This window comes from Mobula hypostoma, chromosome 16, assembly GCF_963921235.1.
Source record: "Mobula hypostoma chromosome 16, sMobHyp1.1, whole genome shotgun sequence".
In the NCBI taxonomy this organism is placed as follows: Eukaryota; Metazoa; Chordata; class Chondrichthyes; order Myliobatiformes; family Myliobatidae; genus Mobula; species Mobula hypostoma.
This window is the reverse complement of record NC_086112.1, coordinates 65,031,275-65,319,632: the sequence shown is the minus strand read 5'-3', so window position 1 is coordinate 65,319,632 and position 288,358 is coordinate 65,031,275. Positions and strand designations below refer to the sequence as shown.

Here is a 288,358-nt window from a genome sequence, read left to right as displayed (position 1 = left end):
GAGCTCAACATTCAGGGATATTCAATATTCAGGAGGGATGGACATGAAAGAAAAGGAGGTGGGGTAGCATTGCTGGTTAGGGAGGAGATTAATGCAATAGAAAGGAAGGACATTAGCCAGGAGGATGTGGAATCGATATGGGTAGAGCTGCATAACACTAAGGGGCAGAAGACGTGGGTGGGAGTTGTTTACAGGCCACCTAACAGTAGTAGTGAGGTTGGGGATGGCATTAAACAGGAAATTAGAAATGCGTGCAATAAAGGACCAGCAGTTATAATGGGTGACTTCAATCTACATGTAGATTAGGTGAACCAAATTGGTAAGGGTGCTGAGGAAGAGGATTTCTTGGAATGTATGTGGGATGGTTTTTTGAACCAACATGTCGAGGAACCAACTAGAGAGCAGGCTATCCTAGACTGGGTATTGAGCAATGAGGAAGGGCTAATTAGCAATCTTGTCATGAGAGGCCCCTTGGGTAAGAGTGACCATAATATGGTGGAATTCTTTATTAAGATGGAGAGTGACATAGTTAATTCAGAAACAAAGATTCTGAACTTAAAGAGGGGTAACTTTGAAGGTATGAGACATGAATTAGCTAAGATAGACGGGCAAATGATAATTAAAGGGTTGACGGTGGATATGCAACGGCAAGCATTTAAAGATCGCATGGATGAACTACAACAATTGTTCATCCCAGTTTGGTAAAAGAATAAATCAGGGCAGGTAGTGCACCCGTGGCTGACAAGGGAAATTAGGGATGGCATCAATTCCAAAGAAGAAACATACAAATTAGCCAGAAAAAGTGGCTCACCTGAGGACTGGGAGAAACTCAGAGTCCAACAGAAGAGGAAAAAGGGCTTAATTAGGAAAGGGAAAAAAAATTATGAGAGAAAACTGGCAGGGAACATAAAAACAGACTGTAAAAGCTTTTATCGATATGTGAAAAGAAAAAGATTGGATAAGACAAATGTAGGTCCCTTACAGACAGAAACAGGTGAATTGGGGAACAAGGACATGGCAGACCAATTGAATAACTACTTTGGTTCTGCCTTCTCTAAGGAGGACATAAATAATCTTCCGGAAATAGTAGGGGACAGAGGGTCTAGTGAGATGGAGGAACTGAGGGAAATACATGTTAGTATGGAAGTGGTGTTAGATAAATTGAAGGGATTAAAGGCAGATAAATCCCCAGGGCCAGATGGTCTGCATCCCAGAGTGCTTAAGGAAGTAGCCCAAGAAATAGTGGATGCATTAGTGATAATTTTTCAAAACTCTTTAGATTCTGGACTAGTTCCTGAGGATTGGAGGGTGGCTAATGTAACCCCACTTTTTAAAAAAGGAGGGAGAGAAAAACCAGTGAACTATAGACCGGTTAGCCTAACATCGGTGGTGGGGAAAATGATAGAGTCAAAGATGTGATAACAGCACATTTGGAAAGCGGTGAAATCATCGGACAAAGTCAGCATGGATTTGTGAAAGGAAAATCATGTCTGACGAATCTCCTAGAATTTTTTGAGGATGTAACTAGTAGAGTGGATAGGGGAGAACCAGTGGATGTGGTATATTTGGATTTTCAAAAGGCTTTTGACAAGGTCCCACACAGGAGATTAGTGTGCAGACTTAAAGCACACAGTATTGGGGGTAAGGTATTGATGTGGATAGAGAATTGGTTGGCAGACAGGAAGCACAGAGTGGGAATAAACAGGACCTTTTCAGAATGGCAGGCAGTGACTAGTGGGGTACCACAAGGCTCAGTGCTGGGACCCCAGTTGTTTACAATATATATTAATGACTTAGATGAGGGCATTAAATGCAGCATCTCCTAGTTTGCGGATGACACGAAACTGGGCGGCAGTGTTAGCTGTGAGGAGGACGCTAAGAGGATGCAGGGTGACTTGGATAGGTTAGGTGAGTGGTCAAATTCATGGCAGATGCAATTTAATGTGGATAAATGTGAGGTTATCCACTTTGGTGGCAAAAGCAGGAAAACAGATTATTATCTGAATGGTGGCCGATTAGGAAAAGGGGAGGTGCAACGAGACCTGAGTGTCGTTATACACCAGTCTTTGAAAGTGGGCATGCAGGTATAGCAGGCGGTGAAAAAGGAGAATGGTATGCTGGCATTCATAGCAAGAGGATTCGAGTACAGGAGCAGGGAGGTACTACTGCAGTTGTACAAGGCCTTGGTGAGACACACCTGGAGTATTGTGTGCAGTTTTGGTCCCCTAATCTGAGGAAAGACATTCTTGCCATAGAGGGAGTACAAAGAAGGTTCACCAGATTGATTCCTGAGATGGCAGGACTTTCATATGTTGAAAGATTGGATCGACTAGGCTTATACTCGTCGGAATTTAGAAGATTGAGGGGAGATCTTATTGAAACGTATAAAATCCTAAAGGGATTGGACAGGCTAGATGCAGGAAGATTGTTCCCAATGTTGGGGAAGTCCAGAATGAGGGGTCACAGTTTGAGGATAAAAGGGAAGCCTTTTAGGACCGAGATGAGGAAAAACTTCTTCACACAGAGAGTGGTGAATCTGTGGAATTCTCTGCCACAGTAAACAGTTGAGGCCAGTTCATTGGCTATATTTAAGAGGAAGCTGGATATGGCCCTCGTGGCTAAAGGGATCGGGGGTATGGAGAGAAGGCAGGTACAGGGCTCTGAGTTGGATGATCAGCCATGATCATACTGAATGGCGGTGCAGGCTCGAAGGGCCGAATGGCCTACTCCTGCACCTATTTTCTATGTTTCTATGTTTCTATATTTGCAGGTGGAGGGGGAGAGGGGAATTGTTGCTTGCCGCCAATTACGCGCGGGAGGGGGGAGCTGGGGGGTACTTTGGAGTTCTAAAATTTAACTGTCGTTCATTCTTTGGGAGTGGCGCCCCACATAGACTTCCAATCTGCGCCTTGTAAGGCTTGAAAATGCCTGACACAGGCCTCTCATGGTCTGAGTCGATGTTCCCCATTCTCTGGGGCACTCCTCTGTTTTCATGGATGGTTGCGAAGAAAAAGCATTTCAGGATGTATATTGTATATATTTCTCTGACATTAGATGTAGCTTTGAAACCTTTGATCTGTGACACTTCAGTTGTCCTTGGGGCATCCATCACTGATTGAATTGTATCAGCACACTTGTGCAATCTTTGTGTGTCAATGTTGTGACTGCATTAAGTTATGCTTGGTTTAAAGAATTCACCCTTGTTGCACTGTGTTCTAAACCCATAATTTCCTAATCTTTTTAACTCTGTTTTGAGATTTTGGAGATGTTCCTTGTTATCCTTACTGGTCACAATGATGTCATCCAGCTAACACTGAGTGCCTGGGCAGTCTTGCACCACCTGGTCCATAGCTTTCTGCTAGAGTGCGGATGCAGATGTCACTCCAAAAATAAGCCTATTATAATGATAGAACCCTTTGTGTGTGCTTATGGTGAGAAAAACTTTGGAATGTTCTTCCATCTCCATCTGTAGGTAGGCATCAGCTAAGTCCACTTTGTTGAAGTGCTTCTCTCCAGAAAAGATATCCTCTATCCTGGGCAGAGTGTATTGATCTACATTCAGTAATGGGTTGCTGTTGGCCTTAAGTTCACCATAGATCCTGACAGACCCATCTTTCCTGCTACTGGGAACACTGGCATTGCCCATGGGCGCCAGTCAACCTTGGAAAGAGTTCCTTCAGCCTTCATGTGATCCAGCTCACTGGCTACTTTATCACAGATGGTGTAAGGAACCACATTGGCTCTGTAAAACTTGGTATGGCATTTTCATTTAACACTATTTTACCCTTGATATATTTGCATTTTCCAGTGCCATCCTTGAACACTGTTGTGGCATCATCCAATACCTTTCTCGATTCAACTTCAGTTGACTCTTTTGCAGGAGATGTGGCAGGGAAATGGTGGATGGATCTCCAATCAAGTTGGAGGTGTCTCAGACAATCATGGCCCCATAATGCAGGCCCTCCTCTTTTATCATGTACCACCCAATGTGGTCTGTTGGCTGTTGTATTTCATTGTTATGAATGTCATTCACACAGGAATTATCTTTTGTCTGGTATAGGCTCTTGGTTGGATATCTGCAGGCTTCAGTTCAGTATCTTTGAAATGCCATTCAAGCTCATTTTGTGCAATGATTGAAACAGCTGAGCCAGTGTTAATGCCATTTTAATAGATTTGCCATTCATTTCTGGTGTAAGCTATGTTTCTTGTTTCTTGTAGTTTCCACATTTTAAATTTTAAGGTTACTCGGATATCATTATCAGATCTTTTACCAATAGCATGCAGATCAGTGCTCTTTTTGAAACGGCAATGATTTTTATCTTTTTTTTTCCCTGTGCAAACCATTTTTTTTGTCTGCCCAACATGCTCTTTGTATGAGCCATACTTTGTTGCTCTTTCTGCCGGTTTTGCCTTTACACCTGCATTGGTCTGGTGTAAATGAGCCTCTGCCATAACAGTAACACAATTCATTTAGCCAGGCAAGTTTCTGTTTAGTCGTTACAATTTTGTTCACGGTCAATTTCATGACACCATGCAGCTCAATTGCATCTCTATTTTCTGTTTCCATTAATACAGTGATTTCATCTTCTCTTTTAAGTGTGAGTTGAGCTTCAGTTAGGAGCTGTTTTTGAATGCTTTCTTGTAGGATTCCACAAACTCAGTGATCTCTCAGGTCCCTGAGCCCCTTACCGAACTGACAATGCTCAGACAATCTCTTCAATTTGGCCATGTATGCTGAAATGGACTCCCCTTCCTTTTGATTCCACTTATGAAACCTAAAGCGTTCTGCAATCAACAATTGTTTCAGTCTAAATATTCCTGCATTTCTTTCACAATATCAGCAAATTTCATTGTGGATGGTTTTGATGGAGGAGTTAAACTCCTGAGTAAACTGTATGATCCTCCACCTATTTCACTCAGCAAAACTGGCACTCACTTTTCATTGCATATTTCACTTGCTTCAAAGTAGTTCTCAACTCATTCAATATACATCAGCCAGTTATCTTTTGTGCATTCAAGTGTGTCTATCTTGCCAATGTAGCCAGGCTTCTCTGTTTTGTTTTAGGTGATATTATCATCACCTGGTACTTACTGTTTATCATCCCAAGAATTTTGTCCGTTTTCTGCCTTTCGTTTATCTTGATTGATTCTGTCCCCTTCTGAAGCAAAGTGTGCTGTGTTCTTTCTTAAAATGTAAATGTCTTATTCTCCCTTTGCAAAGAAAATGTGCTGCACTTCAACAGGTAGGAAGTTGTCTCGGTTCCATTTTAAAACTTACTCATCGCCACTGTCATATTTTGTAACTCCAGAAACTAATTGAAAGAAAAACACAGGGCGCCCAGGAGTATACATGTGTATTTCTTTTTTTTTTACTTTAAGTGAGGCACTCACTTATGACGTGGTGGCGTGATATTGTACGCCATTCACTGACTTTTACATATAACCTGCAATTAATTATTAAATAAACAAAGAATTCTTAATGAAACAATATATCTACAATATTGCTGGAGTACTGAATAAATAACACAGTAATTATCCCCATCATTCACAGCCAACTCTTCCCTTGTACTTTCATCCTTGTTTAGATTTAAGATCCAAGATTTAGATTGAACCACGTAAATTTAAAGTGCAATGTAAATATTGATCTTAATGCAACATGTTAATCCCTAATGATGATTTGCATTAGTTTCATGATAGCTTGTTTAAAGTGTCAAAAACTTGCCTTTTTCTCCCACTCCTTTGACAATCCCATCAACTTGGCAGAAAACAATAATGATTTTGTCAGAGTGTTTGCCAATCATTTTGTAGTCCATGGTTTTATCCTTTGAAGATTTTAGAAAGGATTTAAGTTAAAAATCTTAGTCCAATTTTTACTTCTTACCTGCATGTGATACACATACAGATAAATAATACATTAATGTTGTAAAAATCAAACTGCTGAAGACCTTTGTTATGTTATGATCATAATTACCTTAAGGACTCTATATAAGGAGATTATTAATTACCACTTCCTTATTCCATAGTCAGGGGAACAGACAGGAGATTCTGTGAGCCTGATAGAGATACCCGCATGGTGTGTTGCCTCCCAGGTGCCAAGGTACGGGATGTCTCAGATCGGGTCCTGAATATTTTAAAGGGGGAGGGTGAGCAGCCAGTTGTCTTGGTACATGTTGGTACCAATGACATAGATAGGACAAAGGAGGAGGTCCTGAAGAGAGACTTCCAGGAGTTAGGAAGGAAGCTGAGAAGCAGGACCTCCAGGGTAGTAATCTCGGGATTGCTACCTGTGCCACGTGCTAGCGAGGGCAAGAATAGTTGAATCAGGCAGATGAATGCGTGGTTGAGAGACTGGTGTAGGGGCAGGGCTTCAGATTCTTGGATAATTGGGATCTCTTCTGGGGAAAGTATGACCTGTTCAAAAAGGATAGGTTACACCTGAACCTGAAAGGGACCAATATCCTGGCGGGAAAGTTTAATAGAGCTGTTAGGGAGGTTTTAAACTAATTTGGCAGGGGGATGGGAACCGGAATGATAGAGCAGAAGAAGGGGAAAAGAGAAATAAATCTAAGATAGTGAGCAGTAAAGATGTTAGGAAAGACAGGCAGGTGATGGGGCAAATTTGTAGCCATTGGGATGAGTTGCAGTGCAATAAATTTGCAGTGAAATCAAAGCAAAAAGTATCAAATACTGGTCTTAAGGTGTTGTACTTAAATGCACGCAGCATAAGGAATAAGGTGGATGATCTTGTTGTACAGCTACAGATTGGCAGGTATGATATTGTGGCCATCACTGAGACTTGGCTAAAGGATGCATGTCTCTGGGAGCTGAACGTCCAAGGATACAGGGTGTATTGGAAGGATAGGAAGGTAGGCAGAGGGGGAGGTGTGGCTTTATTGGTAAGAAATGATATTAAAGCATTAGAAAGAGGTGATAGAGGATCAGAAGGTGCAGAATCTTTATGGGTTGAGCTAAGAAATAGCAGGGGTAAAAGGACCCTGATGGCAGTTATTTATAGGCCTCCAAACAGCTGCAGGGATGTGGACTACAAATTACAACTGGAAATAGAAAAGGCTTGTCAGAAGGGCAGTGTTATGATAATTGTGGGGGATTTTAACATGCGAGTAGATTGGGAAAATCAGGTCAGCACTGGATCTCAAGAGAGAGAATTTGTAGAATGTCTGCGAGATGGCTTTTTAGAACAGCTTGTTGTTGAGCCCACTAGGGGATCGGCTGTACTGGATTGGGTATTGTGTAATGAACCGGAGGTGATTGGAGAGATTGAGGTGAAGGAACCCTTAGGAGGCAGTGATCATAACATGATTGAGTTCACTGTGAAATTAGAAAAAGAGAAACCAAAATCTGATGTGTTGGTATTTCCGTGGAGTAAAGGAAATTACAGTGGCATGAGAGAGGAACTGGCCAAAGTTGACTGGAAAGAGACACTGGCGGGAAAGGCAGCAGAGCAGCAGTGGCTGGAGTTTATGCGAGAAATGAGGAATGTGCAAGACAGGTATATTCCAAAAAAGAAGAAATTTTCGAGTGGAAAAAGGATGCAACCGTGGTTGACAGGAGAAGTCAAAGCCAAAGTTAAAGCAAAAGAGAGGGCATACAAGGAAGTAAAAATTAGTGGGAAGAGAGAGGATTAGGAAGTTTTTAAAACCTTACAAAAGGAAACCAAGAAGATCATTAAGAGAGAAAAGATTAACTATGAAAGGAAGCTAGCAAATAATATCGAAGAGGATACTAAAAGCTTTTTCAAGTATATAAAGAGTAAAAGACAGGTGAGAGTAGATATAGGAACGATAGAAAATGATACTGGAGAAATTGTAATGGGAGATGAGGAGATGGCAGAGGAACTGAACAAGTATTTTGCATCAGTCTTCACTGAGGAAGACAGCAGGATACCGGACACTCAAGGGTGGCAGGGAAGAGAAGTGTGCGCAGTCACAATTACGACAGAGAAAGTACTCAGGAAGCTGAATAGGCTAAAAGTAGATAAATCTCCTGGACCAGATGGAATGCACCCTCGTGTTCTGAAGGAAGTAGCTGTGGAGATTGTGGAGGCATTAGCGATGATCTTTCAAAAGTCGACAGATTCTGGCATGGTTCCGGAGGACTGGAAGATTGCAAATGTCACTCCGCTATTTAAGAAGGGGGCAAGGAAGCAAAAAGGAAATTATAGACCTGTTAGCTTAACATCGGTGGTTGGGAAGTTGTTGGAGTCGATTGTCAAGGATGAGATTACAGAGTACCTGGAGGCATATGAGAAGATAGGCAGAACTCAGCATGGATTCCTTAAAGGAAAATCCTGCCTGACAAATCTATTACAATTTTTTGAGGAAATTACCAGTAGGCTAGACAAGGGAGATGCAGTGGATGTTGTGTATTTGGATTTTCAGAAGGCCTTTGACAAGGTGCCACACATGAGGCTACTTAACAAGATAAGAGCCCATGGAATTACGGGAAAGTTACATACGTAGATAGCGCGTTGGCTGATTGGCAGGAAACAGAGAGTGGGAATAAAGGGATCCTATTCTGGTTGGCTGCCGGTTACCAGTGGTGTTCCACAGGGATCAGTGTTGGGGCCGCTTCTTTTTACATTGTACATTAACGATTTAGATTATGGAATAGATGGCTTTGTGGCTAAGTTTGCTGATGATACGAAGATAGGTGGAGGGGCCGGTAGTGCTGAGGAAACAGAGAGTCTGCAGAGACACTTGGATAGATTGGAAGAATGGGCAGAGAAGTGGCAAATGAAGTACAATGTTGGAAAGTGTATGGTTATGCACTTTGGCAGAAAAAATAAACGGGCAGACTATTATTTAAATGGGAAAGAATTCAAAGTTCTGAGATGCATCGGGACTTGGGAGTCCTCGGACAGGATACCCTTAAAGTTAACCTCCAGGTTGAGTCAGTAGTGAAGAAGGCGAATGCAATGTTGGCATTCATTTCTAGAGGAATAGCGTATAGGAGCAGGGATGTGATGTTGAGGCTCTATAAGGCGCTCCTTATTTAAGAAAGGATGTGCTAACGTTGGAGAGGGTACAGAGAAGATTCACTAGAATGATTTTGGGAATGAGAGAGTTAACATATGAGGAACGTTTGTCCACTCTTGGACTGTATTCCTTGGAGTTTAGAAGAATGAGGGGAGACCTCATAGAAACATTTCAAATGTTAAAAGGCATGGACAGAGTGGATATGGCAAAGTTGTTTCCCATGATGGGGGAGTCTAGTACGAGAGGGCATGACTTAAGGATTGAAGGGCACCTTTTCAGAACAGAAATGCGAAGAAATTTTTTTAGTCAGAGGGTGGTGAATCTATGGAATTCGTTGCCACGGGCAGCAGTGGAGGCCAAGTCTTTGGGTGTATTTAAGGCAGAGATTGATAGGTATCTGAGTAGCCAGGGCATCAAAGGTTATGGTGAGAAGGCAGGGGAGTGGGACTAAATAGGAGAATGGATCAGCTCATGATAAAATGGCGGAGCAGACTCGATGGGCCGAATGGCCTACTTCTGCTCCTTTGTCTTACGGTCTTATGGTCTAAAGAGAAATCTATAACTGCCTTTTCTCAAAATATATGTAATAATTGTGGCAGCCCTGAAATATGTTCAGCTCTGTATACAAATCATGGGATGCCAGCAAGGGATATCCTTCACTCTCAGCTCTCTTACTTACAGTTACCTTGTAATTGCCACATAACCAGCCCATCTTATCCCTCTTAGGTATTAACATTATTGGAGTATCCTATTTAGAATGAATAGCTGTGACCTGGATTCCAGTTCTACATCATCTCAAATTCTCTGCAGAAATGCGAATTAAGTGGGTATGGAGTCAGGGCCAATTACTGTGATACAATTCATTCCTTCCTTTCTGTCCCTCACTCCAATGTAAGTGCCTGTGCATTCTTCATAAGGACTCAGAGTTCTAGAATATTATTTGCCATAAAGACATTGATCATTCATCTCCAGACAAGAGATGAATGATTTATGAGTCATGTTATTTGCCTCTAGGCTGCCCTTCACTCCTGTCAAGACAGCGTCCTTAAACTCAAACTGCCTATATGTTTGGTCCCTGCACCCAGTGTTCCCCAACATGTTGCAGATTAATACTGCCCGTCCTTTACACTTAGGTGCTGTGATTTAAGATGAACTCCTACTGCCTACAGTTCCAAGGACTATTACAACCACTTGTAATAATTTTGCTTTCATTAACTATTAACTGTTGCTGCCAGTGTGTTTCTTCCTTCCTTCACCAAGCTAACTCATTGGTATCTAAAACAATCCTGTGATTCGCACCGCAGTCAGGAGTTCTGACCCACTGGCAAGTTCTAAATTAAACTACACCATTTTTAGTGCAACAATTTCAAATGAAAAATAATCCTTTAGAACTGCAACAGTTTTAACAGCTTATCCTGCCAATGCTGATCTGCATCAGGACCAGACACTATCCTTGTTGCACAACTTTTACAAGAGAAAAATAAAACTAGAACAGAAAATATAAAGGAATTCCATTTTAGTGCGAAGTAATCGGAGTGGTCATATGGTTGCTAATCTGTAGTGGTGACTAGGGTTTTGCCACTTAGCTCAACACCGAATGATTAAAGGGAAGTAACTGTTCTTGAAACTGGTGGTGTTGAACTTCAAGCTTCTCTTCCCCCTGCCTGATGCTAGCGTGAAAAGAAGGCAGTGTCTATTTAATACTTCAGTAATATTTGAGTAATACTATAACTATATTGATTACAAAATTCATTACTGGTTGTATGAAGAAGTGTGGGAATGGCGTACGTCATTAGGGCCACCGCGTCATATGTGCGCACCCCACTAAAATGAAAAATGGTGCATACATGTTTATCTCTGGCTCGCTGTATTTCTTTTCATGAGTTTCATGTTTTGGGGTTACAAAACATAACAGAGGCAGCGAGCAAGTTTTAAAAAGAACCAGATATGACGACCTACCAGTTCAAGCACAGTGAGACAGTCATGTTTTTTTTAAAAAAACGCAGCACAATTTCTTCACAAGAAGAGAGAAATGGTTGAGTTAAAAAAAAGTGCAGCAAGTAGTTTCGTCGTAAAAGGGGAGAGATGTTCAAGATTTTAAGAAGGCGGAAAACCAATGAAGTTCACAGGTTCATAAACAGTGAGTACCAGGCAATAATAATAATAAAATAAATAAATAAAAAGTGAAATGGCTGCTGCATTGGAAAGATAAACGCATTCGATTGCACGAAAGATAACTGGCTGATGTATACTGAGCAAATTAAGCTGTATTTTTAAGTAAATGAAACAGCCAATGGAAAGCCAGTGCCAGTTTTGCTGAGTACACTGTGTGGAAAGAAACACGGTTTTCTTTGTAAACCTTTCTGGGGGAAAACACTTCAGCTACAGATGTACAGATGGAAGATGAGTCCAAAGTATTTCTCACCATAAACACTCACGTTATCGCTATATCGCTATAATAGGCTTATTTTTGGAGGAGCATCTGCAGGAAGCTGTGCACCAAGGTGCTGCATAGTTGCCCAGGCATTCAGTGTTAATGGTAATGGTGACAAGAGATCATCTCCAAAATTTCAAGACACCACACAACAAGTATAAATTTTTTAAACCAAGCATCACTTGCTGCGGTCATGTCATTGAGACACAAGAATAACACAAGTTTACTGAGAAAATTCAAGCAGTAGTGGATGGAAATGAATAAAGCAGTGTGGGGTGGCTTTCCCAAAGACAAAGGAATTAGAGATGTCAGACATTGTCCTCACACATTATGATCCACATTGTCCAGTGAAGCTTGCCTGTGACCCCTTGCCTTATGGTATAGGTGCAGTCAACGGCCCATTGCCTTTGCATCACATTCCTCACCACTGCGGAGAAAAATTACACACAGATGGACAGAGAGGCCTTGAGTCTGGTTTGGGGTGTAAAACAGTTCAACCAATACCTGTATGGCCTTAGATCACCTGAACAATACAAACACCTATGTCAGGATGCTGTTCGCTGACTAATGCTCAGCATTTCGTCATTCCTATCATCCTGATCAGAAAGCTACAGAACCTGGGCATCTGTACCTCCCTCTGCAAATGGATTCTTATCTTTCTAACCGGAAGACCATGATGCGAGGATTGGTAATAACATCTCCTCTTTGCTGACAATCAACAGTGGTGCACCTCAGGGATGTGTGCTTCTCCCACTGCTCTACTCTATTCCCATGACTGTGTGGATAGACAGAGCACAAATGTCATCTATAAATTTGTTGATTGTTGGCAGAATCTCAGATGGAAACAAGAGACTGTACAAGAGCAAAATATAAGACCATAAGACATAGGAGCAGAATTAGGCCATGTGGCCCATCAAGTCTGTTCCGACATTTCTTTTTCCCCTCCTCAGCCCCACTTCCTGGCCTTCTCCCCGTAACCTTTGATGCCGTATCAAATCAAGAAACTATCAATCTCTACCTTAAATATACCCTATAATCCACCTTATTTCTTATACTCCGTGCATTGAGATGTAACACTTTGAGTACTGTATTTGCTACCCTCATTGATTCTGCATCTCTAATGCACCTGCTGGTTGCAATTTTGTCATCTACCTGCTCTTCCTGACAGTCCGACTGCACGCTACCTTTGCTATTTTACCATCCATTCTATCCTGAGTCCCTTCACTCCGATTCCCATCCTCCAGCCAAATTAGTCTAAACTCTCCCCAACAGCTCTAACAAACCAGTCCACAACAATATTTGTATACCAACTAGTGGAGCGGTGTCGCAGCAACAACCTGGCACTCAATGTCATTAAGACCACGGAGATGATTGTGGACCTCAGGAAGGGTAAGATGAGGGAACACAAACCAATCCTCGTAGAGGGATCAGAAGTGGAGAGACTAAACAATTTCAAGTTCCCGGGTGTCAACATCTCTGAGGACCTAACCTGGTCCCTACATATTGCTGCAGATATGAAGAAGGGAAGACAGCAGCTGTATTTCATCAGGAGTCTGAGGAGTCTTGGTTTGTAACCTAAAACACTTGAAAACTTCTACAGGTGTATCGTGGAGAGCATTCTGACAGGCTGCATCACTGTCCAGTATGGGGGTGCGGGACAGCTATGCACGGGACTGAAAGAAGCTACAGAAAGTTGCAGAATTTCTTGGCTTCATCATGGGCACTAGCCTCCATAGTATCCAAGATATCTTCAAGGAGCGGTGTCTTAGAAAGGTGGGGTACACTATTAAAGGCCCCCATCATCCAGGACATGTCCTCTTCTCATTGTTACCATCAGGTAGCAGAATACAGAAGCCTGAAGGCACACACTCAGTGATTCAGGAACAGCTTCTTCTCCTCTGCCATCCGATTCCTAAATGGACAATGAACCCATGAACGCTACCTCACCTTTTTGTTTAACAATTTCTGGTTTTGCACTATTTTTGATATAACTATTTAATAAACATATATGCACTATAATTGATTTTTTCCAATATTTATTATGCATTGCATTGTACTGCTGCCACAAAGTTAACAAATTTCACGACATATGCTAGTGATATTAAACCTGATTGTGATTCGGATCATGATTTATCAACCAGTCGTGTCCATGTTCAGTCCACAGAAGGGGTTCCACTAACAGCAGCAGCACGATTGCAGAGACGGGCTCTGTTTCGTGGAGGACACAATTACAAGATCGAATTCAAAAGGACAACTAATCATGGAAATGCTGATGGATTGTCCCAATTGCCATTGAAAAAGGAAATACCTGAAAAAATATACAAAAGAGGACACTCTTCTTGACATGTTCTCCCTAATGCAAATCTAGTCTCCCTATTATGGCAGAGATGATCCAAAGGGAAACCAGAAAAGACCCCACAGTGTCCCAGGACTAAGAAGCAACCCAAAATGACTGGAATGTGCAGAAAAAATTCCAGTTCCCCCATTTTTACCAGCACCAGGATGAACTTCCCCTTGACAGAGGTGGCCTTATGTGGGGATTGAGAGTTATTATACCATCCAAGCTGAGAACGAAAGTGTTGAAGGAGCTACAGGCTGGTTATCTAGGAATGATCAAAATGAAAGCATTGGCTCGAAGCTTTGTCTGGTACCTTGGGATAGATCAGCAGATCGAGCAGCTTGCCACCATGTCCAGCATAAAGGTGTCCAGAGCCGCCAGAACCACTTTCTGCAGTCCCAGGGTCAACTTCTACAACCACCACGGAGGAGGTCCCAGACCCTGAGTTTGTTTCACAGCCTCAAGTCATACTTGCCAAGAAGAGTGACCCTCTTGTCAGGAAAGACATTATTCCACAAAAGTAAAAAATCCTCCACAGCAGTTAAATCTATAGGCCTGGATGGAACAATTTAAAATATACTATGCTGTGGATGTCTATATATTAGTTATATTATATAGTATACTGTAAATATAGTTCAGATGCATTCTCTGCTAAGTTGGAATTTATAGCTAAGCAGGGAGAAGTGGTGTGTTTTTAATATTTCAGCAATATTTGAGTAATATTGTAAATATATTGTTTGATCAAATAGTCTTCAGGTTTTACATAATTATGGGTTATACATAAGGAGTACGTGAATGGTGTATGCTATTATGTTACCGTGTCATAAGTGCACTCCTCACTAAAATAAAAAGTGAAGTGTTCAAGTCTATAAGACCATAAAATATAGGAGCAAAATCAGGCCATTTGACCCATCGAGCCTGCACTGTCATTCAGTCATGGCTGAACCTTTTTTTCTCTCCCCTGTCTTGGAAACATGGAAACATAGAAAACCAACAGCTCAATACAGGCCCTTCAGCCCACAAAGCTGTTCCGAACATCCTTACCTTAGAACTACCCAGGCTTACCCATAGCCCTCCATTTTTCTAAGCTCCATGTACCTATCCAGGAGTCTCTTAAAAGACCCCATCGTTTCCACCTCCACCACCACCGCCGGCAGCCCACTCCACGCACTTACCACTCTCTGCGTAAAAAACTTACCCCTGACATCTCCTCTGTACCTACTTCCAAGCACCTTAAAACTGTACCCTCTCGTGCTGGCCATTTCAGCCCTGGGAAAAAGCCTCTGACTATCCACACGATCAATGCCTCTCATCATCTTATACACCTCTATCAGGTTGCCTCTCATCCTCGGTTGCTCCAAGGAGAAAAGACTGAGTTCACTCAACCTGTTCTCATAAGGCATGCTCCCCAATCCAGGCAACATCCTTGTAAATCTCCTCTGCACCCTTTCTATGGTTTCCACATCCTTCCTGTAGTGAGGCAACCAGAATTGAGCACAGAACTCCAAGTGGGGTCTGACCAGGGTTCTATATAGCTGCAACATTACCTCTCGGCTCTTAAACTCAATCCCACGGTTGATGACATTCAATGCACTGTATGCCTTCTTAACCACAGAGTCAACTTGCGTAGCAGTTTTGAGTGTCCTGTGGACTTGGATGCCAAGAGCTCTCTGATCCTCCACATAGCCAAGAGTCTTACCATTAATGCTATATTCTGCTATCATATTTGACATACCAAAATGAACCACATCACACTTACCTTCTCCTCATAATTTTTGATGCCATGTCCAATCAAGAACCTATCACTCTCTGTGTTAAATACACCCAACAACCTGGCCTCCACAGCTGCCTGTGGCAACACATTCCACAAATCCACCACCAGCTAAAGAAATTTCTCCATATCTGTTTTAAATGGACACCCCTCTATCCTGAGGCTATGCCCTCTTGTCCTGGATTCACCCAATGAGAAACATCCTGTCCACATCTACTCTGTCTAGGCCTTTCAACATTTGAAAGGTTTCAATGAGATCTCCCCTCATTCTTCCAAACTCCAGTGAGTACAGACCCAGAGCTATCAAACATTCCTTGTATGGTAATCATTTTATTCCCAGAATCACCCTTGTGAACTCCCTCTGAACCCTCTCCAATGCCAGCACATCTTTTCTTAGATGAGGAGCCCAGAACTGTTCACAATACTCAAGGTGAGGCCTCACCAGTGCCTTATAAAGCCTCAGCATCACATTCCAGCTCTTGTATTCTAGATCTCTTGAAATAAATGCCAACTTTGCATTTGCCTTCCTCACCACTGACTCAATCTGCAAGTTAACCTTTAGGGTGTTCTGTACAAGGACATTCAAGTCCCTCTGCGTCTCAGATTTTAGTATTTTCTCCTTGTTTAGAAAATAGTCTGCACATTTATTTCTACTACCAAAGTGCATGACCATGCATTTTCCAACATTGTATTTCATTTGCCACTTTCTTGTCCATTCTCCTAATCTGTCTAAGTCCTTCTGCGGCCTGTGTTTCATCAACACTACCTGCCCCTCCACCAATTTTCATATCATCTGCAAACTTAGGAACAAAGCCATCTATTCCAGCTTATAAATCATTTTTATACAGCATGAAAAGAAGCAGTCCCAACACTGACCGCTGTGGAACAATACTCATCACTGGCAGCCAACCAGAAAAGGATTCTTTTATTCCCACTCACTGCCTCCTACTAAACAGCCAATGCTCTAACCGTGCCAGTAACTTTCCTCTAATACCATAGCCTCTTAACTTAGTAAGCAGTCTCATGTTTGGCACCTTGTCAAAGACCTTCTGAAAGTAAACATATACAACATCCACTGCATCCCCTTTATTTATCCTACTTGTAATCTCATCAAAGAATTCCAACAGGTTTGTCAGGCAAGAAGTTGCCTTAAGGATACCATGCTGACTTTGTCCTATGTTGTCCTGTGTCACTAAATACTCCAAAACCACATCCTTAACAATTGACTCCAACATCTTCCCAACCACTGAGGTCAGGCTAACTGGTCTATAATTTCCTTTCTGCTGCCTTCCTCCTTTCTTAAAGAGTGGGCTGACATTTGCAATTTTCCAGTCCTCTGTCACCATGCCAGAGCCCAATGATTTTTGAAAGATCATTACTAATGCCTCCACAATGCCTACAGCTACCTCTTTCAGAACCCTAGGGTACAGTTCATCTGGTCTGGGTGACTTACGTAACCTTAGATCTTTCAGCTTTTTAAACACCTTCTCCCTTGTTATAGTAACTGCAGTCAGTTCTCATCCCTCACACCCTTGAACATCTGGCATACTGCTTGTGTCTTCCACAGTGAAGACTGATGCAAAACATTCATTTAAGTCATCTGCCATCTCCTTGTCCCCCATTATTATTTCTCCAGCCTCATTTTCTAGTGGTCCTATATCCACTCTCATCGCTCTTTTATTTTTTACATACTTGAAAAAGCTTTTACTATTTTGCCGTTTGAGTATTTCTTCAGTTTTGGAATACATCTATCCTGCATCTTCCTATTTTTCCCAGAAATTCACGCCATAGCTGCTCTGCTGACATCTCTTCCAGCATCTCCTTCCAATTTACTTTGGCCAACTCCTCTCTCATACCACTGTAATTTCATTTACTCCACTGAAATACTGCTATGTCAGACTTTACTTTCTCCCTATCAAATTTCAAGTTGAATTCAATCATATTGTGATCACTGCCTCCTAAGGGTTCTTTTACCTTAAGCTTCCTAATCATTTCTGATTCATTACATAACACTCAATCCAGTATAGCTGATCCCCTAGTAGGCTCAACAACAAACTGTTCTAAAAAGCTATCTCGTAGGCATTCAACAAACTCACTCTCTTGAGATCCATTACCAACCTAATTTTCCCAATTGACTTGCACGTTGAAATCTCCCATGACTATCATAACATTGCCCTTTTGATTCACCTTTTCTATTTCCTGTTGTAATCTGTGGTCCACATAGTCATAGTCATAGTCATACTTTCTTGATCCCGGGAGAAATTGGTTTTCGTACAGTTGCACCATAAATAATAAATAGTAATAGAAAAATAAATAGTTAAATAGTAATATGTAAATTATGCCAGTAAATTATGAAATAAGTCTAGGACCAGCCTATCGGCTCAGGGTGTCTGACCCTCCAAGGGAGGAGTTGTAAAGTTTGATGGCCACAGGCAGGAATGACTTCCTATGACGCTCTGTGCTGCATCTCGGTGGAATGAGTCTCTGGCTGAATGTACTCCTGTGCCCACCCAGTACATTATGTAGTGGATGGGAGACATTGACCAAGATGGCATGCAACTTGGACAGCATCCTCTTTTCAGACACCACCGTGAGAGAGTCCAGTTCCATCCCCACAACATCACTGGCCTTACGAATGAGTTTATTGATTCTGTTGGTGTCTGCTACCCTCAGCCTGCTGCCCCAGCACACAACAGCAAGCATAATCGCACTGGCCACCACAGACTCGTAGAACATCCTCAGCATCATCCAGCAGATGTTAAAGGACCTCAGTCTCCTCAGGAAATAGAGACGGCTCTGACTCTTCTTGTAGACAGCCTGAGTGTTCTTTGACCAGTCCAGTTTATTGTTAATTCGTATCCCCAGGTATTTGTAATCCTCCACCATGTCCACACTGACCCCCTGGATGGAAACAGGGGTCACCGGTACCTTAGCTCTCGTCAGGTCTACCACCAGCTCCTTAGTCTTTTTCACATTAAGCTGCAGATAATTCTGCTCACACCATGTGACAAAGTTTCCTACCGTAGCCCTGTACTCAGCCTCATCTCCCTTGCTGATGCATCCAACTATGGCAGAGTCATCTGAAAACTTCTGAAGATGACAAGACTCTGCAGTAGTTGAAGTCCGAGGTGTAAATGGTGAAAGGAAAGGGAGACAAGACAGTCCTCTGTGGAGCCCCAGTGCTGCTGATCACTCTGTCGGACACACAGTGTTGCAAGCACACGTACTGTGGTCTGCCAGTCAGGTAATCAAGAATCCATGACACCAGGGAAGCATCCACCTGCATCGCTGTCAGCTTCTCCCCCAGCAGAGCAGGGCGGATAGTGTTGAACGCATTGCCAGCTACTGTTGGCAGGCCTGTATATAACTGTGGTCCTTTTACCCTTGCAGTTTCTTAACTCAGCCCACAAGGGTTCAACATCTTCCCATCCCATGTCACATCTTTCTACTGATTTGATGCATTCTTTACCAGCAGAGCCTCTGCCTACCTTCCTATCCCTCTGATACAAGGTGTAACCTTGGACATTCAGCTCCCAACTACAACCATCCTTCAGCCACGATTCAGTGAGGGCCACAACATCATACCTGACAATCTGTAATGGTACAACAAGACCAAGCCACCTTATTTCTTATACTCCTTGCATTGAGATATAACACTTTGACTATTGTTCTGCCTCCCCAAAGTACTGATATTCACCCTACTGGCTGCAATTTTGTCCTAACATCTGCCTGCCTTTCCCGACAGTCTGATTGTGCGCTATCTTTGCTTTTTTACCAACTGTCCTATCCTGAGTCCTTTCACTCTGGTTCCCATCCTCCCGTGCCAAATTAGTTTAAACTCTCCCCAACAGCTCCAACAAACCTGCTGGCAAGAATATTGGTCCCCCTCGGGTTCAGGTGCAACCTGTCACCTTTGTAAAGGTCATACTTCCCCCAGAAGAGATCCCAGTGCTCCAACGACCTGAAGCCCTGCCCCGTGCACCAGCTTCTCAGCCACAGATTTACCTGCCAAATCGTTTTATTTCTACCCTGACTGGCGCATGGCACAGATAGCAATCCAGAAATTACTACCCTAGAGGTCCTGCTTCTCAGCTTTCTGCCTAGCTCCCTAAATTCTCCTTTCAGGACCTCTCTACTTTTCCTTCCTATACAATTGGTACCAATATGCACCGAGGCATTTGACTGCTCTCCCTCCCCCTTCAAAATGCAGTGGACATAATCCAAGACTACACACCATCTGGGTGTCCCGTTCACGTCCACAGAATCTCTTGTCTTCTCCTCTGACTATTGAGTCCCCTATCACTACTGCTCCCCTCTTCTCCCTCTTTCCCATGCCCAGTGCCAGTAACCCAGTCTCCTTGGCATTCCCCGGGGAGGTCATCCCCCACAACCCCAGCCCCATGTATTTCTTTTGATTAGTTTTATGTTTTGAAGATACAAAACGTGGCAGATGGCATGGGTGGTCGGGTGGGGTTGGGGGAGGCGAGGGTTTGCCTTCTTGATGCAGCACCTCGTGTAGATAGTAACAACGGTGGTGGGGTGTGCCTGTGATGTACTGGGCAGAATCCTTTACTCTCAGCAGCTTCTTACATTCCTGCACATTCAAATTGCTGTACCAGACCATGATGCAAGCATTCAGGATGCTTTTTTTTCACTATTTAAAATTTACTGTGATTGTTGCTTCAATTGAATAAGCTTTGTAGCCAATCCTGATCTCAGATAGACCACAAGGCCTTGGCAATTGTAAGGTAAGTAATGCTCTAAAACTTCTGCTTAAATGAGTGATCATTCTTTTCTGTTGTTGAGAATTTTTTGGCATGTGATGATTTTTGTATTTACATATATTACAACAATCACTGCTTTCCAAATGTAATTCACAGGGGAAAGTTCTTTAAAGCATACAAACACATGTCCTTTCTCCAGGAGGCTGAGATGTATATGATGTTGTAGCACGTTGAACAAATACGGCAAAGCATATAAAATGGCTCCTGCTTCAAAGACACATTTATTAAACAACTACTCAGTGAAACTGCCTTTATATCCATTCCTTATGAGTTATGTTTTTGCTTGCACTTTGCACCTTGGCCTCGGAGCATGGTTGAAATTGATAACTCTCATTTGGGTTGCGTTGAGCCTGAATCTGTCACTTTCCAGAAAAATGCCTGACTTTACAATGCACCATTAGGCTGGCCTTACTCAATTTCAATGCTTTCAGGTGGTGGATTGCAGTGTTTCTGTGCCTTGTGCCATTAATGAGAGTAGAAATCAAGAGTACTGGCCCTCCTGGTGCCATTGTGTGAATTGTGTGAATTCTCTCTGCACATTTTAGGGAAATAGGATTAAGCACAGTGGCTATTGGTATCCTGGGCACTGTAATGTGCATTTTTTTGCCATTGATTTCTGTCAAACTCACTGCCAACTGACATAAACAAGCATAGTCTAGTACTCTAAGGATCAATATGCCTGGAGACTTGTTTATGGTTAATCCCATCTAATTTTTATAACCATAGACAATTGTTGTATCCAAGCAGATTGGCCAATAATCTATAGAGTGTAAATTTATCCCCTGGAGTTTGAATTCACTTTGGGAGGGGGGAGGGGCGGTGTTGAAAAAGACTGAAAATTATCACAAGCCTGAAACGTCCACTGCACCTCTTCCTAGAGATGCTGCCTGGCCTGCTTCGTTCATCAGCAACTTTGAAGTCTGTTAGATTTTTGTCTGACCCCAAAAGATCCAGCTGCCCTTACGTAATCAGGTCAGTATGTGACTCCATTCCCACAGCAACAAAGTTGATTGCACACGATCTTCTGAAGTGCCCAAGCCTCACAATTGTATCATATACTATCAACATTTCCTCATGTATTTATGAATGGAAAATAAATCCTGGTGAGAGCAAGAATTTATTTTCATTTCAAAGCATTATAAAATGATTAACTGTGAGTTACTGCTTACAATCCAAACTATGTCTCAGACTAATTGGAACAAGTACTGAAAACAAAGATAGCCATTATGTGTGGCTGTGAAGGTGCACATGACATTCCACTGGCTTTCCCGCTTAAATCACTCACCTGCTTACCTATTGATGAAGGCTTTCCTATTAAAAGTTATTAAAATTCTCCCTCAGAACAACCTTGAAACCTTTAACGGAATGTTTGTATCTGATTCTATGGGAGTATTCTCTTTAAACAAAGACCTGCTAACCTATTCAAGTCTTTGGAATTTTGCTGTGAAACAATTTGAGAAATTAGTGCTGAAACACAAGTCACAACCTAAAACTGTTGACTGAGAATGTTGGCCTGGGAAAGGACACCGAGATTAGATTGCATTTCGGTCAATTTAGGAGCTTTTGTTGAGTGGATTAGCAATACCCTTTCAGTGTTTTAATGTGCCAGGTTTCCGGAGCAACCAACAGGGGAAAGGATGGTTGATAGCTTGCAGCACAGTCTTCAAGTGTGTATGCTTTACAGAGGCAGCAAGAAGTATACACAGAGTCCACTGAGAGGAGGCTGGTTCCTGTGATGAGTTGAGCTGTGTCCACAACTTCCTGCAGTTTATTGTGGTCACATGCAGAACATTTGCCATTATGCATCCAATCAGAATGCTTTCTATAGAGCTTCAAAAATAAGTAAGAGACAACAGGAATATGCTAAATGTCTTTAGCCTCCTCAAAGTTCAAAAGTTCAAAGTAAAATTTTTATCAGAGTGCATACTGTACGTGTCACCACAAACAACCCTGAAATTCTTTTTCCTGAGGGAATACTTAACAAATCTATAGAACAGTGATTGTAAAGAGGATCAATGAACAACAGATTGTGCAAATGCGAATATAAATAAATAGCAATAAATAAAGAGCATGAAATAACAAGATAAAGAATCCTTAAAGTGAGACTACCGGTTGTGGGAACACCAGAAGTAGCATGAGTGCAGTTATCCCTTTTTGTTCAAGAGCCTGATGGTAACTGTTCCTGAATCTACCTCCTGAGGAAGTAGAGGCATTGGTGAGCTTTCTTGGCCGTGACATCAAAATGGTTGGACCAGGACAGGCAATGGTGATGCTCACACAAGGAAATTGAAGCTCTCTCCATCTTAACCTCAACAACTGATGTAAACAGGAAAATGTACATTGCCACCCCTTTCCCCAGTTTCTGAAGTCAGAAATCAGGTGTCATCTGTGTACTGCAGCTTGACACCAGAGGTTAGGTTGACCTTGGTTCTAAAGTGCAGTCCCTAAAGGTTGAAATATTTTCCATTAGTTCTGAGGATATGCTCTGCTTTGGAGGTATGTTTTGGGGAAAAAGATTGTAAAAATAAAATCTGGCACAAAGATGCAAACTAGTCTGGCTCTGGTTTTCACTGGGAATGATTCGGTTGTAGATGAGCTGGTTAAATAATAGCCTGCAAGTCATAATGAAGCAAGGATAAAATTGAAATGAATTTCTATAGGCCATCAATTTTGAGGAGAGTGCTCCAAAGTTAAGAGAATTCCCTGTGTTTATTTTTTGGAGCTGCGTGTAAAAGAGATCATTTTAATGATGACTCTGTGTGGATTGAACACCTGGGATTCTTACCATTGGAAGGAGGTGTTTGAAGGAGTCCCTTGTGATGACATTCCCTATTTCAGACTGCAGGGTGGAAAGGACCTGATGAGGGGTCTTGGCCTGAAATGTTGACAGCTTTCTCCTTTCCACAGATGCTACCTGGCCTACTGAGTTCCTCCGGCATTTTGTGCGTGTTGCCTCAGACGGCAGAGAGATCTCTCTGTATTTACCACTGCTGAACTTGCTTCCTTTCTTAAAGATGATTATCGTTGAGGCCTCTCGTTGTGCTCCCCGTCCCAGATGTGTAAAGTGAGATTGTGCATTTTTGACTGAAGTTGTTCTCTGCCAAGTTTTGGAACTTCATAGGGAGTGCCATCTGTTCTCAAGACCTTGTAACTTTTTATTCGGGATCTATCTTTCCAACTTCTTATTGGTCAGAAATGGCAGCAAGACTTGACTATATAACCTGCTGTGGGTTAGAATCAAGAATTGTTACATTGAGGACATAATTGTGTTTAAGGAAGTACTACTTACAGCAGGAATCAACCATCTATTGTCCTTGATAGGTTCACATCCATTCTTGACTCTCAGTGGCAAGGCCGTGATGTTAGACTTTAACAGTGTTGAATAACCACCCATGTCATGGATACCTGCAAGGTGCTGGGGCTCTGAGCTCTGTAGTGCTGTTCTACACAGTGGAATGTCATTCATGCTTTCCATTATAGGACACCCTTCACTCTTCTCCCACACCCACACCCTCTCACCCAGGTACTAAATCCATAGCTCAGAAAATCAAACTGAACTCCCCATGTACCATCAACTTCATCAGTTACTTTGTAAATTGGAAATACCATGTTTGAAATCAGCATACATGCTCACAGCCAGATTGATCACACTGTACCTCACTGTAAACTCCTCTATCTGCTGATCAGCACTCAAGCTCAAAGTTCAAAGTAAATTTAGTAACAAAGTATGTATGTTACAGTAATACCCTGAGATTCATTTTCTTGCAGGCATTTACAGGAAATATAACGGGATGCATTAAAATTTACGAAAACAAAGACTGACAACGAATGTGCAGAAGACAAACGCGAAAGGTAAAAATGACTGAGAACACGGGTTGTGAAGAGATCTTGAAAGTCTGTCTGGTGGTCATTGAATCAGTTAAGAGTTGTGATGAGTGAAGTTATCCACACCAGTTCAGAAGCCTGACCTAAGGTTTCTGTTCCTCTTGCCCTATGTAGTAGCAAGAAGAGAGCTTGGCTTGGACGGTGAGGGTCTTTGATGATGGATTCTGTTTTCTCGTGGCAGCCTTCTATGTAAGTATACTCAATGGTGGGGAGGGCTTTGCCTATGATGGACTGGGCTGTCTCCACCACTTTCTGTAGATTTTCCATTCCTGGGCATTGGCATTTCCAGTTCCAGGCCACCACGCATCCAGTTAGGATCCTCTCCACTGTGCATCTATAGAAGATTGCCAAAGTTTGTGGTGCCATGCCAAATCTATACAAACTTACAAGAAAGCTGAGGCACTGTCGTATCTTCTTTGGGCTGACACTTATGTACTAATCCCAGAACAGATCCTCTGATAGGTTAACACCAACAAATCTAAAAGTGCTGACTCTCTCCACCCCGATCCCCTAATGAGGACTGACTCATGGACCTCTGGCTTCTGCCTTCTGTAGTCGATAATCAGCTCTTTAGTTTTGCTGACGATGAGTGAGAGATAGTTGTTGTGGCACCACTCAGCCAGATTTTCAATCTGCTTCCTATATGCCAATTCATCACCAGTTTGATTAAGCCAACAACAGTTGCAAATTTAAATACAACATTAGAGCTGTACTTAGCCACACAATCACAAGTATAAAATGAGTACAGCAGAAGACATAAGTACACAGCCTAGTGATACACTTGGCCTGATGTTGATTGCTGCCAATCTGTACTGACTGGGCTCTACCAGTGAGGAAATTGAGGATCCACTTACACAGCATCTTGTGTACCGCTGTATGGTACTGGCCCAGGTCTTGCGTGAGGAGAACCCTGTGCAGGGTCAACCCACTGAAGGCTGCTGGACCAGACAATATTCCTGGCAGAGTGCTTAGAGGATGTGCAGACCAGCTAGCAGATATTCTCACTGACATCTTCAACATCTCCCTGAGCAGCGCTGTCATTCCTACGTGCTTCAAGGCCGCCACCATTGTCCCCGTGCCGAAGAAGTCTTCAGTGTCCTGCCTCAACGACTACCGTCCCGTCGCACTCACATCCATCATCATGAAGTGTTTCGAGAGCCTCGTCTTGGGGCACATCAAGACCCTGCTGCCCCCTCACTGGACCTCCTGCAGTTCGCATACCGTCCCAACCGTTCAACAGACGATGCCATTGCCATCACCCTCCACCTGGCCCTAACCCACCTGGACAAAAAAGACACGTGTGTTCGAATGCTGTTCATAGACTTCAGTTCAGCATTCAACACAATCATTCCTCAGAAACTGACTGGACAGCTGAGCCTACTGGGCCTGAACACCTCCCTCTGCAACTGGATCCTAGACTTCCTGACTGGGAGACCTCAGTCAGTCTGGATTGGAAGCAGCATCTCCAACACCATCACACTGAGCACAGGGGCCCCCCAGGGCTGTGTGCTCAGTCCACTGCTGTTCACTCTGCTGACCCACGACTGTGCTGCAATACACAGCTCGAACCATAGCATCAAGTTCACCAATGACACGACCGTGGTGGGTCTCATCAGCAAGAATGATGAGTCAGCATACAGAGAGGAGGTGCTGCGGCTAATGGACTGGTGCAGAGCCAACAACCTGTCTCTGAATGTGAACAAAACAAAAGAGATGGTTGTTATCTTCAGGAGGAGACGGAACGACCACTCTCCGCTGAACATCGACGACTCCTCCGTAGAGATCGTTAAGAGCACCAAATGTCTTGGTGTTCACCTGGCAGAGAATCTCACCTGGTCACTCAACACCAGCTCCATAGCAAAGAAAGCCCAGCAGCGTCTCTACTTTCTGCGAAGGCTGAGAAAAGTCCATCTCCCACCCCCCATCCTCATCACATTCTACAGAGATTGTATAGAGATCATCCTGAGCAGCTGCATCACTGCCTGGTTCGGAAATTGCACCATCTCGGATCGCAAGACCCTGCAGCAGATAGTGAGGTCAGCTGAGAAGATCATCGGGGTCTCTCTTCCCGCCATTACAGACATTTACACCACACGCTGCATCCGTAAAGCAAACAGCATTGTGAAGGACCCCATGCACCCCTCATACAAACTCTTCTCCATCCTGCCATCTGGCAAAAGGCACCGAAGTATTCAGGCTCTCACGACCAGACTATGTAACAGTTTCTTCCCCCAAGTCATCAGACTCCTCAATACCCAGAACCTGGACTGACACCAACCTACTGCCCTCTACTGTGCCTATTGTCTTGTTTATTATTTATTGTAATGCCTGCACTGTTTTGTGTACTTTATGCAGTCCTGGGTAGGTCTGTAGTCTAGTGTAGTTTTGTGTTGTTTTTTACGTAGTTCAGTGTAGTTTTTATATTGTTCATGTAGCACCATGGTCCTGGAAAACGTTGTCTCATTTCTACTGTGTACTGTACCAGCAGTTATGGTCGAAATGACAATAAAAAGTGACTGGACTTGTAGCTTAGTAATGAGTTTCGAGCAGGATGATAATGTTGAGTGCTGAGCTGTCATCGATGAAGGGCATCCTGATATATGTACACCCTCCTGATGTTCTGGGGCTGAGTGAAGAGCTAATGAAATAGCATCTGCTATTGATCTGTCGAGATGGTAGGGAAACTGGAGCAGATCCAGTTCTCTCCTCAGGCAGGAGTTGACATGTTTATGACCCATTTGTTGAAGCACTGCATCATAGTGGATGTAAGTGCTACTGGACAATAGTCACTGAGACAGGTTACTGCGTTGTTCTTGGCCATTAGTGTGACTGGAGCCTGTTTGAAGCATGTGGATGTCTCAGGCTGCTGAAGCAAGAGGTTAAATGTGTCTGTAAACACTCCGGCCAGTTGACTAGCACAGGATCTCAGTACTTGGCCAGGTACACCGTCTGGGCCAGATGTTTTCCCTGGACTCACCCTCCTGACGGATGCCGTCATGTAAGCCTCAGTGACTGAAATTACTGGGTCATCAGAGGCTGTGAGGGGTCATGAAGGTGCCTAATTGTTCTGTCATTCAAAGCGAGTGCAAAAGGCATTGAGCCCATCTGGGAGCAAAACCCTGTTGTCATTTATGCTGCTTGGTTCTGCTTTGTAGGATGTGATAGCATTTGATCCCTACCACAGCTGTCAAGAATCCTTCTGTGATTCAAGTTCAGTCCGGAAGTGCCTTTTCGCATATGAGATGGCTTTCTGGAGGTCATACCCAAACCCCTTGTACTTTCCTAGATTGTCAGTCCGGAATGCCACTGATCTGGCCCTCGGCAGATTTCGAATGTGATGGTTCATCCAGCACTTCTGGATGATTTTGCGGGGACACACACACTCATGAATCTCTCTCTAAAGCCTTTTGTAACTGTGGTGTATTCACTCATGTCCTCTGATGGGTCCTTCAAATATGGCCCAGTCTACCGACTTAAAGCAGTCCTGTAGTCACTCCTCTGCCTCGTGTGATCACCTCTTTGTTGTCCTCACCTTTGGCAGCTTGCTCTTTAGTCTCTGCCTATATGCAGGTAGGAGAAGGACAGACCGGAGGTCAAATGCAGTCAAGGGATAGAACATCAAGGAAACTTGATGGTAGTATAGCAATGGTCGAGTGCGTTATGTCCTCTGGTGCTGCGGGTGACGTGCTGAAGGTAGTTGGGCAGAGATTTCTTCAAACCACCCTGATTGAGGTCCCCAGCAAGGATGTGAAAGGTACCAGGATAGATCATTTCCCTAAAACGCAGATGACTAGTTGCAGGTGGGGGTAGGATGAAAACCAAACCCATCACAGTCTTAGTCATAGTCATAGTCATACTTTATTGATCCTGGGGAAAATGGTTTTCGTTACAGTTGCACCATAAATAATAAATAGTGATAAAACCATAAATAGTTAAATAGTAATATGTAAATTATGCCAGGAAATAAGTCCAGGACCAGCCTATTGGCTCAGGGTGTCTGACCCTCCAAGGGAGGAGTTGTAAAGTTTGATGGCCACAGGCAGGAATGACTTTCTATGACACTCTGTGCTGCATCTCGGTGGAATGAGTCTCTGGCTGAATGTACTCCTGTGCCCACCCAGTACATTATGTAGTGGATGGGAGACATTGTCCAAGATGGCATGCAACTTAGACAGCGTCCTCTTTTCAGACACCACCGTGAGACAGTCCATTTCCATCCCCACAACATCACTGGCCTTACGGGTGGCCTCATGTGTGAACGTCCCACTGGCTGTCAATCAGAATTCAAAGCTGCACTCATTCAGATACTCCAGAGTGGAACTTGATTACTGAATCTTTTGATTTATGCAAAAATACTGACCTCTGAGGCAAAGGCTCAATCTATTATAAATAACATGCAACAAGTCCCGATGAAGGCAGTATTATTCAAAGTTTTTAAAGTATCAGTGGTTTATACCTGTAAGTTAAATTCTCCACAGAACAAGGCTAACCTATCAAAATTTTTTCTGAAATAATATTAAAATGCCACACACACAAAAAAAAGATTTATTTAAAGATTGATGGAACAGTGCATTTTGTTTAAAGTTTTGTCCCTCAATATTCAGCTTTAAACCTATCATTGGGAAATGTTGAATCACCCCCAATATGACATACTGAACGTACTGTGAAAATACTACCCTGAAAAATTCTCCATCCCTATCAATATAATGCATTCAGGTATTTTATTGTCTTGTGATTGTCAGGACAGGCAGATTATTCTCCTGTGCGACTTCATCACTCACCAGCCTGAGCAGTTCCCAGTCCAGTGAGCAGGTGACTTCACTTTTCACACTGCAGTGGAATGAATTTATTAAGTGTTAGACTAAATGCTGGGTCATCAAAGTACAACATGAAGTAACATTTTCGTTGTAAGTGTCATTATGTTGTAGATTGTATGTTTAACACAGAACAGCAGGCTATGGGCACATTATATTAAGTAATGATTGGTTTGGTCACAGAGTCATGTAACGTTTGACACAGCTAGCTCATTACACTAATGTTTGTTTCCTGAACCGATTTGCTGTTGTCTTAATTCCCTCAATTTTTCTTTGTTCTGAAAAGAACTTAATCAAGCGTTTGTCAAATTACCTTTTAATTCAACTCACTATACACGAATAATTCTTTGCTTGAAAATAAAATCCTACTAGTCATTGTTTCAGCTTTTATTGCTATTTATGCCCATCACTTTATTGTTAATAAATGAAAATAATCTGAGTACATACTACTCTGAAGCCTATTCTCTCAGATCTTCCTATAATTTTAAATTCTTCTTCAGACCTTCTTTAACCTTCCTGTCCATAAGAAAAAATTTCTTCCCATATCTGCTGTTGCTACATAGAGTTATAGAAAAGTACAGCACAGAAACAGACCCTTCGTCCCATCTAGTCCATGCCAAACCATTTAAACTGCCTACTCTCATTGACCTGCACCAAGATCATATCCCTCCATACCCCTAACATCTATGTATCTATCCAAACTTCTCTTAAACATTGAATCATGCTCACATGCACCACTTGTTCTAGCAGCTCGTTCCACACTCTCACGAGTTACCCCTCATGTTCTTCTTAAACTTTTCACCTTTCACCCTTAACCCATGACCTCTGGCTGTAGTACCACAGATCTCAGCAGAAAAAGTCTGCTTGCATTTACCCATCGATGCCTCTCATCATTTTGTATACCTCTATCAAATCTCCTCTCAATCTTCTATGTTCCAAGGGATCAATCTTTCCTAATAACTCGGGTCCTCCAGACCAGGAAACATCCTTGTAAATATTCTCTGTACTCTTTCAACCTTATTGACATCTTTCCTGCGGGAAGGTGACCAAGACTGCACATAATACTCCAAATTAGGCCTCACTAATATCTTACACAACTTCAGAATAACATCCCATCTCCTGTATTCAATACTTTGATTTATAATAGCTAATGTGCCAAAACTTTCTTTACAATCCTATCTACTCGCAATGATACTTTCATTGAATTATGGACCTGTATTCCCAGATCCCTTGTTCCATTTGATACAAGGATCATCCCTTCTGTAGGTTCAATATCCTTCCCATAACAGATCATGTTTTTGTAACACACTCAAGATGCTGGATGAACTCAGCTGGCTAAGCAACATCTATGGAAAAGAGAAAACAGTCAACGTTTTGGGCTGAGACCCTTCATTAGGACATTTTGTATATATTACTTTAATCCCCAGCATTGGCAGATTTTCTCTTGTTTATGCTTTTTGTGTCCCTTTTCAAGTGCTTCAGAACCAAAGAAGTTTTTTTCTTTTATAATTCTAAGAAACAAAGCAGCCAATTTAAGTCCAACAACATCTCACAAAGCTGGCTGGTGGCATAGTGTGATCAGCGACGGACTTCAGAGCGAAGGCTCCTGAGTTCGAATCCAGCCGGCTCCCTTGCATACTTTCCATCTGTGCTGGGTTGAGCGTCGAGCTAGCAACTTGGCCTCGTAAAAGTAAGAAAGCCTGCTAAAAATAACGCTGTCATGGTGGCATCCTGATGACTCCACTCGGAGTTAAGGGCTTTCATCTTCTTCTTATAAGGTCCCACAAAGAACAACGTGGTAAGGATCAGGTATTTTGTTCTGAGCAGTGGTCTAAGGTTGAGCAGACTCTGGGGATAATTCCCAAGACATCTTTGAAATACTGCCAAGGGATATTTTCCATCACTCTGAGAAACAGAGTGACGCTCACTTTCATGTTGTGTCTGAAAGATGGCACATGTATAAGATGATGAGAGACATTGATCGTGTGGATAGTCAGAGGCTTTTTCCCAGGGCTGAAATGGGCACAGTTTTAAGGTGCTGGGGAGTAGGTACAGAGGAGATGTCAGGGGTAAGTTTTTTACACAGAGAGTGGTGAGTATGTGGAATAGGCTGCTGGCGACGGTGGTGGAGGTGGATACGATAGGGTCTTTTAAGAGACTCCTGGATATGTACATGGAGCTCAGAAAAACAGAGGGCTATGGGTAAGCGTAGGTAATACCTCAAGTACGTACATGTTCGGCACAGCTTTGTGGGCTGAAGAGTCAGTATTGTGCTGTAGGTTTTCTATGTTTCTATCTGACAGTGCAGAACTCCTCCTGTACTGCACTGGCATGTCATGTAAGTTTTTTTTGTGCTACAGTTTCTGAAGTAAGTTGATCAGAGTTGTTTGCTAAACAGTAGCTGCGAGGTACCCAGTATCTTGTATAATTTTACCCTCATTTGCTTACTGTTGTATACCACAGTCATACATGGCAAGTCCAAAATACATTCAATAATTAAAACAGAAAATAATGGAATCATTCAGGAAGCAGTCAACATTAGTGGAAAGAGTAATGGAGTTTGAATTTCAGTTTGAGGGTCCTTGGTCAGAACTGGGAAAGAAAGAAAACTAGTTAAATCAGCAGAGAAGCTAGGGCAATGTGGGAATGTATGTGATTGTGGGAAGGAGGTGGATATGTCATAGAGGTCCTCAGGTCAAATGTGCTAATGGGCCAGTTAATACAGACGGAGAGGTGTACTTTGTTACAAATAGTGGGCTGAGGGACTTGCCCAGTGGGTGAGACTATGCTAATACGGAGCAAAAAGCTGAGCCAATATCATCGGTAGATGTCTTACAGCGGAGAAAGTGAGCTACCAGATGTTGTAGAATCTGCTGACACATCTGTAAAGCTGCAACATAAGACCGTAAGGCATGGGAACAGAATAAGGACATTTGGCACATCAAGTCTGCTCCAGCATTCAGAAACGACTGATGTGTTTTCCCTCTCAACTCCATTCGCCGGCCTTCTCCTCAGAACCTTTGATGCCCTTGCTAATCAAGAACCTATCAATCTCTGCTTGAACTATACCTAATGGCACGTGCAGACAGAGATAAACCTTTGTTCCTCAGTGTTGGTGCTATCAATGCAAAGGCCACAGGAAGTTAGGTCAGAATGAGAGTGGGATGGGGAGCTATTTGTTTTTAAAGCTATCTAATCAAAAGACTTTTGCCACAGTTTTACCATGTGGGATGACTTTTTTTATTTTTTGACCTCTGTCCCACTTTATTTACAATACCATATCTGCCACTCATGTGTCCAATTGGGTTTCCTCCAGGTGCTCTGCTTTCCTCCTACAGTCCGAAGGTGTACTGTTTGGTAAGTTTGGTCATTGTAAGTTGTCCCATGATTGGTCAGGATTAGATGGGGGGGATGGGTGTTGCTGGGCAGCACGGCTCAAAGGGCTGTAAGGGCCTATTCTGCACTGCATCTCTGTAAAATAAAATAAAATTAAAATTTCCTTTCTAGCCTATGCTTTACTGTAATTTCCAGCAATATTCCACAACTTTCTGCAGTCAGAGCTCAGTGATGGCATCTCGTCACAATTCATTTACAAGTCATTAATGGAAATGAGGAAGAGCTGCAAGTCCAAGGCTGGATTTTAGACCCTAACTCCTACCTACGCCTCAGCTCATGCAACCGCAACTTTAAGACTATGTGCTGTGATCCTCACATCAAATTTAACAAATTTACCTTTGTTTTTTCCATTTCCACTGTATAAAAATTATAAACTGTTTTAAACAATTTATAAAAGGCAGGCGATAACTTCACTGACTGTCACCTTCCATTATCATTAAGCATGATAAAGATTTGCACATAAGCACATTATGTAAATCATAGATCTTCTTAAAAGCAATTTAATTTGCATTCCTGTGCCATTAAGGAGCAGGAATAGACTGAGTACATCAGCACCAGTTTTCTGCACTCACTTTATAGTATGTCTCGACTCCTGCAGTATCCAAAAGTCTATTATACTCCGTCTTGAACATATGTGGTGACTGACTGAAATCAACCCTTATTGGGAGGGATTTTCAATAAGTCACCATCCTGCAGGTGGAAATTCCTTTTCATCTCATTATTGGGTGGCTGATGTCTTTATTTTAGAACTAAGACTGTTGATCTAGTCATCCCTTCACCTATCCCATGAAGCCTTTTAAGAATTTGAGATGTTTCTAAAAGGTCAGCTCACTTTCTTCAAAATTCAATAGTGCATAGGCCCAGTCTATTTAAACCCCCCTCAAACAAAAAACAACCATCCCAGAATCAATCTGGAGAAATATATCAATAAACACAAGAGGTTCTACAGATGCTGGAAATTTTGCGCAACACACACAATGTGCTGGAGGATTTTAGCATCTATGGACCTTTGGGGCAAGCCCCCTGGTCAGGATTGGACAGGAAGGAGAAGTGAGGATAGGAAGGCGGGGAGGCGAGGAGCACAAACTGGCAGGTGATAGGTGAAACTACGTAAGGGGGAAGATGGGGGAATGGGGGAGGGGTTTGAAGTAAGAAGCTGGGAGGTGATAGGTGGAAGGGGTAAAGGGCCAAAGAAGAAGGAATCTGATAGGAGAGGGCTGTAGACCATGGAAGAAAAGAAAGGAGAAGGGGGAACCAGAGGGAGGTAATGGACAGGTGAAGAGAAGAGGGGTGAGAGAGGAACCAGGATCGGGGAAGGAAAAAGAGCAGTGGGAGTGGGGGAAGAAATCACCTGAAGTTAAGGAAATTGATATTCATGTCACCAGGTTGAAAGCTACCGAGATGGAATATGAGGTGTTGCTCCTCCAACCTGGGTGTGGCCTGACTGGGGCAATAGAGGAGACCATGGCCTGACGTGTTGGAGAACGGGAAGCTGAATTAAAATGGGTGGCCAATAGGAAATCCTGACTTTTGTGGCAGGTGGAGCAAAGGTGTTCAACGAAGCAGTCCCTCAGTCTACGATCTATGTAACATAATAAAACAGCCCAATAGAGGCTTTCGCTGAATCTCTTTTCTTTGTCTTTTGTCTTTTTGTCTCCTATTTTCCCTTATTAATTTCTTGATCTTGCTTTGCTGAAAACTTAGAATTTTCCCCGTTCACATGCTCATTGCCCTATTCAGTAATATTACTCTTCGATCTACTATTAACTTTAACCTCAGTAACTATGACTGAACCACTGTTCATATCATCTTTTCGTGTACTTTAAGTAGATATGCAGTATATTTATTGTAAATTATGTGTTAAATCTTTAAATATTACCCATTCTTTGTTACTGTCATGCTTTTCAATGTAATTTTCTGTTCTATCATAGCCAACCTACATGTAGTTTCTCTAGTTTAGATTTAAGAGTTTGGCTGCAGACTTAGTCATACTTCCCCAAAGGTACCTTAGCTATGAGGTTTAAACCTTTTCTCTCAAAGCACTAGAAATTATACATCCCTTTCCCAGCATGCCCGTCCACCTCTTTATACCGGCTGTCCTCCCCCTACACTCTCAGTCCTGATGCAGGGTCACAGGCTGTACCTGTTAAATCAGGTGCAAGGATTGAGGGCCCTCCAAGATTCTTTCTGAATCCCCATATCTGTCTAACATATAACGTGCACCCAACTGGCCAGTCCTGCATTACTTAAGGGTTGTGGCTGCTCATGGGTGCAACGCATCCCAGGAGTTTATCCTTCCTTGATGCATTGCAATGTCTAAATCACAGGCTACAGCCATTGAATTCTGAGCCAAGTTTTCTCACGCAACATACACTCACCTCAAATGTGGCAGCCATAGATCATAGTGATTTCCAGCAGCTGTAACACACTGCAGCTGAAAATGTCAGATGCTCTGCTCTGCCTGTTTTAGTTCAATTGTGTAAGCCTTGAATTTAGTTTTCTTTGAATATAAAATAATAACAAATAGATATCCTGTGTTGATTATGTTAAATGTTGTATAAATACAGAAAATACATTAAAATTCAATGTATAATATATGAGTCTGTTTTAATAGAATGGAGAAGATTAAGAGTTGACCTTCAAAGAAGGGGTGTTTAGCATTTGGAAGGGATCAGGAGAAGCTTTATTCATGCTTCTCCTGATGTTGTGAATTGTACAGTAAGATTTAAAGGTTGAAGCAGAGCCTGGAAACACATCAAGAAAAGGCTGATGAGAAGTAGGATACAAACATTTAAAAAACACATTAGATAGATGGGATAAAGACTACATTTTGGCTGAAGGATAACAACGGACACAGAGCAGTAGGGCTGAATATCCCATATCTATTTTATAATAATATAAACATATGATTAAATAATAGATTTTTACATCTTTATTTCATTCCAATCTTATCACTTGCTTCCTGTCACATTTGCTTCTTTAAAAGTTTTCACATCATAGTTTGTTGGCCTCCTCTAATAGGTATAAAGTAATATGTCAAGCAACACTAGGGACATCTGCTAGTGTTGTTTTAGTCAATCGGGAGGATGAAACAGAGCCACCTTTGAAGGTGCACTGATAGTTCACGCAAGCAAGATTTAAACAGTCAGGCTTAGTATTGTTCATTCATCCCATAACCTGATGAGAACAGGAGACAAAACCCCTTCAATTCACCTGCTTTGCATCAAAACTAAATTCTAACTATGATCAATAGCGAAAAAAAGACCCTGGCAAACATGAAAATCAGCTGATTGAAACCAGTCTGATATGAGGAAAATATATTACGTAGTTATTATTTCAAATTCCACTTTTTTATTACTCTGTCTCTTCTATGTTCTCAAATCTCCATTTTAGCATAATCCAAGGAAAACCATGGTTCCAACTGTATGATTTCAAAGAACCTTGTCAGACTGCACATCCAAGACACAATGAACCTCACTAACATTTCACACTCTTTTTCATGCTTGTGAATGATGAAACGTTGTTAAGTGTGAGATGGGAGAGGAGGAGAAACTGGCTATTGAATTGATTATTGATTATGGCGTTGGGATCAATGCTCTTGTTCGTCCTGATACAGTATGGTGATGGACTCTGTAAAAACGACTTCTGAATCTATTCAGAAAAGAACCGAGTGTCAGAGGTAGAGTTAGTACATCTGTCCATCTGAGCAGGCAGTGATCCTAGTCTGGAGAGCCCACTCATCCAGGTGGGTTCTTATTGTAACCATCATTTATGTATTGAGATGCAGCATGGAATAGACCCCTCTGGCCCTGCATTCCCCCGATTTAATCCTAGCCTAATCACAGGATAATCTACATTGACTAATTGACCTACCAACTGGTACATCTTTGAACTGTGGGAGGAAACCACGAGGTCACGCGGAGAACGTATAAACTCCTGACCGGCAGCAGCGGGAAATGCACCCGTGGCTGACAAGGGAAATTAGGGATGGTATCAATTCCAAAGAAGAAACATACAAATTAGCCAGAAAAAGCATCTCACCTGAGGATTGGGAGAAATTCAGAGTCCAGCAGAGGAGGACAAAGGGCTTAATTAGGAAAGGGAAAAAAGATTATGAGAGAAAGCTGGCAGGGAACATAAAAACTGACTGTAAAAGCTTTTACAGATATGTGAAAAGAAAAAGATTGGTTAAGACAAATGTAGGTCCTTTACAGTCAGAAACAGGTGAATCGATCATGGGAAACAAGGACATGGCAGACCAATTGAATAACTACTTTGGTTCTGTCTTCACTAAGAAGGACATAAATAACCTTCCGGAAATAGTAGGGGACCGAGGGTCTAGTGAGATGGAGGAACTGAGCGAAATACATGTTAGTAGGGAAGTGGTGTTAGGTAAATTGAAGGGATTGAAGGCAGATAAATCCCCTGGGCCAGATGGTCTGCATCCCAGAGTGCTTAAGGAAGTAGCCCAAGAAATAGTGGATGCATTAGTGATAATTTTTCAAAACTCGTTAGATTCTGGATTAGTTCCTGAGGATTGGAGGGTGGTTAATGTAACCCCGCTTTTTAAAAAAGGAGGGAGAGAGAAACCGGGGAATTATTGACTGGTAAGCCTGACATCGGTGGTGGGGAAAATGCTAGAGTCAGTTATCAAAGATGTGATAACAGCACATTTGGAAAGCAGTGAAATCATCAGACGAAGTCAGCATGGATTTGTGAAAGGAAAATTATGTCTGACGAATCTCATAGAATTTTTTGAGGATGTAACTAGTAGAGTGGATAGGGGAGAACCAGTGGATGTGGTATATTTGGATTTTCAAAAGGCTTTTGACAAGGTCCTACACAGGAGATTAGTGTGCAAACTTAAAGCACACGGTATTGGGGGTAAGGTATTGATGTGGATAGAGAATTGGTTGGCAGACAGGAAGCAAAGAGTGGGAATAAACGGGACCTTTTCAGAATGGCAGACAGTGACTAGTGGGGTACCGCAAGGCTCAGTGCTGGGACCCCAGTTGTTTACAATATATATTAATGACTTAGACGAGGGAATTAAATGCAGCATCTCCAAGTTTGCGGATGACACAAAGCTGGGCGGCAGTGTTAGCTGTGAGGAGGATGCTAAGAGGATGCAGGGTGACTTGGATAGGTTAGGTGAGTGGGCAAATTCATGGTAGATGCAATTTAATGCAGATAAATGTGAGGTTATCTACTTTGGTGGCAAGAACAGGAAAACAGATTATTATCTGAATGGTGGCGGATTAGGAAAAGGGGAGGTGCAACAAGACCTGGGTGTCATTGTACACCAGTCATTGAAAGCGGGCATGCAGGTACAGCAGGTGGTGAAAAAGGCGAATGGTATGCTGGCATTCATATCAAGAGGATTCGAGTACAGGAGCAGGGAGGTACTACTGCAGTTGTACAAGGCCTTGGTGAGACCACACCTGGAGTATTGTGTGCAGTTTTGGTCCCCTAATCTGAGGAAAGACATTCTTGCCATAGAGGGAGTACAAAGAAGGTTCACCAGATTGATTCCTGGGATGGCAGGACTTTCATATGATGAAAGTCTGGATCGGCTAGGCTTATACTCTCTGGAATTTAGAAGATTGAAGGGGGGATCTTATTGAAACGTATAAAATTCTAAAGGGATTGGACAGTCTAGATGGAGGAATATTGATCCCGATGTTGAGGAAGTCCAGAACGAGGGGTCACAGCTTGAGGATAAAGGGGAAGCCTTTTAGGACCAAGATGAGGAAAAACTTCTTCACACAGAGAGTGGTGAATCTGTGGAATTCTCTGCCACAGGTAACAGTTGAGGCCAGTTCATTGGCTATATTTAAGAGGGAGTTAGATATGGCCCTTGTGGCTAAAGGGATCAGGGGGGTATGGAGAGAAGGCAGGTACAGGGTTCTGAGTTGGATGATCAGCCATGATCGTACTGAATGGCGGTGCAGGCTCGAAGGGCCAAATGGCCTACTCTTGCATCTATTTTCTATGTTTCTATGAACCTGGGTCACCTGCACTGTAAAGTGTTGTGCTAACCACTACAGTGCTGTGTCACCCAAACTACTGAGTCCAAATGACTTAAGCTATTAAGAGAGGTAAGATGAGAATTTACTATTACTGGCTGCACAAGTCAACATAGACAGCATTACTGTAAAAAGCCTCAGGGGCTTTAGGATTAAGAATATCCTGCATCTGTCCTGCGTCAAGTTTATCTTTGAAGATTTTTTTACCACAATGATTCCAGTACAGAATAATTGGCAAGGTAGGCATTCCTTGAATTAGAAAGAAGATAAAATGGTATGTGGGGTAAAGCTAAAGCCAAATAAAGGAGAGATAAATATTCAGTTATTTAACATACAGAATGGCTCTGCAAACCATATAAAAAGTGTCCTGGTATGGATCAAAATAGTGACTGAGAACTTTAGTAATCTAAGTCAATGTGGCATCTCGTCTGGTTTGGGTAATGATAGTTCCAAAGTTAAAAACTGACAATGCTGGGAACTTACAGCAGATTTGACAGAAACTGTGGAAAGAGAAAGAGAATTGACATTTTAGGTCAGAAAAGCTGTGTCAGAATTGGGAAAGAGAGATCAAAGGTTTTAAAGAGAAGGTAGGGAAAGGATGAATAGTCATAGTCATAGTCATTGTCATACTTTATTGATCCCAGGAGAAATTGGTTTTCGTTACAGTTGCCCATAAATAATAAATAGTAATAGAACAATAAATAGTTAAATAGTAATATGTAAATTATGCCAGTAAATTATGAAATAAGTCCAGGACCAGCCTATTGGCTCAGGGTGCCTGACCCTCCAAGGCAGGAGTTGTAAAGTTTGATGGCCACAGGCAGGAATGACTTCCTATGACGCTCTGTGCTGCATCTCGGTGGAATGAGTCTCTGGCTGAATGTACTCCTGTGTCCACCCAGTACATTATGTAGTGGATGGGAGACATTGACCAAGATGGCATGCAACTTAGACAGCATCCTCTTTTCAGACACCACTGTCAGAGAGTCCAGTTCCATCCCCACAACATCACTGGCCTTACGAATGAGTTTGTTGATTCTGTTGGTGTCTGCCACCCTCAGCCTGCTGCCCCAGCACACAACAGCAAACATGATAGCACTGGCCACCAACAGACTCGTAGAACATCCTCAGCGTCGTACGGCAGATGTTAAAGGACCTCAGTCTCCTCAGGAAATAGAGACAGCTCTGACCCTTCTTGTAGACAGCCTCAGTGTTCTTTGACCAGTCCAGTTTATTATCGATTCGTATCCCCAGGTATTTGTAATCCTCCACCATGTCCACACTGACCCCCTGGATGGAAACAGGGGTCACCAGTACCTTAGTTCTCCTCAGGTCTACCACCAGCTCCTTAGTCTTTTTCACATTAAGCTGCAGATAATTCTGCTCACACCATGTGACAAAGTTTCCTACCGTAGACCTGTACTCAGCCTCATCTCTCTTGCTGTAGCCGTAGAGATAAGGTAAACTACTCTGATAGGGAATAATGTGATAGGTGACAATTCTAAGAGGGAATATATATGATAGAGGACAACTCTGATAAGGATATTGTAGAATCTTTCAGGTAGTTAATGTGTTAGTGCGGGAAGTTAAAGAGAACATGAACATAGGACCATACGTTAGAAGTCTGAAATGAGGGCATTTAGGGAGAAGATAAAGAATGGTATGGATAAATTGGGAAATGCAATGCTGTGGCACGTGCCCAGCAGTTCAGATTGCACCAATGGAGAGAGAAAAACTGAGCCAATATCACAGATGGATGATCTATAGCTGAATTTGCCAGTTTTGAAGCAAATGCTTTTCCTCAAGTTCATTTTGGGCATTAATGTAACAGTAAAGGAGGACACAGACAGATATGTCAGAGTTGAAATAGGGTGGAGAATTAAAGTGACAAGCAACCGAAAGCTTTGAGCCATCCCTGCAGACTGAAAACAGGTCTGCAAAGTGTTTTGTCAGTTTAAGAGGTGACTGCGTTGTGAGCTGCAAATGCAGTACTTTAGGTTGGAAGAGGTTCAAGTGAATGTCTGCATCACCTGAAAGAACTGTTTAGGTCTCTGGGAAGAGGTTAAAGTCCAGGGTTTGCTTCTCCTGTAACTGCACTGGAAAATTCTGTGAGAAGAGTGGTTATGAGAGACAGAAGTGGATCCCAGAAAAAGATCCCTTTAAAAAGAGGAGGATAGGGATTGATACATATCTAATGCTAGAATCTCCTTTAAGGTGGCTCCCTACAAAAAGGATAGTCCATGGATTTGTGCTTTTTGTTACCAAGCACCTGGTTGTTTTAGCTGGGGGTGGTAATGGAGGACAGCCTCCCACCACCTATTAAATGTTCCTGATGCTGTGCACCCCAAATAGGCCCTGACCACCAAGTCCAGCTCCTGGTCTTCATGTGTAGCTTCACTACTGACCGTTTCTACTGACAGGAGAAGGGGGCAAGGGCAGGTTACTGCTGCCTTAAAACCAGTGGCTTCAGGCAAAGGGGGATAGTCAGCCATGATTGGCAGCTCATTCACTGCCGCTGCTACCGTGTGATCCAGAATCTCCGGAAGGGAAGGCCCCGAGTCCTCGGCTTTGCCTGTTGCTCGGCGGCTGGGGCAGGGTTGAAGCGCTCGGCAGATGATGGTGCTCGGTGCTCGGTGTCGGATGGTTGGTCAGAGGCTCGAAGTTTTCGGATGGACTCAGAGTCCGCTGTGGTTGGGTGCTGCATTAGCAGGTTGGCAGCGCTTGGAGGTTCATGGCAGGGAGATTTTCTCCCTTCTACTGTCTGCATGAGATGATGGGGCTATCAGGACTTGAGACTTTTTTTTACCGTGCCCATGTTCTGCTCTTTATCAAATTACTGTATTGCTTTGCACTGTTGTAACTATATGTTATAATTATGTGGTTTTGTCAGTTTTAGTCTTGGTTTGTCCTGTGTTTCTGTGATATCATACTGGAGGAACATTGTATCATTTATTAATGCATGCATTTCTAAATGACAATAAATGAGGACTGAGTGTCCTCGTAATCTAATCTAATCAAGGAGAAGGAAAATGCTGATCTCAAACGTCCGCTGCCATGCAGCTAAACCCACTCATGGGGAAGCCCTGAGGGAAAATTCTGCAGCTGGAGTCCCTGAGGCATCCCTACATTAAGTTCAACGCTGACTGGGAACTCCTGCGACACCGCTAGTACCAAGTTGTATCGGTCTATGCCTTTCCTTTGGGTTCATCAGATGCATGGGGAGGGGGAGCTTGCTACACGGACAACAGCTTGTCCTCCATAGTGTACTGCCCAGGCTTGTGTATCTAGACAGCTAGGACACAACATCCGTGGTTGACTCTGACCGACGGAGGCCTCACCTCACCTGGAGACCCATCCATGGAACAGATGAAATGGCTATTAATGTGCATGTTGCACATGTGGATTCATCTTTGAATCTGGAAGAGTTTGCTGCAGTTGTTACCGACTTCATTAAAACCTGTGTGGATGAGTGTTTGTCTGCAAAGACTTACTTTATGTTCCCAAGCAAAAGCCGTGGATGAACCAGGAGGTATGTCATCTGCTGAAGGCTGGGCCTGTTGTATTCAAGTCTGGCAACCCAGTCCTGTATCAGGAAACCAGGTATGATTTGCGTAGCACTATTTCAAGGGCAGAGAGACAATTTCTAATGAGGTTGGAGGAATCATTGGATGCACAGCAACTCTGGCAGGGTCTGTAAGACATTACTTCCTACAAAGCGAAACCCAATAGCATGAATGGCAGTGATGCTTCACTACCAGATGAACTCAACACCTTCTAAACACCCTTTGAAAGGGAGAACACAACTACAGCTGTGAAGATCCCTGCTGCTATGATCTCTGTCTCAGAGGCCGATGTTAGACTGTCTTTAAAGAGAGTGAACCCTCGCAAGGCAGAAGGTCCCGATGGAGTATCTGGAAAGGCTCTGAAAACCTGTACCATCCAACTAGCAGGAGTTTTCAAGGAAATTTCCAACCTCTCACTGCTACAGGCGGAAGTTTCCACTTGCTTCAAAAAGGCAACAATTACACCAGTGCCTAAGAAGAACAATGTGGGCTGCCTTAATGACTATCGCCCGGTAGCACTCACATCGACAGTGATGAAATGCTTTGAGAGGTTGGTCATGACTGGTCTGAACTCCTGCCTCAGCAAGGACCTGGACCCACTGCAATTTGCCTATCGCCACAAGAGGTCAATAGCAGATACAATCTCAATGGCTCTCCACATGGCTTTAGACTATGTGGACAACACAAACACCTACATCAGGATGGTGTTCATCGACTATAGCTCAGCATTTAATACCATCATTCCTACAATCCTGATTGAGAAGTTGCAGAACCTGGGCCTCTGTACCTCCCTCTGCAATTGGATCCTTAACTTCCTAACTGGAAGACCACGGTCTGTGAGGATTGGTGATAAAAATATCCTCCTAGCTGACAATCAACACTGGTGCACCTCAGGGGTGTGCGCTTAGCCCACTGCTCTACTCTCTATATACATATGACTGTGTGGCTAGGCATAGATCAAATACTATCTATAAATTTGTTGACGATACAACCATTGGTAGAATCTCAGGTGGTGACGAGAGGGCGTACAGGAGTGAGATATGCCAACTAGTGGAATGGTGCCACAGCAACAACCTGGCACTCAACATCAGTAAAATGAAAGAGCTGATTGTGGACTTCAGGAAGGGTTAGATGAAGGAATACATACCAATCCTCATAGAGGGATCAGAAGTGGAGAGAGAGAGAGAGCTTCAAGTTCCTGGGTGTCAAGATCTCTGAGGATCTAACCTGGTCCCAACATATCAATACAGTTATAAAGAAGGCAAGACAGTGGCTATACTTTATTAGGAGTTTGAAGTGATTTGGCACGTCAACAAATACACTCAAAAGCTTCTATAGTTGTATCGTGGAGAGCATTCTGACAGGCTGCATCACTGTCTGGTATGGAGGGGCTACTGCACAGGACCGAAAGAAGCTGCAGAGGGTTGTAAATCTAGTCAGCTCCATCTTGAGTACTAGCCTACCAAGTACCCAGGACATCTTTAGGGAGTGGCGTCTCAGAAAGACAGTGTCCATTATTAAGGACTTCTAGCACCCAGGGCATGCCCTTTTCTCACTGTTACCATCAGATAGGAGGTACAGAAGCCTAAAAGCACACACTCAGCGATTCAGGAACAGCTTCTTCCCCTCTGCCATCCGATTCCTGAATGGACTTTGAAGCTTTGGACACTACCTCACTTTTTTAAATATACATTATTTCTGTTTTTGCACATTTTTAAATAATCTATTCAATATATGCATTTGATTTACTGTTTGTTTATTATTATGTTTTATTTTATTTATTATTATTTTTTCTCTGTCTGCTAGATTATGTATTGCATTGAACGGCTACTGCTAAGTTAACAAATTTCACGTCACATGCTAGTGATAATAAACCTGCTTTTGATTCTGAAATATGTTTAAAAAATACTGTTGCTGTTTTATGCAAATATTTGAACAAGCTTGTAAGATTTTTTCTGCAGGACAAAAATAAATCATTCCTGTGGAAGACATCAGTACTCAATTAACCAAAGATAAAGTACTGTAGTTGCTGCATATCAGAAATAAAATGAATAATGCTGGAAACGCTCAATATGTCAGGCAGCATCAGCGAAAAGAGAGTCATAATCAGGTGAAATGGCAGCAACGTATGCCTTTCTTGGGAACTTGGCCACAATGGATGCTTTCAAGACTGTTAAGATTCATTTAGGGCAGACAATATTTCAATATATTCATTCACCAGTCTTTTGAAATGATATAGAGCCATAATCTGAAAGCATTTAATATATTGTATGATTGTTGGAAGAAGATTTAGTAGTTTCTTACAAAGTAGTTGTCTGTCCATTTTCAGTCATCTACTTGCTTGAAACGATAAGGAATAAATTGGTGGTGCTTTGATAGGTCCCTGTGGTTTTTAGGTAGTTTGGAAGCAAAAGTCCTCCTGCTAATTTCTGTTTGATAAGAAAGTGGAATATCCTGTCCACAATCTCAATAACTGTGAGTAAATATTGTAGGGGCTTCTTCCCCATATTTCATTGAGTGCAAACTGATCTCTGCCCACAACCTTTAGTCCAGAGTCAATGTTTGTCAAATATTTTCTGTAGATATAACCTTCAATGTAATAAAAGACCCCTGTCCTGTGATATTGCACTAGTATAGGTCAATGCTCCTTCTCTGTGAGATCACAAACAGTGAGAAGAACTGTTTCGAGTTCTGCAGCACCAAATCATTCCTTGTTGTGATGCATGCAACCATATTAGTCCTTGTGTGAAATACACAATGCATTGTGATGGATGGCTTTATACTGAGCTAACATCATCTTGAAGTCTCTCAGAGCTACATCAAATTGAAGCATTATAATTCAAGGAGCTTTATCATTCGCGCACGGGCAACTGGAATATTGTTCTTCAGCTACAGTGTCTGCTCACCTTTCACCACTTCATCACACCCTCCTTCCCCAGATTCCTTACAACCCTGGGCAATGTAGGCAATGGCAGTGGACCCTAGGGACCAGGCATCATTAGAAACAGCCTGGTGCTTCAGAATTTGATGTCTGGGGGGTGTATATGGGATGCTGTGGGATGCAGACTGTTGAAGGCTTGTTTTAAAGGCAGAAAGTGCTTTCAATAAAAATATTTCTCAACATCCTTTAATTGCCAAGTAAGAACAAGTCAGTGCACTGGGCATTTCCATGTAGCCCTGCAGGAATTGCAGCAGACAATCAGAAAAGGAGAGTTGCATTGCTTCACGTTCTGGGGCAAAATTCCTGTAGGATATCACCAGGGATATTTGGGATGAGATTCTGTTTCAGCAGTCCGTCTACCAGGCAGGCTGTTTCCAAGTACACGAAACATTTGCTAACATGTAGATGGGTTAAACTTAAAGCTGACTACTGAAAAAAGAATTATTCATTGCTGAAGCATATTTCATTGCCTCAGTGGTTCCCAAAGTTGGTACAGTAACTGAATGGACAATGTACACAGACAGGGTGCCTATTGTAACAGCAGTGTTTGTACATTTTGAAGCTGGATGAAATACAACATAAGCCCTTGAGTTTACAGTGTGCAGTACGCACCTATGACCCTTCGAGCTGCAACGTCCCAGCAACCCCCAACGACCCCGATTTAACCCTAACTTAATCACGGGACAATTTACAAGGATTTTCAGGAGTACTTGTAACCGGGCAAATTAACCTGCCTGGTACACCTTTGGACTGTAGGAGGAAACCAGAGCACATAGAGAAAATCCATACGTTCCACAGGGAGGGAGTTCAGAGACTCCTTACAGACAACGCTGGAAATGAACTCTGAACTCTGGTGCCCCGAGCTGTAATAGCATCACACTAACCACTACGTGGAGACCTTTTGCCGCACTGGTGGCACGTAACACAAGGAAACAGTGTTGGTGGCTGAACCTTGAGGTCTTCCACGCAAAACAGACATCTAGGAGCAGCTGTGGACCTTCAGGAATTTCAGGCCTGCTCTCCCATCCAATACAATATCTTCCTGAATAGCATATTTCCCCTCTTTCCCCTTTCTCCCTAATGTTATTTTTGTTGAGAAACCTATCTATCTTCTTAAACATATTCAGTGACTTAGCTTCACAGCTTTCCGGAGACTTGTGGACTTGTGGAATAACACTGGCCACCAATAACTCTGAACAACAAAGTTTTTACTTCCTGAGTACTTTTGGGTGTATCTTATGGACTTCAGGCTGCTGATCGTCAATATCACCATGAAATTTCCCTATCGCACACCATTTTTTGGAATCACCTTTATTTGTTGTTTCAATTCATAATTCAAGTCAATTAAACTGCTGTCCACGATGTAAGCCGAAAAGTTTTCTATCTTGTCCAGGCCCGCCTGGGCATGCTTAGGCAGAGCGGATGCTGCATGGTAGAATAGGTTTTAGAAAGGCAATAAAAGCATCACGCACACACACACACTGTTCTGTGCATTGTGTTTACAGGTATATCGGTTTGTAGTCACATTGATTCACATGTTCTACACACATAGCATATTGTGTGTACTCATTATAATAAAGTAATTGCATTTTCAGGGGTATTTCTGACGCCAATGTTGCAACAGCCACGATACTTTCTACTATATACGTGGCGAGTGTACACCTAAATCTCAAGGACGTAGTATGACGCACCTTATTAAGAAAGCCTATGAGCTCCATTTTGGGTGGAAATTTGGCGACAAAGACAAAGCCTGGGCTCTTCACATTTGTTGCGCAACATGCACTGTCGATCTTAGAGCTTGGCTCAGAGGAACTTGGAAGTCAATGCCGTTTGCTGTCCTGATGATATGGCAAGAGCAGAAAGATCATGGACAGACTGCTACTTCTGTCTGACCAGTGTATATTTTTTGCTGCTAAACACAAGAAATCCATTAAATACTCCAATTCCCCCTTCAGCCATGAGACTGGTTCTGCATGACGGTAGTCTTCCAATACTGAACTCACCAGAGACATGGAGTCTAGAGGAGGCAGGCAAAGATACCACGATGCAGGAGCCATGAATGAAAAACGACACCAATACTGATACAGATTTTGAACCCATTATGTCAACTGAGCCGCATCCAATAACTGAATTTGAGCTAAGTGACCTGGTCTTAGAAACATAGAAACATCAAAACAAAGAAAACCTACAGCACAGTACAGGCTCTTCGGCCCGCAAAATTGTGCTGAACATGTCCCTACTTGAGAAATTACCAGGGTTACCCATAGCCCTCTATTTTTCTAAGCTCCATGTACCTATCCAAAAGTCTCTTAAAAGAACCTATCGTATCCGCCTCCACCATCGTTGCCGGCAGCCCATTCCATGCATTCACCACTCTCTGCGTAGAAAACTTACCCCTGACATCTCCTCTGTACCTACTCCCCAGCACCTTAAACCTGTGTCCTCTTGTGGCAACCATTTCAGCCCTGGGAAAAAGCCTCTGACTGTCCACACGATCAATGCCTCCCATCATCTTATACACCTCTATCAGGTCACCTGTCATCCTCCGTCGCTCCAAGGAGAAAAGGCCAAGTTCACTCAACCTATTCTCATAAGGCATGCTCCCCAAACCAGGCAGCATCCTTGTAAATCTCCTCTGCACCCTTTCTATGGCTTCCACGTCCTTCCTGTAGTGAGGCGACCAGAATTGAGCACAGTACTCCAAGTGGGGTCTGACCAGGGTCCGAAATAGCTGTAACAATACCTCTTGACTCCTAAATTCAATTCCATGATTGATAAAGGCCAATAGCCCATATACCTTCTTAACCACAGAGTCAACCTGCGCAGCTGCTTTGAGCATCCAATGGACTCGGACCCCAAGACCCCTCTGATCCTCCACACTGCCAAGAGTCTTACCGATACTATATTCTGCCATCATATTTGACCTACCAAAGTGAACCACCTCACACTTCTCTGGGTTGAACTCCATCTGCCACTTCTCAGCCCAGTTTTGCATCCTATCAATGTCCCGCTGTAACCTCTGACGGTCCTCCACACTATCCACAACACCCCTAACCTTTGTGTCATCAGAAAACTTACTAACCCATCCCTCCACTTCCTCATCCAGGTCATTTATAAAAATCACGAAGAGTAAGGGTCCCAGAACAGATCCCTGAGATACTCCACTGGTGACCGACCTCCATGCAGAATATGACCAGTCTACAACCACTCTTTGCCTTCTGTGGGCAAGCCATTTCTGGATCCACAAAGCAATGTCGCCTTGGATCCCAAGCCTCCTTACTTTCTCAATAAACCTTGCATGGGGTACCTTATCAAATGCCTTGCTGAAATCCATATACACTACATCTACTGCTCTTCCTTCATCAATGTGTTTAGTCACATCCTCAAAAAATTCAATCAGGCTCGTAAGGCATGACCTGCCCTTGACAAAGCCATGCTGACTATTCCTAATCATATTATACCTCTCCAAGTGTTCATAAATATTCATAAATCCTGCCTCTCAGGATCTTCTCCATCAATTTACCAACCACTGAAGTTAAGACTCACTGGTCTATAATTTCCTGGGCTGTCTCTACTCCCTTTCTTGAATAAGGGAACAACATCTGCAACCCTCCAATCCTTCAGAACCTCTCCTGTCCCCATTGATGATGCAAAGATCATTGCCAGAGTCTCAGCAATCTCCTTCTTCACCTCACACAGTAGCCTGGGGTACATCTCCTCTGGTCCTGGCAACTTGATGTTTTCCAAAAGCTCCAGCACATCCTCTTCCTTAATATCTACATGCTGAAGCTTTTCGGTCTACTGCAAGTCATCACTAAAATCACCAAGATCCTTTTCCACAGCAAATACCGAAGTAAAGTATTCATTATGTACCTTTGCTATTTCCTCCGGTTCCTAACACACTTTCCCACTGTCACACTTGATAGGTCCTGTTCTTTCACGTCTTATCCTCTTGCTCTTCACATACTTGTAGAATGCCTTGGGGTTTTCCTTAATCCTGCCCACCAAGGCCTTCTCATGGCCCCTTCTGGTTCTCCTAATTTCCTTCTTAAGCTCCTTCCTGTTAGCCTTATAATCTTCTAGATCTCTAACATTATCTAGCTCTCTGAACCTTTTAGAAGCTTTTCTGTTCTTCTTAACCAGATTTACTACAGCCTTTGTACACCACGGCTCCTGTACCCTACCATAACTTCCCTGTTTCATTGGGTCGTACCTATGCAGGACTCCACACAAATATCCCCTGAACGTTTGCCACATTTCTTCCGTACCTTTCCCTGAGAACATCTGTTCCCAATTTAAGCTTCCAAATTCCTGTCTGGTAGCCTCATAATTCCCCATACTCCAATTAAACACTTTTCTAAGTTGTCTGTTTCTATCTCTCTCCAATGCTATTGTAAAGGAGATAGAATTATGATTACTATCTCCAAAATGCTCTCCCACTGAGAGGTCTGACACCTGACCAGGTTAATTTCCCAATACCAGATCAAGATCCCCTCCCTGTCCTTTCTGAAACATCTAAAACCTGGCACTTGAAGTAACCATTCCTGCCCCTGAGACATCCAAGTCTCTGTAATGGCCACCACATCATAGCTCCAAGTACTGATCCACGCTCTAAGCTCATCCTCTTTGTTCACAATACTCCTTGCGTTAAAATAGACACATCTCAAACCATGGGTCTGAGTGCATCCCTTCTCTATCACCTGCCTATCCTCCCTCACACACTGTCTCCAAGCTTTCTCTATTTGTGAACCAACAGCCTCTGCTCCAGTCTCTTCAGTTTGGTTCCCACCCCCAACAATTCTAGTTTAAACTCTCCCCAGTAGCCTCAGCAAACCTTCCTGCCAGGATATTGGTCCCCCGGGATTCAAGTGCAACCCATCCTTTTTGTACAGGTCACACCTGCCCCAAAAGAGGTCCCAATGATCCAGAAATCTGAATCCCTGCCCCCTGCTCCAATCCCTCAGCCACACATTTATCCTCCACCTCATTCTATTCCTATACTCACTGTTGCGTGGCACAGGCAGTAATCCCAAGATTACTACTTTTGCAGTCCTGCTTCTCAACTTCCTTGGGTTTGTCAAAGTCAAAAGCAGAATTACTGGGTTCAAGACTGAAAGGATGGAATCTGCTGTCACCAGGCACAACAATTTCCATGAAGGATCTTAATATTTGAGACAACTGTTTCCCAGAATAACTGATGCCATGATTAAGGAAGGCAATTTTGTTGGTCCACAAGTCAAACAGGTCATCAACAACAGGCAATTTTAAGAACTTCCAGTGGTACAGGAGAAAAATCACATGGAAGGCATTCAGGGATATTGTTGAAATTTTTTCATGGCAACTCCATAGCATCAAACTACTTGCAGCTGGTTGACAACATGCTTCAAGCATTCAAAATCATGAAGTGCAACGTGTCTCAAAGATTCATTTTCTGCATTCCCATTTAGATTTCTTCCCTGTAAATCTTAACATTGTCGAAACGTGATGAAATCTTGACACTGTCAGTGACATTGCAATCATGGAGAAACAGTATCAGGGCAACTAGAATCCATCAATGCTGGCTGATTATTGTTGGACACATAAGCGAGAAACTTCAGTGAGTACAAACCAAACAAAACACTTTAAGCTTAGCATCGGCACCGTTATGCAATTAAATATATTATATTCAATAAAAGTTAATTTCTTGTTTCTCCAAATTCCTATGGAATACAAGTAATCTGAAATTATATTTGTGTTCAGCTTCAAGGGGTCTATCATAACCACAAAAAAATTCTGAAGGAGCAACACTTCCGAAAAAAATTGCTGTCAATTGTAATTTACTCACAGTGTTTTCCCAGCCTGTCAACTAGTTTTCAAACCATGCCAGTGTATTAATACAGTCAAGGTCAAGTAACTTAGACAGAGACTCATATTGAAACTGGGACCTCTTGTTTGTATGGCTGAACAAGTTTAAGCAGTATGTAACTAATCTGTTAGCAGCTGATCTTAGAGTTATTTTTAACCTTCCTTCAGGGAGGTTAATTCAGTCCACGTACTTCATTTAGTATGTCATCAGTGTATTGCGACCAATTGAATCACAGTTCTGGTTTATTTCACTAGTGAGTTGAATTCTGATCAAAATTTTGAGACTAGGAAGTTAATAAATGAAAAATAACAAAGAAAGAAAATTAAAGAATAGTTAAATTTCTCGAAGCAGATCTGAATTCATTGAATAATAGGGCTAATGTGGCAAGTATTCATGTGAGACCAAGTGATAGGGGCAGAAGCTCATAGTGAAAATATTATTCATCTATGGGAAATGGGCATTGCAGACAAGCTCAACATTCATTGCCGGGCCCAAAGAGGTGAGGTCTTCTAAACGACACCACTTTACATGCTGCAGCTGCTCCCATGCTGTTGTTCAGAGAGGAGATCCAGTGTACTGATTTGGAATTAATTAATAGACAGGGGAAGTTTTCCATGTCAGCATGGTATGACAACTGGAAACTTGCAGAAGATGGCAATCCTATACATCTGCTTCTTTGTCATTCCAGGCAGCAGAGGTCACATGTTTGGGAGATGCTACTAAAGAAAGCTTGGTGTGTTGATGCAATGCATCTTGCTGTTGGTACACATTATAGTCATGACACAGAGTACTGAAAGGAACGAAAGCTGGCTGCTCTGTCCTCAGCAGTAACAAGCTTACCGAGGTTCACTTACCCAGGAAAATGGAGAATTTTCATCATTTTCCCGATTTCTACCATATCCATGGAAGACAGGGCTCTGGAAAATTAAGGAGTGAGAGATCCACTGAAGACTGTCTATCCCTTGGACCAACTGGTCCAAATTTGTTTTTGGTCCAAAGCAACTCTCAGGATTTGATAGTGAGATTTTAAACTTTCTATTATCAGGATGCAGGTCTTATGGGCAAGTTTGGCATTAATGTTTGACAAGGGGAACCTTTATTTTCAGTTGCTGCTGTTCTTCTGCTGAAAGTACGTAAAAGTTATTAGTTATTACCTAATAACTCCTTATTAGGTAAGGAGTTCCAAGACTTAGACCCAAAAATAATGGAAGAACATCACTGTATTTCTAAGTTAGAATGGAACACGTACTGGAGGAGAGCGTACAGGAGGTGGTGGTTCCATGCACCTTCTGCCTCCGGTGTGAAAGTTATGGAATGGAAAGGTACTGACAGAATCACTTAGACGGGTGACTGTACAAAGACGAGAAAATCTATAGGCGGCATCTATGGAAAAAGAGTAAACAGTTAACATTTTGGGCCAAGACCTTTCATCAGGACTGGAAAAAAAAAGATGAGAAGTTAGATCAAGAAGGCAGGGGGAGGGACGGAAGAAGTACAAGGTGGTAGGTGAAACCGGGAGGTGGGGAGAGGTGAAGTAAACAGCTAGGAAGCTGATGGGTGAAAGAAATTAAGTTCTGGAGAAGGAATTCTGGTAGGAGAGGGTAGAAAGGGAGAAGGGAGGAGCATTAGAGTGAGGCGATGACACAGTGGCACTGACAAGCTCCTGCTGCCCAGACCTGGAACACCTGTCGATGAAATGTCGTCCCTACTATCTGCCACGGGAATTCACCTCGGTCATACTGACAGTGGTCTACATTCCCCCCCCACCCCCCCGGTGGACGTGGAGTGTGCTCTGAACATACTGTATGCCAACATCAGTGAACTTGAGACCAGGTATCTGGAGGCTTTGCTCATTACAGCCGGGGACTTTAACCAGGCCAACCTCAGAAAGGCGCTGCCAAAGTTATACCAACATGTCTCCTGCCCCACTAGAGGCCCAAATATACTTGACCACTGCTACACAGCAGTCAAGGATGCCCACCGTTCCATTCCACGACCTCCCTTCGGAAAATCGGACCATCAGGCCGTACTCCTCCTCCCAGCTTACAAAGAGAAACTGAAGCAGGAGGTCACAGTGTCAAAAGTAGTGTCGCGTTGGACGGAGGAAACGGATGAGCTCCTCCGTGACTGCTTTGAATCGGTGGACTGGTTAGTATTCAAGGACTCGGCAGCTAACCTTGATGAGTATGCCTCAGCTGTCACGGACTTTATTTGGAAAGGCACGGAGGACTGTGTGTCTCGCAAGACGATCCAGGTATCCCCTAACTGGAAACTTTGGATGAATTATGAGGTCAAGTCCCTTTTAAAGGCTAGAGCTGCGGCTTTTAGGTCCGAGGATACCAGTCACTACACGGAATCCAGGCGTGAACTCCGGAAAGCCATTAAGGGCACCAAGAGGCAATGTCAAGCCAAGTTGGAAGCCCAGGCTAACCAGAGGGATGCCAATAGACTATGGCAAGGTCTAAATGAGATCACTGGGTGCAAAGAAAAGGCTGGGAATATCAATAACTGTGGCGCTTCTCTTCCTGACGAACTTAACATATTCTACGCAAGATTCGAACAGAAGAGGAGCGTCCCGCTCCCTCCGGATGAACCGGACCTGGTGGCATCGAGATTCATCATCACCGAGGAGGACGTTAGAAGGACCTTCCTGAAGATAAATCCAAGGAAGGCGACGGGCCCAGATGGCGTCCCAGGACAGGTTCTCTGGCCTGTGCAAGCGAGCTAGCTGGAGTGTTTGCTGATATCTTCAACTGCTCCTTGCTTCAGTCTAAGATCCCCTCATGTTTTAGGAAGGCAACGATAATCCCAGTGCCGAAGAAGAGCAAGGTGGCATGCCTGAATGACTATCGACCTGTGGCTCTGACATCGATTGCTATGAAGTGCTTCGAGAGATTGGTTATGGCACACATCAACCACAGCCTACCGGTCAACCTCGACGCTTTGCAATTCGCCTACCGGAGCAACAGGTCAACAGCAGATGCCATCTCTCTGGCCCTACATTCCTCCTTAGAATACCTGGAGAACAAAGACGCATACGTAAGGCTCCTTTTCATTGACTACAACTCTACCTTTAATACCATCATTCCAAATAAACTGATTCCTAAGCTCCGGAACCTGGGCCTTAGCACTCAGATCTGCAGCTGGATCTTCAACTTCCTCACAGACAGGACCCAGGCTGTAAAAGTAGGGGACAAGCTCTCCTCTACAATCACTGTGAGCACTGGTGCCCCACAAGGCTGTGTACTCAGCCCCCTGCTGTACTCACTGTACACCAATGATTGTGTAGCCAAGTTTCCATTGAACTCAATATTGCTGATGACACAACAATTGTGGGCCGTATCTCGGGTAATGATGAGTTTGAGTACAGAGAGGAAATTAAGAACCTGGTGGCATGGTACGAAGACAATAACCTATCCCTCAACGTCAGCAAGACGAAAAATTGGTTATTGACTTCAGAAGGAGTTGCGGACTGCACGACCCAATTTACATCGATAGTGCGCAAGTGGAACAGGTCAAAAGCTCTAAGTTCCTTGGGGTCAATATCACAAATGACCTGACTTGGTCCAACCAAGCAGAGTTCAATGCCAAGAAGGCCCCAGCGCCTTTACTTCCTGAGAAAACTAAAGAAATTTGGCCTGTCCCCCAAAACCCTCACTAATTTTTATAGATGCACCGTAGAAAGCATTCTTCTAGGGTGCATCACAACCTGGCATGGAAGTTGTCCTGTCCAAGACCAAAAGAAGCTGCAGAAGATCGTGAACACGGTGTAGCACATCACACAAACCAATCTTCCGTCCTTGGACTCACTTTACACCGCACGCTGTCGGAGCAGTGCTGCCAGGATAATCAAGGACACGACCCACCCAGCCAACACACTTTTTGTCCCTCTTCCCTCTGGGAGAAGGTTCAGGAGTTTGAAGACTCGTACGGCCAGATTTGGGAACAGCTTCTTTCCAACTGTGATAAGACTGCTGAACGGATCCTGACCCGGATCTGGGCCGTACCCTCCAAATATCCGGACCTGCCTCTCGGTTTTTTCGCACTACCTTACTTTCCATTTTTCTATTTTCTATTTATGATTTATAATTTAATTTTTTATATTTACTATTTTTAATATTTTTAATATTTAATATTTGTAATCCAGGGAGCAGGAAGCACAGAATCAAATATCGCTGTGATGATTGTACGTTCTAGTATTAATTGTTTGGCGACAATAAAGTATAAAGTTTAAACTAAGGAAATAAGGTGAGGGGGAAACAAGAATGGGAATGATAGTGGGGGAGCAATTACTGTAAATTCAACAAATCAATGTTTATGCCATCAGGTTGGACACTACCCAAAGAGATTATAGGGTGTTGCTCCTTCAACCTGAGGGTGGCCTCATTGTGGCAGTCGAGGAGGCCATGGATTGACATATCGGAATGGGAATGGGAAGTGAGTGTAGTTGAAGAGAAGGTGCTTGGGAAGCTGAAAGGTCTGAAGGTAAATAAGTCCAGAAGGGCCAGATGGACTACACCCCAGGGTTCTCAAAGAGTAGCTGAAGAGATTGTGGAGGCACTAGTAAAGATCTTTAAAGAATCACTTGATTCTGGAATGGCTCCAGAGGACTGGAAAATTGCAAATGTCACCTAATTTTTTAAGAGGGTGGGAGGGAGGCAAAAGTTAGGAAATTATAGGCCAATTAGCCTGACTTCAGTGGGTGGCAATATGTTAGAGCCATTATTAAAGATGAGGTTTTGAGATACTTGGAGGCAGATGATAAAATAACGTGAAGTCAGCATGGGTTTCTTAAGGGGAAATCTTGTCTTTTGTTTAGTAAAAATGTGTGATTGTAAAAGGGCCGAAGGAACAGTGATATCGGAGGGTATAAAAATATAGAAGTAGAAACATAAGTGAAGCAGTCAGCCCTGGTGCTTTCTTCATCATTTAGTTGTTGTTGGTCTATTATCTTTTGTGAACCAACCCTACATCCCTTGATTCCTATATTATGCAAGCTTCCAGCTACCTCTCTCTTGAATGCACTCCGTGAGGGACCCTCCACAGCGCAGCAGGGTGCTGAATTCCAAAGGTTTATTAGACATAGTCACAAACAAGAGAAAATCTGCAGATGCTGGAAATCCAAGCACCACAGACAAAATGCTGAAGAAACTCAGCAGGCCAGGCAGCATCTACGGAGAAGAGTACAGTCGACCCCTGAAGGGTCTCGGCCCAAAATGTCGACATAACACAGTCATCTTACTTTTGTTTCATTCGATCATATGCCCATCCTAGGATTAGTCGTTTTTGCAAACCCACCTGACAAGTACATACAACCTTCACAATGTACCAGTACACAACATTTACCGTGCGGTCATATATAATTTCAGTAAGATCCTTAAGTTCATTCTTATACAACATTTCATATAAAAGTCAACAGTACCACTTGCTCACTGGACTTGCATGATAACTTTAAGTGGTTCATGTACAAGGACACCTAAAACCCTTTGAATTTTCATTTTCATGCAGTTAAAGAATACTATGCACTTGTATTTTTTCACCCAATAGAGAACTCTACATTTTTCTACTTCATATTTCCTCTCATAAGCTCGCCTAATTATTTAGTGTATCTGAGTCTTTCCACCCCCTGCCACCAAACTTATATTGCTACTTATCTTTGAGTTATTGTGTGCATTAATTGCTGAAAGTATTTTAAGCAGATTGTGAAAGTATTTAAAAAAAGAGTTCTGGATCCTGGGCTACATAAATAAAAGCATTGAATATAGGTGTAAAGCTGTCATGAGGAACCTTTAAAAACCCTGGTTTGGAACATTGCATTCAGTTCATGGAAAGATGTGAGGGCCTGTGAAGAGTCCAGAAGAGATTTACTGTGATGACTCCGTGGATCCATGATTCCTGTTATTGGAGAAGTTCATTTCATTCTCCTTGAAAAGAGAAGTTTGAGAGATACAATATCAGTATTTAAGATCATGACGAGTCTGTATTATTGGCTGAACAAGGTCATGACAGGCCAAGTAAGACTCCAAAGGTGCAGGAAGCATTTGTTGGGAAGGTCTCTTCACACTGTCATCCACGTGATGGTTGGTGCTTGCGGCTGAACTCTGCGATGAAGCATTCTGCCAAGCGACGTTGTCCACCTGCTTGGGAAACCATTCCATAGGGTTCATGGTATCCTTCTCCTATGAGGCCTCCAGAACCTTCCATGCTGACCACTGACTGATAAACTTATGGTCAAAAGAGGTTTTCTGCAGAAGGGTTTTAATGAGGGATGGACAGTGTGGCGAGGTCATATCGAATGGAACGTTGCATGGAACTAAGGCAACGTCCATCGTTCGCAACATCAGGGACAGGTAGAAGCTCGGCATCCAGTGAGTGCGTGCTTGATTTTTACACGCAGCTTGACGCAGCTGCTTACAAAGGTGGCCATTAGGGCAAGGGAAATGTTGGGTACACGCTTTCCTCGCTCCTCCGGAGACTTGTACTATGCGACTCGTCGGACGTGCTCCACTTTCGATGTCCAGATGAGAGTGAAGGTTGCTTGGGGGTGGGGTATGGGCCACACTTGTACCAAGTACAGCAACAGCAAGAGCAATTGACATCCGATAGCTGTGTTCTTCCCCACCATCCCCACTGTCCCAGCTTTTGCTGGAGCTTGCCTTCAGCCAGTTCTTGCTACATGCCCTGACTTCTCTGAACTAGATCCCCGGCATATGCAGTTAATCATAATTTAAAGTGAGGGAAACAGTGGATAGGGTGGGCCAGTCACCAAAGAACATAGTTGCACTCTTCCTGCTCCTGGCTCTGGTCCTCATGCTATCTTGTCGATGGCCTTCTCCTGCTCTAAGCTGACCAAGCAAGGGTGTACCTACCATCCCACGTATAGGAGATGATATCCCTGAGCAGTGCGAGGCTTTCAGAGGTTTTTCTGCTGGATACATCACAGGGTTGGTTTGAGGGAATCACCTGTGCTGAAACAGAGCTGATATGGCCAGAGATTACTTTCAGTGAGATGGCTTGCCAATTCCCTCTCTCTACTTCTGTCAACAAGGGTGATGACTTCCTTCTTTGGGGATTCTGACATGCTGCCAGCTAGAAGCATAGCACAGGTCCCACAGAGCTAATTCTTCCCTGAGTTTTATTGATCCCAAAGGAATGAATGGAGCCTATCAGTTTCTCCAGGATCGGTGGCTGGACCAACTCTCCTGCTGAGCACTCCATGACTGGAAGTTCCAGCTGATTCAATGTGTCCATTAGTGAAAATGCCTTCTCGTCTTTAAGGCTATGGATCACAGATCTCTCCCGTTAAAACACTTGGAAAAAGCAGGAGCACATCTCATTCCATTCCGTGGAGTGGATTCATATTCAGAAGATAGTCTTAGAGAATTCCAAGGCAAAGGGTGATGCTTGCCATCTCTTAAACTCTAAGAGTTCCTCTCTCGATGCCATAGCCCCTTAAAATCAGAAGGAGAAGATTCTGTGTTCGAATTATCAAAATTTCTGTTCCACACACAAAATTCTGGAGGAACTCAGGTCAGGCAGCATCTATGGAGAAAGATAAATAGTCAATATTTCAAAGTGAGACACTTCATCAGAACTGGAGAGGAAGTTGGAAGAAGCCAGAATAAAAAGGTAGGAGAAGGGAGGGAGGACAAACTGGCAAATGTAGGTGAAACCAAGTGAGGCGGAAGGGTGATGGGTGGGGGAGGGGGATGAAGTAAGAAGCTGGAAGGTGATAGGTGGAAGAGGTTAAGGGCTGAAGAAGAAGGAATCTGATAGGAGAGGAAAGTGGACGATGGGAGAAAGGGAGGAGGAGGGAGGTGAGCACTGAGAAGAGAAGGGGTTTGATGGGAATAAGAATGGTGAATGGAAAAAGAGAGAAGGAGGAGGTGGAGAAATTACCAGCAGTTAGAGAAAACAATGTTCATGCTGTCAGGTTAGAGAGAATCCAGACACCTTCTGAACACCTTTGAGGATGATGAACCTCTTGATGATCTCTTTAATCGCTTCTCACTGGAGAGTCAAAGATGGGTTTCACAGTTCTCCAACCTGTGCGATCCCTCTTTACTTAATTAAAGTTCTCTGCAGACAGCAGCTTGACCATCACAAGCTCTCCCACATCCCCCGTCCTGAGCACAGATTGCCCCATTTAGTCCCTAATGGAATCTGTTCTGTCCCTGGTCACTCCCTTCCCCTTACTATATTTATAAAATATTCCGGCATTTTCCTTGATGTTGTCTTGCTTTGTTTTTAGTACTCTAAGCTTACCATATGTTTCCTTTCTTTGCTTTACTCAACCTTTGACATCTTTGGTTCTTTGGACTTGCTCTTCTTAATTTTACACTTACAAAAACATAATTTCACTTTTAAATGACTCCCACAGGGTGGAGGAGTGGGATCGACTGAATTGATCTCACATAATACTGCAGTGGACTTGATGGGGTGAATGACTCCTTTCGAGCTATAACCTTACTCGGGGCCTCTGTAGGAGTTGTCTAGTAAACACCCACGGCACTTTAGTAACAAACACACACACACACACACACACACACACACACATATACACAGTCTGCAAACTGCTGCTTTAGTGTCTGAATGAAACTCCAAAGGAAGAAAATACCCTTTTTAACTAACATTTGAGAATAAGCAAAAGGAAAAGCTATGGGAGTGACTTGAAAACTCAGAACTAAATAAATATTTCTCAACTTAAGGGAGTCATGAGGTCTTGAACAACAGGGAAGGAAACAGCAGTTGAAAAATATGCGACTAGTGAGCACAGAGCTCTGTACTGGAGACACAGCTCACTGTGTGTTCCAGTTCAGTCCTCCAAGGGTCACTGATTGAAAGCTGTGGCAGAAGATTATTATCGCTCGACACACATTGCTATGTCAATTGGCACAGGAACAGGGAGAGAGCGTAGAGCTTGAAAAGGGGGGCTGACTTTCCGTAGGCTGACGTTATTTCCAGTCCAAACAGAAAAAAGCCATGTGTTATAACTGTTGAATGTTTTTCAAAAATTGCCATTGTTAATGGTTTCAACATAATCTCTATTTGTAGGATCATAAAACCATGCAATAGAGAAAAAAGAGAGTCAATACTGAGCCTGTGAAAGAATATTGCAATGCATCACTCTTACAACCCTTCCCTTAAAACTTGGATGTATTCCTCGAGCTTACCAATCATGCACTAGTGGAAACAATTTCTCTGTATTGAAGTCATATTCCAGGAAAGGAGCCTAACTTCACTAATATTCATGAGGCTGTATGGCTGGACACTAGAGACAGTTTGTAACCCAAAATCCTGAAATTGACCAAAGGTTTAATATTCCCGCATGCTAGGAGGGAATCAAGGGTCCTGTAAACGTAAGAGGGAAAGAAGGAGAATGTCATAGAGTCATACACTCGGGAAGAAGGCTCTTTGGCCCAACTTACTCATGCTGAAAAAGAAACCTATCCAAGCTCATCCCATTTGCCTGTGATTGGCCATTTTCTGTCCATGTGTCTGAACAACTGGCTTTTAAATATTATAATATACCTGCTTCTACAGTTTTCTTTGGCAGCCCATTCCATAAATCCACCACACCCTGTATGAAAAGGTTGCCCAAAAGAAAAAGAGATATGTATTTAATATAAATTTTCTGACCCCTTTGATCCAGAAGTTCATAATATTCACGAACAATGATTAAGGGCCTCATAAGATTCAAAGCCTTTGGAAAGATTAATTGTCAGAAGAGGGTGAGTTTAAAAATGGTTACAAGGGTACTTCAGCTCAACAAACAAAGAGGCAACAGTATACAGTTAATCTGTTTCAGCAAAAAAAAGATGTAATTGGATAAATTTTGAAGTCTGCGATTTCCCACTTAAAATGTGATGCCTGTTGTGATTATGTAATTCTAAATGAAACACTGTTAAAGTGAAACCCCATTTTAAGTGTAACCTAAATATTGTGTTTGTTCATTTAATATGTAATTCAAAGTTTTGAATTTGTACCAACAAAATTGTACCAGGCAGCTGTCATAGATACCAGACAGGAGCAGGGGAAAGAACTGATTCTGTTTAGTCAGCTAGGAGGTAGGAGATAGTGGAAAGATTTAGTGTTAGATCAAAGAAGAAGCTGCAATTTCAACTGTTAATGGCTATCAGAGTATTACCTTTAAATTAAGTCCATTCAGCTACATGAGTAGCGTAGTCGGAATCAGATTAGTCTAGTTAGTCTAGTTCGTCACCAGAAAGTGCCAGCAGGTGGATCATTAAGGCAGACGCAGCATTTGAAGGAGGATGATTGAGCAGCTACTAGATGCTCGGAGGATCTTCAGCTTACTGAGCTCCTCTCAGTCGTTGTATCTGCAGTCTTTTGTGTTTCCTTTACTTACCTTCCTCCTACTCAATGTAACTGTATGAAATAGTGTAATACACAACACATTAACCATATATTCAGGTGGAAGTACTTTTACTGATCACTTAAAGGTGATATGATGATAATGTGGCGTGAGAATAATTGGCTCATTCCAATGCCAATCAGGTCTAGAGACTGCACTGCTAAAAATGACCAGAACTGACCAGAACAACAAAATTAACTCATCACCATCTTCCACCACCTCCATATTTTGTTAAAAGTGCCAACTTAGTTTTGGAGCAATTGCTGTAAATTATTTTATTCTAAGTTTCCTCTACTCTTTAAATAGACTATTTTCTATGAACATTGATACTGTTAACTATACAATCGACAGTGTGCGATGAGCACAGAGCCATAACCAGTACTGTCCACAACCAATTCATTTGCTGAACAGAGATTCAGTTTTCACAGAGTCATAGAATGGAAACAGGCTATTGGGCCAACAGCTACACTGACCAGTAGGTGCCTGTACTGTGAGGGACGTGCCTTATTCTGATTGGTGAAAGTTGCTTCCATTGTGATTAGTTAGTTCAGAAACTGCGGCTGCTTTTCCCCATTGGTTAGCTGCCTGGTATCCAGTTTCAAATATCCTGGGTATATCGAGAGCATGTGTGGGAGGTTCTTCTTCTCTTCCTTTGTTTAAGGCAAGTGGTGCACATGACATTGGGAAGGTATGCTCTGTGCACACTTTTAACTAAGTATGTCTGTTGAATATTCAGTTTTGTAGTTTATGTGACTTGGGGAACATGAACGTTTGGTCAAATTTTTACTGTTTGTGAAAAAATGATTAATATACTTATTTATGGTCAGTGTTTTCTGTCTCACTTGCCAGACCCATGAACCTGTTTCAATGTTACAGCCATCATCATCATCAGGTGTCACACCCAGTTTGAGCCTTGTCTGCCATGGCCAAAACACTCCTGTTTCAGGTCAAGTGGATCAATTCCTTGGTATTCATTTCCAGTTCTCTGGCTGCTGTCTCCATCATCATTTGTCTTTGTCTTCCTCTTGCTTTCTTCCCTTCAATCTTTCCCATAATTACCGTGCATGCTAACTCCTCTTTCCTAATTGCGTGTCCAATGAAGTTACGTTGCCTTTTCATCTCATACATTATTTCTCTTTTTGTGTTTGCTCTGTTCATGACATCCTCGTTAGATATTCGTTTTGTCCATGATATTCTTTGCATCTTCCTCTTACCCTTACGTACCCTTACGTATTAATCCTATTGCCCCTCACTTAGTCCATTGCTTTGTCTGCCTAAGTGATTCAAGTACTCATTGTAAATATTGCTTAAATCCTGTCAGTGACCCAGCTTCAACCATACTCTCAGGCAGTGCGTTCTGGGTACTCATCTTTCTATAGAGATAAACATCTCCATCCTAACTCCTCTAAGTATCTTTCTCCCCCCACCCTTGCCCTAAATCTATGTTTTATCTACCTCTGATATAAGGAAATGTTTCCTGCAGTCTTTGCTCCTCATAATTTTATATACCTCAGTCATGTCTCCTTTTAACTTCCTCCACTCTGCCCTGGGTAAACGGACAAGCTCCTTTCCTCAAAACAAAGTGTCCTGCTGAAGAACAAACTGATGGAGGAACCCAGCGAGTCGGACAGCATCTGTGGAAGGATAAACACAAGAGATTCCGCAGATGCTGGAAATCCAGAGTAACTCACATAAAATGCTTTATGTATGGAGATCTCGGGCACAGGCTCTCAGGTCAAAACATTGGCTATCCATTCCTCTCCATAAATGCTGCCTGACCTGCTGAGATCCTAAAGCACTTTATCTGTGTAGGGAAAGGGAATGCTTTCTTCCTAGTTGATGTTTTTATTCTTGTTTCATGGTGGGAAGCTGGAGTCAATGATGTTTAAAGGAAGAGGTCCAGAAACAAACAGAATACATGTTTGTACGGTTTATACCCACCAACATGCCTTACCTGAGCTACATGACATTTAATAACTTTTTTTTTTGTTCACTGGCTTTAGCAGGTAAAAGCCATGGCAACAGAGATATGGCCTAGATCCTGCAGGTTAAAATTTTGACTTAAAGTTCACAGCAGGTGATGTCCCTGCAAATGTAAGTTATTTTAATATTCTGCACTGCACTTCCACTCTTTGAGATTGTCACCTAGCTACAGTGCCACGCCGTCCTCCACTGCCTGAAACTAAAATCTTTGAGCCTTACAGAGAGAGAAGACTTTAGCGCTAACTCAGTAAAACACAATGGCCACAAATTGGCAGATGCATGCTAAACTATTGATTTGTTTAGGTTAATGAATATTTTATTCAAGAATTCAATAACAAACAAGATGCAAGTATATAGAAATTCATATTTAGTTCTAAACATGTTTTTTTTAAAACTTCTTTCCACTGACCTAAAAAGAACTGAGATTTGGAGGTGGGGTAAGACATTGTACACCATATTGAAAGCTACTGACTGGGTACGATTTTCTGAGCAAAGGCATGCTACTGAACAGGTTTGCACAAGCAAAAAGTCATACTCCACATGTGTCATGGTATCAGGAAGAGGGCTGGGTAGGTACTAAAATGGGACTAACCCAAGCTGGCTGTCCAGGACCAAACTCCATAATTTAGTTCGTGCTCAGGAAACCATTCAAGCCATTGATAAGTAGAGGAAAATCCTGGACGTGGCATCTAGGTTTGTGTAATACTCTACTGGAATCCATTGCTTTGTAGATTAACACATCGGGTGTACTGAAGCAAAAAAAAACCCACATTATACTGAATAAATTCAATGGGTTGACTAATATCTGGAGGGGAGAGGAATTGTTGATGCTTCACATTGAGACCTTACATCAGGACTGAGCTTGGAGAGGGAAGATAGCTAGTACAAAGAGGCGGAAGGGTGAGACAGGGACCACTGGGTGATATGGACCAAGGAAGTGTGAATAATGATGGACAAAATGAGGTGGTGGGAGCGGCAGTGGGTGGGGTGGAGTTAGGAGACAGAGGGAGGTGGACGATGGGTGGAAGCAGACAAGGAAAGAATAAATGTGGTTTCCCAAACAAGAGCAAATCTGCAGTTGCTGGAAATCCGAGTAACACACACAAAATGCTGGAGGAACTCAGCAGGCCAGGCAGCATCTATGGAAAAAAGTACAGTCGATGTTTCGGGCCGAAACCCTTCAGCAGGACTGGAGATAAAAAGCTGAGGTGTAGATTTAAAAAGAGGGGGGGAGGGAAGAGAGAAACACCAGGCAATAAGTGAAACTTGGAGGGGGAGGGATGAAGCCAAGAGCTAGGAAGTTGATCGGTGAAAGAGACAGAAGGCCATGGATGAATGAAAAAGGGGAGGGGGGAGGAGCACTAGAGAGAGGCGATGGGCGGACAAGGAGGTAACATGAGAGAGGGAAAAAGGAATGGGAAATGGTGAAGGGGGGACGGCATTACTGGAAGTTAGAGAAATAGATGTTCATTCCATCAAGTTGGAGGCTACCCAAATGGAACACAAGGTGTTGTTCCTCCAACTTAAGTGTGGCCTTATCCCAACAGTGGAGGAGGCCATGGATGGACATATCGGAATGGGAATGGGAAGTGGAATTAAAATGGGTGGCTACCGGGAGAACTGCTTGTTCTGGAGGACGGAGCATAGAGGCTCAGCGAAGCGAAATCCCAATCTATGTCGGGTCTCACCAATATACAGGAGGTCACATGGTTTCCCTTCTACTATGGATGATTAAAGCTTCTTTCACTTTTCCTTGATTTCACGGATTTCTGTTCTAATCCCCTCTCCGCCCAGTAGAACAAAGATGGATCCTCACCTTCACTCTACTAGCTGCTGAGTTCCTCCAGCTTTTTGTTTACTGCACCACATTCCAGCACCTGCAGCCTCCTGTGTCTCCAGATGCACTGAAGATCTGAAAATAAAATCCCAAGCACTGCAAGTTTCAGCTTCTTCACTTTGTTTTACTTTTCCATTGTGGTTTAATTGTGAAGTGTACACAAATGGCTCCATGCGATCCAGTTTCCAAGCACAAGCTCCCGCTGTTTGCTGAGGTGCCAGTTCCAGGATGCAAACTGATGAGTAAACTGTGTGTCTTTGTTTATGAATGTTAATGATTCAGTCCATGTAAAAAGATTGCAAAACACGCTGTCAATTACTCTGTCAGCAAGAAACAATCCTCTGATAAACAACCCTGTTGACAATGTCATTTCATTTTTCTCAGCTGCACCTTCCTTCACTCAGAGATGTTCCTGCCTTTATGTCACCACTTTGATCGATGGTCAGGTCACTCTTGATCATCCCTCCTAAGCACCCCATTCTATTCTGTATTGAAAAAGAACTCCTGAGCCATACATTCGAAGCTGGGAAATCCAGAAGAGGATTATCCATGCACTTTGCAGGTTTTAACGGCTGGTTTGCTGCTGGGCAGAAAAGCTCACAGCGAAATGATACACAAAAGAGGCAGGTAGGGAGAGACTGGCGTGGGAGTGTTTGAATGGAGCAGAATAAGTCGGCTGTTGGAGGCGGCTAGGCTTTGAGGGGAAGCTGTTTTGTTGGCGGATCACAATAGGATGGAGGTAGTGGAAGAGGGTGGGTATGGAGAACTGTGAGTGAAGTTGAGCTGGGGCAAAATTCTGGGGAAACGGCAGGTGTTTCGGGGAGTAAGAATGCAGTAGACTGGAGACAATGCTCAGTGACTGTAGTGGGATGGAGATGACGCCAGTGGGGTCTGACAGGTAATAGTTAGAATACTACACAAGATTCTGGTGGCTTCACAGGGTAACCTACCTGGACAGAACCCTCAAGCAATGTCATCAAAGCTCTTAATTTATGGATCCAGCCTTTCTCAGCTGCCTTCAACTTTCCCAGTCTGGTTAATGGGCTAAAAAATATTACCTTTATGAAAATGAAAGTTTCCTGAGCAAGATTACCCACTAATGCTGCCTCCATCTGGACCCATACCCCGGGTCTATTAGATTGACAAGTAGGTAGTGTGAATTTTGGTTTGAAAAGGTTAAGCTGTCCTGACTCAAATCCACTCATTTTGTGGAGTTACAACTGCCCAGAAGAAATCTCAATAGAATTAGAAAGTAATGATGTAGGAGGTTTAGTGAAGTCCACAGAATTCTGTTGTTGGGTAAATGCTGTTTTTAATCTGTATGACTAAGTTAAATGTAAAAACACAACTGCAACTAACAAAAAGTATAAGTGGTGTTAATACACACACACACACACACACACACACACACACACACACACTTCTTCTTCTTCTTCGGTTGTCCATCGAAATCCGATGATGATGTCCACTCCTTTAACGGTGAGATCTTTGATGACTATACAGTCCTATCCTGGACCCACAAGCTCTATTGCAGGTGGGACATGTATATGTGGTAGTGGTGGTAACCATGGCTGCATTTCTCCTGGCTCTCTTCTGCTGTCTTCTGGTTGTTCTTTCCATCTCCAGAATACAAACCCCGTCCCTACACAGCTGTCGCCAAGTGGTACGGTCAGCAGCAACCTCCTCCAGGTCCTCGGGTCTGATCTTGCACTTCCTTAAAGCATTCTTCATCTGATCCTTATAGCGCTGTTCGGCCCTCCAGCTGAGCATCGACCGTGATGTAGCTGGCCGTATAACACTCTGCGGGGTAGCCGACATGGGGGCATCCTTATCATGTGCCCCAGCCACTGTAGCTGACGCTGGGTGATCATGGCCTCAATACTCCTGCAGTTGGTCTTTACAAGTATTTCAGTGTGAGGCACCCGCTCACGCCAGGTAACTCCCAGGATGCGCTGGAGGCAGCTTATGTGGAAGTGCTCCAAGGACTTGATGTGACAGCTGTAGGTTACCCAAGCTTCACAGCTATAAAGGAGGGTGGTGACACAGACCGTTTGGTATACAGCGACCTTTGTGGAGGGACGAAGGCTCCTGTTCTGAAAGACTCGACGCCGCAGTCTCCCAAAGGCAGCTGACCTGTTTAATGCGGCTCTGGATGTTGTTGTCAATGCCGCTATCCTCAGAGAGAATGCTCCCCAGATATTTGAAAGATGGCACTACTGACAGCTTTTCATCACCAACAGTGAAGGCAGGTAGAGTGGGTGGGACACTGGTACTCCATTGGCAAACCACTTCTGTCTTGGTAGTATTGACAGTCAGCCCCATCCTGCTGTACGCTCTCACCGTCACAGCAAGGACAGTCTGAAGATCCTCTGAGTATGGGCCACAAGAGCACAGTCTGCATACTGCAGCTCCAGGACCAGCTCTCTATGGAGTTTGGTGGTTGCATGGAGCCTCCTGATGTCAAAGAGGTTGTCATCTAATCTGACATCCACTGCCACACCGCTGCTGTCTTCGATCTCGTTGTGGAGAAGCTTGGCAACACACAAGAGGAAGATGTTAAAGAGCACTGGCACTAGTACACACCCCTGCCTCACCCCTGTGCGTACAAGGAAAGGCTCGGACTCTTGTCCTCCTATGGTCACCCGAGCAGTAATCCCATCATGGAACTGGCGGAGGATGTTAACAAATTTATTGGGACAGCCAAACCTGAGGAGGACATCCCATGAGAGCTCTCTTTGCACAGTGTCGAATGCTTTGGAGAGGTCGACAAAGGCCATAAACAGGTCCTGATGTTGCTCCCGGCACCTTTCCTGAGGCTGCTGGGCTGTGAAGATCATGTCGATCGTGCTCCTGTTCTTCCGAAATCCACACTGCAATTCAGGCAGCATTGACTCGGTGACGTTGCTAATGAGTCTCTGAAGCATCACCTTAGCCAGGACCTTTCCAGCAACAGAAAGGAGTGATATGTCCCTACTATTGCCGCGGATGGCCTTGTCACCCTTGTTCTTATAAATGACAATGATATTTGCATTTCTCCATTGCTGTGGGATGTTCTCACCAGTCCAGGCCTTGGTGATGTACTGGTAGAGGGTGCGCATACACATGTACCCTCCGTTCTTCAGTAACTCAGCAGGGACATTGTCAGTGTCAGGGAACTTGTTGTTCTTAAGGGAATGGACAGCTGATAGAACCTCCTGGAAGGTTGGTGGTAGACTGAGGTCATGGATAGGAGGAAGTTCAGGCAGTTCGTCCAGGATGGTGGGGTCTGCGTCAGAGTCCTGATTAAGCAGGGTGTTAAAATGCTCAGCCCACCTCAGCAGAATGGTATTCTGATTCTTCAGAAGTGTTAGACCATCTGCTGTTTTCAGGGGAGTAACGCATCGATTTATTGGGCCGTACATGGTTTTGACAGCATTGTAAAAATTAAGAATGTCATTATTATCAGCAAAGGACTGGATTTCGTGTGCCTTTTCATTCCACCACTCATTTTGTATGGCTTGTATGGCCTTTTGCACTTTCCTCCGAGCTGCCTGCCAATGCTGCCTGATGCTGGTGGATGAAGGGTTGTCTATAGTTGCCCGGTGTGCTTTGTGCATGTCCTTAAGCAAGTTGTAGATGGTGTCTAAGTTATTGTCAAACCAGTCTTGGTGGTTCTTGCTCTTATGGCCAATGGACTGGGCTGCTGCGTCATGGAGTGCAGAGCTGATATAGGTCCACTGTCGTTCCATGGTATCTGCTGAGCTCAGACAAGGATCCAGCTCCATTAATTTCTCAGCTAGGATGCATCGAAACTCACTTCTTACTTCTGTGTTTCTCAGGCGGTTGCAATTTAGCTGCTTTTTATTGGGTTTTTGCAGCCACAAGGGGGGACGCACTTTCATATGGACCTTGGCCACAGTCACACGGTGGTCAGTCCAGCACTCTGCACCTCCATGGCACGGGTGATGAGAACATCCTTGATGTCACTACATCTCACAATGATGAAGTCGATCATGTGCCAATGTTTAGAGCAAGGGTGCATCCACGAGGTCTTATATTTTGCCTTCTGCTGGAAGATGGTGTTGGTTATGGTAAGGTTATGCTCAGAGCAAAGAGTAAGTAGCCTCATGCCATTTGCATTCACCTTACCAATACCATGCCTACCTAGCACTCCACTCCATATCCTGTTGTTCTGTCCCACCCTAGTGTTGAAGTCCCCAAGCAAAAGGATCTTATCATTCTTAGGGATCCTGCAAAGAACTTCATCCAATATCTGCTAAAAGTCTTCCTTGGCCTCATTCTCAGATGGCAAAGTTGGTGCTTAGACACTGAGGAGAGTGGTATAACGTTTCTTTGCCGGGGGATATGGAAGTTCATTAGTCTTTCACTAATGCCAACCGGTGTTTCTGTGAGACTTGGTAGAAAGGTGATCTTGATGGCCAATCCTACTTCGTGGAGATGTTGTCCACCTGGGGGGGGGGGGGAGCCTTTCCAGAAGAAGGTGTAACCCATCCCTTCCTCTGTTAAAGAGCCTTCATCCGGGAGCCTGGTCTCACTCAGGGCAGCAGTGGCGATGTTGTAGCACCTCAGCTCAGCAGCGATCAAGGCTGCTCTCCGGTGAGGTCTGTCAGAGGTCCCACACGAGTCCAGAAGAGTCCTTACATTCCATGTTACCGGTTTTAGGTTGTATTGTTTCTTATTTCGACCACAGCAGTGGAATAACCCAATAGGTGCGGTAACCTATCCAGGTGAGTGATTGAATGGGCAATTTTTAGGCCACCTTTTCTAAGCCCTTCCCCAATTGGGGTGAGCAGTGCAGTCACACAGGGGTCTGCCGAAAACAGCTGCCACTCAGTCCCAGCTGCTATTGACCAAATACCCTGTGCCGCTGCCATGCAGGGTTCTGACTAGGAGCTCCCAGTCCATTTGTACCTGCTCCCGTTGCCAAACGCCCCATCGCCATCAGACTTCAACCATCTGTAAGGTCCAGGTATTGTTCACCGTGGTCAGAGGTGGAGACCTGCGCAAGGAAGATTTTATAGTGCCACAGGGAGTGCGCCATCCCCCAGTAGCACTATCTTCACCATAATGAAGTAAATACCAGTGGCAAGGGTGATCCCAGGGCAACCGGTCCCACATCCTGGTTGCAGGAGGCTGCCGGGTCCTTTGCCTGTTAAGACCCCACCTTGGCGCACTTGGAGTACTGTGTGCTGTTCTGGTCTCCTTATTTGAGGAAGGATATATTGGCAGAGGAGGCAGAGGAGATTCACCGTTGATTCCAGAGATGAGTGGGTTATTCAATGAGGAGAGATTGAGTTGCCTGGGATTGTACTCGCTGGAATTCAGAAGAATGAGAAGAGATCTTATAGAAACATAAAATTACAAAAGGGATAGATAAGATAAAGGCAGGAAAGTTGTTTCCACTGGTTGGTGAGATTAGAACTAGGGAACATAGTCTCAAGATTCAGGGGAGTAGATTTAGGACGGAGATGAGGAGCAACTGCTTTTCCCAGAGAGTGGTGAATCTGTGGAATTCTCTGCCCAATGAAGCAGTGGAGGCTACCTCAGTAAATGTACTTAAGAGAAGATTGGATAGGTTTCTGCACAGTAGGGGAATTAAGGGTTATGGGGAAAAGGCAGATAGGTGGAGATGAGTCCATGGTCAGATCAGCCATGATCTTATTAAATGGTGAAGCAAGCTTGATAGGCCAGATGGACTACTCCTGCTCCTAGTTCTTTGTTCTCATGTACGTACACACTCACACGTACAAACACACACGCACACAAGTGCACACACACACATTCACACACATCTGCATTTGATTGATAGGTGGCAGACTTTCTCAATAGTTCTCCCATTCTCAATTTCTGTAAACAACAAAAAGCAGTTTGTAAATATGAAGGAAGGAATAATGTATTCTTTTGCTTTATATTTTAATGAGGTTTGTGGTTTCTTTTCTTTTACTTTTTGAGTGAAACAAAATGAAATATTGGTGACAGCAATAAAGATTTCACATCAATGCCCCCAGTGCACTCGAACGGCACTCTTGAATAAAACTACAAAAGCAAGAGAGGAAGACTTCCAAAATGGGGAATATGTAAGAGTTCATCAAGAATGCAAACTTCCATTTCAACTCAGGAATTACAAGACTAAAGCTTCCAGTGCTATTGATAAAGACAGTTTAAAATTAATGATCAGATTGATTTTAATGCTTTCAATCACAATATTTAATGATTGTGGTCTCTCAGAATGAAATAAATCTTGCCAGAGTAATCAGTTGGCACTGAGCAGCTGCCGGCACCTACAAATATATCTGCTAAATGCAGAGGCTGAGACATGTCTAGCTGACAATGTCCGGGCAACATTCTCTTAAACAACTCTTCTGGATGCACGTCTTATCAGACAATTTCCGCTGATGTGAAGACACATCTAGGGTTATCAAGGACAGCATTCCCTCAACTGCCCACGTTCTCATCAGTATCCTTCACTGCATTTATCAGCGTTCAGATGGTTCCTTGAAGACAGCCTTGTGTATATTTGGAGTATAATTTACTCCTTCTGAAATGCTCGTCTGAAAGTGAGGCCCTAGTATTTTTTTAAAATTCTCTTGCCAATATTATCCCACTTATTTTCAGGCAATGTGTGACCAGAAACTCTAAATATGTACCTATGTAAAATATATCTTAGATATCTTTCAAGTTTGATCATTATTCCACAAATAGAATATTAATTAAAAAGAAGGGGGCAGCGAGTCCACTCAAATTAAATATTGTGGAGGCTTGGAATGAATAGTGTGAGCAAAAGATTGTGGAAACTCAGATGGAGACATATACCCCAGTTCTCCGTTGTTTAGCATATTAATTTATTTTCATCATTTAAAAATAATTATCTCTTTTACATTTTGCTGCAGCGTCTTCCTCATTTGCCCCTGGATGTAAAGCATTCTTTGACCTAACAATTATCTGTGTGAAAATGAATCTTCTAGTTGTGTTTTTATTTCTTGTAATGATAATCCTTTGCTGTCATTTCACCAAAATGTCAGGCAGTAGAAATAACCTTTTAATATTTAACCTCTCAAACCTTCCGGAATTTTGAAATCCTGTGTTAATCCCTTTTTATACACACTGTTCCCTTGACAAATAGTGCTTTTAACATACAGTTCATCCCAAGGTGCCTTAGAGGAACATTATCAAACAAAATTTGATTTCCAGTTACTTCAGGAAATATCAGTGTGAGTCATTAATACACTGTATATCAATTAACATATTAAAGGAAGCAGAGGAGTTTAGGGAGGAAATTCTGTGGCTAAGGCAGCTAAATATCAGTAAGGATAGCTGCTGAACATTTTAATTTTCATAAATAGTCTTGTGTGATATCTTATGAGATGCCCTTTGAAAAACCTACATGCAAGATCAAAGCAAACTAAAATATTCAATATTTGAAACGATCTATGAAACACGAAAACTATGAGTCAAAAAGGGGGTGACATTTAAAATAAACTTCACGTGCAGCTGAATTCTGGCTTAAATAGCAAACTTGTACAGAGCAATGTCCAAAAGCCAGTTTCTGCCTTTGGCGTAATCTGATTTTTAAAAATAAATTAGTCTGTTTAGTTATATGTTTTTAATTATATCTTCATAACATTTGACCACAGAAATACCAAAAGAATAGTTAACCAAGCTCCTAACACAGTCATAGGGTTCTATAGCTTTAGTGATCTTATGATGTATTTCTGGATGATGTCATTGTTGTAGACCAAGGAAGCATGGAAATTAGACCACATGCAGCAAACTCCTGCTGCCATTGCTAAAATAAATAACCCAATAACACTTCCTTTAGTTTTGCTGGTTGAGTGATTACTTTTTAACTCAAGAGATTCCACAGATGCTAGAAATTCAGAGTAACATATACAAAATGCTGGAGGAGCTCAGCCTGGCCTGATGAAGCCTAGCTTCCAGGTCAACTTTCTCTTGTACCTTTTCACATTTTTCAGCCTGAAATGTTATTGTTTACTCCTTTCTATCAACGCTGCCTGACCTACTGAGGTATATGTTACTCTGTATATCTCTACCAGGGGCCAATATAAGCAGGATAACTCTCCGCTCTTTAATATTGCCATGGGATCTATTGGTCCAAGTATCATTTCAGCACACTTTAACTTCTAGTTAGACTTTCCCTTGTATCTTATCACATTTTTCTACCTAGACGTTGCCACACAGACCATTGAACTAAGTGCATATTTTATTAACATTAGGGAGATTTAATACCAGTGCTACTACACAAGGTGGTTTAGTAACCCTGACAATAATTAGACCATGTACCAACTGGTCTTACTAATGCTGAATTCATATAAAAGTGTTATTATATATTGAGCAGCTGTTGCTAGGGAAAAAAGGAAGAGAAGGTCATATCCTTTGCTGCTTGTTTGTTGGACCTGCTTCCTGGCTCTTAATGAAAGATAAGTCAGACAAAGGTTTAGGCTGATGGAACAAAGTAACCGCAAAGCTTTGACTGCAGAGTGAAGCTGACAGCTGCCCTAAACCTTCGTGAGACTGGCTCCTTTCCATCTCTAGTCAGAGATTCAACTGGTATCACCCTATTAGTTACATATTGGTGTATCCTTTTCACCTTGCTGGCTTGATAACTTGCTACTCTGACTGTAAGGGCCAGTGCAACAGTACGTTTGCCTTTAATTTTTTCTCCTGAGATAACGTTCCATTGTTTGGTAACTTACAACATTACAGGCTTCATTTCACAGGGAATGAGAGCACTGCAGAGAAAGTGTGTCAATGCAGCTAGTGCACATGTGTGATAGTGCAAAACATTGGCAGATCTCTCTTGGCTCTCCGTGTCTCAAAGGGAAATAAACTTGCTTCAGTCTGCCCTGAAGACTACTTTTTGAAGAAGGACGTACCCTGCAATAGATTCAGAAACTGGCTTTGGGAATGCATGACAGAATGTGCTGTGATGAAGTTCCCTGCATGAGCCTGCATATGTAAGGACTGGGCCTCTAACCCGCGGTATTGCCTAGTGGGTGTTGAGCATCAGGGCCAGAGAGATGATGGGAGGCCTGGGCAATATAATGCATATTTTGCGTCATTGTGTTTTCACTAATAGTCTATATGTGCTTGTATATGCGAGGACTGGGCGTCAGGGCCATGCTGTCATCTAGAGGGCATCGGGGCGGATGAACAGATGATATCGGTGGGCTGGTGGCTCTGGACTATATAATGCGTATCCTGCATCACTGTATTTCACTGATATTTTCTATGGGCTTCTTGATGTATGTGCGAAGACAGGGCATCAAACCACGGTGTTGTGGACAGGGGGTGGGGGGCAGTACATCAAGACTCTAATTCCATGAATGAGTTCCTGTGTGTGACCGTGGTAACGTGTTTTAGCATCCTGAGACCCCGTGGTAACGCTTCCTCATTTGGCTATGTTCTTGAGTATTCATGCATGGTGGAACGACAATTAAACTTGATTTGAGCTACAGCATGGAGTAGGCCCTTCTGGGCCCTCAAGCCAAGAAGCCCAGCAACCCCCAATTTAACACTAGCCTAATCACAGGACAATTTACAGTGACCAGTTCGCCTACCAACCGGTACCTCTTTGGACAGAGGGAGGAAACCAGAGCACTCAGGCACCCCCACATGGTCACGGGGAGATCGTACAAACTCCTTACCGGTCGGTGGCAGGAATTGAACCTGGATCGCTGGCACTGTAAAATCACCACACTACCATGCCACCCTTCCCTTTGTAGGATTTCTGAGGCCCTAACACAAGCCCAAGGAGTGTCGATAATGTTTGTTCATGATTGTTACCAACACATCACGGGACGAAGTATGAATTAGGCTGTTAAGGAGAGAGATTTACATCATTCATAAACTGCAGTGACCAACAAAACTTTTCCTTTAAGTAAAGGAAAAAAGATGACAGAACTCTACCTTAGTAACCAGATTCAGGATCAGAACCATATTTATTATCACTGTCTTAAAAGACTTGCAATTTGTTGTTCATTACAGTGCAAAGACCTAAAATTACTACGCTACTAAATAAATAATTTTTGCAAAACTGAAGGCATAATGAAGCTGTGTTCATGAACTGTTCAGAAATCTGATGAAGAAGCCATCCTTGAATTGTTGAGTGTGAGCAGAACTTTGTAACTCATCAGTGGGGTTGGTGAACAGGAGGCATTAAAGTTCATTCATGGATAGAGTGGTGAGTGAGGTGGAGAGGGGAGTCTCCATTCAAGAATGGAAGAAGCGAACATAATACAACATCAGCTTTCGGTTGTACAAGCCCTCGTCGCTGGAATTTTCCTTTCCATAGCTCTTTGCCTGTCCCTTTCTCTCCCATTTTCTTTAATCAATCTCTCGTAACTCACAACTGTGAAGTCTATGGGTTTCTTTGTGCTGCTACGAGCATGGGCACTGAGATTGAGGTAGAGCAATAAAGAGCTCTTATTGAAGCCAGTAATTCTCAACTTAACAGCAGTGTCCGGATACAACAATTCCCGCTGCTATTAAAGACACTGCTTCTCCTTAAAAGAATGCTTATCATCAATTGCACCATTTAAACAATGGAAATACACGATCGTAAATTTGACTGATAATGGATTTACTTATTCTCTTCCTCTCTAAAGTATCCACTCCAAGCACAAGTAATCCCAATAGATCATTTCTTCATATAAGCAATAGGTACTCATCTTTACATCCTGCTATACAATTATTGCCTCAACACTGTTGTCTTCATAACATTAGATGCATAGTTTTCTGTGTCCTGGATCACCACCTTCTTGCACTCCCCTGTATGTGCTAAAATGCTCATATAAATATTAACACAAGCCCGCTTCCCCCTTTTTGTACCACTTGTATATGGAATTATCTGTCCAAATGGCATACAAAGATTTTTCACTATATCTTGATAATTTGTGACAACAATACACAAATTACCAATCATCTCCTATCAGTAACAACAGTGACAATTGTAGCAATTTCTATATTAGTTGCTTCTTAAAGCTCTCCACCTTTCTGCTTGTTTTACTTTGGCCCCTTGACTTTCAAGATTCAAGTACATTATCAAAAAATGTAAAAAGTTTGTATATACAGGTGTCCCCCGCTTTTCGAACATTCGCTTTACGAAACCTCACTGTTACGAAAGACCTACATTAGTACCCTGTTTTCGCTAACAGAAGGTGTTTTCACTGTTACGAAGAAAGGCAGAGCGCGATAAAAGGCAGCGCGTGCCCCGAGCAGCCGCTCTCCCCCGGATTCGGAATGGCATTCTCGCCGGCATTACTTAAACACGTGCCTGTGAGCATCCGTTAGCAAGATGAGTCCTATGGTATCAGAAAAGCCTGAAAGAGCTCGTAAGGGTGTTACACTTAGCGTAAAACTAGACATAATTAAGCATTTTGATCGTGGTGAACGAAGTAAGGACTAAGTAGTTTGGCTTGTGGAAGTTGACGAAGATGATGTTGAAGAGGTTTTGGCATCCCATGACCAAGAACTGATAGATGAAGAGCTGAGGCAATTGCAAGAGGAAAGGATAACAATCGAAACCGAATGAGTAATGATAAAGTACGACTTTAATTTTGAAAGGGTACGTAGGTTTAGGGGATATTTGCAGGATGGTTTGAGTGCTTACAAAGAACTGTATCATAGAAAAATGCACGAGGCTCAGCAGTCAAGCAAGCCTTCCACATCAGCTACAGCAGACGACAAACCTCAACCTTCGACATTGAGGCGGGCAGTCATAGGAGAAGATGAGCTGCCTGTTCTAATGGAAACAGATGACGAGATGACACCCCAGTGTCCCACCACGCCAACACGAGGGCCGCGGACAGATACCGATTCGCAAAGAATGCAGCGGTAGCTGGGAGACACACAGCACATTTTTAAGAAAAAAGCAGAAATAAACATGCTAATTTATTAGGTGCCGCGGACACGTAATTGTTGGCCCAGATCAGAGGCGATGCAATCTGCAATTGGCACTAATCTGGGCTGACAATTACGTGCCGGGCGGCACCTAATTAATTAGCATGATTATTTTGGCTTTTTTCTTAAAGATGTGCTGTGTGCCTCCCGGCTACCGCCGCATTCTTTGCGAATCGGTATCGGGTCGCTGCCCAGAGGGTGGGGGCCACTGCACCACCCCAACCTGCGACGACTCAGTCTAACACACCATCTTCACTGTGCTCACTGTCTTCCCGATTCCTGTAAGTGATACTACACTGCACATACATTAATTCTACTTTATATAGGCTGTATATTTTTACATGTTATTTGGTATGATTTGGCAGCTTCATAGCTTAAAGGTTACTAGAGAGTGTGTTTTTGCCAACAGCGCTTGCGTGAGATTTTCTGCCGACGGCGCTTGCGTGAGATTTTCACTACGGAGATCTGTGCAGGCAATTGTTGTAGAGAAGTATTGTAGAGAAGTATATAGACTGTGTATTTATTATATCATTCCTGCTTTTACTATATGTTACTGTTATTTTAGGTTTTATGTGTTATTTGGCATGATTTGGTAGGTTATTTTTGGGTCTGCGAACGCTTACAAAATTTTCTCATATAAATAAATGGTAAATGCTTCTTCGCTTTACGACATTCCGGCTTACGAACTGTTTCATAGGAACTCTCTACCTTCGGATGGCAGGGAAACCTGTATTATACAACTTTGAAATCGGCTCTCATAGTCCTTCTGAAGGGTCTCAACCAGTAAAATCAATTATACTTTTTTCCATAGATGCTGCCTGACCTGCTGAGTTCCTCCAGCATTTTGTATGTGTTACCCTGGCTTTTCGGTCTATCTGGGCCAAAATTTAAATTCAGCAAACCAGTGAAAGGCTCCGGTGTTTTGGAGAGAGCAGTGAACATCGTGGAGAGTGAGTGAAATTGGCTGTCACCTCCGATCTGGTCCGGTGTTTCAATTGTCCGAACAGTGAATCATACCTCACACTAGGATCCAGGCACCGCTGCAGCAAAAGGCTCCAGGCCTAGACCATGCCGCCCGCTGACTCACTCTGGGCCCAGATTTCCCCGCCCAGCCCAAAGACACCCTCAAGCTCTTCAAGTTGGCTTGGCGCCCAGAGCCATCTAGCCTCACACCTGGATCAGTTGAACATGTATCAAATCTCCTCTGTCTATGCCCCGACTTCTCCTCTCATCACCCAGAGTAATTCAACTCGCATCCAGGCTAGCTGTATGAGCATTGGAACTCCATCTGCAACACGCCATCTTGGCTCATCGCTCGACCCTTCACTGTTTTGATGATAATATAACACAACTTACCTCAGGAAAGGTATTTTTATTGGTGTTTTTAGTCAGAATTCTTAACTTTTTATCCACTTTGGTAGGAAGAACAGGAAGGCAGATTACTTTCTGAATGGTGTCAAGTTAGGAAAAGGGGAAGTACAATGAGATCTAGGTGTCCTTGTTCATCAGTCACTGAAAGTAAGCATGCAGGTACCGCAGGCAGTGAAGAAAGCTAATGGCATGTTGGCCTTCATAACAAGGAGAGTTGAGTATAGGAGCAAAGAGGTCCTTCTGCAGTTGTACAGGGCCCTGGTGAGACCACACCTGGAATATTGTGTACAGTTTTGGTCTCCAAATTTGAGGAAGGACATTCTAGCTATTGAGGGAGTGCAGCGTAGGTTCACGAGGTTAATTCCCGGGATGGAGGGACTGTCATATGTTGAAAGATTGGAGCGACTGGAATTTAGAAGGATGAGAGGGGATCTGATTGAAACATATAAGATAATTAAGGGATTGGACACGCTAAAAGGAAAGACGTTCCCGATGTTGGGGGAGTCCAGAACCAGAGGCCACAGTTTAAGAATAAGGGGTAGACAATTTAGAACGGAGTTGAGGAAAAACTTTTTCACATGGAGGGTTGTGGTTCTGTGGAATGCTCTGCCTCAGAAGGCAGTGGAGGCCAATTCTCTGGATTCTTTCAAAAAAGAGTTAGATAGAGCTCTTAATGATAGCAGAGTCAAGGGATATGGGGAGAAGGCAGGAAAAAGGTACTGATTGTGGATGATCAGCCATGATCACAGTGAATGGTGGTGCTGGCTCGAAGGGCTGAATGGCCTACTCCTGCACCTATTGTCTATTGTCTATTGTCATCAGAGAGCTGTTGCATGTGTTCAGTAGCACCATCTTAACCAGAAAGTATCTTATTCTTGGAAAGATAAGCATCTTATTCTAGATGTTAGATCTTTTCTGTTTCCTGCTCTTATCTTTGAAGTGGCAAAGTTATCTCCTCTGATCTGATTGTGCTCAAACTGTCCTGTCACTCTCTGGCAATGCCATACAGAGGGCTGATATTAATAAGCTCAAGCCTGCTGTGACAGGCTTTGGAAGATATGTTTGTTCGTTATGTTGCCATGTTGTATGACCTAACCAATCATAAATTCTTTCTGTGACATCATTGCTCTTAACAGTTGTTTTCTACAAAAGTGGTTTACCATTGCCTTCTTCTAGACATTGTCTTTATGAGACGGATGGCCACAGCCATTATCAATACTCTTCAGAGACTGTCTGCCTGGCATCAGTGGTCACATAACCAGGATCTGTGATCTGCACCGGCTGCTCATATGACCATCCACCACCTGCTCCCATGGCTTGACGTGACCCTGATCAAGGGACTGAGCAGATGCTACACCTTGCCCAAGGGTGACCTGGAAGCTAACGGAGGGAAGGAGCACCTTACACCTCCTTTGGTAGGCAGAGATGTGTCTCCAGCCTGCCACCCTGGAGGATGCAGTACATATGGCTGTGGAATTACCTCCACTTGCACTGCAGTTTTCTTTCAAGTATCTAACTCACCTTGCATCGATATGAAATGTCGGTCAGGCTGCACGTGCGTGCAGTTCTATTTGGCTCATTACATGAAAGATGTAGAAGTTTTGGAAAGGGTGCAAAAGAAATTTGCCAGAACGCTGCCTGGATTAGAAGGCATGAGTTAGAAGAAGAGGTTGAATATATTTGAGTTGTTTACTCTCATGAATCGGAGGCCAAAGAGAGACTTGATAGGAGTTTACAAAGTTATGAGAGGCATAGACAGAGTAGTCAGTCGGAATATTTCTCCCAGGGTAGAAAATTCAAATACTGGAATACATGCACTGAATGTGAGAGAAGGAAAGTTTAAAGGGCAAATTCATTACACAGAGAGCGGTAGGTGCATGGAACAGGGTAGTGATGAAAACAGATACGAAATTGGTTTTTATATGGCCTGTTAGATCGACATATGAATAAGCAAGAAATGGAGGGATGTGGATCAGGTAGAGGTAGTTTAATTCAGCATTGCGTTCAGCCAAAGAGCCTGTTGCTGTGCTGTACGTTCTATGCAGTCTGTTCTCGATTCAATCCATTCAGCAAATCCATGAATAGCAAGAAGTCTTGTAGACTCTGAGCCATTCCTCAGAATTCCCAAAGCCTCATATTCCCGATATGTGTTGTCTTAACCATGTTCGATTGATAGAACCTGGCTGCAGAACTTTGTGCCAAGCCTGTAACTTCTTGCCTTGTTTCTGCCACTTGTAGTAATGCAGTATTTTCCTAAAGCTTCTATGAACTGCTTCTCTCATTCTGTTCAAATGGATTACGAGCATTTTCTGTCTGCCTTTGAATTTTTTGAACAGTTGCGTTATTGTGAAGTACTAACCCACCGTTGAAGTGAAGTCCTTGACTGGGATTGCTGGTAATAGGCTATGTTTCACAGAGGCACTGAACTCAGAGCATCTTTTTCTCAGGAAAAACATGCCCTGGTCTAATTTTCTGACCAACTGGTTCTTGTTTCTCAACTTTCAGGCATTGTTTCTTTCCATAGAAGCTGTACGTCAATGTTTTCAGCGCTTCGTTAATAATTCAAGTTTTCAGAATCTTGAGTAATTTGTTAAATTATAAATCATTTTTACTGTTGTAAATGTAAAACTTAGTCTCCACTTTGCACTTGAGCCCATCATTAGGAGCAATTAGTTTTATTTTCACCTCCAGTGTTATTAGTTACTCTGGATCTATTAGTGAGTTAATTCTTTTGGCAGTTGTCAGACTTTCACCTTGTTTAGCTTCACAGCTTAGGGATAGAATTTCGTTCACACAACTCCAGAAAACGGTGCCGAGCTATTGAAAATGAGATTAACCTGGAGAAGAGCTATTTTTGTGCACGTTTTAGATACCTTGGTGCCTGTTGAAAAATCAGTCTTTTCATTTCTCTGCAGGACATTTGCTCTTCCAGGGATTCATTTTCCAGTGTAAAAGGATGTCAATAATGGTCCAATATGTAAAATCCATCTTCAGTCAGATTTTAACCTCACTGATCTAAAATCCAGCTGTTCTTATTTTCTTCCAGCACAGTCAGATTTTTACTACCCTTGCTTCCCCTGATTAAAGGGAAGTATTGAAACTATGCTATGTCATCACTGACTACAACAGCAAATACAGCCTCGTACGTTCGCCTAGCCTGCACTTGCTCGTGGGGAGCAAAGTCACAGTCACTCACGACTTGCCAGCATCACAACAAGCTGCAGCTGCTGCAGTTTTCCATTTAATGCTGCATCAGGGAGGTCACTCAGAGTCTACATCCAAGGTAAGGAACCTTGTTCCTCCTAAGTGCCGGCAGAGCTGGCATAGGCAATTATCAAAATTACAAGCATCCCTAAACTACAAGGATTCATAGATTTCATTCATCCTTACAGAAACCTCCCCTGACAAACTGCTGCCAAAAAAAAACCTGGCAGTAGTCCAGAAGAGTTTTTATTGCCCTTGTGGGCAATGCTCTTCACAAGCTTCTTACCCCACGCTCCTCCCGTCTTTGCACCATCCATTCATTGTGTAGGAACACTCCTGAGTAACTGGAAGAATGCTATTTATATCGAGGTATGTGCTTCAAAGAGCCGACTGCATAAGTTGTAGCAGGTCTGTCTTATGATGTGAACAGCAAGAAATTGCAGCCCAACAATAAGAAATGTCACAATGTCAGCTTCAGTGTGGCATCCACACACAAATCCAACAGCACTGTTCTCTGTCGATGTAGAAGGGGAGGCAGTCAGTACATGTCAGCCCCTGTGGTCCCATTATTCCTTTCATTTCCAGGGTGCCACGGTAGTGTCGTGGTTAGTGTGACACTATTACAGCTCAGACCCTTGGAGTTCAGAGTTCTATTCCAATGTTCTCTGTAAGAAAGTTTGTACGTTCTTCCCGTGAGCACACGGGTTTCCTCTGGGTGCTCCAGTTTCCTTCCACAGTCCAAAGACATACCAGCAAGTAGGTTTATTGGTCATTGTACAAGAAGTCCAGGTACGACCTATGGAATGTTTTCTTAAGTTAGAGATGGAATCGGATGTACGTCAGCTCTAGTAGGGTTTGCTGGCCATCATTTTCGACAAGGTGAAACCTAACATCATGAATGGCTGTAATGATTCACCCCGAGATGAGCTCAACACCTTTAGTGCACGCTTTGAAAGGGAGAATAAAACTACACCTGTGCGAATCCCTGCAGCATCTGGTGACCCTGTGACCTCTCTCTCGGAGGCTGACGTCAGCACATCGTTTAAGAGGGAGAACACTCGCGAGGCATCAGAACCTGATGGTGGAACCTGGATGGGCATTGAAAACCTGTGCCAACCAACTGGCGGGTGTGTTCATGGACACCTTCAAATCTCTCAGTGTTGCTGTTGGTGGTTTCCACCTGCTTTAGAAGGGCAACAGACATACCAGTGCCCAAGAAGAGCAGGGTGATCTGCCTCAATGATTATCACCCAGTTGTGATGAAGTGCTTTGAGAGGTTGGTCATGGCTAGAATCAACTCGGGCATAAGCAAGAACCTGGACCTGCTGCAATGTACCTGTCAGCACAATAGGTATACAGTGGATGCGATCTCACTGTCTCTCCACACGGCCTTGGATCACCTGGACATTGGCAAGACCTGTGTTGACCTGCTGCTTATTGACTACAGCTCAGCACTGAACACAATCATACCCCCTGTTCTAATCAACAAGCTCCAAATCCTGGCCCTCCGTACCCTCCTCTGCAACTGGTTCCTTGACTTCCTCACCGAGTGACCACAGTCTGTGCAGATCAGAAATAACATCTTCTACTCACTGACAATAAACACCGGCTCACCTCAAGGATCATGCTTAGGCCAGTGCTCTACCCTCTCTTACACCCATGACTGTAAGGCTAAGCACAGCACAAACACCAGATATAAATTTGCTATTGTTAGCAGATTAGTGATGAGGAGACACACAGTAGTGAGACAGATCAGCTGGTTGAGTGGTATCACAGCAACAATCTTGGATTCAATGTCAGTAAAACCAAGCAATTGATGGTGGACTTCAGGAAGGGGAAGTCGAGGGAACATGCACCAGTTCTTAGTGAGAGATCAGCAGTGGAAGGGTTGAGCAGTTTCAAGTTCCTGGATGTCAGCATCTCTGAGGATCTATCCTGGGGCCAACACATTGATGCATTTACAAAGAAATCACGACAGTGGCTATATTTCATTAGGAGATTTGGTATGTCACTAAAGACTCTTACAAGTTTCTACAGATGTACCGTGGAGAGCATTCTAACTGGTTGCATCACTGTCTGGTGTGGAGAAGCCAATGCACAGGATTGGAAAAAGCTGCAGAAAGTTGTAAACTCAGCCAGCTCCATCATGGGCACCAGCCTCCCCAGCAGTGAGGATATCTTCAAAACGTGATGTCTCAAAAAGGCAGCATCCATCATAAAGGACCCCTATCACCATATAATACCCTTCTCTCATTGCTACCATCTTTAAGGAGGTACAGGATCCCGAAGACACACACTCAATGTTTCAGGAACAGCTTCTTCCCCTCTGCCGTCAGATTTCTGAATGGACAATGAACCCATAAACACTACCTCAGTATTTTTTGTTCATTTTTGTGCTACTTACTTGATTTAATTTAATATATATTTCTTACTGTAATTTATAGTTCTTATTGTAATGTATTGCAATGTATTGCTGTGACAAAACAACAGATTTCATGACATGTGCCGGTGATAGTAAACCTGATTCCAATTCAGGATCTAATTCTGATTCATTAGAATTTGTCCTGTGATTAGGCTAGGGTTAAAAAGTCTAATTCAGGATCTAATTCCGATTCATTACAATTTGTCCTGTGATTAGGCGAGGGTTAAAAAGGTGGCTTGCTGGTTGTGTGGCTTGTGGAGCCGGGAGGACCTGTTCTGTGCTGTTTCTATAAAAAACAAATAAAATACAATTTCGCTGAAAATGTTCTCTCTCATAGACCCAGCAACATCACCTCGATTCTTTGTCACTTAGCTACATTTGGAGTAATTTACTTAGCTTTCTCGCGTTCTTACCATCTCCTGGGGAATGCAGTGAGGTTGAGTGGCGTGCAGCCATTGTTTTCTAACGGCAGAGCGTGAACCCACGGTCAGCCCCATTACTCCTCACCAAGTAAAACGGCGAGCGACATTGAAATCGACAAGGACGAGAGCGGAAGGCAAACAAGTGTTCAGCACCGTCTGTCTCTGTTTGTCCGGTCACCCTGTCGCAGCTACCAGAGGAAATGCAAGAGCCATGGGTTCATTCCCCTTGGCAGCACGGCTCAGGGGGCTCTTTTTCAGAGGAATATACAGTTTGATGCTCCGTGGATTCCCTTTTGGGGGACTCTTTGGTTCATGTTCCACCTGTTTCTGGTTATTTTTCTCGCGATTCGATCTAGGCGCTTCAGCGCAAAACTGGTTCTGCAGCTGAGGCCTGCAGTCATCGACACAGCGCTAAGCTGAACTGACTCAGTGGCTGTCACTCCTGGATCATTTTTGAGGTCTCTGCGGTTTGACGTTTAATACTCTGTGTGTTATTTGCTCGCTTCTCGCTGTTTGCACAATTTGTTTTTTTTTAAGCATGTTTTGTCTTTAGTGTTTTAATGGGTCCCATGGTGTTTGCTTATTTTGTGGCTTCCTGCAGAAAGACACTAGCCGTGAGTGTCAGGGAGCAGGAATGAGTACCATTGCTATCACAAAGTAAAAAGTGCGAGACAAACTGAAAAGTCTTAAGGTGAATAAGTCACCAGATGGACTACATCCCAGAGTCCTGAGAGAGATTGCTGAAGAGATAACGCATGCTTTGGTCATGATCTTTCAAGAATCACTTGATTCTGGCATGGTCCCAGAGGACTGGAAAATTGCAAATGTCACCCCACTCTTTAAGAAGGGAGGAAGACAAAGAGGAGGAAATTATGGGCCAGATAGCCTTACCTTGGTGGCTGGGAAAGTGTTGGAGCCCATTATCAAGAACAAACGAGAAAATCTGCAGATGCTGGAAATCCGAGCAACACACACAAAATGCTGGAGGAACTCAGCAGGTCAGGCAGCATCTAGGGAAGGAGTACAGTTGACGTTTCTGTCCAAAACCCTTCGACAGGGCTGGAGAAAAAAGGGTGAGGAGTAGATTTAAAAGGTGGGGAGAGGGGAGAAAGGTGATGGGTGAAACCTGGAGGGGGAGGGATGAAGTAAAGAGCTGGGAAGTAAACTGGTAAAAGAGACAGAAGGCCATGGAAGAAAGAAAAAGGGGAGGAGCACCAGAGAGAGGCGATGGGCGGGCAAGGAGATAAGGTGAGAGAAGGAGAGGAGAGGTGGGGTGGGGGCATTACTAGAAGTTTGAGAAATCGATGTTCTTGCCATCAGGTTGGAGGCTACTTGGACTATTCCTCTTCCCACCAACCTACTTGTAAAAACGCCATCACCTTCTCTCAATTCCTCTGCCTCAACTGTATTATATCGTGGATGAAATTACCGGAGAGACGGAGTCACTGGTAGATACAAAGCAGCTTCTTTATTCCACACAACAAGGTACAGCAGGCATCTTACGGATGGAGACGCTTTCCACAGAAAGGTCTGCTAGCTAAAATGTGGGCTCAATATTTATATGCTAAACACAAAGGCAATCGCTACATAAAAAGTTACAGACAATGCTTCCTTTTGAAGTTACATACAAACATCACACCTTCGGATTTCGTCCTTCCCTTCTGACGCCAACACGTCTGTGTTGGTATCCACAGCCTTAGTTCAATCCACAATACATTTATTTGGCATTTTACATGCTAACATAGAAGACAATTAATATTTGTAATGTATAGATAAGACTGTCTTCGAAACTACAGCATCAGGCACCAGAAGCATCTGGTATTTACACCTTTTAGGAAGCCCATTGTGGTGGACTCAATCCACAGTCCTTTGTCAAACAGTTAAAATAGAAGTCTGGTGGCCAAAGTCATTTAAGTGTTAACAAATCATCTACCCAAAAAGAAATCCACTCTAACAAACCGCATCTGCTCTCAGGATGAGGCTTTTCATTCTAGAATGAAGAAGATGTCCTCCTTTTTCAAAGAAAGGGGCTCCCCTTCTTCCACCATCAATGCTGCCCTCTTCCATTTCATGCACATCTGCTCTTACCCTGTTCTTACCCCATACCAGGGATAGTGTTGCTCTTATCCTGACGTTCCATCCCACCAGCCTTCATGTCCAGCACATAATTCTCCGCAAATTCCGCCATCTCCAGTGGGATCCCACCACCAAGCACATCTTTCCTTCTCCCCCACTTTCTGCTTCCTGCAGGGATCATGACTCCCTTGTCCATTCATCCCTCCCCACTGTTCTCCGTCCTGGCACTTACTCTTGCAAATGGAACAAGTGCTACATCTGCACCTACACCTCCTCCCTCGCTACCATTCAGGGCCCCAAACAGCCCTTCCAGGTGAGGCAACACCTCACCTCTGAGTCTGTTGGCAAAAAAGTGGCAGATGGAATAGAGTGCAGGGAAATGTATGAAAATGCATTTTGGTAAAAGGAACAATAGTGCAGACTATTATCTAAATGAGGAGAAAATTCAAACATCAGAGGTGCAAAGGGACTTAGGAGTCATTGTGCAAAACTCCCAGAAGGTTAATTCACAGGAGTCTGTGGTAAAGAAGGCAAATGCGATGTTGGCATTCATTTCAAGGGGAATAGAATATAAAAGCAAGGAGATAATGCTGAAGCTTTATAAGACACTAGTCAGGCCACACTTGGAGTATTGACAGCAGTTTTGGGCCCCTTATCTCAAAAAGGATGTATTGTCATTGGAGAGAATCCAGAGGAGGTTCATGAGGATGATTCCGGGAATGAAGGGGTTAACATGCGAGGAGCATTTGGCAGCTTTGGGCCTGTACTCACTGTTTAGAAGATTCTGTGGGGTTCTCATTGAAACCTACCAAACGTTGAAAGGACTAGAAAAGGTAAATGTGAAGAGGATGTTCCCTCTGGTGGGGGTATCCAGAACTAGAGGGAACAACCTCGAAATAGAGGGAACAAAAGTAAGGAGGAATTTTTTTAGCCAAAGAGTGGTGAATACGTGGACTGCTCTGCCACAGACTGCGGTGGAGTCTCTGAAACCCAGAAGTGTTCTCTGACCTCCAGGTCACTTCTTCTGAGCCCATCAAACTTGGGGCTTATTGAGTGGATATCTCCTTCCCATTCCAGGGATCCCAGCGCTCCTTCTCATCGACTTTATTAATAATAGATAGGACAGTGTCCCAGACCTCTGGGAGAGAGTCCTGAAGCACAGAGAGTTTTCCAGGGACCATGCTGGGGCTCAGGGAGGATATTTTGGAGCTCAGAGGTAGCATATCAGGGAAAGGGGAAGTATTGTGGAACTTGGAATGAATATTCTGAAATTCAGAGGTAGCACGCTGGGACACTTCAGAAAGATGAATCAGAAAGCAGACTAATAACTAAATGGAGAAGACTGCAAATGAGTGGACTGTAGAGATATCTGGGTGTTCTTGTGTATTGTACATGATGCAGCAGGCAAAAGAAGACAAATGGCTTACAGGCCTTTATTGCTGGAAGTCTGGAGTTAAAAATAGAAAATATTTTATTTATTGCACAGCCCACGGATAACATGCAAGGTTCCTGTTCTCTGCCTTGATTTTGAACTGGTTAATTTTCAGAATTGGAATCACAAAAAGGTTTAAAATCATCAGCATATGTCGTGAAATTTGTTGTTTTGTGGCAGCAATACATTGCAATGCATAATAATAAAAACTATAAATTACAATAAGAACTTGTTTAGATGTTTTAATATATGTAGTCAAAAAAGAGGGAGAAACAAATACTGAGTTAGCGTTCATGGGTTCATTGTCCAATCAGAAATCTGATGGCGGGGGGAAGAAGCAATTTCTGAGAAGTTGAGTGTGTGCCTTTAGGCTCCTGTACCTCTTCCTTGATGGTAGCAATGGGAAGAAGACATGTCCTGGGTGAGTGGGGAGTTTTATGATGGATGCCACCTTTTTGAGGCATCACATTTTGAAGGTGTCCTGGATGCAGGGGAGGCTGGTGCCCCTGATGGAGCTGGTACACCAATTCTCCTGAAATATAGCCGCTGTTGTGCTTCCTTTGTAATTGCATCAATATGTTGGTCCCAGGGTGTATCCTCAGAAATACTGACACTTAGGAACTTAAAGCTGCTCATCCTTTCCGTTTGATCCCTCGATGAGAAGTGGTGTGTGATGCCTCGACTTATCATTCCTGGAGATCACAATCAATTCCTTGGTCTTATTGGCATTGAGTGCAAGGTTGTTGCTGCAAGAGCACTCAACCAGCTGATCTACTTCACCGCTCTACACCGCCTCATCACCATCTGACTTTCCGGCAATAATAGTTGTTGGCAAATTTACAGGTGACGTTGGAGTTGTGCCTAGCCACACAGCTGTAAGTGTAGGGAGCATAGAGCAGTGGGCTAAGCCCACATCCTTGAGGTGAGGGAGTGTTGATTGTCAGCAAGGAGACAATGTTATTTCTGATCCACACAGACTGCGGTCTCCTGATGAGAAAGTCAAGGATCCAGTTGCAGAGAGAGATACAGAAGCCCAGGTTTTGGAACTTGTTGATTAGAACTGGGGATATGATTATGTTCAATGCAGAGCTGTAATCAATAAACAGCAGCCTGACATAAATATTACTATTGCCTGGTGAACCAAGGCTGAGTGGAGTGCATCTGCTGTAGATCTATTGTGGCAATGGGCAAATTGCAGAAGTTGATTCTAGCCATGGTCAACCTCTCAAAGCACTTCATCACAGTAGATGTGAGTGCCACGGGGTGATAGTTGCCAGGGCAGCTCACTCAGATCTTCTTTGGCACCGGTATGATTTTTGCCCTTTTGAAGCGGGTGGGAACCTGTAACTACGGCAGTGAGAGATTGAGGACGTCCTTGAACATTCCTGCCCATTGGTTGGCTCAGGTTTTCAAAGCCCTACCAGTTGCACCATTAGGTCCAAACACCTTGTTAGGGTTCACTCCCTGACGTCAGCCTCTGAGACAGAGGTCACAGGATCACTGGATGCTGCAGGGATTCACACAGGTGTAGTTTTATTCTCCCTTTCAGTGCGTGCATAAACGTCATTGAGCTCATCTGGTACTGAAGCATCACTGCCATTCATGATATTATGAGGGGTGATTGATAACTTCGTGGCCTAGGGTAGAAGGAGTCAATTTTAGAAAATCCAGCACATTTATTTTTTCCTACATTTACACACTTAGTCCAGTGGCCGTGGAGCATATGGATCCCGTCTTTGTAGAAGTCAGCGTCTTTGACCTCCAGAAGTGGTCCACAGCAGGGGTGATTGATAAGTTCATGGCCTAAGGTAGAAGAAGATGAGTTATTAACTTCAAACTTTCTACATTTTCACTCAAAGGGTTGAACTGCACGTGCATGTAACGAGAGCTGTATAACTCAACTCCTTCTACCTTAGGCCACAAACTTATCAATTACCCCTGCCGTGGACCACCTGGAGGTCCAAGACACTCTCGTTACATGCACGTACAGTTCAACTCCTTGAGTGATAATGCAGAAAGTTTGAAGTTAATAACTCATCTCCTTCTACCTTAGGTCACAAACTTATCAATCACCCTGCTGTGGACCACTTCTACAAAGAAGGGATCCGTATGCTCCACGACCACTGGACTAAGTGTGTACGTGTAGGAGGGGACTATGTTGAAATATAAATGTGTTAGGTTTTCTAAGATTGACTCCTTCTACCTTAGGCCACAAACTTATCAATCACCCCTCGTAGGTTTTGTTTTGTAGGAAGTAACGACCTGCAAACCCTGCCAAGGTTGTTGTGCATGACCATACACTTCCCAGCAAAGAAATGGCAGATGGAATACAGTGCCAGGGGTACGGTCATGCACTTTACTGGAAGAAATTACAGTGTTAACTATTTTCTAAATGGAGAGAAAATACAAAAGCTGACGTGCAAAGGGACTTGGGAGTTTTCCTGCAGGATTCCCTAAAGGTTAATTTGCAGGTTGTGTCAGTGATGAGAAAGCCAAATGCAAAGTTAGCATTCATTTCGAGAGGACTAGAGTATAAAAGCAAGGATGTAATGATGAAACTTTATAAAGCACTGGTAAGGCCTCAGTTTTGGGCCCCTTATCTTAGAAAGGATGTGCTGAAACTGGAGAGGGGTCAAAGGAGGTTCACAAAAATGATTCCAGGATTGAATGAACACACATCAAAGTTACTGGTGAACGCAGCAGGCCAGGCAGCATCTGTAGGAAGAGGTGCAGTCGACATTTCAGGTTTCAGGCCGAGACCCTTCGTCAGGACTAACTCGGCCTGAAACGTCGACTGCACCTCTTCCTACAGATGCTGCCTGGCCTGCTGCGTTCACCAGCAACTTTGATGTGTGTTGCTTGAATTTCCAGCATCTGCAGAATTCCTGTTGTTTCCAGGATTGAATGGCTTGTCATATGAAGAGCATTTGATGTCTCTGGGCCTGTATTCATTAGAATTCAGTAGAATGAGGGGTGACTTCATTGAAACTTATCGAATGATGAAAGGATTTGATAGAGTGGATGTGGTAAGGATGTTTCCCATGGTGGGAGAGTCTAAGAGCAGAGGTCACAGCCTCATAATAGAGGGGCATCCTTTTAGAATGGAGATGAGGAGGAATTTCTTTATCCAGAGAGTGGTGAATCTGTGGAATTCTTCGCAACAGGCAGCTGCGGAGGCCAAGACTTTATCTATATTTAAGGCAGAGGTTGATAAATTTTTGATTGGTCAGGGCATGAAGGGATACAGGGAGAAGGCAGGAGATTGGGGCTGAAAGGAAAATTCTGCTCCTCTGTCTTATGATCTTATCCGATTCTTTGCAAATTGCAATAACGTAATTTCTGCAGGGACTGAAATGACTCCTGTAAATTCAACCAAAAATTATCAGAAAGACCACAATCTTGAGTTCACACATCAAAGTTGCTGGTGAACGCAGCAGGCCAGGCAGCATCTCTAGGAAGAGGTACAGATAGGTAGCCTCCCTACGGACGTCTGGGTAGCCTCCAACCTGATGGCATGAACATTGACTTCTCAAACTTCTGCTAATGCCCCACCTCCCCATCGTACCCCATCCGTTATTTATTTATATACACACATTCTTTTTCTCTCTCTTCTTTTTCTCCCTCTGTCCCTCTCACTATACCCCTTGCCCCTCCTCTGGGCTTCCCCCCTCCCCCTTTCTTTCTCCCTAGGCCTCCTGTCCCATGATCCTCTCATATCCCTTTTGCCAATCACCTGTCCAGCTCTTGGCTCCATCCCTCCCCCTCCTGTCTTCTCCTATCATTTTGGCTCTCCCACTTTCAAATCTCTTACTAGCTCTTCTTTCAGTTGGTCCTGACGAAGGGTCTCGGCCCAGAACGTTGACTGTACCTCTTCCTACAGATGCTGCTTGGCCTGCTGCGTTCACCAGCAACGTTGATGTGTGTGGCTTGAATTTCCAGCATCTGCAGATTTCCTCGTGTTTACAATCTTGAGTTCCATTGCTTTCTCAGTTGTGCAGAGAATATTTAGTGGCTGGATCCTTAAGCACTGGAATTCTCTTCATAAATTGCTCACACTAATCTCTCTTTCTTGTTGTTCAAGATAATTTTTAAATGCTTTTTTTATGACACTCACCTGTACTAATATCTGACAAAAATTCAAATGTCAGATGATTAAACTGTTTTGAAGTGTATTGGCATAATTTACTTTTATGTAGTAGACAATATACAGTTTCTGTACATTTAAGGTAGTCACAGAGATGAATATTATAGTACATTATAGAAAGTAAATGCTTTGTGCTTCTTCTCGGCTACTGTGGGGTCCCACAAGGACTGAGCCTAAACCTCACTTAGCTCCCCAACGTGCCATTTATTTTCAATCTAAAGAACACCAATTGCTCCAAAATTACTGCCCTTTAAAGACTCCAGTGGGAGACCTGAGAGATCATTTGAGATCAAAGGGAAAGTGACCTGACATAAGGTTAGCAGGAAAACAAATGAGACATTTCTTCAAAGTACGCATGGAAACAGTTTAACTCATCTCTCTGTGGAACCTGCTTACCCACCCAAAATGTTCATTCTATCGAGACATTTGCCTATTTTTAAACAGACAGGCTGTTTCTATTGTGTCATGTCTGTATCATTAGTTTGAAACAAAGCCAAGATTCCACTCCTAACTCTCTGACTAACTAAGAGTTCACAGCACTATGGAATGTTGCCTGGACTGAGGAGGGGGAGGGGGAGGTAACTAGTGGTCTATAAATTGGGTTAATTGGTCCCCTTTGTTTTTATCTCGACAGATTGTACATAAACCAATTTAAAGCCGGTTAAATCATGCAAGCATTCATTTCACAGCTCCTCCATGCACATTCAGATCAGAATGTCTAACCATCTAATGACATCACCAGCCATGCACTATACAGATGCAAAGAGAAGCTTGTGAGCTCTTTGCAGTTACCTGATTTTCTGCATTAATTACTCATAAAATGTGGTCTGATCTTCACCTAAGGCACAGTAATAGACAAACACAATCTGCCTGAACTAACAACACACAAACAATTGTATTTCTCATCAATACTGAGCACAGTCTAGGTTCTAGGTTCAAAAAAGTATGTGAACCTCTGGGGTAATGCCTTCTACAAAAGCTATTTGAAGTCAGGTATTCCAATCAACGAGTGCCGAAGGAGGTGAAAAAGGACCCAAGGGTAACAGCAAAAGACCTGCTGAAATCTCTAGAGCTTGCTAAAGTCTCTGTTCTTGTGTCCACTATAAGAAAAACACTGAACAAGAATGGTGTTCATGGAAGGACACCACAGAGGAAACTATTTTGCACTCCTGTAAGGGTGTTTCATCTTTTATGTTACTGCGTAGGCTAATTAAAATGGCTTCTTTGTTATGTTATACTTGGGAATGCTTCTTTGTTATGTTAAACGCTGAGAAACTTCTTGTTTTGGGTTAGAGTGTGATAAGAATATGTTACGAACCAATTGGGATAGTTGTTATGTTTTTGGTGTGTTTGAAGATATTGTATGGGCGGGGTTTTGGGGCAGAAGGTGGGAGAGAGCGACAGGGGATGGACCAGGTGCTGTGATGTCCGCTAACAGGGTCGGACCCCGAGCAGGGCGTTCAGCGAGGAGAGGAGATGGAGACAGACTCATGTGGAGCATCTGGTCGACCACTGTTGTTGGTCCCAGGCAGCCAGTCGAGATGGTCCGAGGGGTCGCAGGGTGAAGAAGGGTCCTGAGCTCCAACTGCTTGTGCATGAAGAGATTGAACTTTGATAAGTGTGGCGCCTTTTATTTTCCTTTTATATTTTATTCTCTATTAATTATATAGTTCCAGTAATATCTATAAACTGTATTTCATTTAATAGTATCTGGTGTATTGTCTGTTATTTGGGCGGGGTGGGGTACATCACACAGCATCCACACAAACTAATTACCCAGTTTGGCGGGGCCGAGGCTGTTTCCCTAGATGACAGCGAGCTGAGCGACCCTGAGGCTGGCCAGGGGGCTACATTGTGTGGGCTTTTGTCCGGGATTGTATCTACTGGTATGCTGTGTGGGTGTCCTGTTTAAATCTGTAATGTGTGTCTCTGTGGGTTATTTGCTGGTTATTGCTGTGTGCGTGGTGGGTGAGGTCTTTGTTCGAGTTCAGGTTGGCATTGACGAGTTGGAGGTGGCACGAGGGGCTGTCCGTGTGGTTGGGAGAGAGAGGAAAGAGTGGTCTGATTTGGAGGTAGTGTCTGCGAATAAATGTTCCAGCTCTGGCAGACTCCGCCTGGCATTTGGGATAGTGTCCACCCCAAGAGGGGCGGAGGCGTGTGAGATGCGGGCGGAGCGGATCTCTCAGTTGTTAGATGAGTGGCAGTGCTCGGTTGAGGGAGAGCAACAGGGATAGGTTGAAAGTTTGAGTAGGCGGGCTGGTGACGGTGTTAGAGCTGTCAGGTTCACTTACACCGTAGTGACAGCTGTCAGTTATTTGAAAGGGGGGGAAAGTTTTCAGTGTGTCTTCTCTGGCTAGGAGGGTGGCTAAATTGCTTGCAGTGCCGGGGGATCATTTCAGGGGATCAGCCCCTCCTTCAGTTGTTCAGCTGATCAGAGAGGTGTCGGGAAACTTAGTGGAGGCCCAGAGGGGGAACAGCTTGGGGTCTCTGGGGAAGCACATTCCTGGCAATGTACCAATGAACTTCTGAAAGGAAAAGACCCTATTCCTGAAGGCTTAGAGGGGCCACGCCCCAGGGTGTCGTTATGGATAGAGGGAAGTGATGCTAAAGCTATCCTCAACCCCAGGGTGCAGGTCAAGTTGTTGTACAGTCGTTTTACAACCGGTGTCTGAAGCATTTACCCTGGACAACCACAAGGTCACTGGAGATTTTGGGTACCGGTGCCAGTAGTTATCCAGAAGACGATGATTGGCTAATGTCCCTGGAGTTCATGGGGGCATTGTCTGGGCACCCAGCGTGTCAAGTTGCTTCTGAGGACGTGTGTCGCAGCCTTGAGCCAGTACCGAATTTAAACGAGACCCAGCGGTGGTACGACCTGGGGAAAGTAGCTGAGGGTGAGACCCTCTTAGTAGACGCTCCAAACTACCACGAGGGAGGGGAGTTGACCGTTGAAGACACCTCAGTGAGAGAGAGGTGGCAGCAACTGGACCCTAGCGGTGTGGAAGATGAAGGCAGTGTGTGTGTGGATTATGCGACGGAGTTTAATGTACTGGATCTGAGGAGTGGATGTTGCCAGATCCCGAGGAGTGCAGCTGTCGAGCCGAAGATGGCAGTTATTAGTTCCCTAGGATTCTTCCGATCTGAAAAGATGCCCAAGGGCATATCCGGAGCCCCTGCATCTTTCCCGTGGGGCATGAGGAAGACCATGGGGGAGGTGAAGGTGTGTGGAGTTTTGGCGTATGTGGATGACCGCCTAGAGCTTGGATTCGCCTGGGGGGACTATGAGGCGAGGCGAGTGGCTGAGCCCAGGCGACCGAAACGAAGTGTCAAATGTGGAGGAGTTTTTGGCCAGAGGAGTTTGGTGCAATGTGAGAAAAATGACCCGACATACCAGTTGAACTTCCTGGTGTTGGAACAGACGGTGGTGGACCTGGGGATGGAAACCCAGGTCGTCAATCTGAATGAGACACAGGGGGGAGAGGGGATTTGCACTGCTGAACTGAGCGCTCAGAAATGCCGGCCGGAGACTGAGTGCCGCACTTGTGGGACGACCATTGCAGACTTGGAACTCACGCTCGTCAACGTGGAGAAGGAGTAACAGAATTCCGAGCCAACACTGCGGTCATGTACTGATGAATTAATCCAGCGAGAAGAAACAATGACCCACCTTCGAAGGGATCAGCAGAAACTCAAGACATCGATCCAGAAAAGATTGGAAGACTTACAAGTTGGGGAAGATCAAGGAAGTGTTCTGACTAAGGCCAACAGAAAACCGAGAGCCCAGGGAAGGGAGTTTGACTACACTCCCGAGGAGGTGAAGAAATAGAGGACAAATCTTGGAAAAGGGAGGCGGACGCTTGAAAGGAACCTGAAGGTGACTATCGACAGTTTAAATGAAGTGGACAAACTGAAAGTTGACCTGGAAGACGTCATCAGGAAGGAAGAACTGGAGGCTGAACTTCCTTTAACTGCTGCTTTTCAGGTCAGGGTGGAAGAAGCTGGTGGGGTAACTGCGTCCCAGATGGAGATGGCCAAGAACCGTGAGTCAGAACTGCTGAGGCTGTGGCGAGAGTTGAAGGAGTCCCCGAAGAAGCTGACGTCTCGACTGCAGGAGGCTGAAGGGGGAGCCCCGGCTAAATGTTTCAGTTTGGAGAAACTTAAACAGCAGATACGGATTCGAAGGATGATGTGCTGGACATGTGGTACCTGCTGCCTTTTGCTAACTTCCCCGTGATTGAGGAAGAGACCTTTGGCCCTTCTCCTACTGAGTCAGGTATAGTGGGGAGGGCTAGCTGTGGGCAGTCTGAGTTACGGCAGGATCAGGAAGGAAAAGAAGCGGGGCCCTGGACACGGGACTGGGGGCTCCGAGTTGTAATCGTGGCCTGAGTGAGAGAGGAGTTGGCAGGCAGGCCCGAGGTATCCCTAGTAGTGTCTGAGCCTTTAGGGTTTAAGTGAGGGGGGGTACGGAGGTCTCGGAGGATCAGGAAGCTCCCAGATAGATTAGCCTATGTAGCGCCCATGGGACAGGCGTAACGTCCACTGTTTGGGGAGCACTGTCACTGTGTATATCTGTGTATGTGTGTGTTGCGTGTCTGCAGGACTGGTTGGCGAGTTATTTAGAAATCATAAGGACATGACTTTGTTTGGCGGGAGGAGAGTGTAAGGGGGTTTCGTCTTTTATGTTACTGCGTAGGGTAGGCTAATTAAAATGGCTTCTTTGTTATGTTATACTTGGGAATGCTTCTTTGTTATGTTAAACACTGAGAAAGTTCTTGCGCTAGCAGCTTGTTTTGGGGTTAGAGTGTGATAAGCATATGTTGCGAACCAATTAGGATAGTTGTTATGTTTTTGGTGTATTTGAAGATATTGTATGCACGGGGTTTTGGGGGAGAAGGCGGGAGAGAGAGACAGGGGATGGACCAGGTGCTGTGATGTCCGCTAGTGGGGTCGGACCCCGAGCAGGACGTTCGGCGAGAAGAAGAGACAGAGGCGGACTTGTGTGAGCGTCTGGTCAACCACTGCGGCCAGTTGAGGTAGTCCAAGGGGTCGCAGGGTGAAGAAGAAGGTTCTTGAGCTCCAACTGTGCACAAAGAGATTGAACTTTGATAAGTGTGGCGTCTTTTATTTTCCTTTTATATTTTATTCTCTATTAATTGTATAGTTCCAGTAATATCTATAAACTGTAAATCATTTAATCGTATCTGATGTATTGTCTGTTATTTGGCCGGGGTGGGGTACATCACGCAGCATCCACACCAACTAATTACCCAGCTTGGTGGGGCCGAGGGCTGTTTCCCTAGACGACAGTGAGCTGAGCGACCCTGAAGCTGGCCAGGGCGGCTACACTCCAAAAAAAAAAAATTACTGCATGTCTCAAGTTTTCAAAAGACCACCTAGATGTTCCACAACACACCTGGAACAATGTTCTGTGGACAGATGAGACAGAAATTAAGCTTTTTGGCAGAAATGTACTCCACTATGCTTAGAGGAAAAAGGGCACTGCACACCAAGGCCAAAACCTCATCCCAACTGTGAAGCACGGTGAAGGAGCATCATGGTTGGGGCAGCTTTGCTGCCTCAGGGCCTGGACAGATCACAATCATTGAGGGAACAATGAATTCAAAATTTTATCACAACATTTTACAGGAGAATGTCAGGATAACAGTCCATCACCTGATGCTTAATTAAAGTTGGATGATGCAATAAGGTAATGATCCAAAACACAAGTGTAAATCAACAGAATGGTTTCAAAAGAAGAAAATCTGTGTTTTGGAATGGCCAAGTCGGAGTCTGGACCTTAACCCAATTGAGATGCTGTGGCGTGACCTGAAGAGGGCTGTTCATGCCAGGTATCCCAGAAATATTGATGAACTGAAACAGTTTTGTATTGAGGAATGGTCTAAAATTCCTCCTTGCTGTTGTGCAAGTCTGATCAGCAGCTACAGGAAACGTCTGGTGGAGGTTATTGCTGATAAAGGAGGTTCTACCAGTTATTAAATACAAGGGTTCACATACTTTTTCCAGTGTGGACTGTGAATGATTAACAATGTGTTCAATAAAGACATGAAAAGTATAATTGTTTCTGTGCTACTAGTTTATGCAAATTGTGTTTGTCTATTAATTGTGACTTAGATGAAGATCAGACCACATTTTATGAGTAATTAATGCAGAAAACCAGGTAATCATAAAGGGTTCATAAGCTCTTTCTTGCAACTGTATTTCCTCTCCTACCAACTTAAACTAAAGCTTTATAGTACAACCAATGACCACTGTTCATCATCCACAATACAGCTGGCAGTACATGCTGCTCCCTTTTTGATTTCTGCCTAAATGAATGGGATGCCCAGATGACACTGGAAAGCATGGCAAGGCAGCTTCAGACCTCACTACAGGTTGCATCGAGTGATTGCTCGACTGTGTTTAAACTAACAGGGAGTGCCTTTCTTTCAAGCTGCTGAGATACTCATTGTACAATGACACTGCTGGCAGCAATCTATTTCTGGAGACATTGGTGAGGCAATAGCTGGCAATGCAGAGTGGTTTGGGGACCTCACCACTGGAGCTGGAGTCATGCTCCCACAGAGCTTTCACGGAGCTATCTGGACCTCACTGATAAAAAAAGAATGAATGCTGGGGAACGTGTGAAATTCTGTGGGCAACCTTAAATGGTTCTCTCATGGACTGTTCTCTTATGCTGAGTGTTAAGGGATTGCCACATGATCTTTAATTGGCTGCTGGAGATTTCCCCTTGGTTTCACAATTTACCGCAGCATCAGAGAGTCACCTAGACACAGTATTCCCACAAGACTAAGTTCACCCACTTTGATTTTAATGACAACCAGGTGGCCTCTTCATCATTGCTGAGGTTCTCTCAATGTCAGTAGCCGTTGGCTATACTCTCAAGGGTCTGTTGGCTATACTCTCAAGGGTCCGTTGGCTATACTCACAAGGGTCCGTTGGCTATACTCACAAGGGTCCGTTGGCTATACTCACAAGGGTCCGTTGGCTATACTCCATTCAAATCCATCTGAGACTTTCCAGGCGGTTGTCGTCCATCAGAGGGTTGTCCTGGTGGTGAGTTTCTGAGAAGTACACAGAGTGACAGAGTCCAGCAGCACAGAACCAGGCTCTTCAGCTGAGCTCGTCCATGCTGACCAACCAGTGCTAGCTGAGCTCGTCCCACTTCCTTACATTTTGCCCTAATCCCTCTAAATCTTTTCTATCCATGAACTTGCCTTTTAAATGTTGTAATTATACTTCTGTCTACCATCTCCTGGGCACCTTGTTCCACACACCCCCTGTGTAAAAAAAAAAGTTGCCCCTCAGATTCTCTTTAAATTTTTCCCATCACCTTAGAACTATGCCTTCTAGTTCCACACTCAGCTGACAAGACTGTGACCAATAACCTTCCTGATTTTATATAGCATCCCTCAGCCTCCCATTCTCTATGGAAAAGGCCTCAATCTATCTTGTCTCTCCTTATAACTCAATCCTGATACATTTTTTGCACCCTTTTCTTCACAATGGCATCTGTCCAGTGACCAGAACAATGCACAATACTCCAACTATGTATGTCTATAAAGGATATGTTCAACCTAAAGCAGATCAAACTGCCTAGAGAATTTGATCTAAGGAATAAGAGCTACCCTTTACCTCCCTGGCACCTAAAACACCTCAGCGTCCTGTTGCAGCTCAGGGCCCCACTGCTGTGAGTACAGTATCTGAATCATAAGGAAAACTGTATTAAGCTTTGGAAAATGAGATCCCAGTGCTTGCTTCAGTCTATGGGTGCCCCGTAGTGCCCTCCCAGCAAGTGAAGGGGCTTCATCATTGTATCATTTCTTAATGCATGCATGCATTTCTAAATGACAATAAAGGAGGACTGAGTGTCCTCATAATCTAATTGTGTGTTGCACAGAGTAACAGTCCAACACCAGCAGCTAGCTCCGGAGGAAAGCAGGAACACCAGCAGCTAGTGCCAGAGGAAAGCAGGAACACCAGCAGCTAGCGCCAGAGGAAAGCAGGAACACCAGCAGCCAGTGCCAGAGGAAAGAAGGAACACCAGCAGCCAGTGCCAGAGGAAAGCAGGAACACCAGCAGCTAGCGCCAGAGGAAAGCAGGAACACCAGCAGCTAGTGCCAGAGGAAAGCAGGAACACCAGCAGCTAGCGCCAGAGGAAAGCAGGAACACCGGCAGCCAGTGCCAGAGGAAAGCAGGAACACCGGCAGCCAGTGCCAGAGGAAAGCAGGAACATCAGCAGCCAGTGCCAGAGGAAAGCAGGAACATCAGCAGCCAGTGCCAGAGGAAAGCAGGAACATCAGCAGCTAGTGCCAGAGGAAAGCAGGAACACCAGCAGCCAGTGCCAGAGGAAAGCGGGAACACCAGCAGCCAGTGCCAGAGGAAAGCAGGCAGACCTGAAAGCCAGGGACACTGGACACTGGCCAAAGAACTACAAGAGTGAAAGGGTGCAAGAGCAAGGAGAGCTTTCGAGAGTGTTGTCCCAGCTGCGCATTGGCAGCGTCATCTCCCAGCAAAGTGAAGGCAGGAGGCATTTGTTGCACAGCCTGAGGGACGTCTATCATAATGAACTTTCTAAATCACAATCTGCGTTGCACACTGAGTGACCCCTCCACAGGCTCCAATCCTTAAGGAATCAGTCAAAAGAGCCCGGATGACATGTAATAATCTGCTCATCCTCTTTTACAGGACCATCTGTACTAATTACATGAATGAATGAACTCCGATCTATTTTCTGAAATGATATAATCTTTTTCAGTGATGTGAAAGTACCATGCGAAGACATGAATATTGCTCCAATGGGTGGGGATTTCCAGTGCTGGAGGAAGCAGCTGAAGCTATGAGCTGCCAGCCTCTTCCTGTGGTGGCTCTGACCCCCTAGCACACAGGACCTCTCTTCCATCATTTCTCTCACTGGTGAGAATACCATTGCTCCTTCAGTAAGTCTCGGGACTCTCGCTCTGCTGCAGCCCCTCTCTCCTTTGCAGTCTTAATGTGCACTGGTGAAGTTTAGCCATCATGGGGATTCACTTTAAAGGGCTGACATCTTCTCAGACATACACGCAGCAAATTGTGGGAAGCTGTGTTGAACTGGGCTCTGTCCTGCCCGAAACCGCGTGGTTTACACGCCATGCCGTGTAAGTCACCATGATGTTGTTCCTGGTGTGCTTATAGCAAATTTCTCAATTCTATATTGAGGACTAGATTGGGTTTTGTACTGTAGGCGCACACCATGTAGCTAAGGTGTTAAGGACTGATTGTGAATTGGAAAACAAAATACTAAAACATGTATCAACACAATTCACAAGGCAGCTTTGAACTTCTGCTCAAACGAACAAGGCCAGAATGTTTACATGGTGAAATCACTGAACTTGGCCTATTTTAACACTTGTCAGGGGTAGGCAAGCGCTCTCGGCTGCTTGAAGATCATCAGGTTTTAAGTCCAGAACAGGTTGAGGCAAATACGCCTCGAATTCTGATGCCTATGCCTGAAACTTTATAAGAATTGCAATGTAACAGAAAAACAAGCGGGCAAAACCAGACAAGTACTTTCAGAACTGGATCTTCTGTATCCAACTTCACAAAAAGAAGAATCCCAGGCAACCCGAGATAAATATGAACCGCCCATTCCAAAATTGTTGAAAATGCTTACAGTACGGGTTCAAGTGCTTTCCATCCTCCATCAACAGCCAAGTCTCTGACCAGCTGCTATGGAAAGTTTCCCCTGCTAAGCTTACACCACTAATACTTTCTCTGTGCTGAGGCAACAAACAAATGTTTCTTAATGAGGCTTTATGTCAGGGAAATTCCACAATCATGACGTTTTTTCTCTCTCCCTGCCTTCCTTCCTTATCTCCCCCTCCCCCTCCTTCTCCCTCTCCCTCTCTCTCTCTTGCTCTCTCCTCCCTCTCTCTCTCTCTCTCCATCTCTGTCTCCCTGTCACTCTTGCTCTCTCCCCCTCACTCTCTCTCTCCCCTCTCTCTCTCTACTACTCTCTCTCCACTCTCTTTCTTTCTCCCTCCCTCTCTCTCTCTCCCCTCACTCTCTCTCTCTTGCTCTCTCTCTCTCTTCTCACTCAATCAATCATCTTTCTCTTTCCTGCACGTGTATGTGACTATGTGGATTTTCTTTGCTGTTGTAAGTACGCATTTTTCCTTTGAGTAAGGGGAAAGTTACCATTTCTGATTTTATGTTGCATTTTGGTCAGGGAAAACCATAGCACTCTGTCTTAGGGAAGATCCTTGTTTTCGTATCAAGTAGCTGCCAACTGACTAAATGCTGCCAACTGACAAATTAATAGTAATTTGGGTTGAATTGTTCTCCGATCTTGGCAATCCATTTGCAAACATTTCATCACCTTACGCGGAGACATTGTCAGTGCACTGTTCATTTCTGGTGTGTCCAAAGGATCTTGGCCTTTATATATTGATCAATCAGCTGACTGGTCATCACTATCAAAACCCTATTGTGTTGTAGGGAAGGGGGTCTCACTGCTGATTGGTTGTGTGGTGAACTCTGTGCGTTGCGATCTGGAATTTTGCCTGCATTGGCTTATCAATAGGATCGAGGTCTACATGTCTGTTTACAGAATGATTTGTGGAAACGTTTGCAAATGGATTGCCAAGATCGCAGAGCAACTGAACCCAACAATCAACCACCCAAGCCACACATTTTCTGAGTGATTTCTAATAGTAATTTCTTCCCGTTATCCTTCATTTAACACCATCTATCTCTGCTGTTGCAGTACAGTGCAGATAACTGACTGTGGACAAGCTTACCCAGTGAATCTCTGAGGGATTAGCTGGGACTTAGAAGTTGTGGATGCCCTGGTGCAGCCAGAGGCAAATGATGGTAAACAGAATGAAATCACTGGGTGAGAGGACAGGGACTGAATAGTGTGGGTGGGAGGCTGTAGATGGTCAAAGACAACTGCTTTTCTCTTCCTATTGCTTAAATGAAGGAAGATTTACTTTCTCCAATGCATTACACTAGGTAACACTACTCAACCAAAGACCAAAATGATAGACAGATATTTTTAGAATACAAAGTTTAAGTGCAAAGAGTTTGACCCTGAGTTTCATTTTCCTGCGGGCATACTCAGCAAATCTATAGACTAGTAATTATAACAGGATCAATGAAAAATCAACCAGAGTGCAGAAGACAACAAACTGTGCAAGTGCAAATATAAATACAGTGAACAGCAATAAATAATGAGAACATGAGATAAAGAGTCCTTAAGTTGGTTGTGGGAACATCTCAATGGATTGGTAAGTGAATGTAGTTGTTCCCCTTTGTTCAAGAGCCTGATGGTTGAGGGGTAGAAACTGTTCTTGAATACTGGTGGTGCCAGTACTGTGGCTCTTGTACCATTTACCTGATGGCAGCAGTGAGAAGAGAGCATGGCCTGGGTGGTGGGGATCTCTGATGATGGATGCTGCTTTCCTGCGGCAGAGTTTCATGTAGATACGCTCAATGGCAGGGAGGGCTTTACTCGTGATGTACAGTGCTGAATCTAACACACTCAACAAAAGTTGGGACAGCGGCATGTTTACCATTGTGTTACATCACCTTTCCTTTTAATAACACTTTTTAATCGTTTTGGAACTGAGGATACTAATTGTAGTAGATTTGCAATTGGAAATTTTGTCCATTCTTGCTTGATATAAGACTTCAGCTGCTCAACAGTCCGTGGTCTCCGTTGTCTGATTCTCCTCTTCATGATGCGCCATACATTTTCAATAGGAGATAGATCTGGACTGGCAGCAGGCCAGTCAAGCACACGCACTCTGTGTCTACAAAGCCACGCTGTTGTAGCCCGTGTAGAATGTGGTCTGGCATTGTCCTGCTGAAATAAGCATGGACGTCCCGGGAAGAGACGTCGCCTTGATGGCAACATATGTCTCTCTAAAATCCTAATATCCGCCTCAGAGTCAATGGTACCTTCACATACATGAAACTCACCCATGCCGTGGGCACTGATGCACCCCCATACCATCACAGATGCTGGCTTTTGCACCTTTCGCTGATAACAGTCTGGATGGTCGTTTTCATCTTCGGCACGGAGAACTCGACACCTGTTTTTTCCGAAAACTAGCTGAAATGTGGACTCATCTGACCACAGCACACGGTTCCACAGTCTTTCAGTCCATCTGAGATGAGCTCGGGCCCAGAGAACTCACCGGCGTTTCTGCATAGAGTTAATGTATGGCTTCCTCCTTGCGTAATACAGTTTCAAGTTGCATTTCTGGATGCAGCGACGGACTGTGTTGAGTGACAATGGTTTTCTGAAGTACTCCCGAGCCCAGGTGGCTATAATTGTCACAGTAGCATGACGGTTTCTTAGGCAGTGCCGCCTGAGGGCTCGAAGATCACGCGCATTCAACAGTGGTTTCCGACCTTGCCCTTTACGCACTGAAATGTCTCTGAATTCTCTGAATCTTTTCACAATATTATGTACTGTAGATGTTGAAAGACCTAAATTCTCTGCAATCTTGCATTGAGAAATGTTCCTTTTGAACTGACTAACAATTCTCTCACTAATTTTGACACAAAGGGGTGAGCCATGACCCATCCTTGCTTGCAAAGACTGAGCCTTTGATGGATGCTACTTTTATACCCAGTCATGATACCTCACCTGCTACCAATTAGCCTGCTTAATGTGGAGTCTTCCAAACCGGTGTTACTTGAATATTCTGTGCACTTTTCAATCTTATTTTAACTCTGTCCCAACTTTTGTTGAGTGTGTTGCAGCCATCAAATTCTAAATTTGTGTATATTTACAAAATACAATTAAGTTGGTCAGTAAAACGATTGAAAATTTTTTCTTTTCTTTGTACTTTCTTTGTTAAATAAAGGTTCACGTGAATTAACATATCACAGATTTTTGTTTTTATTGCATTTTGGAAAATATCCCAACTTTTCTGGAAATGGGGTTTGTATATCACTGTTGGACTGCATCTGTCTACAGAGCACACCCAATATCACACAAGTGAAACTAATCTTTTAAGGTTTAATGGGATTAGTTGTTAGAAAACAGGAATTGATAGCATACGGAAGTTGTCAAGAATTTTTTTAAATGAACAATGCATGTTTATTACCATAAATAAGTGATGCATCCTCAGTAATATATAGCCTCAGGAATTTATAACATCCAGTTGATGGAGCTTGGGTTAATATCTCCTACGAAATAGGTGGCATCTCTAACAGTGCAGCACACTTGCAGTAATGTACTGGGATGTCAGCTTCAGTCATAAATTCAAGTATATATTGCGGCTTAAACCCAAAACTTAAAAAGACAAACAACAAACTGACATCTTGGGATCGACTTTGATTTGTTTGTCAAGCCAGAGTATCATCAAGCAGGTCTTTGATGCAGAAGCAGTGATTCCAATGTGAATTCAGTTATTGTAAGGACCAATATTTGCTGAAGGACACAAGCTACAGATAAAGGGTGAGGAGACAATAATCCCTGTGATGTGACGTCTCAAATCTCAAATGATCCAGATGCAGCAGGCACTTATCTGGTGAAGCTCCCACAATTTTCAGAGAGGGGTGAATGGAATTCAGGATGTTTGAAATCTTTTTAAGTCAGAGTTGCCAGGACTTTCTCTATCGTGCTTTATGATCAAAAGGCATTATTATTTTCTCGTGTTGTTGTGTTTCATTATGCTTTGACAGTTCTAATGTTGGATGTTTGTGTATGGTATTTTACACAGCCTGTTTCTGTTCTGTATTCAGCCTGGTCTTGCTTGACACTAGTCTCTCCTATTGTAGATCTTTTGGCTGGTATCACGACAAGGAGCAAACACAAAATAGGAGTGAATTTCAATAGGCACTGGAATTAGATAAGTGTGCTTCGCAGTATGCTGCAGAATAGCAGGAGACTTCGCGTGTACTTTAACAGGCCAAAATAAAGGTGACCAAAACACAATAAAAACAGAAAATGCTGGAAAGACTTGTCAGGTCAGGGAGTAGCTGCAGAAGAGAAATAGACAGAATGTTTCAGATTAAACACCCTTCAGAAGATAAAATGCCTTTGACCCAAAATGTTATCTTTGTACAAAACATTATCTTTGTTCTTCTTCCTACAGAGGCTGCTGGACCTGATCACTCATTCCAGCATTTTACATTTTTATTTCCGATTTCCACTACCAGATTATTGATTATTTTCATTGAAAATTAAATTAGCTCAGCAGTCTGGCAATTGTTTGTTAAAGATCCATATAAAGCTTTGCGCTGGGGTTAGTCCGTGCAACTCTTTCGCTCTGCCACTGTTTACGAACTGACTGGTTGCATTGTGGCCTGGTATAAGATGTACAGGAACACAAGGGGATACAGTGACTGCTGGACTTAGCCAGCTCCATCACAGACACAGCTGCTTCCACTGTCAAGAACATCTACACAAGGTGATATCTCAGTTCAACATTCAAAGTAAGTACATTATCACTGCACGTGCATATCACTGCATACAACCCAGAGATTCTTTTTCCTGCAGACATATAAAAGCAAGAATCTCAGGGTTGTATTTGGTGATAGGAAGGTGACCCCCATCACCTCTTCTCCTTGCTGACATCACACAGGGGGTACAGGAGCCTGGAGATCAACACCTTAAGTTTCAACAACAGCTTCTTCCCGACTGCCATCAAGTTCTTGAACTGACCTGAAAACGCCGAATTCTGCCTTGTGCAATCCCTCCTTTAACTTGCACTAACGTTACTGTGTTTGCTTCGTTGTGTGACTTGGGTATTATTTCTGTTCATTTAAGTTTATGTATTTATCTTTGTCAGTTTTGTACTGTGCTGCTACAGCAAAAAAAATTAATTTTCATAGCATTTATACCCTGAAGATGTATACCTATGACAATACATTTGAATGTGAACTTTAACTGATCTTTCTAAGGCTCCCCCCAGCTGCTAGCAGTTATTGGATAAATTAGTCCCACACCTCTGATAATGCAGAGATCTGAAATGCAGTTACTGAGAGTGCGGTAGAAGTAACTCAACAATAACTTTGAAAAAGGAACTGAAAGTTGAATGTATGAATCAAAGTAGTAACAATTACAAAGCAGGAAGGTAAGGAGCATTGGTTTTATCAGGGAGTCGGCAAAGTGCAATGGAATACATTCCCTCTTCTCCTTCATGATTGTAGTATAACAGATATAAATATTGGTTTATGTACATATCTTCCCTCTCAAAGTCCAACCGTACATCGCCGTTGTGGGAGGTGAAAGTGGGTAAGACACGTCAACAAGGCTCTGGTGAAGCTGTATAAGCCAATCCCCTGCACAGTGGATACAATGGATTGCAGAAGCATCAACCAACTCCAACTGCACTATCGACTTCAGAGCACGACGGAGGCGGGAGGTCATCAATGATCCATGCTGCACTGGGAGCTAAGGGCCTTAGTAAGTCACAATGCACCCCCGAATACTCATTTTCAAGATTTACTCGTTCTGTAATTCAATGTGGGGTGGCACGGTAGAATAACGCTTAACGTGATGCTATTGCGGTGCCAGAGACCCACGTTCAACCTCATTGCTGTCTGTAAGAGTCTGGACATTCTCCCTGTGACTGCTTAGGGTTCCTCCGGGTGCTCTGCTTTTCTCCTGCAGTGCAAAGACCTACCGGTTAGTGGGTTAATTTGTCACATGGGCTTAATTGGGAAGTGGTGAATCAATAAATAAATAAACAAATACAAATAGATTTTAAATGGGTCACAGAGCAATCAAAATCATTTGTATTTACAAAGATGTTAGTTACTTAAACTTTCAGATGCCATGTCACTTACAAGGTGTCACAGCTTGTGTGAATATAGAGACGGATGTATTCAATTTCTTGGGTAAGGTGACATTTTACAAAGTCTGGTGGTCTCTTGGCAACTCTCCAAAATCTCAACTGATCATATAATCTAATTTCAACTTGTTTTCCATTGTATCATTTCAGAGAATGGAGCATAGCAGCTGCTAAAATGACTTCTCCCAGTTTGTATTACAATTTGTTTAGCCAACAGGATCACTTGGAACAGTCATTCAGTCCTCTTATATAAATTTGCTTCCTCTGATGGAATATATCTATTATCAAGCATCCATTGTCAATGCCACAATTTTTCTCAGCACCTATATGTGCCAAAGGCAGCATACACTTAACTCAAAATAAAAAGAAGAAAGCATGAACGCAGAAGGTTCCTATACAACACACACAAAATGCTGGAGGAACTCGGCAGGGAATGAATAAACCTCGATGTTTCGGGCCGAGAACCTTCATGAAGGGTCTCAGCCTGAAATGTTGACTGTCTATTCACTTCCGCAGATGCTGCCTGACCTGCTGAGTTCTTCCAGCGTTTTGTGTGTGTTGCCTTGGATTTCCAGCATCTGCAGATTTTCTCATGTTTGTAAGAATCCCATGGTGCCTGGAAAAGCACAATAAAGTAGAGCTGCACAGTAGATTTAGAACAAGCCATTTGGCCCACAATATTGTGCTGAACCAGCTGAGAAGCAAATCGAAAACACAAAAACTAATCCCTGTTTCCTACACCACGTCCATGTCCCTCCATCTTCCTTGCATTCATGCACCAATCCAAACATCTCTAAAAAGCCTTTAATGTATTTGCCTCTACCACCACACCAGGCAGCACATTCCAGGCATCCACCACTCTCTGAGTAAAAAAAGCTTACCCCTCACAATCCCTTTGAACCTACCCCCTCTTATCTTCAATACATCTACACTTTCATCCTGGTCATTTATAGACATCGCAAACAGCAGAGGTCCCAGCACAGATCCCTCTGGAACTCCACTAATGACAGACCACCAGCTCGAATAAGTCCATTCAACAACTACCCTCTGCCTTCCATGTGCAAGCCAGTTCTGAATCCTACTTGTGCAGGTATTATGCCTGGACCCCATCGTGATACTCCGTTGTGCTCAAATTCCAGGGCTATGCTTGTGAAAATGGCTTATTCCCCCTCTTGTTCCACTGTTGACAAGGTAACCAAATATCATGGATCTCAATAGAATGATAAATAGAAGAAGGTGCAGATCGTTTAGCCCTTCTCAGCTACTCCATCATGAGGTGAGAGTGTAGCTAATCTGATCAAGTCAGTTCCCCATAATCCTTGACTATTTGTTATTGGCCCCCCACCGGATTAGAAAATTACAGATTTCTGAGGAGTCTCCATGAGAAGAAAATCCTCCCTCCTTTCTGCCTCAAATGAGAAGCTATTATTGTTATACAATATAAAAACGTATTGTTATGAAGCAAAAAAGGAACATAGCTTCCATCATCCAGAAAGCTAAAAAGAATTTAAAGTAATAACCATTGGTGCGTGGTGGGGATAAGCCTCATTATTCTGAGTGCCAGAATAGGCAAAAATGAGGGATGCACCAAAAAAACTAAACTGGTAGCTGATGTTAGAGAAACTAGTATTGACCGCTTTGAACAAAATGATTAAAGGTTTTACTGTGACAACTAAAATGAGAATGTCAAAAATGAGTGGGGTCAGTCAGGACACTGTACACAGATCACAGAGTAATTGGACACTTGGCAAGGATCAATAAAAAGAAGTTAGGTTTAAGTGGAGAGGCCATTGTTGGAGTGGGACAGTGTTTGACAATGTTAGAATACGAGTTTGGCACCTTGGCTCATAGAGGTTTCGGCGAGGAGAGATGGATACGGTAGGTAGATTTTAGGTAACTTTCTTTCTTTCTTATTGCACAGTCATACCTGGTGGGATAGTGGAATGTTCCTCTAGTGGGACTAGAGTGGGCAGGAGACCTCCAGTGTCTTACACCTGCAAAACGTGCATCCAGCTGCAGCTTCTTACAAACCGTGTTAGGGTACTGGAGATGGAGCTGGATGAAACTGAATAACTTTGGTGAGAGGGGAGAGGGGTTTAATGACCTAGCAGAGGAAAGACAGATCTCTGACACTGAGTCTGGCTTTCTGGCTCAGAAGGGAAGGGGGAGGAGGTGAGCTGTAGTGATAGGGGATTCAATTATTGTGGGAACAAACAGGAAGTTCTGTGGATGAGAACAAGATTCCCAGATGGTACATTGCCAGGGTCAGGGACATCTTGGATCGAGTTCATAGCATTCTTAATTGGAGGGTGAGTGAGCAGTCAGAGGTTGTGCTGGTGCAAATGAAACAAGTAGGAAGGCTGAGGAGGTTCTGCAAAGTGAGTTCTGGAAGTTAGTCGCAAAGTGAAAGGACAGGACCTCCAGTCTTGTGATCTCAGGATCATACTACCTGCTAGAGAGGCCAGAAATAGGAGGATAGGCAGTGAATGTTGTCTACATGGACTTTAGCAAGGCTTTTGACAAGGTCCCACATGGGAGGTGGGTTAAGAAAGACCAATCACTTGCCATTCAGGATGAGGTAGTAATTTGGGTTAGACATTGGCTTCACTGGGGAAGCCAGAGAGGGTTAGCAGATGGTTGCCTCTGTGACTGAAGGCCTGTGACTAGTGGGGTGCCGCAGGGATCAGTGCTGGGTGAGTTGTTGTTTGTCATCTATATCAGCGATCTGGATGATAATATGCTGAACTGGATCAGCAAATTTGCAGATGACACCAAAACTGGGGACAAAGTGAACAGTGAGAAGGCATGGTTCATGACCATGGCCAGAAGCAAGGCGGGGTGAGGGGGGGTGGGGTGGAATTCCAAGCCAGTCTGAACAGTCTGAAATGCAAAGGAATGAGGATCCTTCTACCCAGCATCTTGTTAGTAAACGCGCAATCACTGGAGAACAAAACTCAAAACCTGAGGGCAAGATTTCTATGTCGGAGGGAAATGAGTGATTGTTGTGCTCTATGTCTGAGCAAGATGCGGCTTCTCCCAACACACTAGATACAGTGGTTAGACGTGAAGGCTTCTCGCTCTACAAGATGGACCAAACTGCTGATACGTAAAAGACAAAAGCTGGAGGTGTGTGTTTCATGATAAACTCTCAGTGGTGCTCCAATGTGGCTGTTTATCGAACTTGTGTTACCCTGACCTTGAACACCGAGCAGTCAAATGCTCTATTTACCAAGGGATTTCTCCTCTGTAATCCTGACTGCAGTTTACATACCACCAGCAACCGATTATAATCAAGAGCTCGAGATAATGCATGATGAAGTCTCTAAACAAGAAACAGTCCATCCCAACGCATTTCAGATCATAGCTGGGGACCGCAGCTAGGCTTGCTCGAAAAGGAACCCTACCCAATTACCATCAGCATATAACCTGTAGCAGTGCAATGGCTTTTGCACTTGTAAAAACTCCCCTGAACAGGTTACCTGTCATTGTCAGATACGATGAACAACCACAACCATAATCTGTAGCACCAGAGGTCCCAGCACACTAGACCACTGTTATACTGAGATAAGGAATGCCTAGTATTGCATGCATAGACTGCATTTCAGTAAATCTACTCACCTGGCTGTACTTCTCCTATATCCACACAGGCAGAGAATAAAGAGCTAAACTCCAGTGATTAGGACAACAAAGAGGAGTGGCTGCGGGATTGCTTCAAGTTGGTGGACTGAGCTGTGTTCAACTCATCTATGGATCTGAATGAATACACCATGATTGTATACAGTTCCATAATTCATTTAAAGTTGTGTCACAGGTAGATAGGATAGATTTTGGCACATTGGCCTTCATAAATCAAAGTACTGAGTACAGGAGTTGGAATATTATTTGGAAGTTGTGTTGGTGAGGCCTAATTTAAAGTTCTGGTCACCTACCTACAGGAAAGATCTCAATAAGATTGAAAGATTGCAGCGAAATTTTATAAGGATGTTGTCGGAATTTGAGGACTTGAGTTAAAGGGAAAGGTTGAACTGGTTAGGAGTTTATTTGCTGCAGCGTTGGAGAATGAGGGGTGACTTGACAGAGGTATACAAAATCTTGAGGAGTATAGGTAGGGTAAATGCAAACCTCTGAGTTTGGATGAGACTGGAACTAAAGGTCATGAGTTAAGGGTGATAGGTGAAATGTTTAAGGGAACATGAGGGTGAATTTCTTCACTGAGTGGGTGGTGAGAATGTAGAACTAGATGCCAGTGGAAAAGGACTAGATGTGCTAAAGGGTTCGTGCTGTAGTGTTCTAAGACTCTATAACAATTTGCACATTATTTGTTCAGTAGTGTAAGAAGGGAAAGTGGCAAGAGGAAAAGGACTGATTTATTTGAAATATGAAAATAGGGAAAACATTCAACATTCCACGGAAAGAAAGAAGAAACAGTTGTTCAGACTTGGTCAAGCAATAATACTTACTCCCCTGAGACAGTGATGCTCAAGGGGAAACTGGACATATGAATTTCTTGGACATGTGATGTGGACAAACAGAGGAATAAAGAAGATGATTATGTAGAAGGAAATTATCTTGTTTGTGGGTTTCTTTAGTGATGCTGCTTGACCTGTCACTTAGACTAAGACAGAGCTGCCAGTCATTTATTTTGGATAGTCATTCAGAGGATGAACCGCAATATCCAATACAACAACGTACACATAACATACCACGTAGCATACCATGTATGTAGCACAGTCATTTCTTAAGAGTAAACACACCTACTGGTTAATGCTTCCACTTTGTAAAGGAAATAACACTCATACCACCACATAACTATTTATACATCTGATTTTAAACAATAGCAAATTATTTAGTGGTATTTATAGATATAAATTTGATCAATTATAAAGTTACCTGGTTTCCTAGACTTCTCATTTACCAAGCTGTCTCTGCACATCTCCACTTTAGTCATTAGCGATTCCAATAAATCTCTTTACGTTGGTCCCAGATAGATTTGATTTGACAACCTGTTCTATATTCCATGCATTAAAATGATCTTAATGAGTTTCTCTAGATTATTTCCTTCCTAATGTCATTTGTGTGTGGAGTGCATAATATATTAAACCTTAACAACAATGTCTAGAAACTCTAATTAATAATGACAACAGATACAATGATACAAGGTATTTGTCACACTGCTAAGTATCATCAATAATAATAGTCTCTACTTTGGCTGCTCTTTAGCAATGCCAGCTGTTTGCTTCTGTTCTGGCATTACTGGATTGGGTGTTGTACAACGAACTGGAGTTGATTAGTGAGCTTAAGGTAAAGGAACCCTTGGGGTAAGTGATCATACTATGATAGAATTCACCCTGAAATTTGAGGAAGAGAAGCTCAAGTTAAATGTATCAGTATTACAGTGGATTAAAGGGAATTACAGAGGCATGAGAGAGGAACTAGCCAAAGTTGATTGGAAAAGAACACTGGCAGGGATGACGGCAGAGCAGCAATGGCTGGAATTTCTGGAAACAGCTTGGAAGGCACAGGATATATATTGTACATCCCAAAGATGAAGAAGTATTCTAAAGGCAAGATGACACAATCATGGCTAACAAGAGAAATCAAAGCCAACATTAAAGCCAAAGAGAAAGTGTATAATCGAGCAAAAATTAACGAGAAGTTATAGGATTGGGAAGCTTTTAAAGAACAACAGAAGGCAACTAAAAAGTCATTAAGAAGGAAAAGATGGAATACAAAGGTAAGCTGGCCAATAATATTAAAGAGGATACCAAAAGTTTCTTCAGATACATAAATTGTAAAAGAGGTGAGAATGGATATTGGACTGCTGGAAAACGATACTGAAGAAGTAGTAATGGCAGACGAGGAAATACTGGGCAAACCAAATTAATATTTTGCATCAGTCTTCACTGTGGAAGACACTATCAGTATGCTGGAAGATCAAGACTGTCAGGGGGCAGAAGTGTGTGAAGTTGCCATTACTAGGGAGAAGGTTCTTGGGAAACTGAAACTGAAAGGTAGGTAAGTCACCTGGAGCAGATGTTGTATACCCCAGTGTTCTGAAAGGGGTGGCTGAAGAGATTGTGGAGGCATTAACAATGATCTTTCAAGAATCAGTTGATTCTGGCATGGCTCCAGAGGAACAGAAAATTGCAAATGTCACTCAAGAAGGAAAAGAGGCAGAAAAAGGAAATTATAGGCCAGTTAGTCTGACTGGGAAGATATTCGAGTCAATTGTTAAGGATGTGATTTTGAGGTACTTGGAGGGGAGGGAACGTTGACTCAGACCATGAGAGGCCTGCGTCAGGCACTTTCATGCCTTACAAGGCGCAGACTGGAAGTCTGTGTGGGGCGCCACTCCTCGCACAGATACCAGAGCAATGTGTGATTAAGTGCCTTGCTCAAGGACACAAACACGCTGCCACAGCTGAGGCTCGAAGTGGTGACCTTCAAATCACTAGACGAACGCCTTAACCACTTGGCCACGTGTCCAACACAAGGAGGCACATGACAAAATAGGCTGTAGTCATCATAGTTTTCTCAAGAGCTAATAAATCTGTTGGGATTCTTTGAAGAAATAGCAAACAGGATAGACAAAGGAGAATTGGTGTACTTGGATTTGCAGAAGGCCTTTGACAAGGTGCCACACATGAGCCTGCTTAACAAGTTAGGAGCCCGTGGTATATACAGAGAAGATACTAGTTGTGGCTGATTGGCAGGAGGCGACTTCTGGTTGACTGCTGGTGACTAGTGGTGTTCCACAAGGGTCTGTGTTGGGACCACGTTATATGTCAATGATTTGGATGATGCAATTGATAGCTTTCTGGCCAGGTTTGTGGACGATATTAAGATAGTTGGAGGGGCAGGTAGTTTTGATGAAGTAGAAGGACTTAGACAGATTAGGAGAATGAGCAAAGAAGTGGCAGATGGAATATAGTGTCTGAAAGTGTATGCTCATGCACTTTGGTAGATGAAATAAAAGGGTAGTCTATTTTCTAAGTGGGAGAAAATTCAAAAATCTGAGGTGCAAAGGGACTTGGAAGTTCTTGTGCAGGATTCCCTAAAGGGTAATTTGCAGGTTGAGTTGGTGGTGAGGAAGGTAAATGTGATGTTAGCATTCATCTCAAGAGGGCTACAATATAAAAGCAAAGATGTAATGTTGAAGCTTTATAAAGCACTGGTGAGGCCTCACTTGGAGTACTGTGAGCAGTCCTTGGCCCCTTATCTAAGAAAGGATATGTTGATATTGGAGAGGGTTCAAAGGAAGTTCACAAAAATGATTCCAGTACTGAAAGACTTGTCATATGAAGAGCATTTGATGGCTCTGGCCCTGTACTCACAGGTATTCAGAAGAATGAGGGGTGACCTCATTGAAACCTGCTGAATGTTGAAAGGTCTTGATAGAGTGGATGTGGAGAGGATGTTTCCTATGGTGTGGAAGTTTAGGACCAGTTGACACAACCTCAGAATAGAGGGGTGTCCTTTTAAAATGGAGATGAGGAGGAATTTCTTTAGCCAGAGAGTAGTGAATCTGTGGAGTTCGTTGCCACAGGTGGCTGTGGAGGCCAGGTCAGTGGGTATATTTAAGACAGAACTTGATAGATTCTTGATTAGTCAAGGCATGAAGAGATACGGGAAGAAGACAGGAGATTGGAGCTGAGAGGAAAAATGGATCAGCCATAATGAAATGGCGAAGTAGATTTGATGAGCCAAATGGCCTAATTCTGCTCCTATATATCATTGTCTTAGTATCTTGCATCCTGGCTTCCATTCTACTTTGATAATTCCTTCACCATGCTCCTCCATTTTACCCTTTGCAGTCTTTGCTGTGGATCCACTCTCCCCTTTCCTCTTTGTACCTTGTGTTCATCTTCCACAATAACAGAAAATTCTGTAAGCGCTTAGCAGGTCAGGCAGCATCTGTGGAAAGAGAAGCAGAGTTATTGTTTCAGGTTGAACCTGAACCCTGCTGAATGTCTCCCGTATTTTCTGATTTGTTCTGGGTTTCCTGAATCTGCTTTCACTGTACATGCAGTGTTAACCAAAGAGTCTGAGGCACAATGTATATTTTCAAACTTCATTCATCTCTTTATTTACAAATATTCTCACTAATAACTTACAAAAGTACTAAAACAGTTATTAAACCAAGGACATTACCCATACAATGTGGCTGTCTCGATACATGACGTTGAACTATTCTGGTCTGACCTCCTCATCCCAGACACATGGCCTCCTCTTAACTATTGACAGTCGGTCTCTCTCATGCCCCAGACACAGACTGCGAACTCTTTAATGACACGTTGGTCTTCCTGCAGCTTATGTGCAAGGGTGAATTTTTCATCCCTCTTTGTGTTCTCCAAGTTGCTTCTTCACTTGATGAGCTTCACCTTTGCTTGATCAGCTTCAGACTGGATATCATTGATCAGTTCAGTTTCAGTACTGGCTTGTTTGTAACATATCAGCACCAGATCTCTTCATCTGTCTCTCTTCTGATTTGATAAACTGTTTTCTCAATTGTTTTATCTGTCAGCTAACTTAATCATGTACTGCTTTTTAACTTTGTGGTTTTTTTTCACATATGTCCAGACTGGGACGCCACCCCTCAATTTGTAAATCAATGCTCTGGAAACCCTGGTTACAGTAGTTCTGTTGTGCTAGGACTCTACCACAGCAATACTGGTTGTTTCAGGCTTAATCTTTGACCTAAATTGTGAATGAACTTGCTGTGCCTTCATTTTGTTTGTTGCTTCTTTTGTGAATTATGTGTTGTTAATCCAAATTTATCTGAGCAACACTGATTAGTTGTGTGTGGTGGGCAACTGGAATGACGGCAGTCACAGTTCAGGTTCTCAACAGTCATCTGTTGTTAGCACCAGCCTTTGTCAGCAACCTCTTTTGCATTTGGCTTCTTTCTGATCTCATGTCTACTGTACTGCATCCATTCCAGATGTTCTTTTGGCCTTGCCTACAACTTGCATGTCTTCAGCTTGAGTTCTTCATTTCTACATTGTGCCGTGCATGTTAAAGTTCATCCATATAACCAAATATATAACCATATAACAATTACAGCACGGAAACAGGCCATCTCGGCCCTTCTAGTCCGGGCCGATCTCTTACTCTCACCTAGTCCCACCAACCTGCACTCAGCCCAAAACCCTCCATTCCTTTCCTGTCCATATACCTATCCAATTTAACTTTAAATGACAACATCGAACCTGTCTCAACCACTTCTGCTGGAAGTCTCAATGTCCTTTCTCAATGTCAGAACTTGCCACCTTAAATGACTAGGGACTTTTAGATCATGCTCTGTTTTTGAGCTGTTCAGCTTGAATATACCAAATCACTATAAAGATAACCAAAGATTACTTTCAATTCTAACCCTTTATTCCAGTGTTCTGGTCTCTCTCTACATCTGCTCCTTGACCTGTTTCATATCTCCAATATTCTGATTTGTTTCAGTTTTCTAGCAACAGCTGTATTCTACCTCACATTGTTCCAGCACTTTTTCACAATTGTTTATTCTCTTTTCAGTTGTCTATATTCATCCATTCACGAGGTTGCTCTGTAGGGATTGTATAATCCAGACAAATTTGTTCCATTATATCACAGATATTTCCTTTGAACTCTCCACTGTCCCTCCTCTGCAGCTTAAAACTTGTCCAACTCTGATGGAAGTGGTTCATTAACTCCCTCTTCTCTCCACACAATGCTACCTGGCCATGGCATGTTTCTGGCACTTACTGTTTTTTTTTCAGATTTACAACAGCAGATTTTGATTTTTCAAGGCCTTTCCCCCCACGTGATGTTTGCACATTAGACATGGGAGCAGAATTAGGCCATTCAGCCCATCAAATTGGTCCACCATTCCATCATAGCTGATGTATTGTCCCTCTCAACCCCATTTTCCCGCCTTTTCCTATAACCTTTGTTGTCATTACAAATCAAGAACTGATCCACATCTGCTGTAATTATATCCAATGACTTGTATTCCACAGCCAACTATAGCAATGAATTCCACAGATTCACCACCCTCTGGCTAAATAAGTTCCTCCTCATCTCTATTCTAAAGGGATATCCTTCTATTCTGAGGCTGTGTCCTCTGGTCTCAGGCTCCCCAACTATAGGAATCACCCTCACTACATCCACTCTATCAAGGATTTTCTGTATTTGATAGGTTTCAAAAAGCTCCCCCCACCACCAAGCTTCTTATCTGCAATGAGTACAGGCCCAGAGCCATCAAACGCTCCTCGTACATAACTCATTAATTCATGTGATCATTCTTGTGAAGCTCCTCTGCATCCTCTCCAATGCCACCACATCCTTTCTTAGATAAGGGGCTCAAAGCCGCTCACAATACTACAAGTATGGTCTAACTAATGCTGATACAGCCTTAGCATTACATCCTTGCTTTGATAACCTGTTTAAATTAATGCTAACATTGCATTTGTTTTGCTTGCCATCAACTCAACCCACAAGTTAACCTTTAAGAGATCCTACACGAGAACTTCAAACTCTCTTTGCACTTCTGATATCTGAATTTCTACTCCATTTAGAAGATAGTCTATGCTTTTATTCCTGCTACCAAAGTGCATGACCATCCATTTCCCTACATTGTATTCCATCAGTCACTTCTTTGCCAATTCTCCCAATCTATCCAAGTCCCTCTGGACTCACTGCTTCCTCAACACTTCCTGTCCCTCCACCTATCTTTACATCATGCTAACTTGGCCACAAAGCCAACTGACATATAATATGGAAAGAATCAGTCCCAAAACCAACCTCTGCAGAACATCTCTAGTCACCAGCAGCCAACCAGAAAAGGCCCCTTTTATTCCCACTCTTTGCATCCAGCCAATATACTGTCCATCCTAACAACAGGAATTCTGCAGATGCTGGAAATTCAAGCAACACACATCAAAGTTGCTGGTGAACGCAGCAGGCCAAGCAGCATCTATAGGAAGAGGTGCAGTCGACGTTTCAGGCTGAGACCCTTTGTCAGGACTAACTGAAGGAAGAGTGAGTAAGGAATTTGAAAGTTGGAGGAGGAGGGGGAGATCAAAATGATAGGAGAAGACAGGAGGGGGAGGGATAGAGCCGAGAGCTGGACAGGTGATAGGCAAAAGGGGATACGAGAGGATCATGGGACAGGAGGTCCGGGAAGAAAGACAAGGAGGGGGTGGTGACCCAGAGGATGGGCAAGAGGTATATTCAGAGGGACAGAGGGAGAAAAAGGAGAGTGAGAGAAAGAATGTGTGCATAAAAATGAGTAACAGATGGGGTACGAGGGGGAGGTGGGACCTTAGCGGAAGTTAGAGAAGTCGATGTTCATGCCATCAGGTTGGAGGCTACCCAGACGGAATATAAGGTGTTGTTCCTCCAACCTGAGTGTGGCTTCATCTCCATAGTAGAGGGGGCCGTGGACAGACATGTCAGAATGGGAATGGGATGTGAAATTAAAATGTGTGGCCACTGGGAGATCCTGCTTTCTCTGGCGGACAGAGCGTAGATGTTCAGCAAAGCGGTCTCCCAGTCTGCGTCGGGTCTCACCAATATATAAAAGGCCACATCGGGAGCACCGGACGCAGTATATCACCCCAGTCGATTCACAGGTGAAGTGATGCCTCACCTGGAAGGACTGTTTGGGGCCCTGAATGGTGGTAAGGGAGGAAGTGTAAGGGCATGTGTAGCACTTGTTCCGCTTACACGGATAAGTGCCAGGAGGGAGATCAGTGGGGAGGGATGGGGGGGACGAATGGACAAGGGAGTTGTGTAGGAAGCGATCCCTGCGGAATGCAGAGAGAGGTGGGGAGGGAAAGATGTGCTTAGTGGTGGGATCCCGTTGGAGGTGGCGGAAGTTACGGAGAATAATATGTTGAACCCGGAGGCTGGTGGGGTGGTAGGTGAGGACCAGGGGAACCCTATTCCTAGTGGGGTGGTGGGAGGATGGAGTGAGAGCAGATGTACGTGAAATGGGGGAGATACATTTAAGAGCAGAGTTGATAGTGGAGGAAGGGAAGCCCCTTTCTTTAAAAAAGGAAGACATCTCCCTCGTCCTAGAATGAAAAGCCTCATCCTGAGAGCAGATGCGGCGGAGACGGAGGAATTGCGAGAAGGGGATGGCGTTTTTGCAAGAGACAGGGTGAGAAGAGGAATAGTCCAGATAGCTGTGAGAGTCAGTAGGCTTATAGTAGACATCAGTGGATAAGCTGTCTCCAGAGACAGAGACAGAAAGACCTAGAAAGGGGAGGGAGGTGTCGGAAATGGACCAGGTAAACTTGAGGGTAGGGTGAAAGTTGGAAGCAAAGTTAATAAAGTCAACGAGCTCTGCATGTGTGCAGGAAGCAGCACCAATGCAGTCATCGATGTAGTGAAGGAAAAGTGGGGGACAGATACCAGAATAGGCACGGAACATAGATTGTTCCACAAACCCAACAAAAAGGCAGGCATAGCTAGGACCCATACGGGTGCCCACAGCTACACCTTTAGTTTGGAGGAAGTGGGAGGAGCCAAAGGAGAAATTATTAAGAATAAGGACTAATTCCGCTAGACGGAGCAGAGTGGTGGTAGAGGGGAACCGATTAGGTCTGGAATCCAAAAAGAAGCGTAGAGCTTTGAGACCTTCCTGATGGGGGATGGGAGTATATAAGGACTGTCCATGCTAGTATCTTTGCTGTAATAACATGAGCTCTTATCTTGTTTAGCAGCTTCATGTGCAGCACCTTGTCGAAGGCCTTCTGAAAATATAAATAAACAACATTCACTGACTTGCCTTTGTCTAACCTGCCTGTTACTTCCTCAAGGAATTTCAACAGATTTGTCAGGCAAGATTTCTCCTTAAGAAAACTATAGTGACTTTGGCCTATTTTATTTTGTGCCTCCAAGTACCCTGAAACCTTATACTTTATAATGGACTCCTATCTTCCCAACCATTGAAGTCAGGCTAATTGGCCTATAATTTCCTGTCAGTTGCCTCCTTCTTTTCTTAAATAGTGGAGTGACATTTGCAATTTTCCAGTCCTCTAGAACCATTCCAGAATCTAGTGATTCTTGAAAGATCATTACTAATGCCTCCACAATCTCTTCAGCTACCTTTTTCAGAACCCTGAAGTGTAGTCTATCTAGACCAGATGACGTATCTGCCTCAGACCTTTTAACTTCCTGAGCACCTTGTCCTTAGTAATAATGACTGCACTCATATCTGATCTCTAACAATCTCAACTTTCTGGCACACTCTTGATGTCTTCTACAGTGAAGTCAGACGCAAAGTACTTATTGAGTTTGTCCATTTCTTTGTTGCCCATTACTACCTCTCCAATGTCATTTTCCAGCAGTCTGATATCCACTCTTTGTCAGAAATGTGGAGTATGGGTGGACCCAAATGCAAGACACAGACGCTGGAATACTAGGAACTGGACTAAGTTTATTAAGAATGCTAGGGAAGCCAGGAAGCGAGGACAAAGTGATAACATGAAGGTAGATGAAGAGTGACAAACTGGAAAACCTGGACTTGGACTTGGGACTTGAACTAGACAGGGAAATCAGGTCATGACTCGGGACTCGTGTCTTGGCTGAGACTTGACCTGGACTTGGCTTGGACTAGACTCGAACCTGGCTTGGACTTGACTCAGACTTTACTCTCGACTTGGACTTGGAACTTGGCTCTCGACTTGGACTTGGAACTTGGCTCTCAACTTGAACTTGGATCTTGACTCTTGGCTTGGACTTGGAGCTTGACTCTTGACTTGGACTAGGGTCAGACTTGACTTAGACACAAGACACAGAACGCTGAGCCAGGGCTCCTCCTTGGACACAGGGCATAGAACCGGGACTCTTCTTAGACACAGGGCACAAAATCACTGAGTCGGGGCTCCTCCTTGGACATGAAGAGGCAGTTCCCAACTCAGAGTAGTGGACCTACTCAGCGGAAACGAGAACACGAAGAGACAATCCCCACTCCGGGTAGTGGCAAAATGGCTGGACCTACCCAGTGGAGACGAGGTTACTGACGAGGACGGTCCAGCAAGGAATCACTGGATTCCAGAGCTACTTATGTTGCCGGCCCAAAATGAGAATCAGGCGCCTCAATTAAGGCGCCCAACGGAACAAGGGAAAAACGGAATAACCGGAGTATGGAATCCGCGGACCGGACCGTGAACCGGAATGTGGACTTCACGGACCAGAACCGTAACAATCTTGTGATATACTGCGTCCGGTGCTCCCAATGTGGCCTTTTATATATTGGCGAGACCCGACGCAGACTGGGAGACCGCTTTGCTGAACATCTACGCTCTGTCCGCCAGAGAAAGCAGGATCTCCCAGTGGCCACATATTTTAATTCCGCATCCCATTCCCATTCTGACATGTCTATCCACGGCCTCCTCTACTGTAAAGATGAAGCCACACTCAGGTTGGAGGAACAACACCTTATATTCCGTCTGGGTAGCCTCCAACCTGATGGCATGAACATCGACTTCTCTAAGTTCCGCTAAGGCCCCACCTCCCCCTCGTACCCCATCTGTTACTTATTTTTATGCACACATTCTTTCTCTCACTCTCCTTTTTCTCCCTCTGTCCCTCTGAATATACCTCTTGCCCATCCTCTGGGTCACCCCCCCCCTTGTCTTTCTTCCCGGACCTCCTGTCCCATGATCCTCTCGTATCCCCTTTTGCCTATCACCTGTCCAGCTCTTGGCTCTATCCCTCCCCCTCCTGTCTTCTCCTATCATTTTGGATCTCCCCCTCTCCCTCCAACTTTCAAATCCCTTACTCACTCTTCCTTCAGTTAGTCCTGACGAAGGGTCTCGGCCTGAAACGTCAACTGTACCTCTTCCTAGAGATGCTGCCTGGCCTGCTGCGTTCACCAGCAACTTTGATGTGTGTTGCTTGAATTTCCAGCATCTGCAGAATTCCTGTTGTTTGCTTCTCTTTTACTTTTTATATATTTGAAAAAATATTATAACTATCTTTGTTTATATTATTGGCTAGCTTACCTTTATTTTTATCTTTGCTCTCCTTAAGGCTTTTTAGTTGTCTTCTGTTGGTTTTAAAAGCTTCTGAATACTCTAACTTCCCACCAATTTTTGCTATATTACATGCACTCTCTTTTGCATTAATGGCGTCTTTGACTTCTGCTGTCAGCCATGGTTGCCTCATCCTCTCTTTATGATGCTTATTCTGCACTTTACGAATTTCTTCCTGAAACTCCAGTCATTGCTCCTCCCTGCTAGTTCCCCTTCCAATCTGCTTTGGACAGATCCTCTCTCATGCCTCTATAATTCCCTTTACACCACTGTAATGCCAATACATCTGAATTTAGCTTCTCCTTCTCAAGCTGCAGGGTGAAGTATATCATATAAGGATTATTCTCTCTCCTAAGGGTTCCTTTACCTTAAGCTCCCTAATCAAATCTTGTTTAATACACAACATCCACTCCAGAATTGCCTTTTCCCTCATGGGCTCAACCACTAGCTGCTCTAAAAAGCCATCTTGCAGGCATTCTACAAATTCTCTCTCCTGGAATCCAGCATGATACTGACTTTCCTTATCTACAGCATATAGAAATCCCCCATCATCATTATACAGTAACATTGCCATTTTTACATGGCAATGCTAAAATTTCTATCTCCTATTATAATTTGTGCCCATATCCTGGCTACTATGTAACTCCCATCAGGGTTTTTTACCTTTGCAATTTCTTCACTCTACCCACAAGGATTCTACATCTTCCGATTCTATGCAACTTCTTGCTAAACATTTGATTTCATTTTTTTTACCAAGAACCACCCCACCCCCTCTGGCATCTGTCCATCCTTTTGATACAATATGTATCCTTGGATGTTATGTTCCCAGCTGTGATCTTCTTTCAGCTATACTCAGTGATGGCCTTAACATCGTACCCGACAACATACACAGAATGTTGGAGGAACTCGGCAGTACAGTCAGCATCTAAGAAAATGTGTAAACAGTCTATACTTCGGGCTGAGACTGGCAAAGGGATGCCTGGAAAGTGAAAGATCTTCAAAGTGAGATATTTCTGTTAGAATAAAAGGATTTGGGGAACCTTGGTTTTCAAGGGGTATTGAGACCCTGGTTAAAAGGAAGAAGCGGTGACTAGAAGGTATAGCAGCAAGGAACAGATGAGATTCCTGGGGAGTGTAAGAAATTTAAGAGAACCACTTAAGAGGGAAATCAAGAGAGCTAAAGGAAGGCATGAGGCTGCTGAGGCAGACAAGGTGAAGGAGAATCTCAAAGGCTGTTTATTAAGAGTAAAAGGATAGCAAGGTACAAAGCTGATCCACTTGAAGATCAACATGGTCATCTATGTATAGACTCGGAAAAAAAATGGGGAATAAAGTACCTGCAACATACCATATGGTACACATTCTTGTTCAAGGGTGTACTTAAAAGTACAAACATAATAGAAAAGGAGAAGATAGTGTAAAGCTAGTTGGATAGGATTAAAGTCATCACAAGTATCTTAGGAATATCAGTTTGGGAGTACTAATCTCTCAGGTCATCAGGAGTTGACACCATCCAGTGTCTGACAGAATGACCCCACTAATTCAAAGGCAAGGATTTGATTAATATTTATTATATTACATTTCAAGTTCAAGTTCATTGTCATCTGACTGTACATGTATTCAACCAAATGAAACGACATTCCTCCAGACCATGGTGCACCCACAAAACATATATCGCACACAGCACATTAAAAACAAACACTTACCACAAATAGTTATGAAAATGTAATTCAAAGTGCATGTGGTGCACAGCACGGGCAAACAGTAAACAGAAAACAGCTTACTGTCCTAGTGACGAGACCTCGATGGTGGCAGGGTATTCATTAGTCTCACAGCTTGAGGGAAGAATCTGTGAGGGGGATTTGGGGGTGGATGATCGTGTTGCTGTTCTTTCCTTAGCTTTGTGGCTATCTGGAGAAGAATCTCAGAGTTGCATACTTTGGTAATAAATGAACCTTTAAATCCTTTGAATCTTATTGAGTGGTAGACTGGGCTCAGAGAAATGAGTGACCTACATCTGCTCTTAAGTTATGTGTCCATAAAATCGTGTACATTTTATTTTATGCATTACAGCACAAAACATTACCTGCCTGTCGATAAAGAACAAAACTTACATAATACATTTCATAATCTCAGGATGTCTCCAAGTACTTAAAGCCAAGGTGCACCTCTGTTTTAAGTATATTCTTTGTCAATAAGCCAAATTCTACATTTCTAAAGCATTGAAAACATCAGAAACCAATCAAGTAGCTCAAGCTATTTCTTAAACATGAACAATGACCTTCATATCTGTCAAGAATCATTAACTGCAATGTGTTTTGACCTGAACAAGGGCCCTAGATTTAACTCAACTTTGAGTTAGGTTGTGGGTTTAACTTTCAGTGTCTGGAAATCCGGATGGGGTTCTTTGCTTCCATTTCAAATGCCCTCATACTGAGTTTCTTACTGATAAATGCACTCCGTGCCCACTTTATTAGGTGCATCTGTTAATCTGCTTATTAATGCAAATATCTAATCAGCCAATCATGTGGCAAAAATTCAATGTATAAAAGCATGCAGACCTAGTCAAGAGGTTCAATTGTTATTAAGACCAAACATCAGAATGGGGAAGAAATGTGATCTAAGTGACTTTGACCAAGGAATTTGACCATTGATTGCTGGTGCCAGACAGGATGATTTGAGTGTCTCGGAAACTGCTGATCTCCTGGGATTTTCATGCACAATAGTCTCCAGAGTTTGCAGAGAATGGTGCAAAAGGAAACATCCACTGAGCGGCAGTTCTGTGGGTGAAAACACCTTGTTAATGAGAGAGGTCGGAGGAGAATGGCCAGACTAGTTCAGGCTGACAAGATGGAAACAGTAGCCATGTGTTACAACAGTGGTGTGCAGAAGCGTATCTCTGATTATACAACTCGTCAAGGCTTGGAGTGGATGGGCTCCAGCAGCGGGAGACCATGAACATACACTCAGTAGCCACTTTATTATGTAATGGAGGTACTAATAAAGTGGCCACTGTGTGTAAATGGTATTAAAAAATGTGACGAAAGCCCCAGAGTGCAGCTGAAAGTACAGGAATGAGAAATCATTTTGTTGGAGACAGTTAAGAGGATGTGATGCAATGATGTGAAGTCATGGTGGAGGGGTGTTGGAGAGATAGCCTGTGATGGAAAACTACAATGGGAAGAAGTGGTTGGGAGGACCATTGCCAATCATCTCAGCTGCACAGGTTCTTGTTAATGACTGGCTAATATTGCTTTGGTGCTGTGGGTGTGATGGAAATTCTGGGCACATGGTGACTGTCAAAGGAAATTAACTGAGGCTGGAAAATGCATGGTGTTGTATCTGCTATTTACTTTAGCTATCTAATAAATCAAATTGTAGTATGTTATTGTCCTGAGATTCTTGCGGCATGAAATGAGACCATAAAACCATAAGGTATAGGAGCAGAATTAGGCCATTTGGCCCATCGAGTCTACTCCATCATTTCATTATGGCTGATCCATTTTCCCTCTCATCCCCAGTCTTCTGCCTTCTCCCTGTATCTCTTCATGCCCGGACTAATCAAAAATCTATCAATCTCGGCCTTAAATATACTCACTGACTTGGCCTCCACTAGCCACCTGTGATAATAAATTCCACAGATTCATCACCCTCCGGCTAAAGAAATTCCTATCATATCCATGCAAGGACGTCCCTCAATTTTGAGGCTGTGTCCGCTGGTCTTAGACTCCCTCACCATGGGAAACATCCACTCCATATCCACCTCTATTGAGGCCTTTCAATATTGAATAGGTTTCAGTGAGGTCATCCCTCATTCTTCCGAATTTCAGTGAGTACAGGCCCAGAGCCATCAAATGCTTCTCATATGATAAGCTTTGCAATTCGGGAATCATTTTTGTGAACCTCCTTTGAACAGTCTTCAATGTCAGCACATCCCTTCTTAGATAAGGGGCCCAAAACTGCTCACAATACTCCAGGTGAGGCTTCACCAGTGCTTTATAAATCCTCACTATTACATCCTTGCTTTTATATTCTAGTCCTCTTGAAATGAATATTAACATTACATTTGCTTTCCTCACCACCAACTCAACCTACAAATTAACTTTTAGGAAATCCTATACAAGGACTCCCAAGTCCCTTTGCACCTCAGATTTTTGAATTTCCTCTCCATTTAGAAAATAGACTACCCTTTAATTTCATCACCATCAGGCTCACTGGACCCTCTGCTAATAACTAAACTACACCATTTTCTCCTGGCCCATTTCCAAGAACACTAAGGCAGACACCCTGTCATGATTGATCAACCGAGCAGAAACAGAGATTGGCCTCTGTGCATCATTCCATCCTCTGATTCTCACTCCGATTGTCTGGGACTTTGAGAACCAGATTCCCAGGCCCTACAGCATGAGCCTGCTTTGGCCGACACACCTGACAACCACATGTGCGTAGTGGCAGCTGAGTACACTGAGGCCTACAGTGGGCCTACTCCTCACCCCTCTCCAGCTATCCAACCGCATGGCGGATTCTGGACTTCCTGTGCGACCGGTTCTGGTGGCCCACCATGATCACAGATGTATTTCAGTTCATCCCTGTCTGCCCTCAATGTGCCCAGTCCAATTCTTCCAATCAGCTGCCCCCTTCTGGTCCCTCGATGCCCATGATCTCGGATTGCCATGGTTTTGCCACATTCCAATGGGGCCATGGTGATTATGACAGTGGTGGACTGGTTCTCCAAAGGGGACCACTTCATCACTATCCCCGGGCTGGACTCCCATCAGCTGGTGAGATGGTGGACCTGGTTCTCAAACATGATGTTTGCCTCCACAGCTTCCCTCAGGCCATTGTGTCAGGCTGAGGCCCACAGTTTGTCCCCCACTTCTGGCAAGCATTCTGCTCCCTTCTCCACACCTGTGAGTTTGTCCTCTGGCTATTATCCACAGACGGCGGTGAGTCAGAAAGAGCCAAACAGCAAGAGGGCAAGTTTCTGCCATGCTTCATCCCCTCTGAATGGAAGAAGTATCTGCTCTGGGTTGGACTGTCCGATAATGTCACCCTTTGAAGTGCTCATGGCTACCAACCTCCATTATTCCCCGTGGAGGAGCCAATGGTGGAGGTCTCGACTTGGTTCACCACCACTGACATGCTTAGAAAAGGGCTCGGATGATCATCCTAGCTGCCACTGCCAACCATGTCTACTGCTGTCAGGCCACCTGCCAGCGATGCCCAGCCAGACTACTATGGGCAGGGGCTGTCCACGCGAGAGCTGCCCCCTGTACAAGTTCCACAAGCTCTCGTCCCAGTTCGTAGGTGCCTTCAAAATTACCTATCGTATCAATTCAGTCGCTTACCATCTCCAGCTGCTTCCGTCCCTCAGGGTCCCATTGTCCATGGACCATTCAACCCAGCAGAGCCTGCGACTCTGGAACCTGGGATGGTGGAAGCTGTTCCAGCGAACACAGTACGCCGGATGATGGATTCACGTCGCTGTGGATGGGGTGTGCAGTGCCTGGTCGACTGGGACAAATCCGGCCCAGAGGAGAGGTCTTGGTTGCTGTCCAGTTTCATCTTAGATCCATCGCTCATCGAGAGATTCAACCGGACTCATCCAGATCATGAGGCCCCATGTGCCACCTAGGCACTAAAGGTTCAGGTGACAATGCATCCAGATCATCCTGGGCTGTCAGGGGCCAGGGTGGCGGGGGGGGGGGTTAGTTCCTGTCAGGGGCCAGGGTGGTGGGAGGGGGTGGGTTCCTGTTAGGGGCCAGGGTGGCAGGAGGGGTGGGTGTGTTCCTGTCAGGGGCCAGGGTAGCAGGAGGGGTGGGTGGGTTCCTGTCAGGGACCAGGGTGGCAGGACGGGGGATGATTCCTGTCAGGGGCCAGGGTAGCGGGAGGCAGGGTGGTTCCTTTCAGGGGCCAGGATGGTGGGAGGGGTGGATGGGCTCCTGTCAGGAGCCAGGGTCGCAGGAGGGGTGGGTGGGCTCCTGTCAGGGGCCAGGGTGGCAGGAGGGGGGATGATTCCTGTCAGGGGCCAGGGTGGCGGGAGGCGGGGTGGTTCCTGTCAGGGGCCAGGGTGGTGGGAGAGGGGATAGTTCCTGTCAGGGACCAGGGTGGCGGGAGGGGGGGTGGTTCCTGTTAGGGGCCAGGGTGGCAGGAGGGGTGGGTGGGTTCCTGTCAGGGGCCAGGGTGGCGGGAAGGGGGATAGTTCCTGTCAGGGACCAGGGTGGCGGGGGGGGGTGAGTTCCTTTCAGGGGCCAGGGTGGTGGGAGGGGTGGGTGGGTTCCTGTCAGGGACCAGGGTGGAGGGGTGGGGGGGGTATTAGGCCGACACAAGCATGCACCTCCCAGTCTCCACCCAGCTATTATAAGTCGCCTGCTACGTGTTTCTAACTCAGCATCTGCAACTTATTTAAACCCAGCTCTCACCCACAGTCCCTCTTCACTCATTGAACCAGCTGGACTCCACCAGTTGCTCCTGGTCTTCCATTAGCTTTTTGCCTGGTGTGTTTAGTGTCTGTTCTCTCTTGTTCTGTGGCCCCTCGTGGCTTGTTATTTTGCAGTCTATTACTAAAGTTATCACTCACTGCTGAATCGTCTCCTCTGCGTGGTTAGTGAACCGAGAATGGGTCCAGATTTATTGAGATGTTCCTTGTGTGAGATGTGGGAAATTTGGGAGATCTCCAGTCCCCCTAATAACTATACCTGCAGAAAGCGCACCGAGCTGCAGCTCCTTGGAGACCATGTTGAGGAACTGGAGCTGCAGCTCGATGACCTTCGGCTCATATGAGAGAACGAGGAGGTGATAGATAGGAGCTACAGGGAGGTAGTCACCCCTAAGTTGCAGGAGGTAGGTGACTGTCAGGAGAGGGAAAAGGAATAGGCAGCCAGTGCAAGAGTACCCTTGTGGCCATTCCCCTCAATAATAAGTCTACTACTTTGGATATCATTGCGGGTGCAGGGGTGGGGGGGAGCCCTACCAGGGAGAAGCCATAGTGAGCAGGTTCCTGGCACTGACTCTGGTTCTGTGGCTCAGAAAGGAAGTGCAGTAGTGATAGGGGAATCCATGGGGTAGCAGACAGGAGATTCTGTGGACGTGAAAAAGACCCGTGGATGGTGTTTTGTTTCTCAGGTGCCAGGGTCAGGGATGTCTCAGATCAGGTCCTTGGCATTCTGAAGGGGAAGGGTGAGCAAGCAGAAATCATGGTATATATTGGTGGGTAGTGGGTAGTGGCTCCATATGTCACTACTACAAGGTGTGACGACCCTGCCTTACACGAGTCCCGGGCTCAGCTGACTCCGGCTGACAGTACCCAGTATGGGGCTCTATCCATGGTTACGGATCCCACTGCCTTGTGGGTATCTTCGGGAGAAGAGAAGGCTAGGGAGTAAACCCTACACAAATCCGGAGTGGAGCCCCTAAGGCAGTTGGATGATGTATCACGTCACCTCCCGGCAGCTCCTGCAGCCAAGCTGGTGCCAAATATATTGCTTCACATTCCTTTGAACCACATCCGCAAGGCCGAGAGGGGGAATCTTGATGTCTGGGCAGCCCAAGATCTCCATATTTATCGCCCAGGTCTGCGCCCCGGAACGGGTGCATCCATTGTCTACTTAGACAGATGGAGCCATGATGATCGGTACCAACAACATAGGTAGGAATAGGGAGGAGATCCTTAACAGAGAATATAGGGATTTAGGTAAGAAGCTGAAGAGCAGGACCTCCAGGGTAGTAATCTCTGGATTGCTGCCTGTGCCATGTGCCAGTGAGAGTAAGAATAGGAAGATTTGGCAGATGAATGCATGGCTAAGGAATTGATGTGGGGGCAGGGTTTCATAGTTCTGGATCATTGGGATCTCTTCTGGGTAAGATATGACCTGTACAAAAAGGATAGTTTATATTTGAACCGAAGGGGGACCAATATTCTTGCAGTTAGGTTTGTTTAAGTTGTTGGGGGAGGGATGGTTTAAATTAAGTTGGCAGGGGGATGGAAACCAGAATGATAAGGCTGAGGATGGGGCATTCTGTACGCAAGTAGATGCAGTGTGTAGTGAGACTGGGAGGAAGGACAGGCAGATGACGGGGCAAAATTGCGGTCAGTGGGACAAGTTGAAACGTAATATGGGAGAAATATCTAAAAGGGTCAATACAGGAGTGATATTGTTATATTTGAATGCATGCAGTATATGGAATAAGTTAGATGATGTTGTAGTCCAATAGAGATTGGCAGGTACAACGTTGTGGGCATCACTGAGACTGAAAGAGGATCATAACTGAGAGCTTAACATCCAAGGATACGCACTGTATCGAAAAGACAGGCAGGTAAGCAAAGAGGGTGGGGTGGCTCTGTTAGTAAAAAAAATGAAATCAAATCCTTAGGAAGAGATGACATAGGATTGAAAGAAGTAGAATCCTTGTGAGTAGAGTTAAGAAACTGCAAGGGTAAAAAGACCCTGGTGGGAGTTACATACAGGCCTCCAAACAGTAACCAAGATGTAGGCTGCAATTTACTATGGGAGATAAAAAAGGTATGTAAATAAGACAGCCCAAGATTCTGAAAGTGGTAGCTGAAGAGATTGATCTAGTTTCAAGAACCACTATGAAGGGTTCTGGCCCAAAACGTCGGCTCATCGTTTCCACCGCTGCTGCTCGACCTGCTCAGTTCCTCCAGCATGTTGTGTGTTGCTTTGATCTCAGCATCTGCAGATTATTTTGTGTTCAAGAATCACTGTTTTCTAGAATGATTCCAGAGTACTGGAAAATTGAATATGTCACTCCACTCTTTAAAAATGTGGGAGGGAGGCAGAAGAAAGAAATTTATTGGCCTGTTAGCCTGACTTCAGTGTTTGGGAAGATGTTAAGGATGAGGTTTCGAGCTACATGGAGGCACATAATAAAACAGGCCGAAGTCAACATGTTTTTCTTAAGGAGAAATCATGCCTGACAAACCTGCTGGAATTCTTTGAGGAAATAACAGGCAGGATAGATAGGGCGAGTCAGTGGATGTTGTTTACCTGGATTTTGAGAAGGCCTTTGACAAGGCACTGCACATAAGGCCACTTACAAGATAAGGGCCCGTGGTGTTACAGAAAAGATACCAGCATGGACAGAGATTGGGTGATTGGTACGAGGCTAAGAGTTAAAGCAAGGCTGCCAGTGACAAGTCATGCTCCGCAGGGGTCAGAGTTGGGACCACTTCTTTTCGCATTACATGGGAATGATTGGATGACGGAACTGATGGCTGCGTGGCCAAGTTTAAGGACAATACGAAGATAAGTGGAGGGACAAGTAGTGTTGAGGAAACAGGGAGTCTTCAGAATGGGCAAAAAAGTGGCAGATGGAATATAGTGTAGGGTAGTGTATGGTCATGCACTTTGGTAGGAGGAAAAAAGGCATGGACTATCTTCTAAACGAGGAGAAATTTCAAAACTCAGAGCTACAAAGGGCTTGGGGATCCTTGTGTAGGATTCCCTAAATGCTAACTTGCAGGTGAGTTGATGGTAAGGAAGCCAAATGCAAAGTTGGCATTAATTTCGAGAGGACTAGAATTGGTCAGATGGTACTTGAAGTATCGTGAGCAGTTTTGGGCCCCTTATCTAAGAAAAGATGAGCTAACATCGGGGAGGATCACGAGAATATTTCTGGGTATAAAAGAGTGAATGTATGAGGAGCATTTGATGGCTTTGGGCCTGTACTCGTGGAGCTCAGAAAAATTAAGGGGGAAGTTATGGAATATTGAAAGGCGTAAACAGCGGGGTAGTGGATAGTATGTTTCCTATAGTGGGTGAGTCTAGGACCAGAGGGCACAGACTCGGGTGTCCATTTAGAACAGAGGTGAGGAGGAGTTTCTTTGCCATAGGGTATTGAATCTATGGAATACATTGCCATGGGTGGCATTGGAGGCCAAGTCATTGAGTATATTTAAAGCAGAGGTTGATAGGTTCTTGATTAGTCAAGGTTTATGGGGAGAAGGCAGGAGAATGGGGTTGAGAATAGAATGGTAGAGAAGACCCAATGGGTCGAATGGCCTAATTCTGCTCCTAGGTCTTATGGTCTTATATATGAGTGCACGGTAGTGTAGCAGTTCGGCTGACCGATCAGAGCATAGGAGTTCAGAGTTCAACTCCAGTGTCCTCAATAAAAAGGTTGTATGTGTATGCATAGGTTTCCTCTGGGTGCTCCAGTTTCCTCCCACAGTCCAAAAAACTATAGGTTAATTGGTCATTATAAATTGTCCTGTGCTTAAGTGGAAGAGATGTTGTTGCCAATCTGAACTGACTGGGATCTGCAAGTGAAGAAATCGAAGATCCAGTTACACAAAGAGATATTAAGGTCTAGGACTTGAAGCTTAATGATTGGTTTTGTGGGGATGGTAGTATTGAATGCCTAGCTGCAATCAATAAAGAGCATCCTGATGTATGCATCTTTGCTGTCCAGCTGTTCCAGATTGAGTGAAGGGCCAATAATGTGGCATCTCCCGTGGATTTGTTGGGCTCTTAGACAAATTGGAGTGGATCTGAGTTGCTTCCCAGACAGGAGTTGATATGTTTCAAAACCAACCTCTCAAATTACTTCATCACAGTGGATGTAAGAAGTGCTATTGGCCAGTAGTCATTAAGCAGATTACCACATTCTTCTCAGGCACTGGTATAATTGAGGCCTGCTTGAAGCAGGTGGGTATCTCAGACTGCCAAAGTGAGAGGTTAAAGATGTCGGTGAACACTCCAGCCAGTTGATCAGCACAGGTCGTTAGTACTCAACCAGGTACCTCATGTCTGCCGGATGCTTTCTGTGCATTCACCCTACTGAAGGATGCTTTCATGTCAGCCTCGGAGACTGAAATCATAGGATCATCAGAGGCTGTGGGAGTTCGTGAAGGTTCCCCCCTATTTTGACAGTCAAAGCAAGCATAGAAGGCATTAAGCTCATCTGGAAGCAAAGCCTTGTTGTCACCTACGTGCCTGATTTCACTTTGTAAGAGGTAATAGCGTTCAAGCTCTGCCACACCTATCACTGATTCAAGTTTAGTTTGGAATTGTCACTTTGTCTGTGAGGTGGCTTTCCTGAGATCATACCTGGACTTCTTGTACCTTACGTGTATCCCAGTCCTCAATACCTCTAACCTGGCTCTCAGCAGATTGTGGATATCTTGATTCATCCAGAACTTCTGGTTGAGGAAGGCTTTGAATAATTTTGTGGGGACACACTCATCTACGACTATGCTATAAAGTCCGTGACAACAACGTTGTATTCATTCAGATCCACCATTGAGTCCTTGAACACAGCCCAGTCCACTGACTCGAAACAATTCCATAGCTGCTCCTCTCCCTCCCACGATCTCCCCTTTGTTGTCCCTATCTCTGGAGCCTTGCTCTTTAGCCTCTGCCTTTACTTAGGTAGGACAGGGGCAGCCAGGTGATCAGATTTCCCGAAATGTGGTCTAGGCATAGATCAGTAGGCATTCTTTATCGAAGTATAGCAGTGGTATATTGCTGTGGGGCCTCTGGTGCTACAGTTTATATGCTGATGGTAATTGGGTAGAGATTTCTTCAAGCAAGCTTCACTGAAGTCCCCGACTATGATTTGAAACATTTCGAGGTGGACTGTTTCTTGTTTGGTGATGGCAGCATGCAGTGTCTCAAGTGCCTGATTACAGTTGTCCAATGGTGGTATGTGAACCGTGATCAGGATCATAGAGGAGAACACTTATAGTAAATAGAATGGTTGGCACTTGATTGTTAGATGTTCCAGGTCAGGGGAACATGAGTACAACATAACCGCCACATCGGAGCACCACCTAGAGTTTACCATGAAACACACATCCTGTCCTTTTGACTTTTCTGAATCAGCAGTTCACTCCGTTCTGTGTATCAAGAAGCCTTCGGGTCTGATCGCCGAATCTGGCATTTTTGGAATAAACCATGTCTCAGTAAAACACAGAATGCAGCAATTCTTCATTTCCCTCCGATACAGCAATCTTGCCCTGGGGTCCTCAATCTTGCTCTCCAAATCTTGCTAAAATAAATACTGACCGGCAATATAGGTATAACCCGGACTGAATGAGTTGCTCTGGGGACACATGCAACCTGGAGGAAATGAATGAAGTTAAATATGGCACTGGCAGTGAATGGCTTGCTGGGTTACTGAAGGAAACTGGAGGATCTGTGAGACATTCAAATACAGATGTTAGTACGTAATGGAATGAGGCATTTAGGGCAAGGAAATTGGAATCAATCAAAGTATCTGAGAGGCAATGTTTCATCTGTGAGAAGAGGCCAATAGGCTAAGTTTGTTTTCTTTGGAGCAGAGGAGGCTGTCAGGAAACCTGACATAACTATATAACATTATGAGAACCAGATAGGTGGATAGTAAAACAATTTTCTCCATGGCAGGAGGGTCTTATTAATGGATGATACAGATTTAAGATGAAAATTGGGGAGCTGCGTGTGGTGGGTGTTAGCATTTAGAGTGGGTCTGAGGAAGAATTTTTCCACCTACAGGTGGCTGCCAACTGGGATGCACTGCCTGAGATGGTGATGGTGGCAGAAGGTGATAGTGGCATGGCAGCGTAATGCTGTTACAGCCCCAGTGAGCACTGACTGGCGTTCGATTGCCACTGCTATCTGTAAGGAGTTGGTGGGCTTCCCCCAGGTGGTCTGGTTTCCTCCGGATTCCAAAAACAGGGTACCCATTGTGTACCCATCCATACTGATACAACAGGGAGTAGGCCCTCCAGCGCCACCCCACCAACCCCTGACAACCCCAATTCAACCCTAACCTAACCACAGAGCAATTTACAGTGACCAACTCAACTTACAGTGAGTTATGGGTATGCTACGTTGGTCCCGGAGGTGTGGCAACATTTGCCCAGCACAAACCTTGCTGATTTGATTTGACGCAAACGAAGCATTTCACAGGACGTTTTGATGTTTCAAAGCATATGTGACACATAAAGCTAATATTTCAATCTTTCTCTCATCTTTATTCTTACAATAACTAAGAAATATTTGGACAAGCACTTTAATCACTAAGGCAGTGTAGGCTATAGACCAAGTACTGATAAATGGAATTAATAATAAAATAGAATTAATATTATTAATAGAACTAATTCTATTTTAATAGAACTAGTAAATGGCTCAGCTTGAGGCATTGGGGCCCTCCCCAGGGAATATGTGGGCTTTCCCCGAGTGCCCCAGTTTCCTTCCACAGTCCAACGGTGTACTGGGGAGGTTAACTGGTCGCTGTAAATTGCTCTGTGGTTAGGTTAGGGTTGAATTGGGATTGTCAGAGGTTGCTGGGGTGGCGCTGGAGGGCCTACTCCCTGTTGTATCAGTATGGATGGGTACACGACGGTCACCGTGAAGACGGTAGACCAAAGCACTTGCCCCGGTGCTTCCATCTTGTTGGTTCCATCTGAAGAATCACAGAAAGTGAGGGTGTGGTGTGGGTGAGGGCAAAATTAAGAAGAAATTGTTTGTGGGACAAAAAGCAGACTGAAAAAAAAAGCTTTTAAAAATGGAAGCATGAACTAATAAGGGAGAATGTTGAAAACCCTCGAAGGCCTGGTAAGATCTGAGAACAGAGAAACAAGGTTTAATGTTTTCAGTTAAAGATCTTTTATTAGAATTGGGCAAGAAGCTTGAAAACTTGACAGTATTAAGTTGCAGAAGAGGTGATGAGAGGAATGGATGGTTCAAGGAGTATATCTGTGATACAGTGAGGCTGGGGTTGGCCAAAGTTGCTATGGAGATAAGTTGTGGCTGATGGCTTCATGGTGGCACTTACTGAGTGATATTACAGACAAGGAGAGTGCAGACTGCAGGGCTACAGAATATACTTGGCAGATCAGGCAACGCTAGGGAGACAAAAAATCTGAGCCAATACTACAGATGAGTTACAGTGGATGTGGCCATTTTTGATCAGACAAAGAAGGTTTCAAAAACAGAGAACAGGGTCCAAAAGGTTGCAACATGCCTAGATGGAGTTGTTACTCAAACTTAAATTGAGCCTCACTGTAACAATGTAAGAGACCACAGTCAGAAGGCCAGAGTGGGACAGTGAATTAAAGTGCCAGGTACTAGGATGCTCAGGGTTACTCCAGCAGACCGAACACAGGTGCTTCACAAAGCAGCCAGCCAATTCACATTTGGTTTCTGCAAAGTAGAGGAGACTACATTGTGAACAGTGAATGCAGAATCATAGACTAGAAGAGGTACGAGTGAAATGCTGCTTCACTTAGAAAGACGAATTGGATACCCGAATGATGGGAAGGGAACAGTTATAAGAATGTTTATCGCATCTCCTGTCGATGCAGAAAGCAGGGGAGTGGTTTGTAACGACAGAAGAGCAGACGGGGGAGTTAACAAAGGATGGGTTCCTATGAATTGCTGAAAAGGGAGGGAAAGATGAGTCTGTTTGTGGAATTTTTTCAAAGCTGGTGGAAATTGTGACGGATGATCCAGTAAATGTGGAAGGTGAGGATCAAGGCTATTACCACTCGAGGCATTCTGAAGCACCCTTCCAATGCCCATATTCAAGTTTGCTGTCATCACCACTGTCGTAGGCCGAATCAAATGTGATGACGATTCAGCATAAAAGGAAGCAGATTGAAATCCTGGCTGAATGATGCTACTACAAACTTTCATTCAGTGTCAGTATGACCAAGGATTTTATTATTTACTTCTTGAGGAGGAAACCAGATGTCCAAGAGCCAATCCCCTTCAGAGGATCAGAGATGGAGAGTGTCAGTAACTTTAAATTCCTCGGTGTTAACATTTCAGAGGATCTGTCCTGGGCCTAGTACGTAAGTGCGATTACAAGAAAACACAGCAGCACCTTTACTTCCTTAGAAGTTTGCAAAGATTTAGCATGACATCTAAAACTTTGACAAACTGTGTGCTCAAAAGTGTACTGACTGGCTGCATGATGGCCTGGTATGGAAACGCCAGTGACCTTGAATGGAAACTCCTACAGAATTTAGTGGACATGGCCCAGTCCATTGCAGGTAAAGCCTTCCCCACCATTGAGCACAAATACACATAAAGCTGTTGTAGGAAAGCAGGGACCCCCACCATCCTTTTCGCTGGTGCCATCAGGAGGAAGGTATAGGAGCCTCAAGATATGGGAAAATCTTTTCCCAAATCTTGGCAGCCTTCTTTCTTCAAGAGCCAACATTGACCTTGAAATAAATCGCAGAGTAGGAACTTTTGCCAGGATGAGAAAGAGGGTTTTTGAAGATCAGGATACCAAGACCAACACTAAGCTTCTAGTCCTCCCCTCCTTGCTATATGGAGCAGAGTCATGGACAACATACAGCAGGCACATAAACTTACTAGAAACTTACCACCAAGGAAAGATTCTGAGAGTTGGTGGAAGAACAGGCTTACTAATTCCAGCATCCTGGAGGAAGCTAACATTAACTCCATAGCCACAACCGTGACTCAACACCAATCGTGATGGGTTGGCCACATCATCTGTATGCCTGACTCCTGTCTCCTAAACAACTCCTGTTCGGCCAACACAAGGATGTAAAGCGCACTCCTGGAAGGCAGAAAAAGCGGATCAAAGACAATACCAAGACCCACCTGAGGAAGTGCCACATCAACCTGAATGGATGGGAGAAATTAGCACAGGACAGGAAAAGCTGGAGAAGTACTGTCTTTGAGGGGACTGCACAGCTCGAAGAATATTCTCACCTTGCCACTGAGGCTAAGTGGCTTCAATGTAAAGAGAGATTGGAAAAGGCCCAATCAGCTACATCCACCACCACTTCAATTACCTACGCCTGCCAACACCACAATAGAACTTGTGGGTCACGGATCGGCCTCTTCGGTCATCTCAAGACCCACAAGTGACCAGATCAACCACCAGGAGAAGAATCATACTCGACTACGAGTGATCGCTGATGATGATGACAGAAGCCTCAGGACTCACACCACCAGATTAAGGAACAGTTATTACCCCTCAACCATCAGTCTCCTGAACCAGTGGAGATAACTTCGCTCAATTTCCCTTGCCTCATCACTGAACTGTTTCCACAAACTATGGACTCACTTTCAATGACTCTTTATCTCATTTTCTCCATATTTGTTGCTTATTTATTAATTATTATTTCTGTTATTATTTTGTATTCACAAAGTTTGTTGTCTCTTGCTGTTCATGCAGTCTTTCATTAAGTCTTTTATGGTTCTTCGATTTACTGAGTATGCCACAAGAAATCAAATCTCATGGTTGCATATGTGACATATATGTACTCAGATAATAAATTAACTTTGAACTTTGTTCTTTGTTCTTCCTCTTGTTCACTTCCTTACCTTCTTACATTATTTTGTAATGTAAATCCTTCATAGAGTCATCGAAAAGTACAGTACAACTAGTCCATGCAAAAACCGTTTAAACTGCCTACTCCCATCAACCTGCACCGGGACCATAGCCCTTCATACTCCAGCATCTTTGTACTTCACTTAAACATTGAAATCGAGCTTGCGTGCACCACCTGTGCCAGCAGCTCATTCCACACTCTTACAGCCCTTTGAGTGAAGAAGTTTTCCCTCATGTTCCCCTTAAACAATTCACCTTTGACCTTTAACCCATGACCTCTGGTTGTAGTCTCACCCAACCTCAGTGGGAAAAAACCCTTTAAAAACGCAAACATGAGAAAGCAGGATCTCCCAGCGGCGGCACATTTTAATTCCATGTCCCACTCTCATTCTGATATGTCTACCCGTGGCCTCCTCTACTGTCAAGATAAAGCCACACTCAGGTTGGAGGAACAACACCTTATATTCCATCTGGGTAGCCTCCAACCTGACTTCTCAAACTTCCGCTAATGCCCCACCTCCCCCTCGTACCCCATCCGTTATTTATTTATTTATATACACACATTCTTTTTCTCTCTCTCCTTTTTCTCCCTCTATCCCTCTCACTATACCCCTTGCCTTTCCTCTGGGCTTTCCCTCCCTCCCTCCCCCTTTTCTTTCTCCCTGGGCCTCCTGTCCCATGATCCTGTCATATCCCTTTTGCCAATCAACTGTCCAGCTCTTGGCTCCATCCCTCCCCCTCCTGATTTCTCTTATCATTTCAGATCTTCCCCTCCCCCTCCCACTTTCAAATCTCTTACTAACTCTTCTTTCAGTTAGTCCTGATGAAGGGTCTCGGCCCGAAATGTCGACTATACCTCTTCCTACAGATGCTGGCTGGCCTGCTGCTTTCACTAGCAACTTTTATGTGCGTTGCTAGAAAAATCCTTCTTGCATTTACGCTATCTGCTCTCAATCTCCTACCTTATAAGGAATAAAGTCCAAACCTATTCTATCCTTCTTTATAACTCATGTCCTCCAGACCTGGTAACATCTTTGTAGACTTTCTCTGTACTCTTTCAACCTTATCTACATCATTCCTGTAGATAGATGACCAAAACTGCACACAATACTGCAAATTAGACCTCACCAATGTCTTACACAACTTTAACATAACATCCCATCTCCTGTACGCAATAATACCATAAGACCATAAGATAAAGGAACAGAATTAGGCCATTTGGCCCATCAAGTCAGCTCCACCATTTCATCACAGCTGATCCAATTTTCCTCTCAGCCCCAGTCTCCTGCCTGCTCTCCATATCCCTTCATGCCATGACCAATCGAGAATCTATTAAACTCTATCTTAAATATACATAAAGACTTGAACTCCACAGCTGCCTGTGGCAACAAATTTCACAGATTCACCACTCTCTGGCTAAAGGAATTCCTCCTCATTTCCATTCTAAAAGGACCCTTCTATTCTGAGGCTGTGTCCTCTGGTCCTAGACCCTCCCACCATAGGAAACTTCCTCTCCACATCCACTCTATCAAGCCATTCACCATTCAATAGGTTTCAATAAGGTCACCCCTCATTTTTCTTTATTCTAGTGAATACAGGCCCAGAGCCATCAAACATTCTTCATATTTCTAGCCATTCAGTCCTGGAACCATTTTCATGAATCTCCTTTGAACCCTATTCAATTCCAGCACATCCCTTCTAAGATAAGGGGCACAAACCTGCTCAAAATACTCCAAGTGAGGCCTCACCAGTGCGTTATAAAGTTTCAACATTACATCCTTGCTCTTACGTTCTAGTCCTCTTAAAATAAATGCTAACATCACTTTTGCCTTCCTCACCGCAGACTCAATCTGCAAATTAACCTTTAGGGAATCCTGTACAAAGACTCCCAAACACGAGGAAATCTGCAGATGTTGGAAATTCAAGCAATACACACAAAAAATGCTGGTGAACGCAGCAGGCCAGGCAGCATCTATAGCTACCTCTTCCTATAGATGCTGCCTGGCCTGCTGCGTTCACCAGCATTTTTTGTGTGTGTTGCTCAAAGACTCCCAAGTCTCTTCGCACCTCAGGTTTTTGTATTTTCTCTGCATTTAATTTTCCAGTCTTCCAGAACCATTCAAGAATCTAGTGATTCTTGAAAGATCATTACTAATGCCTCCACGATCTCTTCAGCCACCTCTTTCGGAACTCTGGGGTGTATACCATCTGGTCCAGGTGATTTATCTACCTTCAGATCCCTCTGTTTCCCAAGAATCTTCTCTCTAGTTATGGTAGCTTCACACTTCATGCCCCCTGACAACTGGAACTTCCACCATACTGCTAGTGTCTGCACAGTAAGGACTGATGCAAAATACTTACTCAATTTGTCCATCATTTCATTGTCCCTCATTACCACCTATCCACTCACCTCCCTTTTACACCTAGATTTATGAAGGCCAATGTGCCAAAAGCTTTCTTTATGACCCTATCTACCTGTGATGCCACTTTCAATGAATTATGGACCTGTATTCCCAGATCCCTTTGTTCTACCACACTCCTCAGTGCCCTGCTGTTCATTGTGTTAGACCTACCCTGGTTGGTTCCATCAAAGTGCAACACCTTGTGCTTGTCTGCTTTAAATTCCATCTGCCATTTTTAGCCCATTTTTCCAGCTGATCCAGATCACTGTGCAAGCCGTGATATGATAGTCTTCCTCGCTGTCCACTACACTCCCAGTCTTGGTGTTATCCGCAAACTTGCTGATCCAGTTAACCACATTATCATCCAGATTGTTTGATACAGATAATAAACAATAATGGACCCAGCTCCGATCTCTGTGGCACTCCACTAGTCACAGGCCTCCAGTCAGAGAGGCAACCATCTACTACCACTCTGTTGCTTCTTCCACAAAGCCAATGTCTAATCCAATTTTAAACCTCATCTTGAATGCCGAGTGACTGAACCTTCTTGACCAACCTCCCATGCGGGACCTTGTTAAATTCTTTGCTGAAGTCCATGTAGACACCATCCACTGCCTTGACTTCATTCACTTTTCTGGCAACTTCCTCGTAAAACACTGTAAGATTGGTTAGACATGACTTACCGCACACAAAGGCATGCTATCTATCCCTAATCAGTCCATGATTATCCAAATATTTATATATCCGGTCCCTTACAATACCATCTAATAACTTTCCCACAACTGATGTCAAACTCACCAGCCTATAATTTCCTGGTGTATGTTTACAGCCTTTCTTAATCTGCATAACAAATACTGTGGTACCTCTCCTGTCACTAAGGATGATTTAAATTTCTCTGCTAGGATGCTAGCACTTGCTTCCCATAGAATCTGAGAGAACACCGATTGTCCACCCTGATTTGCCTAAGGACAGCAAACACCTCCTCCTTTATAATTTGTATAGGGTGCATGAGATTGATGCCACTTTGCCTCACTTCTATGGATGGTATCCGTCCCCTGAGTACACACAGGTGCAAAAAATTTATTCAAGATCTCCCCCATCACTTTTTGCTCCACACACCAGGATTCTCCTTCTCATCCACAAAACCTCCTTTCTGTTCTCCTAACTAATGAATCCCGCATCATCACAGCTTGTCCCTTCTCCCAATCTTCCTACCGTACGATGTCATCTGTGACACTTCAGTCATTTGTCCTGTCTTTAGCGACTGAAATTTATTTCAAACACATCAACTTCCATTACTAACTGGATTGATTATATTCTCACATTGCTTGGTGTAAGAGCTCTATTTCCTTTGCAAGTAATTTTACTTACCTTTATGCGAGTATGTGTTCATACTCTCCTGCCCTTTTGTTCTGTTGCATTAAATTGTACTTGATTTGTAATAGCATTTTGTTCTGCTGGAGGGTCTAAAAACTTTAATTTATTTATCTCTGCAGATGCCATGAAGCCATGTTTCCAATTCTCTGCGTTTCATATTTCTGCGGCTCAGTATTTCGTGTTTTATTAACATATTTTTTCCTCTTTCAATAAAATTATGGTGATCACCAAGTCCTACACTCAGCTGCATACCTCTGCCTATTGCTCCCTCTACAACCACTTCTCCCTGCCCTTATTGATTCAAGAATTGAATCTCATCCTTACCAAGTCTTTCTTAAGCTTTTCGTTCTCTTTTCAGTCAGGACTCCATTTTATCCATAGTTTTAAAGGGCTTCTTATCAAAATCACAAATTATATCCTCTGTGGCTGTGACCATGATGCTCTGTTCAAGGAGTATTTCACAGAATTAATAATGCCACCAAGTTTCATGGCCTCCTTCATCAACGAGTTCCTTGTTTGCCATTCCTTCAAGTCCAGGGTCAAGTATATAAAGGATAGCCATTAAGTTACTAATAACCAGATCTGCCTAGACAACATAAAATAACATACAATCCTGCACAATGGTTCTAAAGCTCTGTGGCAAGAAGGAGAATGAGAGGTGACTTGCCAGGGTTCAATAAGAGACAGAGCCAACGACCTTTTGCCAGGCTAGTACCAGGGGTCATAACCTTATGGTGATTGGTGGACAGTATAGGGAGGGTGTCAGAGGTGGGTTTTTTTAACACAGAGTGGTGGGCGCCAGGGGTGGTGGTAGAGGCAGATACATTGGGGCATATAAGAAATTCTTAGATGAGCACATAGGTGATGAAAAAGAAAGGGTATATTGGAGGCAAGGGTGAGATTGATCATAGCTTATGTTAAAATGTTGGCACATCATCATTGGCCTAAGGGATGTACTGTGCTGTAATTTTCTATGTTCTAATTGCCCACTGGGGTAGAATCACTGCTGAAAATATTAGTAAATTCCTCCTCTGTTCACCATTACAAATTGCCTTCTCAAGCTCCTCTCCTCCTTCCACTTCATGCTCAGTTTCATCAACAAGTGCAAAGGATTCATGAACCTTTCCTTCTTCTTCTACCCACCAAGCCAAACCTTGGCTAATGATTACATCTTTATCTGTGGTCTCTCTCCAACTTCACCTCTTTAACTCCCTGATTTCATCTTGTGCATGACACCCACCTACCAATTTTTCAACCAAGCCCCATGTTAGCAGAAATTATTAATGATTTTCCCTACTTTTGTCCTTCACCCATTTAAATCTGTTATCACTTTCACCTTAAAAATGGATTACCAATACTTGTTCTTGCAAACTACTATCCTATTTCCAAACTTTCAGTCCTCTCCAATATCCTTGTATAGTCATCTCAAAATGAATCCCCATCTCTCTGGAAATTCTGTCTTAGAATCCTTCTGATCAAGTTTTAAGTTAATGGAAATATACATCATAAAAGCATGCCCTTTGGACCAGATGGTTAAAAATTAAATAATTTTTATCAAAATGCATCCATTTTATAATGTTGTGACCAGAACTGCATACAATACTCAAAAAGATTCGAAAGGTTCAAAGGCTCAAAAGTGCAGCCTAACCAACAATTTATATGCCATTCCAACTCTTATATGCAATGCCTTGGCCAACGAAGGCAAACATACCATACACCTCCTTCACCATCCTGTCTACTTGTGTTGTCACGTTCAGGGAAATATGTACTTGTACCCCTAGATGTCTCCATTCTACAAAACTCCCCAAGGCCCAACTATTTCCTGTGTGTGTCCTGGCCTGGTTTAACTCCCTAAAATGCATCACTTTGCATTAGTCTGAGTTAAGTTCCATTAGCCATTCTCTTGCCCATTTTGCATAGAAATGAAATGATCTTTATCATGAAAGATATTCCATATGACTGTCTCTGCAGTAGACAATTCCTTTCCATCAATCTCTTGGCACGGTTCACCACACCAATATTCTCCTCCGTCATCCAGGTTGTTATGACTGTCTTCACCTGGCTTTGATCATACTTATTCAGTCATGGCCTCAGAAAACCACCTGCACTGGCTTTTTTTCCCACTCTGCCTTTGTTATGAATGGAATACCCTCAGTATCTATACATTGGCCTACCAACTTATCATCAACCTATTGGTGACATCATAAAACAATAAATTAGACTCCACATGAAGATCATAACTTCCACCTATATCTCACTAGTGGAGAAGCAATCCACTGCCTATTTCTCATTAACCTGGAATTCCTGCCTTTTAATCTCTCCACACTTTCATTCCCTTTTCTTTCTTTAAAAGCATTCTGAAACTGTATCCCTTAAACCAAAGCTTCACATCTACTGAACTGGGGTCCACTCACATAATTCAGATTCAGATTTATTTATCCCATGTACATTAAAGTATAGAGAGAAAATGTGTTGTTTGTATTAACACCCAAAGATGTCCTGAATAAAATATTGTCCAATGGAACTGTTAACTCTGTCATAGAAACATAGAAAAGCTACAGCACAATACAGGCCCACAAAGCTGTGCTGAACATGTCCTTACCTGAGAAATTACCTAGGCTTACCCATAGTCCTCGATTTATCTGAGCTCCATGTACCTGTACATGAGTCTCTTAAAAGACCCTATCAAATCCACCTCCACCACTGTCGCTGGCAGCCCATTCCATACACTCACCATTCTCTGCGTATAAAACTTACCCCTGACATCTCCGCTGTACCTACTTCCAAGCACCCTAAAACTGTGCCCTCTCGTGCTAGCCATTTCAGGCCTAAGGAAAAAGCCTCTGACTATCCACACGATCAATTCCTCTCATCTTATACACCTTTATCAGGTCACCTCTCATCCTCCGTCGCTCTAAGGAAAAAAGGCCGAGTTCACTCAACCTATTCTCATAAGGCATGCTCCCCAATTCAGGCAACATCCTTGTAAATCTCCTCTGCATTCTTTCTATGGTTTACACATCCTTCCTGTAGTGAGGCAACCAGAACTGAGCATAGTACTACAAGTGGAGTCTGACCAGGGTCCTATATAGCTGCAACATTACCTCTCAGCTCCTAATCTCAATCCCATGATTGATGAAGGCCACAGAGTCAACCTGCACAGCTGCTTTGCGTGTCCTATGGACTCAAACCCCAAGATCCCTCTGATCCTCCACACTGCCAAGAGTCTTACCATTAATGCTATATTCTGCTATCATATTTGACCAACCAAAATGAACCACCCCACACTTATCTAGGGTTGAACTCCATCTGCCACTTCTCAGCCCATTTTTGCATCCTATCAATGTCCCACTGTAATCTCTGACAGCTCTCCACGCTATCCACAACACCTCCAACCTTTGTGTTGTCAGTAAATTTACTAACCCATCCCCCCATTTCTTCATCCAGGTCATTTATAAAAATCAGGACGAGCAGGGGACCCCGAGGCACACTACTGATGACTGACCTCCATGCAGAATATGACCCGTCTACAACCACACTTTGCCTTCTGTGGGCAAGCCAGTTCTGGATCCACAAAGCAATTTCCCCTTGGATCTCATGCCTCCTTTCTTTCTCAATAAGCCTTGCATGGGCATCTTGTCAAATGCCTTGCTAAAATCCATATACACTACATCTACTGCTCTACCATAATCATTGTATTTAGTCACATTCTCAAAAAATTCAGTCAGGCTCATAAGGCACGATCGGCCTTTGACAAAGCCATGCTGACTATTCTTAATCATATTATGCCTCTCCAAATGTTCATAAATCCTGCCTCCCAGGATCTTCTCCATCAACTTACCAACCACTGAAGTAAGACTCACTGTCTATAATTTCCTGGGCAATCCCTACTCCCTTTCTTGAATAAGGGAACAACATCTGCAACCCTCCAATCCTCCAGAACCTCTCCTGTCCCATTGATGATGCAAAGATCATTGCCAGAGCCTCAGCAATCTCCTCCCTCACCTCCCACAGTAGCCTGGGGTACATCTCATCCAGTCCCAGTGACTTATCCAATTTGATGCTTTCCAAAAGCTCCTGCATATCCTCTTTCTTAATAACTACATGCTCCAGTTTTTCAGTCCACTGCAAGTAAACCCTACAATTGGACAGATCTTTTTCCGTAGTGAATACTGAAGCAAAGTATTCATTAAGTACCTCTGCTATCTCCTTTGGTTCCATTCATACTTTTCCACTGTCACACTTGATTGGTCCTATTCTCTCACAACTTATCCTCTTGCTCTTCACGTACTTGTAGAATGCCTTGGGGTTTTCCTTAATCCTGTCCGCCAAGGCCTTCTCGCAGCCCCTTCTGGCTCTCCTAATTTCTTTCTTGAGCTCCTTCCTGCTAGCCTTATAATCTTCTAGCTCTCTATCATTACCTAGCTTTTTGAACCTTTCGTAAGCTCTTCTTTTCTTCTTGTCTAGATTTATAACAGCCTTTGTACACCACAGTTCCTGTACCCTACTATCCTTTCCCTGTCTCATTGGAACATACCTATGCAGAACTCCACACAAATATCCCCTAAACATTTGGCACATTTCTTCCATACATTTCCCTGAGAACATCTGTTTCCAATTTATGCTTCCAAGTTCCTGCCTGATAGCCTCATATTTCCCCTTACTCCAATTAAATGCTTTCCTAACTTGTTTGTTTCTATCCCTCTCCAATGCTGTGGTAAAGGAGACAGAGTTGTGATTACTATCTCCAAAATACTCCCCCACTGAAAGATCTGACACCTGACCAGGTTCATTTTCCAATACCAGATCAAGTACAGCCTCTCTTCTTGTAGGCTTATCTACATATTGTGTCAAGAAACCTTCTTGAGCACACCTAACAAACTCCACCCCATCTAAACACCTCGCTCTAGGGACATGCCAATCGATATTTGGGAAATTAAAAACTCCCATCACGACAACCCTGTTATTATTACACCTTTCCAGAATCTGTCTCCTTATCTGCTCCTCGATGTCCCTGTTATTACTGGGTGGTCTATAAAAAACACCCAGTAGAGTTATTGACCCCTTCCTGTTTCTAACTTGCACCCACAGAGACTCCCTCCATGTCTTCCTGCTTTTCTACGGCCCTGGCCCTTTCTCTGATCAACAGTGCCACCTCTTTTGCCTCCCTCCCTGTCCATTCTGAAATATCTAAAGCCTGGCACTCAAAGAAACCATTCCTGCCTTCTCTCTTCACAATTGCTACCTTACAAGCATTCAGCTTTATTTTATATATTAGCATCTGTGTGAAGTGCATTTGTATTTTTGGAATGGTGCATATTTCCATAAACACCTTGTTCAAGTATTTGATTCACAGTTTAGCTAGATATCTCAGTACATTCGTGTCAGAGTGGTACCCCTGAAATGAAATGTTAACTAGATGACATTCAGAGAACATGATGGTGGAAAGGTATAATGTAATAAAGGGCACCAAAAGAGTCTCAGGATATCCTTCACAAGCTCCCACATGTTGCAAACCTGATTGATGCGATTTACAATCATATAGCCAATCCCGATTTAAAAGCTGCAGAACTCTCAGCTTTCTTACATCTATTCTGTGGGTGCATCAATGGACATTTTATGGACACTTCAACTGAATTGATTGTTTTAGTTTAAAGTAACATCTATTTCCATCAACTAATATGCTTTTATATTAGTTACCCACAGGACCAAACAAAAAATTTGATACCTTGTAACTCTTGACAGTTTGGAGTTGATAAGCTGTCTCTGAGACACTGCCCGAGAAAAGCTACCTTCAAGAAATTGCAGCATAAATTTACAAAGACACAGATTAACACAAGAAAACAAACTTCCCTTCCACTGCCAAACCGTACCTCAGCTGGAATAGTGTTCAGTTCTGACCATCATTGACCACGGCCTTCTTTGTTTGTTCCTTAAGTGCTATGCCATTTGAAGTACACAATCAAGGTCTTTTCATGACAATCAACAAGAGAGAATCTGCAGATGCTGGAAATGCAAGCAACGCACACAAAACGCTGGAGGAAAAAAGTACGGTCGATGTTTTTTTCCATAGACGTTGCCTGGCCTGCTGAGTTCCTCCAGCATTTTGTGTGTGTTGCTTTCCATGTCCATGACTATTCTTGGCAATTTTTTGTACAGAAGTGGTTTGCCATTGCTACCTTCTGGGCAGTGTCTTTACAAGACAGGTGACCCCAGCCATTATCAATCCTTGGAGATTGTGGGCCTGGTGTCAGTGGTTACATAACCAGGACTTGTGGTATACACCAGCTGCTCATATGACCATCCACCCATGGCTTCACATGACCCTGATCGGGGTGGGGGGGCACTAAGCAGGTGAGACACCTTGCCCAAGGGTGACCTGCGGGCTGGCAGAGGGAAGGAACACCTTACACCTTCTTTGGTAGAGACACATCTCCACCCTGCCACCTGGAACATAGCTTATGCTTGTCAAAAAGACAATGACTCCTAGGGCTAAATTGCAAGCACAGATTACAAAAAAAATGGTACTGTACTCACTGCAGTTCAGAAGGTTAAGGGTGATGAACTGAGGTTTCAAATATGTTAAGAATTAGGTTAGATGCAGAGAAGCTACATAACCAATACCATTGGTTATGGTATTAATAATTATGCTCCAGAGCCTAAATCTGAAACTAGGTCTTCCAAGAAACATTTATACACCTAAGAGTTGTTATCAGTTTGGAATTCTTCTATTTATGAAGTTTAACTTTAGAAGATGATATAGATTTGTTTAAATTGGTAAAGTGTTTTGTTATTGTCATATCTACCGAGGTACAGCAGACAACTTTGTTTTGCATGTCATTTATACAGATCAATTTATTAAAACAGTGCATTGAGTTAGTACAAGGGAAAATAATAACAGGACTGAGCATAAAGTGTTACAGTTACAGAGGAAGTGCAATGGAAGCAGGCAGTAAGGTATAGGTCATGAACCAGTAGACTGTGAGAACAAGAGTTCACCTTATGTACCAGGGGACCACCATTATAACAGTGGGATAGAAGCTATCCTTAAACCTGATAGTCCTTCCAGGTAAGGCGACACTTCACCTGTGAGTCTGTTGGGGTCACATACTATGTTCGGTGCTCCTGATGTGACCTCTTGATTATCAGTGAGACCCAATGTAGATTGGGAGACCGCTTCGCTGAGCATCTACGCTCCATCCGCCAGAATAAGCGGGATCTCCCAGTGGCCACCCATTTTAATTCCACTTCCCATTCCCATTCCGACATGTCCATCCATGGCCTCCTCCGCTGGTGGGATAAGGCCACACTTAGGTTGGAGGAACAAGACCTCATATTCTGTTTCGGTAGCCTCCAACCTGATGGCATGAACTTCAATTGCTCAAACTTCCAGTAATACCTCCACCCCCCTCCCCTTCACCATTTCCCATCCCTTTGTCCCTCCCTCATGTTATCTCCTTGCCCGCACATTGCTTCCCTCTAGCGCTCCTCCCCACCCCCTTTCTTCTTTCTTCCACGGCCTCCTTTCTCTTTCACCAATCGACTTCCAAGCTCTTTGCTTCATCCCTCCCCTTCCAAGTTTCACTTACAGCCTGGCATTTCTCTCTCCCCTCTCCCCACCTTTCAAGTCTACTCCTCAGCGTTTTTCTCCAGTCCTGCCAAAGGGCTTCAGCCCGAAACGTTGACTGCAGTTTTTTACTGCCTGGCCTGCCGAGTTCCTCCAGCATTTTGTGTGTCTTGCTTAAATCTGGTAGTATGTGCTTTCAAGCTTATGTAACTTCTGCCTGATTGGAGAGGTGGAAGAAGGAACGTCTGGTGTGGGTGGGGTCTTTGATTATGTTGACTACTTTACTGAGGCAGCGAAAAGTGCAGACAAAGAGGGGAGATTGCTTTCTGCAATGTGTTGAGCTGTGTCCACAACATTCTGCAGTTTCTTGCAGTCGAAGGCAGAGCAGATGCCACACCAATCTGTGATGCATGCAGATAGATTGCTTTCCACAGTGCAGCTATGAAAAATTGTGAAGGTCAAAATGGACATGCCAAATGTCTTTATCCTTCTGAAGAAGTAAAGGCAGTAGTGCACTTTCCTAGCCATTGCATTTTCATGATTGGTCCAGGGCAGGCTAGTAGTAAGGGTCATTCATAAAAATGTGACGCCCCCATCCCTTTTGACCTCAGCATCATTGATGTAAACAGGAACGCGTTGTCAATAGCTAGCTCTTTTGCGTTGCTGACATTGAAGGAATGTGGGATACGAGGCAAAGGAGTACATACGATCCACCACCCAAGATCCACCTGCAATGCAGAATGGACTTCAGAGGTTAAATAGCCCACTCCAGTTTCTATGTCCTCAAATAAAGGTCCATCTTCCTTCTCTCATAGTCAGGAGTTGAACTGATAAACCGAAACAAAAAAAAAGTCTCTAATTTAGGGATTTATTCAATTTAAACCACATTGGTGCCTAATCCAATTAGGATTGAATTAGCAGCTCTTACTCCAAGTATAAATACGTATATGTGAAAAAACCCGATTGTGTTCATAGACCGCATTTACATGCCATGTTGGCTAGAACAGAGTATTCTCTCAATAAAATGTATGATCTCATAAAATATAAATAGAAATGTACCTGAAATCTACAACGGGCTCATAAAATGGATATATATGAATAGACACCTACATGGAGAATAACTTTATAAAATGTGTTCATACTTTCCTGACCGTTGAATTAAAGAAAAGCAGAACAAGAAGATTTGTTACAATCAGAACTTGATTTATTATCACTGGCATGTGTTGTGAAATTTGTTTACAAGCTACTCTTCCCATTGTTTTTGCCTTACCACAGAAATTATAATATGAACAATATACATCCCAAATCTCAACCCCACTCCATGTAAAATATAATCAATGTAGAATCTTTTAAATTCAAATTCAGGGACTGAGATTTCCTAACTATTGAAATTTGTTCAAATGTAGTTAAATTCAAAATTATTGAAATGCAGCTTCTTAAAAAATGTGTAATTCTTTTTAGTGTAACAATAGTCTGCAGATGACTGTAATTATAATTTGGGGAAATATTTTATATTCTTAGGTGTTTTCCCTTTAAAATGAGAAACATATGAAGGCCACATGATTCATCCCACCTATCAGGTCCATGTCATGTTTTCTTCACAGTTGTAATAACCTGCCCTTATGAAATATAATGCATAGCAATGACACTTACCAGGTGTTTAATAAACACAACCAAATAATTGCTGACCTATGCTATTTATTAAATAAAGAGAAGTTTACAGATGTACAGTACTGTACAAAAGTCTTTGGCACCCTAGATTTTTATATGGCTTCAGATGATGTGTAGTAACTTCTACTTTGAAAAAGGCACACTGGACAACTTCATGCCCAAGAAACAACTTTAACTCGAACTTCAAAACTGTTATGTATATACAACCTGTATAGCATGGCAGGGACACTATATATAAAGCCCACTGGAAGTAAAAGAGAATGGAAGTAGAACCCCCCCATTATCCTAATTCGTATTAACTTCCTTTTGATAATGCTCACATTACAACAGTATGGCCTCCACAGAGCCCCGATCTCAACACCACTGTCTGGGATTACCTGGAGAGAGAGAAACAAGCAAGAGAGACAGCCAAAGTCTGCAGAATAACTGTGGCAAGTTCTCCAAGATGCTTGGAACAACCTACCAGCTGATTTGCTTATAAAACTGCATGACAGTGTACCTAAGAGAATTTATGCAGTTTCAAAAGCAAAGGGTGGTCACACCAAATTTGATCTGATTTAGATCTGTTGCTGTCTACTGCTCTTTATAGTAGTTTTTGATATTTAGAAAATTTTGATTTCATTATTTTTGAAAGCATTTTTACAGATTTTTTTTACACGTACTTGACTTTTGCACAGTACTGCACTTACTATATAAACTGAAGTACTACTGTTAAATTTTTTCACAAACAACTTGCTAAACACTTACTTAAAATGTCAATGCAAACCTAAAAAGACCGAAAGGCTGTTGATGACAAACAAAATGTGAAAATCAGTACAATTGAATCATGCATTTCGTTGGTTTCTTTTCTTATCAAAATGGTTCAAAGTTCTTTAAGGTTCGGATTACGTACTCTGGAGAGAGGACTGTAAAGAGAATAAAGGATATGCTAAACAAGAATCGGTTACTTTTATTGGCGCTATTATAAGCGATGATGGTGAAGATTATTGTTTATCTAATGTATTTTTGAAATATTTCCTTGTGAAAAATGAACAAGCAGATCTCATCCTTATGATCCAAAGACAATGCAGCACCCCTCGACGGTGCAGTGATTTGCCACCCTACATTATATGCTCCACCCTGAACCTGAAAGGAGCGCACTGTAATCCTTCTATTTCGGCCAAGAATGAAACAGTAATATTCATATATTCAAAAGCAGTGATTTCCATACACCCAATGTGCTGATACATGTAGCCAGAGACACATATCCGCCCCTTTCCGTGCTTATTTTTGAAAATGGAGTTTATTAAAAATCGGAAAAGGTTATGGAAGTTATAAACACAGGGAAAAATCGGAAAGCAATTAGTGTATGAAATCTAGCACTATTAATAATTCACAGTATAGCGCGGGGGAAATGAATCAGCCATTTCTGGGCGGTCTCGAAATAATAGTATGCGCAATTAGTTCCAAGTCAGATTAATATTATTTCTTCGTGCATCGATTTTCTAGTTAAAATGTTGTATATTCCCCAGAAATCTGAAACACTGATTACATAAAACTGGATTTAATCCCTCTTTGATCTAACCAGAAGAGTTATCTGTTAATATGTTACGGCGGCCTCTTCTCTTTGGTACTGCTAAACAAAGGGCTTCAAACATTAGATAAAAAACCAGCACACGGGTCATCTGTTCCGGACGAACACAACCCCCTGCTTTTGCCAATGTTGGTAAATACCGGGCAGCGCCTTGTTCACTCCTCCTCCTTCAGTGGATCCAAGTCCAGCACAATCGACAGCAAATAGTCGATCGTGCTCTTTCGACAGTGACAAAAAAAACAGCAAAGAGAATTACACATGATTACAATTCTTGTAAGGACGAACAATAAGATTATCTGGAAAAGCAACTCAGCCGCAAATAATGTGGTTCTGAAGCCAGAACTGACGATGCCTCATTTCCTGCAGCTGCTCAAGTCCTAGTGATTTAGTCTGTAGCTGAAATCCTTTTGATCTTGCATTTATTCCGAGAATTGCATCTGTTCTGCGGGAGCTGCAGCAAGGTTCGAGCAGGTTGACAGGCGCTAAACTGGTTTGCTGCACGCACATATGAACCTGCTTACCTCCATTCCAACGTACTTCACACCAACTGAGCCACCGCACTAAAAAAAAACCATAAATGAAGACTTTTGTTAGAGTCGAATTGTAATTAGGATAAAATTTAATTTCTAACCGAGCTTTGGACGGGTTAAACTCTGGATGGAAAAGATCCAGGAATTGGATTGGATTGGATTTGGGTTAGGGAAGTAGTTGAGTCAGGATATAGTTTGGGTTTGCCGGAATGTAATTTGGACTAGGGTCAGGGGTTGACGTGGATTGTATTGAAGTGGAGTCGGGACTGTTTGGACTTGAAATAGTTTCAGGCGTGAATTTGAGGTGGAAATGTAATTTAAATGAGGCGAAGGGTTGACTTGTGCTCGGAGTGGATTTGATCCTGATTCGGGGTGGCATGCAGTGGGGAGCTTGCTGTGTTGCTGGCGGAGAGCTGACTGCTGAAAGTCGGTGACTCGCAATCATTAATTCATTCCTCTCCTCCCTTTCCTCTGGCGAGGAACGCAACCCATGAGAGCGGGTTGAGTCAGCAGCACATGAGGCCGCTGTAAATAACCCGGCCCCCGGCACAAGGCACACAGACTGGGAGAGAAGTCCGGGGGCCACGGAAGGGAAGCAGGAGAAGACGCGGAAAAAAAAACACCCAACACCCTCCAGAATCAAAAATTAACTAACAGGAAGGAGAAAAATATCAGATTAGAGAAACTTGTGGCGTCTGGTTGCAGCCGCCGAGCCGACTGAAAGCGGAAAACGAAGTCAAACGACGGAGCAAAGCGGATGGTAACAGACTGGACCGTGGCCAAGCCCAAGCCTGAAGCCGGAGCCGGTCCAGGGCCGAACGCAAATCCGAGCCAAGCCCAAATCGAACTGGGGATCTGCTGCGGAAGTGCAGAACCGGCAGCGGGGCCTCGCTCGGCGCAGTGAGAGGGAGGGAGCGGGCTCTCGGCCTCCCTCCGGTTATTGTTCCCGTCGCCGCCGCCGCCGCCGATTGACACAAAGTCCCACAAGTTTGGCAGCAGCGTTCCCACCGACCCCGAGCTGCCCGTCGTCCGCGGCCTTTCCCCGCCTCCTGGTTCCCCTCCCGGCCGTCGCTTCGCCGCCCCTCCTCCTCACCCCGGTCCGCTCCACCCCCCCCCCGCACTTCGGTCCTTTCTCGGCTCCCTCTCCCCTCGGCCCCGCGCCTCCTCCCTCCGCTTTCCCCGAGGGCACCAGATGCCGATCGCCTCGCCTTCTCACTCGGCTCAGGAGCCCTGTCTCTATCCCCGACTCCGGGCCGGGCCGTCACCGCCCAAAGACAGCGGTGATCGCGGCCACGACCAAGGGGCATCGGTCGAGCAACCGCGGCCCCCGAGTAATCCAGCACCGAGCGGGGGCCCGGCATCCGAGGTGTTGGCGCGGCAGGAGCCGTGGGACCGGGGCGCAGGCAGGTTCTCCACCACCGCCCCGCACCATTTGCTGGAAGCTCCTCGGACGCGGTCCAGATCCAGGTCGGGACTCGGTGGCAGCAGCACACATCCGCCTTACTGCAGCCAGCCAAGGGCAGGCGGCCTCCAGCCGCAGGCTGGCTGCCAGAGCCACGGTGACAACCCAGCCATGGGGCATGGAGCCACGGGCATGGCGGCAGGAGCGACTAGACCGGCAGGTAAAGGACAAGGGGATCAGGCGGGGTGGTGGTAACTTTGTGGGAATATACTGCTCCAGTTTATATAAGGCAACAACTAGAAGTAGGACGTCTACGAGTGGTAATGCTATCAGCTTGTGTGCCACTTTTTTGTACATGGCCCAGTATTAAAAATGGTACTGTCAAGAGCCAGTTGCTCCTTGGAGTCGTTCTTCTCGCAGAATTTGCTGCACCCTTGATTGCGACCCTTGAGGTAATGAGTGCAAGATTAAAAGTCACTGATTCCTCCCCCCACCCTATTTTGGTTGGGCGGGGGGATGAGCTCAGTTCCCTTTCGAAGGACTGCATCAGTATTGGGTGACTTTCTGAAAGCTGAACTGGTGCATCCTCAGACGTGTGGTAGGATTGGTAAGAAGGAACTGCACAGTTTAAAAAAAACAAGCCGACCTTTTCGTTTAATCAATCGGTACGCAGCTGGAAATTCTAGAAAAGTGTCAGCGAGGTTGATGTCGCACAACTGTGTAGTTTGAAAAGCTGTGGTTAAAGCGTTTGGCTTCCACCTACCTCTGGGTTTTGCATTTGAACTAAGTAAACTTGTGACGTTTTCTTTGCGCTTTGGGTGGGCTGCTGGGTGGAATTGCACACATGGTGGGTGCATCGTGTTACTTCTCCAAAAGCCATTTAAACAGCCTGTGTCTCCCTCATGTCCTGTGCTGATAGTGAACAGTGGCAGTGGCGTGAGAGCTTTGTGGCGTGGAATCTCAGCCTCTTAGGAAGATTGAACCAGATGATCGATGGCTGCTTCTTGTCATGAAAAGAATGACCTGAAAACCTTTCTCCGTAAATCATTGCATCACTGAAAGCAATTCATTTTTTATTTAAATTTAAAATACTTATAAATTTATGACAAGAGAAACTAGGGAATTAGTTGACTGCATAAAATGAAAAATGCTTGGAATTTTCACTCGAGTGTTTTTAAAAAGTGAACAAGCTTTACATTTAATTCTGCAATATTTGTATTACCAGGCAAGGTTCATCACTTTTTTAAAATATGTTTACTTGTTGCAAATATTTACAAGTGACAGTTTAATTTCCTTGTGGAGCTGTTTCTTTTGTGCTCTTACATTTCTGACTGAACAGGAACAGCTCTAAATTGAAATGCTGGGTTATTTACCCTTGAGACTCCAAACTGAAACGTCTTTACTTCAGCTCAAAGGCAACAAATTGCAGATCTATACTGTAGTACTTTTGGTGCCATTAAAGTGACTGTTTTGCTTATGTTGTCCATATGAAAATTGAATGTGGGTTGTTGCCTTCCTTATTTGAAGCAGGATTAGTTTAACTTGCACTGATGTGGCCCAGTGATGGCACGTAGGTAATTCAATGTCAGATACAGAATATAGAAATAATTGCTTCAATGTGTAAAAAGGTTGGGATTGCTTTTCTCAAGATGAACAGATAAAAATGAAAACTGAGCTGTGCAGACTAGATTGGTCTTTGGTTTGAACTCCACATATCCCATGTTAGATGTCTTCAACCAATATTACAATTGACTTCATGACTTCTGGATTAAGAGTAGCTATAGTTTTGAGTCTTGGAATAACATCCAGCAAGAAGGAAAGGCATGTATAAATGCATTTTTAAAGTTAGGTCTGACGGTGAGCAAATGAGTCTTCTGCTGGAGTCAATGCACTGGATGTGGCGGGCACTTACAGACTATTATTTTTGTTAGTTCAGAATTCTCTCCTCATTCAATTTATATTTTAATTTCACATTTTAATATATTACTAATTTTTAGATAAGAGCACAATTTATTAGCATATTAAGAATTCATTTAAATTTTGTTTGTCATTCGATGTTCGCTTGCTGTCTTGAAAGTGATATCTTTTGGATCTTGGTTTTGAGTTTTGGTAATGTTTACCAGAAATAGTTTCTTTTCGAAAAGAACAACATGAATTATTCATTCCTGACGAAGGGTCTCGGCCTGAAACGTCGACTGCGCCTCTTCCTATAGATGCTGCTTGGCCTGCTGCATTCACCAGCAACTTTGATGTATGTTACTTGAATTTCCAGCATCTGCAGAATTCCTGTTGTTTATGAATTATTCATAGTTCATTTGCATACCATATTCAACACAGAAGGAGGCCCTCTCCCCACATATTTCCATTTTCAGGGAGCTATGTACTTGTACAATGGGTGTCTGCTCTACATTGCTCTTCAGGGCCCTGCCATTTACTGTGCAAGTCCTGTCTTGGTGTTACTTGCCCAAATCTATTATTTCACACTTGTTCAATTTAAATTCCATCTACCATTCCTTTGTTTGCATTCTCAGTTGATTTTGATCATGTGGTAATCTTCACTGTCCACTCCACCGCTAATATTGGTCTCACCTGCAAACTTACTAAAATTTTCATCTGATTGTTTATATCACAACAGTGCACTCTGCACAGGTTCCTGTGTTGCACCGCTAGTCACAGGCTTCCAATTTGTGGGGGGGAAATACCGCTATCACTCTTGAACTCCTACTACCAAGCCAATTTTGTATCCATTTGGATAGATCACTTTGTATTTGAACCTTTCTGACCAGCCTACCAAGCAGGACCTTGTCAAAAGCCTTGATGAAGTCCATACAGATGTTATCTACCACCCTGTCCTCTTCAGTTCTCTTGGTCATGTCTTCAAACAAAAAAACTCAAAAAGAAATTTGCGATATGATTTACCAAACACTAAGCCTACTGACTATCCCTAATCGATGGTTTGCATTTCCAAATGCAAACTGGTTCCGTTTCTCAAAATCCTCTCTAGTAACTTATGGTAATTAGTTTACTATTCAAAATTCCAAGTAGATTTTATTATCGAAGTACATATATCACCATATATAACCCTGAGATTCATTTTCCTGCAGGCATAATTCAGCAAATCTATAGAATAGTAACTATAACAGATCAACCAGAGTGCAGAAGACAACAAACTGCAAATTCTACTATAAATAACGAGAACATGAGATAATGAGATAGTCCTTGAAGTGAGATCATTGGTTGTGGGAACATTTCAATGATGTGGCGTGAGTATGTTCAAGAGCCTGATGATGGTTGAGGGGTAGTAACTGTTTTTGAACCTGGTGGTGTGAGTCCTAAGGCTCTTATACCTTTTTCCTGATGGCAGCAGTGAGAAGAGAGCATGGCCAGGGTGGTGAGGATCTCTGATAGATGCTGCTTTCCTACGACAGTGCTTCATGTAGGTGGGCTCAATTTACCCATGATGTACTGCGTCAAATCCACAACCTTTTGTAGGATTTTCTGTTCAAATGCATTGGTGTTTCCAAACCTGACTGTGATGTACTCTCCACCACACATCTATAGAAGTTGTCTAAGTGTTAGATGTCATGCTGAATCTCAACAGACTCCTAAAGAAGGGGAGGTGCTGCTGTGCTTTCTTTGCAATTGCACTTGCATGCTCGGATGTCACACTATTATTGTCACACGTACATTGAAAAATTAATTTATTATTGTCACACGTACAATGAAAAATTAATTTATTATTGTCGCACATGATGAAAATCTTGGTTTTGTGTGCTATTCAAACAGCATATCAGTACACTGAGGCAGAACGAAGGAAAAAGCAATAATTGAGTGCAGAATATGGTGTTATGGAGCGTGCAATACAGGTAGACAATAAGGTGCAAAGCTATGACAAGGTACATTAAGGTCAAGGATCCATCTTGCATGAGAGGTTTGTTCAGTACTCTTGTACAAGTAGGATAGAAGCTGACTTTGAGCCTGGTGGTACTTGCTTTCAGGCTTTTGTCTTCTGCCTGATGGGAGAAGAGAGAGTGGGGTGGGAGAGGTCTTTGATTATGGTGCCTTTCAAAGTCAGGAAGAAATGCAGAAAGAGTTCACAGAAAGGAGTCTGGTTTTTGTGATGCGTGGAGCCATGTGCACAGCTCTCTGCAGTTCCTTGCTGTCTTGGGCAGAGTTGGCATATCAAGCTGTGATGTATCTGAGTAGGATGGTTTCTATGGTACATCAGTGTCTTTAGAAGGTGTGGGTCAATGGGGGACTGCCCAATTTCCACCACTGATGTTCGGCTCATTGGCCTGTAGTTCCCCAGCTTGGTCTTGTTTTCCTCCTTAAATAAAAAACAGAATATTGGTCAGCTTCCTGTCTTCTGCTCCCTAACCCATTTCTACTGATGACGCAAGTATCTTTGCAAGGGCCCCAACAAGTTTTTCCCTGGCTTCCCACAATGAGCGAGAACACACTTGGTGAAGCTAGTTATTTATCCACCTTCATGTACTTTAAGACCATTAGCACCTCTTCCTCAGTATCCTAACATCATTATAATCTTCCCTGAATTCCCCAGCTTCCACAACCTTCTCTGCAAAAATACAGATGAGAAATATTCATATGAGACCTTGCCATTGTGTGCTTCCACGCACTGATCCTTAGTGGCCCTATTCTCTTCTTTATTCTCTTAATATACTGTAGAATATCCTAAACTACTTATACCTTGTCTTCCAAAGCTACCTCATGTCTTTATTTTCCCTGCCCCGCCCAAATTTCTATCTTAAATGTAGCTGCTTGGGAGATTTGCTTGTTCTCAGTTGTCTGTACCTGTCCTTAACTTGGAAAATCATGCTGATGTTAGCTTGAAATGGATATCAGGAGGGGTGAAACCAACTTGATCAGAGGAAAATTAAGGAGATTTATACAGAATTGAAGACATTTGAAGAGAAACAGATCATGGGGGATTGCACTTGAGAGAAGACTGGTGGGAAATCTATACATGGGTCAGTGAAAAATGATAGGAGAATGCGAATGATGTGGTTGTGGTGCGAACATTCATGCTGTGCCATGAAGGCACTTGAATGTAAGGACAGAAATTTTTAAAGTGGAACCCAGAACAACATAGTTAATGAGGGTACAGGTTTCCCCCGCCATCCAAAGGTAGAGTGTTCCTATGAAACGGTTTGTAAGCGGAAATGTCGTAAAGCGAAGAGGCAATTACCATTTATTTATATGGGAAAATTTTGTGAGCATTCACAGACCCAAAAATAACCTACCAAATCATGCCAAATAACACATAAAACCTAAAATAACAGTAACATATAGTAAAAGCAGGAATGATATGATAAATACACAGCCTATGTAGAAATACTTTTTCACAATCATTACTGCACTGTTCTCCGTAGCGAAAATCTCACGCAAGCGCCATCGGCGGAAAATCTCACGCAAGCGCTGTTGGCAAGAACACTCTCTCCAGTAACCTTTAAGCTATGAAGCTGCCAAATCATACCAAATAACACGTAAAAATACACAGCCTATATAAAGTAGAAATAATGTATGTACAGTGTAGTATCACGGGAATCGGGAAGGCAGCGCAGAGCACACTGATGATGGTGTGTTAGACTGAGTCGTCACAGGTTGGGATGGTGCAGTGGCTCCCACCCTCAAGGCCGCCAAGGGATACATTGCTGCAAAGAACGCAGGGGTCCAGCGGTAGCCGGGAGGTACACAGCACATCTTTAAGAAAAAAACCGAAATAAACAAGCTAATTAATTAGGTGCTGCCCGACACGTAATTGTCAGCCCAGATCAGTGCCGATTTCCGATTGCGTCGTCTCTGATCTGGGCCGACAATTACTTGTCGGCGGCACCTAATTAATTAGCATGTTTATTTCGGCTTTCTTCTTAAAGATGTGCTGTGTGCGTCCTGGCTACCATTGCATTTTCCGCGAATCGGTGTCTGTCCGTGGCCTGGAGGTTGGGGTGGTGGGACACTGGGGTGTCATCTCGTCGCCTGTTTCCATTAGAGCAGGCAGCTCATCTTCTCCTATGACTGCCCGCCTCAATGTCGAAGGTTGAGGTTCATCGTCTGCTGTGGCTTGCTTGACTGCTGAGCCTTGTGCATTTTTCTGTGATACAGTTCTTTGTAAGCACTCAAACCATCCTGCAAATATCCCCTAAACCTACGTACTCTTTCAAAATTAAAGTTGTACTTTATCATTACTCATTCGGTTTTGATTGTTATCCGTTTTTCTTCCAATTGCATCAGCTCTTCATCTGTCAGTTCTTGGTGATGGGATGCCAAAACCTCTTCGACGTCATGTTCGTCAGCTTCCACAAGCCAAACTCACGTTGTCCTTGCTTTGTTCACCACGATCAAAACGCTTAATTATGTCTAGTTTTACTGTAAGTGTAACACCCTTACGAGCTCTTTCAGGCTTTTCGGATACCATAGAACTCATCTTGCAAACGGCTGCTCACAGGCACGTGTTAAAGCAAAGCAGTTCCCAATCCGGGGGAGAGCGGCTGCCGCTGTATTTTTTTTCGTAACAGTGAAAACACCTTCTGAAAGCGAAAACAGGGTACTAATGTAGGTCTTATGTAACAGTGAGGTTTTATGAAGCGAACGTTCGAAAAGCGGGGGGCACCTGTATTGGGTGAGTGGAATCTGATACAGGTTTAACAGCTTATTTCAGGATAAGCTTCAGAGCTCACCAGCCAAGAGAGCCTTGGAATAGTGAAGCCTGGATTTTTGACAAAGATGCAAGCGAAGATTTTGGTAGTAGAGGAGTGGCAATGAACAATGTTATAAAGTGTAAATTGATAGTCTTAGGATGAGAATTGAATTCTCGGTTAGGCAGGACATAGAGGTTATGAACAATATGAGTTCTGATTAGCACGAAGAGGTAAGGTATGCAATTTATGTCAAAACTACCACGTTTGTGCAGATATAGAGGTGCACGGTGGGGCAAAGGTGAGCCCTCCCATCTTCCCAATAGCCAACAGAGGTTTGCAGCACACTTAGCACTTTGTGGTCGAGCAATCCATTTGCCTGGATGTGCAGGGTCTGTGACTGATATCAGTGTTTGCATTTGCACTGACAACATAATTGCCAATGATCCTGCAGGATCTGCTGGTCCAGAAGGTTCACTTACAAGATGTGTTGGCAAATTGGATCTAAAATTGTCTGGTGATGAGAGGCAGATGGTAGTGGTGGGGAGGTGCATTTTCTGACTGGAAGTCTAAAACAAATGGGTACTGCAGAGATGGGTGTGGGACATTTGTTGTTTGTCATTTACATAAACAATGTGGATGAGAATGTCGGTGGTCTGATTAGTAAAGCTTGCCGACAACACAACCATTGGAGTTGAATGTAGCAAATTAAAGGTTTTGAAGATACATTGGGACTAATGAACTGTCAAGTGTACTGGAGCAATGGCAGATGGAGTGTTGAATTCAACTGCAAGTAATCCACTTCAGGGAGTTAGATTCTTGAAGGACATAGAGAGTAAATAGTAGGGAGCTTGAGGGCATTGATGTACAGAGGGACTTTGGGGTGCAGGTTTGTAACTCGCTATGGACAAGGTGGATTGAAAGGGCCTGTTTCTGTGATGTGCAAGTGGCAATATGCAGATGATTAATATGGTGGTCAAGGCATTCTGAGGCAAGTCCTTGCCAGAAGAGTTCTGCCTGAGATGAGGGGGAGAACACAATTAGGTGAGGTGGACAAAGGAAAGGTGTCATCGTGCATCATTTGCCACAATGGCCATGAAGGAAAGGGAGGAAATTCCCTCTGGTCAAAATGCTGAGGCACAATGTGAAACTGGGCCGTTTCAATGTTATCAGGGAAAGTAGGTTGGAAATAATTACACGTCATTAAAGAATTGATGCGAGAGTATTCCACCCTGAACCACGCTTCTGTCCAACCTGCTTGATATAATTTTTAGTGGAGCAAACAATTTATTTTTATTTGTCGGGGGAGGGGAGAATAGGTCAGATTGAGACTTCTGTAATTTATATCCTTCTCTGGATATATTTTAAGACCGTTTATAAGTTACTGGTTGCAGTGCATACAATGTGGCACATTGTAGGCAGAGTTATAATGTACCTTCTCTGCCAGTGTCAGGTCCTGCAGTGTTCCAAATTAAACAAAAAGCTGTGAAATTCAGTATCTAATATTGTCTCCTTGAGCCACTATCACATTTCTACTGTTACTGATGTGAACAGTCAAGAAGTTGATAAGGGATACAAAGACTGTGTGAAGAACCTGACACTATACCTAATCCTGAGATGTTTGGTGAAAGGAACATCAGATTTGGCCAGTTGAAATAAACCACACAGAAACATTTATCGAAGTTTTTGCCTTGGGGCATTAAATAATCAGCAATTCAACAAGATGCTGCCTTAGCGATGTGACTTCAACAGTGTATAATTTCTTTTAGCTTTACTTTCAAGATACAAAAAAAATGTGAAACATTTTCAGTTACCTGTGTGCAGTACTTCAAGTTACCATCTAATTTGTGATGTTACAGGTCCTCCTGCTCATCCACTGTTGTTTTATCTTGGTTCCTTTAAGTTCACTGGTAGACATAGATTTAAACAAGTTGACTTTTGCCCTTGGATAAATGCATATCCAATCAGGCAAGGAATTAAAATAAGTCAGACTGCTGCCAAACACCAATCACGTGTCGATCCTAGCCAGAATGCAAGAGCACTTCACTGTAGACCCAGAGTAGCAAGTGATTTTTGTGCTGGGTTCTTCGGTCCTTGGAATCAATGGTAAGGAAAGCTGAACTGGAAATGGGAGAGCTAGATTTGGTTGAAGGGAGTACTTGGGGAGGAAAAGGGAAAAAGTGCAGCTTAAAGGCTGTGGTGGCAATAACCAGACTTTTGGGAAGGTGCCGAGCAGAAAGTCGTAAGAGCACACTAGCAGATAGTGAGGAAATTTGATAAAGTTATAGATTCTTTATCTGAAAGTACAAAACATTAATACCAAGGTAGATGGGTTAATGACATAATCAGTGATTGATAGGGGGCCAAGTCTGGGGATGGAATATTTGATATTCTGGAAAATTAGTCAGGAAGGAAAATGAGGTGGCCAGATGTTTTAATAAAAGTTGATGTAATTGCAGTGGTGAAAAATGATATCAGCTCAATATCTCAAGATGTGAATTGTTTTGGGTGGAGATAACAATTAGTAGGGTTTAAACAGTTATTGGTAGACTCCTGGTACGGACCTGGTGGATCAAAGGCCTATTTTGCTTTTGCATGTCCCTGCAGCTTTAACCATAGCTACAACATACAACAGAGTATAAAAAATAATGGCAGAATGGTAGTGTAAAAATCATGAACAATTTAAGTTCTGTTACGGATTGAAAAAGTTAAGTTGCAAGTGTTAACCCCTGATAACAGCCATAGAATGTAGTTGGGATGGTTTATTGAAACAGTATGTGAAGAAACCCAATCAGGGAGCAGTCGGTTTTACACCTGATATTTTGTGATGAGACAGGATTAATTGAAGTAACAGATCCCCTCGGAAAGTGTGATCATGATGTGGCAGAATTTCAATTTTGGTTTGAGGATGAGAAACCTGGATCTGAAAATAATGTTCTAAATTTTGAAACAAAAGAAAGCTATGTGTACTTCAGCTGAATTTGCTGCTTGTACATAAACAGGTTTAGCAGGTTGAGATCATAGAGCCCGTAACGTGATTAGAGATGGCTTTAATAAATGGGCAAAAGAGTTATATAATGTGGGAAAATGTGAGGTTATCTACTTTAGAAGGAAGAATGAAAAAGAAAATTACTATCTGGAAAATAATGAGTCTACAAAATGTTGTGGTACAAAGGGATATGGGGATTACGAGACGTTAGTATGTAGGTACAACAAGTAATTAGAAAGATGAAAGAAATCATGTCCTTTATTGCAAACTGGCATGGAGTGTAAAAGTGCTGCAAATTTCAGTTAACTTTACAAGAACTTGGTATGAACACATCCATCATACAATTTTATTCTTCATATTTAAGGAAAATATACTTGCATTTGAAACAATACAGTGAAAATTTATGAAGTTGATTACTGGGAGGAGGGGTTTGATGTAGAAAGAATGGTTGAGTTGGACTATGAAAGAATAAAAGATGGTCTTATTGAAATGTGTGAAATTCTAAAGGGGGGGTATGATGGTAAGAGCATGTTTCCACGAGGGTTCACTAGAACTGGGGATTATATTTTCAGAGGAAAGGATTGCCTTTTCAGATGAGAGGAGCAGTGTCTTATGAGGATCATGAATCTTTGGAATTCTGTCCCCCACACAGTTGGAAAGGCAGTCTAAGGTGGTGATTGATAGGGAACTTGAAGAGAATGGATTGTGAGAGAAAAAGGTTGAATCAGTAATGGTAGTGCACGTTAGAGGGGCTGACTATTCTTGTTTGTGTGTCAGACTGAACGTAGTGACACGTCTTTGCAGCCGTAAAGCAATTTGGCTTGTGCTTTTGATTGGCATGTTTTATTTCTCCGCATTTCCCCTTTCAACAATGCTATCAAAGTAGTATTGGCCAAACTGCGGAAAGGGTTGCTACAAGAGAATGGAGAAGTAGTTGCTTTGAAGGCTGTGGGAGAGCTGGGTTCTATAACACACTAGTTTTTTTTTCATTGTCTGATTTCACCTAGTTGACTGTCCTGGTTTCTGATTGAGTGGATTGTCTGAATATTATATATTTTCTTTAAGACAAAATAAGACCAATTGGCCCAATAATTCCATGCTGGTGTTCAGAAATGCCCATCAGTAACATTTTTCCCATTTATTTCCCTAATAACTTGTGCCTGTATGTTCATCAACTCCCTTGGTTCTCTTGCAACCCACCTACAGTAAGGGGCAACTTACAATTACCTACCAGTATGACTTGGGAATGTGGTAAGTAACTGGAGTACCCCTAAAGAAACCAAAGTTATCATAGGGAAAATATGAAGATTCTACATAGTTGTACCCAAGATCCAGATCAAAACTTTACTAGCAAAGGCACTGTGCTGCCTATGAATTTTAAAAACTACATGGAAAATGATTTTGAAAATGGCCACAATTATGTGCAGTTGATATAATTTCTATCCATTGAAATTAAAATGAGTTGTACTTGTCTAATATGGTATTAGGAATGTTCTATTTTATTTTTGATTAGAATGGGAAATATTTTGCAATTTGAGGTAAATGACTTGTTACGTGGGAGAACTGATCTTCAGTGCCTTAAAATATCTGGAATTGCAGATGGCCCCTTTTTCTGTATTGCAATAGTTTAGATTATGAGGACACACAGTGCTCTTTTATTGTCATTCAGTAATACCTGCATTAAGAAATGATACAATTATTAACTTATTCAATAGTAACATTCAAATGTAATTCATAAACTGTAATGCCTCATAAGACATTTTATATTGTAAATAGTGTTATGTAAAATCAAGTTATTTTTCCTCCAGTTCTTTGGGCATTCAATATGCAGTGTTCTGTCAAACCAGCTTTGTGCATTTACTACTTGACTTCTGAAACCTGGAGCATATCCAACAAAAATTCAGAGACCACGAAACCACCCATGAAGACCAGCGTGATTTTATTTAACAAAGTCATATGCCTTCCAAAAGAAAATATAATTTGGTGATACAGAATTTTAATTTTGTTTAGCACAATGCAGTATATCTCAAATAAAATGAGCTGTAGATAATGTTATAGTTCATTGTAGCATGAAGCTAGATTATGTCATACTCTGTACCAAGAATGTTTCTTGTTTAGATGATTTCAGTCCATGTTGCGGTAAGTATGCTACCTTTATCTTTGCTCCTGGGTGACGAACCAGTTGACTCGTGTCCAATAACCGCACCTTTTGTTGTATAAACTATTTTGGGAATATAATGGGAATTAAAATATGGTAGAAATGGTGACTAAAATCTTGATCAGTGAATTAGGCTTTCAGGATCACAACGAAAGTGAAGAAGTGAAGTGATGAGAAGATTGGGATGGAATTCCAGAGCCTAAGGCAGAATTATTTACTCACTTGGGCCTTTGGCTCCCAGTGGAGCAAGGACCATCAACGACCTGTCTTTATCGTGCTCGGAAGTCGATAGTATGATTGGAGTTCACATCAATGCTTCTGCAAGCCATTGAGTCTACTGTACAGGGGATTCACCAGTACAGCTTCACCAGAACCCTACTGGCCAGCCTTACCCGTTTCCACCTCTCACGGCAGGGGACATAGAGTTGGGCTTTGAGAGTCCAAGGCAGAATTGGTTAACAGCTAAATGTAAAGTGAAGGAAGAAGAGAATGTGTGTGGCTGGTTCAGACTGCAAGATCAAGTTGTTCACTGTAGGTTTGAAGTCGCAAAGGGATTTCAGTGTGCAGACAGGAATTTTAAAAGTGGAAGAACTGGTGCACTGCAAGCTAATGGAAGCTCTCAAAGTGCATGTGCATGAACATGTGAGGAATGGATGTGTCTTAAAATATACCTACAAAGCCTTTTCAATGTGACCTTACAACATTCACCGCCAAGAGATGCATGGATATATACATGGGAGATGCTGCAGGTGATGATGAGACTTGCAGTACTTTTAAAACTGTGTATTAGTTCCTTATAGTTATTGATGGAGGAATTCATCCAGAGTGTTCAGTGAGAAAAATCAGCCCAGCCACCTAGTGCAGATAGTGGACAACCTTCATACACTGCTATCGAAGATTGCATCCTCCAAATCTTCAGTTTCATTATAACATCAGGATGGTTGTTGATACCTTCAAATTCTTTGTAGTCCCTAAGTTGTTGAAGTAGTGGAATCGTTTCATTTTCACCTCTGGCCATTTTTGGCATCTCCGAGCCTGACACTGCAGTGAGCATAGCAGTTCAGAATTGTTTTACTGCTTGTTTATCACCAATAATCGGTGCCAGAAATCACTGCTTTTTGAATACAAACACACACAACTGACGCTATATATATCCGTATCCAATAAGGGTTGATGCTGGAACCTTGACTGTGTGTTATACACATTAACAATTTGGATGTGAATACAGAAGGTATTATCACTGAAGTCCAGCAAATTGATACATTTTGTGCTATAGTACAGATGAGTTGGTAAAATGGGTAGAACATTGGCAGATGGTGTTTAATCTTGACGAGAAGCATTTTGGCAGAGCTGGAGGCTGCAGTGTACACAATGAGTGGGAATGTTAGGAAATAGTTGAACCTTGGTATACAGGTCCAGTTACCCATGAAGGTGACAGCCCAGGTAAATAACTTAAGAAAGTATGCAGGATACTTGCCAACATGAGCTGGCTAAGGTTTTTAGGTACATCATTATAAAACATTAGTTAGACTATACAGTTGTCATTAGTACATAAACATGTAAGGATCTGAACCATTGGAAAGGGTGCAGAGGATATTCATCAGGGTGTTGTCTAGGATACAGCATTTCGGTTATATGGGTAGACTGGTTTTCCTTGAGGTGAAGGAAGTGGGAGTGGGGTATCCAATTGAGTATAAAATTAAAAGGATGTTGCTTTTTAACCTGGAGAGTGGTTGGCATCCGGGACTCGTTGTTTGCAGGGTTGGTAGCAGAAGAGATTCTCGATATTTAAACACACAAAATGCTGGAGGAACTCAGCAGGTCAGGCAGCACCTACGGAAAGGAATAAACAGTTGAGGTTTTGGGCTGAGACCCTTCCTCAGGGCTGGAAAATAAGGGGGAAGAAGCCAGGAAGAGAAGGTGAGGAGGGGTGGTGATGAGAAACTGTGAGGTGATAGGGTGAAGAAGAAGCTGATAGGAGAGGAGAGTGGACCATGGGAGAAGGGGGAGGAGGAGGCAGGGCATCAGAGGGAGGTGATAGGCAGGTGCGAAGGAAAGGGGTAAGAGGGAAGCCAGTATAAGGAATGCAAAAGAAGAAAAGTCAGAGAGGTGGAGAAATTACCAGAAGTTGGAGAAATCGATGTTCATACGGTAAGGTTGGAGGTTACCAAAATGGAATATGAGGCCCTCCAACCTGAGATTGGCCTCATTATGGCAGTAAAGGAGGCACGGACAGTATCTCAATACTTAAATATATAGATGAAATGACTATAACTTGGGTACAGAACTGTATAGGGCAAATGTTGAAAAATGTGATTACAAGCAACCTCCAAATTAATGGCATTCGAGTAATGGAAAGTTGCCTTTTCAAGATTCACATCGCTCAAAAATTTGAAATGGGAAATAAAATTTGCTCTTTACAAAATTGTGTGGTTGAGGGGTGAATTAAAATTACTTTGAGCACAATACACAGTTGCAAGGAAAAGTTTGTAAATGGCTAACACAAGGGGGCATAGTTTTAAGGTGCTTGGAAGTAGATACGGGGTGGGGAGGGGTGTCAGAGGTAAGTTTTTCACACAGAGTGGTGGGTGCATGGAATGTACTGCCAGCCGAGGTAGTAGAGTCGGATACAGTAGGGTCTTTTAAGAGACTTTTACATAGAGCTTAGAGAATTAGAGGGGCTATGTGGTAGGGAAATTCTAGGCAGTTTCTAGAGTAGGTTACATGGTTGGCACAACATTGTGGCCAAAGGGCCTTTAACATGCTGTAGATTTCTATGTGCTATCCCTTTGCAATTACCTGTTTTCTTTTGCATTAACTACTCATAAAATGTAGTCTGATCTTCATCTAAGTCAATAATAGACAAACACAATCTGCTTAAGCTAATAACACAAATAATTGTACTTTTCATGTCTTTATTGAACGCATTGTTTAATCATTCACAGTCCAGGCTGGAAAAAAGTATGTGAACGACATATTCAAGGAATATGTGGATTCTGTGACCAGCTACATAGACAAGTGTACTGAGGATGTTACCATCATGAAACATCCAGCTGAGGGCAAATCAGAAGCCATGACTCACTGCAGAGGTCTTTGCCAGGCTGAGAGTATCGTGATGCTGCTTTTAGATCGGGAGACGCGACAGCTCTCAGAAGCAAGATCTGCGCATTCCCGGTCCATCAGGAAGACGAAATGGAAGCATTCTCAGAGAATTTACAGTCGCTTCTGTGATACCAGAGACATGAGGTGCTTGTGACCGGGAATTCAGGGGATTACAGACTACAAATCTACCTTGTGTGTCAGTGACCGGGATGCTTCACTCCCTGAGAGGCTGAATATCTTCTACACTCTTCGATGTGCAAAACAAGGTGCTGGCAAGGAAGGCATCACCCCCCCCACCCCCCCCCCCCCAGGGGAGCGGGAGCAGGAGCAGACACACCGTCTGGCTGAAGCTGAGATGAAAACGACCCTGACCAAAGTCAACCCACGCACAGCTGCGGGGCCCGATAATACACCAGGTCGAGCTCTAAAAGATTGCGCAGCTCTGCTGATGGAGGTGTTGATGGATATATTCAACATCTCTCTGGAACAATCAGTTGTTCCCTCGGTTTTCAAGGAGGCAATGATCATTCCAGTGCCAAAGAAGGCGAGAGTAACCTGCCTAAATGACTATTGTCCGGTGGCATTAACATCAACCATATGAAATGCTTTGAGCATATGGAGCACATTAAAGTCTTTCTCCCAGCATTGGACCCTTTCCAGCTGATCCATGATGCTGCAATAGCCTCTGCCCTCCACTCTGTCCTGTCCCACCAAGAAAATGGGGTCTCATATGCCAGACTGCTGTTTATAGACTTTTGTTTGGTATTCAACACCATCATACCCCAGAAACTGGTGGGGAAACTGTCCTCACTGGTCTCAACACCTCCCTCTGCAGTCAGCTCCCCAAGGCTGTGTGCTCAGCCCGCTGCTGTTCACACTGCTGACGCATGACTGTGTCGCAGGATCCAGCTCAAACCTTGTCATCGAGTTTGCAGATGACACAACAGTGGTTGGCCTTATCAAGAACGATGACGAGATGGAGTATAGAGAGGAAGTGGAGCTGCTGGTGGATTGGTGTGAGAAGAACAACCTGGGCCTGAATGTGGAGAAGGCAAAGGAAATCACTCTGGACTTTGGGAGGTGCAGACAGACCATATCCCTCTGCAAATACATCTCTTCTTCATAGAAAGAGTTAAGTGCACCGATCTACTGGGAGTTCACTTCACAGATGACCTCACCTGATCCTTCAGTGTCACCTCCCTGAACAAGAAGACACATCAGCGCCTCCACTTCCTAAGAAGGTTGAGGCAAGCAAGGCTCTCACCCCTCTTAACTGCGTTTTATAGGAGCACCATTGAGAGCATCCTGACAAGTTGCATCTCCATCTAGTCAAGGATCGGACCAGAAGTGCATACAAACGACTGTGAGAACAGCTGAGAGGATCATAGGGGTTTCCCTAACATCCATCAGGGACATTTATCAGGAGTGCTGCATATGCAGGGCCCTTAGTATTATTAAGGATCCCACCCATTTGTCCAGCATCCTTGTTGGCTCTCCGCCATCAGGCAGGAAACTACGATACATAAAAACAGGAATGGTCAGGATGGGAAGCACTTTCTTCCCCCAGGCCATTAGGCTTCGGAACTCTCGGTGGCATCGTATTCAAAGTGTCACTGGTTAATCTGTTCCGGACCTTACAATAATTAATACTAATGCATTTTAGTTGGTTTTATCAAGTCAAGTGAAGTTTGTTTTGTTTTTATATATATATAATATTTCTATTAAGCTTCAGGTAACGGACTGCTTCCATGACATTCTCCTGTAAAATATCTTAATGCAATTTTGAATTCATTGTTCCCTCAATGATTGCCAGCTGTCCAGGTCCTGAGGCAGCAAAGCAGACCCAAACCATGATGCTCCTTCACCGTGCTTCACAGTTAGGATGAGGTCTTGTTGGTGTGCAGTGCCCTTTTTCATCTGAACATAATGGTGTGCATTTCTGCCAAAAAGTTCAACTTTTGTCTTATCTGTCCACAGAACATTGCCCCAGAAGCATTGTGGAACATCCAAGTGGTCTTTTGCAAACTTGAGATGTGCACAAATGTGAGCAGTGGTTTCCTCTGTGGTGTCCTTCCATGAACACCATTCTTGTTCAATGTTTTCTTATAGGGTACACATGAACGGACACTTTAGCAAGTTCTAGAGGTTTCTGCAGGTCCTTTGCTGTTACCCTTGGGTTCTTTATCACCGCCTTCAGCATTGCACATTGTACTGCTAGTGTGATCTTTGCAGGACGCCCACCCCTAGTGAGAAAAGCAATGGTACTGAATTTCTTCCATTTGTAGACAATTTCTCTTACCATAGACTGCTGAACGCAGATTTTTAGAAATGCTTTTGAAGCCTTTTCTAGCTGCATGCATCTTTACAATTCTTTCAAGATCCTCTGAAAGTTGTTTTGATCGTGACATGGTATACATAAACAGATCTTTCTTGAGAAGAGCAGGCTCTGTCAGTAACCTGACTTTCTGTCTTTTTTATAGAGCAGGGCACCTGTGCAACTCACACCTCCAATCTCATCTTATTGATTGGACTCCAAATAGCTTTTGTAGAGGGCATTACCCCAGAGGTTCACATACTTTTTTGAACCCAGACTTTGATTGCTTAAATGGTGTACTCAGTATAGACAAGATGAAGTACAATTATAAGATATAGGAGCAGAAGTAGGCCATTCAGCCCATCAAGTCTGCTCCGCCATTCAATCATGGGCTGATCCAATTCTTCCAGTCATCCCCACTCTCCTGCTTTCACTCTATACCCTTTGATGCCCTGGCTAATGAAGAACCTATCTATCTCTACCTTAAATACACCCAATAACTTGGCCTCCACAGCCACTTGTGGCAGCAAATTCCACAGATTTACCACCCTCTGACTAAAATAATTTTTCAGCATCTCGGTTCTAAAAGGACGTCCTTCAATCCTGAAGTCATGCTCTCTTGTCCTAGAATCCCCTATCATGGGAAATAACTTTGCCATATCAAATCTGTTCAGGCCTCTCAACATTCAGAAGGTTTCTATGAGATCCCCCCCTCATTCTTCTGAACTCCAATGAATACAGTCCAAGAGCTGCCAGACGTTCCTCATACAGTATTCCTTTCATTCCTGGAATCATTCTTGTGAATCTTCTCTGAACCCTCTACAGTGTCAGTATATCCCTTCTAAAATAAGAAGCCCAAAACTGCACTCAGTACTCCAACTGTGGTCTCAGGAGTGCCTTATAGAGCCTCAACATCACATCCCAGCTCTTCTTTTCTATATCTCTGGAAATGAATGCCAGCATTGCATTCACCTTCTTCACCACCAACTGAACCTGGAGGTTAACCTTTAGGGTATCTTGCACAAGGATTCCCAAGTCCCTTTGCATCTCTACATTTTGAATTCTCTCCCCATCTAAATAATAGTCTGCCTGTTTATTTCTTCCACCAAAGTGCATGACTATACACTTTCCCACATTGTATTTCATTTGCCACTTCTTTTCCTATTCCCCTAAACTACCTAAGTCTCTCTGCAGGCTCTCTGTTTCCTCAACACTACCCATTCCTCCACCTATCTTTGTATCATCGGCAAATTTAGCTACAAATCCATTAATACCGTAATCCAAATCATTGACATACATCGTAAAAAGCAGCGGTTCCAACACTGACCTCTGTGGAACTCCACTGGTAACCGGCAGCCAACCAGAAAAGAATCCCTTTTATTCCTACTCTCTGTTTTCTGCCGACCAGCTAATGCTCCACCCACGCTAGAAACTTCCTTGTAATTCCACGGGCTCTTATCTTGCAAGACAGCCTCATGTGCGGCACCCTGTCAAAGGCCTTCTGAAAATCCAAATATACTACGTCTACTGCATCTCCCTTGTCTACCCAGCTTCTAATTTAGATTATGAGAACGCTCAGTCCTCTTTTGTTGTCATTTAGAAATGCATACATGTATTAAGAAATGATACATTGTTTCTCCGGAGTGATATCACAGAAAGCAGGACAAACCAAAAACTAACACTGACAGAACCACATAATTATAACACATAGTTACAGCAGTGCAAAACAATACCATAATTTGATGAAGAACAAACCATGGGCACAGTAAAAATAGTCTCAAAGTTCCTGAGTCGATTGACTCCCGAGTCTCCGATAGCAGGCGGCAAAAGGGAGAAACTCCCTGCCATAAACCTCCAGGCACCGTCAACTTGCCGATGCCTTGGAAGCAGCCAACCACAACCGACACTGAGTCAGTCCATCTGAAAACTTCGAGCCTCCGACCAGCCGCTCCGATACAGCCTCCCGAGCGCCATCCTCTGCTGAGCGCCTTCGACCTAGCCCTGGCCGCCGAAACAAGCAAAGCCGAGGATTTGGGGCCTTCTGCTCTAGTGATTCCGGTTACCACACAGTAGCAGCGGTAGCGAAACGGGCATTTCAGAAGCTTTCCAGATGTTCCTCCGTACTTTCACGTCTGTCTCCACCAAATCAGAATTGTGCATGGTCGCCTACTTGACAGATTACAGATATCATTCTTTCACCGGAGGGGTCGCGCGTGCTGCCTTCGCACTGCCATCTTCTCCTCCTTTCCTCAAAGAATTGCAGTAGGTTTGTCAGGCAGGATTTTCCTTTCAGGAAACCATGCTGGCTTTGGCCTATCTTGTCATGTGCCTCCAGGTGCTCCATAATCTTATCCTTAACAATCAATTCCATAATTGTTATTAACTTAGGCAGATTGTGTTTGTCTACTACTGTGACTTAGATAAATATCAGACCACATTTTGAGTAATTAATGCAGAAAACCAGGTAACTGCAAAGGGTTCACAAGCTTTTTTTGCGACTGTAGCTTTGCAATTTAGAAAATCACAATACAGATTATTTTCTAGGATGCAACTCCCCACTTCACCCCCATCTTATAATGTGGAAGTGGCTTGAGGGTAATAGGGTACTCTGGCCAGTATGTACATGGTGGGCCAAAATGGTCTGTTTCTTGCTCTATGACTCTGAGGTGAAATATGCATTGGGGTTTTTGACCTGCAGTTGATGTTTGTCTATTTATGTGGATAGAACATCTTTGTACTATCCTGTACAGCAATTAACCACAACTCAGTGGGTCAGGCATCTTCTGTGGAGAGACAGAAATGGTCAACGTTTGGTTTGATGCCTCTTCCTTTCCTTGCATGGGTGCTGCCTGACCGCTGAGATCCTCTAGCAGTTTGATTTTGCTCCAGGCTGCAGCATCTCCACTCTCTTGTCTCCATATCTCTGTAACCTGAAAGCTCAAGATTTATTGTAAAATCAAACAATAGTGGAAATAGAAAATAAAAATGATAAACTGCAAATTTAAGATTCCTTAAAAAGGTATGGCAAAAATACTCAAGCCAGATGGAATCTGAATTTGCATTATTATGGTGTAGACTTTCAGGCAAACCTAAAGGAAATATACCAATGATTGGAAGTAATTTGATCATTAGAGAGACAAAGTTAGTGGGTTGATTGTCCAAAATCAGTTTATTTTCATTGTATTATGATTTAATTGAGTAGTGAAAAAGCACAATAATAAAATGCCAAACATAATTAGTCTACTGTGAATGGAACAGAAATGGCAGGCCTTTAATCGGTCCTAATGCTTATTTTGTTTTTGGTATTTTTATTCCTGCACCATTTGTGATGTGGCCTTGATGGAATGGTCTTTTTCAGATTCTGGAATGCCTTCATTCCAGTAACCCCTGAACAATTTAGTTTTTACTAGCAAACCATTCATTATTGTTTGAAACCTAAGTGATTCTCTGGGCATTACTTGCATATATGTGTGTGAGCTTTCAATTTGCCATACAATTTCTTAATGTCCATGTAAATTAAAATTAGAATTTCAATTTGTGTTGTCTATAATATCAATTTTCATGTGCTGACAAATCCAGCATTCTTGATGTGAGGCATTATAATGGTTAAATGTTGTTTCTCCCCTTTGGTTGAACAAAAGAAAGAATTTACTACAGGCAATTCCCTTGTTTCAGCTGTTCGCGTAATGGAAGTTTGCCCTTAGACAATTCACAAATCACTACCCAGAAATCTGAGACACAGAATGAAGCTTGCTGTTAAAGAATTTACGTGAAACAAAATAAATAAACACAATCTTTTCAGTCTAGCATTTCTTAACAGGCAAGCAGATGATATGCCTTTGCTAATGCAAAATAGTGATACAAACTTTTCTCGGGATGCAACTTTCCCTCCCCGCCGTAATATGAATCTCCTGGAATCTTGCTTCAAGGTTGCCACAGTGGTCTTGTTCTAGATAACTGACCTCTGATCTTAAAAGCGTGAAATAAATAGACATGACTTTAAGAATAAATGGTAGAATGAGATCTGAATTCATGACAGTGGATTTTTTTTTCCCTGTTCTTATCTTCAAAATTGCTGTGTATGCTTCCAACTGAGAATAAGGATACATACAACTTTTGTGTGCTTTACATAAATTAAATGAGACATTCAGATGCGCAAGGATGTTTTACAAGTAGGTCACTAATTATTGGAAATGCATAATTGGGAAAGATTCCTGAAGCAAAGTGCTTTAATCACGGTAACAGGTTAGCAAGGTTCAAATAAGTTTGTTTGATCTTTTGTAAAGCAATTATATGGTGGTCTTGTTTCTGTTTACCGAAAAGTAGAGGGATTTTTAAACTTTTAAGTACTATCCTTGAAGGCAATTTTGTGCCTGTGTATCACTCAAATAAGATTTTTCTTGAACATTGAATGGGACAGATTTCAGATGCAATATAAGAATTCCAGTATTTAAACTCTGAGTTCCTTAAGGTTGTTACTGCCAGGGGTGGCGGTGAGGATAGGCTCACACTACCTATTAAATGCTCTCAATGACGTGCATCTAAAATAGCCTCTGAGAACCAAATTCAGCTCCTGGCCTTTGCATGTGGTTTAGCTACTAAGCTTAGTGGAACCATTTCTACTGGCAGGAAAATGGGTAAAGGTGGATTACTGGCACTTTAAAGCCATTCACTTCGGGCACATGGGGCTTGTCAGCTGTGGTTGGCTGGTCATGTAGAAGGAAGACTCTGATCTCAAACCTCCACTGCCTTCCAGATATACCCACTCATGGGGAAAGCTTTGGGAGTAAATGCAGAGGAAAAATCTGGAGCTGGGGTCTCTGACTGGCAACTCCTGTGACGCTGCTGGTGCCAAACTGTACCGGTCTCTGTCGTTCCTTTGGATTCATCAGCTGTGTGGAGAGGGTGAGCCCGCCACATGGGCAGTGACTTGCCCTCCATATCGTACTGTCCTGGCTTGCACGCTGGCTTGTGTATCCTGCTGGACACAACATCCCTGACCAACAGAGGGACCTCAAAACTCTGTTGCAAACTATTGCCTTCCAACATAAGAACGGGACTGCTGAATATGATGCTTGTATTGCAAAACAAGTTCACAATTACCATCTCAAATTTGCTCTACATGCGTTTGTCATTTGGTCTGTGTAAATTGACCTCTGTAGGGGCACTTGGCTTTAAATAGCTGGTTCTCCTTGACACAAAATTTGGGAGGAGATTTGGCAGATGTGTACTGAATGGTAACTATTATACAGAGGGAGGTTCCCATTAGTGGATATTTTGAAGGATCAGAGGGGACAGATTTAGACTTTAGGCAGAAGATGCAAGGCAGATACGAGAAGCATTTCTTTTCCAGTAGGAATAGTTTCTAATATGGAATTCACTGTTTATAAGGATGATGGAAAATGGAATTGAATAGGAATTACAGAATTTGCAAGCTCTGTGGGGAAAAGTGCATTTGGGAGTAGGCCTGATGGTATTGCTCCAGCGGGATGGACGTGTGCCCATCAGTGGGGTCTCAAGATGTGAAAATAATGCATCTATCTTGTCCATTCAATTTCATTTGTAAACTGAAACTTGGTATTTATATTACGTTTAAGTTTTTGATACGAGTTCTGATGAGCAATGGTTTAAAGCCTTGTGCTGAGTTCAAACAGAACAGTAAGCACAATATGGGCCATTCGGCTATAGTGTTGTGCTGACCCATACAAACTTATTCCAATATCAATCTAGCCCTTCCATCCTATGTAGCACATAACCCTGCATTTTCTTATATCCTTGTGCCTATCCAAGTCTTTTAAATGTCCCTGTTGTAACAGCCTCTGCCACCATCCTAACAGTACACTCTAGGCACCCAACTGTGTCTGTATGTGAGAGGGCAACCTATCTCTAACTTGTTCCCCAAGATGTCCTCCATTCCCCTTACATGAATGTCCTCTGGTATTGGCCATAGACACCCTAAGGGAAAGGTACTGGCTGTCTATTTGATCTATGCCTCGTATCATCTTGTTACATCTTATTTCCTCCACTCCAAAGAAAAATGCTCTGCCCTGGCTCCTTCAGCTTGTCCTCACAAGACACATTGTCCAGTCCACGCAGCATCCTGGTAAATCTCTGCACCCTCTTTAAAGCTTGCAGATCTGATGATTCGAACAGATACTCATTGTGGTCTAATCAGAGTTTTATAAAGCTGCAACATTGCCACACGGCTCAGTTGCAGAATATTCTATTGAGCTACTGCTAAGTTCTATTTCTGCAGAAACTTAGTCAATTATAAGCTTGTGGATGCAACTGATGGTGTCCTGTTTGTGTTTAAGTGATTTGTATTTAAGTAATACTTTAATGTAAATATAAAATATTTATTCCTGGACCTTATGTTAGCTATGACAAGGATTCTTTAGGAACAGCTAAGGAATCTGAAATTCACAGCATAAGTGGAGCCAATGTAGCTCTCGTGCTTTGGGAAAATCCTTAACTTATCCCGTCGATGTGCTGTATTTTCATAAACCGGTGTGTTTCACTGCATCTAATATTTGGCCAGTTTTCCTGTTAATAAACTTCAATGCAGAAATTGGCCTTTTGTCCAAGATGTCCGTGGAGACTATACTGCACACAAGCTACCTTGCACATTTCATTTGCCCACCACCCTCATTAATATATCATTTTCAATTTTTCACTCTCGCTTCTTCTGTGTAAGTTACCTCAAGTGTGATGTGTTGCCCAAATTTTAACTAATCTATGTTAAAGATGTTTCTTCTAAATCCCCATTTAACCTTGTGCCCCACAGTTCTGTTCTTTCCATCAGTGTTTCAACTATTTGTCAAAGGCATTCAAAGTATTTCAGATCGATTAAGAGGGCTTGACTCTGTTTTCTCTTTACCAGAAGAAAATAAACATCTTATTCAGCATTTTGGTTATGATATAGCTTTAATGGGTTTTGCAACACCACTAGTATCTCTGTTAAAATATGGACACCAGGACTGTTTGCAGCTTTCCAGATGAAATCTAATGATACAATTCTAAAGTTGCTGCTTTTCAGTTCCTTGCTGAAGAATATCACTCCTGTTCTTCTACCACCCACTAATGGCAATTATAGGTTGTTCCTTTGCTAATCTCTGAATCAAGAACAGATAGTTGCCTCCATCCACAATTTGAAAAACCTTCTCTGCCTTCTCTTCTGCTCTGTTAGTAGTCCCAGTATCTAGACAGGAATCTGTCCTCCTAATTGTATCTCTTGATGATTCTGTGAGGTACTGTCTGATGTTGTAGCCCATTCAGTAACCTTGCTTGGAGCTAAACTGTGGGCAAATGCATTTTACAGCTCTGTTTATAAAACTCAAAGTACTGCTGTTCTTTAGTAGAATTATTCACTCGCACTTTAAGATAATTATTTATTTAAGCTTTAGTTTATGTGCACATTTCACTGTTTCAATTGAGTATATCCTTGCATTCTAACATGCAATATAATACACTATTTACATTTTCCATCTTTAGTGTCAGAAACAAATTTTAAAGATTTCCTTTATACAGCAGCCAGATATCTATTTTCAATAACTTCCTGGTCACTCTCTCCATTCTCAGTCCGAGACTTTACTATCACAGATCTACATGCCCTCTCTCTGCAAGGAAATTTGGTGCAGTATAGAATTCACCTCAATGTAGCTTCTCCTTCAGATTTTTTTTTTAATCACCCCAAAAAAAACCAAATCTTTTCCTTCCATATAACTGCAGCAATAGTTGCTTTCCTTTAAGCTGGAAAGACACCCGTAAATATTTCCCCCTTGATATTATTCACTTTGCCAATCAAGGAATTTTCCTGTCCCCTGTTCGAATAGACACCAGGCCTTAACTACAAAATGTTGACTAGCATCGTTGGTTGTGTTTGTTTATCTTCTTTCCATCTGACTTGAATTAATGAGCAACAGACATCAAAGTTGCTGGTGAACGCAGCAGGCCAGACAGCATCTCTAGGAAGAGGTACAGTCGACGTTTCAGGCCGAGACCCTTCGTCAGGTACAGTCGACGTTTCTTGAATTCGTGTTTCGTGTGTTGCTTGAATTTCCACCTCTTCCTAGAGATGCTGCGGGGCCTGCTGCGTTCACCAGCAACTTTGATGTGTGTTGCTTGAATTTCCAGCATCTGCAGAATTCCTGTTGTTTGAATTAATGAGTTCTGGCTCTCTGGCAGTGTCCCCTCTAAGGTGTGCGTGTGTGCATGCATCTTTATGTACTGGCGCACAAAGGAATTAAACTGCGCGCAAAAGGTTGTCACCCTCTACCTTGTTGGCATGCTAAGAATATTTCACGATCGTACACAATCACATTTCCTTTTCCAGTTTTTGATGACAACGTAGAGTTCGTGATTTATCTGCAGATCTTAGAACTGGCTTATTTATAGTGATTTTGTTGAAGAAATTATTGATGCACTATGTCAAATTCTAAAGAAGCAAAAGGCATGAAGCACAAAAGAACTGCTAGTTCATTTAAAGTGGAATGGCTTAATGAAACAGTAGAAACTGCTACACCAAAAGCCCATGAGGACAGGAACGTGCGGCTATGAGAAATATTTATTACAATACAGAAACTGGTGTTACCTCTGTGTATTGTCACGATGCAAAAGTTGCTGGGGAATTTGCAAGTGGGAAGAAGTGGAGTGATATTTGGAAACTTGATTTTTTAAAAGAGTTATTTAGCAAGTAAATCACATATGGATGGTGTGCAAAAGCTGCTGCGAGAAAATCCTTCATAACCCACTACAGGCCTGCTCTGTATGTTTTGTGAGAGTGCAGATGGTCGAGCGCGAAAATGATCATACCCAGAGGAGATCAAAGTTCTTATTGACAGTTATTTTATTTCTTTTAAACAATGAACAACAAACTGGACTTGGTAGTTTATTATCCTTAGAATAGCTTCAGGTTTGTTTCCACTTAAAAATTCAGTCGCACATGTTGTAACTGGGTTAAAATATTGCGCAGCATATGAGTTTTGCACATCCTGGTCATTACAAGTTGGAGGGAACGTTGCTCTGTGGTACAGTATCATTGTTGGTGACCCTACTTAGTTACTGGAATAGAATGTTCAGCCTCTTGTCTGCCTGTCGTTCAATAAGATCATGGTTCAGCTGTAACCTCAGTGCTACTTTCCTGCACTAACCTTGTATATCCCTTGATTCCTTTAATATATAAAACACTAAAGGGGGATGTAATGCTGGTGCTAAAATGCAAGCATTTTCCCTCCTAAAATCTGAGCAGTGATGTTTTTCTCTGTACTGGTCTGTCATGATTGGCCAAACCCTGTTTCTGATCACATTCTGTAGAACCAGATCATCTTATCAAACTACAAAACTTTTACCTGATTGAAGCATAAAACACAGAGGGCACATTCTAAAAAGAACATGGTTACATGTTATAAGAACATAGAATGCACAGGGAAAAAAAAAGCACATCAGAACCAGTCCTGACTGTGTGGGTTCAAATCAAATATCCTGTCATTAAAGAAATTAATTCTGTCCAGTTTAGAAATTATTAATTTAGATCTGTTTTTACAAAAAATAAAACACTTTAGACTTCAGAGATGAGCAGCTCGGAAACAGACACCTTAGCCCACCACGCCCGTGCTGATATTTTTAGTTTCTCTGCACGTGCACAGAACTTTATTCTTCTCTTGCCTATTTAAATACCTGTGTAATTGTATCTTAAGTCTCGTAATCCACCACCTCCTCTAACAGTGCATTCCAGATATTACATAGATCCTCTTTAAAGCTCCTTTCCCTCTCTTCAACCTGTCCTCCATAAGCCTGATTCTGTTGTTATTTTGTATATTTTTGGCTTTTGATCACCATTTGATATGGAAATACATGGAAGGTTAAATTAAGTTTAAATATTTTAATATTTCAGATTTTTCTTTAACATAAAACATAAGGGTTTGAGTTCTTGTGAGAAATTAGAATGAACAAGTTTACGTTTGACAATAATTTTACTCAATTATGACTTTTATTTTAAATAGGTGGCATGGATCCTTCCTTTCAGTATCACCCGAGTCCTCATGACCTACCTTTCATTGAAGATAGTGATAAGGTGAGATGTACTTAATTTTGTACCTTTTTGAAAAAATGGAACAAAATTGATTTGTAATGCATCCTGTTGATTACATGTTTATATATAATAAATATATGTATATAATTTTTTTGTGGCTTCATTCCCATAAACATTCAGATTTAAGTTGTTGGTCTAGTGTTTGCTGCCCGTCTCCCCATGCCGGTAAGCATGATGTTATCAGAACATGGAACAAAACAGCACAGAAACAGGGCCTTCAGCTCATAATGTTCCAGCCATTTAAACCCTGAACTGATCATCCCTTCTGCCCACAAATAGTCCATATCCTTCCATTTCCTACACATTTATGTGCCTATTTAGGAGCTTCTAAAATGTCTTTCACATCTGCCTCTACCACCACCCCTGGCAGCCACTGTTCCTTCTATTTTTTTTTACAGCTGCCTGGACCAATCATTGCTCTGAGCAGGAAATTTTTACAAGGCCTAAAAACTGCATGGCACTTTAAATGTTTTTTTTCTCTAATATTCACTCTATGGATATTTAGAACAAAAACTGAAAAATCACATACTTTCCATTAATTGACGGGTATAATGAAATACAGTACAACAAAGAAAATCTTCTACGTTTCGTAAACTTTCATAGCTGAGTCCAGTCCCAGCTGTGTGGCAACGAAGGCTATGTGCGCAAGAGCATTTCAGTTACTGCATGGCTGCATATCTGCACAGTTTAGAGGGAACAGTGCCAGTTCACGTTGCAGGCACCAACCACCTTCTCTATTTTAAAAAAAACTTGCCCTGCACATCTCCTTTTGCCCTCTTACCTTAAATGCATGCCCTCTGGTATTAGACATTTCGACCCTGGGAAAAGGACCCTGGCTGTCCAGATTCTGCCTACCTTAGGCTTTATAATTTCCCTACTCTTGATCTCAGTGCCTTGACTAATAAAGTCAAACAGGCTACAAGCCTCCTTTAACACCCTATCAACCTGCACAGTCACTTTCAGGGAGCTATGGACTTGAACCCCAAGATTCCTCTGTACATTACAACTGTTAATGGGCCTTGCCATTAACGTTATACTATCCCTTTACATTTGACCCTGCAATGGACTCTAAATACAGTAATAAACTGCTGTCTCTTAAACTATTGTATGTACACTTGTGAACTGGCTCAAAATGCAGGAGGACACTTGTTAAATGAGATTGATGGGGAAAAATTAAATTAATTACACCAAGATGAAAACTAAGGGGAATGCACAGTACAGCTGGGTCTGAAGTAACTTTCAGAAAAGACCATCAGCTTTTCATATTCATTTCTGGGGAAAGTGGAACATTGATATTGAATAGGTTATTAATATGTAATTTCTGAATTACCATCTACTTTATCATTTTAGCTTAAGTGGTTCAATCAAAACATTATTCCTTTTTAATATTAATATACAATACTGTGCACATACTTGATTAGCATTTTACAATTGCATTAAAAATTTCAAAACCAGAGTGCAAAACTAGGAAAAATCATGTTTCCACAGTTCTTGTTTTTAGTTTTAATTACCTTGATTTGAAGAACTTTTTTCAGGAAATTATTAATTTTCAAAATTCTGACACTTTTTAAATATGAAGTTCATTCACAGGTAATGTGCAATGTTGTTTAGGTCTCATTTATCACGTGTGATAAATGTGACTGATATTGCTCTGTGACCTCGAGTTCAGTTTTCTTTCATCTACCTGCTGCCCCTGTGCCTCTGGGAGATGGAGGTACCAGTTTTGGGGCACTGGCTAAGGCCACATTCCATCACATCCTGATTACAGACATCCCACCCTGCAAAAACTCATTTCAGGGAGGTAGCACCATCAATCTGCGGGAGACTTCCGGGAGAGGTGGGATGTCTGCAATAGAGTAGCTCCTTAGCAGCTGGCCATTAGCTATGCTAATGAACGAATGACACCTGTTAAACTCAACTCAACATGTCTTTTACAGTCTTAACCCACCATGGGCAATAGAAAGGTCACTGTTGCAAACAGTGCAGTGAGCAACACTGTCATTATTTTTGACCCCTATTAGGCAGAGGTACACTTTAGTGTAGTCTGGGGTGACGTACGTTTCATATTTTCTTTTTTTTGGAACGCTCTTGCTCTTGCTCTCTCGCTCGTGCTCGCTCTCTCGCACTTGCTTTCTTGCTCTTGCTCGCTCTCGTGCTCTCTCTCGTGGTTGCTCTCACTCGTGCTTGCTTTCTTGCTCTCGCTCGCTCTCGTGCTCTCTCTCGTGGTTGCTCTCACTCGTGCTTGCTTTCTTGCTCTCGCGCTCTCTCACTCTCTCACTTGCGCTGGCTGTCTCGCTTGCTTTTTTGCTCTTGCACCCGCTTTCTCACTCTTTCTTGTGCGTTCTCTCACGGTCACTCTCAAAAAAATCAATTTCCGGGACATTGTATATAATTTGCGGGCATCAGGGAGCCACTATTAATATGCGGGAGACTCCCAGAACTTCCGGGAGAGGTGGGATGTCTGTGATTATGTTGGGGTGAAAAGCTTTAAGGAGACTTGAGAAAGATCATGAATGATTTTTTTATCTCAGTATCACCTTCCTGATCAAATCCTATATCTCTTGGTTGCTTAATAGTCTATCTGTCTGTCAATCTCTGTCTAGAGTGCAGGCCTAGATACCTTAACTACTTCTTGTATGACGAATCTACTGTCCCAGAAATCAAATAAGTGAATTCATCAGGAATGAGGATACCAATAGGGGGAAAAAGCTCAAAGGTTCATTTATTATCAAAGTATACAACTCTAAAATGCTTCATGTTCAGATAATCACAAACCATGAAAGAAAAGAACAGCAGTGCGATCATCAACCTCCCCAAATCACTCCTCCCTGCACAAAAACAAAAAAAAATCAGGACAGGCACATTGACCCCCAAATCCCCTCCCCTGCACACAAAAAAACAAGAAAGATCGGGTGAAAAACACAATATTAAAAAAACCCCATAAAACTGAAAAAGTCTATAGTCCAAGTCCATATCCAAAATGCAGAAAACCCTGGGTAACCTTCTCCAGGGGCACTGGTAGCTTTTCCCCTCACTGATGGCAGAGCAATCCCCCAGCAATCACAAGATAGTCTCTCCTCCCCAATAGCAGAGCGATTTATTTATTTTTCTCCCCCGCCCCAGCTATCAAAAGGCAGGTAAGCCCACATTCACCTCAATGTTTCAATCTCCCTTGTTGCTTTAATCATCAAACAATGGAAACTTTAATCGGTGAAATAGTCAGCCTTTGACATACCCTGGTGTTTCAGTAGCTGGACCAGTTAAGTTTCTGATCAATTGTCATCTACAAGTCGATGATGTTGGATGATTTGACAATAGTACTGCCATTGAATATTGATGGAAGGTGATTCAACCCTTTCTGGAGATAGTCATGCAATGGCACCATGATTATCACTGACCTAGCTGATCCTGATATATGCAACTAACTTCTGCTTCATTATCCAAGATGTTGCAAATAAAGTTAAACATCTTAGAACCATCAGTAAATATTCTATCAATTCTTACCTTGTATAGGAAAGATTACTAATAGAAGAGCAGTTGATATTTGGGCTAAGAATACAGCCCTAGGGCAAGACTGGCCTGTCACAGTTACAACCTTGCTTTGTGCTAGGATTGTCTCCAATCAGGTGATTTTTCCTTGAATTTGAGTTTTACTCAAATCACATTTCTTCAGATAACAGCATTCATTCTTCTCTTGCTTCTGGTATTTGGCTTTTATTTCTGCTTACACAAAGCTGCGATTAAATCTAGTGTGGAGTGCTCCCAACAGAACTCCAAGCATTACTGAGCAACGTGCCAGATGCTGCACCATTCCTCACCTTTGATAATAGTGCTTCATGCTGTGACACTGGAAACATATAGCCTACTTCATCTCCTGGCATATCAGCTCCATCGCCAGCACAGCCTTTGTTTGATTGAGGAAAATGATTTCTGAGGATAAAGACATCAGACTGGGTCCAAAATTCATTGTTTACCGGGTAGCAGTAACCCCTACCCTCCACCGTGCTTCTGAGACCTTGAGTACCTACAGCACGCGTCTCGAAGCACTGAAAAAAATACAGCCAATGCTCTCATTGCAACTTCATTGGAAGGAAAAGGGAACCAGTGTTAGAAAGTTGTAACACAATCGAGGAAACCAAAATAGTTTCGGAAAGTAAAAATGATGATTTACAAATTTGCTTGTGCTTTATTAAGGATGGGATCAACAGGGTGAATATAGTGTAGCTGGATTTTCAGCATCTGGTAGCAGTACATTGCAATACAAAATAAAAAAAACTAAATTACATTAAGAATTATATATAAAAATTAAATAACTAGTGCCAAAAGAGGGAAAATAGTGAGATAGTGTTCATGAATTCATTGTGCATTCAGAAATCTGATGGCAGAAGGGAAGAAACTGTTCCTGAAATGTTGAGTGTGCGTCTTCAGACTCGTGTACCACCTCCTCAATGGTAAAATGAGAAGAGGGCACGTCCCGGGTTATGGGGGCCCTTGATGATGGATACTGCCTTTTGGGGCATCACATTTTGAAGGTGTGCTCTTCGCTGGAGAGACTAGCAACCATGATGGAGCTAGCTGACTTTACAGCTTTTAACAATCCTGTGCACTAGGGCGGATTCGTAGGTTAGCTGTGTTCTGCAAATGATCACTAATGCAGGTAACTGGAAGAATCTGGACGAAGTTGAAATGAATGCTGGGAGAATCAAAAGAAATGGGAAAATTATAGAATTAGATCATATAGAGAGACAGCTTCTCTATCTCACTGAAGAATATGATTCTGATTAACATTATGGATGCCAAGAGGATATTTTCCCTTGACGTGTTACCTAGTACAGTGGGGCGGGGGGAGGTGTGTGTAGTCGCAGCTTCTGATGTGGAATCTTTGTATATATTCAAACAGTTAATAGCCACTAGAACTGCAAAGGAGTCGAGTATGGAAAAGAGTTGGAAGTGCTATTAAGGTCAAGAATGGATCAGCCATGATCTATTTTAATGTCAGAGCATGTTCAAGGGACTGATCTTCTTCCTGTTTCTTTGAATGTGTTCTTGTATATTACTATATTTCATAAAAAGTGAATCTTTGTTTTTTTTAATGTTAATCCTGACTTGCCAGAGGACCAAATAGACAAGAAAAAGCATAATAAAATCTCTGCTCTCGGTGCAGACAAGAGGTTGATTTTGATCTCTTAAGTCATGCAATTATCATTTACTGAGAATTAAGTGGTTTTTCAGATTGTAAAATTTAAAGGTTTACTTTCACCATCCCACAGAGATTGTCTGACTACTTTGGCAAAGGTCACAGTTCATATTAAATTTCATGATTTGAATACCTTCACAATACGTTGATGAATGTGTTATGCTGCAAGGGAACTCTGCAGTTCTGCATTCTTAAAATAGAAATTTTCATGATCCCAGAGCTTGTCTGAGTATTTCTGGGTCTTCTCACAGTGCTCTTAAACTCTGTGTCTTTATTTAAAAACCGAAATGAACACTTCATCCCAGTGTCATTCTACTCTGAGGTTCTTCAGCGCATTCCCAGATCCCCAGATAGTTCAATTATTAATGTTTCTAGAAATGATAAGTAATATAAAACAAATCTTTTTATATAAAATTGAACTGAGTCTGCACCAAAAAATGGTTACTCAAAATCTATATCCTGCTGAATACATTGCATTAACTGCAAACATACCTTTTTAAAAAAAAAAACACTATAGCAGCTCATGCTAAGGAATTGGGAGATGGGTGGGGGTAGAAGATATTTTTCTTGTGCAATTTTACAACGGTCTCTAAGATGAAAAAAGGTAAAAATAAAGATCTGATCCAATAGGTTGGTGTTCAGCATATCCAACAGAATACCTGTATGGGTATATTTAAGTAGTGAACAAATGGTTGATAAAGTTGGTGGTGGTCTCTGCATAAATCTTATGGCTGCTTTATAAGGAGTTAAGAGGTGACATTTCCAGTTTGTCTCTTGCCTTGTTAGCTCACTCTATCACAAATAAATGTGGATTGTGTGTTTGACAAGAGTTTTTTTTGTTTAAAAGTTCTTTCTCTGTAGCTGCATAATGTTACAGGATGTGCAAAGACCGTGGTGAAGAGCTGCAGTCTAGAGTACTGCTGTTACTGGACACAGAGGCTGATCCCCCTGGAACAGCCTCAAATCCTTCCTGGGTGTATTGTTTAAGGAGGAAACATTAGTGGTCTTCACATATTGTAATGGAATGGAGCAACAAACAAAATGAAGTGAACATTTTGGGTTGCAACCCATCATCTGTACAGCAATTTAATGCGTTGCTTGGTATGGTGAGTGTGAATAATGACTTGTATTTACTTGATATTATGGGTCACTCTTTATTTCCTGTGTCCTCTGTAAGCAGACTTGTATATTCCTTCCTCTGGGTGCTCCAAATTCCTCGCACAGTACAAAGACGTACTGGTTAGAAGGTTAATTGGTCATTGTAAATTGCCTGTGGTTAGGCTAGGTTCCCAACCTGGGTCCACAGATCCCTCAGTTAATGGTAGGGGTCTGGTCTGTGGCATAAATAAGGTTGGGAACCCCTGGGCTAGGGTTAGGTCAGTGGGTTGCTGGGTGGCGTGGGTCGTTGGGCTTGAATGGCCTTTTCCACACCGTGTCTCTAAATAAAATAAGTAAAACTAAAATACTTCTGAGGAATAAAAAAGTGTAAATGAGAGATGCCATCTGCCTGTGCACATACTTGAATGATGTAGTTGAGGGCTTGATTAGTGGTTGGCAAACATCTGTCTCAGAGGACAATTGGGGGGGGGGTGATGATCATCACAAGCCTCGGTGGAAGGAATGGAGATCCTGAGATGCCCAGTCGTCAAGATCCCCCTCTCGGCTTCACCAGTGTAGTCCAAAGGAAAACTTAAGAAGCAATACTCTTGGTACTGGCTTGGCTGCAGGAGCTGCCAGAAGGATGTTCAATGACGTTCAGCCACCTTAGGGGCTGCACTCCAGATTTAGTCTGGGTTTATTCCTGTAGCCTTTTTCTCTTCTGAGGCTGCCCACAAGACAGTAGGGCTATTTACCCATAGGTGTGCCCATCCTGTAGTTCAGCCCGAGTCTGAAAGGAGTTCAGTTTCTGTGTGTCGCCAGCAAGGAGGCACTACGTGGGGCTTGCCATTGGAGAGGCTGTGTACTGGCTGGGAGAGACTTACACATTCGGCTGTCCTTTTCGCAAGACTGCTAGCCAGCGGTGAGAGCGACAAGCACTACCCACTGCACTACCACACTAGACGCATCACAATGACCATTATGACACCGGGCTTTGTAGTTTAAAAGGGAGAAGGTAACAAAAAGATAGGCTAGTAAGGTTTGAAAGGTATCGTGCCTTCACCAGCTAACATCACCATCGTTTGTGTGATTATCTAACATTCCTGTGGTTTCTTGCCATGTAAATGTATTTTTGATTACTAACTATGCCTAGTTATGATGAAATATCAGCCTGATATTGTTGCCTGGTTGCTGTTTGACTTGTGCAGTATTTCTACCTTCTTCCCTTTTTATTTCAGGTTTCCAGCATCTACAGAATTTTTGTTAGCTTTACCTGGAATTCCAAACTAAATTGTGGCTGTGCAAATATCGCTGCTATTTGTCTTAAACTTGAAAGCCATGGTTATTCTCGCCAGACATCCTTGTTAACCGTTTCTCCTTTTTTAAAAAAAAAATTGGTGGTAAAAATCTGTGTGATAGGAAATAGATGGTGCCATTGAACTATGTGACCAATCTTTCAGACAGTTCATGAATCTACTTCTACTTTCAAATATGATTCTACCACACTGGTGGAACCTGTGATTCACATTTTGCTGTGTTTTCGGGCCGATTGAGAGATCTGTCTCCGAGGGAGTTTGGTGAGGTTTTGAGCGGAGGGTGCGGCCTAGAGACTAGTGCGAGCGAGCCCGTGATCAACTCCATTTCTCGCCGGTTAAAGCATGGAACACGATTGAAATCATCGAGGACAAGAGCAGAAGGCGAGTGGGAGTTGAGTGCCCTCTCCCTATGACTCATTGCTGCTGGAGTCAGGTGCCTGTGTTTGACCAGTTCTCTTCACCCCCCCCCCCCGCTCCATTCTGCCAGAGTCTTGTTAATTGGGCATGGTTTAAACAACAGGGTTTGTGGATTGGACTCCGTAGTTCATGTTATGTGTTTTCTGGTTATTCCTTTCTCAGACGGTTATTTTGTGAGATTTTGATCGGAGTGGACTGGCTGTGCGGCATGCAGTCAATGAAGGACACAACACTAAATTGAACTGAACATTCCTAAACTGTTTCAATGACTCTGTGATGTTTTATGTTCTGTGTTTTTTGCATTTTGCTCGATTTGTTCTTTTTTTTTGTGTGTGTTGGGTGTTTGATGTTTTCTTTGAACAAGTTCCATAATGTTTCTTAGCTGTCTGTGGGGAGGACGAATCTCAGGGCTGTGTATTGCATACACACAGTATTCTGATAGTAAATGAACTCCGAGTCTTCGACCTGCTGAGGCAGGGGGCAGGATGGTATTCGCGTGACGTCACCCAGAATGGGCCCGCCCCCGGGCCAGCCCATTGTCCCGCGGTGTGTAGGGGGAGGCGGCGGCGGCGAGAGCGGATCGGATCGGATCGGATCGGATCGCGTCGCGTCGGGTCGGGTCGGCCGGGCTCGAGCACGATGCGGGACCAGGCGAGGAGACGGGCGCCAGTAACTTGTCCACAATAGGTACGGATAACAGTGACAGAATGGACAAATGTAACCAACTTCACGCATTTGACCTATCTCCTCGCTTCACTCGGTGCTAAAGGACTTGCATGATTCTGCCAAGCTGTTTCATGAATAATAATAATAATAAAACTAGTTTACTCTGAAGCAGGCCCGGGCCTGTGCTAAAGTACCTCCTCCTTCACACTATGGCCATACGGAGGGGTGCCGACGGTCCCTTCTTGTGTTGGAATTACACGCGGCGGCGGCCCACCGGTCCTTTTGTTTGCGAGCTTTTTGATTTGAAAAAGTTACTAAGGGCTCCGGTTCCCGGTCGGTGGGGCTGGGGTGAGAGCTCCGCGCCGACCCCCCAAAGCCGACACTATGGAGGCGCAGACAAAAGAATCCCGCAGCGGCTCCCGGTGGATGTGCGGGGCAACGGGGAGGGAGGAACCGGGACCAGTCCCTAGGTCTGCCTACTGTACACCGAGAGCTGTCCCGGATGAGTCAACGGGGAGCGACTACCTTTGCGTCCCATCCATTCTGTTTTTTTATTTTTTATAATGGAAACTGAAACGACGATGGAATCCCTGCAATCGGCAGTTGCGAGGTTCCCATTTACTGTACTTTGTGTCTGCGGTGTATTGTATCAGTTGCACACCCACCATATCCCGATGGAAACATTTAATTCAGATCAGTTTCTGCTTGGATGCATAATTTCACGCAATCTGCCTATTTGCTCTGCCGCTGCTTTTGACAATGTTTTGTAGGTGTTATTAGGGTGAGTGTTTAAAGTAAAATAGAGGGGGGAAATAATTATTTTCTGTTCTTCATATTTTAGTTTTATTTTTCGTAAAAGATGCCACTTACACGTTAATCTTGATTGCAAATATTCAGCGTTGTAGTGATGTAAACCTAAATGGTATCAAATAAAATATTCTACAAGCAACAAACAATTTGCTGAAGGAACTTAGCGGGTCTAGCAGTATCAGTGGGAGGTAAAACTGTCGATGTTTTGGGTTGAAACCCTAAATCAGGACTGCAACTTTATTCAGTGCTGGCTTTAAAGTAAGCTGCATGTTGAAGAAGCACGACTGAGATTTCATGTGTGAAAGTATTTATCTCTGATTAACGTTTATGAACTACTTCCTTCCACGCAAAATTTGTCAGCCTAGTACTTGACACTGAATGCCAATGATAAACGAAATTCTGCAGATTCTGGAATTCTTGAGCAAGAGACAAAATACTGGAGGAACCCAGCAAGTTAGGCAGGATCTATCAGGGAGAATGAACAGTTGACATTCTGGCCAGACTGGAAAGGAAAGGAGTGGAAGCCAGAATAAGGAGGTGGAAGATAATAAGTGAAACCGGATGAGGGGCAATGGCTGTTTGGTGGAGGGCAATGATGTGTGAAGCTGGGAGAGGATAGATGCAAGGGCTGAAGAAGGAGGAATCTAATAGGAGAGGACAGTGGACCATGCAAAAAAAAAGGAGGGGAGCCAGAATGGGGAATGGAAAAAGATAAGAGAAGGAGGGTGGTGTAAAAATTAGCGGAAGTTAGGAGAAATCAATGATGCCATGAGGTTGAAAGTACCCAGATAGAATATGAGGTGTTGCTCTTCCAACCTGAGTTTAGCCTCATCATACTTTTGCATAATAACGTGGTTATTGGAGCAGCAGTGCCCTCTGAAAAAGGGATTTCTGCTTTATAGGAACAGGTTAATCAAAATAGTGCCTCTTTAGTTAAATGGATTGAAGAATCCTTGCACAAGTGCGTAGTGTGTAACATCAGCTGTTTATGCTAATGTAGATGTTAGACTAAATATGAAAATGCAGGAAAATGTTGGGTTATCTGAGACGGGGAAAACAAACGGGCGATTTTAATTAACGCAACACACATCAAAGTTGCTGGTGAACGCAGCAGGCCAAGCAGCATCTGTAGGAAGAGGTGCAGTCGACGTTTCAGGCCGAGACCCTTCGTCAGGACTGTTATGCTGCTTGGCCTGCTGCGTTCACCAGCAACTTTGATGTGTGTTGCACCTCTTCCTACAGATGCTGCTTGGCCTGCTGCGTTCACCAGCAACTTTGATGTGTGTTGCTTGAATTTTCAGCATCTGCAGAATTCCTGTTGTGGGCGATTTTAATTATTATGAACGAATTTTTAGAGCTAGAGATCTGGTTGGGTATTCATAAATCATGTACTTGTAAAGCTTATTATAGTTTATCCTATATTGTGGCTAAAAATTTGAAGTACCTACTCTTTGAATGCTAAATTTCTTGAAGATATACCTGTGGTATTGACGAGGAACAGGAAAAGTAGATGACTTCATCACTGCTGAGGAAAATAGTTCCATTCAAGCATATTCTCAGCCTGTTTTTTTTGTCAATCACATGCTCTAAGAGCCTTGGGACATTTTACCAAGGTGAGCAGTGGGAAACAGATAAGGTATGTTGATATCAAATATGAGCCATCTTGCTCAGCCTCAAAATATTGTCAGGGAGAGGGCATAAAATCACTGATTGGGTTTGGTTCCGTGGCGAGGACTGAAGTTTTACTTACAAAATACTGGTCCTGAATTAGTTGTCTGTAGTGAGCCATCTGTAAATACTGCATATTTGTATAAGATTGCACCTGCCTTTTATTTATTTCTTTTAGCCAACCTATTGGAAAATGCTAACTTTGGTTGCTATTGATTGGAAGTTTTAAGAGGAAATAAACTCTGAAATGGACTTGAATCTTTTAAAGTGGGAATATGTTAATATCAGTTCCTCGTGTTTGATCTGGAAAAGAGCATCTCTCAGGTCCAAGTAGCTATGTGTAGTGTGAAACCAATGATAAAGCATTGCCAGTGCATGAACGTCCATATTTGTATGTGACTTTCTTAATGTGCTGTCCATTATGCTGGGAAATACTAAGGAGGAACTGCTGACAGTTCATTATAGTATCTAATCTATAGGTTTGATTAAATTGGAGAAAAATTCAAATTCTGTTTTAGAATACGGAGTTTATGTGCTGTATTCTTAATATCCTGATTTGGAGCCTTTTTACATTTGTTTGACACCTAATGACCAAGAAAAATGTAAATTTCTTTTGAGTTGTGAAGGCAAAGGAACAATTCATAGGGAGTACCTTCATATTAAAGGCTCTTCCATGCATCTCAATGAGTAATCAATTCACCATGTATCTACATATGGACTTGTAAAATATTTTTGGCCCTATCGGTATCTGGAATTTGAAATTTTTCAAACAGCTGAGTTTGGTATTTTAGTTTGGGGATGCCGTAGTTGCAATATTGTTTCCTAAAATGGATTACTGATGGGTTGAGTTTTGTGTAAATGTAATGCTGATTGTATGTACAGTGCCTTGGAAAAAGTATTCAGCCCCCAACCCCTTGTACACATAAATTAGTATTACAACCAGATTTTGATCAAGGTAACTGAGAATTTTTATTTCTGAATCACATACTCCTTTTCTCCCCCAAAATAGGGAAAATTATAAAGCATGAAAAACTAAGGATTCACAAACTGAAATGTTAAAAAGTTCAAAAGTATTCATTCGCCTTTGCTCAGTACTTAGTTGAACCACCTCCAGCAGCTATTACAGCTAGTTTTTTTGGATAAGTCTGTATTAGCTTTGCACAACATGATGGAGCAAGATTTTCACACTCCTCCTTTCAAGTTACTGAAGCTGTGCCCAGTTAGTTTGGGAGTGGTGTTGGACAGCAATCTTGAGGTCTTGTCGGAGTTGTTCAATTGGGTTAAGGTCAGGAGTCTTGACCGGGCCACTCGAAGACATCAATTCTCTTAATTTGAAGCCATAGTTGCTCTGGCAGTTTGCTTTGAGTTGTTGTTCTGCTGAAAGACTAACCTCCTGGCTAAAGCTGTCTAGCAGAGGTAGCAGGTTTTTAATCTAGGATCTCTCTGTATAAGCAGCATTCATCTTCCCATCAATCCTGACCAGGTTTCCAGTCCTTACTGCTGAAAAGCATACTCATAGCTTGCTGCTACTTCCATCATACTTTATAGTCGGGATGGTGTTATCAGGCTGATGCACAGAATTGGACTTGTACCACATGTACTGCTTAGTGTTGAGGCCAAAAGTTCCAGTTTAGTCTCATCTAACCACAAGACCTTCCACATGTTTACGGTATCTTCTAAATTACACTTTGCAAAGTTTTTACAAGCAAACGTGCTTTTTCTTTTGGCCAGGGCTTCTTCCTTGCCACTTTTCCATAAATACTCCTTTTGCGCAAGGCCTTGGAGATTGTGGAGCTATGAATGTTATCTCCAGTTGCAGCCAGTGACTTCTGCAACTCGCTCAGAGTGACTGTTGGTGCCACAGTAACCTCTTCTACAAGTGCCTTTCTTTTCCGGTGACTAAGTTTGGAGGGGCAGCCTGACCTAGGCAGTGTGACTGTGATTTCATATTTTTTCTGCTTTTTCCACAATGGACTGCACTGAGCTCCAAGTTATGTTCAGTGCCTTTGAGATGCTCTTGTACCCTTCCCCGAATTTGGGCTTCTCTATAATCATTTTCCTGATTTGTCTTGAATGCTCTTTTGCCTTCATTTTGCTTTGGTCTGTTGAAAGCCTACCATACATTACAGAGAGAGGGAGCATTTATTCTTATGTTTTCATTGAAAACAGGTGATCCTCCATTTTCTACATCAACAAATTGGGTGAGTTGGTAAGGTAATATACAATATATTGCACCTGAGGAAAGTTAACATAGTAATTACAAAGGGCATGAATGCTTTTTGTGCCTAAATTTTAGTTTTTAATTTTTAGAAAATTGTAGACAGGTTTTGGAATTTTTCTTTTTGATTTCACATGATGCACAATGTTTTAAGAATTGGTTCAAAAAATCCTTCAATATATTTTAAATTTAGAAAATGAGACAAAATGTGAAAATAGTTCTGGGATGAATACTTTTTCAAGGCATTGCATGTACATGATTTATCAAAGGTAGTTCTAGAGCATAAACTAATAACATATTCAGGATATTCCCTTATATTAAAAGGAGACATTATATATTAGAAACGAAGAGTAGGCCACGTTACCCCTTTGTCCTTTCATTTAATATGATCATGCCTGATTTAATTGCAAATTCTATTTTGTATTCCTCTGGTAACTTGTCATCCACTTGTTCATCAAGAATTAACTCTGCTTTAACCTATTCAAATATTCTGTTTCTACCACTTTTTTGAGGGAAAATTCCAAAGACTCATGACCCTTGAGAAAAAATTTCACTTTGTCTGTCTAAAATAGGTTAGACCTTATTAGGAACCTCCAGTCTGTACTCTCTTAAAAGGAAATACCCAGTTTGTATCTTCTCTTTCAACTCCTGTCAAGTAGTTTCATGCCTACATATAAAATTAAGCAATGTCATACTTCATTTAAAAGAAAATGAGAGAAGATTTTGGCAATATCCCCTATTTATCATTTTGTCCAAGTTGACTAAAAATCTGCAAAATTACGGTGTTCTGGAGTAAGTCTATTGATCTTAGTCTGTAGATATTTGAAGTTTTAATATCCAGTCCAAACATCTTTTCAGTGAAGTGATTCATATGGTTTTACAATATATGTTTAGTCAGCAATGTTAAATATTTTTTAACCTTGAGTTGAGAGCGCAAACAGATATTTTCATGATTGTTTCAAATATCATTTTTCAATTTGAAAGTAGCGATGGTGTCTGTAGCAAAATCAGTATTAGTGCAAGGCAAACTTCTAAGGAGTTAGATTTTGCTCTTTCAGTTTCTACAGTTATTAGTTGCCCGTTGGTTATTCATTGGCATATGTAAAAATTGCAAACTATAAACAAAACTGTATTGATATGTGGTATGACTTCATATAAATGATTTTGTCCTGGAATATTTAACTATCATAACCATTGTTTCCAGTTTAAAATGCTTGGAGAAATGGTAATGAAACAATCTTAATTTAATTACTATAAATATTACAACTTCCTTTTGAGTAACCATGGTTACTTTTATCATTTTTTTTGCCTGGACTGCAATTAATGTTTCATGATAGTTTCATTTGTAGCCAAACAAATTGGATAAGCATTTAAAATATGTTCTGGCTTAAATTAATTGTTCTGCTCATGTTGTTCTACAAACTTGGAAAAGTGTAAACTATAAATAACTAGATCAGAAGGTGGTTAAATGTGAGCAAGCAAAGTGTAGTTCTTGGAGGTGGATACCACTGCCCCTTCGTGGCTTCATTAATTTAGATCTAGTCTTGGTAGTATGAATTTGCCAAAAATATAGTTTGCACATCTATGGAATATATGATATAAGAGATGGTTAGTAAGATGATAAGACAAGAAAGTGTTCAGTATTGTAAGTTGGTATTTATTGTTTTAAAAAAATGTAAATTATGTATGCTGGTAATATAGAATTGATGACTTGCAGGTTTTCCAGCATAAATGCACTTCAAACACGCCCTTTAACTCAAAAGTCTACACTGCCATCAGTTTGTCATCTGTGCTGATCCTATTTATCAGCATGTAATCCATGGCACTTCAAGGGCTTGTCTTCAAATTTTAACAGAGCATTTCGAGTAGAATACTTGAGATTTGCTTTCTTATTTATGGATAAGTTCAAGGCTGCAGTGGATTTCCTGACTATCGGGAAATGGATTGTTATGAGAATTGTGTAGGTAAGCTGACAGAGGCAAAGATCAGATTGACCCTGATCTTATTAAATAGTGGACATTTTGTGTAGAACTTAAAAAGCCAGTGTGGCAGTAGTCTATATAAATTTTTCATAATCTCTAATGTACCCAAAAATTATGAAAAACATCTGTTTGCCATCCAGACAGATCATTCCATACATAAGTACACTGAAGTTGTGGAAAAGGGGGGGAAAAAGACAATACAGATATAGTGTTATAGTTATAGAGAAAGTTAATGTTAATGGCTCTGTCTGTCTAAGTAGACAATGGATGTGCCTGGTTTAGGACTCAATTGGGTGTGGAACAGCGTCGCCAGCGGCTGAATAAGCGGATTCTTGAGCGGCAGTCCTTGGCACAGCCGCTGCACACGAAGGCTGATGGCTGCGGCTGGGTAGTCACTGCCACAGCTTTTCTTCTCTCTCTTCTGTTCAACCACAGTTGAGTTCGTTTTTCCTCTGCATTGGTGATGCCTGTACGTACAGCCTGTCGCCAGGTGCAGCGATTTGCAGCCGTCTCTTCCCAAGTGTCCACCCTGGTATCAGCAGACTTCAGGTCACGTTTACAAACGTCCCCGTAACGCGGCAGTGGGCGCCCTATGGGCCGGGATCCTGCGGCGAGTTCTCTGTATAGGATATCCTCAAGGATGCGGCCATCCTGCATGTGGCGGACATGGCCAAGCTGGCGCAGTGGTTGCTGTGTGAGAAGGCCATACATGCTTGGCATGCTGGCCTGGTCCAGGACGTCCTTGTTTGGCACACGGTCTTTCCAGGAAGTGCCCGGGATCCAATGCAAGCACCATAGGTGGAAGCTCTTGGTGCGCGTAGGTTGTCCAACTTTTGCTGCCGTAGAGAAGAGTACTCAGTACGCAGACTCTGTACACAGCATTCACTGCAATCTTGGTGGCTGTGGTGAGCTTGTTGTTTTTCCACACTGTCTTTGACAGCTTGGCCATGGCAGCGGTGGCTTTCCCTATACGCCTGTTGAACTCCGGATCGAGGGACAGATGGCTGGAGACTGTCGATCCTAGGTAGGTGAATTCATCTACCGCTTGTAGGGTGTCAGCGCTGATGCTGGGGGCTTCGCTGACGTCCTGGCCCATGATCTCTGTCATCTTCAGACTGATGGTGAGGCCAAACTCTTGGCAAGCATGTGCCAGGGAACTGACTAGCTTCTGGAGACCAGACTGTGTGTGTGACATCAGGGCAGCATCATCAGCGAAGAGTATCTCCCAGATCAGGACCTGACACACTTTGGTCTTTGCTGTGAGGTGTGCAAGGTTGAAAAGCTTGCTGTCAGACCTAGTGTGTAGGTACACTCCATCATCAGATGTCCTGAAAGCGTACAACAGTACGAGGGAGAAGATCCTTAAGAGCGTCGGGACAAGGACGCAACCCTGCTTCACTCCGCTTTGGATGGGGAAGGGCTCTGAGGATGATCCATTGAATTGTACTGTCCCCTGCATGCCGTCATGGAAAGAGGCGATGAGTTTCAGCAGCTTTGAAGGGCATCCGATCTTCTTCAGGAGTGCGAAGAGGCCCCTTCTGCTAACCAGGAGGAAAGCCTTGGTCAGATCAATAAAGGCAACGTACAAAAGCTGTCTCTGTTCCCGGCTCTTCTCCTGTACCTGACTGAGTGAGGAGATCATGTCGATGGTGGATTTCTCTGCACTGAAGCCACACTGGGACTCAGGGTAGACGCGTTCTGCCAGTGTCTGCAGTTGCTTCAGAACCACTCGGGCAAATGCCTTGCCAATGGTGTTGAGCAAGAATATGCCTCTGTAATTGTTACAGTCATTGTGGTCTCCCTTATTCTTGAACAACGTGATGATGTTTGCATCTCGCATGTCTTGGAGAACTGATTGAGAAAGTGCAGATAGACAAATTGCAAGGCCTATGATGAGTTTTAGTTGAGAAACTATAATTCAAGTGTCTCATCACATCAGGATAAAAGATATCCTGGTGGTACATGTTTTCAAGCTTCTGTATCTTTGGAAGAGAGATCACTGATTATGTAGAGTGCTTCCCTGAGGCACTAGGATTTGTAGATAAAGTCAGTAGCTCGCAGACTGGTCTTCACGATAAACTAGGTTATGTCTACAACACACTGCAATTTCTTGCAATTTTGAACAGTTGTCATACCAAGCTGTGAAAAGCTAGAATGCTTTCTGTGGTGCCTCTCTAAAAGTTAGTGGAAGTCATAAAGGGGCATACCAAATTTCCTTAGCCCTCTGAGGAGCAAGAAACACTGGTGTGCTTTCTTGACCGTAGTATTTTCATGGCTGGAGCAGAAGAAATTGTTGGTGATATTTACACCCAGTAATTTGATCCTCTCAACTATTTCCACCTCAGCACCATTGTTACAGATAATAGTGTGTACTCTACTCTCTTCCTGAAGTCAATGGCAAGCTCTTTTGATTTCCTAACATGAAGGGAAAGGTTGTTGTTTTGATGCCATGTTTAGGTTCAGTCTTTTCAGTACTCTGTTCCATTGTTGTTTGAGATCTGGCCCATTATAATGATGTCATCTGTAAACTTGTATATAGAGTTAGAGCAGAATCTGGCTTTGAAGTTGTGGGTGTATATTGAGTAAAGTGATATGGACACGTCCTTGCAGGGCGCCAGTGTTGAAGATAATCGTGGCAGAAGTGGTGCTGTCCAACAGTACTGATTGTGGTCAGTTGGTCAGGAAGTCAAAGATCCAATTGCAAAAGGGGTGTGCTGAGTTTTGGGTCTAGGAGATGAGTTTGTTTGAAATTATGGTATTGAAGATGGAGCTATAGTCGATAACTAGGCATCTGATGTAAATGCCTTTGTTATCCAGATGTTCCAGAGATGAGGGTCGGACCAGGGAAATGGCATCTGCCATGGACCTGTTTTGGCAGTGGGCGATTGCAAGATCAAGGTTGGCTAGGATGCTGGAGGTTGTTGGCTAGGCAATTGGCGTAGGGAAAAGTTAAAGATGTCTGTGAATGCACCCAGGATCTGTGGATATGGCTGAGGACTTTGTCCAGGCCAATTGCTTTCTACAGGTTCACCCTCAAGAAGGCAGATCTGATGTTGGCAGCAATACCCGTGGATCCTGATACATTGAAGGTTGTAAGGCAGATGGTGTCATTTCATTGAGCTTCTGTTCAAAGTGTACATAGAATACATTGAGCTCTTTGGAGAGTGATATGCTGTTGCAAGATATACTGCCTTACTTTATTTTGTAGCCTGTTATAGTATGCAAAACTTGTTGCAACTGATGGCTGGTCTAGACTCTAAGAAACAATTGAAGAGCCATCTGCATTTCATTTGCCAAACTAAATTGAGAGAGTGCAGATTCTGCATAGTATAAAGAAATACAAATGCAGGAAAAGTAGCAAAAGGTTGAATTTAATTTCACTGGGTCAGAGAAGATCCTTTGAAAGTGGTATTCCACATTTTAAGGAGGTGGTTAACTTGGGTATCCATAACTAGAGACACACTGACATGAATAAATACAAGAAAATTACAGGAGATGGGAATCAAAATTTTCTCAGTTAATGTTAACATGTTTGATCAATACAGATGCAAATGAATATGATATTAAATATCTGTTGCCTGGATTTTCTGGGTGGCCGTGTGCCATTTATACTTTCTGCTGATCTACCCGTTATTTGTACTTGAATGGATCCTCCAGCAATAATACTGTTAGAAGTTACTGCTGTCGTATTTTGAGGGTGGGGTTTGTGAAAACAGGTTAAGCCCTGCTCTAAAAACTTACCATGCTGGCTCCCGAGCTTAGTTATCAATAAAACCTGTTGAAAATATTAAAGAAAGAACTAATATGTTTCTGAAATATACAATGTCTAAAATAGCTAGACATCTAACATTAGTAATTCGGAATCCTTAAATTATTGGTATTTCAAAGGTATAATCATCATTTTGAAGTTGCGCTTGACAGCCCTTTGTAGCTTGCATTGCATTTTTTGTTTGAACCACATCAGCATTTAAGAGCTGTTTTGTTACACACACACACACACACACACACACACACATCCGTAAGTCTTGTGAGACCATGGATTTGTGCCTTGGAAGGTTTTCCAGGGCACAGGCCTGGGCAAGGTTGTATGGAAGACCGGCAGTTGCCCATGATGCAAGTCTCCCCTCTCCACGCCACCGATGTTGTTCAAGGGAAGGGCACTAGGGCTGGTACAGCTTGGCACTGGTGTCGTCGCAGAGCAACGTGTGGTTGAGTGCCTTGCTCAAGGACACAACACGCTGCCTCAGCTGAGGCTCGAGCTAGCGACCTTCAGATCACTAGACTGACGCCTTAACCACTTGGCCATGCACCAACACTAAGAACTGTTAACCTGTTTGATTAAAGATAAAAAGCATAAAACTACATGGAAACAAGGTGGAATGTGATAAATAAGTCTTGCAGACAGAATATTTATGCTTTATTTTTGTAATTTATGGAAGTTAATACCCATGCCTCAGCATATCTCTGAAGCATGCATGTGCAGACCAGGTATTTCATGACTCCTTTTCGGTGATAAACTATTACAATTTTATGAAAGAAATGGTTTTAAAAGATTTACTTTATTAATCTCTTAGAAATGAAAGGGCTCTTATAAAACTGATAAATTAGATGGGCATAACATTATGTAAAATTATGTTCTGTCGTTAACCTACAAATACTGTAATATATTTACTCACATCACTGTCATCTACACAGATGCAAATGTTCAAAAAGAGATAGGTAAATTATTACTTTCTTGAGATGTAAAGCTAAGGCGTCTTTTAAGTTGGAGACAGGCAATACTTCATGTTTGATTGAACATGCTGCACTGCCTATTATGCTGGGGGGGGTACAAGTTTATATTGAGCAACTTTTGATTTTTTTTTCCTGAATATTGTCTTTTACCTCTGGTTGACAAATAGGTGCAAAATGACAAATTATTTTAGATTTTTAATTGTATATTTCTGTCATACATCTGTGCATTGTAGGTATTTAAAATCAAATGGGCAATTCAGTTCATGTACAGTGCAGTTCAGGCCTTCTGCCCATGATGTTGTGCTGACCTTTTAACCTACCCCAATATCAATCTAACCCTTCCCTTTCATATTTGTGGTGTTCCTTTTCATACCTTGTGGCACATGGGTGGCAGTTTTGGCTGTTTCCTTAGCATTTGTCTGTTTTTTTTTTATGAGGTAGAGTTGTTAGCTTGATGCTCAACCCAGCACAGATGGAAACCGTGCAAGGAGCAGGCTGGATTTGAAGCCAGGGACCATCCGCTTCGAAGTCCAGTGGTGTACTGGTATCAGTGTCAATCGGCTGACTTCCCTCCCACATGGCTGTCCATTTTTCTTCCATTTATGTGCCTGTCTGAAAGTCTCTGAAATGTATTGGCCTCTACCAACACCCTTGACATTGTTCTCTCCCAGCATCTTGTAGTTATGCCCCTTTGTGCTAGTCATTTCCGCCCTGGGAGAAAGGTCTCTGGCTGTCTACTTGATCTATGCTTATCATCATTTGGTTACATCTCTATCAGGTCACCTCTCATCCTTCTGTTCAAAGAGGTAAAGTCCTTGCTTGCTCGACCTCCTTATAAGATGTGCTATCTATTCCAGGCATCATCCTGGTAAATTTCCTTTGCATCTTCTCTAAAGCTTCCACATACTTTCTGTAGTGAGGTGACCAGAACTGAACATAATACTCCAAGTGTGGCCTAACCAGAGTTTTAGAGAGTTGCAACGTTACCTCGTGGCTCTTGAATTCAGACGCCTGACTGATGAAGGCTAACACATCACATATTGTCCTAACCACCCTATCAATATGCTCTGAAACTTAGAAGGATGTATAAGAGTGCAGTCCAAGATCCATTTTCATCCAGACTGCTGAGGATCATTCCATTAATCCTGTATTATCCTTACAGCTTGACCTTCCAAGGTGAATCACTTCTCACTTTTCCAAAGTTAACTCCATCTGCACTTCCCAGCCTACCTTGTATCATGTCCAAATCCTATTGTATTCTACAGCAACCTTCTACACTATTCACAACTCCACCAACCTTTGTGTCATCTGCAAATTTAATAACCACCCCAGAGCAAGAGACTGAGAACAGATCCCTATAGAACACCACTGACCTCCAAGCTGATTGTGCTCCATCTACTACCACCTGACGGCAAGTCAGTTCTGAATCCACGCAGTCAAGTTTTCCTGGATCCTATGCCTCCTGACTTCCTGAATGAGCCTACCTTTGGCAATCTTGTCAAATGCCTTAATAAAATGCATCAATCTTAGATTATGTGTGTCAGTTTTCCAAACATGAAGAGAACAACTTTTATTCTGCTTTAGCGTGGCTTAACATGTTATCTGGACGAACTATAGTATTTATCATTTCATAGTTTTCCTCCTCTTCAGATTAATTTTCAGCTATGTCTGTGTCTGCTGAGGTCTCTGAATTTCCTTCTTAATTCATTATTCTGTATGTTGTATTTGGGGTCAAATATAGTAGAATTTGAAGTACACTTTTAAATTTCATTGTCATGTTTCATGATCTGACAGTCACTGACTGGCAAGGTTAACCTTTATTGCCCAAATTAAACACACTTTATAATGTGGGGGTGAACTACCTCCTTAAATTGCTGCAGTGCTTTTGGTGATGGTGCTCCCACCAGTCATAATTTTTGAATTTAAAATTTATGTGCTATTTGGAGGGAAGCCTGCAGTTGGTAGCATGCAAACTCTTGACTGAGTTTGGATAGGCTATCCTTGTTAGCTCTGTGATGTTGGTGGATCATACGGCAAAGTTATGTAACTAGAGCTTGCTGATGACTTCACTTAGTTACACAATGTACATGAAATTCTTGGTGGCTTCATAACCCAACCCTTCACACCCAAAAAAGAATGAAGCTGATATGTCATCAGTAGTCGTCAAGGGAATAGTGAGATTTCATGAAGCTATTTAAAAGATTGAAGTAAAATGTTATCTGTAATTAATTACTTGCCCAAAATATCTCCACCATAGTGGATGTTATTTCATACAAATAATTATGCAAGTATAGCAATTCATAACATTAACTCACCATACTGTCCCACACCATCCCTCTGTCCTAGAATGAGACAGGGAGAAAAAAAAAACTGGTAATGGCAGGGGTTTCATACAGCTGAAGGCCTCACCACTTAGCAGTCCAGCTAAAATATTAGCAAAGTTGGTTTGCGGAATCACCATTGTAAAGGCTGAGGTATTTCTAGCTTTTAGTGGTGCAACAATGAACTCCAGCGCTGCTAGTTGTTCTGTCTGAATTCCTGACCCCTTGGCTTTGTTTAATTTATGCTTTCTCATTGTTAGGTAATCTATTTAGATATTCTGCTTGAACTGATTTGTATTTTTAATGGAAATAGTGGCAAGTTCTAATTTAGACAAAACAGTTAAGATGTAACGCTACTTTTTTATTGTTTCACATTGGCATTGTAAGGCAATAAAATAACTTCAGTGGATTAGCTTTCTCCTGTTCAGTTAATATTCATTATCAGAAATAGATAGAGCATTTCTGGCTCCATCTGAGAATGTGTCTGTAGTAGTTTGTTTTTCTTGTTTACAAGCTATTTAGCATTGAAATTTTTTTGAAATACTATTTTATAGTTAATTTATTATGCTGTAGCTATGCTTTTTAGATGCACATTGAGGAAAAAAAATTAATGTGCAGATATATTCAATTTGAAATAATGTTCTTATTTACCGGTTGTAGCTAGTCTCTGGGACATCAGTCAAAATCATAACCAAATAATGACAAAAAATTAAAATGAAATAGTGTTTGTGAGATCAGCAGGATGAATGGAGACGTATTTGCCAGCTGCAGACATCATTTGCTTAGTGGAAGCAGGAGTCCATCCCACATATGTCTCACTCCCTCTCGCGTGCCCCCTCCCACCCTCTTCGTAACTGTGAAATGTCAGTCATAATCCAGTAGACTTCTACTGCCAGCTACCTTGCTTTCTGACATGCCATTTCCCAGTTTATCTGTCTCCATTGTATTTGTACAGCGATGAGGAATCTTCGTTCAACTAAGGCTTCCCTCGTATCCTGGTTGACAGAACCCTTAAAGCACATCTCATTTCCTGCACCTCTGCTGTTATCATCTCTCTAGGAAAGAGTTCTCCTGACCTTTACCTTCTGCCTCACAATCCTCTGCATCTGATGGTTCATTCTTCTCAGTTTCCAGTAGCTTTGGTAAGATTCCTGAAACAGCTTTCCCTCTCCTTTCAGCACTAAGACCTTACAGTTCACTTTTCTGTCCCCACCAGCTGCACCCCTGATGGTACTCTTCCATCACAACTTCTGGAGGTGTCCTTTTCCCTCTTCCTTTCTTATCATGTATGGGCTCAAAGAATTTCTTCAAAGTGAGCAAGAATTCACATTGACTTCAAATCGGGTGCTCGAGATATGCCATTCACAATGTGGTGTATTCTGTGTTGATGAAACATTGCAGATTGAGTGATAGCTTTGTGAAGCAACTTTATTCATTATGTACAGATGACTCAGAGCGTCCTGCTGCTTGCCTTTGAATTTTTCATCCTTCTACACTGACCTGTCTTTCAGTAGTTTTCTGCACTGTTGTTGAGTGCCGTTGAGTCGTCACTCTGTTGTGTCTTTCCCAAAATAAGTTTGAGAGGCAGCACCTGATCTTCTACCTGGCCAAATTGTAGCCTTCCAGATGGTGTTGAATATAGAGAAGATGCTTGAAGCTATTTTAAAGATGTCATAACAATGTAATTGAAAAAATTAAAATTTACAAAGTCAACATGGTTTTGTGAAAAGAAAATCATGTTTGAGCAATATATTACAATTCTTTGAAGAAATGACATACTGTGTGCAAAGGCAATTAGTGGATATTGCATACTTGTTCCAGAAGGCATTTGATCAAGTACTATATTAGTTATTGTAGAAAATAAATATTCATGGTGTTGGAGGTCTTGGATGGATTGTTCACTAGCTAACAGGAAACAAAGTGTGTTTAAGCACATTTTTTACTGGTTGCCCAATAATAGGTACTGCAGTGCCAGCTTTTACAATTTTTATAAGTAACTTGGATAAGTGTGTATTTAATAAATATATTGATGACAATAATAGACAAGCAAGATGTAAAAATGGGGCTGAAAGCAGACATAGATCAGTTAGCTAATAGGAAATGGAATATGTAACTGAATATGTTTATCAGTAATATAATTACAGGGTACTGTCAATGTAAATGATGTAAAATTTGGCCTGGGAGAGGGAATAGAAAGTATGAAACATTCAATTAGTATGCTGTAACTCTGGGTCACGTGAAGTATTTATATTTGGACAAGCCATTTGAATGTGTATCTGGTATTTGAAATTGTGCTGAAGTTTCTTCGTTATTGATGTTTTTTTTTCCCTTTCAGTTTGAATTGATTCTTGAATGATGTAATCAAAGTATAATGAATTGGGTCAGTTTTGATGTGGAGGATAGATTCTAAAAACAGAACTATTTAATTTTAGATTTTTGATGAAATCTGTAAGTGTGTTACTGAGATTTATTTTGACTTGCAAGATGGAAAGGCTGTGCTATTTGTAGTTGTGTTTGTTTTAAGTGTCAAATGGAAAAGCTATCTTACAGATGTGTGACATTTAAACCAATTCTGTACTCATTAGTTTAAATATCATAAAACTAAAAGGAACAATAATTACATAAATTTAAAGAAAACAGGCAAATACATTTCGTAATTGTTGTAAAAAGCAATCTCAAATTTGGTGTATTATTTTATGAATAGGTATTACTTCACAGTTGATATTATTTTATCAATTTTTATGCTATTGCATAGTTCTTTAACTTGTCAGATAAATGCAGAATAATTTTCCTTGGCCAAATATAAATTGTTTTGATGGAATTATTACAATATGTAATCAGAATTAAGATGTGTTTCGTCTTATGAGCTTCTGAAGGAGAAGAAAAATATTGTGCTGCGTATACAAAATGGGTGTCCATTAGCTTGCATTGAGTGTTGTATATAATACGAATTTACAGCAAATCAAAAATTGTCATTACATCCACATTTAGTTTTTTAAATGTATCTACTTTTAAACAATTCCTTTTGAGATGTAATTTACTATGTTTTCATGTTTTGATTTCATATTTTAATATTACAAGAGCATGCAGTTTTCAAAATATCAAATTCATCCAGGTCTAAAGGCTTTTATCACATGCAAATACAGATGATATTGCTATTTTACTTGTTTCCCATTCTCCATTACTTCTGACAGATATTTCTTGGCTTCCTTTTCCCTCCTTGATCATGTCCGTAGATCGATGCTGTTGTCCTTTCTCTTTGCTATGAAGTTCAGGATAACTACCTATTTACTAGATGTATTTTCTCATATGGGTTCCTCTTTAGGGGGTTGGTTTATTTGCTTTTGTAGAATACCATTCAATCAAGTCATCATTTTGACCACAAACTTGATTGCTCATTTTTAGTTCTTTGCACCACTCATATCTCGTCTGTTGTCTACCTCTTTCCATATGGCATTTTGATTTAATGCAGTTTTTATTTTCAGCTGAAGTGTTCTGAGTTGTGATGAAAGGACCTAAAACATAATCTGCTCTTTGAGACTGCGCCTTTTAGGCATATATTGTTTTCCAGAGTAAAGTTGTACAAATTTTGACTTTGTATGCATATGATATCTTCTCAGTGTAGTAATCTATTGATTATTCTACTATTTATTGAATAAATAGGTTTAAAGTAAGGTGCTTATTACAGTAAATTTGTATGTGCTTTTAGAAAAGGATTAACGTTGAAGAATTATTCACCATATTGCAAGAATCCTTGAACTAGCTTGTGCGGTGGGTAGTGGGGATGGAAAGAAAATCTATATATTAGTGATGATTAAGAGCTGGATTTGGGTTGTACTTTAACAAGTCTGAATTGTTATTGAATACAAATCATAATGAACAAGTACTATGTAGTTTTTTTAATAAGACAACTACTGATGGTCTAGATATGGGTGAGACTATCAAAATAATGAGGAAAAATCAATGAATGAGTAAAACAACACTTGGTAGCTATGGAAAAGATTTAATGTAACTTGGTCTAAATTATAAGAGGCAAGACCCTAACTTTCTGAAGGGGAAAGCTTGGCAGGGAAAGCTGAAGGGGAAAGTGGTAAGGATCAACTTAGATCTTACCTTAAATAAACACAGAAGGGGGAATTGAAAATAATATTATGTGCTAAAAAAGAAACTATAATGCTTTACATAGAACATTTTGACAGTTCTTGGCACCAGTGTGTAATTGTTTTCATTTTATTTAGGCAAAACACTGAGCCAAAAGTGATTTGGGTATTTTAGAAGAATAGTGCTGAAGTAATAAATAAAAATTAGGTCAACTGTGGCAGCTGTGCTTAGTTGTGTATATATACTTGCCTTCTGGCTTTTTCCAAGTGGATAAAACGATTCATCTTTGCATCTATGCATCTACAATGGTAATTTCATTCACTTTTTTGCGTCCATTTATTCAAATTTAAATTGTACCAGAAAAGAAAGTCTGCCACTTACTGTTTTTAAGAAGGAACATGACTTTGAATAATGTTTAATAGTGACAGATTATTTAAGAATGATAATTTGGTATTGCATGTACTTATTTTAATGTATATCTTATACTGTGGCACCTTTGAAGTAAGTGTTTAAGGAGTAAATTCATTGCAGAAGTTGCAATTTAATGGAGCATTTGTAGAAAATAGAAAACCTGCAAAATGTTCTGTATGCTGACAAAACATGCTTTAAAAAAAAACAAAATATGAGTGACAAAGGCAGGTTCCTGACCAAAGAAAAAGGACAGTTATTGAGAAGTTCAACAGATTTGCATGATGAAATATACAAGACAATTTGAAATTACAGGTTTCCCCCGCCATCCGAAGGTAGAGCGTTCCTATGTAACGTTCGTAAGCCGAAATGTCGTAAAGCGAAGAAGCAATTACCATTTATTTATATGGGAAAATTTTGTAAGTGTTCACAGACCCAAAAATAACCTACCAAATCATGCCAAATAACACATAAAACCTAAAATAACAGTAACATATAGTAAAAGCAGGAATGATATGATAAATAAACAGCGTATAAAAAGTAGAAATACCTTTCCACAATCATTACTGCACTGCTCTCCGTAGCGAAAATCTCACGCAAGCGCTGTTGGCAAGAACACTCTCTCCAGTAACCTTTAAGCTATGAAGCTGCCAAATCATACCAAATAACACGTAAAAATACACTGCCTATATAAAGTAGAAATAATGTATGTACAGTGTAGTATCACTTACGGGAATCGGGAAGACAGCGCAGAGCACACTGGTGATGGTGTGCTAGGCTGAGTCGTCGCAGGTTGGGTGGTGCAGTGGCCCCCACCCTCCAGGCCACCTGCCAATACACTGCCGCGAAGCACACAGGGGTGCAGCAGTAGCCAGGAGGCACACAGCACATCTTTAAGAAAAAAGCCGAAATGAACATGCTACTTAATTAGGTGCCGCCCAACATGTAATTGTCAGCCCAGATCAGTGCCGATTTCCGACTGCGTCGTCTCTGATCTGCGCTGACATTTACGTGTCGGCGGCACCTAATTAATTAGCATGTTTATTTATTTCGGCTTTTTTCTTAAAGATGTGCTGTGTGCCTCCCGGCTACTGCTGCATTCTCCGCGAATCGGTACAGTATCTGTCTGCGGCCTGGGGGTTGGGGTGGTGGGACACTGGGGTGTCATCTCGTTGTCTGTTTCCATTAGAGCAAGCAGCTCATCATCCCCTATGACTGCCTGCCTCGATGTCGAAGGTCGAGGTTCGTTGTCTGCTGTGGCTGATGTGGAAGGCTTGCTTGACTGCTGAGCCTCGCGCATTTTTCTATCATACAGTTCTTTGTAAGGGCTCAAACCATCTTGCAAATATCCCCCAAACCTACGTACCCTTTCAAAATTAAAGTCGTACTTTATCATTACGCATTCGGTTTCAATTGTTATCCTTTCCTCTTCCAATTGCATCAACTCTTGGTGATGGGATGCCAAAACCTCTTCAACATCATCTTCGTCAACTTCCGCAAGCCAAACTCACTTTGTCCTTTCTTCGTTCACCACGATCGAAACGCTTAATTATGTCTAGTTTTACGCTAAGTGTAACATCCTTACGAGCTCTTTCAGGCTTTTCCAACACCATAGAACTCATCTTGCAAACGACTGCTCACAGACTTGTGTTTAAGCAATGCCAGCGAGAATGCAGTTCCGAATCCGAGGGACAGCGGCTGCTCGGGATGCGCGCTGCCTTTTATCGCGCGCTAATTTTTTCGCCAGCTGAATTTTTTTCGTAACAGTGAAAACACCTTCTGAAAGCGAAAACAGGGTACTAATGTAGGTCTTTCGTAACAGTGAGGTTTCGTAAAGCGAACGTTTGAAAAGCGGGGGACACCTGTATGTATATCTGCAGAATATAAAAATTGGATGACTCTTGGATGAGTCTATTGCAGAACTTGTGCAGAAATCATTAATGTTTTCCTTGCAACTTTCTTTCTATACCTGGGTTCTCATGTGGTTAGTGAATGCCTCTGATGAGAAGCAATGTGAAAGGAGAGGCTTTTGTGAATTGAGGTTGCTTGGTGTCAGATCTGGAAACTGATGTTTGCATGACTATAACCAACAGAGAGCAGTAATCTTTGCTGGATAAGAACTTATGAATGTATTTCTATTATATACAATTACCATTGTATTTATGAGGTCACTGGCAGGAAAAATATAGATGATAACTGTCTCAGACATATGTAGTTTCATTTCTTTTATTTTCTGTGTATTCATCCCTGGAATTCTTGACTTGAAATGTGTTTAGTCAGTTAAAATTGTAAAAGATACTGTAAGAATTTAAACTGCATCAGTCTTCTGCCACATTATGGCTATAAGTGCTATCTATGCCAGCAGATTCAGATTGGTGAGATGAACACCAGGGTATAATGAAATTCCTTGCTCATGTGAAGTTTACAGAATAATCAGTATATTTGATAATAAATACAATGATAAATGTAGCTAATGCGAGACAATGGATTGGTGTCAAGTTTAGGGAGCAAACTGAAAAAAAATTGCTAAAATGACAATGAGAAGAAATAGAATTAAGGGTTTGAAAACATGGCTGCACCACTGAGAAGGGTATGTGAAAAAGGTGATTGTTTTGTAAGTCTGATAGCAGTTGACTGGACTTGAATCTGGTTGTCTGGGCTTTCAAACTCCTGCATCTTCTACTCAAAGGTAGAAGAGAGAAAGTGGAATGGGGTGGGGGGGGGGAATGCCAGACATCTTTGATGATATTATTAGCCTTCCTGACAAAATGCAGTATGAAGGTGGACTAGATGGGAAGGAAGGGATGAACCTGCGATATACTGGGCAGTGTTTAGCACTTTACAAGTTTTGTCTGTCCTGGACAGAGAAAAGCAGAGCAGTTGCCATACCAGGCTGAGATGCAGCTCATTAGGTTAATTTCAATAAAGAATCCTAGAAGTTTGAGAAAATTGTCATCACTTTTTTCTCTTACCCCTGCTACTATGTTTCCTCAGACTGTCAATCAGCTTCAAAGTTAATTTATTATCAAGATTCATGTGTCTCAACCCTGAGATTCATTTCCATGTGGGCATACTCAATAATTCCACAGAATAATAACCATAACTGAATCAGTGAAAAACTGCAACAACTTAGGCGTTCAACCAGTGCAAAGACAACAAACTGCAAATACAGACAGAAACCATAATAATACATAAGCAATAAATCTCAAGAACATGAGATGAGCCCTTGAAAGTGAGTCTATAGGTTGTGGGAACATTTCAATGATGGGAAGTGAAGTTATCCCCTTTGGTTCAAGAGCCTGATGGCTGACGTATAATAACTGTTCCTGAGCCTGGTGATGCAAGTCCTGAGGCTCCTGCACCACCTTCCTGATGGCAGCAGCAAGAGGAGAGCTGGGTGGTGAGGGGCCTGAAGATGAATGCTGCTTTCCTGCGACAGTGTTTCCTGTAGATGAGCTCAATGGTGTGGACGACTGGGCTGTATCCACTACTTTTTGGAGGATTTTCCATTCAAGGGCATTGGTGTTTCCATACCAGGCTGTGATGTAGCCAGTCAGTATACTCTCCACTTCTCATCTATAGAAGTTTGCCAAAGTTTTAAATGTTATGCTGAATCTCCACAAACTCCTAAGGAAGTAGGAGTTGAATGTATTGCTGATATTATAGTCATAGAGCACTACAGAAGAAGATACAGTGTCTTTAGCCCATCTAGTCTGTGCTGAACTACGTATTCTGCTTAGTTCCATCGACCTGCACCTGAATGATAGCTCTCCATACTCTTCCCATCCATGTACTTATCCAAATTTCGCTTAAATGCTGAAATCAAACCCACATCACTATTTCTGCTGGCAACTTCTTCTACACTCACCACCCTCTGAATGAAAGAGTTCTCCCTCGCATTCCAGTTTAATATTTCATCTTTCACTCTTAAACTAGACCTCAAGTTTGAGCCTTTCAATGGAAAAAGCCTTTACCTTATCTATATCCCTCATAATTTTGTATATATTATCTCCCCTCATTTTCTTATGCTCCGGGGAATAACATCCTAACCTATTCAACCTTTCCCTATACAGTACTGTGCAGAAGTCTTAGGCGCATGTAAAAAAAAGAATTCTGTAAAGCAAAATACTTTCAAAAATAATAAAATGAAACGTTTCTAAATATCAACAAGATTACTATAAAGAGCAGTAAACAGTTTAAAAAAAAAACCCTACAACAAATCAATATTTGGTGTGACCACCCTTTGCCTTTAAAACTGCACCAATTCTCTTACTCGCACTGTCGTGCAGTTAAGAAAATTGGTTGGTAGTTTGTTCCAAGCACCGTGGAGAACTTGCTACAGTTCTTCTGCAGACTTTGGCTGTCTCACTTGCTTCTGCCTCTCCAAGTAATCCCAGACAGCCTCAATGACGTTGAGATCAGGGCTCTGTGGAGACCCTACTATATGTTGCAGAATTCCTTGTTCTTTATGACCTTGGCCATGAGTTTGGAGTCATTTGTCTTGCTGCACGATGAAGTTAGGGCAAGTCAGACTCCTCCCTGATGGTACTGCGTGATAGATGAGAATCTGTTTGTACTTAGCACTGAGGATTCCATTAATTCTAACCAAATGACCAACTCCATTTGTAGAAATGCAGCCCCAAACCTGCATGGCCCTACTGTTATATGCAAACACTCACCTATGTAGCACTCTCCAAAATGGCCTCATGTTTAAGCTAAAAAAGCCAGATATTGACTCGTTAGTCCAGAGCACTTCCTGCCATTGTTCAGTACCCCAGTCAGTGTGCTTTTGTGCATAGGCGAGTTTCTTGGTTTTGTTTCCACTTTGGAGGAATGGTCTTTTGGCAGCAACTCTTCTACAAACGCCACTTCCAACAAGACTTCTCCAGATTGTAGAAGGGTGTTCTTGGGTTCCAGTGGTTTCTGTGAGTTCAGAGCTGATAGCAGTGCTGAACATCTTCCGATTTAGAAGGGATGTCAGTTTAACGCATCTCTTGTCTACTACACTCAGTTTCCATAGCTGACTACTGCTTTTCTGGTCTTCACCCTTGCCTGTTTCTTTCTGCTTCTTCAGAAGACCTTGGACAGCACATCTTTAAACTCCTGTCCACTGTGAAATTTCTGCTTGGGAGAGACCTTGCTGATGCAGGATGACTACTTTGTGTCCTGTTGCTATGCTCACTCTTGCCATGGTGTAAGAATGATGATTTGAAGGTTAAATGGATGCATCTGCCACACTCACCTTTTAACTTTGTTACCCTTAGCCCAGTTTGTTTCCTTCTACACCCATTTCTGTTTCAGTTAATCAGTTTAGTTCATTCAACTCATTATGCAATTGATTATTAGCACCAGTTTGTTATCTTTGTTTAATCATGCACTGGGCTATGTACCTACAAAGTATTTGTTTTCAGTTGAAAAGTGCTTAATGTTACTTTCTTCTCTAACATTTAATTTTTTGGAAGATGGATGTTTGGAAAACTAAATTTTGCACTTTTCTACTGACACTTTTGCAGAAGGCAAAAAAATTGAAAACAAAATTTATATAAAAATTCTAGGGTGCCTAGGACTTTTGCACAGTATTGTAACTGCTCAATTTCTGGCAACATACTTGTAAATTTTCTCTGTACTCTTTTCAATCTTATTGATATATTTCCTGGAGTTAGGTGACCGGAACTACATACAATACTCCTAATTGGGCTTAACCAATATCTTCTAACATAGCATTGAGTACAGCAGTTGGATGTTCTGAAGGCTGATGTGCCAAAAACTGAACCCTATTTACCTGTGAAGCCACTTTCAAGGAATTGTTGATCTGTATTCCCAGATCCCTCTGTTTTACCATACTCCTTAATGCCCTGTGCAAATTCACTGTGCAAATCCTACCGTGGTTTGTCCTCCCGAAGTACAACACCTCGCATTTGTCTGCATTAAATTCCATCTGCCATTTTACAGTCCATTTTTCCAGCTGGTCCAGATCTTACTGCGTTTTGATTGTTTTCCTCACTCCCAACTACACCTCCAATCTTGACATCATCTGCAGATTTGCTGATTGAGTTTGCCACACTACTATCCAAATCATTGATGTAGATGACATATAACAACAGACCCAGCACTGATCCCTGTGGTGTGGCATGTCAGTAGTCGCAGGCCTCCAGTTAGGGAGGCAATCATCTACCACTCTCTCATTAAGCCAATGTCAAATCCAATTTGCCTCATCCTTGAATACCAAGCAAGCTTGACCAACTTCTCATGCAGGAATTTGACAAAGGCCTTCCTAAAGTCCATGACACAAGGTTCACAATTTCTTTCCTGCACTCTTATCTTGTCATGGCTGTTGATCTGGCCTCTTACAGTGATGTTATGAGTACACTTGAAGATCAATTTGCACTGAAGTTTTAGGTATGGAGAGGAGCACACTGAGCATCCAACCCATGTACTGTAAAATAATCTTTTACACAGGAGATCTATGGTTTTATATTGATCAGTATTGCAGAGTAGTAGCTGAAATTTGCTTGTTACTCCTTGTGTGCCAAGTTTATTGATGTTAATATAGACTCTGTTACAGTATTTAGTCACCCCCCCCCCATGCTGTGGGAGTGAAAACAAATCATCACATTTGCCACAACAGAAAATTTGCTGGGTATCCCTTGTATAGTTATTAATGTTCAGGCACGTGGGGCTTGTCAGCTATGAGCAGCAGTCCGCCTAGGAGAAGGAAAACTCTGATTTTAAACCTCCACTGCCTTGTGGCCATATCCATCCATCGGGAGTAAACCATGAGGGAAAAAGTCCGGAGCCAGGGCCCCTAAGGCAGTTTGATGTTGTTTACAACTTCACGCTAGCAATCTCTACAACGACACTGGTGCCAAGCTGTATCGGCGCTTGCCCTTCCCTTGGACTACATCAGTGACGTGGAGAGGGGGAATCTGCTACATGGGCAACAGCCGGTTCTTCAAATTTTCCCACCCAGGCTTGCATTCTGGAGAGGACAAAGTCCACTAGGGGCACAAACCCTATGATCCCCTGGGATCGATGGCTGCCTACTAGTTATTAATATCGGCTGAGGAAAATCCTCATTTTTGTGGTTATTCGTGGTTAAATACTCCACTGTTGCAAGCTGTTCATATTTCTGACATACCTCATTACCACCTTGTGTGTTGGTAAGGCTAATTTCATAAGCATTTCAGTTGGCAGAATAGATTTCAAGATAGGTGCAAAAAAGTATAGAAATAACAAATGAAGGCTGTGTAGATAGAGGATTGCAAACCCTGTAACTTTGATCATTCAGTGGATCATGACAATTAGCTGTAAACCAGTATTTGACTGTCCAGAAAGCATATAATCAAATTGAAATTTTAAAAGCTGAGTAACAACATTATAAAGAGCTCACTACTGTATTTGAAAACTAATTTTAACATCCTGAGTAATTTATATGCTAAGTTCTTCAGTTACAAATTTTCAGTTGAAATTATACCTACATTTTCCTTTGGCAAAGAACTTCCATTATTCGTGGCTCAATTATGTTGCAAAACTGAATTAAAACATTCCTAGTAGTTATCAGCATTTCAGATTTTACCTTTATCAATAAGAATTCACTCAGTAATTTGATTTTTGTCAGAGTGCTGAGGGAGTAGCAGTTTCTCATCTTTTCTCTGAATTGTTGTAAGTTTGTTCTCAATGCAATGATCATCTACTACAATTCCTAGTCATCAGAATACTATGAAATCTTGGTCAAAGATCTGTGTGCAGTAGCAGATTCATTTGTGGAAACTGGTTCCACATCATTGGCATTGTTGTCATCTTTAAAGTTAATAGTAAGTACCAAATTATAGAAGATTCTGATAACTTCATATTTGATCTCAACCCTTACTATTTAAAAATATAGTTGATTTTTTTGCCCATGCTCTTTTCAGGACCCTTTTCCATGTCGTGATTACTGTATTGAGACAAAACAGTAATGCTAAGTGTTCCTTTTGGTTCAACTGTCAACGTTCATCAATTATTTGTGGTATATTTTATGTATTGCACTATACTGCTGCTCCAAAACAACAAATTTCATGCCATATGTCAGTGTTAATATTCTGATTCTAATTAGTTTATTTTTGTTCCTCAGTGGTGGTGTGAAATTTTGATATCAGAAGTTTTGCATAGAACTTTTAATATAGGAAAATATTTCAAGGTGTGTACATGAAGAAGTGACATAGTATTTGTGGAGATGGGACTGTGGCTTGATGTAGAACTAGGTGGCAGTATGAGTTGTGAGCAGAATGCAGAGATTTCAGTAGAACATAGGGTAACTGGTCAGAGTCATGGCAGGTAGATTACAATGGCTGTTTATCTGCTTCGATAGAAAATAGGGTTGGAGAGTATTTTTAAATAGAGATTGAAAAGTCAGGCAGTCCTTCAGTACATGAAAGTGCACGAAATAGGATTGTTCATCAGGGAGTGGAGAAGGCTAGCAAAATGATTTTAAATGTGTCAACTTGGTCGAATTGTGTTGATCCCTGATAAGGCAAGCTATTTGGATGTGAATGTAGCAGGTGCACTTAGTAAGTTCACACAAGTTGCTGCTGTTGACAGTGATTGGGTAGTTTCAGGCTAAAGGATATTGATCATTTGGTAGGTGGGTAAGGACTAATTCATAGTCATAGTCATACTTTATTGATCCCGGGGGAAATTGGTTTTTGTTACAGTTGCACCATAATAATAAATAGTAATAGAACCATAAATAGTTAAATAGTAGTATGTAAATTAAGCCAGTAAATTATGAAATAAGTCCAAGACCAGCCTATTGACTCAGGGAGTCTGACCCTCCAAGGGAGGAGTTGTAAAGTTTGATGGCCACAGGCAGGAAATGACTTCCTATGATGCTCTGTGCTGCATCTCGGTGGAATGAGTCTCTGGCTGAATGTACTCCTGTGCCCAACCAGTACATTATGTAGTGGATGGGAGACATTGACCAAGATGGCATGCAACTTAGACAGCATCCTCTTTTCAGACACCACCGTGAGAGAGTCCAGTTCCATCCCCACAACATCACTGGCCTTACGGATGAGTTTGTTGATTCTGTTGGTGTCTGCTACCTTCAGCCTGCTGCAGCACACAATAGCAAACATGATAGCACTGGCCACCACAGACTCGTAAAACATCCTCAGTATCGTCCAACAGATGTTAAAGGACCTCAGTCTCCTCAGGAAATTGAGGTAGGACATCGACAATGAAAAGTAGGACCTTAGTCTGTCTCGGTGTAAGAGTCCAAATTTTCTTGAAGGTGGCAACGCAGATCGATAATGGGTGAAGAAGGCATGGAGGCTTCATTAGCTGGTTTGTAAGACTGGGCAGGTTGTGGCATGACTTGCACTGGAGGCAGTGCCAAGGAGATCAACATATTGCAGCCTGAGATGAAGCATTTCGTCAGTGAGGAGAGATTGGTAAGGCTGGGACTGTTTTCTTTGGAGTGGATGTGGCTGAGTAGGGCCCAACTGATGGGCACAGATAGATTAGATAGAAGTTTTTCCTTGTGGCACTGAGGTGTCTAAAACTAGAGGGTATAGGTTTAAGAAAGAGGGGAATAGAGGAAGATTTTTTTTTACCTGGAAGACACTGCTAGAGTGGGTGGTCAAGGCAGGCTCTCACAGTATGTCATAGTGGTACAGCTGGTTCAGCTACAGATTCACAGCGCCAGAGGCCCACTCAGGTTCTATCCTGACCTTGGGTGTTGTATATGTAGAGTTTGCACATTTTCTGTGTGACTACATGGGTTTCCTTTGGGTGCTTTGGTTTCTTCCCATGTTCCAAAGATGTGAGGATTGGTGGTTAGTTAGCAACTAAAAATTCGTTTGTTGTGTAGGAGAGTGGTGAAATCCGGGGGAATCTCTGAGAATGAGGAGAATTGTAGAAAAATAGGATTATTGTAGGATTCGTGTATGTAGTTGGTTGACAAGTCAGGGTGTGGCCTGAGACCAGTTGAGACCTGCCTCTATCGTTCAGTAGCTCAGGCATCTAATGTGATGAAGTGTTTTTAAGAAGTTAATGATGAAGCATCAACTCCTGTCTGAGAAGTTCTACTCAGTGCCTACTTTCTCGCAAGTTTGTAAAGATTTGGCATGTCATCTAAAACTTTGACAAAATTCTATGGAATACCAATGCCCTTGAATGGAAAAACCTACGAAAAGTAATGGATACAGCCCAGTTCATCATGGGCAAAACCTTTCCCACAATTGTGTGCATTCACACACAGTGCTGTCACAGGAAAGCAGCATCACCAACAAGCACCGTAATCCAAATCCAGGTAATGCACCTTATTTCACTGCTGCTATCAGGAAGAAGGTACAGGAGTGCTAGGACCCACACCACCAGGTTCAGGAATAGTTATTACCACTTAAGCATCAGGCTCTTGAAGTAGAGAAGATAACTTCACTTGCACCCCCCCCCCCAACCTCCATCACTTATCTGCTTCTACGGGGTCATTTTCAAGTACTTGCAGCTCATTTTCTTATTTATTATTATTAATTTGGTTTTCTCATTTCACGTTTGCACAGTTTGTCCTTTGCACATTGATTGTTGTCGGTCCTATTGGGGGAGGTCTTTCATTGATTTTTTTTAATATATAGTATTACTAGTGTTTACTGTGAATGCCTGCAAGAAAATGAATATCAGGGTTGTATATAGTGACACTTACGTACTTTGATAATAAATTTACTTAGAACTTTTGAACTTTGAATTCAGTAGATCAGAGAGTCTGTTTTTCTGTGTATTTCCCTAGAATTCTATAAAAGCAATGAAGTAGCACCTAGAAGACCACTTGAATAACAAGATTACAAACAAAATTCTGGAAATTGCTATTAATGTAAATAGGAACTTGTTGGTTGGCTGAGAAATGGTGAGGGGAAGGACCTGTTTCAGTGGTCTGTGACTCCATGACTATATCTGGAATATTGAATAGGGGTGTGGCTTCCCTACTCAGCAGTGGTAATGAGAGGATAGAATGAAGAGAAAGCAGGTTGATTTCTGGGCTGGCAGGTTGTAATATAAAGTGAAGTGATGCAATCAACACCACTATTCTTGAGTTTGGAAGAATGAGAGTTGATCTTTTAATTACAAAATTCATAAGGGGTTGGCAATTAGATGTGGCACTAACATTGCCTATGACTAAGAAGTCTGGATCCAGGAGTCATGTTCAAAATAAAGGATTGGTGATTCAGGACACCAATGAAAAGGAATGTTTTCGACAAGAGTCTTAAATCTTCGGAATTCACTTCCCAAGAAGGCATTGAAGGCTCAATTACTGCGTATGTTTACAATATACTTAAGTAGTAGTTCTGTATTGGTTTAGATATAATTAGATGCTCGTTTGATTTACAGTTCATCTAGCCAATCTCCAAACTAGATGTGGTTTTGGTGAGAGGCACAGCGTCTGGCCTAAACAGTTTTAACAGCTTGGTTAAGCAAGACTGAGAACTATCACAAGGGTATTGATGGTAAGAACTTAAACATTGTTGGGCAATTTCAGGTAATTTTGGATTTTGCCAATAATGAAGTGCTGTTTATATTATATGACAAAATCCGTATAACAACAAAATTTCAACATATGCCAGTGATACTACAACTGATTCTGATTCATTGTGCATATGGTTTGTGAACAAAAAGATGTGCCTATTATTTTATAACTCACTTCTTTGGAAATGTTCATTGATCCACCGATAGTATACTGTACTAGGAGTAATGTGTGAGGTTACATCATTTCTTTGAACTCTAGCTAGGTGAATTGGAATTGATTTACTATTGTCATGTGTACCAAAGTACAGTGAAAAGCTCATCTTGCATATGAACAGTTTCTGCTTCAGTGCACTGTGCAATGATTGGATCTGTATGAACAGTATGCAAGACGAGCTTTCCATTGCATCTCTTTACATGTAACAATAATAAACCAATACCAATATCTTCTGCCAGATGGGAGAGGAGGAAAAAGAGAATGCAAGGGTCTTTGATTATTTTGGCTGCTTTACTGCGATAGTGAAAAGTACGGACAGTCCAAGGAGAGGAGACTAGTTTCTATGACATGCTGAGCTGAGGTCACAACTTCTGCAGTTTTTTTTTGTGTGGTCATGAGCCGTTTCCATACCAAGCCATGATGCATCCCGATAGAATCCTTTCTATAGTACATCGATAAAAATTGGTAAGGGTTGACGGGGATATGCCAAACTTCCTTGGCCTCCTGAGAAAATAAAGGCATTAGTAAGTTTTTTTTGGCAGTGGCATCTATGTGGTTGGACTAGGAAAGGGTGTTGTTAATCTTTACTCCTAGGAACATGGTGCTCTCAGCCCTCTTGTTCTTAGTGCCATTGATGTAGACGTCGTATGTGCAGCACCCCATTCCACCCCTTTGCATGAAGTCAATAGCCAGCTCTTCTGTTCTGCGACGTTGAGGGAAAGGTTGTTGCATCACACCATGTTGCTAAGCGCTCACCTTCCTGTACTTGTACTCTTGATATCTTTGTGCCTGTACTTATATTGGTCAAAATTAAATGTATTACAATACTATATGCTACAATGAAGTGCTACCATATAGTATTGGTACAGTGGCATGCAAAAGTTTGGGCACTCCTGGTCAAAATTTCTGTGACTGTGAATAGCTAAGCAAGTAAAAGAACTGATTTCCAAAAGGCGCAAAGTTAAAGATGACACATTTCTTTAATATTTTAAGCAAGAAAACTTTTATTTCCATCTTTTACAGTTTCAAAATAACAAAAAAGGGAAAGGGCCTGAAGCAAAAGTTTGAGCACCCTGCAAGGCAGTACTTAGGTGATATCCCCTTTGGCAAGTATCACAGCTTGTAAACACTTTTTGTAGCTAGCTAAGAGTCTTTCAATTCTTGTTTGGGGGATTTTCGCCCTTTCTTCCTTGCAAAAGGCGTCTAGTTCTGTGAGATTCTTGGGCCGTCCTGCATGAGGTCTAGCCACAGATTTTCGATGATGTTTAGGTCAGGGGACCGTGAGGGCCATGGCAAAACCTTCAGCTTGCGCTTCTTGAGGTAGTCAGTTACACCTCTTGAGGTAGTCAGTTGTGCATTATCCTGTTGTAGAAGCCATCCTCTTTTCATCTTCAGCTTTTTTACAGACCATGTGATGTTTTCTTCCAGAATTTGCTGGTATTTATTGAAATGTTCCCCGTGCCACTGGCTGCAACACAAGCCCAAAGCATGATCGATCCACCCCCATGTTCTATTTTAACTTCATCAGTCCACAGGACTTGTTTCTAAAATGCATCAGTCTTGTTTAGATGTTCCTTTGAACCTTTTGAATAGAACTTTTTGACCGCAATGAGCAAAGGTATGTTTGGAGGAAAAAAAGGTGCAGAATTTTATGGAAAAAAAACCCCTCTCCAACTGTTAAGCACGGGGTTGGGGTTGGGGGTGGATCAATCATGCTTTGGGCTTGTGTTGCAGTCCGTGGCTCAGGGAACATTTACTGGTAGAGGGAAGAATGAATTCAATCAAATACCTGCAAATTCTGGAAGCAAAGATCACACTGTCTGTAAAAAAAAAAGCCGAAGATGAAAAGAGGATGGCTTCTACAACAGGATAATGATCCTAAACACACCTCAAAAATCCACAACTGACTACCTCAAGAGGCGCAAGCTGAAGGTTTTGCCATGGCCCTTACAGTCCCCCGACCTAAACATCATCGAAAATCTGTGGATAGACCTCAAAAGAGCAGTGCGTGCAAGACGGCCCAATAATCTCAGAGAACTAGAAGCCTTTTGCAAGGAAGAATGGGCGAAAATCCCCCAAACAAGAATTGAAGGACTCTTAGCTGCCTACAAAAAGCGTTTACAAGCTGTGATACTTGCCAAAGAGGGTGTTACTAAGTACTGCCATGCCAGGTGCCCAAACTATTGCTTCGTGCCCTTTTCCTTTTTTGTTATTTTGAAACTGTAAAAGATGGAAATAAAGAAGTTTTCTTGCTTAAAATATTAAAGGAATGTGTCATCTTCAACTTTATGCCTTTTGGAAATCAGTTTATCTTTTACTCGCTTAGCTATTCACAGCAACAAAAATTTTGACCAGGGGTGCCCAAACTTTTGCATGCCACTGTATGTGCTGCAAGGCTTCATGTGCCACCTAGGCACTAAGGGTTCAGACGTATGTGCTGCATTGTGCATTCATTAGTCCCACTGCCAAGAACAAATTAGCTTTATTGCACTCTTGATTAGCTGAAGATCATCATGCAATTTGAAGAGCCTCCTGATTAGCTAGTAGATATTTTTAACGTGTGTAATTGAATGTGTTGTAGTTTATTTTTTGGTATTTGTACTTGTAGCCTGTTTACGTACAACTAGCCAAATTTCAGGAATACGAATAGCTCACAGAAAAAATGTGGATACCAGGAATCTGAAAGAAAGTAGACAATGCTTGAATACTGAATGTGCGGCAGCAGTGTCAAGGAGGATGCAAACCCAGAATTTCAAGTGTTATATGTGTTATGAATGTCAGTGCAATTGTCAAGTGTGAATGCCTTTTGCACCTTGCTTATATACTTCGGAAAGAAAAATTGGCTAAAGAAACTACTGGATGTTCATCAATGACATCAGGCAGCATGCAGCACACAAAGACTGACATCTCTAAAACGATGCCTTCTTTCACTCAAATAGCAATCTTGATGAAAGGCTGCTGCATTAAAGGGACAGCATGCGTAGGCCACTTCTGGTGGGGGAGTGGGCATGCCATCAATCAATCAGATTTCCGTTGAAAGCAGCTATTGGGGAAAATGCTGCCATTTAAAACTGCAGAACCTTAAATAGGCATCAAGGAGAAAACGCTTCAAAAGGGAAATGACAAAAATGGTACCTTGTTTGATACCAAGTTAGGAGAAAAAATGCTTGAGGACAGGTAGCAGTCACTTGGCAGTTGACTTCCTTCAGACCAGTACATTACGTGGGGATCACACTGGCAATGTTTGTAGTAAATCAGACTGATAGTTAATTTTGTTAACTGAAGCAGTGTACTGCTGAGAGGGTGCATTCAGTACACCATAACAGGAATGCTGAGCCCTCTTTTGGTGTAGTATTTTCATGAATCACTGACATTCCTTCATGAGAATTTATAACCTTGTATCATCTTAATTCAACTCTGGTTTTGAGCAGGACCCTAGTGTCAGAGTTTCTTATCTAATAGCTATCCTGCTTCTTCCTGTTTCTTAAATATTGCCAACATTTTTAAAAATATATACTTTACTACTGTATTTGAATGTTACATTGCATTTCTAATGAATAAAAAATAATTGTTCTTTTTTCCCTTGTGGATGATAGAGTGAAGAAAGCCCAAGTCCCAAACGTCAGCGCCTCTCTCATTCGTTCTTTGAATACGCGCCAGTATCTCCTGCCCCATCGCCACCAATGCGACCATGGGAGATGACTTCAAATAGGCGACCTCCCTCAGCTCGACCAAATCAACATCACTTCTCAGGGGAAAGATGCAATACACCTTCACGTAGTAGGAGGAGGTAAATTGCTGCAATTCATATAGTTATGGTGGTATCTGCATTTTCAATATTTTGATCGATTTTGTTTAAATCTTACTGTCTCAAATAAAAAGTGTCACGGTACACTCTTAATAATGGACTTATTTTCATTTTCATGTAATCCATCACCCAGCTCTTTTGCCATATCCCCATTGCGACCCATCATCTAGCCTTGCAAACACAGAACCCCTTTATGTTCCCAGGTTTTGTCCCCACTGAGGACCTTTACAAGTTTGTGCTGTTATTGGATTAGTGGACAGATTGAAAAGCAGAATATGTTTATTTAAATATGACAAGAAGCTTCATAAATTAATTTATAAAGGCTAGCCCACAAAAGTGAAAAACCTAATATGTAGGGAAACAGAAAGTAGAAGTACTTGGGTAAACAAATTCACATCAGTGAATATGGGACCTAGTTAGACATAGCAGCTACGACTGGCATGAAGCTGAACAGCTAGATATGAATTCTTCCTGGCCCCTCAGTTCTGTCAGCTGCAGAATGCTCCAGGTCTTAGTAGTGAGTCCATGTGTGGAGTGAGAGCACTGGCGTGTCTGAATCTGATCTCCTGTGCCATCTGTACTTCTGTTCAGTTCTGAGCACACTGTGAGTGACAAATGGGTGGTCCATGCCAGCTGTCCATGTAATTCAGCCATCACCAGTGAAAAATTATGCTCCTCTACATTTCAGTAGTTGTGCTTGTTTTTGTTTTCAACTTCAAGCAGGATGCCAGTTTTAGACACTGAAAGAAATTTACTTGACAGGGTTTTAATGTAACAGTTCCAAGCAACCAACAGTGGAATATAGCTATATTTGGTGTGCACTGCCAATTAAATCTTTAAATCCTGTTTTTACTTGTCTGTCATTTAACAATGCAACTTGGTACATAGACCTCCATTTCTCATGCTGGCAAGTACATGAATGGAAGCAAAAAGAAAATATGACTGCTGAATGTTTTAGTCATGGCAAAGAAGCATACAGTGGCATGCAAAAGTTTGGGCACCCCAGTCAAAATTTCTGTTACTGTGAATAGCTAAGCAATTAAAAGATGAACTGATTTCCAAAAGGCATTTTAACTTCATCAGTCCACAGGACTTATTTCCAAAATGTATCAGGCTTTTTTTAGATGTTCCTTTGAACATTTTGAATAGAACTTTTTGGCCGCAATGAGCAAAGGTATGTTTGGAGAAAAAAGGGTGCAGAATTTCATGAAAAGAACCCCTCTCCAACTGTTAAGCACGGGGGTGGATCGATTCATGCTTTGGGCTTGTGTTGTAGCCAGTGGCACAGGGAACATTTACTGATAGAGGGAAGAATGAGTTCAATTAATTACCAGCAGATTCTGGAAGCAATCATCACACCGTTTGTAAAAAAAAAAGCTGAGATGAAAAGAGGATGACTTCTATAGCAGGATAATGATCCTAAACACACCTCAAGATCTACAATGGACTACCTCAAGAGGCGCAAGCTGAAGGTTTTGCCATGGCCCTTACAGTCCCCGACCTAAACATCATCAAGAGTCTGTGGATAGACCTCAAGAGCAGTACATGCAAGACGGCCCAAGAATCTCACAGAACTAGAAGCCTTTTGCAAGGAAGAATGGGCGAAAATCCCCCAAACAAGAATTGAAAGACTCTTAGCTGGCTACAAAAAGCATTTACAAGCTGTGATACTGCCAAAGGGGGTACTGCAATGCAAGGTGCCCAAACTTTTGCTTCGGGCCCTTTTCCTTTTTTGTTATTTTGAAACTGTAAAAGATGGAAATAAAAAAGTTTTCTTGCTTAAAATATTAAAGAAATGATTTATCTTTAACTTTATGCCTTTTGGAAATCAATTCATCTTTTACTCGCTTAGCTATTCACAGTAACAGAAATTTTGACCAGGGGTGCCCGAACTTCTGTATGCCATTGCATATCTTGGTTAATATGATAGTGAATGGCAGGGTAGAAGGACAGATTCTGGATTCTGTTAACAGTGGTTATTGTATTTTTGGTATCATAAAGCTGAGAGCTTCATTGTTGTTTCAATTTCTATGAAAATATTAAGCAGGGGTATTCAACACTTTTTGCTCTGTTTTAGTATTGGTGCAGATAAAGTCTTCCGGAAGTGCTGCAAAAAATGAATATTTTAAATATTTTAGGTGACGTTGTGAGTTACATTGTGGTTTTCAATCAATGTTAGAAGTGTTGAATTGGTTAAAAATACATATAGTACCCTGATTTAGAGAAACAAAAATAACATCTTCAAGTAAACAGGGTATAAAAATTGTGATTTTTGTTCACCATAGCTGAGAAAAGTTGTTTCTTTATATAAAAAGGTGAACACTTCCTTTGGTCATATCAAAATTTCTAAAATTAGGCAAAACTAGTATCAACCACATGTATGTATTTACTGATTTGTTTCAAAACTTTTTATTCTGACAAATCTTGAGAGCAATATACAAATATGCTGTGTAAGAGTCTTCTCATTTTGGTTTGTAAAATATCCATTAAATTACATTATTAATCTGTAACAAATTTCAGATAATGGAATATATGAAATCTGTGATTTTTAAATTGGGCCAAGAAATGAAGCTGATACGCAAAGATAAATATTAATCAATCTCACTACACTGTAATTTTTTTGATTTTTGCCTTGCATAGTCCTCCAGTTAGACGCCAACGAGGGAGACGAGAAAGACTAACTAGAAATAGTTCTCTGAGCCAAGATGAAAACTACCACCATCATCCTTATGGACAACAGCCAACTGTGGAGGAACCCAGGGCATTTCATCCTCCAAACGTATCTCCACGCATGCTTCACCCTGCCGCACACCCTCCACAGCAGAATGCTGTGGTGGTTGATATCCATGAGCAGGTAATTGAATAGGTTTGGATGCACCAATTGCCGGTATTATTTTGTGGTTATGAATGATAAGATCTAAAAACCTAGTGAATTAGCTGTGCTTTGTCTTAATTTTTCTAAAGTAGTCATGTAAAATGTAGCTAGAATTTGTATTTTTTACAAAAATGCTTGTTCCTATTCAAAATTCAAGTGCATAGACTGGAAATCATAAATTGGTCCTCAACTTTAAAATATCAAGACTACCTGGTCACTTTTCCAGTAGTTTCCTTGCATTCAAACTCTCAAGACATTTTTATTTTGCCAGCACTTCATTCCTCCTCTTCCTCAAAACCACATGTATTTGTTAAGTTACAAATATACCTGGACATTATTTGCTATAATCCTGCAGTGATTTTTATTCATATGGAGCCAAAGACAGGTCAACATTTTAATTAAAAGTTCATAGCTGAACTTAATCCTGTTCCTTTATACTGTTACGTACCCCGTAACTGGGTTGCCAAACCAGCAGAAATGGATCACTCAGTTGGAGTCTGGATTACTAGAACTAAGAAAGTTTTATTAAAGAAACAAGCCACACAGTACTCTAATCAAAAGGATAATGAATGCAACAGTTCAGCAATGATAAACATACATGTACACAGAATTAAGGTAACAGGATCAATCAAGCTCTATCGTTGTCTAGGGGTAAATGACCAGTTTCAAAGTGACGCAAAGTTCAGTTCAATTTAGTTCAGTTCAGTTCGCAGTAATTGCTGCTGTGGGAGATGGACAGTGGGGGGAAGGAGAGAGAGAGCAAAACAAATGAATATTCAAAACGGCTTCCACACAGACCTTCGCAGTCAGCTTTCGGGCGAGTTCTTTGTGGTGCCATCTGAGGTCACCGACCGTGACCCCGCCGTTTCCAGATACGATAGTTTCTCTGCGGTGAACCTAGCACCCAGGCAAGGGTGGACACACACCAGGTTCCCGCCGATCGTGCCTTTCCACCCTGAGCGTCTATGGCTTGATCCCGCGACCAGCTGTCCAAAAACTTCCCACCGACTTGTGAGAGACGCACCGCTTCCAGGGTCTCGTTACCTCGGGGTGTCGTGTGTGTGTGTGTGTTGCCTTAGCGAACCTGTCCCTTTTTATCCCCCTGCTGGGGTATCGCCTGTCCATCACTTCAAACAGTTCAGGGTTCAAAGGGTGAGCCGATCTTGACAGCTCTCCTTCTGTTACTCTCTCCCGTCCCTTCATTAACATCTCCAAATGCTGCTCCATTGTTTTCCTTATCTCTCTCTCTCTCCTGAAGACAGGTGGCAGACCAACTGCTGATCCCACTGGTGCTAGCACAGGACAGCTACATCTTAATCTATGTGTATTCTCGTCACAATACACTCAAGAAGTAATTGCTGTATAGTATCAACCAAGATTCACCAAGCCAGTACTTTTCCTTTGTGAGTCACATACTGTGAAGTCATTTGCGTAGTTTGTGTCTGCTTTGACAAAGTGTAGCTGACACACACACTTGGGGTGTGCAGTGCTTTTTGGCATGCTGTCTTTCAGATATGGCATATAGTATTAGCCTTGTTGCTGTCTGTGGTAAATTTAAAGGACCAAGTGGCAGAATTTCATAGAAGGAAACTTCTCCCCCGTCTCCTGGCTAATATTTCTCAATCAAAATCAGAGAATATAAATAATCATTAAACTCAGGTGGAGTAGATATAATCATTACTCAATTATTATTTGTAGGTGTTTGTTGCCCTCAAATCTATTAAAGGACCAAGTACATAGTTACCCAGTTTTTGACAGCATAAAGAAGTGGATAACAAGTGGGAAGGAAATGGTCTGCAAAAAATTTGATGAATGACATTGCATGGGGAAATGATGGGGCTATCCACATTGTTTAGGAGAATAGAAAAGCCAAATGTTGTTAAGTGGGGAGAAACTACAGAACACCGCTGTTCAGATTAATCTGGTACAGTAGTGATACTGTGGCTATGTTATAAGATTAATAAATTTGCTAGTAATGTCTAAAAAATAAGTAATTCTTGGTGACCTTGTGCACGGAGCACAGAATTAGCATACAGGCATAGTGCATGATTAGGGAGGTGAAATATTAGCCTAGCTACAACTGTACTGGGCATTGTTGAAACCACACCTGCAATATGCTGTATGATTTCTTCTTTTTTGGGGTAGGAACATATCTGCACTGAAAAAGGTTCAGTAAGATCTCTAAAGTGAAAGAGTTGTGTTATGATACATGGTTGAATTGGCTGGGACTGTATTCATTGAAGCCTCGACTAATGTATGTTGTTTTAATTTAAGGAGTTGCCCTTTAATAAGGTTAATGAGGCAAAATTTCAAAGGTTTCAAAAGATACATTTCTCTGACATTAACTGTACACAATATACATCCTGAAATGCTTTTTCTTTGCAACCATCCATGAAAACAGAGGAGTTCCCCAAAGAATGAATGACAGTTAAATGTTAGAACCCCAAAGTTCCCTCCTCCTCCGCTCCAGTTTTTTGGTTTTCTTTTCCCTCCTTCCCCCACCCTGGCAAAAAAAGCATCGGCACCCGTCACTGAGCACTCAAGCATGCAGCAAAAGCAACAGCAAAGACACAAACTTGCAGTATTCCAAAGACTACATGTTCACCAGGTATTCGACTACCGCAGGTATTCGTTTTTTCTCCCTCTCCCTCTCCCTCTCCCTCTCCCTCTCCCTCTCCCTCTCCCTCTCCCTCTCCCTCTCCCTCTCCCTCTCCCTCTCCCTCTCCCTCTCCCTCTCCCTCTCCCTCTCCCTCTCCCTCTCCCTCTCCCTCTCCCTCTCCCTCTCCCTCTCCCTCTCCCTCTCCCTCTCCCTCTCCCTCTCCCTCTCCCTCTCCCTCTCCCTCTCCCTCTCCCTCTCCCTCTCCCTCTCCCTCTCCCTCTCCCTCTCCCTCTCCCTCTCCCTCTCCCTCTCCCTCTCCCTCTCCCTCCCCTCTCCCTCTCCCTCTCCCTCTCCCTCTCTCCCCTCTCCCTCTCCCTCTCCCTCTCCCTCTCCCTCTCCCTCTCCCTCTCCCTCTCCCTCTCCCTCAATAAGGGAGAAAGATATTTCCGTTTTCACAGCGAGAGGGGAGACAATAAACTGGTTTATGATGTTAAAAGTCCGTCGCTTTCACAGCCGAAGATGTTCCTGCTCCCACGACGCACAGATCTGTCGGGACACTGATTGTTGATCTGCCCATCTCCAGGGCCCCCGAGATCCTAGGCGTCCAAAAGCGAGCCGAACTCTTAGGCTGCACCCTTGGCATGTTGGATAATGGCCAGTCATGACACCCCGAGAGCGGGTCCCATTCCCGCAAAGAACTGAAGTCAGCGTGTAACTCCAGGTCAGGGTCTTCAAAAGAACCCTGAAAGGGAAAAATAGAGATATTAAAGATGGAAATAGCTGCTTCCAAAGATACAAGCAAAGGAGTCGCCGTTTAGCGCCATCTTGATTAAGCTCCGCCTTCTCCACTCATTTTTTAAAATTCTCTACCTCAGAGTTATGAAGGCTGGAATAGTTTTGGATTAACTGAGTGAGGATAATTAAGTTGGAACGTGCAGCTGAAGCAAAGTTTAGGTCTGCTTTGTCCGTCAGATGGTGGAACAGGCCTACTCCTCTACCTCGTGTATCCTGAGGTAACCAGAGAGCGTAAATTTTACAAAAAAAATCAGAGGAAGTGGCTGGAAGAGCTTTTATGGAGCAGCTTCGTAGGATGGTCAGAAACAATTTTGAAAACTAATTCTATAATCTTTAATTATTTAAATGAATGAGAAATTTATGGAAGGAACTTGGTTCCTAAGATCCTTTTGTTTATCAATACTGTTAAGGATCTTGTCCTTAACAGCATACTTTTTCTTTACATTTGACCAACCAAGGTGCAACACCTCACACTTGGCTGGGTTAAATTCTATATGCCATTTCTCCACCAATATCTGCAACTGATCTATATACTGCTGTATTCTTTGCCAGATTCTTTTGAAAAAGCTTTCATTTAATACATCTTAAATTCATGAAGTTATGGAACCTCGTATAATAATAATAAATAGTTTATTCATCCCAAGTGGGAAATTATTTCGTTGCAGTAGCAACATTTAAAAACACAATAATAATAAAGTGCAGATTAATAATATACACAATAATTTAGCAATGTACAATAATTACAAAATGATAAAACGGAGCATATTGTACTATGATGTGTGTTCTCCTGTTGCAGAGATGAACTGTTGTATCTGCTTATTGCATTTAGTAGGAAGGCTCTTCTGTAACGGTCTTGTGACAGTGGAGCTGAATGAGTCTATTCGAAAGTCTATTCGCTGCTTATTCAGTAGGTCACGGAGAGCATATGCCTGATTGTCCATAATGGATAACAGTTTGTTTTGTGACCTCCTCTTCACCACAAACTCAAAGGAGTCCGATTGTAACCAAGGACAGATATAGCCTTTTTGATGAGTTTATTAAGTCTTATTGCATCACTAGCACCGATGCTACTCCCCTAACATACAGCCGCAAAGAAGACTGCATTCGCTATGACAGGCTGATAAAAGATCTCCAACATCCTGCTGCACACATTGAAGGATCTCAGCTTCCTTAGAAAATAAAGAAAATATATAGCAGAATAAGAATTTTAATTCATATTTACTCCAAATATTCTCATATACTTAAAGCATGTTTGCACTGATTTTTTTTATTGAAACATGGTGCTTAAATAATATGCCTAACTATGATCAACCTAATCAATTTCTGATAAGTTGTGAAAATGACAGAAGTTCTTTACCGCTCTAGTGCCGCTGGGTCCTACTGCTCGTCTTATTCCTCCACTACCCTCTTTCCTCCCCTCGACTCCCAACCTTCCCCCTACCCCTCATCGCCCCCATTCCTCTGATCCCTCATCCTCTCCTAGCCCCGCTCTCCCTGAATATCCCAACCCCCCTCTCCCTCCTGAGACCTCCCATTCTTCGCCCTCCTCTGACCCCAGCCCCAACCCTTGCCGTGTCTTCGCCATCCCCTCTGACCTTTCCCTCTCTGAGGCAGAACGTTCTGTCCTTAGCAAGGGCCTCACTTTTGTCCCCCTCCGTCCACACCTCAGTGAGTTCTGTGCCCGCCATGACACTGAACTCTTCTGTTTCCGAGCCTACTTCTTTGGCAAGGATTCCCCTCCCCCCACTGATGACCCCCTTCTCCCATCTTCAACCCTCCTCTTCCTCCTGGACATGCCGCCCGGGCCTTCTACCTGCACTCGATCTTTTCATCTCCAACTGTCGCCAAGACATCAACCGTCTCAACTTCACCACTCCTCTCTCCTGTTCCAACCTCACTCCCTCTGAATGCACTGCCCTCCACTATCTCCATACTAATTCCAACCTCCCCATCAAACCCGCAGACAGAGGTGGTGCTGTAGTAGTCTGGCGGACAGACCTCTACCTCACTGAGGCCAAACGGCAGCTCTCTGACACCTCCTCTTACTTACCCCTGGAACAGGACCCCACCAAAAAACATCAAATCATTGTCTCCCGCACCATCACCGCCCTTATCAACTCCGGAGATCTTCCATCCTCAGCCACTAAACTCATAATTCCTACACCCCATACTACTCGGTTTTACCTCCTCCCCAAAATCCACAAACCTGACTGTCCCGGTAGACCCATAGTTTCTGCCTGTTCCTGCCCCACCGAACTTGTATCTGCCTACCTGGACTCCATTTTGTCACCCATAGTTCAGTTCCTTCCCACCTATATTAGGGATACATCCCATGCCCTCCACCTCTTCAATAACTTCCAGCTCCCCGGTCCCGACTGCTTCATTTTCACTATGGATGTCTAATCCTTATACACCTCCATTCCCCATCAAGAAGGCCTCAAAGCCCTCCACTACTTTCTGGACAATAGACCTCACCAGTTCCCACCACCACTACCCTCCTTCAGTTGGCAGAACTGGTACTTACACTTAATAACTTCTCTTTTAGCTCTTCCCACTTTCTTCAGACCAAGGGTGTAGCTATGGGCACTCGCATGGGCCCCAGCTATGCCTGCCTCTTCGTTGGTTAAGTGGAACAGTCTGTGCTCCAAACCTATTCTGGTACTGCTCCCCAACTTTTCCTTTGCTACAATGCCGACTACATTGGTGCTGCTTCCTGCACTTATGCTGAGCTCATCAATTTCATTGACTTTACTTCAAACTTCCACCAGGCCCTCAAATTCACTTGGTCTGTCTCGGACACTTCTCTCCCCTTTCTCAATCTCTCAGTCTCCATTTCTGGAGGCAGACTGTCCACTGACATCTTCTACAAGCCCACTGACTCTCATAACTACCTCGACTATACCTCTTCCCACCCCGCCACATGCAAAAATGCCATTCCCTATTCCCAGTTCTTCCGTCTCTGCCGCATCTGCTCCCAGGATGAGGCTTTCTGTTCCAGGACATCTCAAATGTCCTCTTTCTTTAAGGATCATAGTTTCCTTTCTGCCATTATCAATGATGCCCTCACCCGCATCTCCTCCATTTCCCGCACTTCGGCCCTCACCCCATCCTCCCGCAACCACAACAGGGCCAGAGTTCCCCTTGTCCTCACCTACCACCCCGCCGTCCTCCGAATCCAGCACATTATCCTCCGCAGCTTCTGCCACCTTCAACAGGATCCCATCACTGAGCACATCTTTCCCTCTCCACCCCTCTTTGTTTTCCGCAGGGATCGTTCCCTCCGCGACTCCCTGGTCCACACATCCCTCCCCACGGATCTCCCACCTGGCACTTACCCCTGTAAGTGTAAATGCTACACCTGTCCCTACACCTCCTCTCTTGCCACCATTCAGGGCCCCAAACAGTCCTTCCAGGTGAGGCAACACTTCACTTGTGAGTCTGTTGGGGTCATCTATTGCATCCGGTGCTCCTGGTGCGGCCTCCTCTACATCAGTGAAACCCGATGCAGATTGGGGGACTGCTTCGTCGAGCACCTCTGCTACATCCGCCACAGCAGACAGGATCTTCTGGTTGCCACCCACTTCAACTCTGCTTCACATTCCCATTTGGATATGTCCATACATGGCCTCCTCTACTGCCATGATGAGGCTAAACTCAGGTTGGAGGAGCAACACCTCATATACCGTCTAGGTAGTCTCCAGCCCCTTGGTATGAACATAGAATTCTCCAACTTCCGATAATTCCTTCCCCCTCCCTTTCTCTATCCCTATTTCACTCTGCCCCCTCCCCCAGCTGCCTATCACCTCCCTCATGGTTCCGCCTCCTTCTACTATCCATTGCGCTTTCCCCTCTTCACCTTTCTTGCATATCCTCTCCCTGCTTCCCCTGCCCCACCCCTTTATCTTTCCCCTTACTGTTTTTTTTCACCTGGAACCTACCAGCCTTCTCCTTCCCATCCTCCCCCCACCTTCTTTATAGGGCCTCTGCCCCTTCCCTCTACAGTCCTGACGAAGGGTTCCGGCCCGAAACGTCGACTCATTGTTTCCACGGATACTGCCCAACCTGCTGAGTTCCTCCAACATGTTGAGTGTTGCTTTGACCCCAGCATCTGCAGAGTATTTTGTGTTTTCTTTAGTCACTATGTTTTTTTTAATAGAGGGAATTCCAGATATATTTATGAAAACACTTTGTAGAAAATAGCCACTTTATTTTTTGAAAGAAGTGCTTCAAAAATGGCCAACAGAATAGAAACTTTTGCCTTTATTTCAGCATTAATAGGCTCACTCAACTAATATTTGAATAAGCCTTCTAACAAAATGACTAGAAGTTTCTTTTTGGCCTACTTGGTGCAATGCATAGATATTCCTTCATTTCTCTTCTCAATAGGTAATTTTTTTTAAAATTCTCTGCCTCCAAGGATTGTGGTTGTCACATTATTAGATATATTTAAAGTTGTGATAGATAAATGTTTGAAACATCAAAGAATTGAAGATTATTGGGAGCAGGTACGAAAGAGGAGTTGAGGCCAGCATTGATCTTGCGTTGCACCGTTATAAAACTGGTTATACTGCATCTGGAGTATGGTTACGTTGTGTTGTTTAGAGCAGTGGAGGCTGAGGGGAAATTTGATACAGGTTTATAAGACTGAGAGATGTAGATAGACAACTAGCATCTTTTTCCTAGGGTTAAAATGTCTGAATACCAGAAGACATGCGTTAAAGGTAAGAGAGTGCAAGTTCAAAAGAGATGTGCTGGGCAAGTTTATTTTTACAGAGTGGCAGGTGTCTGAAATGTGCTGTACAGGGGATAAACCCAAATACAAAAGAGGTATTCAAGAGGCTCTTAAATAGGCACATAAATGTGCAGGAAACGGAAGAATATGGATGTTGTCTTAGAAGAAGGGATTAGTTTAGTTGAGCATTTGATTTCTAATGTAATTAGTTTGACACAACATTGTGAGCCAAGGCCCTCTTATACCGTACTGTTCTGTGTAGACCATCCATGATCATATTGCATAGCAGGGCAGGATTGAGGGACATGGTGGCTTTTGTGTTGTTAGACAGCCTTAATCCTGTCTTGGACTAGATTTCTGAATCTTGCATTCAAGAACTGAAAATTAACAGTTCAAAATAAATTAATTTTAGAAAATAAAATTAAAGCACTTGCATACTTAAATACTTTTAAACAATTAGAAATATTACAGCAAAAATAATTGTAAGAAATGTAAATACTATTTGCCTTTCTTCCTCCCAGGAGCTTTTCACTGCAATTAATTAACTGAACCTGACACAGTTTCATTAAACTTCCCCATCATAACTTTTGGGAAATTGGCTCAAGTCACATTCCATTGCTGGATTTCATGAGAAATCCAAATTTCGAATGTAGTTGGTGAGTTGCCACTGGAGTTCAATGCATCTAGTAATGTAGGTAGTTTTGCACTTGTTAATGTTTGCTGGTAAATTCTTGCTGATTAAATTGAATGCATGAAGTAGGTTTTTGGTTCATGATTTGCTCCTGCACTTGAAAGAAACCTGTGAGGTTTTCAAGCTAAATGTTGCGTGTATTGCAGAGTGGAGTTGTTACTGAATTGAATTGTTTGTTATTACAGAAAGTAACAGCACATTGAGGACCAATCTTATAAGCTTGAATTTCCACTAGAGTTTTTAAAATTGACCATGTATACTGTAAAAGCTCTCTTTAATAAAAAAAAATCAAAGCAGTGTTATAGGAAACGGTTGTTTATATCATCTGTAGGATCTGGACAAAAAAAAGGCATTTGATTTGAGCTTGGGAATGACAGTATCTTTCAAAACTGACACTGAACTGTGGGAAATGTAATCTGTTGATGCTTTCTTGGAAATGTATATATATTTTTCTGAATGTGATAGCTTTACTGATCTAAAATTGGATGCATTTGTTCTGAAAGTTTTGAAATCCAAGATCGTTGGAAATTAGAAGAGCTGAGCAAATGAGATTTGTCTGTGGAAATAGTTATTCAATAGATTGTGTAGAATAGATTCCAGGTGTTTGTAAGTGATATTTTGCAGAAATGCTGTGCACATGATGCTACATATATCATTATGGAACAAATTCGGTACCAAGTACACTGAGTAACATATGGGCAGGGAAAGACTGATTCACTTCTGAAGGCTGGTCATGCAACTCCCTCGTATAAAACTTGGTGTTCTTCCTACTATTTTGCCAAATGCTTTGATGGACTCTTTGTAGAGTCCATTGATATAATACCAACTTAATGTGCTTCCTCAGCAATTATATCAAGGCTAATCTAGTTTAAGGGAAATTTCACATTTATTTTGAAATGAATGGAATTTTTATCTGAAGACAAGTTTCAGTTAATATATATTTTTAATTAATTAATTAGATTTAAATTGTATCAGTTATTTTTAACTATATTCTCATTTAACAAGTTTGTTTAATTCAAAAAAATATTTTTCTGATCTAACATTTTAATATCTTTTAGTATTGAATGATTTTAATGAGCAAAATTGGTACGGACTTTCAAAATGGAAGTTGTGCTAACTGTTAAATCTGGGATCTTGATACAACAGACTGACAAAACATTCATTTAATGCTGGCATATTGAACAAGAGAAGATTTTGGAGATTAAGTTGTCCCTTTAAGTAAATGGGGGTAGGGAAGAGGAGTATGCAGATCCTACATGACTCCCACAAGCTGGTAGAAATCTTCAGCCACAGATGCATTACTAATGTGTGCCTATGAAGGTACTTACTGGATATTTCAGTCATTTATAGGCAATGAAATGATGTAAGATACATTTGGTGCGTAGCAAATTTCCATTACCAACAATGTAATACTGATCAATTATTTGGCTTTTGTAATCTGGATTTGTGGGGGATTGGATTTGAATTTTGAGAAGGAAGTGATAATTTCCATGCTGCTCTTCACAGTTACCTTATTACACCTATTATGTTCATCAGAGGGGGTCTAGTCTTAAAATTTAATTTGAAGGTTACTGTGGACTTTGTGTGTGTATATATAGTGTACACACACACACACGCACTGAGAGAGTACTGTGCAAAAGTCTTAGGCACATGTAAAAAAAATTCTGCAAAGTGAAGATGTTTTATTCCAAGCATCTTGGAGAATTAGCCACAGTTCTGCAGACTTTGGCTGTCTCTCTTGCTTCTGTTTCTCTAGGTAATCCCAAACAGCCTCGATGAAGTTGAGATCAGGGCTCTGTGGAGGCCATACCATCTGTTGTAGAACTCCTTGTTCTTTTCACTGATTATAGTTCTTCACGACTTTGGCCATGTGTTTGGGGTCTTTGTCCTGCTACAGAGTGAAATTGAGACCAATCAGACCAGACACCTTCCTCATGGTATTGCATGATGGATGAGAATCTGCTTGTACTACATAGAATTGAGGATTCCAACTCCATTTGTAGAAATACAGCCCCAAACCTGCGAGGGACCTCCACTGTCCTTCACTGTTGGTTGCAGACACTCATTCATGTAGCGCTCTCCAGCACTTCTATGGACAAACTGCCTCCTGTTTGAGCCAAAAATGTCAAATTTTGACGTGTCAGTCCAAAGCACTTGCTGCCATTGTTCAGCACCCCAGTAGTTGTGTTTTTGTGTATAGACGAGTCTCTTGGCTTTGTTTCCACTTTGGAGGGGGTGTGTGCATCAGGGGGTCTTTTCCATAAAGACCAATTCTGACAAGACTTCTCTGGACTTTAGGGGGGTATACTTGGGTTCTAGTGGTTTCTGTCAGTTCAGAGCTGATAGCAATGCTGGACTTCTTCAGATTTAGAAGGGACATCAGTTTGATGTCTCTCTCATCTGCTGCACTCATTTCTGTGGTTGACCACTGCTTTTCTGACCCTCAATCTTGCCCATTTCTTAGTGCTCCTTCAGAAGAGTTTGGACAGCTCACCTTGTAACTCATGTCTGCCCTGAAATCTCTGCTTGGGAGAGACCTTGCTGATGTAAGATGAGCACCTTGTTGCTACCATCTACCCACACTCTACCCCCCCACCCCCCCCCATGCACGCACCTCCTCTCACACACACGTCGACTTTACTCTTTTCCTAGATGCTCACTGGCCTGCTGAGTTCCTCCAGCTTTTTGTGTGTGTTTTTGAGGTGGAGGAATAGGCCACTTTGCAAGTGCGGCTGCTCCATTATTTAATAAAATAGTGACTATCTGATTGTAACCTCGAATCTAGATTCTCCTCCAACTGGCAGAAACCTTTCACCCTCTTGCTTATCAAGAATTTATTGACATCTGCCTTAAAATTCTCTTTTTCATAAAGAATTCCAAGACTCTGCCCTCTAGGATTTGCCCCAAATGGATCTTCCATTCTTTTTGGAGACCTATAGTTCTAGATATCCATGAGAATATAGAATACTGAAGAATGCTGCACAGAAACAGGCCCACTAGTCCTCAATATTGAGCTGAACTAATTAAATTGCAAGAAGACATGATAGTGGCTGTATTTCATTAGGAGTTTGAAGAGATTTGTGTTTTTTTTAAACTAAAACAGTCAAACTTCTATAGATGTACTGTGGAGAGCATTCTGACAGACTGCATCACTGTCTGACATGGGGGTTGAGGGGATGGCTACTGCACAGGATCGAAACAAGCTACAGAAAGTTGTAAAATTAGCCAGCTCCATCTTGGGTATTAGCCTCCAGAGTACCCAAGACATCTTCAAGGAATGGTGCCTCAGAAATGTGACATCCATTATTAAGGACCCCCATCATAGAAACTACAGCACAGAAACAGGCCTTTTGGCCCTTCTTGGCTGTGCCGAACTATTTTCTGCCTAGTCCCACTGACCTACACACGGACCATATCCCTCCATACACCTCCCATCCATGTATCTGTCCAATTTATTCTTAAATGTTAAAAAAGAACGCACATTTACCACCTCATCTGGCAGCTCATTCCACACTCCCACCACTCTCTGTGTGAAGAAGCCCCCCCTAATGTTCCCTTTAAACTTTTCCCCCCTCACCCTTAACCCATGTCCTCTGGTTTTTTTTCTCCCCTTGCCTCAGTGGAAAAAGCCTGCTTGCATTCACCCTATCTATACCCATCATAATTTTATATACCTTTAATTTTATATAATTTTACATTATTTTATATATCACCCAGGGCATGTCTTCTTCTCACTGTTACCATCAGGAAGGAGGTACTGAAGCCTGAAGGCACACACTCAGCAATACAGGAACAGCTTCTCCCTCTCTGCCATATGATTCCTGAATGGCCATTGAACCCATGAACACTACCTCACCTTTTTTAAAAAATATATATTACTTCTGTTTTTGCTCTATTTTTAATCTTTTCAATATGCATATACTTATTTTTCTTTCTGTGTTACCATGTATCGCATTGTACTGCTGCTGCTTAGTTAACAAATTTCCTGACACATGCTGGTGATAATAAATCTGATTCTGAAATACCCAGCTAAAATAATCCTCTCTGCTTGCATGATGTCCCTATCCCTCTATCCTTTGCAAATTCATGTGTCTATCTAAGAGCCCCTTGTATGCCTCTATTGTATTTGCCTCCACTACAACCGCTTACAATGCATTCCAGGCGTCTACTACTCTCAAACCCTCATCTCCTTTGAACTTATCCGCAACACTTTTAAATGTGTGCCCTCTAGTATTAGACATTTTGACCTTGGGGATAAGGTCCTGCTTTCTATCTATGCCCTTTATAATAGGTCTCCCCTTAGTCTCTGCCACTACAGAGAAAAGAACCCAAGTTTGTCCAACCTCTCCACATACCACATGCCTTCTAATCCAGGGAGCATCCTGGTAAACCTCTTCTACACATTCTCCAAAGCCTCCACATTCCTTACAATGAAGTCACCAAAATTAAAGCAATACTCCAGATGCAGCCTAAATAGTATATAAATAAATATATGGGAGTTTTGCATGTGTGGATATGGAGAAAATCTGTTTTTCTATGCTCCACAGGGATTGGTGCTTCTGATGACTATATAAATGAGTTAAATCATCAAACAGTGGATATAGATCAGCTGCAGATATATACGTGGAGAAAAAGCAGATGGAGTTTAATCAGGCTAAATGTGAACTGTTGCACTTTAGGAGATCAAATGTAAAGGGACAGGACAGTTAATGGCAAGACCTTTAACAGTGCTGATGTCCAGCGGGATCCTGAGGTCTAAATCCATAGTTCCCTGAAAGTGGTTGCAAAAGTTGACAGGGCAGAAAGAAGGGTACGGCAGACTCGTGTTTGTCAAGGTATTGAGTTCTAGAATCAGGAAGTTACGTTTCGGCTTTATAAATATTTATTTATTCTGAATCCGGGGGAGAGCGGCTGCTCGGGGCGCGTGCTGATTTTTTTGTAACAGTGAAAACAGGTAATTAATGTAAGTCTTTCATAACTGAGGTTTCATAAAGCAAACGTTCGAAAAGCGGGGGACACCTGTATTTTACTATATGAGCAATTAAATAGTGAAATTAATGAAAACAAATGTGGAATTGAACTTTCTAAGATGAATACAACTTAATGTAAAAATGGATAATGAGCTAACTGTGGTGGTCAGGAAAACATGAACACTTCAGTGGCCTGTTTTCACTTATTGAGTGCAGAACAATGATTACTTCTGAATAACAGGAAAACTTGAATGCTTTGGGAAAATTCTACCCTAGTAGGAGTGATTCTATGGAACAAATTGGCTCAATGTCCATTACTATTTGGTGTAAGGTAGACTTTAAAATCAACCAACTCTGTGCTGGGTAGATCATATGCTTACTTTATTATCAACTTCAGCTGTGGACCTGGTAAAGGTATGAGTATCATCAGTTTAATCAAAGCCATGTATATTTGTTTCATTGGATCAGTAGAATGTAATGCAAGACCTTAGTAGACCTTGTTATCATGTCTGCACCAATTGATTTCACTTAAATGCAATCATTGCAAAGTAATATAAATCAAGAGTATACAGAGCCTACACAGGTGCAAATTATATTAATGTATATTACAGCGATCCATACCACAATGCCAATATCCAAGTAACAGAGCACATCGAAAATGATTTTCAAGTTTAAGTCAAGTTTAAATCATGAGGAATGATTTTTCCAACCTTTGATTGTTAACAGTTTCTGTATTGTATTTTTTTTTGTGCAGATTCATCAAGGCACTGTTCCTGTCTCGTATACTGTCACTACTGTAGCACCACATGGTATTCCACTTTGCACAGGGCAGCACATCCCAGCGTGTAACACACAAGTTCCGGGGTGTTCAGTTGTATTTAGTGGACAACATTATCCTGTGTGCAGTGTACCTCCTCCGGTTAGTATTCATGTTATCATTCTGATTTTTTTTTAAAAAAATAAGAAATTAGAGCAAGATAAGAAGAATGTGTGGATTTTCATGGAAACATTTATTTTAAAATTTGTTTTATGAATCAGTAACAAATTCAATACATTTTGCCTACAAAATATTCTGGTAATCTGGTGAGTGTTGTATAGTAATTTACTTGGTAGGCAAAATCTGCTCCAGTCTAGAATTAAGGTGTTTTAAGTTGCGAAGCTTTTGGGCCAAAATTCTCACCCTACAGGTAATTTATTTCTAGCAGCAATGGAGTAGTTGGGGTGAGAGATGATTTGGGGCATCATTCTAGTAGTTGGCTGTTGTCTCCTGCCACTTAAAGATCCTTACAGTAGAAATTGTGACAAATGTTGACTAAGTTGCCCATCTTTTGGCAGGCTCAAAAACATCATGTTAGTGCTGAACATACCAGTAGAGAGGTCTTAATTTAAAGCGGCATGGAAAGGGGCAGTGGATGGCATGAGGATTCTAAAATCTTGGGAAAGGTTACTTATCTGTTCGGCATCTCTTCATTGCTGTGCCTGCGGTCATCTCTGCTTGCTCCCTATCCTTGAGGCACAGCAACAATATAGATGGACCTGGGCACCCACTACCACATGCTAGTGAGCCTAATTCCAAGAAGATTGGCTGGAGACAGCATTTATTACAACAACTGCACACAGCTCTCTTTGCATATTTTGAAAGTAACATTAAGAAATTCAGAAACTTGTATTGGTATCTTACTTATCATAACATCATTTTTAAAACATGTCGAAACCAGAAAACATCGTTGTAATTTTAGTGAGGCTTAGGTCTTGGGTTCCTGCACTGTTCAAAACAGGCTCCTACTTCCGGTGGCTCTCCAAGGGGCTGCTGTGCTTAGGCACATTAATGTCAGTAGTAGGCAGCCTTAAAGGGTTTTTTTAATATACTTCTAGCATCTTCCACATCAGCACTCTCCTTATTCCATGCTGTGATTCTTTCGTGCTCCATTGTTGTCTATTTTTCTCATCTTGTCCCAGCTTTTACTGAGAAGAGGTGAATTGTGAAATGGTTGAGCAAAATGAGAAAGTTGTGATTGATGGTAGGAACATTATTAGGTAAATTAGTTTAGCTAAATGTAGTGTCATGGTCTTATGATCTGTATGATTAGAATGTGAAGGAGAAATAGTGTCAGAATTGTACTTGGATGTTAAAAGTCACTATATGTTAAATAATTTTTTTGAAAAATGAGACATAGTCAAAGCAATTGCAGGCCAGTTGAGCGAACGATCTATAGTAGGAAAAATGGTGGTCTAATTAAAGATACAGCTGCTACTTTTTTGAATAAGGAGAAAGCTTTTTTTCATAAAACATGGCTTGTAAGAATAGCAAATAATGATAAGTCTTGTATGCAAAACCACATAACTTCATTTCCTAGTTTAGTGGTGGAAGCAGAAATTTGACATTAGATTGGGTACATGAGTGATGATGAAGGCAATAAAGGTTATGAGAGTAGAAACAGTATGAATGATAAGAGTCCAGAGAATGACTAAAGTGAGGGTAGGACCAATTAGGGATAAAGGAGGAAACTTGCCTGGAGTGGGAGAGGTTCTTAGTGAATACTTTGCTTCAGTATTAACCAATGAGAAGGGTGCAACATATCAGTATTAAAAAAGAGGTTGTGCTATTAGAGATTGCTGCACCTTTGGCAATTATCTTTGCATTCTCACTGGTCACAGGAACAGTACCAGAAGATTAGAGGGTGACAAATGTTATTCCTTTGTTCAGGAAAGGTAATAGAGATAATCCTGGGAACTATAGACCAATGAGTCTTATTTCACTGGTGGCAAACTATAGGAGAGGATTCTTAGAGACAGAATTTACGAGCATTTGGGGAAGCATAGTCTGAATAGGGATAGTCAATGTGGCTTTGTGAGGGACAATGTGGCCTTATGAGCCTGATTGAATTCTTTGCGATAATGACAAAACAAATTGAAGGTAGAGCAGTGGATATGGTGTACGGTTCCCCCGGTAGGCTTATTCAGAAAGTTAGGAGGCATGGGATCCAGGAAAATCTGGCTGTGTGGATTCAGAATTGGCTTGCCCATAGAAGGCAGAGGGTGGTAGTAGATGAAGCATATTCTGCCTGGAGGTTGATGTTCATGGTGTTTTGCAGGGGTCTCTTCTGGGACCCCTGCTCTTTGTGACTTGATAAATGATTTAGATGAGGAAGTGGAAGGGTGTATTAGTAAGTTTGCATATGACACAAAGGTTGGTCGTGTTGTGGATAGTGTAGAAGATTGTTGTCATAGACATTGATAGGATGCAGAGCTGAGCTGAAGAGTCGTAGATAGAGTTCAATCCAGAAAAATGTGAAGTATTACACTTTGGAAGGTTGAACTTGAAGGCAGAATGCAGAGTTAATGGCAGGATTCATTTTAGTGTGGAGGAACAGAAGGATCTTGTGGTCCACATGCGTAAATCCCACGCATTTGCTGTGCAAGATGATGTTGGGGGGGGGGGGAGAGAAGAAAATATATGGTGTATTGACCTTCAGTAGTTGGGAAATTGAGTTCAAAAAGGCTGCATCCATCAGTAAAGACCTCCACACCCAGTTGATGCCCTCTTCTCGTTACTACATTCAGGAGCCTGAAGAGACACACTCAACTTTTTAGGAGCAGCTTCTTCCCCTCCACAATCAGATTTCTGAATGGTCCATGAACACTACCTCACTATTTTTGCTCACCAACAACCTTTGTGTCATCTGCAAACTTTCTAATGCACCCTTCCACTTCCTCATCCAAATCATTTGTAAAGTCACAAAGAGCAGGGGTCCCAAAACAGACCCTTGCAGAACACCACCGAACACCAACTTCAAGACAGTATATGCTTCATTTACTACCACCCTCTGCCTCCTTTTAATATGTATTTCTTATTATAATTTACAGTTTTTATGTATTGCCCTGTGGGTCTGTGAAATGAGCTGCCAGGGAGAGGCAGATACATTAGGGATATTTCAGAGACTCTTAGATAGGCACATGGATGAAAGAAAATGGAGGCTATGCAAGATAGAAGGATTAGATTGATCTTAGAGTAGGTTAAAAGGTTGCCACAACATTGTGGGCTGCACTGTGCTGGACTGTTCTGTAAATACGCCAACAAAGTCTGATTGATTATAATTTTACATTGTATACCATTTGAAATTGAACAGCGTCTTGGCAAGCAATTGAAAAATATACAGTTATGGGTAATGTTATTAAATGACTGTCTCCAAGTAAATAAGCCCTTACTCTTCTTCCCTCTGGCTGATTTAGGGCAGGAAATTGGAGTGATAGTTTTCTTGTTCCATAAGTTTCTGGCTCAGCTATTTAAAGAAGTGGGGACTGCCTCCTGCAGCATAGTTATATTCAAGAAAACCAGCCTGGTTGAATTATTGGTTGAAAGTCCATTTTTATATTGAACTTGGACAAAATGCCTCTTGCCTTTTCCAATAAGGACATGTGACTAGACATTTTTTTCACCCTCTCTGCAATACTGAGACCCAGGTCATCTTTGACCCATATAAGTTGTCATTTGAGCTTCCTTATGGGTTTGTGGATGCTGAAGAATCCTGAACCCAGAAGAAATAATGGATTAATACCCTCTACAAAGCTCAAATCACAGCTTGTGCGGGTCAAAGGTGACCTGGGACTCTGGACAGCTGGCACTTAATGTGGAACCCACATCAAGGAGCATAGAAGGTGTATCCGTTTGGGTTACCCGGAGAAATCGGGGGTAGCAGAACATTGCATTTGCAATAGCCATAGGATTGACTTCAACGGCGCAAAACCACTGTGCCATGGAAAAAGAATTTTTAACAAAGACAAAGGTCTCACTTTCTAAATACAAACTGGAATTTGATTGTAAACAAGGTGGAACTTAATTGTCATCAACCTGATTGCATGAAGACTAACCAATCAGGATGGACAGCTGACAGGACAGGATATTACATATAACAGCAGACTAGACGTGCCTAGGCATCATCCCTGATGAAGGTGGCAGAGTTTGTCATCGAAATGTCAGTTAAAATCGATATTCGTACCCTGTTGGAAGCCTGAGAAGAATATATTTGTCATATACACTGGGAAAGCACTGGAGTATTTCAGTTATGAGGACTGGAGAGATTGGATCAGTTTTTCCGGGAACAAAGGATACTGAGGCAATATGATTGAGGTTTATAAAATTGTGAGCGATGCTGATAAAGGTAGACAGAAGCAAACCTTGTCCTTATTAGAGGTACATAAACCTAGAGGATGTAGATTGAGGGTAAGGGGTGAGTGATATAGACAGAATCTGTGGGGTACTTCCTCCTGGAGAGTAGTAAGTACATGAAATACACTGCCTGAAAGACTGATGGAAGCAGAGTCATTGACTGCATTGAGTGTCTAGACAAGCATTTGAGTAGCCTTGGCATAGAAAGTGATAAGATTACTGCAGATGGATGCCCACTTGTTGGCATCGATATGGTGGGCCAAGTTGTCTATCCCAAGGCTGTATGTCTCTATGACCAAAACAGTAATGCTTTGAAATTGTACATTTTTCTTTTTTCCCTTCAGATGCTTCAAGCATGTTCTGTACAACATCTGCCAGTTTCGTATGCTGCATTTCCTCCTCTTATCTCAAGTGATCCCTTCATATTGCACCCTCCACATCTGTCACCTCACCATCACCCTCATGTACCACCTCCGGGGCAGTTTGTTCCTTTTCAAGCACAACAATCACGGTCGGTAAGTAAAACTTCAGCATTTGATGACTTTAACCTGATTGTGAGAAAAATGTTAGTAAAGAATAAAAACAACTGAAAATGGTTTGTCCAAACTGAGAATTTTCATTAACATTTCTGATAATGCATGAAGTGATTTAAAGCGTTTCTGTATTTTGTGTGTGTATATACATGGTACTCCATCATCTATCCATTTAATTATGATGAAACAATGTACAGGGAGGAGGTCAAACACCTAGAGAGCTGATGCAGGGATAACAACTTGATGCTTAATGTCACCAAAACCAAGGAGATGATCGTCGATTTTAGACAGTCTCAGCCTGAGCACACACCCCTCAGCATCAGCGGCTCCACAGTGGAGAGAGTGGAAAACATCAAGTTCCTTGGGGTGCAGATCTCGGACAATCTCACCTGGTCCAGGAACACCACTGGGATTGTGAAACGGGCCCAGCAGAGATTGCACTTTCTGAGGAAGCTTAAACAAGCATCACTCCCCACTAACACCTTAACTACATTCTACAGAGGCGTGGTTGAGAGTGTGCTAACCTTTTGCATCACAACCTGGTACTCCAGCTGCAGTGCTGTCGACAAAAAAGCCTTGCAGAGGGTGGTTAGGGGAGCAGAGAAGGTTATTGGGGTCTCCCTACCTTCTGTCCAAGACCTCTTTCAGAGTCAATGCCTCCAGAAGACACGGTACATCATTAAAGACCCCTCACACCCTCTCCATGAACTGTTTGTTCTTCTGCCATCAGGCAAACATTACAGGAGCATCAAAACTAAAACCACAAGGCTACTAAACAGCTTCCTCCCACAGGCAGTCAGATGCTAAATAGCTGCTCCACCTGACTCTGCTTTGGACACTTTTAACTGCACTGGACACTTAACTGACATGTGGCTGTTGTGTTTTACTATTTATTGTTATGTTTATTATTTAGTGTTGCGTCTGTTATGATTGCACTGCTCCTGGGAAACGCTGTCTCGTTCTGCCCTGCAGAGCTGATGTACGGTTAGAATGACAATAGAGTTTTTTGAATCTTTTGCAGTGCAATGCTGCAAAGAGATACCATAACTTACTAAATTTTCTCTGCTACCCCTTTAATGAGGTGCAGTCCTACATGTACCAGTAACCTTGTGGTTGATAAGTAAAATGTATCTCAAAGCCAGGCCTACGCTGCTATTAAAGTAAAGATGATGCACAGTTTATACAGCAGATGTCATATGACAATAATCACTGATTGAGAAGGAATCTGATTGGCCTTGATTTTTGTTTTCCCTCTTCATACTAAAAGTGGTGATGCCAACTGCAATACCTCCAAGCTAAACTAAATACTAAACCAATACTAAACCTTGTGGGTAAAGGACCAAGCTATTCACTGAACTGGTAAAGGAAACTGTCATTGTAGTTTTAATAATTATTTATCAATTAAGGTTATTCCAATTGTCAGAATTATTAGATATAGCTTCCTTTTTTTTGGACTTTGTCATATTCCGTTGAAGTCTTCTGTTTCCTAAATCCTTATCTATGTTCCTAAGCCTTTTCATTACTTCTGCATAATTTTCTCAAGATTAATGTTATCACTTGTTGGGTATGATTACCAATATAACATATGTACTTGTTCACTAGTAGCCTTGTCTCTTGATTTATGTTCAGTATTGATATTAACGTTATCAAGCAATTTTTGGTCATCAAAGTATCCCTTTTTTCATGACGTGTAATCACTTATTAAAGATTGAAATCAGAATGATATATCCCCTGAATTTAGTGGCTCACTCTAGGTTTTCAAGAGATGATATTTTTGATATTTCAAAGTTTACTGAGTGTTAGAATGGTCCCTAAAGAAGATTGCCAAACTTAATCATGGAAGAAAAGAAAAAATATTACTATTGACAAGTTAGCCTGACAGAAAAAAGAAGTTAAAGTCAGCAGTTATGCAAACTTTGACAGATCTGAGGTTTGAAATACGGTAAGTAAAAGATAGGTATTTTATAGATCCCAAAGGAAATTAGTGTCACAATTGCATTACAAGTGCGCAGGTATAAATATTAGCAGAGAGGTAAAAGAATTAAATAAGTTATCACAAACAGTCTTAACAGGAGAGTGTCACTACTTCGCCGTCTATAGGTTGACAAATTATAGAGCCTAATGGCCGAGTGTAAAAATAACCTCAATATAGCACTCTTTGGAGCAACACAGCTGTCTTAGTCTATTACTAAAAGTGCTCCTCTGTTCAGCCAAGGTGGCATGCAGAGGGTGACTAACATTGTCCAGAATTGTCAGGACTTTCCACTAGGGTCCTTTGTTTTACCACAGCCTCCAGTGTGTCCAGTTTAACTCCTATAACAGTCAACCTTTCTAATCAGTTTATTGAGCCTGTTGGCTTCACCCGTGTTGATACCATTGCTCTAGCACGCCACCACATAGAAAATTGTACTAGTGACAATAGACTGGTAGAACATGTGAAGGAGAGGCCTGCTTACTCCAAAGGACCTCAGTCTCCTCAGCAAGTAGAGACAACTCTAGCCCTTCTTGTACACAGCTTCTGTGTTGGTGCGCCACTCAAGTCTGTCATCCAGGTGCACCCCCAGGTACTTGTATATCCTCACCATCAATAGTAACAGGGAGCAATGCATACTTAGTCTTCCTAAGATCCATCACCATCTCCTCGTCTTGCTGATGTTGAGCTGCAGATGATTCAGCTTGCACCACTTTGCAAAGTCCTCTACTAGGACCCTGCATTCATCCTCCCGTACTCCCTTTATGCACCCAACTATTGCTGAGTCTTCAGAGAATTTCTGCAGAAAATGTGACAGTGTTGTATCTCAAGTCCGAAGTATACAAGGTAAACAGGAAGGGAGCCAATACAGTTCCCTGTGGGGCCCCAGTGCTGCTTATAGCCTATGTCTGACACAGCTCTGAAGCCATACACACCATGGTCTGCCAGTCAGATAGTGCATTATCCAGGATACAATGTAAGTGCCTACCTGCATTGAACAGTTTTCTTCCCAGCAATGAGGCTGTATGGTACTGATGGCACTTGAGAAATCAAAAAACATGATCCTCATGGTGCTGCCCTGCTTATCAAAGGAGCGGATAAGGAAAGCTAGTTGATATGGTGTCAATTTTCAGAGCAACCTCAGTGTTTTTGTACACCAGACAATTAGGAAGGCAAGAGCTATGTTAGACTTATTTACAAAGGAGTATGAGTTGAAAGAAAGGTCTTGCCACAACTTGTGCCTGATAATTTGTCCTAAGTGCATAAGATTTTTTTAATTTTTGAAGCTCAGGTATGACAAAGATCTGGGAATTTGGGAGAAAATCGGACAAGTTGGGAGGTGGGTGCGTAGTAGTGGCCCAGGATTGATGGGCCTTGTGATCTTGCTCTGATCCCCCCCATTCAAGCTTCCCTATTTCAAGTTCATGTGGTTTCTTTCATATTTACCACTTGGAACAGATGAGGCTAGAAGATTACTTGATAGGAATTAAAACCTGGAATGTTGCATATATTCTACAAGACAGGAGATTTGATGTTTGAGTAGAAAGAGTCAGAGTGAAACTCTATCCGACAGCAGAGAGTGAATCTTACATCAGTGGTAGGAAATTTATTGGAGAAGATTTTTAGGGACAGGATTTACTCGCATTTGGAGAAGCATGAACTTGTTGAGGAATGTCAATATGGCTTTGTACAGAGGAGGATTGCATCACAATTTTATTTTTTTTTGGTGTGGAAATGATAAAGGTGATTGGTAAATGTAGGGCAGTAAATGGCATCTTACAGGCTTCCATAAAAATCACATTGGATTCATGTTGAGTTGGCAAGTTGGATACAAAATTAGCTTGTCGTAGAAGACATGGGGTAGTTAGGTGGCGGGGTGTTTCTATAACCATTGGTATTCTGCAGTGATCACTGTTGGGATCTTTGTAGTTGAATGGTCTGATTGAAAATGAAGGTGGTCTGATTAGTAGGTTTGCAGATAAACATTTGTATGAACATTGGTAGTTTTGAACTGTGAGGAAGGTTGTCAAAGGATACAGCAGGATATAAATCATTTGAAAATTTGGGCATAGAAATGGCAAATGGAGTTTAATTTGGGCTAAATTTTACAGTTGGGGAAGCCAATTTCCAAAATAAAATACAGTAAATGGCAGAACTCTTAGGAGCATTGATGTACTGAAGCATCTTGGAGTACAAGTCCATAGCTCCCTGAATGTGGCAACACAGGTGGATGGGGTGGTAAAGGTATACGGCTTGTTTGCCTTCATTGGTTGGTATATTGAGCAGCTGTATAGAACTTCGGTTAGGCTTCACGAAGTATTTTGTGCAGTTTTAGTTGTTGCTCTACAAGATATATGAAGGCCTTTGAGAAAATGCAGAAGAGGTTCACCAGGATTTTCCCTAGATTAGAGGATATTAACTACGAGAAGTTGGACAAACTTAGATTATTTTCGCTGGACTTTCAGTGTCTGAGGGATGAAATAATAAAAGTAATAAAATTAATGAGAGGTATAGATAGGATAGATTGTCTTTTTCCTAAGGTGGAAATGTCAAATACCAGAAGGAATGGGTTTTGGGTGAGGGGGTGGTTTTAGTGGAGGTTTTGGGGCCTGCTGTTCTACAACATGCTGCTATTGGATGTAGGAGAAGCAGATAGGATAGGATAACATTCAGGAGGCATTTTGACAGGCACATGAACAGACAGGGAATAGAGGGATGCAGATACATTTAGGCAGATGGGATATGTTAGATTAGCATCTTGGTTGGCATAGCCAAGATGGTCTGAAGGCTTGTTCCTGCTGGACTATTATTTGATTTTTGTTTAAAGCAGTTTGTTGAACTTAATGAATTCTCTGAAAGAGCTGTGCAGACTTGATAAGTTAAATGGCCCCCAGCTGTTCTATTTTATTCTAAGGCAGCCATTTTTCCTATCATGCTTCTGACAGCTCCTCAGTAGAGCTATACACTTATTTGAACTCTGTTAGTATACAAAATCTTTGTTTTTTATTCTTTTGAGTATTATTCAGTTTTCTTTTAAAACTTGCTGTTAGATCAGCTGTAAGTACCCTTTTGAGGCATAGGAATGATCCAAAAAATGGCATTGTTTAAAACAAATAAATATGTTTTCTGAGTAGGGCACAATGATGGTGTGGAGTAGTAGACATAAAGGATACATGGGAACTTGGAGCATGGATCAATATGTGGAATTATTATGTGGTGATTACAGGGACAGGAATGGCTGCTGAGTGTGCCGGGCTTTAGCTGTTTCAAAAAGTACAGGGAGGGAGGCAGAAGAGGTGGGGAAGTGGCACTGCTAATCAGGGATAGTATCACGGCTGCAGAAAAGGAGGAAGTCATGGAGGGATTGTCTGCTGATTCATTGTGGGTGGAAGTCGGAAATGGGAGGGGGGCAATAAATCTACTGGGTGTTTTTTTATGGACCCCCCCCCAATAGTAACAGACATCGAGGAGCAATATGTAGATAAGCCAACTGGAGGAGAGCCTATACATGATCTGGTATTGGGAAAATCTGTGAGGTAATGTTAGTTAGACCCCACTTGGAGTACTGTGTTCAGTTCTGATCACCTCATTACAGGAAGGATGTGGATACTATAGAGAAAGTGCAGAGGAGATTTACAAGAATGTTGCCTGGATTGGAGAGTGTGCCTTATGAGAATAGGTTGAGTGACCTTGGCCTTTTCTCCTTGGAGCAATGGAAGATGAGAGGTGATCTGATAGAGGTGTATAAGATGATAAGGGGCATTGATCGTGTGGGTAGCCAAAGGATTTTTCCCAGGGCTGAAATGGCTAACACAAGGGGCGTAGTTTTAGGATGCTTGGAAGTAGGTACAAGGGGGATGTTACATAGAGAGTGGTGGGTATGTGGAATGCACTGCCAGCAAAGGTGGTAAAGGCAGATACAATAGGGTCTTTTAAGAGACTCTTAAATAGGTACATGGAGCTTAGAAAAAGAGGGCTATGCGGTAGGAAAATTCTAGGCATTTTCTAGAGTAGGTTGCATGATCGGCACAACATTGTGGGCTGAAGGGCTTGTAATGTGCTGTAGAATTCTGTTTCTGTGTGTCAGAAATAGACCAAGTGAATTTCAAAGTTCAGTAAATGTTATTATCAAAGTACATGTATGCCACCATTTACAGCCCTGAGATTCATTTAACTGTGGGCATTCTGAGCAAATCTATAAAATAGTAACTATAACAGGATCAATGAAAGATCAACCAGAGTGCAGAAAACAACAAACTCTGCATGTACAAATATAAATAAATAACAATAAATAATGAGAATATGAGATTGAGTCCTTAAAGTGAGATCAGTGGTTGTTCAATGATGAGCAACTAAATATAATTTTCTGCTTTTATTCAAGAGTGTGGTGATTGAGGTTAGTAACTATTCTTGAACCTAGTGGAGCGATCCTGATGTTCTTGTACATTCTACCTGATGACAGCCGTGAAAAAGGAGCATGACGTGGGTGGTGGGCATCGGTGATGGTGGCTGCTGTTTTCCTACGACAGCATTTCATGTACACGTGCTCACTGCTTGGCCGGGCAGAGTGGAAGTTGGAGGCAAAGTTGAAGTATTCAAGGCTCAGCATGGGTGCTGAAAGCAGCACCATTGCAGTCATCAGTGTGGCGCAGAAAGAGCTGGAGCATGTTACCAGTGGAGGCTTGGAACATGGATTGTTCCACATAGCCATAGCTACGAAAAGGTAGGCATAGCTGGGAGCCATGCAGGTACCATGGCTGTACCTCTGGTTTGGAGAAAGTGGAAGGAGCCAAAAGGAAACCAGCACCATCCTCCATCTGGCAGAACTGGTCTTTAAACTTGCCGAAGCTGGGATGAGATACTTATTAGTTTTAACAGCACCAATAAGAGTGATAAAGATGATGCATTTAAGATCACCACATTAATTAAGGAAGCAATTGTACATGTGTGTGTGTAGATCCATTTTGTGATGGAATAGTATATGTACGGGAAGATTTTCACTACTTAATGCTGAGGCAGACCAAAATGATATTGGACAATTATTCAGAGGGAGCATCTGAATCATAAATGAGGTGAGTTGCTGGGTATCTGGCAAGTTGCTTCAAACAGCCTTACCTTGTTATGATGTATATGCGTACTGGCAAATGTGGGAGAAGATGAGATTAAGCCTCTTGGACTGAAGACTGTTTGCAAAAGGAAGGAGAACCAAAAGCCAATCATACTTGGCGCATTGAGCCAGCATAAGCAGACTGTTAGTCTGGGCAGCACCAAGTAAGGGCGCCAGCTACTGCGGGGAATACTGCAGCAACGCAAATGAGCTAGTTATAGAAACCAGTGAACTGATGGTTCCAGTGCAATATACAAGGGCAGCATAAAGGTGAAGAGCCATATTTTAGAACAAAGTGTTCTCAGAGGTTAAGGGAGTTGTTGGAATTAGAAATGTCATTTGAAACTCTAGGAAAACCCAACAAAGAATAAAAATGGATGCCTCGAAAGCAAGCTGGGCCAGCTGAATTGTCATTTTTCATTTCCGGTGGTGGTGCTACCACAAGTTAGTTAAGCCAAAAGGTTAAAAAGATTGATACTTTGCAGAGGATAATTTTGGTGAGTGAAAAATGTTTTAGGAATTATGGGAAATATGACAAATGATATAGTGTTACTAGAAGAAACACTTCCACTCTGCAACAATTTAAGCAAAGCAATTCTTTGCGGTGAAAATAAATAATGGAGCAGATTGCAGCAGATGGAAAGGCAATAAAGGAGATTCAGACTGTAATATTAAATAGAGGGAAATTTATGACACGTGTAGCAGAGACCGCACCAGAGAATAGTTGCAAAATGTTGTTTGTAAGTGTTGCTTGTCAATAATTTTCCATGCAAAACGTGTGTTAACCTCAAAGGATGCTGTAACCATTACAATTCTGGGCTCTCAAAATTGGCTTAAGATTCTAGGTGTGGCAAGTATTGAATTTGCCTGCAGAATTAGATTCAGAATGAAACAAGATTTTGAAGTTGAAAGTCAATTCTTGTTGCGGATAGTATATGCAAAATGAAGACTACAGTGTTTGTATATACTTATTACATATGAGCTGTTAAGTTTTGACTGAATGGAGAATGTATATGAACATGCAAGCATCAGTTGGGAGAAGAAGCTGAGAAGGTGAAGGGTGAGAGTGGTCTAAAATCTATCAAGACTTCATGATAGAACAATATGCTAGAAATAGAAAGGTATAAATTCTAAAACCTTTGTGCTAAAGAGACAAATAATGGACTGATGGGAACAAAGGTATGTGGCGAGAAACAAAAATTTTAGAGAGTATGTGCACTTCGACTTTGATTCAGGTTAGCAATCGCATACTGTATGTCAGTGTACTTGGGGAATTTAAATTAGAGAGCACTTAAGTCCATAAAGAAAGTTACAAGAAAAATTATGTCTCATTCATAAACTGGAAGATCAAAACTCAGATAACCCGTAGGTTACGTGTTCAGTTGTACAGCCCTAGCGCAACAAAATTGTAGGTGGAGTATTTTGATTGAGGTATGTGCCAAGAAATATCTCAGAAGGAATTGTTGAGATTCGACAGGGAAAACAAAAAAAAAATCACAATCTAGGAACAGGAATAAGGGGAAGAAAGTGAGAACGTAAGACAGTATAAACTTTGAAGCATGTCCATGGAGAATTGTCAGAAACAAATTAAAGACTGTTGCTGTTGATTTCATCATGGCCATTAATGTATGGTATAATTGCTTCTGTTGTAGTTATTGTCATTACTTTTGTATTACAGTTTGTATATACTGATACATTCCAGTAATGTCAAGGTGGTGGTGATCCAGATCACATTATAATATATGACAAGTTATGAAGATAATATAATGATTACAATGAAAATGTCAGACCAAAAGTGCACTTGATATACAGTACATGAAGAATATTCACTAGAATCACTCATACCATAAGCAAGTATCTAAAAGATGTTAGAGCAAACTTGTAAGAGAAGGAGTTTGTGAAGAGTGTGTGAATTCATAATGGTTGAATTTCTCATAGTACCTAATGGTAATGGTTACACACCTGTTTAATTTAACTGTCTATATTTAATTGAAGAATCAATGTAGGGTTTATGTATGTAAATCAGAAAAACTGCAGATGTTAGAAATCTTAACAAAAATGAAAATTATGAAAAAAATTAGTTTTTTTTGGGCTAGTTATCTGTGATTTGTATTAATTTGTGGGAAAAACATTGTGGTCACTCACACAACCTTTATTTCAGGTCAGATATTTAATGGCAACTTGTACGCAATCCTGTATTAACAAAAGTCACAAAAAGAGAACCATCCAAAATAAAGAAAAAAACAATTTCACCCATTGCTATCCAGCCAGAAATCTTATACAGTGATATTAATTCTGTTAGATTTGTCATAGTTATAGAAAAAAACAATGATTAAAAAGTAACGGTATAAATTAAGGAAAGACCAATTGTATTGGTCCAAGAAGTGATTTAGCAAAGATGGGTAGGAACTGGTTACTGGAAGGTACTGGTCATCTCCAGGTAATAAATGATTATGTTTTTACAGGTTTTCTTAAGTTAATTTTGTACACAAGTCAGAAAATACACAAAAATCATTCAATATCATTACTGTACCTCCATATTACTGGTATCAGAAACACATAATGCTTATAAGAATGAACAATTACTTAAAATGGGGAGAGAAAGAGAAGAAAGGTAAACAAGTTTTGCCATCTGTAAGAATACATGCACATATCTTGGACTTTTGAATTTAATAGTACTATGAGAGTTCCTTCATATGTATGGATGTCTGTAAGTTGAGTGTTCATAACAAGAGGACCGCCTAGAGCAAAAGGAGAGATAAGAGTTTTAAGGCATGAGAATTGCACACTATAAAAGGATTGCACTTCCATATCTGGAGCCTCTGTATGACTAGGATGATAAAGGATATGATGAGAAGGAAAGAAAATAAACTTGTGTCAGACACTAAAAGCTAAAGATGACAAAACATTGAGATGGTCAGAAATATAAAATTAAAAAGGAAACTAGAAAACCCAAAGACATGGGACAAAAGCTGATAGGTAAAAGCAAAGGTGTTTCAAAGGCAGCTAAGAAAATGAGTTAGAACAAAGAGTTATTGTCTTTGTATGAGGGCAGAGGATGTGAGCGTAGCTAATAAATTCTTGGCAGCTGTCCTCACAAAGGTTGTGGCGATGCTATTTTTGTACTTACGGAGGCTGGGTACGATGTATTCCATCAGGTAAATGTAGTTGGAGAAGAAGTATCTAGACTTTTATTATCTGTGAAAATGGATACATCACCAGCCATAAATCAGATATATTCTAGGGAGAAAATTATGGAGGCTGTGACTTTCATTTTGTAATTCTACCTGTTTACAGGAGCAGTGGTAGGATTTGCCTTGCTTATTTAACAAAATCTCTTTAGAGCAGTTAATTTATAATTGGTTTTGTACAAATTCTGAGGACAGTTTAAATCTTTAGGAAGGTGCAGAGAAATCAATGACAAGTCACTTATGGATTTAAGGGAATCTTAAGAGGCTACAGATGCTGGAATAGGGAGCAAGAAGCACTCTGCTAGAGGAACTCAGCAGTCAAGCAATTATGCTGTCCTCCGATAGACTTGTTGCTTCGTCGCAATAACTTGATTGGATCTTTTGAATGGGACAAAGGAGGGTTCCTGAGAACTCTGCAGATTATGCAATTTACAAGAATCGTAGCAGGAACTTTTAAAAGCTGGTCAAAAAAGTAAAATGCCACAGGTTCCAAGGGAGGGGGGCAAAATAGATATAAAATCGGCTTGAGCTGGAAATGATTGGCTTTTTTTTGTGACTGGGAGGGTTGTTATTAGAAATAATTGCTTGTTCCCGTTTTGTAGTATCATTGAGCACATGTGACCATGCAGGATCAAGTAGAGGATGAATATAATTTGTTAAAATGCCAAACAAGTTGCAAATATTGTTTGTTAAAAATGTGAAAACTTCAATACAGGTGCACATTCTTTTATCCGAAATTCTGAAATCCAAAAAGCTCCGAAAACCGAAGTTTTTCTCACCAACAGCTGACGTCACTCAGGTGTGACGTGGCAGCACTAGCAGAGGCCGCCAGGCATCAGTTGTGGCTCAGGGCTCATACTAGTTACACGTGCATTTGCTGTTCGTTGATATTTTGTGTTCACTGTTGACTTTGTGTTTAATTTCACTGTGAAAATGTCAAGAAGAGCTGCAGATAGTCCTATGGGTAACAATGAGAAAAAGAGAAGGACCTTCTCTATCAATAATGCAGAAAGTGGAGTTCTTGCAGAAGCTTGATCGTGGTGTGTCTGTGCGGCATCTTACTGAAGAAAATAGTGTGGGAACTACCACTGTATATGATTTAAATAAACAGAAAGACAAGTTACTGAAGTTTTACAGTGACAGTGACGTTCTACATTTATTCCAATAAGTCATTTACCATGTGTTTGATTCGGTTCGTTTGAAGCTGTATATTTTTGTTTTATTGAATGTTTTTGTTGGAAATAAAATTTCTTGTCATTATTCCCTAAACAATACAGTATAATAGTTATTTACATAGCATTTACATTGTATTAGGTATCATAAGTAATCTAGAGATGATTTAAAGTATATGGGAGGATGTGCGTAGGTTTTGTGTGCCGCTGGGTCCTAAAGTCCACCGCACTGAGACGGGTTAAATAAGGGATGAGCATACGTGTTTTTTGGTACCCGGGGGTTTGGGGGGGGGGGGTCTGAAATCCAAAAAATTCTGAATTCTGAAATGCAACTGTCCCCAAGGAATTTCAGATAAGAGATTGTGGACCTGTACTAAATTTGTACATATGAATAAGCATATGTTGGATTTTCACCAAATTGTGAAACCCTGTTATCTTTTTAAATTGACTAAATAGTCTTAAATACATTTAATTCCTTTAATTCTTTGAATTCCTTGAAGCATTGAGTTTGTAAAATGACCTTGCATAAAATGAACCTTCGTGTTTTAATTGGTCAACATCATTTAATCTCTGACTGATATTCATATGACTGAACTTGGTAATGTGGTTTGAAGATTCTATTCCGTAAATTGGACCAAATGAAGTCCATTTTACCCTGTTCAATGTGTCAAAGTCTATCTGACTTGTATTGATGTACTACTTGATGCCCTTAATTTGTTCCAAAATTGCCATTTTCTGGTTAAATATTGCTACCACAAAATCTTTTCCTAAAGAAAGTGGTGATAACTTACATGTCACTAGGTATATCAGTATACAAGCAGAAAATAAGTATAATTGGAAATAAATTGCAAATATTGTTTGTCAAAAATGTGAAGACTTCAATACTAAATTCGTACTTGGAAATGAACAAATTGTCAAAGCCTGAATTTTTTTAAGTAAGTTATATCTGAAAACTACAAAATGGACAAGGCATCATACTGATACATCATAGTCCTAGAAAGCTATGGCTAATAGCTTTTACCTATCTCTTGCTAGCCTTTGCAAAGGATAGAGAATGAAGTGGAATTACTGGGTGAACATCTTCCTGTTAGTGGTTTCACTTACCCTCCATCACCACACCCACCTACCTTGCCTCCATCTGCACCGCTCCAGTTCCTGCCACACGATCCACTTCACCAAGAGCTGCCCTTTGGAGTTGTGAGTACTGATGGTTTCTTTGCTTCATCTACCACTGCATAATAAGAGTGTTACTGCAGGGTGCAGTGTGATTGCCCAAAACAGAAAAGATTAAAAACATTGTAACATGCGCTAAGATCTTCCTTATTTCAATGCCTTTACAAGTACCAGATTATATTTAATTATGGGCCTTAGTTTATTTCCTGCAGAATCATTCACAGGAATTGGCTATGAATCTTTTTTCATGGTAAGTTTTGATTTCAGCTTGCAGCCAAAGATCTTAAGAGCAGATTCATTTTGGCAGTGTAAATATATTTTAAGGGTATTGAATAGTGTACAAAATGCTTTTTAATTATCATATGGCTTTACTGCTTGACATTTATTTTTGTTTAGAAACAATTCTACCCAAATTAGTTAGGCTTGCTATGTAAATTTTACCAGACATGGGTCCAATGCAGAGTCTCAAATGCTTCTATTTTATTAAAAAAGCTAATAAATTTCAAGCTACATATAGTATCCTAAAATATGAAATGCCAAAATTGCTAGAAGTATTGATTTTCAAAGAATGGTCATTGACGTGAAACTCTATACCTACTGTCTCTCCTAATTCTAGGTGACTTAAGAGTCAAAGACATTTGGCATGCAAACAGGTCCCTTAGTCTGTGTTGACAATCAAGCACCCATTTTACACAAATTCAACATTAATCTAACTGTATTCTTGTATTCCATCAACTCCCAAATTCTACTGCTCGTTGATACACTTGGGGCAGTTAACAGTTTACATTGGCCAGTTAACCTATGTATCAGCATATTTTCTGGGATTGAGGGGAAATTTGGGCACCTGGAGGAATCCTGTGTGATCACAAGGGAAGTGTGCAAACTTCACACAGTGATACAGGTCAGCTTGCAGTACTATCATTGGAGCTGTGAGGTAGTAGCTCTATTGGCCATGCCAGTGCAATGTGTTCCCTAGAACTTAATACTTTTATAGTAGAGGCCATTCCCTTGATACAAAAGTGTTCCATTTTTATGGATGTCATAAGTTAGTGTTGTCCATATTGTGGAAAACAAACAAAATCACTTAATACAGCATCCATACCTCCTCATTATTGTAATGAATAATGTTGCTGAGGGCCATTTAACATGAAAATTTTGTATCTCCCCCTGCCTAATTACAATGGTACAGAATCAGCTTGTCCCACACTTAATACTTGGCTTAAATGGACTTGGAATATCAGTAGCTTGTAGCATTACTTAATAGCAAATGGTTGCACGATAGTCTACCATTAGAGTCATTGCTTGTCATCTCCTAAAGCAATTCTGTTAAATTGCCTTCTGTGGTGAAGTGGGCAGCTTGTGTTCTTAGTGTTAATAATGTCTGATTACAGCAGGGTGGTTACATTGAATTGTTTTTGTTTAATGACTGCTTTTCATTTGAATTTAAAATTATGGGAGGTTGCTCGAGTGTAGGGATGCTCACAAGTCAGAAATTCGTGACACGGGGAGGGCCTGTATTCCATTCATTGTGGTCTTACTATAAGTTATGCACAGGACAAACAATCTTAAAACATCACTCATCCTACATAGATTCAGTAAGAAATTATCTGTCATTTTTATCCATGGCATAATAGTGAAACTTGTTGTGGATGTTAAATGTTTGCTAGATATGGAGATGTTTTATATTATGTGCAAACCTAGAAATTGAGATCACTTTCTTAAAAGAAAGGGTTATCCATTTACAACAAAGAAGAGGCGAAAGTTTTTTCCTGGGGGCCATGAGTCTTTGGAATTATGCAAGAAGTGACAGCAAATTATTTGATTATTTTTACGGTGGGGTAGATAGATATGGATAGGTGAGACTGGAATGGAGAGTTCAGGTTACTGTTAGATCAGCCATAATCTTAGTAAATAACGAGTAGGACTGGGGGGCTAAGTGCCCTGTACCTGCTGATTCTTCAAATAATGTTCTTTTGTCCCATTCGTTTTGTCTCTAAAAGGCGCTTTCTTTATATTATGTGGAATGAATCAAATTGGCTGAATCATTTTCTGTTCTGGTGATGAGGCAGGAAGTAGCTGAGGTTGGTCATCCACTTGGTATTTTGCATTGTGGAATGTTGCAAATGACTCAGGCTGTTTTTTTTTAACACTCACAGTAGAAAACCAGGTCTATTTCTGATATGTCAGAATCTCTAAAGGAGGAAAAGCACAGTCCTTGGATTTCACTTTCTTCGTAGTTTTGTGTACCAAAATGATTTTATGCAACGCAGGGTATTTTAGGACAATGACTTGTATTAAGTTATCATTAAGCTACTGATTCTACTGTAGAGTTAGAGAAAGAGGAGAGCACATTATACTTATTGGAATTAAAATAATTTAAAAACATTATTTCAGCTTTAGTCCTGTAGAAAATTTCATTTAGAATTTTGAAATATGACATAAATCAGCCAAGCTGGGCTACAGTGGCATGCATAAGTTTGGGCACCCCTGGTCAAAGTTTCTGTTACTGTGAACATTTAAGTGAGTAGAAGATGAACTGATCTCCAAAAGTCATAAAGTTAAAGATGAAACATCTTTTCAACATTTTAAGCAAGATTAGTATATTATTTTTGTTTTGTACAATTTTAGAGTGGGGGGGGAGGGAAGGAGCACCATGCAAAAGTTTGGGCACCCCAAGAGATTTGAGCTCTCAGATAACTTTTACCAAGGTCTCAGACCTTAATTAGCTTGTTAGGGCTATGGCTTGTTCACAGTCATCGTTAGGAAAGGTCAGGTGATGCAAATTTCAAAGCTTTATAAATACCCTGACACCTCAAACCTTATCCCAACAATCAGAGCCATGAGCTCCTCTAAGCAGCTGCCTAGCACTCCAAAAATTAAAATATTTGATGCCCACAAAGCAGGAGAAGGCTATAAGAAGATAGCAAAGCGTTTTCAGGTAGCCATTTCCTCAGTTCGTAATGTAATTAAGAAATGGCAGTTAACAGGAACGGTTGAGGTCTGGAAGACCAAGAAAACTTTCCGAGAGATCTGCTTGTAGGGTTGCTGGAAAGGCAAATCCAAACCCCCGTTTGACTGCAAAAGACCTTCAGGAAGATTTAGCAGACTCTGGAGTGGTGGTGCACTGTTCTACTGTGCAGTGACACCTGCACAAATATGACCTTCATGGAAGAGTCATCAGAAGAAAACCTTTCCTGCTTCCTTGCCACAAAATTCAGTGTCAGAAGTTTGCAAAGGAACATCTAAACAAGCCTGATGCATTTTGGAAACAAGTCCTGTGGACTGATGAAGTTAAAATAGAACTTGGCCGCAATAGGCAAAGGTATGTTTGGAGAACAAAGGGTGCAGAATTTCATGAGAAGAACACTTTTCCAACTGTTAAGCATGAGGGTGGATCGATCATGCTTTGGGCTTGTGTTGCAGCCAGTGGCACGGGGAACATTTGACTGGTAGAGGGAAGAACGAATTCAATTAAATACCAGCAAATTCTGGAAGCAAACATCACGCTGTCTGTAAGAAAGCCAAAGATGAAAAGAGGATGGCTTCTACAACAGGATAATGAACCTAAACACACCTCAAAATCCACAATGGACTACCTCAAGAGGCGCAAGCTGAAGGTTTTGCCATGGCCCTCACAGTCCCCCAACCTAAACATCATCGAGAATCTGTGGATAGACCTCAAAAGAGCAGTGCATGCAAGACGACCGAAGAACCTCACAGAACTAGAAGCCTTTTGCAAGGAAGAATGGGGGAAAATCCCCCAAACAAGAATTGAAAGACTCTTAGCTGGCTACAAAAAGCGTTTACAAGCTGTGATACTTGCCAAAGGGGTGTTACTAAGTACTGAATATGCAGGGTGCCCAAACTTTTGCATGCCACTGTATTTAAATTTGTCCTGTAAGAGTTGTATCAAATAAATTCCCAATGGAATTCTTACATTAATTTATTATAATTGTGTTTAGCAACTACTGTTGAATTTACTGTACTACGGCAAATTTCTCGAGTGATTTTTTTTTTACCATAGTTATATAGTGGTATCAGTTATTTTGAGAGCAGTTTATAAATTTCAGTGATGGTGTCTACAAGCAATAGGTAATGATTATAAAGCAGAGAATAAGCAAATAATGAAAAGATAAATACCATCTCATCTGGCAAGTGGACTTGTACTGACATTTTACTTCATAAGCAAATTGTATCTACAGGGACAATTTCTTTCAACGTGATTAGAAGTGGCCTGAGGCCCTGCAGAAGGGCCTTATAAATCTAGCTATTTTGAAAACTTGATCTAGTAAATGGCTTTAATTGATGATACATAACTATTGAGTTATTTTCTTCATTAAGAAGTTGAGCAATTTCTGGATAATATTGAGAGTATTTTGACTCCAATTTATTTATTGTTGTCTGTTATTGCTCCCAAACAGCCGTATCCTCATTTCATGCCTCGAAGACTGCCAGGACGCAGATATCGCTCACAGCAACCCTTACCACCTCCACCTTATCATCCCAGCTTCTTGCCATATTTCCTGTACGTGAGTTTAGCAACCTTTAACTATCACAATACAGTTGAGTATTTATTTTCTGTGAGATGTTTGGGAAGCTCTGCACTCTAGTCATTCATTGGTTCAGTCAAATAACTCAATGAAACCAAGTGAAGGACATAGTGTTATTCAAAACAAAATCACAATGCTAAACAGGATTTCAACCAATTGTGATGAAAGCTGTAGTACCTGGTTTATTAGTTTCTAATATTACGATTGATTTCTTGTATTTATTTGTATCTTGTACACACTGACTAGCCATGAGAGTAGAAAATCAAAATGAATTTTATTTCTGCCAGCAATTGTAATTTTGCAAAATTCTGCTCAGTGCCAGCACTGATCAGATCGCTTCTGTGAAGATGTTTGAGGTCAAATATATGATTGACTTGAATATCTGCAAAAACAAAAGCTTACATTGGGTCCTGTTTTACGAACTGAGCTCAGACCATGCAGCTAACTGCCTGAGTGAATTCAAATATTGGAAAATTCTGATGCATTCATTCAATTTGCAAAGTAGGCTCTCCCCATTACTGCATGAGTTTCCTTTGGGTGTTCCAGATTCCTCCCACAGTTCAAGGACATACTACTTGGTAGGTTATTTGGTCATTGCAAATTGTGCCATGATTAGGCTAGGGTTAAATCAGGCATTGCTAGATGGAGCGGCTTGAAGGGCCTATTCCACACTGTATCTCAACAAGTAAATAAGTATATAAATGCAATGTCAGCTTTCAGTTCAAAAGGACTAGAATATAAAAACAAGGATGTGATGGTCAGATAAATGTATATGCAGGTGTGTAGGTATGTGTGTGTATATACATATGTAGGTATACTTCCTGTTTCTTTACTCCACACTCCAACTCAGTAGGTGGCAGTAAAGTGCCTGATGTTGACTTGCCAACCATCATTAAATGTTACAAGAAGAAAAAAAATCTGTAGTATTGTGAGCAGTTTTAGGCCTCTTTTCTAATAAAGGGTTGGAGAGAGTCCATAGGAGATTTATGAGAATGATCTCAGGACTGAAAGGGTTAACATATGAGGAGCATTTCATGGCGCTGTGCCTGTATTTCCTGACAGATCAGAAGAATTGGGGAGGGGGAATCTCATTGAAAGGCCGAGACAGAGTGTACAAGGAAATGATGTTTCCATTAGTAGGAGTGTCTAGGACCCGAGGGCACAACCTCAAAATAGGATGCCCCTTTAGAATAGTGATAAGGAGGAATTTCTTTAGCCAGAGATTAATCTGTGGAATTCATTGCCACAGACAGTGAGTCCAGTTTGACCAATGCCTTATAAAGCTTCAGCGTCATTTCCTTGCACTTACATTCTAATTCTCTTGAAATGAAGAGTAACATTGCATTTCCTTTCCTTACCACTCACTCAACCTGCAAGTTAAACCTTTAGAAAATCTTGCACAAGTACACCCAAGTCCCTTTGCACCTCCGATATCTGTATTTTCTCCCTATTTAGAAAAAAATATACGCCTTTGATTCCTTCTATCAACTTGCATGGCCATACACTTACCTATACTATATTCCATTTGCCCATTCTCTCAAAGAATTTCAGGATGAACGTTGTATACATTTCTCTGACTTTAAATGTACCTTTTGAAACCTATCTGTCCAAGTCCTTCTGCAAACTCCCTGCTTCCTCAACACTACCTGCCACTCCACCCATCTTTGTATTGTATGCAAACCTGGCCACAAAGCCATTAATTCCGTCATCCAAATCATTGACCACGAAAAGAAGCAGTCCCAGTACCATCCCCTGCAGAAACTCTTGTCACTGGCAGCCAACCAGAAAAGTCCCCCTTTATTCCTACACTTTGCCTCCAGCCAGTCAACATATCTTCTACTCATGCTGGTAACTTTCTTTTAAAACTATGGGCTCTTATTAAGCAACCTCATGTGCGACACCTTGACAAACACCTTTTGGAAATCCAAGTAAACAACATCCACCGACTCTCCTTTGTCTATACTGCCTGTTAATTCCTCAAAGACTTCCAACAGATTTGTCAAGGAAGATTTCCCCTTAAGGCTTGCTTTGGCCTGCTTTATCGTGCGCCTCCAAGTATCTCAAACCCTTGTCCTTAATAATGGTCTCCAACGTCTTTCCAACCACTGAAGTCAACCTTATGGGTCTATGGTTTCCTTTCTTGGAGTGACATTTGTAATTTTCCAGTCCACCAGAACCATTCCAGAATCTCGTAATTCTTGAAAGATCATTGTGAATGTATCCATAATCTCTTCAGCTACCTCTTTCAGGGCCCTGGGATGTAGTCCATTTGGTCCAGGTGATTTATCTACCTTAGGAACTTCCCAAGCATCTTCATCTTAGTAATAGCAACTACACTCACTTCTGCCTCCTGACACACTCAAATTTCTGGCATACTGCTAATCTATTCCATAGTGAAGACTAATGCAAAATCAGTTTGTCCACCATTTCCTCGTCCCCCATTGCAAACTCTCCAGCATCTTTCCAGCTGTCCAATATCCACTGTTGCCTCTCTTTTATTCTTTATATATCTGTAAAAGCTTTTGATATTATTGGCTAGCTTCCTTTCATATTTCATCTTTTCTGTCCTTGTGTTTCTTTTTTAGTTGCCTTCTGTTGATTTTTAAAAACTTCCTAATCCTCTATCTTCCCACTAATTTTTGCTGTATTATATGCCCTCTCTTTTGCTTTTATGCTGTTTTTTTTTTAACTTCCCTTGTCAGCCACAGTTGCATTATCCTTCATTTAGAATACTTTATCTTTGGGATATCTATACTGCACCTTTCAAATTGCCTCCAGAAATTCCAGGTTTTGCTGTTCCGCCATCATCCCTGCTAGTGTTCTCTTCCAATAAACTTTAGCCAGCTCCTCTCTCATGCCTCTGTAATCCTTTTATTCCACTGTAATACTGATAATCTGAATTTATCTTCTCCTTCTCAAACTGCGGAATGATTTCTATTATATTATGATCACTGCCTCCCAAGGATTTCTTTACCCTTAAGCTCCCTAATCAAATCTAGTTTGTTACACAACATCCAGTCCAGAATTGCCTTTCCCCTAGTGAGTTCAACCACAATTTTCTTGAAAAAGCCATCTCGTAGGCATTCTACAAGTTCCCTGTCTTGGGATCCAGCACCATTAAGTAGATTTTCCCAATCTACATGCCTATTGAAATCCCCCTTGACTATTGTAACATTCCCCATATTACATGCCTTTTCTATCTCCCAATGTTATTTGTAGCCTACATCCTAGCTATTGTTTGCAGCTCCAGCGTGTTGTGAGTATTGTTTGGGGTCTTGTATATAACCCCCATCCGGGTCTTTTAACCCTTGCAGTTTCTTCAAGTATACACACAAGGATTCTACGTCATCTAATCCTATGTCACATCTTTCTAAGGATTTATTATTTTTTTTTAGCAACGAAGCTATCCCATCCCTTCTGCCTACTTGCCTGTCCTTTCCATACCCCTCCAATCCATGTAGAGTTCAAAGAAAAAGTTTGAGAACCCTTTGTGATTACCTGGTTTTTTGCATTAATTACTCATACAGTGTGGTCTGATCTTCATTTAAGTCACAATAATAAACACAATCTCCCTGAACTAATAACACACAAACAATTGTACTTCTCGTCAATACTAAGTACACCATTTAAACAATCACAGTCTAGGTTCAAAAAAGTATGTGAGCCTCTGGGGTAGTGCTTTCTACAAAAACTAGTTGGAGTCAGGTGTAATGAAATGAGATTGGAGGTGTGATTTGTAGAGGTGCCCTGCCCTATTTTAAAAAAAAGGCACATTAAGTCAGGTTACTGACAGAGCCTGCTCTTCTCAAGAAAGATTTGTTTACGTGCACCATGCCTTGATCAAAAAAGCTTCCAGAGGACCTTAGAAGAAGAATTGTAGAGATGCGTGAAGCTGGAAAAGGCTACAAAAGCATTTCTAAAGACCTGAGGGTTCGTCGGTCCACAATAAGAGAAATTGTCTACAAATGGAGGAAATTTAGTACTGTTGCTATGCTCTCTTGAAGTGGGCATCCTGTAAAGATCACAAGAGCATAATGTACAGTGTTGGAGCTTAATGCTACATGAAGTTGTCTCAGCCCGAAACATCAACCGTACCTCTTCCTAGAGATGCTGCCTGGCCTGCTGCGTTCACCAGCAACTTTGACAATATTCTTCCAGTGTGATATCACAGAAACACAGGACAGACGAAGACTGAAAAACTAACAAAAACCACATAATTATAACATATAGTTACAACAGTGCAACAATACCATAACTTGATGTAGAACAGGCCATGGGCACAGTAAAAAAAAGTTCAAAGTCTCTCGAAAGTCCCACATCCCACGCAGACAGGAGAAGGAAGAAAGTTCTCCCTGCCATGCCCGACCACAGTCCGACTCTTGAGTCGTCCGAAAACTTCAAGCTCTGATCAGCCCTCCAACACCGAGTACCGAGCACCATCTCTGCCGAATGCTTCGACCCCAGCCTTGGTCGCCAGCAGCAGGCAAAGCTGGAGATTTTGGGGCCTACCCTCCGGAGATTCTCGATCGCACAGTAGCAGCGGCAGCGAACCGGGCATTTCTCCAGATGTTCCTCTGTGCTTCTCACGCCTGTCTCCATCAAATCAGAATTGTGCACGGCGTCCTACTTACAAATACGATATTATTTTCACCGGAGAGCTGCGCGCACTGCATCGCGCCGCCATCTTCTCCTCCCGCCACTGAAAAACACTGAACAAGAATGGTGTTCATAGAAGGACACCACAGAAGAAACCACTGTTTTCCAAAGAAATAAAACATTTGTTGCATATCTCAAGTTTGCAAGAGAACAACTGGATGTTGCACAACACTTCTGGGACAATGTTTTCTGGACAGATGAGACAAAAGTTGAGCTTGGTAGAAATGCCCATCGCTGTGTTTGGAGGAAAAAGGGCACTGTGAAGCATGGTGGAATGAGCATCTTGGTTTGAGGCTGCTTTTTGCCTCAGAACCTGGACAGCTTGCAGTCATTGAAGGAACAATAAATACAAAATTGTGTCAAGACATTTTACAAGAGAATGTCAGAGTAGTGGTCTGTCATCTGAAGCTTAATAGAAGTTGGATGATGCAACAAGACAATGATCCAAAACACAGGAGTAAATCCATTTCAGAATGTTTTAAAAAGAAGAAAATTAATGTTTTGGAATGGTCAAGTCAGAGTCCAGACGTTTAAACCAATTGAGATGCTGTGGCATGACCTGAAAAGGGCTGTTCATACAAGGTATCCCAGAAGTATTGATGAATTGGAAGGGTTTTTTTTTGGAGGAATTATCTAAAATTGCTCTTTGTTGTGCAAGACTGATCAGCTGCTACAGGAAATGTTCGGTGGAGGTTATTGGCTGCTAAAGGTATAGCAGTTCTTAATGCAAGGGTTCACATACTTCTTCCAGCCTGGACTGTGAGTGATTAAACAGTGTTTTCAATAAAGACATGAGAAGTACAATTGTTTGTGTGTTATTAGTTTAGGCAGATTGTGTTTGTTTATTATTGTGACTTGGATGAAGACCGGAACACATTTTATGAGTAATTAATGCAGAAAATCAGATAACTGTAAAGTGTTCACAAACTTTTTCTTGTAACTGTACCTAGCCAAATTTCACCATATCAGTGATGCCCACAGTGCCATACCTGCCAATCTCTAACTGCGTTAAAAGATTATCTACCTATTCTGTATACTGTGTGCATTCATATATACCACCTTCTGTCCTGTATTCATCACCTTATCATTTTTGTCCCAAATTTACACTTCATCTCATCCCCTTGACTGCAACTTTGCCCTATCATCTGCCTGGACATACTCACTACATACTGCATTGATTTGTATACCAACTGCCCCGCTTCATCCTTCTCATTCTGTTCCCCAGTCCCCTGTCAATTAGTTTAAACCTCCCCAACAGCTCTAGCAAACCTGCCTGCGAGGATATTAGTCCCCCTCCTGTTCAAGCATAAGCAGTCCAGCTCATACCTTCCCCAGAAAATAACGTAATGATCCAGAAATCTGAAGCCCTGCTCCCTGCACCACTTCCTCAGCCTCTTATTCATCTATGCCATCATCCTATTCTTGCCCTAACTGGCACGTAGCAGTGAGAGTAATCCAGAGCATAGATAATAACAGAAAACTTCAGGAAGACAGAAACAAGCTGCTAACAGGTTCAGTTGCAACATTTAAGAGAAATTTGGATAGGTACATGAATAGTGGAGTATGGAGGGCCATGGTCCAGTGCAACTCGATGGAACTAAGAATAACAATACAGCACAGATGAGATGGACCAAAGGGCCTGTTTCTGTGCCATAGTACTCCATTATCAGGACAGATGAAATGGGCATGGCTGTTGGCATTCAACATCAAGAAATACATTTTGTATCAAAAAATGTAAACTGGTTCATGTGTAGCTATGTTAAATCGATAAAAGTTTCTTGGGTTTATAGAGGGATGAAGTAGAAATGCACCAAGTTATATTAAATCTTTTAGGAAAATCACTAAGCTACCATTTAAGACTCCTTTTTGTGTTTTTTTTTCTTGTCATCCACAGCTGCAGATAGGTCCAAATGGAGAGACAGAAAATTGCCAGGAAAGTAAAGACATTGGAAGCAGATTAGAATTCAGCACAGGAGGGTAAAAAGATTGATAAAGAAGAGAGATTATGAGGGTAAACTTGCAGGGAACATAAGGTCTGACTGGAAAGCTTCAACAAAAATTGAATAAAGTGTTAGTGAACCCTAATACAGGCAGTCAGAAGTGGGAAGTATTAATTGGGATCAAAAAATGGAAGAACAATTGAACACAGGTTCTGTCTTCACAAGAGGATAATAACCTTGGAGATTTGTTGGAGAACTAAGGATCTAGAGAAAGGGAGGAAATGCAGGAAAGAAATAGTAAAGAATAATGTTATAATTATACTGAAGTGATAAGGTCTTACAGTAGCTATGTACACTTAGTGGCCACTTTATTAGGTGCCTCCTATACCTAATAAAGTGGTCATAGAGTACATGTTCATGGTCATCTGCTATAGCCCGTCCACTTCAAGGTTTGACGTGTGTTCAGAGATGCTCCTCTGCACACCACTGTTGTAACACATGGTTATTTGAGTTGAAGGTGTTTTGTGGGGTTTTTTTTGCGCCATCCTCTGTAAACTCTAGAGTCTGCTGTGCATGAAAATCCCAGGCAATCAGTTTCTGAGATACTCAAACCACACAGATGGGCACCAACAATCAATCCATGGTCAAAGTCATTTAAGTCACAGAAAGCAGTGGGATGCCAAATCATTTCGTGTACTCAACAAAGAGGTATCAATCAGCTGGAATCTAGAAGGCATTGCTGGCAGATTCCTACCTAGCTGCCTAAAGCAAGTTAGATAAGTAATGCTGAGGAGTAATTTGCAAGTCTGTGGAGAAGAGGCTGCTGGTGCACCATGTGAGTTGCTACTGACACAACCATGACGGGTTGAACGGCTGCTGCCTGTGCTATAACTATTCCATCTGCCTAGGAATAGGAATTACAGGATATGAGGTGAAAGCTGGAACAGAGATTGAAGTGGATGATGGTCAGCCATGGTCATATTGGACGATGGAGTGGTCCCAAAGGGCTGAATGCTCTGCTCCTGCTCTTTTCTGTGTACTCCACACTAATTTGGTATGTAATTTCAAGATTTTGGATCCAGCAACAATGAAGTATCTGCAGCAGTTCTCCAAGTACAGTTAGTAAATTTTAGAACTTGTTTTTTCCTGGTCCTAAGAGTCCCATAACCATCTGTGATTGAAGTGATTAAGCTCATGGGTTTGGGAGGTGCTGTGGGGAAAAAAAAAATTGGCAACACTTGTAAGACTGCATCTCGAAGTCATACACAACTGTAGTCACAATATGGAAAGAGTTAAGGGAGTAAATAATTTAATATGGTGCATGGGGTGCTTTTTAAATAGCCCTCAAGTGTCTGTGCTTTTATATTCGGGTGACATCCATTCAGACAAGTGGAGTATTCCCCTCGCTCCTGAAGTACCTTATAAAAGTTGAAAACCTCCGGGAAACCAGGAGCTGCATTATCTGCTAGGGGGTGGGTAACCCAGTCTGAGACCTGTTCTGTAACCGTTGCATTTATGTAGCTGCTTCAGTTGAGTTTACATTGATTGTGGAATTGCTAGTTCTCTCTATAACATGGTACTTTTTTTAGGGAGCATTTTAGTCCATGTTGTCAGCGGATTTTTAGCTCCCATGAAACCCAGATTAGTTTCTTTGCTTGATGTTGGTAGAATGAGGAATATACTGATCCATGAAATTAAAGGTTATGGTGGAATACAATTCTGTTGCCCCTCTGGGCCCAAAGTGTCTCATAGGTGCCCTGTTTTGAGTTAGCAGATTGGTTCTGAATGTATCCCGTTAACATGTAGTTCATTCTGCACAGATGTGAATATGGTTCTTGGTTTTCACGTGATTGTACTGCTGTAACTCCACCTTGTACTGATGTGGTAGAATCATCTGTGAAAGGTAGATTGGTGAGGAAGAGGTCATGCAGATTTTACTCTCATGTTAATTCTCATCTTCTGCCACTGCCTTTACCTACAACCAATTTGTACTTCATCCTCAGCAAAAAAGGTCAGATTTCCATTTGCCTTCCTTTTGTTTGCTGCACAAACATACTTGTGTTGTGGTTTATGCAATTTTTCTTCATTTAGACAATATTCTTTTTCCTACCAAAGTGAAATACCTCACATTCCCCACTCACTTCGGGGACAGTTTGCATTTTTCCAACTGTCATCAAGACACATAGCACCAATGACCTGGTTTCAATCCTGATGTGCGCTATCTGATTAGAGTTTAAGTTCCCAAGTCCCAAAGGTATTTTCATGAATAATTTAGTTAATATAAGTTGCCACAAATGTAGTTAATGAGTAGAATTGGAGAGGTTTGTGGAGTTGAAGAGAATATGGAATTGAAGGGAATGTGGGATAAATAGTTGCTGGGAGGTAGGTGTCAATTGAACTGAGTGATGATACAGACTGAAATCAGGCAATGGTCACTTCTGTAGTTTTAAGGATGTATCATTAATTAGCAAATTTGGTTAGAAATACATTTCACCACTTAATCTGTCATATAGATTATAACATTGAGACCCCAATGGCACCCCATCAGGTACAGTTTGCTAACCAGTAAATGAACTCTCCTTCCTGTTTGCCAGTACTCTTCATGTAATATATTGGCCTCAGTGCAGCACTCTGACAATGATCTTCTGGAAATGAGAGTAAAATTACATCTACTTGTTCCCCTTTTATTTATCCATGTTAATCACAAGGAAGTCTTGTTGCAGGTAGTCATAAAACCATGTTGACTTTGCTTGATTGCAGTATTACTTTCTCCATGTCCTACTGCTGCCTTAAATACTGAATGCTAGCATTTTCCATATGTTAAGCTAATACCTTCCTCCTTCCTGCCTCCCTTCTTGATTAAGGGAATTATGCTGGAACCATTCCAGAATTAAGTAATTTTTGGAACGTAACAACTGATGCAGCAATTACATGACCCTTTGCAGGCCATCATTTCCAGAGATCGTTTTAGCCTTTAGTCCCTTTATTGTATTTACCTTTTAGCCGTAGTATTTGTTTAGGGTTCTATATCCCACTTTTGCATGTGAAATGTTCCCTATTATTGAGTTGCTTTTATTGTGTTTCTTGAAATGTTTGTTCAGTGTCTGAAGGACTGATGTTTAACCATCTACTATCTAATACACTTATAGAAGCTTTCACTGTCTGTTTTAACATTTCTTCCCAGCTTATTATGTTAGTCTTTTTCATGAGTCAACCTTTTGTTATATTTTAAATATTTTCCTAATCTATTTTCAACATTTTCCTTTTTCAATTTAATGCCACTCTTATTTACTTAGCTGCATTCTTCTGTCTTGCTTATTGGTGAACTAGATGGAATTTTATGACATTCTGGTTATTTCACATTTACCAATACTGATGTTAGTTTTCATTCTGTTTTGAATATCCTGTCTGCTTCAGTAAGATTTGAACCTGTTTACTTAGGAATAATATGAAACCATTAGGAGATAAGAACATTATGTGAAGCTATTTCTGTTTTTCACTCCTGACAGTAGAATAAAATATTTGTAACTATTTGTAACTAGTAGAGCTTCAGTGCAATCATATGGACCAGCTTAATTTCAATGAATCTTAAATGCAATCCAAATATCAATAATGATAGAAAACCAAATCCATGGGCAAAAGAAAAGAAGAACCTTGAAACAATATCTATCCCTAGAGGAAAAAGCAGCAAGCAATCTAATGGAACTGAAGACTAGCTAGTCCCCTGGAAATAATGTCCTGCTTCATGGGGTTTTGAAAGACATTAAAAGGTCTTAATAAATTGTCTTCCAATTTTTTTCTACAATTCTGCTATGAAAGGATAGAATTTCTTCTTGATTTTTAAATATAGAAGTTGAGATCTGACAATTGAATAAATTAATTTACTCCAGATAATTAACCTGGTGGTTTGGGCTGATTACCAAATGGTAATCATGTCTTGATTTTTATGCATGTAGCCAATATGAAGAAATTTCTCACCTCTTTGAAGTAGGGTCGTGGAATTGGTACCTGATGGGATCTGTGGCTTAATTTATAATTTCATTTGATGAAGATAGCACTCTGACATATCACTCTACATATCATGTTCAGATTTCTGGATTGCGACTTGATCACAATCTCCGTTTTGGACAAAAAGTGGTAACACCAAGCTTGTTCATAATTGTTGTACAAAGTTGTTACCATGCTATACAAATTGCACAATGTTGTTCAAGGGCACAAAAGCTACAATGAACAAACATCGTAATTATAGTCTGTGCTCCAATATCAACTTTTTTCAAATTTCTGAGAAAGTAATTGACTTTGAAGCTATGCAGTTCAGTTTTTCTAATTATATACAATATCTTTTATTTCTCTAAATATTTACTTAATTTACTTCCTTTCTCGCTGCAATTGACTGGCTTTTGTAGGAATATAGTGTTAAAACACAGCACTCTGTACATAATTTTTATACAAACCTTCCTTTTTTCCATTGATCAGTTAATCTTTTTACTTGGTAAAATGTTAGGAACAAGTTGACAGAATAATGAAATATTCCCAGCCTAATGTTATTTTGGTCAATATTTTAGGCAATTCTGTTTGGAAGCTCCTGTCGATCAGGACTGGGAATCCTAATCGATTTCTCCTCTCCCTTCCCTTGTATTCCTTGGTCTGTGCATGCCTTAATCCTGGGCCCATAAACTATTTGTCAGTTTGAGACGTCTTCATGTAATCATTCTCTCACATCTGAATATTGCAGAAGATCAAGCTGTTATGATATTCTCTGAAGAATGCTGATGGCTTAGTGTTCAAATTCCATCATGGCAGATGCACATTTTAAATTTGATTAATTAAACCTTGATTCTTTCTTTTGTAAATGTTAATCTGAGTAATAGTGATCGTATTGTTACTGGAAACCCATCTAGTTCACTAATATTTATCAAAGGAGGAAACCCGTCATCCTTACTGCTCTGGCTTATTGTAACTGCAAATCCACAGGAACGTGGTTGTTTCCCAGCAAGCCAATCTGCTCAGAGGCAATTAGGATTAGACAGTAGATAATTTCAGAAAAAGTACATGAAAATCTAATACTACTAATAAAATAACATTCACGGGGAATCCATCTATTCCCCATTCACCCATCTTCAATAGAATGAAAAAAATCGTCATATCATTTAATAATTGATGTGATCTCAATAGTTCACTGGCCCATAAAGGATGCATATCATTTGCAAATTATGCACTAGCCAGCAGTGCTTTCTAAAGGCACACCACTCTCCAAGAAATAAAGAGCTGCATAATGTCCACTTAGTTCCCACTTTAATAGGTGAAATTCATGTCCCCTAGATCTCCCTGTTTTATCAGATTGTAATAATGTAAAGATCTAAAATGCTGATATCTCAGCTTTTGGTCCATTAGCCTTACCAAAGTGACCTTATCCTAATGATTTAAGGCTAGATTGAAACCTGATAAACTTAAAAATCATCTGAGTGGGAAATATTTTTGATATCCATGTATGTGAAGATTTATGTGCATGAATTGAGCCATTGTTCTTTTTGATGGAAAATGTATTTCAGTAGGCTTTTCTTGGTTCCCATAATTAATATTGAATATTATTGATGTACTTAAATGAAACCTACAATATATGTCTCATTTTTATAAATCCTGTTACATATAGAAAGTGTTACTTTCATCTTTCAAACTCAAGACATTAATTGTTCTTTGCAGGTCAATGCTTCCAGTGCCACCTACGGTGGGACCAGCTTTTAGTTTGGAATTGGATGTGGAGGATGGTGAGGTGGAAAATTATGAGGTTAGTATAATGTGCATTTGCAGAAACCAAGGAAGGTGTGGGGAATTATTATGATTTAAAGGATTAGTGAAGAAAATGTCTTGTCTTTAAGATCAAATTAGGATGGGATATAGTAGCAAACAGGATTAGGATTCGAACAGGGGAGATCTACGTTTACACTGGATCTGAAATGGCATCAATTTTTGGCAATGCGAACATTTGAATATGGGGAAATTTCAAAATATTTTTAATGTACCAGTGTAAAATCTGGCTAGAGATTAAATGGTGAATCATAGACTACTACCGCACTGAAACAGACCCTTTGGCTTGTCTAGTCCATCCCGACATGAAATCAGCTTAGTTCCATCTACCTGCAGCTGAACTGTATCCCTCCACACCCTCCCATCCATGTACTTATCCAAACTTCCCCCAATGTTACAACTGAACCCACGTCTACCACTTCCACTGGCAGCTTATTCCACATCCGCACCACCCTCTGAGTGAAGAAGTTTCCCCATAATTAGTTCACCTTTCACCCTAAACCTATGACCTTTAATTCTAGCCTCACCTAATCTAAAGGGAAAGGACCCTGCATGCATTCACTATCTGTACCCCTCATAATTTTGTATATCTCTACAAGATCTCCCTTCATTACTGTACTCCAGGGGATAAAGTCCTAACCTCCAGTTCTCCTGAGAAATTTAGGAAAGTTTTAGAAATGTAGATGGTTTTGTGAAAATAATTAGAACATTAACAGAAAGAAAAGTTGAAATAGAGGCTTTAAATTGTTAAAGAAAAAAGTACAAAGCATGTAACATGGGGAAAAAAGAAACATGAATGGGTCAAGTGTTCCATAAACAACAGGTCATGATGAAGTAGTGAACACGTAACTGAAAAGTAGTCAACACAAAATTGTGGCGGGAGGAGCATTGATGTGCAGAAGTATGGTGCACTCTAAGTTCTGAAAGGCAGACATCCCACCTTGCAAAAACTCATTTCAGGGAGGTAGCACCATCAATTTGCAGGGGACTCCTGGAACTCCCGGGAGAGGTGGGATGTCTACAATAGAGTAGCTCCTTAGCAGCTAGCCAGCTAGTTTAAATAACGTTAGCTATGCCTAATGAATGAATGATCCCTGTTAAACTCACCTCAACATGTCTTTTACAGACTTAACCCACCACGGGCAATAGAAAAGTCACTGTTGCAAACAGTGCAGCGAGCAACACTGTCATTATTTTTGACCCCTATTAGGCAGGGGTACACTTTAGTGTAGTCTGGAGTGATGTACGTTTTATATTTTCTTTTTTTGGAACACGCTGCCATGGCGTGCGCGCTCTCTCGTTCTCTCGCTCGCTCTCAAAAATCAAATTCCGGAATTTTGTATGTAATTTGTGGGCATCAGGGAGCCACTATCAATATGCGGGAGACTCCAGGAACTTCTGGGAGAGGTGGAATGTCTGGAAGGGATAGTATTTCCAACAGAAATATGAAGTGGTAAAATGCTGCTAGGCAGAAGTTTTGGTGAAAGATTTTATGATGTGGGTGTAAGGGTTACATTTCACCTATCTTTACAGGTGGTGTTTAAAGAGGAATTGGAATGATACAGTTCTTTGTATATATTGCAGTCTATCAAACAATAGGGATGGGAGGATGGATCTTCAGCATGTTTAGAGATAAAATCTGTAAGAGCAACTTGAGTACTAAAGTAGGATGATTTTAATTATCCCATTTGTACTGGGATAAAGGTAAAGAATGTAGAAGTTATTTTTTAAATCCTCAACCATTGTTTCCTATGTTCCTAATAGTCCAGAAAAGTGGAATACATTGCTTAGGTTTAATTATGAAAAATAGAGCAAAATGACATACAGGAGCAGAGAACATCTGTGAGGAATAATGGTTTTAATCGTAGTTTAGGTTTGTTTTTAAAAGTGAAATGTTGGACATTGAACTAAATAGAGAAGGTCAGCGAGATGCTAGAGTATGTTTTAAAGTAACTATGCATAGGAACAAAAAAAAACTCCAGAGAATTATGATGTGGATATAAAAACAAAGTGTATTACTTTCTTTTAAAAAAAAGGAAACCAAAAAGCAGAGATGTGGTGTTAAATTAAACAAGTTAAAACTTAAGTGGAAGAAATGTAATAAAATTTAGACTAACATTACCAAATAAACCACTGAATAATTTTAAAAATGTTCCAAGGAATTAAAAAAGATGAGGTGAAAATACCTAGAAAAGTTTTCTGGCCTTTCAAAATAATATTTTGAAACAAAATCAAAATCTGTTTTCAACAGTGTGTGCGTATTTCCTATCAGGTTATCTTTTCAATGCAGCCTGGTTGTTCCAGATTAGTGAAGTTAGCATGCAAAGCAATGCATGATGTTAATGGGTTTCGCCACAATTAAAAGAAATGGTTAAAAACAATATCTAATAGGTTCCAAGAAAAGTATAATCACTTCAGTGTTCTTGAGGATCCATCCTTACAGATGGCTGATAAAATAACTGGCGTGTGCACATTTTCTTATATCACCTGCTTGTATCGTTGCCATACTTGTGAAGCTGTTAGAGAAGTTTTTTGCCTTTAAGGATGTGGGATAATTGCTGCATTTTTACAATTGTTTTTAGGGCTAAGCAACCTCTAATCTAAATAAATATTTGGCAAGTTATAAAACAGAAAATGATAAACATGATTGAAATTTCACTTTAAATGTAAGAAAATATCTTAAGTGCATTACGGCTACAAATGTTTCCATAGTTGCATAACAACAAATTCTTAAGAATTAGGCATGCATAATATTGGTTAAGAGCTAAAAGTTACCATTTAGTTCCAGGTAGTGAGTAATCGAACTTGTTTGTTTCAATAAAGGCACTCCTTAACCTGGCAGAAAGACTGGGAGAAGCCAAACCACGGGGACTTTCAAAAGCAGACATTGAACAACTTCCATCATATAGATTTAATCCTAACAACCACCAGTCAGAGCAAACATTGTAAGTATATATGATATAACTCACTGTGAGATGGGGCAACTAATCATATTGTTTTTAACTCTTCAACTAAGAACTAATAAAAATTTGGAAAGTCCTGAGGGAATTGGTTTCATTTTCTCAATTCAATATCATGATTAATGCAAAATTTCTATATAGCAGAAATCTCTTTGAATAATAAGAAGAGTTTTTTTTTCTTCTTGGAAATGCGGGTTAAAATATGACCTTGATACTTATGTGAAGAATCTAAAGGCATCTATAAGGAACTGGAGAATGCATCAAAACTGAGAACATAGAGATGGGAATGAATTTAGTGACAGGACTTCATATTATTTCCCCCTATTTTCCTCATACAATTGATAGTTGTTAAATAAGGGAAGCAAGAGCTGGAAACATAAGGAATCAGATGGAATGGGTGGAGTTATGTCCGAGACTTGTTGGGAAAGTGAACTAACAGATGGGGAAATGCCAGAGTTGCAGGCGTAATGACAGATGAGAGGTGGGGGGAGAACACAACCTTCAAAGAAGGTGAGGGTAAATTAAGGCCAGAATTTTGTATGACAGGTGACATCAGAAATTAGAAGGTACCTCATGTCTCCTTTTTAAAGCAAGTAAATGCAGTTCCCAAGGTTGAAACTTCTGTCACTTAATTTGTTGGTGCATACTGAATCTGCAATAACTTTTTTCCCCATTCTTTTACACAGATGTGTTGTGTGCATGTGTGATTTTGAGTCAAGGCAACTACTTAGAGTCTTACCCTGCAACCATGAGTTTCATGCCAAGTGTGTCGACAAATGGTTGAAGGTAAACTGACTTTATAATCATGGGTTTGGACTTGTTGTCTCACTCTCTAAATTGTTTTCATAATTTGCAATTATGATTTTATAGTGCAAGGTGGTAAAATAATGTGACATAATGTGGATTATTTATAATAGTTTTTGCTACCTATACTCTCTAAATACCTTTATTGTTAACACTACATTTAGCAAAGTCTGTAAAAATTTATTTTAAGGTATATCTTTATATTCTTTGTAACTACCATGAGCATTTGACAGAAGAATATTATACGAACTTAAAGTTATCAAATGAACCAAATTGATTTAATGCTTCATAATTTCTTCCAGACTATTTAAAGTAAGAATAAACAGACATGATTACATTAACATACCAGTGAAGTATAATATAAATCTTACAAAATTGAGTTTTTGATGTATTTATGAGGGGAAAATCTAAGCCTGCTTCATATTCATGATTTGTATTAACTCATTTTGTATGGAAGTGCAGGTATTTGGGACCAGCATTCACAGAATCTGATTAATGACATTCTTTATATATTATACATTGCTTCCTCAAATGTACTTCTGATTTATAAGTCATGATTTTTTTTCTCATCAACAGGCAAATCGTACATGTCCAATTTGTCGAGCTGATGCATCAGAAGTTCACCGTGATTCGGAATGAGACCAGCTTAGTAGCACAAATTTGGGTTTTCCCTCTTGCATATGAATGAACTATCCATTGAACATGCCTATTGTGGCTTCCAGCCTTCCCTTTACATTAAGGGTCATGATGTGATGCAGTTATTTGACCTCCCTTTGCACTGTGTGATTTAATGATTTATAAAGCTTATATAGTCTTCACATTGAACAATTATGGGATTGTTATACTAACAGTGTGATTGGAACTCCAAAGAATTTTTTTCAGCTTAATTTGTGTGTGCACTAACATTCCCTGTTTTTTTTTGTGTGATCATTCCGGGTATTGCTGCAGGATTACAGTGGATGTGATCTTTTAGCATGTGTGCTTTTATATATTTATACACACACATGTATATGTGTGTGTATTATATATATTATATATATAAAAATATATATAAAGGTAGTTCAACAATTTTAGCAGTCTACCTTATAGAGCCTTCAGGTACTGTGAGTGAGAGTGATTGTAGGTGTGCAAGTATTCTAGCCACATGTACTTTGTCAAGATGAACTTAAGTACTGGCATGATGTGAGTTGTATGTGTGTAGTCTTAATTATGCTGAAATATATAGTTGTTATTTATACAGTACTAGTACTGTACACTGGTTTGTTTCTTTCTGTTTGCAGTTGCACACTGTAAGTTAAGGGTGCAGCAATTATGAAAATTTTATCAGCCAGTTGCCCCTCAGTATTGCATAATGGCATATTAGAAGAGCATATGATAAAACACCCACACCTAAAGGAATAGCAAAGAAAGATGTTGATCTGTCATATGGTATATTGTAACCCAGACTACCAAAGTAGTAGATGAGTGAAATACTTTGCTGTCCTGTGATGTACAGTACAATGAATGTAAATCGTGTAAGCAGAACGACGGGTGTGAAAGTTGGGTGTTGTACAGTATAATATATGTTTCTGAAATTATTGGCCAGTCTAATAATATGGGCCATGCATTGTGCAAAATACTCCTATAAAGCACCTTAAGACCTAACCTAGTTTTTTCCAGTTATTTTGCTACCTTAAATAAAAAGAAAATAAATTTCTCAACTTTCTGATGGTAATGAATATTTCCATGTTGCAACCTGCTGCCTTTAGCTCCATTATTCATCAGATAAGATGTTCTCCATCTGAAGTATTTCAGTTATTTCTCGTCACTCCTCTAAAATAATCTTCTGTCAGGTTAAGCAGTTACTTTCCCATATCTACAAATTAACCAGTAAAGTTATTTACATCTAAGAGCCCAAGTCACAGAGCTTGGGATTTTCATTTAAAATTAGTAGGAAAGAGCTGAGCAGTTGTTATGTCTATATGGTAACAAATATAATCAACAGTTGAAGTATTCAAATCAATTTTTAGCAAATTTTTTAAAACAATATTGCAGAATTACTATTTTTATAGTATTAAATAGCTGCTGAATAATAACGTTTGGAGAAATACTAAAGCAGACTTGGGTTGAAGAAATTTTATTTTTCTTTGATCCTTCAGTATTGTAATGGACTGAGTCATTTAAATCTTTATTGACTATTCTTGTAGATTTTTAACATTTTTGCTAATAAAAATTGACTTAATATTTGATTGAAACAAAGATTGTAATCAGTTGCTTTGGAAACTTTCATTATAGGATGCAACTTGTGATTCATTGTAATTATTTAATGGTCAAATGTACACCAGACAATTTATGTTTTAGATGAATTGTTGGGATGAGTTGAGAGTCTGGTGTTGCCACAGACCAGACCTGGCCTATAAATGTTTGTTACTTATAATGGGCACAGAATAGGAGCACATTTTCATTTCCTACCTGGTTTTTTTTCCCTGGTCTTAAAAAAAAAACACAAGCCAATATTTATTTCTGGATGTTGACATTAGTTGTAGTCATAACTAAATGCAGATTTATGGATCTAGTGCAAGTACCTGAGTACTTTTCTCTAAGCCTTTATGGTGGAGTATTAGTATAAGATATACAAACAAAATATAATCAACTTACAAATACATACCAGATCCTAGCCACTGGTATTACTTTTTCACAGATTTGTTAATGATCGTGATTTGAAGGTTGTTTCCTAAAGTTTATCCAGTACTTCTAAAAGGCCTAGACTTGGAAGCTTACAGATACTATCATTATTACTATTCAGTTACATGTATACAACAAATACTTCTTTCATCATGACTTCCTCATCATGCCAAATGCAATGTGTAATTCTTCAGTGGAAACAAGATGAGAAAAAGCATAGCCAAAGATTGTAAATATTGCATGAAGAATTTGTTAACTATAACCAAGGTGACTTAAATTTCTGAATATTCAAAATGTTCTGGACAAGTTTTCCTTCTTTAAGTTATTTAAGGAATCATGGAAGAGAAATTGTGGATATGGGCCTTTTAGGAATACTGGATTTAATATTATTCAGCCTACAAGGTGTTTTGTGTAGTGATATTAACATTAATATGCACAATTTTAAAGCCGTAGGATTTAGATTGGAAATGTTTAAAACTTCATGGCATAAATTGTTTTCATTAGAAGAATTAAAGAACAGAATAACTTCTGTTCTTTCAAAATGTAACTTCTGCATTTTGCATTTCTGATTGGAAGATCTTGAATAGACCTTTAAAACAAAATTGAAGTTTAGTTGAGATTTTAGTTAGTGATGATGTACATTCATTACAGTAGTACCAAATGTTCCATGGCACTATACTAAAGGGCATTTCTAGTGCCGTGCACCAGAATGTACACAAACACTATGTGACACTTTTTCCTTAGTAAGATTACTAGTTCCTAAAATTATTTGTACCAGCTTCAAATCAGTTTTAGTGCATATAATGAGCAGTAACTATAATGCTGAAACAGTTGCAGATGCTGAACACAGCATTATTTGAATGACAATATTTAGGCTAATTTATTCTCAAAGATTAATTACTGATGTGCCATCATAATTAATTAAAACAATCATATGTCAGAGTTAATGAGATAGGATCAGAATGCTTTTATTTGGAGGGAATAGCTTTCATTTAATTTGCATATGGAAATTGGAGTTGGAAAGGAAGCAAAGTAACAGTTAGGTCTGGTTATTGGCAAAGTTAATTGTTGCACTCTTAATACTTAACCACTTTTTAAATGTTTCTTATGTTTGCATGGAGACTGTAGGGCAGATGTGTGCAGACTTTGCTTTCTGTGGTCAGTGTGTTTAAGTACATGTGCATGTGATTCAAACAAACTCATACTGGCCGTAGCTACTTCTGCCCAGCTGGGGTTGGTTTGGGTGGGAATGGGGATTCATGCTGAGCTATTACTGCCATGAACCGTAATGCGCATTTATGTATTCAATGCCACAGTCTGTATGATGTAAGAGAAGCAACAACTTGCAGTAGGATTTGTTGTGTTGGTTAACCCCACAAGTATTTAGTTTATCAATGTGTCCAGCTCATCATTTTATGTTTTGCATGAGTTTTTGGTGAACAGTTTAAAACTTAATTGTAAACAAATATCCCAAAGACCTAGTGATATCCCAGGTTTTGGTCATTATATCAAAAAACCAACAGTGTAAAACTAGACTGTTAAAATTCAGAAGGTTTGCCATACTGATCCTTTTTTAAACAAGATATATTCTAAATTCAGCAATATTCAGTGCAATGTCTTAATGTGTCATGTTGGAATTGGGGTTTCAACAGCAGCCTGAATTTCAAGGGGAAGCAAAACCTGAAGCACACACAATCTGGGTCATCCTTAGGTCTGAATAGACATTTTCTGAGTGGGATCTTTCTTTGGTACATATACAGTTACCTCATTTGCCACTATATATTTAAAAATTGCTGATGAATCAGTAAAAAAAGCAAATTAATTTTGTTGGAAACATTTGAGCATTTCATTAAATAATTCATATATTCTATCATTTAACATGACAAGTAGTTTTCAGCGTTGTATTATAAATCTATCTGTAACCAAATCATTTGAAAGCTTGATAAATTTTTAACAAAATTTGTACATTTTTTATGGAAGTTACTAGTAATGCTTTACTAAGTAGTGCAATGAATTTTTATTTTTAATCCCTGTGCCCAATTTTGAAGTTGAGAGGGTTGTTGATTTAATAAATGTATGATGTATACTTGCTCTGTTGCTTTGTAGTCTTAACTTTGTTCCATGTGTTAATTTTATCATTCTCCCAAGATTTTCTATTATTTATTTCTTCACATACACGTCTACAGATTTTGATTTGAATTTCTGTTTTTAGTTGAAACAGAAACCTTAAACTGCTGAGGTCCAAAAGGTAACCAAGCAGTCAATTTGGTATATTTGCAGAGAGAAATCTAATTACAGTGCAACCTCAATATGACCTCCAGTGTCCCTGACGACTACAAATGTGAGAAGTGCATCCTGCTGCAGCTTCTAACAATCCACATTAAGGAGTTGGAGCTGGAACTGAATGAGCTCCGGATCATTCGGGAGACTAAGGGGTGATGGGACATACAGGGAGGTAGTTACACCCAAGGTGCAGGACACAGGAAAGTGGGTGACAGTCATGAAGGAGAAAGGGATTAAGGAGCCAATACAGAGTACCCCTGTGGCCATCCCCCTCAAAAACAGGTATATCACTTTGGATACTTTTTGGGGGGGAGGGGTGGTGTTGGGAATGACCTAAGAGGACCATCAGTAGCCGGGTCTCTGGCACGGAGTCTGCCTCTGTGGCTCAGGGAAAAGAGGGAGATGAGGCATGCTGTGGTGATAGGGGATTCATTAGTTAGGAGACAAGCAGGAGGTTCTGTGGATGAGAATGAGATTCCCAGATGATACGTTGCCTTCTGGGTGTCAGGGTCTGGGATATCTTGGATCGAGTCCTGAGCATTCTTGAGTGGGAGGGTAAACAGCCAGAAGTTGTCCATCAATGACATTGGTAGGATGAGTGATGGGTTCTGCTGAGAGTGTTTGGGGATTTGAGTGCTAAGTTAAAGGGCAGGACATCCAGGGTTGTGATCTCAGGTTTGCTACCCATGTCACGTGCTAGTGAGGGCAGATATAGGGTTTAATAAGTGGCTAAGGACTTGGTGTAGGAAGGAGGGCGTAAGATTTTAGGATCATTGGTCTGTCTTCCAGGGAAGGTGGGACCTGTACAGAATTGGTGGGGGACTAATATCCTAATGGGAAGATTTGTTAATGCTGCATGGTGGGATTTAAATGAGTTGCAGGGAGATGTGAATGAGAGTGCTAGAACAGCTAGTGGAGAGGTTGTGGAGGCAAATGTTGGTAAGACTTCAGACAAAGGTAGGAATCAAAAGGTTGAGCGTGGTGCAACTCATGTCTTGAGCTGCATATATTTCAGTGCAATAAGTATTGTAGGAAAAGTGGATGACGGTGCTGTAGATGAGGTGGCTGGTTTACAAAGAGAGGCAATGTGTAGTGAAGAGAGACTGTTGATGGGGCAAAATTGCAGTCAACAGGATGATTTGCAATGTGAAAGGCGGACAAAATCGAAAAAGGTGAAACTAGGACTGAAGGTGTATTATTTGAATGTGCATGGTGTACGGAATAAGCTGGATGAACTTGTAGCACAGTTGCAGTTTGGCGGGTATGGTGATGTAGGCATCACTGAATTATAGCTGGGAGCTTAACGTCCAAGATTGCACATTGCATCAAAAGAACAGGCAGGATGGCAGAGGGGGCAGTGTTGCTCTGTTGGTAAAATATGAAATCAAATCATTGGAAAGAGGTGACATAGGGTCAGAAGGTGTTGAGTCTTTGTGGATGGAGCTAAGGAACTGCAAGAGTAAAAAGATCCTGATGGGAGTTGTAGACAGACCTCCAAACTGTCAGAAGGATATGGTCTACAAATTACAACAGGCGATAGAAAATGCCAAATGGGTAATATCACATTTGCCATGGGGGAATTTCAATATGCAGATAGATTAGGAAAATGAAGCTGATGCTGGATTACTGGAGGGGGAATTTCTAGATTACTTACAAGATGGCTTTTTAGAGCAGCTTCTGGTTGAGCCCACTAGAGGATCAGCTATCCTGGATTGGATGTTGAGTAATGAACCAGAATTGATTAGACACCTTAAGGTAAAAGAACCCTTAGTGGCAAGTGATCATAATATGATCGAATTAACCCTGAAATTCGAGGAGAAGCTAAAGTCAGATGTATCAGTATCATAGAGGAGTAAAGGGAATTACAGAATTATGAGAGAGGAGTTGGCTGAACTGATTGGAAAAGGACACTAGCAGGGATGACAGTAGAGCAGCAATAGCTGGAATTTCTGGAAGCAATGCAGAAGACAAAGGGTATAAACATCCCACAGAGGAAGAAGTATTCTAAAGGAAAGATGTCACAACTGTGGTTAACAAGTAAAGTCAAAGCCAGAGAGGGTGTATAATACAGCAAAAATTAGTGGGAGGTTAGGGAGGATTGGGAAGCTTTTAAAAGCCAACAGAAGGTAACTTAAGAAAGTCATTAAGGTAAAGATGGAATACAAAACTAAGCTAGCCAATAATATTAAAGAGGATACTAGAAGTTTCTTCAAATACATGAAGTGTAAAAGAAAGGTGAGAGTGGATATCGGACTGCTGGAAAACTATGCTGGAGAGATAGTAATGAGGGACAAGGAAATGGCAAGCAAG

The 288,358-nt window shown here is 41.9% G+C and overlaps 1 protein-coding gene across 4 annotated transcripts; it reads left to right on the top strand.

Moving 5' to 3' along the window:
* Positions 1-154,297: 154,297 nt before the first annotated feature.
* On the top strand, positions 154,298-285,850 carry LOC134357453 (E3 ubiquitin-protein ligase RNF38). Of its 4 annotated transcripts, XM_063069048.1 has the most exons (12): positions 154,298-155,857; positions 182,858-182,928; positions 225,192-225,385; positions 228,044-228,257; positions 242,820-242,984; positions 247,580-247,750; positions 260,246-260,407; positions 264,805-264,908; positions 277,233-277,317; positions 280,161-280,282; positions 280,984-281,083; positions 281,678-285,850. In XM_063069048.1, exons 1-12 carry the CDS (start codon positions 155,428-155,430, stop codon positions 281,738-281,740), a joined length of 1,881 nt encoding a protein of 626 aa, XP_062925118.1. In that variant the 5' UTR covers positions 154,298-155,427; the 3' UTR covers positions 281,741-285,850. The 4 variants fall into 4 exon arrangements, with proteins under 4 accessions (XP_062925118.1, XP_062925119.1, XP_062925120.1 ...); XM_063069049.1 differs by lacking the exon at positions 260,246-260,407 and having other exon boundaries at positions 154,299-155,857; XM_063069051.1 differs by lacking the exons at positions 154,298-155,857; positions 182,858-182,928 and adding an exon at positions 191,294-191,661.
* The last annotated feature ends 2,508 nt before the right edge of the window (positions 285,851-288,358 follow it).

Excerpts from the sequence above, each read along its gene's own strand:
- LOC134357453 (XM_063069048.1), top strand. The coding sequence starts at position 155,428 with ATGCCGATCGCCTCGCCTTCTCACTCGGCTCAGGAGCCCTGTCTCTAT. Across the intron at positions 247,751-260,245 it reads AAGCACAACAATCACGGTCG|CCTTTGCAAAGGATAGAGAA; the intron begins GTAAGTAAAACT and ends ATCTCTTGCTAG. Across the intron at positions 277,318-280,160 it reads GTGAGGTGGAAAATTATGAG|GCACTCCTTAACCTGGCAGA; the intron begins GTTAGTATAATG and ends GTTTCAATAAAG.